Raw genomic sequence first — 288,358 nt, 5'->3', positions numbered from 1 at the left:
AGTCAACATGATATTAATATATATTAATAAAAGAAAGGATAAGAACCATATGATCGTTTCAATAGATGTAGAAAAAGTATTTGTCAAAATACAACCTGACTCATCATGATAAAAACCCTCAACAGAGTAGGTTTAGAGGGCACATACCTCAGCATAATAAACTCCATATAAGAAAAACCCACAACTAATAGCATCGTCAATGGAAAAAACTGAGAGCTTTTCCTCTACGTCAGGAACAAGACAGAATGTCCACTGTTATGAACATAGTACTGGAAGTCCTAGCCACAGCAATCAGACAAATCAAATCAAAAGAAAGAAGTAAATCTCACCATCTGTGGGGCACCGCCTTCTGCTCAGGTCATGATCCCAGGGTCCTGGGATCAAGCCCCTATGTCAGGCTCCCTGCTTCTCCCTCTCCCTCTGCCACTCCACCTGCTTGTGTCCTCTCTCTCAAATAAATAAAATCTTAAAAAAAAACTTTCACTATTTTCAGATTACATGGGAACTCTGAAAGACTCCAGGAAAACCTGCTAGAACTGATACAAGAATTCAGTAAAGTCACTAGGTACAAAATCCGTGTACAGAAATCTGTTACAGGGCAGCCCGGGTGAGTCAGCAGTTTAGAGCTGTCTTCAGCCCAGGGCGTGATCCTGGAGACCCGGGATCAAGTCCCTCGTCAGGCTCCCTGCATGGAGCCTGCTTCTCCCTCTGCCTAGGTCTGCCCCTCTCTCTGTCTCTGTCTCTGTCTCTGTCTCTGTGTGTCTCTCATGAATAAATTAAATCTTTATTTTAAAAAATCTGTTACAGTTAAGATTTTATTTGTTTATTTGAGAGAGAGAAACCAAGAAAAAGACTCTTAACTATAGAGAACACACTGATGGGTAAGCAGAAGGGAGATGGGTGGGGGGATTGAGCAGTGCACTTGCTGTGATGGGCACCAGGTGATGTACCGAAATAAATAACTATATTGTGCACCTGAAACTATTACACTGTATGTTAACTACCTGGAATTTAAATAAAAATTTTTGAACAATAAATGGGTAAGTAGGGAAAAACAGGAAACGGGGCAGCCTGGGTGGCTCAGCGGTTTAGCACTGCCTTCAGCCCAGGGCATGATCCTGGAGACCTAGGATCAAGTCCCACGTTGGGCTCCCTGCATGGAGCCTGCTTCTCTCTCTGCCTGTGTCTCTGCCTTTGTGTGTGTGTGTGTGTGTGTGTGTGTGTGTGTGTGTGTGTGTGATAAATAAATAAATAAAATCTTTAAAAAAAATACAAAGAAAAACAGGAAATGAAATCCTCTTTGAGTCTTGGAGATCACCAAAAGTAAATGCAGTTTGCGCTACAAAAGCCCTCAAACAGGTTCAGTTAGGAGTCTGTACCAGGAACATTACAAAGGGTGAAAAAGTGGTTAAAATAATTCCTGGAATTACGTATCAGAGCACCTGGATGGCTCACTGGTTGAGCATCTATTTTTGGCTTAGGTTGTGATCCTGGGGTCCTGAGATCGAGTCCTGCATCAGGCTCCCCACAGGGAGCCTGCTTTTCCTTCTGTCTATGTCTCTGCCTCTCTCTATGTCTCCCATGTATAAATAGATAAAATCTTTTTTAAAAAAATTCTAGATCACCCTCTCCAACTGCACACATCCTTCTGAATATGCTCTCCCTTCCTCTTGGCAGATATTGTAGGTTTTTCCTCAGGATTAGGTAAACAGGCAGGGTACCAAGCACACATGAAAGCAGGGGTACTGGCTGTGCTGTAGATCTTTCATTTGCCCCTCCAAATCCCCTTCCACCCTTCTCCAGCCTGCTCTGTATCCTGGGAAGCTGACCTGCATTGACTACATCAACAGACTTTCCTACACTCTGGCTGCCAGATAGACTTGGCTACTGGAGAGTATCACCAGGAGATCCAAGGGAAGGAAGAGAGTGAGGTAGGAATATTGATTCCCATACTTTCTTCCCTGTAAGTCCGGGTAGGCTGGCTGCCAGAGGCATCTCCACCAGTTTTCAGCTCTTGTAACATAACCATCTCCACAGTCCCAATCTGTCTATGGCATCTGATAATGCTCCTTCCCCTCATCCCTGAAGACCTAGGAGGTAGCAGCAGAGACCTACTGCTATTACCTCCCAAGGGATTCGTTATGATCTGATCTATGTCACCCCAGAATTCATATATTGAAGTGCTAACCTTCAGTACCTCAGACTCTAAGTATATTTAGAGATGGAATCTTTAAAGAGGTAATTAAGTTAAATGAGGCCATTAGGGTGGTCCCTATACCAGATGACTACATTCTTCTAAGAAAAGTAGATTAGGGGATGCCTGGGCGGCTCAGTGTTTGAACATCTGCCTTTGGCTTAGGTCATGATGATCCTGGGGTGCTGGGATCAAGTCCCGCATGGGGCTCCCCAGGGGGAGCCTGCTTCTCCCTCTGCCTATGTCTCTGCCTCTCTCTCTCTCTCTCTCTCTCTCTCGGTCTCTCATGAATAAATAAATAAAATCCTTAAAAGAAAGAAAAAAAGAAAGAAAAGTAGATTAGGACACAGGTGCAGAGGGAAGACTGTAGAGTTGCAGAGAAATGATGCCATGAGAGGACTCAGAAGAAATCAACCATCAAAAACCCGATCTTGGACACTCAACCACTGAGCCACCCAGGTACCCACTGCTAGATTATTTTAGCCACCTAGTCTATGGTACTTTGTTGTGGAAGCCCTAGCAGACTGATATAGTACTAAAGTATTCCTTGTGGTTTCCTTATACCCTGCCCATTCCTTCATTAAATAGGTTTTTTATGTTCTCCTTTCTCCTCAACATATCCAAATGAATTTGCATTTCTGTTGAGTCTCTGATATAAATAATAGCATTAAAATGGGCTTTTTAAAAAAAGATTTTATTTATCCATGAGAGACAGAGGCAGAGACACAGGCAGAGGGAGAAGTGGGCTCCTCAAAGCAGGACTCAATCCCCAGACCCAGGATCACGCCCTGAGCCAAAGACACACTCAACCACTGAGCCACCCAGGCATCCCACTAAAATAGGCTTTAAACAAATATGTACATCAACTGCGGACCCCCAACCCTCTAACCCCAACCCTCAGTCAGCTCCCAGAATGCAGTTAGAAAGGATCTAAGCCTCTAGGCAAGAGATTAGTAGTCTGAGGAATTTAACCACCTCAAGAGATCTTTAAAAATATCCAAAGATAGGGCAGCCCTGGTGGCGCAGCGGTTTAGCACCGCCTGCAACCCAGGGTGTGATCCTGGAGATCCGGGATAGAGTCCCACATTGGGCTCCCAGCGTGGAGCCTGCTTCTCCCTCTGCCTGTGTCTCTGCCTCTCTCTCTCCTGCTCTGTATCTCTCATGATTAAATAAAATAAAATCTTAAAAAATAAATAAAATAAAATAAAAATATCCAAAGATAGGGCACCTGGCTGGCTCAGTCGGTGGAGCCTGTGACTCTTGATCTCAGGGTCATGAGTTCAAGGCCCACTTTGGGTGTAAAGCTTACTCTTAAAAATAAATAAATAAATACAAATGTGACATGGATGTCCCCAACTTTAAATGGCTTATACAGAAAGCTCTTCAGTGAAACCTACTGTTTCTAAGCCCCACTGAGAGCCTCCAATCAGCTTTGTAGTCTCTTACTCAGAAATATGAGCAAACAACTAAAGATTACAGATACCTGAGGAAAGTCTTTTTAAATATATTGACCGAAACAATTTGAAGAAAAAGTAATGACGGAAGCAGTCTATACACACAGAAAAAACTTCAAAGGTATTATCAGTAGTATCCCCAGAGACATTTTAAAGGATATTGTCTATAGTATAAAGAATACTCAGAAAAATTTTAAAACATTTTTTAAAATATGATACTAGAGGGCGCCCAGGTGCTTTAGTCAGTTTAGTGTCTGCCTTCAGCTCAAGTCATGATCCCAGGGTCCTAGGACCTAGGTCAGCAGGAAATCTGCTTCTCCCTCTCCCTCTGCCACTCCCCCTGCTCCTGCTCTCTCTCTCTCCCTCTCTCTCTCAAATATATAAATAAATTTTAAAATGATAGTAGAAATGAAAACTAAATAGAAAGGCTCAAAGTTGAAGAAATCTCTCCCAAAGAATAAAAAGACAAAGTTGAAAAATAGGAGAGAAAAGATGAATTTCAAGGATGTGTTTAGTTTAGGTAGTTTACTGTCCAAATAATAGGAGCTCCAGAGAAAATGAACAGAGAAATGGAAAAGAAATGATTAATGAAAACAACAATGTTCAGCCTGAAGGACATAAATTTACAGATTGGAAGAGCCAAATGGCCAGCATAAAGAAAAAATAGTACTGATGTATATTGTATTATTGTTTCCAATCCACTCCACATCCTTTCTCACGCAAGATTGTAGTGTTTTCCCTAGAGTGGTTGAAATAAATTTCCTCCCAACTTGGGTGTGGTCATGAGACTTGCTTTGGCCAATGGAAGATTAGTAGACATGATGTGTGCTCATGGTCCAAATAGGAAGAGGCACATGGAACAGAAATGAACTCAAATCAAAGCGTTGTTCTGACAAACTGAACTGAGTCCAGCATAGGCACAACCTACCCAGAGACCTATGAGAAAGGAAAATGAGAACATTGAACTTTGAGGTCATTTGTTACATGGCATCATTGTAGCAAGTATCTCCTATGTATACGAACTTACAACAGTGAAATTTCAGACACTGGAGCAAAAGGAAGATACTATAAGCATCCAAAGAGGAAGAAATAAGACTGGTGTGAGATAATAGAAAATATACATATTGACTTCTGTCCCTGGTTCCTGATATAGAGCTCCTAAAATCCTTGTAATTTCCTAAGTGATAAGAATAGTGAGAGCATCTTTTGTTCCCACATCTGGTCTTTCACCCGTTTTTGCTCCTAAATCCCTTGGAATTTCCTGGGTGACAGGAGTATCGTTTGTTCTGATGAGATGACTCTTGGATGGGAACATTGGTTGCCAGAAAGACAAAGCCATAACTAGAAGCTTGGAATTATCCACCCCACCCCCATTCTCCAGAGAGGGGTAGGGCTGGCATAGCCTACTTATGGTCATCTGCCCATCCTTGAGACTGTCACTGTGGTCAGTAGAAAGGATATACACTGACCAGGTTTGAGTCACAGGCCCACCAGGGTGGCTTGAGGAGGGGTAGGGCTGGCATAGCTGGGTGTTCTATTGTGCAGGAACCCCCCACCTCCCCTACCCCCATCACCTACTGAGGATGGAGGATGAAGAGCTCTCCAAAGGGAGAGGGACAGAGGAGGGCGGTGTCTTTATCGGAGGAGGAGGGAAGGATGCTAGGCAGGATAACAGAACAGTGGCAGCACTCTGTGTTACATACATATTTAAAAGTTCTCTTTTGTTTTTTAAAAGGAAAGGACATTTATCCCTTTCCAGTTTATAAAATGTGGTACCATTTCAAAAGAGGATTGATGGAGAGAAAATCAGCAAACAAGGGTTGAGAAGCAAAAAGGAAAAACAAGTAGAGAAAGAAGAGACCTAAAGAAGGGGGCATTTAAACCCAAACACATGTTCTTTCCTGATATATGGGCAAAAATAAATTTGTAAAATTGTATATATGTATAAACTGGAATAATTTTAGGCCTTTAAATGTTTTTATAGACAAAAGACCTAACTATGGTAAACTAGTTCTAGCCAATAATAGGGAGAGGGAGTGTCCTGTGTTAGAGTTCCAAGAAAGTTACTGTTTCCTGATCAGATAAAGATCTTTATCTGTTTGTAAAATAAACATTAGACCTAGATGTGGAGCAGCCATCTGGCAAGCAGAACAACAAAAGCTACACATCAAAGACGGCAGAACAGAAAGGAGCCTCTTCCTAACCATGTTGTGGAAGCACCCAGCCCTAGGCTTCCTACCTCTGAGCGACTTCTTTTTTTATTTTCAAGATTATTTATTTGACAGAGAGAGAGATAATAAGCGCAAGCAGGGGGAGGGGCAGATGGAGAAAGAGAAGCAGACCCGCTGAGCAAGGAGCCGGATGTGGGACTGGATCCCAGGGCCCTGAGATCATGACCTGAGTGGAAGCCAGATTTTTAACCAACTGAACCATCCAGGCACCCTGTGTACTTCTTGTATTTGAGAAAAAAAACCCAAACTTACTTGGTCAAGTCACTGACGTTTTTATGACAGGCAGCACAACACTGGTATTTTTTTTTTTTAAAGATTTTATTTATTCATGAGAGACACAGAGAGAGAGAGAGGCAGAGACATAGGCAGAGGGAGGAGCTGAAGCAGGGAGCCTGATGCAGGGCTCGATCCCAGGACCCCAGGATCATGACCTGAGCCAAAGGCAGACACTCAGCCAGTGAGCCACCCAGATACCCAAACACTGGTATTTTAAGTGATACAAATAGCTAACATCACTTTTATCAGTATCTGTAAAAGTTACAAGTTATGTATTTGTATGAAAAACACAAATCCTGGGGCGCCAGGATGGCTCAGTTGGTTAAGCATCTGCCTTTGGCTCAGGTCATGATCCTAGGGTCCTGGGGTCTCAGCAGGGAATCTGCTCTCTTTCTGCCCAGCCCCCTCCTCCTGTTGGTTGTCTCTCATACTCTCAAATAAAAGAATAAAATATTTAATAAAAAAAAAAAGAAAAATGGCTGTATGGGTGGCTCAGTCAGTTAGATACCTGCCTTCAGCTCAGGTTATGGTCCCAGGATCCTGGGATTGAGCCCAGCAGGGCTCCCTGCTCAGTGAGGAGCCTGCTTCTTCCTCCCCCCAACTCCACCCCTCCCTTGTGCTCTCTCTCTCAAATGAATAGTCTTTAGAAAAAAACAGAACACCGCCCCTAAAAAAAAAAAAAAAAAAAAAAAAAAAAAAAACCACAAATCCTCTGAGCATATTCCACCTAAGACCAATTGTGTATTTAAAATGTCATGGCTGGGGGAAGCTATCTATGTGGTGTAAGAATGGAAACTAAGATTTTGACTGGACATTCTCAACCAAATGACTAAAGGACTTCTACTTTATCCCAGTTTTGAACTTTTATGAAATTCTATGTAATACCATGGTTTTATTCTGAAAGAGGCATGATTACTTTCTATGAATTCCCACAATTTACACTCATTTAATCCTTTATTCAGTGTACTTCTACCAGTAACAAGTAATAAAAACCATAGCATTTCTCATTAGCCTTTTTATTTGTAACGTAGTTTTACAATTAAGAAACAGAAAAGTAGATCATTAAAAAAATACCAGCTGTCAATTTAAAATTTTAAATGAGGTTCTTTTTAACAAAGCAGTAACACCATATCCTATAATTACATCTTTACTTATATATACAAGAACTGTGTGCAAAGTACTTTTCAAACTATAAAAGAAGACTTTGGAATAGGATACAAATGGTTATCCCTAGGAGTTAGTCACCTCCCACTGCCTATAATGAATCACAACTGCTTATGTTCTTAAATTTGCTTTTAGTTACTTTATTTACTATCAAGAAATGCCACCACCATTGTCTTATACCAAATTAATATCTAATTTTTAAAAAATAATCCCTGATCCACAGGTGTGAACCTTATTTTTCCATATAATTCAGTTACTTGCTTTATTTTTCCCCTAAATAGAGTTTTTAAAAGGTGAATATTAGTAACCCTTTTAGAGAGACACATTTTAATCAGGATGTAATTTAAAAATAAAACCATCAAGTTACAAGAAAAAAAAAGAACAAAGAATTTGGGGAAAGCAAATTGTATTCTTATACTGTTTTCTTCAAGCAAAGAACCACACTCTATGCAAGGGATGGATTACTTTCTTAAAACACTCTGAACACAGGATGCTTAACCCAACATCACACATATCGAGAATGCTTAAAAATTATTTGCTACTATGCCTTCGAATGAGAGAAATCTTTAAAGTACAAGGTACATCTAAATGTGGAATTTTGGAAGGTATACAGGAAGAATAATTCCAAACAAAGCCTTCAAGGATCTCTGTATGTTACAGTCTTCTTTTTCATCTAAATGTGGGGGGCGGGGGAAGCATTTACATTCAGGTTAGTTGGGTGTGCCTTCTTCACATGGAAGCATAAGCCCTGCTTGCTTGCAAAGCCTTCCATTACCCCTGTGAAATAGGTGTATCTCAAATATTATACCCCAAGGGAAAAACAGAGGCACTAAAAGGTTAAGAGTCCAGTCTGTGTAATTTACCAGTTGCAGAAAAGTGATTTTCATGTGTTTCCTTTTTGACCTTTTGTAAAAACAGTATAAATAAGTTTTCATTTTATATTTCAAAGCACCCTATGAAGCAGAAACAAGATATCCTCAAAGAAAAGCGATTACAAAGGAATAAATGTATACGATTGAATAAAATCTTATCAATGATCTACAGGCTCAGAGTATACTTCTAAACTTCCTAGAAGCCGATTCTTCATCATTTCTGTCAGCAGGTTATGTCTAGTCTGTGTCCATTTGTAAAAAGTAAGCCTGGTACATAGGGCTCTACTTTGTAATAACGACGCCTGAACAGTAAAGTCAGTGCTGTGAATGCCCAGGAAAGATTATGGGCAGCCCACAGAGAGGATGTGGAGAAAATTCTTCCAGCAGTTTTCTACTGCTTGGCATGGCAATTCATTGACTAAATTGAAAAGTTCATTTAATCTCATTTGAACTTCACTCCTGGTTTGCATTCTTTCTTATAGTTAATTTAGAAAATTAAAAATAAAATATCTCATTATCACAACTGTACCTTGGAAAAGCAGCTTATTGTTCTCTACGGGAGATAATCAGGTAAATATGTTACCAAACAATAATTAATAATTTAATGCTCTTCAAGTTCAAGGTAGGGCAAATCTATGTATGCTACTTGTAACCTAGCTGAGATTAATTATTCAAGTATCAGCAATATTAAATGTTATCATTTTTGTAGTGCAAAATATATATATGTATATATGTACACAAACCAAACTATTGGACGACAAAAAGAAGTGTAATCATCACAAACTAAGATTCTCTTGTGAGTTCCACATTCCATTTCATTCTGAGGTCATTCAGGCCCAGTAGTCTTCTTGGGTAAAACACCATTTTCTTCAGTTCAGTTTTCTTTAAAAAGAAAGTAAAAACCAATTTTCTGTGAATATAAATGCAACCTGAATATGAAACACATCCATACCAGAGAATTCTTTGGACAATAACATAACAATTCATATTCACATTCAGAATCAAATCATAAAATTGCCAGTAGTTCCTAAGAAATTCTCATCCTTTTCTAGTTGGCTTAAGGCAATTCAGGGTTTTGGGAATTATTTTACAACTTGGCAAAGCTGTGAAACAAAAAATGCTTAATAAGACTATAATAGGTTGATAGATGTATAACCTAGACTATTCACTTAATCAACATATATTTTGTGTCTATGACTTTCCAGGCTCTGTGCCAAGCACTGGGGTTTCAAACATAAATGAGGCAGGCTCTCGACTCTTAAAAGAGCTCTCAGGTTAGCTTGGGGTAGGAGGGAGAACATATAAACTAACAATTCAGATAGGTATAATATGACAGTTTTAATGATAGCAGAGTGAACGAGTGATCAGAGAAGAGTGGGTTTGTCAGTACAAGACACAACAATCACGTATGATCTGACATCTGGGAGAGGTCCCACACCTGTAAAAATCTCTATATCCTCCCCAGCACTCTAGATGCCAAAATGCCTGAAACGTTCTCATTATAGATTCATTTCCTCACCTCTACAGAAATGCTCTTACACAATCCCCTTGGCAGGAGGGATGTTTTAAATAATACGATCATCTTCTATCCTCTGTAGAAATCCTCTTATGTACACTTCCTTGGCAGGAGTGACATTTTAAATAGATCAATTTTCACATAAGGAGAGCCCTAAGGGCATGAAGGAAAAAAGGCTCCTGGAGCCAGAACAGAATTATGAGTGGCACTTTTTTTTTAAGATCTTATTTATTTGAGAGAGAGAGAGAGAGAGAGAGAGAGAGTGCTCTAGCACAAGCAGAGGGGAAGGGCAGAAGGAGAGGGAGAGAAGCAGGCTCCCTGCTCAGCCTCGATTCCAGGACCCTGGGATCATGACCCCAGCTGAAGGCAGACACTTAACCAACTGAGTCACACAGGCACCACAGAATTGCCCTCACTAACAGCCTAAGTGAGGGGTTAGCAGAAATGTTCACTGGATGGTGCACGAACAGTTAGCAACACTTACTAAGAACCTATGTGATGTAGATTACTACACAAAATTCTTTGCATATTTACAAAAAAGCACATAACACTCTGAACCCTCTATCTTCTCCTGTAATAGGGAAATAGAATACATACAAATTCCCATCCGTATTTTCAGAATTTTAGAATGTTTTTCAAGGTTCCTCATGAGATCTTTTCATCCTTTTTTTCTTTTTAAATTAACTTGCAAAATGTAGGGTATGGTGTGATCAGAGAAGAAAAGTTACAGAAAACAACAGATTAAAGGTAGAGGGAAACATTATGCCTTTCACTTTGTCTGCTAAACTATCTGCCCTGGCTGTACTGATGAGATACTTTCCCCTCCTCAGAAGTCTGGGCCTGACTTTTTGAGGCAGGCTCCATCTGAAAAGTGTTCCTACAGAGAGGCACCTGGGTGGCTCAGCGGTGAGTATCTGCCTTCGGCTCAGGTCATGATGATCCCGGGGTCCTGGGATCGAGTTCCACATCAGGCTCCCTGCAGGGAACCTGCTTCTCCCTCTGCTTATGTCTCTGCCTCTGCATGTCTCTCGTGAGTGAAAAATGAAATCTTTAAAAAGGAATGTGCGCTTCATACCACATTCAGAAAAAAATGTCTTTTGGGATTTTTTTTTCTGATCCACTGCAGAGTGATAATGCCTGAAATTTACTTTTGAGTTTATATTCTTCTACACTGGGAGGAGAGAGGGGGAATCAAACAGTGGACCCTTCACATTGCTTTTAATGTTGAAGAAAACAAAATATTATTTCAAAAAGCTTACCACAAATAGATAGCTACTTATTTTACATATATATAGAACTGTCTCACTGTGTTTGTACCCAGATGCCTATTTATTAAGTAAAATGAAAAAAAAAATTAAATAAATAAATAAACCAAAAGCTTTCTATATCATATAGTACTTCAGTGTGACCTCCTACAAATAGGTGGGTATTCAGCCATGCACTCAGCACACACTTTCTGAAAGCCTACTACATGCCAAACACTGAATTAGGGGTCGAGGCACAGGATGGTCATTATGAATAGAGCACACCCACTCCTTTTCACACTTTTCCCCACTCTAACTGGATTTCTGGATCTTTCTCCTCATCTCTAACACAGAACCCATCTCCTTCAAACTATATACACTGCTCTCTAGTTTTCATTCCTATAACTGTCAGATTAAAAATTGCTACACACTTCCAGATGAAAAGATGTCTAAGTCCCTTCAAGCCTGAAACTTCTTTCCATATCAAATATGGCTCTGTCTCCAATCCCTGTTAATTTGTTATGTATATGAACAAACAATACAAAAGAAAAGACTCTCATTGGCAGTGCCTGGGTGGTTTAGTCAGTTGAGTGTCTGCCACTTGGTTTTGACTCAGGTCATGATCTCAGGGTCCTAGGATTGAGCCCCACATCAGGCTCCCCTCTCAGCAGGGAGTTTGCTTGAGATTCTCTCTCCTTCTGCCCCTCTCCACTGCATGCTCTCTCCCTAAACAAATAAATCTTTAAAAATAAACCACTATCTCATCAAAATGCAGTTGCGCAGTGCTAAACAATTGGTAGTTTGGGATGCCTGGGTGGCTCAGTGGTTGAGGGTCTGCCTTTGGCTCAAGACATGATCCTAGTTTGGGGATCGAGTCCCACATCAGGCTCCCTGTAAGGAGCCTGCTTCTTTTCTGCCTGTGTCTCTGCATCTCTCTCTCTGTGTCTCTCATGAATAAATAAATAAAATCTTAAAAAAAAAAAGACTAAGTTTAAAAAAAATTGGTAGTTTGAAAAGACTAAACATGTAACCTACTGAAAATTTGATAAAGATTCAACAATAACAAAGTAGAATATTAAAAATAGGAGAATTTCTCCATTCAGAGACATCTGTAAGCAACTTAGGAGAAATGGTGCAGATGTGTACCAGCAAGGAATATCTTAAAAAAATAATTTTAGAAAAACTCCAATTTTTGGTGACTGCTGAAGCAGAGTCATTGTTTTCTCAGTCTTTATTAAAGTGACAAGCTGCTGCAAACTTAAACATAACATAAATCATTAACCCAAGTAAGCTTAACAGTTTTTGTCCTGTGCCAAACTTTTTCTACTCTCTAATGCTCAACGATCAACAAAGGAAACATGAAAAGAACTTTGAAATACGTTGCAAAATATGTCAACACCTACCTTTAGTGCCTTGCTGCTTGAATCTAGCACTTACTACATAGTGAAAAAAGGTTCGGTTCTTTTTCCCTCCTATTATCAGGGAAATTAAAATTTAAAACACTGTGTCGCACCAATCCCATCATGGGATAAATGTAAAATTTGTGAAAAGAAGAAAAGGAAGGACATAAGCTAAGGTTTATTGAACCCTTACACCAACTTTACACAGAACTAAAATGACATCTATACAAATGACCTAGAAAGGAGGTAAATAACACTGTGAGAGCAGTTCACGCTTCTGAATTAAAGTTTTTTCAAGTGGGTCAGTGTAGTCCAAGAACATGAACGTACCACAAAATTTTTTAGTTCTCTTATGAACATAAGTTGAAGTTTTTTTCCCCTAGATTTTATTTATTTGAGAGACAGAGAGAGAGAAAACACAAGTAGGCAGAACAGCAGGCAGAGGGAAAGGGAGAAGCAGGCTCCCTGTAGAGCAGGGAGCCCGACACGAGGCTCGATCCGAGGACCCTGGGATCAGGACCTGAGCTGAAAGCGGACGCTAAGCTGACTGAGCCACCTAGGTGACCTGAACTGTCTTAACATAAGCAGAAAGCAGTGCATATAACATAAGCACTTATACTAACTCATGTGCTGCTTATCCCTTTCAGAGAAGAGAAGGGCAAATGTCTCATTTCTGCTTTTGGTAGTAAGTGTTGTTAATTTAGGGACCTGGGTTCTTTGATAGAAGAACAACATATCCATAATTATTTAAACTTGTAGGTCTTTAAAAATGTGTTTCTACTGCATGTATTTAAGAGAGCACTTAAAATGTTATTATCAATTATTCTATTTCTTCTCCCTATCTGTTGTTACTTAATATGAAATGGTGATGAAACACCAAAAACATAGTAAGTGAGACTGTGACGGGGTAAATAATGATCAATATGCCCATCCATGGGAAGTAATTCAATTTACATTCTGTCTAAAATATATATATATATATATATATATATATGCTTTAAGGATTTTCTTGAACCCAAGAGACTGAGCCTTTGGTTATTCCTAACCTAGACAATCTCAGAGCCCTTTCAAGGATCCCAATTTATTATTCTCAGACCAATTTGAAGTATCTCCTGGCATCCCAAACTGGAAGTTTGGCCCTCACATTAGAAAAATCTCTGTTTCTAGAGATAAAAATAAAAATCTTCTGAAATGTCAATGTCTCTTTCAAAGGTATAGAGAGCATGCAGGTATTGTTTCCCTACCTATTGTCTACAATCCTTTAATGTTAGCAAAAGGCCCAAAATAAACATCAGACTTTGATTTTTTTTAAGTCTAAAAGGTACCTACGAATCCACTAGATATGATTTCGAAGAGAGTTTCAGTCTCAGGATTGGTACAGAATGTTCAGTATGACAATATAGCTACAAAATGGAGCTATCGTTTCCATTGCTGTTGAAAGCTCTGTCTACTGTAGATTATAAGGCTTTGCATACTATTTTCAATTATAAAACTAAATTACCTTCTCCTTCTTTGATAATATAAATGCACCAACCACTGGGCAATAAAAGGCCATATGATAGCAAAAGTTAATGCACCAGGAGACATCTCGAAGGGCCACCAAGATGGTCTCTGAGAAAATAAAATAAGCTGGTCACCAGTCTATTACACGCTGTATATATAAAATGTACCTAATTCATAATTTTGAAAATATAAAACTTAATAACAAATCTCAGCCCTGCTAAAGAGAAGGGAGATATTCTGTATCTCAGAGTGTAATTCAGTACACAGACTTTCAGGAGTACTTTAGACTTAAAAACATAAAAAAATCTATTTTAATTTCAAAGCTCTAAAGGGTAGATTTCATTTGGAATATTTCAAGAACCTCATATAATCTAAATTTATTTTAAGTTATTTGAAGCCCTTATTTTTAGATTTGAAACCCTTATTTTAGACTTAAATTTAAGAAAAGAATTTCTTACCTGCGATGGAGGCTGATTACTGGTCTGTAATGTCGATGATTTTGCCTATAAATACAAATGAAAGTAATTTGGCTTTGACAAATGAGAAAAAAAATAGTAATTTTTTCTATATCCTATCTTTAAAAAAAAGAAAAAAGTCTAGGGAAGCCTGGGTAGCTAAATGGTTGAGTGCCTGCCTTCAGTTCAGGTCGTGATCCTGGAGTCCTGGGATCAAGTCCCACATCAGGCTCCCTGCATGGGGCCTGCTTCTCCTTCTGCCTCTGTCTCTGCCTCTCTCTGTGTCTCTCATGAATAAATATAAAAATATTTAAAATTTTTTAAAAGTCTAAAACATTAGTTTATTATGTTTTTCCGCTAATCATACTTTGATTATACTGAAACCTATACTGGCCAAATAACAAGGTCCCTAAATTCCTAGCCAAATAAATACCTTTGACATTTTATGTTTTATAGTTCAAATTATATAAAATCATCAAATAAAACCTGAAATTAATCTGAACCATTACTTCTTGTATACTGTTACTAAATTATCTAATTAACTTAGTAATTCTTTGTTTCCATACAAATTACAAATTTAAAAACACATCTGAGAACTGCAGCCTTGATTATTTTCAAATTATAAATCATATCGAAAGATCTGCTTTGAAAATTCATAAGTTCTTCGGTTGTTTTTTTTTTTTTTTTAAAGATTTCACTTACTTATTCATGAGAGACACAGAGAGAGAGAGAGAGAAGCAGAGACATGGGCAGAGGGAGAAACAGGCTCCCGACATGGGACTTGATCCTGGGACCCCAGGATCACGCCCTAGGCTGAAGGCAGGCACCAAACTGCTGAGCCACCCAGGGATCCCCGGTTTTTGTTTTTGTTTTTTTTAAAGATTTTATTTATTCATGAGAGACAGAGAGAGAGAGGCAGAGGCAGAAGTAGGCTCCATGCAGGGAGCCCGATGTGGGACTTGATCCCAGGACCTCGGGATCACGCTCTGAGCTGAAGGCAGATGCTCAACCGAGCCACCCAGGCATCCCTAAAAATTCAAGTTATAGCACAAGAGGTATGATAGAAATGAACTGTTGGTACTATAGATTTGCTTTTAAATTTTTTCCAGCTTTATCAAGGTATACTTGATAAATAAAATCATATACATATATATATATGTGATGATTTGATGCATATATACATTATGAAATGATTACCATAATCAAGTTAATTAACACATTCCTCACTTCACATAGTTATCATTTTTGAGGGGAGGAGTATTGTAGGATTTTTAATGAGATATATAAACTAAGCAGAAAAATTTCAAATTAATTGAGAAAACATATTCCAATTTGGCTCATCCAGAAAACAAGTTTCCTTATACTAATTGTTGGAAACTTATTACTTCAGTTTCTCCATTTATTGTATCTTCAGAGAAAGTATGATAATGAGATCGTTCATTCATTCATTCATTCATTCAGTAAATACTCAGTGTCTATTATGTACCAGTTAACCCTGGGCATTAGAGATGCAACAGAGAGCAAAATGACAAAAAGTGCTGCCCTAATGGAGCTTATACTATAATGGACAGATACAAATAATAATGAATAAATCAGTAAAATATGCAATGTATCAGGTAGTGATAAACAACATAAAGAAAAATAAAACAGGAAGGAGGGAAAAACAAGAAAAAGAAAACAGGGAGAGTAAGAGACATGTTGGAGGAGGAGAGTCTTGCAAGTTTAAATACAATGGTGATGGAAGGCTTTGCTGACAGTATGCTATGTAGCTAAGGGAGGTGGAAGGGAGGGTGGGGGGTAGGAATGGAGAGGGAGAGTGGGGGCAGGGGTGTGTGTATGGCACAATCTTCCCTACAGAGGGATTAGCAAGTGCAAGGATGCAAGGTGGAAGGGAGCCTTCAAGCAAGTTCAAGGCTCAGCACAGAGGCCTGTATGCTGAAATTACAGCAGGAAGTGGTAGGGAGGAGGCAGGCTTTAAATTTCCTTGCTATGGGTAATATAGTATCAAGGACTTCAGTAGGACTATACCTTACAGGTAAAACTAAATTAGTTGCCTCCAGATGTTGCATTAGTCCTCACCTCATCAAGGTGTACAGAAGGGCATAATCAAATTGCAAGTGCTGAAAGAATCTAGACAAATCAATGATCTTTATATTAGTTGTAATTGTACCTTGTAGGCATAATAATATATATATTTTTTCAAAGATTTATTTATTTGAGAGAGAGAATCTTGAGCAGACTGCCCGCTGAGCACAGAGCCCAATGCAGGGCTTGATCTCAAGACCCTGAGATCATAACCTGAGCCAAACCAGGAGGCAGACGTTCAACCAACTGAACCATTCAAATGCCCTACGGCATGATATTTAACTAGGAGATTTACTTTATGCCATTTTTTCAGAATAAAGGATAGATTTAAAAATTGGGCTCCCTGGTATCTGATGACTTAATCAAGGTCACATTTGTCAGTGTGATTTCTAGATGGAATTCAAGGTGACCAAATCCCAATGTGATGACACAGCTGCTCTTCCTCATTAAAGCAGCAACTACCAACAAATACTAAAGTGGAGTCAGAACTATTAAATGTTAACTATTAGCAGATTTTTTTTCCTAAGTAATAAAGTCTGGAAAGCAAATGAAGATTCCCAAGGACCCCTGCTTTCATCTAAGAAGTACTGGCACTAGCTGTTATAATTAGCGTTATGATTTTTTGCTGTAATGATATTTATCCATGTTGTTGAAAAAAAGAATCAATGACACTTGTGAAAGCACAAAAAGGAAGACTTTCTTCAAGGGGGTAGGGGCTCACGATGCAGGGATTGGGGCTCATTCCCTGCACACCCAGCATAGCATAGGTGAGGGGGAATGTAGTGTCAAGGCATATGGCAAGGATGAGCAGATGGAAAATGCCTAAATGGAAACATGGGGTTAGGAAGATTCTGGCTAAACCGACCTAACAGGATTCTTGTGGAAGGCGGGCCGGGGTGAACAGACATCATCTGGCAGCTGGTGGAGGATGAGGAGCCTGTCTGGTTAACTTAGCAGGGTTCTTGATAAAACTGGATTTTATAAGGAAGAAGTGAAGAACTGGGCCTAAGAGAAAGTTCAGGAATCTAACATTTAGGCTGGCAATGAATCTTTGTGAGTACCAGTGGCTTTTACGTAGCTTTTTCATATTTAGAAATCCTACTTACCATTCTATGGCTAGATTAAAATAAGGATTACTGAATTTTTTTTTAAATATTTTTGAAAGGAAAAATCCCATACAACTATAACCGTTGCAAAGAAAATATGGAGATGGAAAATTATTTGTTAGGTGCATATTATTATTATTATTATTAAAGATTCCATCCATTTATTCATGAGAAACACAGAGAAAGAGAGAGAGAGAGGCAGAGAGAGACAGAGGCAGAGGGAGAAACAGGGAGCCTGATGTGGGACTCCATCCCAGGACCCCAGGATCATGACCTGAGCCAAAAGCAAACCCTCAACCACTGAGCCACCCAGGAGTCCTGCTCCTAGGTCCTATTTAAAAAAAAAAAAAATCATTGGGGCAGCCCAGGTGGCTGGGTGGTTTGGCGCCGACTTCAGCCCAGGGAAGACCTGGGATCGAGTCCCACGTCGGGCTCCCTGCATGGAGCCTGCTTCTCCCTCTGCCTGTGTCTCTGACTCTCTGACTCTCTCTCTATCTCTCTCTCCTCTCTGTGTAGTCTCATGAATAAATAAATTAAAAAAAAATCATTACGCTGATTTGTGTAAGTCAGATCAACACAGACTACACTTACATGCTGTTATGCAGGATCAGCAGCAGTGGAAGACAAATTTGAACGCTCACCTGCGAAGCTGTTAGTGTTTCCAGTTTATGGAGTCTCTGCAGGACGTTCTGCATGTCCTCCTGTAGGCGCATGAGGACGAGAGCAATCTGCTCATTGAGGCTTCCCCATGAGCCTCTGTCAGAGCCCCAGCGCTCCCCGTCCCCTCCGCTCCCTACTTGCCGACCCTTAGATCCTTCGCTCAAATGTTGCATCCTATGCCCTATTTTAAGAAAGCAAAATAAGTTAGTTTTAAATAATTCTTATAAAAGTAGAAAAGTGCATTTTACTCATTTTCCTCTGTTATTTCTTTAAGATCTAAATCTCCAAAGTGGAGTGGAAGCAATCAGAAAGTACACAAAATACTGGGAGCAAAGAAGCAGATATGTAAGCTTCTATTTATACTGATTTACTCAAAGTTTTTCCTGCTAAGGTTTTATAATGTATTTACTGCACTAGTAAATGACTAAATGCATGTAATTCATACAGAATTTACATATTTGAGCTGCATTCACAAAAAGTCTTTATTTTACTAATAAAGTAACAAGATTGAAAAAAAAATCTGAGGACTGCTTCTTTAGAGTATTTTGACAAATATTTTATTTAAATTCAATTTTCCAACATATAGTATAACTCCCAATGCTCATCTCATGTGCCATCCTCCTTAGTGCCAGTCACCCAGCTACCTCCCCCTCGGCAACCCTTTGCTTCCCAGAGTTAGGAGTCTCTCATGGTTTGTCTTCCTCTCTAATTCTTCCCCACTCAGTTTCCTCCTGCTTCTTTAGAGTATTAAAAGCTACACTAAATAGGTACATTTTCCTTTTTGGTCATTTTTAATTTAATAATACTGTAAATCTCCCAAAAGATTGTTTAATGTATTTTTTATTATAAATTCTATTATACTTATCACTATTAAAATTATGTTATATATCCATCATTTTTCCTATGCTTATACTTAAGGAATTGGCATTACCCCTAACACATGATTTTGTGTCCTTCTTTTAAAAAAATTTCATCAATATGTATCTGCATCATTAAATTTTGTTTCAAAACCACTGCAATGTCTACATAAATTCCTCAGTAAGACCATGAAGAAATCTACTCATTCTCCATTTTTGGATAGTTAGGACGATTCCAAATTTTTGTGATTACAAATAACACTGTGATGAATGTCTTTGTATATAAATTATTGCCCAAATTTCTGCTGATTTCTTTAGGAAAAACAGAATCAAAAAAGAATTACTGGGTAAAAGGATGACAACTTTGTAGAGGTTCTTTTTTTTTTCTTCTTCTTTTTTGAGAGAGAGCACAAGCAAGAGGAGGAGTGGAGGGAGAAGGAGAAGCAGACTCCCCACTGAGCAGGGAGCTGGATGATGTGGGGCTCCATCCCAGGAACCTGAGATCATGATCTGAGCTGAAGGCAGATGCCCAACCAACCAAGCCACCCAGGCACCTCTTTGCAGAGGATCTTCATTAAGTGCTGCCAGGTTATCTTTCAGAAAGGCCGCAACAGTTTTATATTGCAGTATATAAAAAGCACTACTGTGCAGAAATGAAATATTACAAGTTTTTGTCTGTTTGCTAATACAGTTGGGTAAGTTTTGTTTGTTTTAAATAATAACCAAGAACCTATTTACCTCATTGCCCTTTGGCATCCTGGAGCCCCAAAGCAGCAGCAGGATTTCCAAAGGTGAGCTTGTATCAAGCTGTGTTTGGTCTTGTAAGAAAAATGGAACTAAAGCTGTTTGCCAACTTAAACCCCAAAGAGAACACTGAGGGCTTGATGCCAGTTTCAAGAAGACTTCTACTCTTGTATCGAAAGGAAGTAAGTTTTGAAGTGGTTCTTTAAGAAAGAAAGGACCACTTCAGTGACTGGTGTGGAATTTACAAGGGGAAAAAAAGTGGAAGTCTGGTCTAAAGGCTTATTTTCCTGTATTCTTAAGAGATGGAGAAATTCTATGAGGGCCTGTTAGTAGGTACTGAAGAATCACTCCTGTCTTTGCTCACTTTACTATGTCCTATGTCATAGTGAGCTTTCAAACCAGCTTTCACAAAGACAGGATTAATCAGACTATTTCCGTGCTACGGTAATCCCCACCTCCAGTCACTCTGTCCAATTACTCATTTTCTTTTCTTCAGAGCATTTATCACCATTTGCAACCAATCTGAATTATTTATGTATTCACTGTCAGCTCCCCTTACTAGAACATAAGCTCTGTCTGTGGAAGGGGCTGTTTTCTTCTCTACAGCATCCCCAGGACCTAGAACACAGCCTGACAAAGAACAGCTCAATAATATCTATTTAATGCTGAGGCAGATTTACTATGAAGCTCAAGAAGCTTAACTTTAGGGTCTGCCCCTTGTATGGACTCCTGTGATTGCTGGGAGTTGTGGTGTTTTATAGGAGGGGTGAACTCAGGTTATAAATGGGAAGCCTTTCATACATTCAATTTAGGTAAGTTGCCTAAAGACAGGAACCTAAATCCGAGGTTCTAGTAATAAGTTGTGATCTTTCTCTTCTTTGTTAGAATATTTACAATTGGTATATGTTCAAATGCCTATTGGTTAAACAATTAGTTTCTTAATACCATTAATTCTCTTTTTTCCCCGTCTTCATTTTATGTAGATTTTTCAATCAGATACACAGATATTCCTTTAACTTTTTACGATCTCATAAAATTATATAGGGATTTTCCTTTTTTTAAGCATACATGATTCAATACTTGTATATATTGCAAAATAATCACAATAAGTACAGTTAACATCTGTTACCATACAGTTACAGACTCTTTTTCCTTGTGATGGTAACTTTTAAGATTTACTATCTTAGCAACTTTCACATATGCAGTACAGTAGATTAACTACAGTCACCATGCTGTACATTATATCCCCATGAGTGACTTACTTATAACTGAAAGATTTTACCTTTTGACCCTTGACCTGTTTCACATCCCGCCCCCCCCCCCCCGCCTCTCCCCCCGGCCTGTGGCAATCATTAATCTGTCTACCTATTCTCTATATATAACTTAGTCTTTTTTTTTTTTTTTTTAGATTCTACATATGAGATCATATGGAATTTGTCTTTCCATTATTCTTTTTTGACATTACCTATCCATTCCTAACTACGAACAATTAATACATACTTACATTCTTCACTATTCAACTCTAATCTGTTACCTGATCACATTACTATTCTTAATGTTTCCCTTTGGATTGTTAAATGATATTTTACATTTATTACTTAATCTGTCAGCTTTAAATGATATCTTTGATTTAAGGAGGGAAATGTGGAAAAGACAGAATTCAAATTTTTACCTATGGTAGCAAAAAAAGCAGAAATGCAGTTGAAGGAACGAGTAACCGATTGCAGGGAAGAGGGATGACAGAACATAAATTTGGCTACCTCAAAAAACCATGTAAAAGATGTAGAAATAGAGGGGCGCCTGGGTGGCTCAGTCCTTTGGCTCAGGTCATGATCCCCAGGTCCTGGGATTGAGTCCCTGCATTGGGCTCCCTGTTCAGTGGGAAGCCTGCTTCTCCCTCTCTCTGCCACTGTGCTCTCTCTCAAATAAATAAACAAATCTTAAAAAAAAAAAAAGATGCAGAAATAGAAATGCTCCCCTCACCCCAACCCATATCAAACTACTATGCCTTGTAGAATCATAGGTAAGAACCAGGTGTAAAGAAAAATGGTCAGATGTATGTAAGGATAATTTTTAACATTCCGTTTGCAGATGGATATTTCTAATATTGCTCCTATCTCTTTCTTGTTTTACTAGTTACTTTATAAGGATAGTTAGTGAGAACAAGAAAAAATACACACCTCTCCCTCTTCTGACATTAGAGAACTCATTTTCTCCACTCCGTCGCTCACGGTGTGGTGCTCCACTGTTGCTTCGGCCATCTTCTCCTCCATGCTTTACTTCACCTTTTCCTTCAACTGCTACCACCTGCATATCCCCAGTGTTGCCATTTCCAGGAGATCCATCTTCAGGAAAACCAGAGTTTTCCAAGGACTCATTGGGATCACCACCCAAGTAATATCGAAATGGTCCATTGTTTAATGTAAAGCTGTCTAAAGACTACAAATTTAAAATAAGTTAAAAGCTATAAGCACAAGTTTTTATGATAATATAATTGTTTTTTATAAAACTTTTTTCATGTTATGATAGGAAATATTTTCTTTTTTTAAGGTTATTTATTTATTTGAGAGAGAGCGAGAGAGAGCAAAGCATGCGAGAACATGAGGGGGGGAGGGGCACAGAAAGAGGGGGGGAAGCAGGTGCACGGGGCTTGAGCCTGGGACCCTGAGACCATGATCTGAGCCAAAGGGAGACACTCAACCTACTGAGCCACCCAGGTGCTCCAGAAATATTATTTTTCTAAAAAGTTATTCATTTTCTGCTCCCTATATGTAGAAAAATGAGTTAGGGATGATTCATCCATGAGCAAAGAATTGAGTAGTTTTGGCAGTAAACTGTTCTCATGAGTCAGTCATTCATCCAAGAGACTTTTAAAAAATATCTACTCTTATTCTAGTTACTATGCTAAACTCTAAGGATAACATGAGAAAAGAGATAAAAGCTCTGTCTGCAAGAGGCTTCTAGATTTGGTAAGGAAGTGAGAGATGTAAGATCATTACAGTGTAGTTTGATAAGTGTCATGAAAAACATAGACAAAGGGTACTTGCTATAGGAATTCACAGGAAGGGTACCTAACTCATACTGGGGCTGGGTGGCGGCTTCCTGGAAGAAATGAAATGAACTAGTAAGACTTAAATGAGTATAAGCCAGGTTGAAGGTGTACTAATAATGTCAGCCTGTACCAAGAGAGTAGTAGTGGGACAGAGGGTGATTCAAGAACCTTTGAGATTACAGAATCATTAGGAGTTGAATACTGAATGTAGAAAGTAAGGGAAAGGAAAAGACCCGATGATTTTGAAATACTCACCAAGATAAGAAATACAGAAGACAAACAGATTTCAGGGGAACAGAAAGAGACAATGGTATAGTTATAGATAAGTATAAATTGAGGTTCTTAGGCAAGATGTTTAATAGAGCAGTTAGAATTCAGAGATATAGGTTGGAGATGACACTTTTAAAATCATCAACATGTGAGTGAAGGTTGAAACCAAAAGAGTAGTAACTAGAGATATATTTGTGAAGAATACCAAATTTAAGGGGTCAAAAGAGGAAAGAAAAGTTGAAATCAAGTCATTATGTCAAAGGGATATATATAGGGGGAAGGAGAAAAAATGAGTGGGAAATATCAGAAAGGGAGACAGAAGATGAGAGACTCCTAACTCTGGGAAACGAACTAGGGGTGGTGGAAGGGGAGGTGGGGGGGGTGGGGGTGACTGGGTGACAGGTACTGACAAGGGCACTTGATAAGATGGGCACTGGGTATTATTCTATATGTTGGCAAATTGAACACCAATAAAAAAAATTTTTTTAAAGGGATATATATAGGAATGGTGTATATGGCAAATACTTCTGAGTTGTTCATATTTTATTTGAATTATACTAAAATAACATTTGTTATCATTAAAAAGAAATCTTAGAAATCTAAATCCACCTAACAAAATTCCAAGTACACTGGTCTGTATTGGTCACTGGTTTGCAATAATATCAGAAGTATATGAACATGTATATATAAAATAAATATTTCCTATCTCAAATCTCTTTTAGAACAGCACTTCCAAACCAATCACTATTCTGATAAATGGTTATGCTAGAATCATTTTCTATTTTTAGCTTCTACAAAGCAATAATTACTAATATTTCAAAATTTCAGCCTTTTATAAAGGCATTTATAAGCGAGGTAACTTATTTAAATTGGACTGAAATAAAAAACTTTCTTTTAAACATAAATTTGTTAAGTGAGATGAGGCCCTTCCCAGGGCATAAGCATAAGGTCTTCTAACAGGTCAGAGATTTAGTTAAACCAATGAGATGCAATGCTTTCATACCATAAACCCTACAGTAAGGACAGAAACCAAGATAATGTAAATACAAGATAAAAACATTACTGTATTCAAAAAGCACTACACTTCACACCAATCAGAATGGCTAGCATCCAAAAGACAAGAAGTAACATGCGTTGGTGAGGATATGGAGAAGGAGAACCCTAGTGTACCATCGGTAGGAATGTAAATTGGTGTGGCCACTATGGAAAACAGTATGGAGGTTCTTCAAATAATTAAAAATAGAAATACCAAACGTTCCAGTAATTCCACTATTGGGTATTAACCCAAAGAAAATGAACACACTAACTTGAAAGGATATATACACCTAGATGTTTATTGCAGCATTATCTACAATAGCCAAGATACAGAAGCAGCCCAAGTGTCCATCAATAGGTGAATGGATAAAGACAATATATGTGTGTATGCACACATGCAAACATACATACATACAATGGAACATCACTGAGTCATAAAAAAGAATGAAATCTGGCCATTCTTAACTACATGGATGGACCTAGAGGCTATTAGGCTAAGTGAAATAAGTCAGACAGAAAAAGACAAATACTTTATGATTTCACTTATGTGTAGAATCTAAAAAACAAACAAAACCCAAACAATTCCTTTTTTTTTTTTTAAGATTTTATTTATTTATTCATGAGAGACACAGAGAGAGAAGCAGAGACACAGGCAGAGAGAGAACCAGGCTCCCCACAGGTAGCCTGACGCAGGACTTGATCCCCGGATCGGGATCACACCCTGAGCCAAAGGCAGATGCTCAACCGCTGAGCCACCCAGGAATCCCCAAATAATTCTCAAATATAGAAAACAAACTGGTGGTTGCTAAAGGGGAAGTGGATAGGTGACGATGGGTGAAATAGATAAAGAAGATTAACAAGTATAAACTTCCAATTATAAAGTAAGTTAAGTCTCAGAGGTGGAAAGTATAGCATAAGAAATATAATCAACAATATTGTAATAGAATCGTATGGTGACTACACTTATCATGGTGAGCACCAAGTAATGTACAGAATCATTGAATCAACATGCTGTACACCTAAAACTAATATAATATTTTGTTAATTATACTTAAAGTTATTGGGAAGAACAGATTTATTTGTCAATTATTCAATTTTCTTGACTGTCAATCAATGTTTCAAACATAGCAACTAGTTTGAGTTTACTCTCTGCCTCCTCCATCCCACCTCACTCTCAGAATATTTACAAACATAAATATATTATAAATAATAATATTCAAATATTTTTGAATATTCAGGAATCTATTTTTTAAATTTACAAAAATAATTTTAAATACAAAATTTACAGAATGGGAGAAGATGTTTGCAAATGACATATCAGATAAAGGGCTAGTTTCCAAAATCTATAAAGAACTTATTAAACTCAACACCAAAGAAACAAACAATCCAATCATGAAATGGGCAAAAGACATGAAGAGAAATCTCACAGAGGAAGACATAGACATGGCCAACATGCACATGAGAAAGTGCTCTGCATCACTTGCCATCAGGGAAATACAAATCAAAACCACAATGAGATACCACCTCACACCAGTGAGAATGGGGAAAATTAACAAGGCAGGAAACAACAAATGTTGGAGAGGATGCGGAGAAAAGGGAACCCTCTTACACTGTTGGTGGGAATGTGAACTGGCGCAGCCACTCTGGAAAACTGTGTGGAGGTTCCTCAAAGAGTTAAAAATAGACCTGCCCTACGACCCAGCAATTGCACTGTTGGGGATTTACCCCAAAGATTCAGATGCAATGAAACGTCGGGACACCTGCACCCTGATGTTTCTAGCAGCAATGTCCACAATAGCCAAACTGTGGAAGGAGCCTCGGTGTCCATCGAAAGATGACTGGATAAAGAAGATGTGGTTTTTTTTTTTTTTTTTAAATTTTTTTTATTTATTTATGATAGTCACAGAGAGAGAGAGAGAGAGAGAGAGGCAGAGACACAGGCGGAGGGAGAAGCAGGCTCCAGGCACCGGGAGCCCGACGTGGGACTCGATCCCGGGTCTCCAGGATCGCACCCTGGGCCAAAGGCAGGCGCCAAACCGCTGCACCACCCAGGGATCCCCAAGAAGATGTGGTTTATGTATACAATGGAATATTCCTCAGCCATTAGAAACGACAAATACCCACCATTTGCTTCAATGTGGATGGAACTGGAGGGTATTATGCTGAGTGAAGTAAGTCAATCGGAGAAGGACAGTGTATGTTCTCATTCATTTGGGGAATATAAATAATAGTGAAAGGGAATAGAAGGGAAGGGAGAAGAAAGAGGTAGAAAATATCAGAAAGGGAGACAGAACATAAAGACTCCTAACTCTGGGAAATGAACTAGGGGTGGTGGAAGGAGGGCGGGGGGGGGGGGTGAATGGGTGACGGGCACTGAGGGGGACACTTGACAGGATGAGCACTGGGTGTTATTCTGTATGTTGGTAAATTGAACACCAATAAAAAATTAATTTATTAAAAATAAAAAATAAATAAATAAATAAATAAATAAATACAAAATTTAAATATTTTATATGTAGATTTTCAAAGTGATAGGGCCCTGGTATTAAAAGAAGTTATGGGGATCCCTGGGTGGCGCAGCGGTTTGGCGCCTGCCTTTGGCCCAGGGCGCGATCCTGGAGACCCGGGATCGAATCCCACGTCGGGCTCCCGGTGCGTGGAGCCTGCTTCTCCCTCTGCCTGTGTCTCTGCCTCTCTCTCTCTCTCTGTATGACTGTCATAAATAAATAATAAAAAAAAAAATATTTAAAGAAAAAAAAAAAAAAAAAAAAAGTTATGTGGGGCACCTAGATGGCTTAATCAGTTAAGTGTCCAACTCGTGACTTAGATTCAGGTCATGATCTCAGGGTCATGAGATTCAGCCCCACATTAGGCTTGCACTGGGTACAGAGCCTGCTTGAGATTCTCTACCTCCTTCTCCCTCTGCCCCTACCCCACCTTATGTCTGCTCTCTGTCTAAAAAGAAAATCTTTTATTTTTATTTATTTATTTTTAAAGATTTTACTTATTTATTCATGAGAAACACACACAGAGAGAGGCAGAGACACAGGCAGAGAGAGAACACAGGCTCCATGCAGGAGCCTGATGTGGAACTCGATCTCGGGACTCCAGGATCACGCCCTGGGCCAAAGGCAGGCGCCAACTGTTGAGCCACCCCGGTGTCCCTAAAAATAAAATCTGTTAATAAAAATAAAATTTAAAAGTAAATAAAAAATAATTAAAATAAGTTATGCACTGAATTCTATCACTTTAAAGATTTCCCAATTTAAAAAATGTCATTTTTACCTCTTCTTGTCCAAATTGCTCCATGGAATCACAGTAAACTTCACTATCTGAATCACTTGTCAAATGCTGAATTCCTGAAACATCTTCAACATGATCATCATTTATATCTAAAAAAGAACAAATAATTATTATTCTCTAATTGAAGAAAAATGCACTTATTCCATTGTCAAAATTTAACAGCTCAATATTATTTTCATACTAGAGACAAATTTGATTTATCAAGCCATATTTTTTCTTTTAACTTACCAAAACTTTAAATTTAGTTGATAATTTTTATTTGAAAAGATTATAAAATACTTTATCATATAATTGCACAAAGACATTGTCTATATCAAACCTTACAAAACTAATAACCTTATAAGAGAAAACTGACTACCAGCGAGGAGGCCTAAATTGATAGCAACTATGTAAGTTCAGTTGTTACATTAAATAAGTCCATTTCCTGGTTTCTTGACTGAATTGCAGCAATGTTCATAATTTATCAAATATATATGACAGGTTCACCCTAGTCTAGATAGGAAAAGACTGTAACTTATGAATAAAGAGCAAAGGCATTGTAAAATCAGAGGTTGGGTTAAAAGAAACATCAGGGGCAGCCTCAGTGGCTCAGCGGTTTAGTGCCGCCTTCAGCCCAGGGTGTGATCCTGGAGACCAGGGATCGAGCCCCACGTCAGGCTCCCTGCATGGAGCCTGCTTCTCCCTCTGCCTGTGTCTGTTCCTCTCTCTCTCTCTGTCTCTCATGAATAAATAAATAAAATCTTTTAAAAATGAAAAAAGAAAAAAAAAGAAAAGAAACATCAAAGGGCACCTGGATAGCTCAAATGGTTAAGCATCTGCCTTCGATCAGGTCATGATCTCAGAGTCCTGGGATCAAGCCCCATGTTGGGCTCCCTGCTCAATGGGGAGTCGCTTCTCCCTCTGCCTCTCTCTCAAATTTTATTTTAAAATGTCATACAGGGGATCCCTGGGTGTCTCAGTGGTTTGGCGCCTGCCTTTGGCCCAGGGCGTGATCCTGGAGTCCCGGGACCGAGTTCCACATCAGGCTCCCTACATGGAGCCTGGTTCTCTCTCTGCCTGTGTCACTGCCTCTCTCTCTCTCTCTCATGAAGAAATAAATAAAATCTTTAAAATGTCATACAAAAACATAATAAAAAATGTCTCAATAAAAATATAGAAGCCCTGCCCCTAATTCACTATCATTCAAAGCCATACATCTTTATAATATTAATAAACCCTAAGATATTACTGAATGAAAGATTTTTATGGGACTCTTTTCTTTTTTTCCTCTTTTTCTCTTTACTCCCTCCCTCCCTTGCTCCCTACCTTCCCTCTTTTTTAGTAGGATCCATGCCCAGTACAGAGCCCAACATGGGGCTCAAACTCACAACCCCAAGATCAAGACCTGAGCCGAGATCAAAAGTTGGACACCCAACTGACTGGACCACCCAGGTGCCCCCTTGATAAGAGGTTTTTAATTCTAAATTGCTCCTAAACATCCTCAAATAATGAAGAGACTATTCCATTGGTAGGGAAGAGACTGGACAGATCATTATTATAGGACTGTACCTTGGTGAATGCAGATAGCAGTTTTTCCAGTTTTCTCCAAGTTTTCAGCTACGGCCTTTATTTCTTCAGCACTTCTACCATTCAAGGAAGAACTGGCATGAATGTCATTCTGTATTTCCTGAGCAGAGTGGTCTTTATCATAGGTATTAGTGACAATGATTTCCAAATTCTTATGGTCTGCAGATTTCTTCATCATTTTCTTATCTTTTATAAGAAAGTAGGGAGATTCATAAAAGTTCACAGTAGGTCAACTTCTGCATATATTTTCTAAAATCAAGTAATCATTTCTCCAACCTACCATAATCCCTTTGATCAGTTTCCTACATGGATCAGAGAGATGAAATACTCTTAAAAAGGGGTTTATTGGGATGCCTGGGTGGCTCAGTGGTTGGGCGTCTACCTTTGGCTTAGGACGTGATCCTGGAATCAAGTCCCACATCGGGCTCCTGCATGGAGCCTGCTTCTCCCTCTGCCTGTGTCTTTGCCTCTCTCTCTATGTCTCTCATGAATAAATAAAATATTTTAAAAAGGGGGGGTTTATTACATGCTGACAGCCCACTCAAAACTGCTTCCTCTCTGTGAATCTTTTAGAAGCTATTTTATTTTTACTTTACTTTATTGTTAAATAGACTCAACACCCAACATGGGCTCGAACTCACAACCACAAGATCAAGAGTCACACGATCCACCCACCAAGCCAGCCAGGCTTTCCTAGAGCCCTTTTTATTTTATTTTTTATGATTATTTTTTATTTAAAGATTTTATTTATTTATTCATGAGAGACAGAGAGAGAGAGGCAGGCAGAGACACAGGCAGAGGGAGAAGCAGGCTCCATGCAGGGAGCCTGATGTGGGACTAGATCCAGAGACCGTGGGATCACGCCCTGAGCTGAAGGCAGATGTTCAACCACTGAGCCACCCAGGCGTCCCCTAGAGCCCCTTTTAAAAGATAATTTCTTGGGATGCCTGCATGGCTCAGCAGTTAGGCACCTGCCTTCGGCTCAGGTCATGATCCTGGGATCCGGGATCAGGTCCCGCATCAGGCTCCCTGCAAGGAGCCTGCTTCTCCCTCTGCCTAAGTCTCTGCCTCTCTCTCTCTCATTCTGTGTCTCTCATGAATAAATAAGTCTTTAAAAAATAAAAAAAGATAACTTCTCAAGGTCAAGATAACACTCTCAAGCACAGGCAAGTCACCCTATGAGACCCAGTTGTACAAAGGGGTCCACATGGGATCCCTGGGTGGCGCAGCGGTTTGGCGCCTGCCTTTGGCCCAGGGCGCGATCCTGGAGACCCGGGATCGAGTCCCACGTCGGGCTCCCGGTGCATGGAGCCTGCTTCTCCCTCTGCCTGTGTCTCTGCCTCTCTCTCTCTCTCTGTGACTATCATAAATAAATAAAAATTAAAAAAGAAAAAGAAAAAAATAGGCATTAAAAAAAAAACCTGTAAAAAAAAAAAAGGGGTCCACATAATCAATAATATCCTTCAAAGAAGATATTATTCATCATATCTTACTAGAAAATAAAAGCAAAACAAAGTTGTGCCGTTTGTTTTAGTGTCTTTCTGCCTCCCCCTTCTAAAGTAGTCTTCCTAAGAATCACTGTTACTCTTACTAACAAGGCCCTCCTAGTGTAGTACCCCATGACTCCAGTGTTCCTTCTTCATCAAAACTTCTTCCTGTATCCAATTCTCTGGATTCCATTCTATTCTTGACAAGGTATTGAGAGTTTTTTTTTTAATTTTTTATTTATTTATGATAGTCACACACAGAGAGAGAGAGAGAGAGAGAGAGGCAGAGACATAGGCAGAGGGAGAAGCAGGCTCCATGCACGGGGAGCCCAACGTGGGATTCGATCCTGGGTCTTCAGGATCGCACCCTGGGCCAAAGGCAGGCGCCAAACCGCTGCGCCACTCAGGGATCCTAGGTAGATGTGGTTTATGTATACAATGGAATATTCCTCAGCCATTAGAAACGACAAATACCCACCATTTGCTTCAATGTGGATGGAACTGGAGGGTATTATGCTGAGTGAAGTAAGTCAATCGGAGAAGGACAGTGTATGTTCTCATTCATTTGGGGAATATAAATAATAGTGAAAGGGAATAGAAGGGAAGGGAGAAGAAAGAGGTAGAAAATATCAGAAAGGGAGACAGAACATAAAGACTCCTAACTCTGGGAAATGAACTAGGGGTGGTGGAAGGAGGGCGGGGGGTGGGGGTGAATGGGTGACGGGCACTGAGGGGGACACTTGACAGGATGAGCACTGGGTGTTATTCTGTATGTTGGTAAATTGAACACCAATAAAAAATTAATTTATTAAAAATAAAAAATAAAAAAATAAATAAATAAATAAATACAAAATTTAAATATTTTATATGTAGATTTTCAAAGTGATAGGGCCCTGGTATTAAAAGAAGTTATGGGGATCCCTGGGTGGCGCAGCGGTTTGGCGCCTGCCTTTGGCCCAGGGCGCGATCCTGGAGACCCGGGATCGAATCCCACGTCGGGCTCCCGGTGCGTGGAGCCTGCTTCTCCCTCTGCCTGTGTCTCTGCCTCTCTCTCTCTCTCTGTATGACTGTCATAAATAAATAATAAAAAAAAAAATATTTAAAGAAAAAAAAAAAAAAAAAGAAGTTATGTGGGGCACCTAGATGGCTTAATCAGTTAAGTGTCCAACTCGTGACTTAGATTCAGGTCATGATCTCAGGGTCATGAGATTCAGCCCCACATTAGGCTTGCACTGGGTACAGAGCCTGCTTGAGATTCTCTACCTCCTTCTCCCTCTGCCCCTACCCCACCTTATGTCTGCTCTCTGTCTAAAAAGAAAATCTTTTATTTTTATTTATTTATTTTTAAAGATTTTACTTATTTATTCATGAGAAACACACACAGAGAGAGGCAGAGACACAGGCAGAGAGAGAACACAGGCTCCATGCAGGAGCCTGATGTGGAACTCGATCTCGGGACTCCAGGATCACGCCCTGGGCCAAAGGCAGGCGCCAACTGTTGAGCCACCCCGGTGTCCCTAAAAATAAAATCTGTTAATAAAAATAAAATTTAAAAGTAAATAAAAAATAATTAAAATAAGTTATGCACTGAATTCTATCACTTTAAAGATTTCCCAATTTAAAAAATGTCATTTTTACCTCTTCTTGTCCAAATTGCTCCATGGAATCACAGTAAACTTCACTATCTGAATCACTTGTCAAATGCTGAATTCCTGAAACATCTTCAACATGATCATCATTTATATCTAAAAAAGAACAAATAATTATTATTCTCTAATTGAAGAAAAATGCACTTATTCCATTGTCAAAATTTAACAGCTCAATATTATTTTCATACTAGAGACAAATTTGATTTATCAAGCCATATTTTTTCTTTTAACTTACCAAAACTTTAAATTTAGTTGATAATTTTTATTTGAAAAGATTATAAAATACTTTATCATATAATTGCACAAAGACATTGTCTATATCAAACCTTACAAAACTAATAACCTTATAAGAGAAAACTGACTACCAGCGAGGAGGCCTAAATTGATAGCAACTATGTAAGTTCAGTTGTTACATTAAATAAGTCCATTTCCTGGTTTCTTGACTGAATTGCAGCAATGTTCATAATTTATCAAATATATATGACAGGTTCACCCTAAGATAGGAAAAGACTGTAACTTATGAATAAAGAGCAAAGGCATTGTAAAATCAGAGGTTGGGTTAAAAGAAACATCAGGGGCAGCCTCAGTGGCTCAGCGGTTTAGTGCCGCCTTCAGCCCAGGGTGTGATCCTGGAGACCAGGGATCGAGCCCCACGTCAGGCTCCCTGCATGGAGCCTGCTTCTCCCTCTGCCTGTGTCTGTTCCTCTCTCTCTCTCTGTCTCTCATGAATAAATAAATAAAATCTTTTAAAAATGAAAAAAGAAAAAAAAAGAAAAGAAACATCAAAGGGCACCTGGATAGCTCAAATGGTTAAGCATCTGCCTTCGATCAGGTCATGATCTCAGAGTCCTGGGATCAAGCCCCATGTTGGGCTCCCTGCTCAATGGGGAGTCGCTTCTCCCTCTGCCTCTCTCTCAAATTTTATTTTAAAATGTCATACAGGGGATCCCTGGGTGTCTCAGTGGTTTGGCGCCTGCCTTTGGCCCAGGGCGTGATCCTGGAGTCCCGGGACCGAGTTCCACATCAGGCTCCCTACATGGAGCCTGGTTCTCTCTCTGCCTGTGTCACTGCCTCTCTCTCTCTCTCTCATGAAGAAATAAATAAAATCTTTAAAATGTCATACAAAAACATAATAAAAAATGTCTCAATAAAAATATAGAAGCCCTGCCCCTAATTCACTATCATTCAAAGCCATACATCTTTATAATATTAATAAACCCTAAGATATTACTGAATGAAAGATTTTTATGGGACTCTTTTCTTTTTTTCCTCTTTTTCTCTTTACTCCCTCCCTCCCTTGCTCCCTACCTTCCCTCTTTTTTAGTAGGATCCATGCCCAGTACAGAGCCCAACATGGGGCTCAAACTCACAACCCCAAGATCAAGACCTGAGCCGAGATCAAAAGTTGGACACCCAACTGACTGGACCACCCAGGTGCCCCCTTGATAAGAGGTTTTTAATTCTAAATTGCTCCTAAACATCCTCAAATAATGAAGAGACTATTCCATTGGTAGGGAAGAGACTGGACAGATCATTATTATAGGACTGTACCTTGGTGAATGCAGATAGCAGTTTTTCCAGTTTTCTCCAAGTTTTCAGCTACGGCCTTTATTTCTTCAGCACTTCTACCATTCAAGGAAGAACTGGCATGAATGTCATTCTGTATTTCCTGAGCAGAGTGGTCTTTATCATAGGTATTAGTGACAATGATTTCCAAATTCTTATGGTCTGCAGATTTCTTCATCATTTTCTTATCTTTTATAAGAAAGTAGGGAGATTCATAAAAGTTCACAGTAGGTCAACTTCTGCATATATTTTCTAAAATCAAGTAATCATTTCTCCAACCTACCATAATCCCTTTGATCAGTTTCCTACATGGATCAGAGAGATGAAATACTCTTAAAAAGGGGTTTATTGGGATGCCTGGGTGGCTCAGTGGTTGGGCGTCTACCTTTGGCTTAGGACGTGATCCTGGAATCAAGTCCCACATCGGGCTCCTGCATGGAGCCTGCTTCTCCCTCTGCCTGTGTCTTTGCCTCTCTCTCTATGTCTCTCATGAATAAATAAAATATTTTAAAAAGGGGGGGTTTATTACATGCTGACAGCCCACTCAAAACTGCTTCCTCTCTGTGAATCTTTTAGAAGCTATTTTATTTTTACTTTACTTTATTGTTAAATAGACTCAACACCCAACATGGGCTCGAACTCACAACCACAAGATCAAGAGTCACACGATCCACCCACCAAGCCAGCCAGGCTTTCCTAGAGCCCTTTTTATTTTATTTTTTATGATTATTTTTTATTTAAAGATTTTATTTATTTATTCATGAGAGACAGAGAGAGAGAGGCAGGCAGAGACACAGGCAGAGGGAGAAGCAGGCTCCATGCAGGGAGCCTGATGTGGGACTAGATCCAGAGACCGTGGGATCACGCCCTGAGCTGAAGGCAGATGTTCAACCACTGAGCCACCCAGGCGTCCCCTAGAGCCCCTTTTAAAAGATAATTTCTTGGGATGCCTGCATGGCTCAGCAGTTAGGCACCTGCCTTCGGCTCAGGTCATGATCCTGGGATCCGGGATCAGGTCCCGCATCAGGCTCCCTGCAAGGAGCCTGCTTCTCCCTCTGCCTAAGTCTCTGCCTCTCTCTCTCTCATTCTGTGTCTCTCATGAATAAATAAGTCTTTAAAAAATAAAAAAAGATAACTTCTCAAGGTCAAGATAACACTCTCAAGCACAGGCAAGTCACCCTATGAGACCCAGTTGTACAAAGGGGTCCACATGGGATCCCTGGGTGGCGCAGCGGTTTGGCGCCTGCCTTTGGCCCAGGGCGCGATCCTGGAGACCCGGGATCGAGTCCCACGTCGGGCTCCCGGTGCATGGAGCCTGCTTCTCCCTCTGCCTGTGTCTCTGCCTCTCTCTCTCTCTCTGTGACTATCATAAATAAATAAAAATTAAAAAAGAAAAAGAAAAAAATAGGCATTAAAAAAAAAACCTGTAAAAAAAAAAAAGGGGTCCACATAATCAATAATATCCTTCAAAGAAGATATTATTCATCATATCTTACTAGAAAATAAAAGCAAAACAAAGTTGTGCCGTTTGTTTTAGTGTCTTTCTGCCTCCCCCTTCTAAAGTAGTCTTCCTAAGAATCACTGTTACTCTTACTAACAAGGCCCTCCTAGTGTAGTACCCCATGACTCCAGTGTTCCTTCTTCATCAAAACTTCTTCCTGTATCCAATTCTCTGGATTCCATTCTATTCTTGACAAGGTATTGAGAGTTTTTTTTTTAATTTTTTATTTATTTATGATAGTCACACACAGAGAGAGAGAGAGAGAGAGAGAGGCAGAGACATAGGCAGAGGGAGAAGCAGGCTCCATGCACGGGGAGCCCAACGTGGGATTCGATCCTGGGTCTTCAGGATCGCACCCTGGGCCAAAGGCAGGCGCCAAACCGCTGCGCCACTCAGGGATCCTAGGTATTGAGAGTTTAACCTGTCTCCTCTCCTTGGTAACATATGGATATTCATATTTGGAACATCTAAAATGAATACACTTGTTTTTGTTTGTTTAACTAAACTCTATGCTGAACATGGGGCTTGAACTCATGACTCTGAGATCAATAGTCAGATGTTCTACTGACTAAGCCAGCCAGGCACTCCATAAAATAAATACTTTTTTTTTTTTTTTAAGATTTTTTGTATTCATGAGAGACACACAGAGAGAAGCAGAGACACAGGCATAGGGAGATGCAGGCTCTCCGCAAGGAGCCCTATGCAGGACCCCATCCCGGGATCACACCCTGAGCCAAAGGCAGACGCTCAACTGCTGAGCCACCCAGGCATCCCAAAATGAATATATTCCTAATGCAACATTTCAGGCAACAGATTTAGAGAAATGGTCTATTTTTGTTACGGTTCAATCTCATCTATTCTATCTATGCATAAGGTTGATTGTCCCTGTATCTTCGGTCCACAAAAAACTTATTTGTAAAGTCAAGAGCCTGGATCCTACCATACACACTATTCTCATACAAAACCAAATCAGCCCAGACCTCTCCATATTTTATCTAATTTAATGTAAAATTATTAGTTCATCATCCAAAGATTACCATTATCACTTTGTTCGGCTCCTTTCACTTCTTCTTGGGCCTCTTCTTCCTCAGACTCAGCTCCACTATCACTGCTTTCAGCTTTACCATTAACAGTTTTGGCATTTGGAGTAGAAGTTAGAACATTACCCAGATCTAAAATATGAAATGATCACTTAATCTCTAGTGCTGTACATACAATAATGCTATCATTTACAAATAATACTGCCATTTATAAATTACTAATAAAATTATTTTGAAGTAAAACTTAGAATTTTGATATATAACTAGTATTCTTTTCTTTGACTATAAGTACACATATATTACATAAATAAACTTCAAGTATCAGTTTATAACAAAAATGATAAATCCTTATTAAGCAAGGCAGAGAATGTCATTTTAAGTTAATATCAAATAATAAAGTTAGAGATGAATGATCTTTATACACTGTAAATGAAGAAACAGTTGTTACATGCTAGTATACTGAAAACATAAATACAACACTCTCATCAATATTATAACTGAACTACATTTAAAATTTTTTCATCCTTTTATTACCTTTAATGCTTTATATTTAAATTATTTTCTTCTAAAGCACCAGTTAGTGAGATCAATCACTTAAAAAGGCACATAAATTGTCCTACTAGCCAGTCATATCTTGTGAATAAATACACCAGAACTTCTCAAACATTAACATGCACAGGAATCACCTGAGATCCAGTTAAAATCAGTAAGTTTGGGATGATCTAAGATTCTGCATTTCCATAAAAGCTCCTCTGTGATGCCAATGCTGTTGGATACTGAACCTCATTTTGAGATACAGGGAATTTCCACCACTCTTTAAGATAATAAGGCCTCCTACATGGCTACTGGCCAAAAACAGTGGTCTCCCTTCATAAACCTTTGGGCTCATTTTCACCTACTCAAATGCATTTTGGATGCTTCCCCGCATCCCAAGCAACATACTAAATTTCACAATCTCCATACATCTTAAACAGGAACAAAAGAATAAAAACTCAACTCTACCACTGCCATCATATTCTACTCTCTTTTAGAGAACCTGAAGCATCACAGTTTATGAATCTCCTTGTTCTCTCCCTGACAACCAGAAAAAGCAAGATTAACAAAAACAAAAAACTAAAAACAAAACAAAAAGAAAAACAACTAACCAAAACAACCACTACCACCACCACCACCACCAAGAAACAAAAACACCCACCACTCATAGACATCTTCAACAAAACTAAGCAATAGAGAATTCCCTAAGCCCGCACCAAATAGATGTTTGCAGTAAAACTACATGACAGCAGCAAAAGCAGCACCACAGCAGTTCTGTGATAAGAGGTATAGAAAGCACAGAGAATTACTAGCAAGCCCAATTCAACATCCAAAAATCAGTTAATGTAATACATCATCCTAACAGAATAAAGGACAAAAGCCACATGATTATCACAACAGACACAAAGTATTGACAAAAATCAAATACTTTCATGATAATGCTGAAGAAATTAAAAATACAAGAGAATTTCCTCAATCTAATAAAGGACATCTACAAAAATTCACAAGTAGCATCATAATTAATGTTAAACGACGGAATTTTTTTTTGCTACTAAAATAACAAACAAGACAAAGAGGTCTGCTTTTGCCATCTCTATTTAATATTGTACTGGAAGTTCTTGCCAGGGCAATTAGACAAGAAAAGTAAATAAAAGGCATCCAGACTGAAAAAGAAAAAAAATGGTCTCTGTTTGCAAATGACATGCTCTTACATACAAGAAATCCTAATGAATCTACAAAAAAAAAACTATTAGAATTAACAAAAGGAGGGCACCTGGGTGGCTCAGTAGGTCAAGAGTTTAACTTTGGCTCAGGTCATAATCCTAAGGTCTCCAGATAGAGTCCCACATGAGGCTCCCTACTCAATGGGAAGTCTGTTTCTCCCTCTCCCTCTACCCCTCTCACCCACTCGTGCTCTCTCTCTTTCACAAATAAATAAATAAAATCCTTAAAAAAAAAGAACAAAAGGTTCAATGAGACTGCAGGATACAAGATCAATAAGCAAAAATCAATTGTATTTCTACAGGCTAACAATGAACAATACAAAATGAAATTAGAAAATAATCTATAATAGCAGCAAAAAGAATAAAATGCTCAGCAGTACAATGGACAAAAGAAGGTATAAGAATTTTATATGGCAGATGACAAAACATTTTTCAAAGAAATTAAAGAACTAAATAAATGGATTGGAAGACAATACTGTTGTGATGACAAAATACTCCTCAAAATGACCTACAATTCGGTGCAATCCCTACCAGAATCCTAGGGACACCTTTATGCAAAAATTGACCAGCTGATTCAAAAATTCATATGGAAATGCAAAAGATCCAGGACGGTCAAAATAATCTTGAAAAAGAACAAAGTTGAATAGTTCATACTTCCTGATTTCAAAACTTACTATGCATCTGAACTATGAAAAAGCCCATGTGACACAGATACATCTGTTTTACTGGGCCTAAGTGGCTCCTTTCAATACCATTCTTTGCTAAAAAAAAAAAAAAGTCAAGATTGCAAACTATGAAACACTCAAATACTTTAACCCTGGCTATTACATTTCTAATATTATTTCTTACAGATATATTTTCTCTTTTATTAAATGACATTTGTACAGGGTTACTTTCAGCAGCTTTTGAAGACCAGAAGAGGAAACAAATGTAACACTGTATGTTAACTATACTGGAATTAAAATAAAAGCTTAATATAAAAAAGAGAGGAGGAAGCAATCTAAATGTCCATTAGAATTACACAGGTTAAATAAATTATGGTACAGGTCCATATTCCTTACAACCCTTGCATCTGCAACCCTTGCAGATATGATTTAAAATCCAGTTTTCTAACTTTGCAAAGGTCATACACTGTATGTACTATACATTATGTAACATCTTCAATAGAGTCTAGGCAGCTCCCACTAAAAAAACTAATAATAAAGAAAGTTTTTACAGCAAAACATATGGGTAGTCACACTAAACAGAATAAATATTTAAAACAGCTTAGTGTAGGGATCCCTGGGTGGCTCAGCGGTTTAAAACAGCTTAGTGTAGGGATCCCTGGGTGGCTCAGCGGTTTAGCGCCTGCCTTTAGCCCGGGGCATGATCCTAGAGTAGGATCAAGTCCCACATCAGGCTCCCTGCATGGAGCTTGCTTCTACCTCTGCCTGTGTCTCTGCCTGCCTCTCTCTCTCTCTGTCTCTCATGAATAAATGAATAAAATCTTTAAAAAATAAAAATAAAACAGCCTAGTGTCAAATCAGGTCAGGGTGGGCTGCTCAATTAGTTCATGTCAGGACAGGCTTTGCTTTCAAATGAGTCACTAAAAAATATATGGTTTATCAAGGTTTTTGAATTTTAAATTATAACTTAGGGATTATGGATCTGAGCCTTTACTATCATTATTCCTTGTCTTTATAATTAGCTGTTTAAACATTTGCCTTTAACTGGCTTAGATACTACTAAAAACAGGTCCAGATTTACTCCCCTCTAAATCCTAACAACATGCTTCATACAGAGGAAATAATATTTTTTCTGCATTGAATAGCATGACTTATAAGGAAGATTATTTGTTAAAATGTGTTTCTTTAGGCAAATCAGATATAGAGGATGTGGTTATAAAAGTGTTATGCTCAGTGAGCATTATAGCAGTTACTACTGCAGACACAAACTGCAGATCTTATGACACACAGGAAGGTAACTGTTCTGAAACCCCTGATTTCTGTCAGTTAGTTAAAGATACCTTGTAAATAAGGATTCCAGGAAAATAAAACATATTTTTCATTTGAAATAATTCTTATAGGCTCATTTCACTCTGCTTTCAAAAAAAAAAAAATGTAAAGAGTAATGTTTATACTTAATGCCAGCAAATTTGCCTATTATTCAATTCCTGCTAATACGTGAAAGATAAGCCTTTCAATTCTTTCCTGAGAACACAAAATTAGAATTCTAAAAAAAAAAAAGACCAAGCTAAGTGAATTCACTGGTGTCTTGTTTTAGATTGCTACACTATATAAGCTATATTATAAACATATCTACATTAAAATTAGCTAGAAAATCATTTCAGCTATGGCACCATTAATGTAATACAGAAAGAAAACCAGAAAGTATGATCATCAAAATAAAATCATAAATTGTTATAATCTTGTATATATTTGCTGAGCCACCTGTCATGTTTTAATAATTGAAGGGTTAAAATTTGAGTGTTTATATTATTTTTGAACTTTATGTAATGTATTTGCTTGAAATGAAAACTCTTGAGTGACCAGCTTATAAGTTAAATTTGTGTAAAATTCTTTTGGCATGTAAATTTTAAACAAAACGTTTACATGTATTTCATTATTCCTACCTTCTAAGTATTTAGAGATTTTCTCCAGTCGGACTGGCATGTGAAAGTAAAAAAAAATTAGACATATAAATATTAATGCATGAATACATCAGCTGCTGGATTTAAAAACAAGGTAAAACATTCCAACCTGAGGTTAAATCAGAAGTTCTGCCACACTTTTTGTCTTCTACGATTTCATAAAATGGACCTATGACATGTAGCAACTCTTCAACTTTCTCAGTCATCGGCATAGTTTCAAGAATCTGTAATCAAAAGAAACAAACCTTGTGAAATCACAAACTACGACTATGGTCTACACTAAGTACCAAATAACACAATATTTACAATTTATTTAGCAATAATTTTGAGATTTCAAGTTCATTTATAGATTTCCCAAAGTATCTACATTAATTACATAAACTGTATACTTTCAGGAAAATTTCAAGTATATTAAAGACTTTATTAAAAAGTGTCTTCATCAAGTGCCTGGGTGGCACAGCCAGTTAAGCATCTGCCGTCTACTCAGGTCATGATCCCAGAGTCCTGGGATCAAGTACCTCACTGGCTCCCTGTTCAGCGGGGAGTATGCTTTTCCCTCTCCCTCTGCCGCTCCCCCTGCTTGTGCTCTCTCTCTCTCTGTCAAATAAATAAATAAAATATATTTTTTTAATTTATTTATGATAGTCACAGAGAGAGAGAGAGAGGCAGAGACACAGGCAGAGGGAGAAGCAGGCTCCATGCACCGGGAGCCTGATGTGGGATTCGATCCCGGGTCTCCAGGATCGCGCCCTGGGCCAAAGGCAGGCGCCAAACCGCTGCGCCACCCAGGGATCCCCAAATAAATAAAATCTTAAATAAGCAAATAAAATAAAAGTGTCTTCACTCTGAAGACTGTTTTACATAAACTTCTTTTAAAATTTTATACAATAACCCATAAATTGTGCATTAAAAACCATTCTCTAAGGTCATGTTTCTAAAAGGGCATAAAAGGAAAGTAGGAAATGGTTGTCATTTTCACACCTATGGGCCAATTTAGAATCATCAAATTTAAAGAGCAAGGTAAATTAATTTCAAGTAAATGGCCATCAACTGGTAACTGATAAAAGAAAATATTTCCATATAGGAGATATTTTGCAGATATTTAAAAAGAATAAGGTTAGCTTTGTGTGTGCTGATTGGGAAAACATCTGAATTTTTTTTATAAGCAAAAAGGTAGTTAGTGAACAGTAGGAATATGATACCATTATTGGTTCTTTTTTTTTTTTTAATTTTTATTTATTTATGATAGTCACACACAGAGAGAGAGAGAGAGAGAGAAAGAGGCAAAGACACAGGCAGAGGAGCTCCCGCTCCATGCACCGGGAGCCCGACGTGGGATTTAATCCCGGGTCTCCAGGATCGCGCCCTGGGCCAAAGGCAGGCGCCAAACTGCTGCGCCACCCAGGGATCCCAAGGTTCTTCTCTTTTTAAATAAGAAGATATACATATATGTGTTTTCTGAATCAATCTATAAAATAGAATTAAAAGTAATTAGACTCAAAGAATTAACGTGGAGGGAATAGGAAAGGCTCTTTTCATTTTTTTTTTTTTTTGATGTTTGGATTTTTTTCATTTACATTTATTACTTTTTACTACTAAAATGAACACATTTATTACTTTAAGCAACCAAAGTCCTATATCATTTTTGCATATTTTTCAGCTTATATACAGTTTTAAAGTGGCCACTTATACCTTTAAAATTAAGAAGCTCAGACTCGTCAGTCACCGCCCTGCTTTATTGTTGGCTTACTGCCTATCTTTCAGAACAATACAATGTAAGCTCAGTGGAACAGGGCCTTCATCTGGTTTTAATCACTCCTGTATTTCCAGTGTCTAGCACATACAAGGAGTTTAATCAACAAGGCGGAGGTATGTTGGGAGATTATACAGGATGAACTATGCTAAAAATAACTAGTTATAATGATTATAATGTTATCTGAGAGCTAATAGTAAATTACCTAATTGCTGTTCCTATCAATGAATAGAACTGAAAAAAATTGCTCTAACCATAAAATATCTTTTTTAGAAGGGAGTACTTGTTACTGTGAGGCTGGGGATATTAGGGAGGGCATTTTTATAGTTTAATATAGATATATGATCTGGAATATATATGGATAATAGATTCAACCCCAAAATTGAAACCATTAGGTAATGTTTATTTTGATATGACCAAAGTCACAGCTACTACATGGCAGAGATATAATTCAAACACAAGTCAGCATCCTTTACACTATTTAATACTAGAATAGTGTATATATGCAAAGATTCAATGGAATCTGGTAAGCTAGCCATATATTCCATCCACCCAAAACTTCCTTTGATCCTGTTTCAAACCAGATCTCTTTTATTTATCTCTCAATTAAATATTACTCTAAAAAGTCTATCAAATCTGTCTTTAAGTAGAGCTACTCAAATCTGTTTCAGTTCATACCCCGTAAGTAACGGACTGAATTATGGATTTCAAATGTCAGAACTAAATATATGTAGTATGTGCTAGTGCTAGGCAAATCTAAGCAGAGTTATTTTTCTTTCAATAAGCTAGAATTTGGGATGCCTGGGTGGTTCAGCGGTTTAGCACCTGCCTTCGGCCCAGGGCATGATCCTGGAGTCCCAGGATCAAGTCCCACATTCGGCTCCCTGCATGAAGCCTGTTTCTCCCTCTGCCTGTGTCTCTGCCTCTCTCTCTCTCTCTCTCTCTCTCTCTCTCTCTCTCTGTCTCTCATGAATAAATAAAATCTTAAAAAAAGTAAAAGAATTTCAATAGTCAATAAAATCAGGACACAAGCAGCCACAGCAAGATATAGCCAGAATTTAAGAGATTACTCTCTGAAGAAAAAACTAAAATTACAAAACCCAAGAAGAATAATCTTAGTCATCTGCAAAATTCTTTCCCTCACTCCAATGCTGAAATAAAAGAAATGGCATGTGCACGCACACACACGCATGATACTGGCAGGGACAGACACAGAGAGACAAGCAGAGCCACGCAAACCTCAGTCCAGGTAACTACTCCTAGAGATTTTATTTACAGTATAAGTGAATTAAATCAATTCATTCGATTATAACCTATCCAAATGAAAACTGTTTGGTGAGCTGCACAGATTCTATAAAAGTGGCATCTGTGGGGTGCCTAGGTGACTCAGTCGGTTAAGCGTCTGCCGTTAGCTCAGGTCATGATCCCAGGGTCCCAGAATTCAGCCCCACTTCAAGCTCCCTGCTCAGCACGGAGTTTGCTTCTCCCTCTCCTTCTGCCCTTCACCCTGCTTATGCTTCTCTCAAATAAAATCTTATTAAAAAAAAAAAAAAAACAGCACCCAAAGCACAGTAATTTTTCCAGTTCTCCAGCACATTTTCTTGATAAGAAACATCATTTCTGTATGATAAAAATATACTATCAGAGGCACAGATACACTGTCTTGTAAAGCAAAGATTAAATTGCTCAGATTCTTTTTTTTGATCAAATGAACAGATCTCTTAATGCCATCCAAATCTCAGTGTTCTACGCTCTGTTCAATAGACAATCTTAGCAATCATTCATCCAGTTTCCCAAGTGCCTCTGACATTTTGAGGAGTGTCCTATATCTTAATCAGGAGTATGCTGCATACTTGAAAAATATAACACCCTCTGTAAGTTAAAGAATTAGCATTCTGGGGGAAAAAATTAGTATTCTGGTTTTTCTCCAAATCTCCAAAAGGTGGTTATCATCTGTCAACCCTTAGAAAAGAAAGCCAACGTTCTGGACTTGGCAGAGCTACAGACCAGACCCTCATCCATGGTGACTTTCAGGTTCCATCCTTTATGAGACTCTGTTCTAATCTTCCCTCTGGTACAGCGATTATCCCATCCTCTTAGAAATCCCAAAATGATTAGTCTGAGGTTATGCTGGGGCATTATTATTATTTTATTTTTTTTAAACAAGATCCCCCTAGTGATTCCAATGTGCAGCCAGAGTTGAGGACACTGATCTCTCTTTACATCCAACAGACATACTGTATATTATTCAAGTTTTGTTTTGGCTGAATTCTCTAGAAACCCTCATTAACATAGCCTATATAATTTGGGGTTGGCTGACTGGCTCTGTTGAGCATGCGACTCGATCATGGAGTTCTAAATTTGAGCCCCACATTGAGTGTAGCGATTACTTAAAAATAAAATCTTTAAAAGAACAACAGATAGCCTGTAAAATTTGTACAGAAAATAGAATTTTATATTTCCTTTTGATTATGAAAATTAACTTTATTTAAAAGAACTACAGATTTTTCCCACAAACCACATTACTTTTTTTGTTCCCTCAAAGCTAAAATCCTATTAATTTAAAAGAATTTTTGATTCCAGCAACTTTTTAAATGATATTTCACTGGACAATTTATAGATTACAAAAGCAATTTTCTATAAAATATTATCTATTAGGGACACCTGGGTAGCTCAGAGATTAAATGTCTGCCTTCAGCACAGGGTGTGATCCCAGGGTACAGAATCAAGTCCTGTGAGGAGCCTAGAACTCTGCCTATGTCTATGCCTCTCTCTCTGTGTCTCTCACAAATAAATAAATAAAATCTTTTTAAAAATATCTATTATAAAACATAAATTAAATGGATTAGTTCCTTTTTCTCAAAAAAAAGTTTTATTTTATTATTTATTCGTGAGAGACACACAGAGAGAGAGAGGCAGAGACACAGGCAGAGGGAGCAGGCTCCATACAGGAAGCCCGATGCGGAACTTGATCCCGGAACTCCAGGATCACGCCCTGGGCAGAAGGCAGGCACTGAACTGCCGAACCACCCAAGGATCCCAGTGGACAAGTTCCCTAAAAATGTGAATGCAAAAGCAAAAGAATGAGATTTATAATACAAGAGTAATTCTAAAGAGCACACTGAACTATATTTAAAATATAATTTAAATTCCTAATTGGTTGTTAATTAATTACTACAATTACAAAAAGTCCCATATTCAGTGACCTAATCTTTGGGATAATGTACCATCCCACACCATTATCTAATATATATATATATACACACACATGTATATTTTATAATCTATAGACCCAATGTGGGGGTTGAATGCACAACCCTGAGATCAAGAGTTGGATGCTCTACTGACTAAACCAGCCAGGTCCTTCCACCCTCTGCCACATCATTATTTAAAAGCATACAATTTTATCTACTGATGTCCACAAAGCAAAACTCTGCAAATACTTTAAAAAATGAATCAAATTTTCAATTGATTAGTATCCTAACACTTTAGATTTATCTCTAAAAGTCTACCAAAATTTTATTATATTCACCTTCTAAAAAATGAAATTTTAAAAGTCTGAATGGATGGGACACCTGGGTGGCTCAGCAGCTGACTGCCTTTGGCTCAGGGTGTGATCCTAGATTCCAAGGATCAAGTCCTGCATCAGGCTACTTGCATGGCGCCTGCTTCTCCTCTGTCTTGTCTATGTCTCTGCCTCTCTGTGTCTCTCATGAATAAATAAATAAGTAAATCTTAAAAAAAAAAATTAAAAGTATATTCTTGAATTAGAGAAGTAGTTATAGAAATCTATGGGTACAGTTAAAGTATCTTAAGACAGCTAAAAGGCAGCAGTATAGTTTAAAAATCTATGGGTACAGTTAAAGTATCTCAAGACAGCTAAAAGGCAGCAGTATAGTTTAAAAATCTATGGGTACAGTTAAAGTATCTTAAGACAGCTAAAAGGCAGCAGTATAGTTTAAATCCCTCCCATTTTAACCTGTAACTACATCATTAATTAATCAAATTGGATAGGAAAAATGGGTAAATTTTACCTGATGTTTCTATTCAACTTTACATTATAGAAGTGTGCCCCCCAAATCAGAATATTTAAAATAAAGAAAAGGAATAGTTAACAAACCAAAAAGGCTTTAGATTTTCTCTCTGCTTTTGAAAGGTTCCTTTGTTGTTGTGCTACTGATACAGTTAACAGTCAAAAGGATTAAACTCTGCCTTCTGTTATAGATAAACCACGTCCACTAAATAAAAACTGTGACAATTTAACAAAGGGCACAACTTTGAGCAGTGCAGAAGAAAACAAAATAAAACAAAACAAATGAGTCTCAATCACCTCACAAAAATTACTTATAGAAATTAACACTGGGATTTTGGTACATATACAAGACATGGGTTTTGGGGTTTTTTTGTTTTTTCTGCCTTGTTTTAATTTGTGATGGTGGAAGTTAGTACCTTCTAAAATATGACCAACATCCACTCAGAACCAAGTGGAACACTGTAATTCTGTGAGATTATATTCTTTCTTTCTTCCCATTCTGCACCCTCTTTTATCTTGTTTATGTTTTTGTGGTCAAAACATGTTGGGGCATATGTTGGGGCTTTATATAATAAGTATTGCTGGTTCATATAAATTTGGAATTGAGCAACTTCTAACATAGAGAACAAAATACACTGAGAACCAAGAGGATCACCCTATAGGACTCCTCAGGTAGACTACATTCTCTCTCCATTACTACTTCCTCACAAACACCATCCCCCCCACCTTTTAATTTTTTTCTCTTTCCTCTTTTCTCTACTTTTACTTTTTTTTCTTTGTTTTTAGTTTTTAGCTTTTAGCTCTTTATTTTTACTGCTGTGTTTTAAAATTTGTTTTTGACTCCAGTGGTCCTTCTGTTATATTTTGTTCTGGTCTTCTTTTTCTTTTATTTTCTGATCTCTGACCTCTTCAGAATCATCAAGGGTGTATTTTACTTAGGTCGTGGTTGATATTTTTGACTCAGCCCGCTCAAACAGCCACTCTTGCACTGGACAAAATGACGAGAAGGAAGAATTCACCACAAAAGAAAGAACAGGAAACAGTACCCTCTGCTACAGAGTTACAGAACTGGATTTCAATACAATGTCAGAAATTCAACTCAGAAGCACAATTATTAAGCTACTAGTGGTTCTATAAAAAAGCATAAAGGAATCAAGATACTTCATGACTGCAGAATTTAGATCTAATCAGGCCAAAATGAAAAATAGACTAAATGAGATGCAATCCAAATTGGAGGTCCTAATGATGAGGGTTAATGAGGTGGAAGAAAGAGTGAGCGACATAGAAGACAAGTTGATGGTAAGGAAGGAAGCTGAGGAAAAAAGAGAAAAACAATTAAGAGCCCATGACGAAAGGCTTAGGGAAATAAATGATAGCTTGAGAAGGAAGAATATATGTCTAATTGGGGTTCCAGAAGAGGCTGAGAGAGAGAGAGAGAGAGAGACCACGAAGTATATTTGCGTAAATCATAGCTGAGAACTTCCCAAATCTGGGGAAGGAAACAGGCATTCAAATCCAAGATATAGGAACCCCCACTAAAATTCAATAAAAACCATTCAACACCTCAACATTTAATAGTGAAACTTGCAAATTTCAAAGATAAAGAGAAAATTCTTAAAGCAGTGTGAGACAAGAGATTCTTAACTTATATGGGGAGAAATATCAGATTAACAGCAGACCACTCCACAGAGACCTGGCAGGCCAGTAAGGGCTGGCAGGATATATTCAGGGTACTAAATGAGAAGAACATGGAGCCAAGAATACTCTATCCAGCAAGGCTCTCATTCAGAATAGGAGAGATAAAGAGCTTCCAAAATAGGCAGAAACTGAAAGAATATGTGACCACCAAACTGGCTATGCAAGAAATATTAGGGGGGACCTTGTAAAAGAAAGAGGGAGTCTAAAGAAACAATCCACAAAAACAGAGACTGAATAGGTATTACAACACTAAATTAATATCTTTCAATAGGTACTCTGAAAGTAAATGGGCTAAATGATCCCATCAAAAGACACAGGGTTTCAGACTGGATAAAAAAGCAAGACAAATCAATTTGTTGTCTACAAGAGACTCATTTTAGACCTAAGGACACCTCCAGCCTGAAAATGAAGGGGTAGAGAACCATTTACCATTCAAATGGTCCTCAAAAGAAAGCTGGGGTAGCAATCTTCATATCAGATAAAGTTTATCCCAAAGACTGTAGTAAGAGGTGAACAGGGACACTATACCATACTTAAAGGGTCTATCCAACAAGAAGACCTAACAATATTCTAAGGACACCTCCAGCCTGAAAATGAAGGGGTAGAGAACCATTTACCATTCAAATGGTCCTCAAAAGAAAGCTGGGGTAGCAATCTTCATATCAGATAAAGTTTATCCCAAAGACTGTAGTAAGAGGTGAACAGGGACACTATACCATACTTAAAGGGTCTATCCAACAAGAAGACCTAACAATATTTATGCCCCTAATGTGGGACCTGCCAAGTACACCAATCAATTAATAACCAAAGGAAAGAGATACTTAGATAATAATACACTAATAGTAGGAGACTTCAGCACAGCACTTTCAGCAAATGACAGATATTCTGAGCAGAACATCACCAAAGAAACAAGGGCCTTTAATAATACACTGGGCCAAACAGATTTCCCAGATATATACAGAACTTTCCACCCAGACACAACTGAAAACACATTCTTCTCAAGTGCACATGGAACTTTTTCCAGAATAGACCACATACTGGGTCACAAATCAGGTCTCAACCTATACCAAAAGACTGGGAATGTCTCCTATGTATTTTCAGACCACAATGCTTTGAAACTAGACTCAATGACAAGAAATTTGGAAAAAACTCAAACACGTGGAGGTGAAAGAGCATTCTACTAAAAGATGAATGCGTCAACCAGGAAATTAGAGAAGAAATAAAAAGATTCATGGAAAATAATGAAAATGAATATACAACCATTCAAAATATTTGGGATACCAAAAGTGCTCCTAAGAGGGAAATACATGGCAATACAAGCCTCCCTCAAAAAACTGGAAAAAACACAAATACACAGGCTAGCCTTGCATCTAAACGAATTGGAGAAAGAACAGCAAGTAAAACCTATACCAGGCAGAAGAAGAGAGATAATAAAGGTTCAAGCAGAACTCAATGAACTAGAGATCAGAAGAACTGTAGAACAGATCAACAAAACCAGGACCTGATTCTTTGAAGCAATTAATAAGATAGATAAACCATTAGCCAGTCTTACTGAAAAGAAAAGACTCTAATAAAATCACGAATGAAAGAGGAGAGACCACGAGTACCAAGGAAATACAAACGACTTTAAAAACATTATGAGCGGGGATCCCTGGGTGGCGCAGCGGTTTGGCGCCTGCCTTTGGCCCAGGGCGCGATCCTGGAGACCCGGGATCGAATCCCACATCGGGCTCCCGGTGCATGGAGCCTGCTTCTTCCTCTGCCTGTGTCTCTGCCCCTCTCTCTCTCTCTGTGACTATCATAAAAAAAAAAAAAAAAAAAAAAAAAAAAAAAACATTATGAGCAGCTATATGTCAACAAATTAGGCAATCTAGAAGAAATGGACACATTTCTGAAAAACAACAAATTACCAAAACTGGAACAGGAAGAAATAGAAAACCTGAACAGGCCAGTAACCAGTGAGGAACTTGAGGCAGTCATCACAAACCTCCCAAGACACAAAAGCCCAGGGCCAGATGGCTTCCCAGGGGAATTCTGTCAAACGTTTAAAGAAGAAATAATACCTATTCTACTAAAGCTGTTTCGAAGGATAGAAAGGGACAGAATACTTACAAATTTGTTTTAAAAGGCCCATTACCTTGATTCCAAAACCAAAGACCCCACCAAAAAAAAAAAAAGTATAGACCAATATCCCTGATGAACACGAATGCAAAAATTCTCAACAAGATACAAGCCAATAGGATCCAAGAGTGTGGCAGTCCAGGTGGCTCAGCGGTTTAGCGCCACCTTCAGCCTGATCCTGGAGACGTGAAATCTAGTACATCAGGCTCCCTGCATGGAGCTGGTTTCTCCCTCTGCCTGTGTCTCTGCCTCTCTCTCTTTTCTCTCTCTCTCTCTCTCTTTTCTCTCTCTGTGTCTCTCATGAATAAATAAATAAAATTTTTAAAAAATCCAACAGTATATTAAGAAAATTATTCACCATGACCAAGTGGGATTTATCCCCGGGATGCAAGGCTGGTTCAACACTCGTAAAATAGCCAATGTGATAGATCACATCAACAAAAGAAAAAACAAGAACCATATGATCCTCTCAACAGATGCAGAGAAAGCATTTGACAAAATACAGCATCCATTCCTGATCAAAACTCTTCAGAGTGTAGGTACAGAGGGAACATTCCTCAGCATCTTAAAAGCCATTTATGAGAAGCCCTCAGCAAATATCATTCTCATTGGGGAAACACTGGGAGCCTTTCCCCTAAGATCAGGAACATGACAGGGATGTCTACTCTCACCACTGCTATTCAACATAGTACTATAAGTCCAAGCCTCAGCAATCAGATAACAAAAAGAAATTAAAAAAAAAAAAAGAAATAAAAGGCATTCAAATTCGCAAAGTAGTAGTCAAACTCTCCCTCTTTGCAGATGACATGATAAGACATGATACTGGACACAGAAAACCCAAAAGACTCCACCCAAAGATTGCTAGAACTCATACAGCAATTTGGCAGTGTGGCAGGATACAAAATCAATGCCCAGAAATCAGTGGCATTTCTATACATTACCAATGAAACTGAAGGAAGAGAAATTACGGAGTCAATCACATTTACAATTGTACCCAAAAACATAAGATACCTAGGAATAAACCTAACCAAAGAGGTAAAGGATCTATACCCTAAAAACTACAGAACACTTCTGAAAGAAATTGAGGAAGACACAAAGAGATGGAAAAACATTCCATGCTCATAGACTGGAAGAATAAATATTGTGAAAATATCTATGCTACCCAGGGCAATTTACACGTTTAATGCAATCCCTACCAAAATACCATGGATGTTCTTCACAGAATTGGAACAAATCATCTTAACATTTCTGTGGAATCAGAAAAGATCCCGAATAGTCAGAGGAATACTGAAAAAGAAAACCAATGCCAGGGGCATCACAATAATGATTTCAAGCTGTATAACAAAGCTGTGATCGTCAAGACAGTGTGGTACTGGCACAAAATCAGACACATAGATCAATGGAACAGAATAGAGAATCCAGATGTGGACCCTCAGCTTTATAGTCAACTAATATTCAACAAAGCAGGAAAGACTCCACTGGAAAAAGGACAGTCTCTTCAATAAATGGTGCTGGGAAAATTGGACAGCCACATGCAGAAGAATGAAACTGGACCATTCTTTTACACCATACACAAAGATAAACTCAAAATGGATGAGATCTATGAGATCTAAAAGATCTAAATGTGAGACAAGAATACATCAGAATCCTAGAGGAGAACATAGGCAACACCCTTTTTGAACTTGGCCACAGCAACTTCTTGCAAGATACATCTATAAAGGCCAAGGAAACAAAAGCAAAAATGAACTATCCCAATAGTTATCTTCTATCTTTTATCTTAATCAAGATAAAAAGTTTCTGCACAGCAAAAGAAACAGTCAACAAAACTAAAAGCCAACCTACAGAATGGGAAAAGGTATTTGTAAATGACATATCAGATAAAGGGCTAGTATCCAAGATCTGTAAAGAACTTATTAAACTCAACACCCAAAAAACAAATAATCCAATCGTGAAATGGGCAGAAGAACAGAAATTTCACCAAAGAAGACATACACATGGCCAACAAGCACATGAGAAAATGCTCCGCATCACTTGCCATCAGGGAAATACAAATCAAAACCACAATGAGATACCACCTCACACCAGTGAGAATGGTGAAAATTAACAAGATAGGAAACAACAAATGTTGGAGAGGATGTGGAGAAAGGGGAACCCTCTTGCACTGTTGGTGGCAATGTGAACTGGTACAGCCACTCTGAAAAATGTATGGAGGTTCTTCATAGAGTTGAAAATAGAGCTACCCTATGACCTATATCCTATACCCTATATAGGGTACCCTTTGGATATACCCCAAAGATACAGATGCAGTGAAAAACTGAGACACCTGCACCCCAATGTTTATAGCAGCAATGTCCGCAATAGCAAACTATGGAAGGAGCCTCAATGTCCTTTGACAGATGAATGGATAGAGAAGATGTGGTCTATATATACAATGGAATATTACTCAGGCATTAGAAACGATGAATACCCATCATTTGCTTTGACGCGGATGGAATTGAAGGGTATTTATACTGAATGAAGTAAGTCAATCGGAGGACAATCATTATATGGTTTTACTCATACGAGGAATATAAGAAATAGTGAAATGAAAGGGATTATAAGGGAAAGAAAGGGAACTGAGTGAGAGGGAGGCAAACCATGAGAGGCTCCTAACTCTGGGAAATGAACAAAGGGTTGTGGAAGGGAAGGTGGGAGGGGGGGTTAGGGTAACTGGGTGACGAACACTGAGGAGGGCACTTTATGGGATGAGCACTGGGTGTTATACTTTATGTTGGCAAATCAAACTTCAATAAAAACAAATGAAAAAAAAAAAGAAATTAACACTGGCAAACGAGCTGGCAAAAGAAGTGTTCCTTTTTACAGATTTTCTTTATGTTCAAAGATAACTTAAGATTATAAAACAGACCTAAACTTCACAATGTCTTTTTTTTTTTTTTTTAAGATTTTATTTATTTATTCACAAGAGACACAGTGAGAGAGGCAGAGGCAGATACTTAGGCAGAGGGAGAAGCAGGCTCCTTGGGGAGCCTGATGCAGTACTCAGTCCCAGGACCCCGGGATCACGACCTGAGCAAAATGTAGATGCTTAACCACTGAGCCACCCATGCATCTTTAAATTTCACAATTTCTTTTTTTTTTAATACTATTTATTTATTCATGAGAGACACAGAGAGACAGGCAGAGACGCAGGCAGAGGGAGATGCAGGCTCCATGCAGGGAGCCCGACGTGGGACTCGATCCTGGGCCTCCAGCATCACACCTTGGCCCAAAGGCAGGTGCTCCACTGAGCCATCCAGGCATCCCAGATTTCACAATTTCTGATCCAGTTCCAACACAGCAATGGTGCTTTATAAAAAGACACTAAGAGTATCTTTAAAATCATGATTTCTTCATAAATTTGCTCCTCAAAAAATCCCTTGAGCAGACTTAAGAAAGCTAGTCAGTAAGGAAAGCTGTCCTTACCAATTACCAGAGAAATTAAAAGCATCCTTATCTTATTTTGTTTCTGAAGGATCTCTGCATTCAAGGAAAAGAAATCCTTGTTATTAAGAAATCCCATGATGGGAGTATTTCAATTTGTGAGTCAAACTCGACGAAAACACTGATGGGCAGGGTTGTTAGCTATTTCTCCTAAATAAAAAGTTCCAAAGCAGAAATGCTTTCAAGGTTGCTCAGGTATTCCTCAGATTCCTGAGGAAGGGGCTTCAATATTTCAAAAGATTCCTATTTCTACATTTTCTGAAGAAGCTGACTATGGACAAATACAGAGAAGATTAAAAAAATCACATCACTACAGTGTGATCTTAAGGTAAAAACACTTATCTTAAGATGAACATTGAAAAAAAAAAAAAGATGAACGTTGAAGAGACAGATAAAGCCCTAATAAATTCATCTTAGATTTTATATGCTAACATATTATAATTTCTTTGTTCCTTAAAACAAAGAAGCTAATTTGCTTAATAACAAAATTAATTTAATTCAGCTGTGCTGGATATTTTCTTTTTTTTAACTCATTACCCTGAGATCAAGACCTGAAAATAAAATTTAAAAATTGTAAACATTAAAAAGAGACCTGAGCTGAGATCAAGAATCAGATGCTTAAGCAACTAAGCCATGCAGGTGCCCCATGAATATTTTCATTTTCTTTTTTTTTTTTTTAAGTTTTATTTGTTTATTCATGAGAGACACAGAGAAAGGCAGAGACATGTGCAGAGGGAGAAGCAGGCTCCCCAGAGGGAGCCTGATGCTGGACTCAATCCCAGGACCCCAGGATCATGACCTGAGCCAAAGGCAGACACACTGAGTCATCCCGGAGGTCTAATATTTTCATTTTCTGCTGTGAATGATTTCCCCTACCTTTTTCATTTCTTCAACATATGCAATCATGGCTTCTTCTTTGGTCATATCACCCAACGAACTCCAAGCATCCCTAGAAATAAGAACAGGCAAATATCAAATTACTGAACAATTTCCAATTGCTCAGAATACAATTTTGTAGTCAATGCTATAGGGTCATTAATTTAAAACAGGCTTTCTACTTAAAGCCTATACAAAAATATTATGCTTCCAAAGGATCTCTTTAAAAGTACCATCTTAGGGGATCCCTGGGTGGCTCAGTGGTTTAGCGCCTGCCTTAGGCCCAGGGCATGACGCTGGAGTCCCGGGATCAAGTCCCACATCAGGCTCCCTGAATGGGGCCTGCTTCTCCCCCTGCCTGTGTCTCTGCCTCTGGGGTGTGTGTGTGTGTGTGTGTGTGTGTGTGTGTATGTCTCATGAATAAATAAATAAAATCTTAAAAAAAAAAATAAAAGTACCATCTTAAAAAAAAGTATCAGAGAAAATAAACTGTCAAATTAAATAGTATTTAAAACTAGTAAAGGGGATCCCTGGGTGGCGCAGAGGTTTGGCGCCTGCCTTTGGCCCAGGGCACGATCCTGGAGACCGGGGATCGAGTCCCACGTCGGGCTCCCTGCATGGAGCCTGCTTCTCCCTCTGCCTGTGTCTCTGCCTCTCTCTCTCTCTCTGTGTGACTATCATAAATAAATAAAAAATAAAAAAAATATTAAAAAAATAAATAAAACTAGTAAATATGTAGCCCATCTGTAAATTATAAACTATAGGTTACAGAGACTATTATATATACCATAGAGTAGATACTATATATTGTTGAAAAATATTTGCTAAGAACTCTTCAAAATTTTTGTATGATAAAGAATGGTGACAGTAATGAACATTTTAAAAGACTCTATATGAAATGAACTATCATGGCCATGTTTTAAATGAACAGAAATTCTGGTTAAAAGTTTCCATTAATTTTAAACAAGAGTCTAACATATACTCAAAAAATAAACGTGGCTTCCTACTTCTTAGAAACAAAAATGTGAGGCATAAGACATTTTTTATTTTATTTTATTTTATTTTATTTTATTTTATTTATTTATTTATTTATTTATTTATTTATTTATTTATTTATTTATTTATTTATTTATTTATTTGGCATAAGACATTTTAAACCCCTAGATAAGGACAACAGTTCTCTGAAATTTTTGCCTATAATGAAACTCTTTCTTTTTACACATTTTTTCCAGAAGCAGTTTAAATCCACCAATGGTCAATTCTGAGGGAAAAATCGTAAGGTAAATCACTTGTCTTAAAACAGATCAACTAACAGACAGCTATTACATTTAACCTTTTATTTATGACTATTCACAAAGAACTTAGAGGAAAATATAGTACTAAGAAATCCTCAAAGGAGTTTAAGGACTTCCAATTCAGTGTAAATAAATTTAGCCATCAAAATGTGTGGCTCTTAAGACCTGCTACACCAGCTAGCATACTCTGTTCCTAAAGTACAGTCCATGTTATGGAGGTTTCTCTGGCTATTTTACGACTTTCTTATGTATATTAAAAATCAAATTTCTATTCAAGTACAGTGGGACAAGAGTGACAGCCCAGACCAAAAGTTAGCACAGCATGTGCCTAGTTACTTATCACCTAAAGGCTCAAAGTAAACAGTGTCACTTGGCAAGTAAAAGTCATTATTTTTCTTGGTAAAAGAGGCAGGAGAGTTTAACTGCTCTTGGGAGTTGCTCTTCTTACAATAAAATGAAAAAAACTCCTAAAAGGAAAGACTACCTGAAAATGATTTTTTTATCTTTGATACACCTGTCCTTTTTGGTTTTACTGTTTTCCTCTCTTCTCCAAGACTTTTCTCTTCATATGAAATTGTGTTAGGGATCCCTGGGTGGCGTAGCGGTTTGGCGCCTGCCTTTGGCCCAGGGCGCGATCCTAGAGACCCGGGATCGAATCCCACGTCGGGCTCCCGGTGCATGGAGCCTGCTTCTCCCTCTGCCTGTGTCTCTGCCTCTCTCTCTATCTCTCTGTGACTATCATAAATAAATAAAAATTAAAAAAAAAAATTAAAAAAAAAAAGAACGTGGAGGATAAAAATCGGATCCAGTACGTTAGAACAGTCTCTGTTCAGAATAATACGTAACCACATAAATAAGTCATATGATAATTATCTCATTAAAATAAAATTCCTTTCATAGCTCTCTATATGAAATTACCATTTATATCTTCCAATAGGATCCCAGAATCCAGGCCTTGAAAGTTTACACGGTCCTTCAGTTGCCTGCTTATAGAAGCTATAGAACTTGAGCATCATTTCATTTGTTGGCTGAAATGAACCTATTGGAAACATATCAAAAACAGATCACCTGGAGAATACAATTGACAATCTAAAGCTATAAGTCAGCTTAGTTATAATAATAGTGATTTTTAAATATTTCATTAATAGTTCAGATAATCACTTATTTGTCTTATAGAAACAAATGTCATGGCTCTGTAAGTTTTGCTTTAGTCCTCTGATTTAAAAAAAATAAAACTTGGGCAGCCCCAGTGGCACAGCAGTTTAGCGCTGCCTGCAGCCCGGGGTGTGATCCTGGAGACCCAGGATCGAGTCCCACATCGGGCTTCCTGCATGGAGCCTGCTTCTCCCTCTGCCTGTGTCTCTGCCTCTCTCTTCACTCTCTCTGAATGAATAAATATATAAATCTTTAAAAAGAAAAAAAATAATAATAATAAAAAATAAAACTCTTGGGGCACCTGAGTGGCTCAGCAGTTGAATGTCTGCCTTTGGCTCAGGGCATGATCCCGGGGTTCCAGGATGGAGTACCACATTAGGCTCCCCGCACGGAGCCTGCTTCTCCCTCTGCCCATGTCTCTGCCTCTCTCTCTGTGTCTCTCATAAATAAATAAAATCTTAAAAAAAAAAAAAAAAACTCTGGAGATTGTTACACTTTAATAACAATGCCTAACATAGTTCAATAAATAAAAGGATAAATGAACAAATATGCTCTAGATGTAACTAACTGGAAAATATCATTTAAAAAAGCAATTTACTAAAATACAGAATAGCTGCATTATGCAACTATTAATAAGGTATTTTCTAAACAAGGATAGTGACAAACCAAACTGCCTAACATAAGTGAAAAAGTTAAATGTACAATCTGCTTAATGAAACTTCAATATTAAGAAATTCAACTCTCTTGGCCAAATTTCAATTTCTTAATGGATAAGGAAGTTTGACTAAAGTCAACCAGTGTGCTGTGGTAGAAAAAGAATCAATCCAAATTAAAGGGATTTCACACTTCCTACCTTTGTAATATTGAACACATCAATTTCTTTGAAAATCAGTGTTCATACATGTCTCTAACATACCTATAACCTTTTTATAAAAGGTAACCTTTTAAAAATTTATTGTATGCATGAGTACTATAAGTTGCAATATTTCATAACAAGGAAAATCAGAATGCCAATGTTTTATAATAGGTAATGCCAAAATAGTTATGATACATATATACATATATACAACTGGATAATTTATAACTACAGCCCTTACAAATTATATATTATGAAAATACAAAGAATGGCTTGAGAAAAGTTTCACAATCTATTATAAAATGAAAAACAAAACAAAACAAAACACAAACCAACCAGTAGTTCAAAAATAGCATATCCAGGGGCATGGGTGGCTCAGTTGGTTAAGAGTCTGCCTTTGGCTCAGGTCATGATACCAAAGTCCTGGGATCAAACCCTGCATCGGGCTTCCTGCTCAGCAGAGTCTGTTTCTCCCTATCCCTCTGCCTCTCCTCCCAACTTGTGCTTTCTCTCTCTCTCAACTAACAAAATAAATAAATCTTTTAAAAAATAAAATAAAAATAGCATATCAAGTACAATTCATTTTTGCAAAATATTTATATACATCAAAAGCAGAATAGAAGGAAACACACCAAAATGTTAAAGAAGATATTTCTGGAGATACTAAGCATAGAGATTATTTTTATTTTCCTGTTTGCTTGTGTTAAAATTTTTTACATTCTGTTTGTATATTATTTTTATACAAAATTATTTCAAAAATAAAAAATGTAAAAAGATATTTTTAAAAACTTTATAGATTGCATAACAAATAGTGTGTAGTAATCAAAAACTAGTAGTTTATAAACATTGTGAAAATTACAGCACAGACAAGCTGAGAGCTGGTGTTTCAGGTATGGGCAAGAATGAATAATTAATTCCAAAACCACAATAACAATTCTATATCATATATACTCCTTTAGGAGTATCTATTAGATATATTATTTCAATAATATTGTCCTCTTTGGTATAACTTGGGTTAAAAAACATAGGGAAATTACAGTTAAAATGGCTACATATTTTTTTAAGCTTTGAAATAAAGTTTTATTTCAAAGTATTTTTTAAATGGTTACCTATTAAATAACACAAATCTAAATTTAAAACACCAAGAGATTCACCTTATAGTATCCACAGTAAATCAAAATAAGATTTAAAAGTTTGTTAAGATGAGTGACATATACATTAGAATAGATTACAGCAAAAATTGATAATGTATTGAATATAATCTATATATAAACACCAGATAAAATATAATCTGTTCTCAAGGTGCTCACACATACTATATTTGATATTTGTATTTAAAATGTCATCTAAGAATTTAAATTTTTTTTTTTTTTTTTTAAGATTTTACTCATTTATTTATGAGAGACATGGAGAGAAAGAGAGAGAGAGGCACAGACATAGGCAGAGGGAGAAGCAGGCTCCCTGCAGGGAGCCAGATGTGGGACTTGATCCCAGGACCCTGGGATCACATCCTGAGCTGAGAGCAGAAGCTCAACTGCTGAGCCACCCACGTGTCCCCTAAGAATTTAAATTTCTAAAGGCCAAGGGTAAATCAAACACAGATCCTACATGATTCATTGTAACCTTAGACCTTAAATAAAGGTCAAGGAACTAACTGTAAGATATTACTCTTTGCAAAACTGTTCAGGGCAGACACCTGTTAAAAGGTATTATTATAAAAAAATTTAATTCATCATAACAATACTTCCAGCTTCAATTAATATCAGTTTAATTTCAGGGGATAACAGTATACTGAATATTATCCAACTCAGGTGCCATTTGCCAGGATATCTTAACTTTGCAATAGCTTCTTAAATGCTATGTTTATACAGTTCATATTTACACAGATTTCTTAATACATTATATATACCCAAAAAATAGACTAGAGACGTTAAGTTCTACCTTTAACAATTTTCAAAAAATTAGAAAAATATTGGTTTAAGAGAAAGGATGACGCTACAACTTATGTAAAACTCTTAGAATGATGCCTTTTTATAAACCCTCTTAATCAGGCATTTTAAAAACCAATAGCTAAATAAGTTCCTATATTATTTCTTTACATATTGTTCATTCACTTTTTTCTTTTTTCTTTTTATCTTTCTTTTATCTTTCAACCCCTTCATAATCTCAGACGTTCCTCCTCCAGTCTGATGTTTGAGATTACAAAAAGAATACTATTTTGTGTATATTTGTTTTCAAAACCTTTTGAATTTGCACTTAATCAATTTTTATTAAACCATGTTGAATAGTCATTACCAAGTCAACTCATGATTAATTAAAACAGAAAACATACAAAATACTGTAAAAATATGCTAACGATGTATGCAGTGAATTTTATGCTCTGGCACAGTAATAGTGCTGTAAAGAAGCATCATCAGAAAATACAAGTTAATTGTGAAAAATAATTCCTATAGTGAAGAAGGATACGAAATAAAAGATAAAAGTTGTTTTTGCCAAGCCTCTCCAAAGGAAAAAATATCTTAACGGCTTTAAACTTCCCAACTTTGGTCAAGCACATAAAATGACAAATTCAAAAAGCTCTGTAAACTCTTAACAGGATAAATTTGAAGAAAACCACACCTGGACACATCACAGTCAAACTGCTGAAAGCCAAGGATAAGGAGAAAAATTTTGAAAGGAGTCTGAAAAATATTAAATACAAAAGAACTGAAATGACTTTTCTCCTAAGCTGCAAGGAAGGCCCAATATAAGTATAAGAAAGAGAACACAAGAATACAGAGCACAGCACACATGAAAAAAGTCACAAATACATGTATGTATTAAAATAAATCATTTTACAAATGAATTTAGCTCTTCTTTCCTTTCCCTGCCTTCACATCAAAAGTTTTTGAAAGGCTTAAATAGTGCAGTTTATGAGTAGGCGGCACTAGGCATCCCCCACCCAGTTTGTTTTTTTTTTTAAACATACCCAAATCCGCAGTCATTAAGTGACAGACTTTTGTTTTCAGCAATAGCAACTACTCCAAAGCTGGATAATACATTGGTCTCGTGCTTGCAAGATCAGCAGGTAATTAATTCCCATTCTTCACCTGCCCTCCAATTACATTCGTTGTAAACGCAGAAGCGAAGTAGGTTAAATTAGCAAGACTACCAGCCGAGAGGAGATTAAAAGAGGCGATGTTCGGGAACTGGGGCCTCGGGCCTCTGCAGGAGGCTTCTTGAGCTGGGCTGCGGGAGCCCAGCGCACTTACCATTTTTCGGCAAACTCTGGATCACCTTCACCGCCGCCTCAAACCTGGTTTCGTGCACGGATCTCGTGTCCGCCATCTCCAGCCGCCAGCGCCGGCCCCGCTCCCGGTCCCAAGGTCTGTCGGCTGGAATCAGGCAGCAGCAGCAGCACCAGCTTCCCCAGGAGCCTGCATGAAACTGGAACATGGAGCGCAGCCGCGGATCAACATGCCCAAAGGGAGGAGGAGGCCCACGCAGCGAGTCAGCGCCCGGTGGCCCTGCCCTCCAGGCCGCACGGACCGAGGCGGCCCGGCTCTTTCCTCCTCCCCGGGGCGTGACCTAGGCCGCGCGGCCGAGAACCCAACGACAACTCACCGAGAGGAAGAGCATCTCTAGCACAGCGCGGAAGGGCTCCGGCCAGCCGCGGTCGCCGAGCCGCTCCCCCACCCGCAGGACCCTGGCGGAGCAGCCACTCTCCCCATCCCGGCGGCGTCCGTGGGTCAGCCGGCGCCCTCCTCGCGGCCCCGCCCCAGCGCCACCACAGGACCCACTCGCTGCTGCCGCGGCCGCTCCGCCGACTCCACCCCCCGCCTCGCGTCGGAGCCGACGGCGAGCGCTGCCGCCAGGCGACCGGGTAGCGCCGGGGAGGAAGGCAAGGCCGCAAGGGCGACGGCTCGGGTCCTCGCTTTTGGAACGGGCGGGACCGCCGCGTCCGTACGGGCGCACCCGGGCTCAAAGGGCCGAGCGAGAGTCCGTACCGTTGGGGGAAAATATAAAAAGGACCCTGCGGTTCACGGCGCCTGAACTCTGAAGTCACGGCCTGAGGACTGTGCAGGGACGTGAGCAAAGGGCTGTCGGTCCGCAGAGACTCGGTGCGGGCCGCAAGCTCTTAGAGCAAGCTACTCAGCCTCTCCATTGGCAGTCTCGCCAGCACCCTAACAGAGGAAGGTGCAGAGGTGCTGCATCAGTGTGTTAGCAGGGCTTGGGCTGCCTCGAGTCGGGAACGTCCGAGAGCCCCCCAAGGAGCAGGAAGATCGCGGCCGCCAGACCGGACTGGGAGCTCGGGGTTGGGGGTGGGAAGGAGGGCAGTTTCCCCGGCACCACTGCTGTCCTCCCACCCGGGGAACCGGGCACAGTCCAGCTCCAGCGCGATTTAATAGGTCACACGGCTCGAGGGAGGAGGCACTGAGGACCCAGAACGGACTGTCAGCCCTCGAAACGGGACCCTGGGCCCTCACCTTTCCAGTATAACGCCCCGCGACCTCAGGCACCTGGAATCGCCCCCAGGCCCACTGGGGGAGGGGGGGTACTGATACGCGTTTTAGGGATGGAGTCCTGCGGCCCGGAAATCCCCGAATTGCCAGGACCTCACTGTCAGTTTGGGGTGGGGGTTAGGAGGGCTACTAGCAGATATCTAAGCGCAGACTGTAAGGTGCTCTTCCCTCCGAGCCGCACTACCGGCTTTTACCTTGGCATTACCAGGCAAGGCCCGTCCGGTATTGTCCCAGTCGCCCGCCCGCCCCTCGCCCTGCCCCGTGGACTTATGGGAAACGTAGTCCCCCAACCCCCTCTGCGGCGCTTCCGCATTACCTCCCTCGGCGGCAGGCGTACTTCTCACCAGTTCCGGTTCGGTGTCTCCGGCCCGCGGATGCTTGGGCGGTTGCGGCGGAAATCCTCCTTCCCCGCTGCGTCGCGCCCCCGGGCCCCTTCTAATGCCACATCCGCTTCCACCGAGAGACCCTCGGTGACGCCTTGGAGGGTACCCTGATGTGAGCTGGTGTGATTCGGAGAACCGGGCTAATTCTTTGCTCCTGATTGCTTACTAACTTTGAGGGCGAGTATATGAAAACGAGCGCCATTTGGGTGATAAAGAACTACCGCTTTTGTGAGTGCCCGGGATTTGCCAAGAGAATGGCACCTGTTCCAAAACGCAATAGGGTGTTTACGAGTGAGGAAATGAGGCTCACGGTAACTGATTAGCCCAAGGTCCCACAATTCAGTAAGTAGCAAAACCCAGGAGTCAGTCCATAAAACTCGTGCTTTTTAGATCTTGGACTTATTCCAGGACACTAAAGTGTAAGACTAGCCATTTTTTGTTTGTTTGTAATTTATTCAAGCTAGGAAGGATTTATGTGTTATATCTGCTGCTTCCTCTGTGTCTTTTTTTATGATATTCACTTCAGTTCCAGTCTGTTGGATCATGCATACTCATGAAAGAGCTTAGATTTTTTTTTCTTTTAAAAAAAATTTTATCTATTCATGAGGGACACAGAGACACAGGCAGAGGGAGAAGCAGGCTCCCTGCGGGGAGCCCGGTAGGGGACTGGATCCCAGGACCCCGGATCATCACCTGAGCCAAAGGCAGACGCTCAACCACTGAGCCACCCAGGCGTCCCAAGAGCTTAGATTTCTTTCTTTATTTTTTTATTTTTTTATTTTTTTAATTTATGATAGTCACAGAGAGAGAGAGAGAGAGGCAGAGACACAGGCAGAGGGAGAAGCAGGCTCCATGCACCGGGAGCCCGACGTGGGACTTGATCCCAGGTCTCCAGGACCGCGCCCTGGGCCAAAGGCAGGCGCCAAGCCGCTGCGCCACCCAGGGATCCCCGAGCTTAGATTTCTAATCTAAGACTTGACAACTTTTGACAACTCTTCGTTAAGTTTATGGAGTAAGAAATGTATAGTATTCTGGTCTTTAGGTAAGGATGAATAAGAATTTTCTGTCAGTGGTTTTTATGGAATTTCCATTTGCAGGTAGTATGGATTTCGAATCAAGGAGAATAGCATAAGGAGAAAGGAAATTGGTATTATTCAGATAAAGGTATTTTAAAAGTAAGCACTTTCATATAACTGTGCTGGTTTATATATGGTAACTCCTACTGAAACACACTGATGAATATGGTGGATTGATCCGTTCCTAAGCTGCCTTCCATTTACCTGAACAGCCTGTAATTCTACCTAAAATACATCTCATGGAACACTGGTTGTCTTTCAGTACTTTCAGAGCAGTGCCTACTATGAAGCATTGTTCTTTTGGGATTGAATTGACATATAACCTATTAGTTTCAGGTGTAAAACATAATGATTGTGTTTGGACGTACTAAATGATCACCATATTAAATGAAGCATTCTTTTTTTAAAAAATATTTATTCATTTGATAGAGCAAGTGCACAAGCAGGGTGGGGTTGGCAGACAGAAGGAGAACCAGGCTCCCTGCTGAGCAGAGCACCTGATGCAGCGCTTCATCCCAGGACCCCAGGATCATAACCTGAGTGGAAAGCAGTTACCCCCCCCCCAAAAAAAAAAGAAAAGAAAAAGAAAGCGGATACCTAACATACTAAGCCACCAAAGAACCAGATAAATTAAGCATTCTTGATGGTGTTTTTCTAGAGATATTTTAATTAAGAATAAGCCCACTTCTCCCTCATGACCATAAAAAAGGTAAAATAGTACATTTTTGTGTCAAATCACTAAATTATATACCTGAAACTAATGTAACACTGTGTGTCAACTATACTCAAAAGAAAAAAAAAAAGAAAATCTTTTGCTCTCTCTAGAAAAAAAAGGTTTATTTTTCTTTGTGTATATTATACTTCATTTAAAATTTACACTTAAAAAATTGTACACATAGGGACACCTGGCAGGCTCAGTTGGTATAACATGTGACTCTTGATCTCAGGGTTGTAAGTTCCAGCACCGCATTGGGTATAGAGATTACTTAAAAATAAAATCTTTGAGATGCCTGGGTGGCTCAGCGGTTGAGCATCTGCCTTTGGCTCAGGGCATGATCTCCTTCCCAAGATCGAGTCCTGCATTAGGCTCTCTGCAAGGAGCCTGCATCTCCCTCTATCTACGTCTCTGCCTCTCTTTCTGTGCCTCTCATAAATAAATAAATAAATAAAATCTTTAGAAAAAAACAAATCCATAAAGAGTATATTTTTCTATCAACTACAATTTGATCAAGAAAGCACAACCATTATGATTGATATAGTACAATAGATTAGTTACAGGGATTAGACTTATATAATTGTGGGAGCTACTGAAGAGTTTATGAGAAGCTATTGCCATTGTGTCTGGAGGGGAGCTTAAAATTGCTATAGTGTGTCTTGTAGTCAAGAACTTACATGAAGCAGGGAAGAACAAAGACAAACTGAAACCCCTAGAACAAACAAATCAGTGAGGACAAATTGAATTCTACGTTCTCTCTCACTGCGTCTAAACTAGATGACATGGATGACCTTCAGAAGGAAATGATACCAGTCTTCATGGAGCTGAACTCATGCCTAACCTAAGACTTGGGAAAGTGGGTCAAGGTGCTACTCCATACCTAATGCCCTTCAGAGCTGCTTGACTCCTATCTGCCAAATCTCACATAAATTCTTATGGTCAACCCTAATTTAGAACAATACAGAGAAGGGCATTCTGGGAGATGTAATTGTAGCTTCTCTAAAAATAATGACCCAATACAAACTCACCAAATTATTCTAATTTTTACTTTTAAAGTAGCCAAAATTTGTTCCAGGAATATATAGAAAGATGAATATTTAAGCGTCTAACATAGGGGTACCTGGGTGGCTCATTCAGTTAAGCATCTGCCTTTGTCTCAGGTCATGGTCCCAGGGTCCTGGGATGGAGGCATGTCAGGCTCCCTGCTCAGCAAGGAGCCTGCTTCTCTGTCTGCCTCTAAAGCTCCCCCTGCTTGTGCTCTCTCACTTGCTAACTCACTCTCTCAAATTAATAAAATCTTAAAAAGGAGTCCTAGCTTCATGACCTAATATAAATCTAATTATCTCCCCAAAGTTCCCACCTCCAAAAGTATAACACTGGGGTAAAGAGTTTCAGGCTATGAATTTAGGGTAGATATAAACATTCAGCATATAACACATTTGACTATATCAAGATTTTAAAAACTGGTGTGAAAGAAGATACATATATAAAATTAAAGCATACTATAGATTTGGAGAGAGTACTTTCAATACGTGTTGAGTGATACAGTCTTCAAATCCATCTCCCTTCCCCTTGTCTTTGTGGAGACTATAAAAAAAAAACCCAAAATTCAAAATCCTAGACTCTCCTACAGCTAAAGGTAGCCATGTGTCAGTCACTGTTCTGGTTTATGTATATAATAGACATTGGTTAATAGTGCTTCTGTGAAGGTTTTTTTTTTTTAATAAGATTTTATTTATTTATTCATGATAGAAAGGCAGAGACACAGGCAGAGGGAGAAGCAGGCTCCATGCCAGGAGCCCGACACGGGACTGGATCCCGGGACTCCAGGACCACACCCTGGGCCAAAGGCAGGTGCTGAACTGCTGAGCACCCAGGGATCCCCATTCTGTGAAGGTTTTTAATGGGTAAAGATTTAGCTGGAACACCCCTTTGCCCTTTTTTAGCCTCTGCCTTTTTCCTTCATACTTCTTATTCCTGAAATTTTGTGAGGTAGATAGAAGTATAGCAGCTATCTTGTTCCATAATGGTAAAAGCCATGTACATGGAGGTGAAAATGGAAAGAGAAGAGGAACTTAGATCCTTGGTAACATCATGAACACCTCTACCAGTCTACCAGGGTCTGGGCAAAATCTCCTGATACAAGAAAAAAATAAACATTTGTCATACTGTAAGAGTTTTGTTGCTTAAAGCAAAATGGAATTTCTGACTGAAACAGTCTGTAATGTATAAAAAAATCTTTCGTACAGAATTAAGAACTCTTATAGTTAATTAAAACCAAAGGACAAAAAACTCAATAGAAAAATGGATATGGGAAAAGACTGGCACATAGCAGAAGAGGAAAAATAAATGGCCAAAAACACAAATGGGAAGATAAGCTCTATAATAATCAGGGAAATGCAAATTAAAGCAACAGCGAAATACCACATTTTATTCCTCAGTCCTACTAATGATCTTAGGTCTGACAGTATAAAATACTGGTGAGAATATGAGCATTTGGAACTCTCATGCTCTCCTAATGAGAATGTAAATTGATACAACCTACTGGAGACCAATTTGATGTTTTCTACTAAAAACGAAAAATATACATAATAATGAAGCAATCTCCTTTTCTAGCATAAATTCTAGAAAACTTTCACTGGTGTGTACATGGAGACAGATAGAAGGATATTCATCAGATAGCTGTTTGTAGTATGAAACATTGGAAACAACCAAAACACCTTCAAACGGAGAATATATAATGAAATATGAAACATTGGAACAATGAAATACTATGTAGCAATGAAAAAGAATATAGGAGACTATATGAATCTCAAGAATATATTTAGAATATATAGAACATTTAGAATTATATATATATATAGAACATTTAGAATTATAGTTTATGCCAACTTAGTATATAAAGTTATTTTTCAATAAGAAGATAAATGATAAAGAGCACCTGGGTGCTCAATGGTTGAGCACCTGTCTTTGGCTCAGGTTGTGATCCCAGGGTCCTGGAATCCAGTTCCGCATCAGACTCCCCACAGGGGGCCTGCTTCTCCCTCTGCCTATGTCTCTGCCTCTCTCTCTCTCTCTCTCTGTGTGTCTCATGAATAAATAAAATATTTATTTAAAAAAGAAACAATAAATTCATGCTAGTGATTACATTGGTGGATGGAGGGACTGGGTATGGTGTATAAAAGGTTTTTATCCAAATATTTTGTTTCCCTTTAAAAAACAAACAGGAGGGATCCCTGGGTGGCTCAGCGGTTTCGCGCCTGCCTTTGGCCCAGGGCGCAATCCTGGAGTCCCGGGATCAAGTTCTGCGTCGGGCTCCCAGCATGGAGCCTGTTTCTCCCTCTGCCTGTGTCTCTGCCTCTCTCTATATATGTATATATATATATGTATATAATATATATATATATGTCTATCATAAATAAATCTTTAAAAAAAGAAAAACAGGAAAAAAATAAAAAATAAAAAACAGGAAAAATGTGACAATTTTTAATTTTTTTATAGAATTTTACCCAATTGCCCTACATTGCTTATTGAATAATCCTTTTTTCTCCCCTGATTTGAAATGCCTCCTCTTAAAAGACTAGTTCCCGCAACTCAACAAAAACAATCAGATTTTGGGGCGCCTGGATGGCTCAGCGGTTAAGCGTCTGCCTTTAGCTCAGGGTGTGATTCCAGGGTCCCAGGATCGAGTTCCACATTGGGCTCCCTGAATGGAAACTGCTTCTCCCTCTGCCTCTGTCTCTGCCTCTGTAGAGCTCTATGTGTCTCTCATGAATAAAAAAAATCTTTAAAAAAAAATCAGATTTTAATATGGGCAAAGAGCTTGAATAGACATTCCTCTGAAATAAGTATGCAAATGGTCAGTAAACATATTAAATGATCCTCAACATCGCTAACCAATAGGCAAATGCAAATTAGCCATTTTTGTTTTCTTTTTAGATTTTTCTATTTCTTTATTGATATTTTCATTTTGTTCACACAATGCTTCCTTGACTTTCTCCACATCCTTCTTTAGTTATTTGAGCATCTTTAAAAACAGTTGTTTTAAAGTCTTTTTCTAGTATATGTGCCATTAATTCGATCTTTATGAGTGACATTAGCTGTTGTTTTGTGTTCTTTATTGAATGGGCCATATTTACTGTATGCCATGTGATGTTGTTGTTGTTGTTAAATACTGGGCATTTGAATCTAATAATGTGCTAACTCTGGGTACCAGATTCTCCAGTTGCCAGGGTTTCCTATTTTTTGTTATTGTGTTTGATTATTATTACTGTTAGCTGATTGTTGTATGCTGTCTGTTGAGGATCAGCCTGGGGCATGAACTAAAGATCTTCTCAAGTCTTTTCAGAGCCTTTCCCAGGGCATTTGTAGTTACTTCTAGTATTTCTTATATTTGCAGTTGCTTTTCTCTTTCTTTCTTTCTTTCTTTCTTTCTTTCTTTTTCTTTCTTTCTTTCTTTTTTCTTTCTTTCTTTCTTTTTTCTTTCTTTCTTTCTTTCTTTCTTTCTTCTTTCTTTCTTTCTTTCTTTTCTTTCTTTCTCCTCTTTCTCTCTCTTTCTTTCTTTCTTAAGATTTTTTTTTTCTTTCTTAAGATTTTAATTATTTGAGAAAGAGCGAGAGTGAGAGAGCCCAAGCAAGGGGAGTGACAGAGGGACAGGGAGAAACAGATTCCCTGCTGAGCAGGAGACAGATTCCTGGTTCTTTCTCCTCAACAGAGGAGGCATCATCTCCTGAACACTCACTTTTAATGGGTGGTGTGCTAGGTAGCTGATGGTTAATTTTATTTATTATTTTCAAAACATAGGAATTAGCAAGGTTTCTGTAACTTCCCCAGAGTCTCACAGCTGGTGGATGATCAAGGTTATATTTAAAACGAATAAAGGGGGATGCCTGGGTGGCTCAGTGGTTGAACATCTGCTTTGGCCCAGGGTCCTGGGATGGAGTCACGCATCGGACTCCCAGAGGGAGCCTGCTTCTTTCTCCCTCTGCCTATGTCTCTGTCTCTCCCTGTGTGTCTCTAATAAATGGATAAATAAAATAAATAAATAAAATCTTTTTTAAAAAGTAAAATAAAATAAAATGAATGAAAGGAGGCACTTTCAGAACAGCAGCCTAGGAATAGTCTTAACCACCTATATAAAAGCAATGAGAACACTGGCAAAATTGCAAAAATCATTTTTATCCAAACCCTGGCAACTAACCAAATTCTGGAAATTAACCATAACCATTAAAAATTAACTATGGGGCACCTGGGTGTCTCAGTCAGTTAAGTATCTGACTTTGACTGAGGTCATGATCTCAGGGTCCTGGGATGGAACCCCACATGGGGCTCTGTGCTCAGTGGGGGAGTCTGCTTGTCCCTCTGCCCTATCTCTCTCAAATAAATAAATAAAATATTTTTTTAAAAAAAGAAAAGAAATCTTTAAGAAAAATATTTTAGTTATTTGTTTGAGAGTGAGAGAGAGAGCACAGGAGTGGGATGAACAGCAGAGGGAGAAGCAGGCTCCCCACTGAGCAGGGGACCCCATTAGGGCTCAACCCCAGGACTCCAGGATCATGACCTGAGCTGAAGGCAGATACCCAACTAAGCCCCCAGGTGCCCCAATAAATAAAGTATTTAATAAAATTTAAAAAAATAACTGGAAATAAAGGAACATTCATTCAAGAAAAATAGCTGAGGGGCACTTGGGTGGCTTAGTCAATTAAGCTTCTGACTCTTAATTTGGGCTCAGGTCATGATCTCCGTGTCCTGAGATGGAGCCCCCAGTTGGCTCCAGGCTTGGGGCTCAGGGCTCTGGGCTCAGGGGGAGACTGCTTGAGAATCTCCCTCTCCCAATATCTCTCTGCTCCTTCCCTCTCTTGTGCTCATACCCGTACTCTCTCTCTCTCTCAAATAAATCAATCTTAAAAAAATAGCTAAATCTAGTAAGAACAATAAACATTGTGGTGTTTGAATTTGTCTTCTTTCCATCCGTCTTTCCCTAGCTCTACAGTAGCCTTGAAAACAAGCTATCTTGCAATCATAGTGCTTTGAAAAGCATCATCCTAGCAGCCTCTTGATGGGGAAGGACAGGTTGGGAAAGCCCCCAAAAGTCCAATCCCCAGAGAATTATCGCTATTTGACTTTGCTGGCAACTCCCTTGAAAAGCTCTATTCTCAGAATTTATCTTTCACTTGACTCAGAACTCATTTAGCACTAACAATCCTATCCTCAAGGTATTTGTTAAAAACAGTTTGGGGGCATCTGGTTGGCTCAGTTAGTTAAGCATCTGCCTTCGGCTCAGGTCATGATATGGGGATCCTGAGATCGAGCCCTGCATGGGGCTCCCTGCTCATCAAGGAGTCTGCTTCTCCCTCTCCCTCTACAGCTCCTTCTGCTGTGCTCTCTCGATCTCTCTCTGTCAAATAAATAAAATCTTTAAAAAACAAACAAACGAAAAACCAGTTTTAATTGTTTACCATTGCAGTGGCTATGGCAGCAATAATAGATGGGGCAAACAGAAATTGAATAAAAAATTTAAAAAGAGAATGTGGAAATGAGATGTTCACAGAGGGTTTTGAAAAGCAGCAACACGTATTTTTGGAGATCTAGAATAACATGACTATATGCAGAGTTATGTACATGCCCAGGAGACACTGGGACATTGAGTAGATATTGCAGTGGCAGCAAATGACAAAGAATATAGACATTACAGAATTAGCTGGAAAATGTTCTTAAACAACAAATAAGAACGGCATCAAAAAAAAAAAAAAAAAAAGAATGGCATCAAATCCTTGGGAGAAACCCAGATGCTCTTGTCTATGAGTAACCTGCAGGATTGCACAAATAGCACCCAACCACGTGTTTATGTATTGCACAAGTTTTCCCGGTTGTAGTGAACACCTGACACTTATTTTCTTTGATTATTTAGTCTCTCTGGAAACTTCCCACACCAATCTCAGGGCGTTCAAGTGATTATGCTAAGGCTGTCTGAACATGTCCCTGTTGCCAAAGCTGATGATTGGAAAGAAGAGCCAATTCCAGTTGGAATAATCAGATTTTCTTTTTGAGAAATATGGATTTGAGGGCAATCCTCTCAGGTCCGCTCCCTCTTCGGGAGCTTTGTACTATTGCTCAATAAACGTCATCATTCAATAAACTTTGCTGCCCACCAAAAAAAAAGGGGGGGGGCATGGGTTTGGAACTGAGGAATTTGAGCTGAAGATGGTTTTTTTATTATTTTTTAAAGCTTTTATTTATTTATTTATTCATCAGAGACACAGAGACGTAGACAAAGGGAGAAGCAGGCACTCTGCAAGGAGCCCAATGCGGGACTTGATCCCTGGACCTCGGGATCACACCCTGAGCCAAAGGCAGATGCTCAACTGCTGAGCCACCCAAGTGTCCCAGAGGATGGATTTATTGCGTGGTGAAGATGAAACATTTGGTACATACATTTGCCATGCTCTTGACCATTTACGAAGGGTACCAAAACAAAAAAAACCAAAATCTTTACAAAGAAATTGGACACTAAATGAGAATACTACTTGGGGGATGCCTGGGTGGCTCAGTGGTTAAGCATCTGCCTTCGGCTTAGCGCATGATCCTGGAGTCACAGGATCAGGTCCACATCAGGCTCCCTGCATGGAGCCTGCTTCTCCCTCTGCCTGTGTCTCGTCTCTGCTTCTCTCTCTGGGTGTCTCTCATGAATAAATAAATAAATAAAATCTTAAAAAAAAGAGAGAGAGAGAGAATACTACTTGGGTTCCTAATGGCCTTCCAAATGACTTGCACTAGTATTTTTTTTTTTTATGACTGATTGTAGTTTTGAGTTCTGTGGGTGAGCCTGAATTTTCATGATGAGGACTTTTTTCTGCTTTTCTTTTTCCCTTTTTTTGTCTTTTTCTTTCTTATACTACATTGGGTTTTGTTTTCTGTAACATCCAACTAAAGAATACTAACTTTACATGGATTGTCATTTGTCTGTAGAACTTCTAAATATTATATTGTTCATTTGTCAGGAAAAGAGAAATTACTCTAGGTATTTCTAACACTGAGGGATTTGTAAAAGCATTGGAAAGGTTGGAGGGACAAAGTTCAGAGAAGGGCCATTATTAGCCGATTTTCTGCTAGGTTCAAAGAATGAGCTACTTGTTATTGCTGGTGAGACCAGCTGTTCCAGAAACCGTTCTGATTGTCACAAATGCCTGCAGGATCTTGTTGAAGCTGAAAATGAGAGGTGGAGGAGGATGTGTTGATTCAGCAGCTTCCAAAATTAACAAGAAATTAATTCATTCAAACCATGCTGGAAATATTATAGCTTCTGGAAGAGAAGAAAAAATAGCATGAGATTTCACTTAAAGGCTATATTTTTCCCTACAGAACTCCAGGTACTTTGCATTTTTAGCCACTGCTAATTTTTTATTATTTCAGGATAACAGCTTGCTGCACTCTAAAATAACACCAGGGTTCTGCAGGGGCTTGACTTAACATGTCTAAGGGAGCCCTTTCCCCCATGTTAAATGAATAATCAGACCTGCCAGAAAACCAGCCTATAGGTCTGGCCTGCTGCAAATATGATGACTCTGTATGCAAGAATGTCCACCACCAATTATAATAAAATTTGAAAGGAAGGTTTACAATTCATTCTGTCTCCTGAAATCCTCTGGTCTTGTGTGGGCCTTGCTACACTGAACAGATCATTCCATTCACCCTCCTTCTCTGAGGATTCCTGGATAGTATTATTAATTTGAAAAGAAGCAAAGAGAGGTCATAATTGAGGGTTGTAGAACCTGGGATGTCAATTAATCCTAGAATGTCCTGTAGTGAACTGAATCATGTTCCTTGCAAAATTCATATATTGAAGTCCTAACCTCGAGGACCTTAGAATGTGAGTATATTTGGAAATAGAGCCTTTAAATAGGTAATTAAGATGAAATGAGGTCCCGGGATATGATCCTAATGTGGTATGATTGGTGTCCTTATCAAAAGACAAGATTAGGGAGTGATTAGGTGGTTCAGTTAAGTGTCCTGACTCTTGGTCTTGGCTCAGGTTGTAATCTCATGGGTTATGGGATTGAGCCCTGCTTCTGGCTCCGTGAGCAACATGGAGTCTGCTTGGGATTTTCTCTTTCATTCCCATGCTGCCTTCTTCCCTCTCTCTCTCTCAAATAAATAAATATATATTTCAATTAATTAATTATTTCTGTAAGATCTTATTTATTTATTTATTTATTCATGAGAGACAGACAGAAGCAGAGACACAGGCAGAGGGAGAAGCAGGCTCCCTGTGGGGACCCTGATACAGGACTCAATCCCAGGACCCTGGGATCATGCCCTGAGCCATAGGCAGATGCTGAACCACTGAGCCACATGGGCACCCCAATATATTTTTTTAAAGGCAAGATCAGGGCAGCCCAGGTGGCTCAGCGGTTTAGTGCCACCTTCAGCCCGGGGCATGATCCTGGAGACCCAAGATCGAGTCCCACGTTGGGCTCCCTGCATGGAGCCTGCTTCTCCCTCTGACTGTGTCTCTGCCTCTTTCTCTCTCTCTCTCTCTCTCTTTTTCTCTCTCTCTGTGTGTGTCTCATGAATAAATAAATAAAATCTTTTAAAAATATAAAAGGCAAGATCAGGACATAGATACCAGGGAAAAGTCCCACGTGAGTATACGGTGAGAAGATGACCATTGCAAGTCAAGGAGATGGGCTTTAGGAGACACCAAACCTGGTTGACACTTTAATCTTGGACCTCTAGCCTGCAGGACTGTGAGAAAATAAAATTCTGCTGTTTAAGCCACTCAGTGTGTGGTATTTTGTTTTGGCAGCCTGAGCCGACTAATACCTTGCCCCCTTTTTAAAGATGTTTATTTATTTATTTGAGAAAGAAAGAGAGCAAGGCTGATCCTAGGACTCTGGGATCATGACCTGAGCCAAAAACAGATGCTTAACCGACTAAGCCACCAAGGCACCCTCTCTGTGACCCTGTCACATAGTGTGGTGGATGAGGACAAGGAAGGACAGAGAAGAGAACCCTGGTTGCCTGACTCCTGGTTTCTTTCCATTATACCACATTTCTTATCTATATTCTGGTTTGTTAACTACACAATTCCAAGTTAGTATCTTGGGATGCGATATGTGAATTAACTGTGCAGAAGTCTGAGATTCACTAAGTTTGCAGTGTCACTTGTGTCCAGATAACAAGAGAAGCAATCTTGTACCAGGATAGTCCAAATTATCATTTCCTGGCACATCTCTTAATCACTCTGAATTAAGTTCTTATGATTATCAGTAATCTGCTATTTCAAAGTTGAATATATGAAATTTCAATTTATCTCCATGCATATGTGCAGATTTTGCAATTACAAACTGTTTTTCATGACCAAATTGATTATCTTGACTAGACATCCATGAAATGAAATGTATAAGGTCTGATTTTCAGCTCCGGCCTCAGTATACATCATTTAGTTTAATACAGACACTCTTATTCCTTATTCTGTTGGGATTTCTTTGAAAGACATTTCATTTTAATTTATTTTAACAAAACCCACAGAAAAATACTACTTAAGTGAATAGTATAAAAGCGCACATTATGGGAAAGAAACTGAACTCAGAAGTTCTTATGATGTTCTAATTTAGTGTCACCACGTTTGCTTGCCATTTTAATGTTAACTCTTGACCATTTAGTCACCTTTATAACTTGGAAAAGCAAGTTGTTTCCTATCTTTTTGGGTTGTATGATTTTTTTATCCTATATCAAAGCCAACAAAAGATGCGATTTTTCCCCCTGTTCTTTAGTATTTGAAGCAGGGGATTTTTCTTCTGCCTATACTTTCTTTGGGGTCAGCTTCAGTTAGATTACAATAAAACTCATCTATTTTAAGTGTGCAATAAAGTTTGAGAAGTACGTTTAGTCATATCACTACAATCATGATCTAGAATATTTCCCTCACCTCTAAAAGTTAATTTCTGTCTGTTTGGAGTCTGGCCTCTGGCAAAGTCTGATGTGATTTTTTAATCATCAGTTTTGCCTTTTCTAAAATTTCATATAAATGAAATAATATGTAGTCGTGTGTATGTCTGTCTTCTTTCATTTAGCAAATTGCATTTGAGATTCACCCATAACTTTTTAAAAAAGATTTTGTTTATTTATTCATGAGAAACACAGAGAGAAGCAAAGACATAGGCAGAGGGAGAAGCAGGCTCCCTGTGGGGAGCTTGATGTGGGGCTTGATCCCAGGACTCCAAGATCACTCCTGGAGCCAAAGGCAGATGCCCAACCACTGAGCCACCCAGATGCCCTATCCATGAGTTTGTGTGAGTATATAGTTCATTATATTTTGTTGCTGAATAGTATTCTATTGTTTATCCATAGCTGGTTGAAGGACATTTGTGTTGTTCCCAGCTTTTAGTGATTATGTATACAGCTACTATAAACATTCACATAATGTTTTTTTTTTTAAGATTTCATTTATTTATTCATGAGAGAGAGAGAGAGAAAAAGAGAGGCAGAGACACAGGCAGAGGGAGAAGCAGGCTCCATGCAGGGAGCCTGATGTGGGACTCGATCCCAGGACTCCAGGATCACGCCCTGGGCTGAAGGCAGGTGGTAAACTGCTGAGCCACCCAGGGATCTCACACATAATGGTTTTTGTGCCAACATACATTTTCATTTCTCTCAGGTAAATATCTATGAGTAGGATAGCTAGGTTCTATATTAGGTATATATTTGGCTTTATAGGAAACTGCTATACTGCTTTGCAGAGGGACTGCAGTAGTTTGTAGCCAGTAATATATAAGATGTAATGTCTCTGCTAATGTCAGGATATTTTTTTGTAGCTACTCTAATGGGCATGTAGTGTAGTCTTTTAAAATTTATACTACAGGGTACATGGGTGGCTCAGTCCATTTAGCAGCAGGCTCTTGATTTTGGCTCAGGTCATGATTTTAGTGTCATGAGATTGAGCTCTGTGTGAGGCTTCCGCAGCAGTGCAGAATCCAGTTGGGTTTTTCTCTCTCTCACTCACTCTTCTCCTCCCCACACCCTTGCACGTGTGTGTGCCCCCATGCTCTATAAATTAATTACTTAATTGAAAATCTGAAAAAAATTTACACTACATCCTGGTGCAGCACAGTGTTATCTTAGTATGGCTTTATTTTATTTATTTATTTATTTATTTATTTATTTATTTATTTATTTTAAAGATTTTATTTACTTGTTTGAGAGAGAGAGTGCACACGGGTGGCGGGGGTAAGGGGGTGGTAGAGAGGGAGAGGGAGAAGCAGGCAGCCCTATGAGGGATTGATCCCAGGATCCTGAAACCATGACAGGAGCTAAAGACAGATACTTAATGGACCGAGCCTCCCAGGTGCCCCTAGTATGGCTTTAGTTTGCATTTTATTTTATTTTTTAATTTTTTTTAATTTAATTATGATAGTCACAGAGAGAGAGAGAGAGAGAGAGGCAGAGACATAGGCAGAAGGAGAAGCAGGCTCCATGCACCGGGAGCCTGATGTGGGATTCGATCCTGGGTCTCCAGGATCGCGCCCTGGGCCAAAGGCAGGCGCCAAACCGCTGCGCCACCCAGGGATCCCTTTAGTTTGCATTTTCTTGATGAGTAATGAGTACCTTTTCCTGTATTTATTGGCCTTTTGTGAAATGTAGTTCTCTTGTCTGTTTTTTATTGAATTGTCTTTATTTTTTTATTTTTAGATTTCATTTATTTATTTGACAGAGAGAGAGTGCAAACAGGGGGGCGAGGCAGGAGAGGGAGAAGGAGAAGCAGACTCCTTGCTGAGCAAGCCAATCCCAGGACTGTGGGATCACGTCCTGGCCAAAGGCAGATTCTTAACCCACTAAGCCACCCAGGCACCTCTGAACTATCTTTTTTTTATTGACTTGGAAGAATTTTTTAATATTTTATTTATTTATTTATTTGAGAGAGAGTGAGTGAGAGCAAGATAGGGCACAGGAGTTGAGGAAGGGACAGAGGCAGAGGAAGAGAAAGAAGCAGACTCTTCACTGAGCAGGGAACCCAATGCAGGACTCCAAACCAGGACCCCAGCTGAGGGGAGATGCTTAACCGACTGAGCCACCCAGGTGCCTTGACTTGGAGGAATTTTTTAAAGTTATATTCTAAGGATGAGTCCTCTGTCAAATGTATATGTTGTGGCTTATGTTCTCACTTTCTTAACAGTATTCTTTTTTTTATGAGCATAGTGTTTTAACTTTAATGATGGCTATAGTAGGCTGACTAATGGACTTCCAAAGATGTCCATGTCCTAATCCCTGAAACTATGGGTATATTACCTTATATGTTAAAAGGGACTTTGCAGGGATCCCTGGGTGGCGCAGCGGTTTGGCGCCTGCCTTTGGCCCAGGGCGCGATCCTGGAGACCCGGGATCGAATCCCACGTCGGGCTCCCGGTGCATGGAGCCTGCTTCTCCCTCTGCCTGTGTCTCTGCCTCTCTCTCTATCTCTCTGTGACTATCATAAATAAATAAAAATTAAAAAAAAATTAAAAAAAAAAGGGACTTTGCAAAGGGAATCCAGCTAAGGATCTTGAGCTGGAATGTATATAGTTACAGCGTCCTTATAAGAGGAAGAGATGATGGTGAGAGTCAGAGAGAAAGAGATGTGTTTATAGAAGCAAAGTCAAAGGTTTGAATATGCACTGCTGCTGAGTTGAAGATGGAAGAAAGGGCCATGAGCCAGGGAATGCAGGTAGCTTCTAAAACCGGAAAAGCAAGGAAACTTATTCTCTGGAGTCTCCAGAAGGAACAAAGCCATATTGACACCTTAATTTTAGCTGAGACTTCTGACTTCCAGAGCTGTAAAGATAATAAATTAGTATTGCTTTAAGTTACTACATTTGTTGTAATTTGTTATGGCAGCTTTGGAAATGAATGCAATGGCTTACCTACTCACTTTATTAAAAAGCAGTTTTTCCTTTTTAAAATTTTCTAATTTTTTAGTGCTTACTGTATCCTGGCTAAGAAATCTTTGCCTACCCCACACTTGTGAAGTTATTCTATGTTTTCTTGCAGAAGCTTTATAGCTTTACCTTTTACATTTGGATCTATTTTATATCCTAAATAAATTTTGGAATATGTTATAAGGTGGGTTCAATGTTCATTAAACACACACACACACACACACACACACACACATACAGGTATCCAATGACTCCAGCACATTTACTGGGAAAAGATAATCCTTTCCCTCTTTGAATTGCACTGGCACTTTTGTCAGCAATCCAATTCCTGCATATATTTGCATCTGTTCCAAAGAACAATTTTTGTTTGTGTTCTTACATGAAGTCCACAGTGTCTTAATTTCTGTACCTTTACAGTAAATCTTGAAATTTGATCGTTTATATCCTCTAACTTCATTCTTCTGCTTTAGTATTATCTTGGCTATACTGAGGTCTTCGCATTTCCATATAATTTTTAGAATCACCTTGTCAATTTTTAAAAACCTGTTAGGATTTTGAATAGGGGTGTACAAGGAAGATGTTTTAGTACAGACATTTAGATCCTTCAGCTAAATTTTATTCTATTAAATCTTTGAATATATACATTTTTCTGGTTTATCTGTTAGTAACTTTTTATGTTTGTAACTTAACCTAAATTTATGATAGTAACATATGCTTATGGTATAGAGTCACATTTTGTCCTTAGAGTCAGTTAAGTCCTTAGCTTAATTTATTGGGAGGGAAAAATGGTTTTCAAACTGTGGGTCATGAAATGAATTCAGTGGTCCTTATCAACATTACGTAAAATAAAATAGAACAGGAAATATCAGAGTAATCATATTTAGTTTTGTAAAACTTTTTTTTAAGGTTTTATTTATTTATTTGAGAAAGAGAGAGCAGGATCAAGAAGGAGGGACAGAGGGAGAGGAAGAATCAGGGTCTCCACTGAGCAGGGAGCCCCACATGTTACTCGATCCCAGGACCCCAAGATCATGATCTGAAGGCAGATGCTCAACCACTGAGCCACCAGGCATACCTAGTTTTGTTAAACTTTTATACCAGCATGTATATCATCTATCTATCTATCTATCTATCTATCATCTATCTATCTATCTATCTATCTACCTACCTACCTACCTCTACCTATGTTTTGGATCTTGTTGCATATAATATTTTTTATTTTGAGTTGTGTTGAAAGCCCATAGCTACAGTATGGTGCTGTGTTTTACAGTTTTATCTCCACAAACCCCTTTTAAGTTGAAGTGTAGTTGACACTATTTGGTTTTAATAAAGAAATATTGCCAGATTATAGACTGTAATTATCAGGGAAACTATTTTTTAAAATTAAAATACAGAGGATAGCACATTCAACTCAATTACCTTAAAGGTATGAGGGATAACTTCTTTGAATGTATTTTATATGAACCACAAGCATTTGAATGGATAGTTTTAACTGGATAGTAGGAATGATCACTGATCTAGAAGTTGAAGCACTTGATTACTATTTCCAGTGTCCTTAGCTAAACTCTTTTGCTTTCTAGCTTAAATTTCCGTATTTAGTAAAGATAGAAGAGAATCTTTAGGTCATTTATTCCTCAGAGTTGTGGGCATGAGAGAAATCTGGTAGTACTTTGAAAATACTAAAGCAGGGGCACCTGTTTTTTGACTTCCCCAATGTTGGTGTTTTTTTTTTTTTTTTTTTTAAATTTTATTTATTTATTCATGAGAGAGAGAAGAGAGGCAGAGACACAGGCTCCATGCAGGGAGCCCAATGCAGGACTTGACCCTGGGGCTCCAGGATCATGCCCTGGGCCAAAGGCAGGTGCTGAACCACTGAGCCACCCAGGGATCACCTCCCCAATGTTGTTAAAAGGTATCACTATGTGGGGACACCTGGCTGGCTCAGACAGAAGACCCTTGATCTTAGGGTCCTGAGTTGGAATCCCATGTTGGATGTAGAGATTAAAACAAAAACAAAAAACCAACCACCAAAAACCAACGAAAACTTAAAAAAAAAAAAAGGTATCAATATATGGATATAAGCAAGCTTAGTGATGTCTGTAGTTAAATCTGGCTCATGTGGAAACCAAATTTAAGAACATATCACATTGTTAAAAAAATCATATTAAAAATACTAATATATTGTAGAGTCCACTTTTAGGCAAATAGTCTTGAGAATGGATGTAGAAAGGGTCATAGTGACCACCTGGCTGAACACAGGCCCATCAGGTGACCCACGTCAAAATATCCATAGGCCATAACTAACCAGTGGGCTACTTACAACTAGGCACAGTTCCCAAAAAAGGGAATATTCCATATGTCACCATGCCTCCTCTTCCTACCCCCTTTAAAAAAAAAAAAAAGATTTTACTTATTTATTCATGAGAGACAGAGACACAGGCAGAGGGAGAAGCAGGCTCCGTGCAAGGAGCCCGACATGGGACTTGATCAGGATCACACCCTGGGCTGAAAGCAGGCGCTAAACGGCTGAGCCACCAGGGCTGCCCTTCTTACCCCCTTTAAAGACAGTCCTCATGCACTGCCTCCTTGCAGACAGCCTGGGTGGCTCAGCGGTTGAGCATCTGCCTTTGGCCCAGGGCGTGATCCTGGGGTCCTGGGGTCCAGTCCCACATCGGGCTCCCCGCAGGGAGCCGGCTTCTCCCTCTGCCTGCATCTCTGCCTCTCACTCGGTGTCTCCCATGAATAAAGAAATAAAATCTAAGAAAAAAAGAGTATAGGGAGATACTTGCAAAGAAGAGTTAAAGAAAAAGCAATTAGGACGGAATAACACTGAAATTATGTGTATTTTTAAATTGTGAATCTTTAGGTACGGAGTATTCTTGTTCAACTCGTACCTCCAGTGTTAGTACATTGCTTGGTACGGAGCTTTAATGACAAATGTTTGCTAAATTTTAAATGATAAACGGAGAGTGGAGGAGGTAAGCCAGAGTCGCGTTACATCTAAGAAGACAGGGAGTAAAGATTTGGATCCCTTCATATGCTAGCCCTTTTTAATCCCGTATCAGTGTTGATACCTCTGATTCCCTGACATTTCCTATCAACCAGATTCTGCCAATATTCACGTCTTCCCTCGGGAAAGGATTTTATTTTCTAGACTCTCTCTATGGCGCCATCTGCCGGAGATGTCAGGAATCTCCGCCTTTAACCCCCTCCCTGGGCGGTCCTTTACGGTCCTCCCTGTTTTTTTTTTCCTCCCCGGGAGGTTCCCCTACACGCATGCGCTCTTGGTTTGACGGCCTGCGAGAGACTACAATTCCCTGAAGGCCATGCGAAAGGAAAAAAAAAATCCCGTGGTCGCGGGGAGAAGGAGGGAAAGACGTGAAGGCTCGCGAGAGAATGGGATTGAGGCGACTGCGCGAAGTGGGTGGAGCGGGGTGGAGAGGGTGAGGAGGAAGAGGAGGAGGTGCCGTCCCACAATACCAGGCGGGAGGGCGGTAGGCGGTTTGTATCCGGGCTGTGAGGTGCTCGGCCCCTCCGCGGACCTTGCTGCCTCTGTCTCTTTAACGCGAGAGGAAGCGATGCGGAGGGGTGGAAAATGGCAGAGCTGCAGATGTTACTAGAAGAGGAGATCCCGTCTGGCAAGAGGGCCCTGATAGAGAGTTACCAGAATCTGACCCGGGTGGCGGACTACTGTGAAAACAACTACATACAGGTGAGGCGCGCGGGCGGGCGGGGGGCAGGCGGGGGCCGGCCGGCCGGGCCGAGGATCCGCCGCCTGCCGCCCGAGTGACCAGCCCACCGGGCGGGGTGGGGAACTGCCCGGACCTCAGCGGCTGCCTCAGCCCCAGCCTCAACCCCAACCCCAACCCCAACCCCAACCCCAACCCCAACCCCAGTCCCAGCCCCAGCCCGGGAGAGAGAGAGCAAGTGGCCGGGCTGAGGGAGTAGGGCTGCGATACAGGAAGTGGCTGCGGCGGCTGAAACCGATAGAAGCCGAGAGAGAAAATGGGCGAGGGATCCCGGCGCTCGCGGCGGCCGCAGACCGGCGCCCCCCTGCCGTCCGCCTCCCTTCGGGGTGCGCCCCCCCGGGTCGGGCTCCCCCCCCGCCCCCCCCCCCCCCCCGGGTCGCGCGCTGCCCTCGGCCGCCTTCCGTTCGCCGCGCTCCTGTCCAGGAGAACCCGCTGCCGTCCGCCCCGAGAGGGGTCTGGGACGGGGGAAGAGGGAAGGGCAAGGAGGAGCGGCCGAAGGGAGAGGAAAGCGGGGTGTGTGTGTGTGCGCGCTCGTGTGTGGCGGGGGAGGGCAGGGTGGGAGCGATTATGTCAGTTCAACCCAGAGGGTGTGTCTTTTTATTTATTTATTTAAAAAAAAAATTTGTCATGAGTCACATTACACAGATCTCCCGGAGGAGAGGAGGAAGCGGATGGGGAGCGAGGGAGGGCGCATAAGAGAAGTTAATCTCAAAATTCCTGTAATTGAAGGTTTGTAAATTTGCCTGGCTGTCCGAATTCAAGTCGGGTCCCCCCCGCCCCAGCATTTTCACTTCCGCCCCACCACAATGCATTCTAGAGGTGGTGAGGACTGTCCTTATCGTAAAACATGAATTATTCTGAACTACTTGCAAAAATGTCTTGCGCTCTCTCTTCCCCAAAAGTTCTTGGACTGTTTGTTGGCTTTAAAAGTAGCTTAAAATAGAACAGTGTAACTGCCGGTTTCTTGTTTTCTGAGGTTTCTCTCTTTCCGACCTAAGTAAAAGGCATAGACTATGAATCCAGGTAGATTACCGGACGTATTTAGCCCTAGGACCATAATGTTAAAATTTACTAAGTTTATTAGAACATTATCAGGCTTTAATTATGTCAGGTTCTTGTTGGTTTTTATTTTAATGATTGAAAGTGATTTATACTGTGATAGTTTGGTTTGTAGATCTTCAGCTGGGTAAACCAACAGTTTGCTGTAGAAGCAGTTAAGGAGCAGAGTCCTTTGTATCAATATAATGACATCAAAAATTCGCTTGTTAGGATAAGGCATAATCCAGACGTGCTCTGAAAGAGTCGAGTTATTGCAATTTAGAACTAAAGTATTTCTAGAAATGCCTTCCATGTGATTATCAAGAGCCAATAATTTCTGTGTTGGCAAATGGTTTGTTTCCTTTATTTTTAGAAGGAGATACTGTTTTCAGGATATTTTGAATATTTCTCAATTTCCATAGTAGTAACATTGTGTCTTAAGTAGCACCAGTAAGAATTTATCTCCTAAACTTTTTCAAGCTTTTTACTTTAGGAGTTCTGATAAATAAACTTCTTGAATGGCCACCATGTCTACTGTACTATTTGTTTTTGCAAACTTTGTAGTTAGCCTTTTTAAAAAAAAAAAATTCTAAAATCTATGGAAAAGTGAATATAGTTTTCAAAAAGAAAAGTGGTCTTGTAGTTTATTGATATTAACATATACAACTTGTATTCACCATAACATGAAAAGCCTTAAAATTGAGGTGAATCTCAATTTGCTGAAAGTTCTGAAGATTCTGAAAATTAAAGGGAAAGCACAGGAAGTTTCTTGTCCCCCCAGTCCAGAAAAATCATTTCTTTGTAGAAGTCCATAAATAAGTACTTCATGAAAGGGTGGCTTCTTTTGCGGTTGGGAAATCTGACAAATATATGGTGTGGTAACTGCTACGTGTTGGCAAATGCGTGTTTTAACTTGTCTGTTGACTACTTTTCTTTTTTTTTTTTCAGGTAGTTGTGTGCTGTATAGTTTTTATTTTTTTCCTCCCTGATCTCTTTCCTCTTGCCACAGTCATGTAACTCTGAAACACTTTTAAACTTCATTAGTAATATTCCTAGTTAAGATAAATCACGGTGTTTCTTCTGTAATCTTTTTTTTTTTTTAAAGATTTATTTAAAAAAAAAAAAAAAAGATTTATTTATTCAAGAGAGACACAGAGAGAGGCAGAGACACAGGCAGAGGGAGAAGCAGGCTCCATGCAGGGAGCAGACGCGGGACTCAATGCCTGAGTCTCCAGGATCAAGCCCTGGGCTGAAGGCGGCGTTAAACCGCCGAGTCCCCCAGTCTGCCCTGTAATCTTTCTTAGACATGTTAGTACCATGGTGCCAAGAGCCATTGCCAATGGCCCCAGATTGTTTTTGGTGGTTCTAAACTTGACACCAGTTAAGATATTTTGAACTTCGGTGGGGTGGGGGAGATGAAATTCACACATAGTGTTTATCTTAGTAGCCTTGAAATTTGGAGCAGCATGATGTAGGTTACTAGCTGCCTTCCCTGAGATGGGGTCAGGCTCAGATGATGGAGGCTGGAAGTTGATGTAGTAGCTTAGCCTTTGTGACATGCTGTGCTGCTAACTTTGGTGGAATAGGAAACATGTAGTGCTAGAAATATCCATTTAGCTGTCTTTTGAGATCTTTCTATATCCTTTCTGTGACCCTGGGTTTGAGTTATAATGAATATTCTACATAAACATATTACCTCTCAGGGAAAGCATATAGTCATATGTGTGTGTGTGTGTGTGTGTATATATATATATATATATATATAGTCACTTATATTTTGTGAATTTTTTTATACTCAAGATGAGTTATTTTATTGCTTGGGTGATTTTTATCCTCAGAGTTCAATTTTTATTTTGTTTTCATACAGTTTGGAAGTACAATTCAGGTGAGTTGTTTAGTAGACAAGTTCTTTTGGCTGTGGTGCAGTTGAGCATAGAGCACATTATTAGTTCTTCAGGGCCTGTTGACTTTAATTATTAAATTGTTTTATTAATAGCAAAACTTCTCAAAAGAGTCTATTACTGTAAAAAAGGATGGTGCTTTTGAAATTGCTATGGGGAAATAATTCTCAAAATATAAAGTATTTTATATATAGACATGAAGAAAAATCTTTGCCTTTTTTTGTCTTCAGTTTGAGTTTTTTTGGTGGGTTAGGTCAAGGACAGTCATTCCTCAACTTGTACATACTCGTATCTGACCAGTTCTCTTTGTTCTACTTTAGGGTCTTTATTGCCATTGTCATGGGAACTGTTTTGAGGAATAGGAAGGTAAGCTAAGTGAAAAGGAGTAGAAACTGCTAAGACAGGTTTCTCAGCATGCAGATTGCTAGATTGGGGTCTTCCATATAACTTTTTTTTTTAAGCATAAAAGTCTTCCATATAACTTTTTTTTAAAAGATTTTATTTATTTATTAATGAGAGAGGCAGAGATATAGGCAGAGGGAGAAGCAGGCCCCATGCAGGAAGCCTGATGTGGGACTCGATCCTGGGACCCCAGGATCTTGCCCTGAGCTAAAAAGGCAGACACTCAACCTTTGAGACACCCAGGTGTCCCTATGCTTTTCTTTTTTTAAGCAGATGATCAGCCTGTAGTCAGAAGCATCAAATACCTAGCCTAAAGTTAAAGTTCTATATCTTTAGACAGTGTGTAGAGTCAAACACGATTTTCCTTTTAATGAATACTCACTGAATGGGGATGTTTATCTGAGCATAGAGGATAAAAAGCTGGTATGAAGAAGGTAGTACTATAATTGCTTCTATTTGTTGAGTACCTACCCTGTCCCAGCCTCTGCTGGTTGATCTGTATTATCTTTAATTCTTAAAAAACTCTCCACGATAGGCAGTATTCTTTTATAGTTAAGGAAATTAAGAGTCAGAAAAGTTAAATAAATTTTGTTTGATCATACAGTTAGTAATTGGCAGTCAGGGTTTCTGCCCAACTCCGAGAGGCTCCACAGGCTGCTCTCTTGCCATATCACTCTGTCTCCAGACTCTATTGAATCTAGACTAATTCAGAAATGTCATAGGATGAATAGACTCTTGTTGGAAAATCTAGAATCTAACAACTATTTTATCATCGTTTCTTCTGAGTTCCAGGTTGCAAGTATAAGAACAGGTATGTTTGTAATTTGGGGACTTGCCTTCATCCCCAAAGGATGGTAGCTTTGGCACTTGAAGTACTGTATTATAGAAATCAGGCTAGTTTTTCATCGAGTTTGGTGGATCCTTTCCTTTCTATGCATCTTTGTCTGGTTTTTAAAATTCTGATTCAGCTTTGCAATTGTGATAAGAAAATTTGTATAATAATTAGTAGAAGTTAGCAGGGGCTCCTGGGTGCCTCAATCAGTTAAGTTTCTGTCGTTGGCTTAGGTCCTAATCGCAGGGTCCTAGGTTTGAGTCCCAGGTTGGCCTCCCTGCTTAGTGGGGGGGTTTGCTTCACCCTCTGTTCCTCCTCCCCACTTGAGCTCTCTCACTCTCTCAAATAGATAAACTCTTAAAAAAAATTAGTAAAAGTTAACAAAAAAGTCTTGAAATATTATAATTATTTCTGACTTCCACACAAACTAGGTTCAGTCAAAATGGTTAAGACAGTCAAAACGGTTAAGAAAATTAGGGTGGAGGGATCCCTGGGTGGCGCAGTGGTTTAGTGCCTGCCTTGGCCCAGGGCTTGATCCTGGAGACCTGGGATCGAACCCCGGGTTGGGCTCCCTGCATGGAGCCTGCTTCTCCCTCTGCCTGTGTCTCTGCCTCTCTCTCTCTCTCTGTGTGACTATCATGAATAAATAAATAAAATCTTAAAAAAAAAAATTAGGGTGGATTGGAAATGGTAGAGTTCTTAGAATTGCACTTTGCATTTTGAGTACAGGAGGCACTAGCAAAATTAGAGATACAGGTTGGAAATTTAAATGAATTAAATAGGCTTTTAGTAATGTACAGTGTGGTGACTATAATTAATACTGAATGTAAAAAAAAAAAAAAAAGAAAAAGGCAGCCTGGGTGGCTCAGCGGTTTGGCCCAGGGTGTGATCCTGGAGACCTAGGATCAAGTCCCATGTCAGGCTCCCTGCATGGAGCCTGCTTCTCCCTCTGCCTGTGTCTCTGCCTCCCTCTCTCTGTGTCATGAATTTAAAAAAATCTTAAAGAAAAAAAGTTTCTAAGAGAGTAGATCTTAAAAATTCTCACTATAGGAAGAAAAAAAAATTATAATTGTGTGGTGATGGATGTTAGCTAGGTTTATTGTGGTGATTTTTTTTTTTTTTTTTTAATTTATGATAGAGAGAGAGAGAGAGAGAGAGGCAGAGACATAGGCAGAGGGAGAAGCAGGCTCTGTGCACCGGGAGCCTGATGTGGGATTCGATCCCGGGTCTCCAGGATCGCGCCCTGGGCCAAAGGCAGGTGCCAAACCGCTGCGCCACCCAGGGATCCCTGTGGTGATCATTTTGCAGTATATACAAATACTGAATGATGTTGTACACATGAAGCTAATGTTATGACAATTTAAAACAAAACAGAGCTTTAGATATTTTATGGAAGATCCTCAGTTGTTTGATTTATACCATGTCACACCATGTTTATTAATGCTGCTGTGAAGCAGATAGAATCTGACGACCTTCCATATTAGGTCTTATAAAAAGTCCATTCATAAGGATAGAATATTATATCAATTCTTATTATTAATACTCTCAAGGATATGGACTATTCTTTAGGGCTGTATGTTATTTGAAAGTTTGTGTTAAAACTAATGTCCTAGAGTGCCTGGGTGGTTCAGTTGGCTAAGCGTCTGACTCTTGGTTTTTACTCAGGCCATGATCTCAGGGTGGTGAGACAAAGCCCTGCACTGTGCTCTGTGCTCAGCGTGAAACCTGCTTGAGATTCTGTCTCCCCCTCTGCCTTTACTGCCATGCTCACATGCTCTCCCTCTCAAATAAAATCTTAAAAAAACAATTCTTCTCCTTTTTCCTTTTGTAACTTTCGTACTAATAAGAACTTTACCTATGGTGCTTTGATCGAATCCTGATCTGTTTAGATCCTGAGTTTTAGCATGCTTGTATCTTTTGGACATCCTAATTCCTCAGGATGAGGATACTTGTAATGCCTTCTGTGTGCTTCTGTGTCCTCCAGTTGGTTCTGATAGCTAAAGAATGCTAATACTCTGTAGTGGAAGAAGGTATTTGAACAAATGGGGGTGTGATCTGTGATTGTGTTTGTTTTAAAATAACCTTACCATTTCCAATCCATCCTATTTCAAATATAACTTAAAGTATAAGGAAACTGGTAGCTAGGGTGGCTCAGCGTTTTAGCGCCGCCTTCAGCCCAGGGCCTCATCCTGAGACTCAGGATCGAGTCCCACGTCAGGCTCCCTGATGGAGCCTGGGTTCTCCCTCTGCTGGAAAAAGGCAGCCTGGGTGGCTCAGCGGTTTGGCCCAGGGTGTGATCCTGGAGACCTAGGATCAAGTCCCATGTCAGGCTCCCTGCATGGAGCCTGCTTCTCCCTCTGCCTGTGTCTCTGCCTCCCTCTCTCTGTGTCATGAATTAAAAAAATCTTAAAGAAAAAAAGTTTCTAAGAGAGTAGATCTTAAAAATTCTCACTATAGGAAGAAAAAAAAATTATAATTGTGTGGTGATGGATGTTAGCTAGGTTTATTGTGGTGATTTTTTTTTTTTTTTTTTTAATTTATGATAGAGAGAGAGAGAGAGAGAGAGGCAGAGACATAGGCAGAGGGAGAAGCAGGCTCTGTGCACCGGGAGCCTGATGTGGGATTCGATCCCGGGTCTCCAGGATCGCGCCCTGGGCCAAAGGCAGGTGCCCAAACCGCTGCGCCACCCAGGGATCCCTGTGGTGATCATTTTGCAGTATATACAAATACTGAATGATGTTGTACACATGAAGCTAATGTTATGACAATTTAAAACAAAACAGAGCTTTAGATATTTTATGGAAGATCCTCAGTTGTTTGATTTATACCATGTCACACCATGTTTATTAATGCTGCTGTGAAGCAGATAGAATCTGACGACCTTCCATATTAGGTCTTATAAAAAGTCCATTCATAAGGATAGAATATTATATCAATTCTTATTATTAATACTCTCAAGGATATGGACTATTCTTTAGGGCTGTATGTTATTTGAAAGTTTGTGTTAAAACTAATGTCCTAGAGTGCCTGGGTGGTTCAGTTGGCTAAGCGTCTGACTCTTGGTTTTTACTCAGGCCATGATCTCAGGGTGGTGAGACAAAGCCCTGCACTGTGCTCTGTGCTCAGCGTGAAACCTGCTTGAGATTCTGTCTCCCCCTCTGCCTTTACTGCCATGCTCACATGCTCTCCCTCTCAAATAAAATCTTAAAAAAACAATTCTTCTCCTTTTTCCTTTTGTAACTTTCGTACTAATAAGAACTTTACCTATGGTGCTTTGATCGAATCCTGATCTGTTTAGATCCTGAGTTTTAGCATGCTTGTATCTTTTGGACATCCTAATTCCTCAGGATGAGGATACTTGTAATGCCTTCTGTGTGCTTCTGTGTCCTCCAGTTGGTTCTGATAGCTAAAGAATGCTAATACTCTGTAGTGGAAGAAAGGTATTTGAACAAATGGGGGTGTGATCTGTGATTGTGTTTGTTTAAAATAACCTTACCATTTCCAATCCATCCTATTTCAAATATAACTTAAAGTATAAGGAAACTGGGTAGCTAGGGTGGCTCAGCGTTTTAGCGCCGCCTTCAGCCCAGGGCCTCATCCTGGAGACTCAGGATCGAGTCCCACGTCGGGCTCCCTGCATGGAGCCTGGTTCTCCCTCTGCCTGTGTCTCTCATGAATAAATAAATTAAATCTTAAAAAAAAAATGTATAAAGAAACTAATTTTGAACTTTATTTTACTAGTAACACAATAATTAAAAATTCATTATGGAAAATTTCAAACATGTTCAGAAATGGAGAGAATATATAATGAAACCTTATGTTCATTACCCATCTTCAACAATTATCAACTCCCGGCCAGTCTCTTTTCATCTATATTCCTCTTAAATCTCCTTACCATTATTGTAAAGCCTATCTTTTACATATCATTTCATCCATGAATATATTAGTATATTGCCCTAAAAGATAAAGGGTTATTATTAAATCTATTGCATAACTTTTATATGTGGAGAAAAAAGATGAATGTTATAATTTACAAGTGACAAAAATGAGTAGGAAGCTTTAAAATGGTTAATATATATATTTTTACTGTTAACATTTTTAATTTACAGCCAATTTTGTTAGTGATTCCTGCCATAGGTTGATTAGATATAGCTATATTATTTGGTTCATATGGAATTTTTGTTTTTTTTTTTCCTTTTACGATTTAATTGACTTCATTAAGCAATTCATGAATCTAGTATCATCCCACATAGCAAATAGAGGGGAGCTCCCAAGTGGATTCTTTTTTCTTGAGATATAATTCATATAAAACCAACCACTTTAAAGTATATAGTTCAGTGGTATTTTATGCTCTACAGTGTTGCACAATCATCACCTTGATATAGTTCCAGAACATTTTTATCACTCCTCAGAATAACCTTGTACTCATTAAGCAGTTTGTCCCTATCCCTACCCACCTAGTACCTGGCATCTGCCAATTTGCTTTCTGAATTTTTGTATTCTATACAGTTCATATAAGTGGAATTATACAATACGAGGCCTTTTGTTTGCTTTCTTTTACTTTATAGTAAACATTATATTTTTGAAGTTCATTTTATAGCACGTGTTAGTACTTCATCCTTTTTTATGGCTAATATTCTACCAAATATACCACATTTTATTTATCCATTCATCTGTTATTGGACATTTGAATTTCTACTTTTTGGTTATTGTGAATGGGATTATGAAAATTCATGTATGGTGTTTATTGGAGTACTTTCTTTTCAGTTCTTCGGTATATACACCTAGGAGTGGTTCATAATGCTCTTTTGTTGTGAAATATATAGCTATCTGAATGAGTACTATCATATTGCAGTGTAATGAGGGAATTGCAGGCATGAACATATACTCAGAATATGAGTGTAAACTGATAGCAATTAAGACTTGGAGTCTTAATTTTTCACTATATATAAGGTTAATTTCCTTCATTACTAAAGTGATATTAAATATAGGAACTGCACAAATTTTAAACTTTTTAGAAATATACATGGCTTAGACCATTACAGGTTGGTGAAGCATGTGACTCTTGATCTGTGGTTGTGAGTTTGAGCCCTATGTTTGGTATAGAAATTACTTAAAAATAATAAATTAAAAAAATCACTTCTATGTACAACCTTTATTTTTTTATTTAAAAATTTTTTTAAAGCTTTTATTTATTTATTCGTGACAGAGAGAGAGAGAAAGAGAGAGACACACACACACATACACAGGCAGAGGGAGAGGGAGAGAAGCAGGCTCCATGCAGGGAACCCGACATGGGACTGGATCCCAGGTCTCCAGGATCACACTCCAGGCCGAAGGTGGCACCAAACCGCTGGGACACCGGGACTGCCCTATGCACAGCCTTTAAAGAATGTAAAGTTACTGCTGTATAGTTGGGAAACTTAAATTGTTTAAGGCAGAAAATATTTCAGTCATAATATATTTTGAAACTAAAAGTACCTGAAACTTCTGTGAGATTGTCTAATTAAATCAAATGTGAATTCTTATTCAGAACTTAAATGAAGCATAGTATGCAAGATGTGCATCTGGATAGTGTCAGCCGCTTTTAATTAGAGCAAATTTTTATTTTTTATCTCCTTGAAATTTAAAGGGAACAAAAATACTGTCTAATGAAAGTGTGTATTATTGAAAAACTTCAGTTTACCTTTACAGGTCACTTGTTTCCTGAATGCTTTATATTTAATTCCTAATACTGATTTTTACATGCTCTGATAAAATTAGATTTGATAAATTTTATTTTTTCCTTTTGTGGAAAGGCAAGCATGGTATGCTTTTTTTTTTTTTTAAGGTTTATTTTTATTTTTAAATAATCTCTACACCCAACATGAGGCTTGAACTCAGAACCCTGAGATCAAGAATTGTATACTCTACTGACTAAGTCAGCCAGGTGCCCCAAGCATGGATTGTGCTTTTTGAGAATCCTTTCTGTTTGTGTCATGAGGGAGTTAATGCCTTCCAGAAAGGTGAATACTGGAAATGTATATAATGCATTATGTAGAAAAAAGATACTTCTTGGTTCAAATACTAGCAACCTGTGACAATAACAAATACTGATTTTAGAAAATTGTGTAGTAGGGCAGCCTGGGTAGCATAGTGGTTCAACGCTGCCTTCAGCCCAGGGCCTGATCCTGGAGACCAGGGATCGAGTCCCATGTCAGGCTCCTTGCATGGAGCCTGCTTTTCCCTCTGCCTGTGTCTCTGCCCCTCTCTCTCTCTCTCTCTCTCTCTCTCTCTCTGTTTCTCTCATAAATAAATAAAATCTTTTAGAAAAATAAAACAAGAAAATTGTGTTTATAAAAGGTTTATGAGGGAAGCCTGGGTGGCTGCCTTCAACTCAGGGTGTGATCCCGAAGTTCAGTCGAGTTCCATATTGGGCTTCCTGCAGGGAGTCTGTTTTTCCTTCTGCTTGTGTCTCTGCCTCTCACTCTCTCTCATGAATAAATAAATCTTAAAAAAAAAAAAAGTAAAAATAAAAAGATTTGTGAATGCCATTTTATTTTTTTTTAAGATTTATTTATTTTAGATAGCATGAACAGGGGGAGGGGCCCAGGAAAAGTGGGAAAGAGCGAGCTAGAGAAGCAGACTCCCCTCTGAGTGCAGAGCCTGACAAGGGCCTCAATGTCACAACCCTGAGATGGTGACCTGAACTGAAATGAAGAGTCAAGTGACCAACCAACTGAGCCACTCAGGTGCCCCTATGCCATTTTAAAATTATGGTTCTACTCACAAGTGGACCCTTAACATAGCCCATCAATCCCACTATATTTTTCATACCAGTGTATTTCTCTGTTTACCATAGACTGTTTTAAGTTTCTCTTCCCTTTTAAAATCTCTTTCCTTTCTCATCTTTTATTCCATGGAGAAAATAGTCCTCATTATATGACATAATTTTTTACCACTCCATCTCCAATCCTACTAGCATCCTTTGCCAATCTATTCTGTTTCTTTGTTGTAATGGAGGAAAGGTGTCCTTCCTCCTAGCTAAGGTCAGTCCTTATCTTTGCTCTGAGTCCCATTCTCTCTTCCCTTTTTCAGAAGCCTTACACTTATATCGTCTCTTTATTGAATTTGTGCAGTTGGAATCAAAACATCTCAAGTCTTTATTGTATGAGCAAATTATCCTTTGACTTCATAGATCCATGTGGTACCTGGCCTCTTTTTCCCATGTTGCTTAGAGTTTTATTAGAATTATTGTATACACCCTCTCCATCCCTCACTTTGCATCACTCTTTAACCTGTTTTGTTCTGTCATTACTGTTCCACTGAAATTGTGTTCAGTAACCTACATGCTGCAAAATTTATTGAAAGCTGTTTAGTTCTCATTTTTTTCTAAAGATTTGTTTATTTATTTTGGAGAGTGAGTATGCAGACATTAGCGGGAGGGGTGGAGGGAGAGAGAATCCGAGCCCAATGTGTGCTCGATCTCACAACCCTGAGATGGTGACCTGAGCTGAAACCAAGAGTTCTATGCTCAACTGACTGAGCCATCTGGGTGTGTGCCCTCTGTTGAGTTCTCATTTTGCTTGTCTTCTCAGCATCATTTCACAAAATTGACTACTTTCCCTTTTTAGGAAAAGCTAATCCTTTGGCTTTTATGATGACATTCTTTCCTACTTTTCCTGTTACTCTCTGGCCCCTTATTCTCCTTTACTTTTAAGTATTGTTTAAAAATTTATTATTTTTTTTAAGGTACTAGGGGTTCATGTTTTTTTTTTTTTTTGAGTGTAGTCGATACATAATGTTAAATTAGTTTTAGTTCAAGGTAGTGATTCCAGAGAAGTCTATACATTATGCTTACCACAAATGTTGTTACCATTTGTCAACATACAATGCTATTATAGTATCATTTGACTATATTCCCTATGCTGTGGCATTTATCTCTGTGACTTACTCATTCCATAACTGAAAGACTATAGTTCCCACTCCCCTTCACCCATTTTGTCCAACTCTCCACCCTGCCTTTAAGTATTAAAGTGGTCTAATTGATACTTCTGCTTATTTGAATCGTATGTGCCTCAGACTTATGCTAGAAACTGAATTCATCACCTCTCCCTAGTCTCCTTTACTACTGTCCATTCACTCACCTATTAGAAACCTAGGCATCATTCTTGACTCCATTATTCCTCTTCGTCCTCTCTTCCCTTCATCTGTAGCAGGTCCGGTTGATTTTTAAATTGACTTATTCTCCCATCCCTGTGTAAAGCTTAGATAACTGCTATAGCTTCTAATTGTCTTTACATCACCATGAATCTTCTCTGATCACATTCCCATTGTATATCCTTTGGCTTAAGTGGTATTTTCAAAAGAAGTCTGATCATGTCACTCCCTGCTTAAAAATCTTTTAATGATTCCCCGTAAGTATACAGTCTCACAATAAGACCTAAGAGGCCCTATATAGTACAGCTCCTATTTTTCTAGTTTTGCTGCATTCATCCTATTACCTTTATCTCACCAGTTATATTGGCCTTTCAGTTTTTGCAGTTTCATTCTTTTCTGCCTTTGCAAATGTCGTTCTGTGTTATTCCTCTCAGTCTGAATATTACTATTTGTCAGGTCTTGTAGTTCAGAAAGAATTACTGTATTCATTCATTCATTCTTCACTTGATAAAAATTCCTTGAGTACCTACCATTTCTCAGATACTCTCCTCTTAAGTCCCAGAGATGCTATAGTGAGTAAGGCCAAGCAACTCCCCTTATGAAATTTTCATTATAGAGGTTAGGAGACAGACAATGAGAAAAAAAAAAAAAAGACTGTTTGGACAGGGAGAAGTGTTGTTTGGATAATTAAATGGGAAAAGAAAGTGATTAATGGGCAGAGGAACTGAATTGATATTTTTCCATAGAAGACATACAGATGGCCAGAAGACACATGGAAAAATGTGCAACATTACTAATCATCAAGGAAATGCAAATGAGGGATCCCTGGGTGGCGCAGCGGTTCGGCGCCTGCCTTTGGCCCAGGGCGCGATCCTGGATACCCGGGATCGAGTCCCACATTGGGCTCCCGGTGCATGGAGCCTGCTTCTCCCTCTGCCTGTGTCTCTGCCTCTCTCTCTCTCTCTCTGTGACTATCATAAATAATAAAAAATAATATAAATAAATAAATAAATAAATAAATAAATAACTTAAAAAAAAAGGAAATGCAAATGAAAACCACAATGAGATATCACCTTATACCTGTCAGAATGATTTAAATCATAAAAAACAAGAAATAACAAGTGTTGGTGAGGATTGGGAGAAAAAGGAAGCTTGTGCACTGTTGGTGGAATGTAAATACATACAGCCTTAATAGATAATAGTATGTGAGTTCCTAAAAAATCAAAAATAGAAATACCATATGATCCAATAATTCCACTACTGTTTACCCAAAGAAAATGAAAACACTAATTTGAAAAGATACATGTGCCCTTGTGTTCATTGCAGCATTATCTACAATAGCCGAGTTATGGAAGCCATCTAAATGTCCATTGATGGTTTATGGATAAGGAATATATGGTATATACACAGACAGGAATATTACTCAGCCATGAAAAGGACAAGAATTTGCTATTTGTGGCAACATAGATGAATCCAAGTGAAATAAATCAGACGAAGAAAGACAGATACTGTAGGATTTAACTCATGGGGAAACTAAAATAAATAAATAAACAATAAATTGAATCAGACTTGTAAATATATAGAACAAACTGATGGTTGCCAGAGGGAAGAGAGTATGGGCAAAATGGATGAAGAGGAGTGGGGGATATGGGCTTCCAGTTATGGGATGAATAAATCCTAGAACTAAAGGGCACAGCATAGGGAATATAGTCAATGATACTGTAATAGTATAGCATATTGACAGATGGTAGCTAATTATTGCAGTGAGTGTAGCATAATATATAGATTTCTCTGGATACACTGTGTTATACACCTGAAACTAATGTAACATTGTCAATTATACTCAAAAAATTAAATATAACAAAGCAAATAATATTACTCTGAACTGGTTTTATTTATTTATTTATTTTTTAATTTTTTTATTTATTTATGATAGTCACAGAGAGAGAGAGAGAGAGAGAGAGAGAGAGGGGGCAGAGACACAGGCAGAGGGAGAAGGCAGGCTCCATGCACCGGGAGCCTGATGTGGGATTCGATCCCAGGTCTCCAGGATCACACTCCAGGCCGAAGGTGGCACCAAACCGCTGGGACACCGGGACTGCCCTATGCACAGCCTTTAAAGAATGTAAAGTTACTGCTGTATAGTTGGGAAACTTAAATTGTTTAAGGCAGAAAATATTTCAGTCATAATATATTTTGAAACTAAAAGTACCTGAAACTTCTGTGAGATTGTCTAATTAAATCAAATGTGAATTCTTATTCAGAACTTAAATGAAGCATAGTATGCAAGATGTGCATCTGGATAGTGTCAGCCGCTTTTAATTAGAGCAAATTTTTATTTTTTATCTCCTTGAAATTTAAAGGGAACAAAAATACTGTCTAATGAAAGTGTGTATTATTGAAAAACTTCAGTTTACCTTTACAGGTCACTTGTTTCCTGAATGCTTTATATTTAATTCCTAATACTGATTTTTACATGCTCTGATAAAATTAGATTTGATAAATTTTATTTTTTCCTTTTGTGGAAAGGCAAGCATGGTATGCTTTTTTTTTTTTTTAAGGTTTATTTTTATTTTTAAATAATCTCTACACCCAACATGAGGCTTGAACTCAGAACCCTGAGATCAAGAATTGTATACTCTACTGACTAAGTCAGCCAGGTGCCCCAAGCATGGATTGTGCTTTTTGAGAATCCTTTCTGTTTGTGTCATGAGGGAGTTAATGCCTTCCAGAAAGGTGAATACTGGAAATGTATATAATGCATTATGTAGAAAAAAGATACTTCTTGGTTCAAATACTAGCAACCTGTGACAATAACAAATACTGATTTTAGAAAATTGTGTAGTAGGGCAGCCTGGGTAGCATAGTGGTTCAACGCTGCCTTCAGCCCAGGGCCTGATCCTGGAGACCAGGGATCGAGTCCCATGTCAGGCTCCTTGCATGGAGCCTGCTTTTCCCTCTGCCTGTGTCTCTGCCCCTCTCTCTCTCTCTCTCTCTCTCTCTCTCTGTTTCTCTCATAAATAAATAAAATCTTTTAGAAAAATAAAACAAGAAAATTGTGTTTATAAAAGGTTTATGAGGGAAGCCTGGGTGGCTGCCTTCAACTCAGGGTGTGATCCCGAAGTTCAGTCGAGTTCCATATTGGGCTTCCTGCAGGGAGTCTGTTTTTCCTTCTGCTTGTGTCTCTGCCTCTCACTCTCTCTCATGAATAAATAAATCTTAAAAAAAAAAAAAGTAAAAATAAAAAGATTTGTGAATGCCATTTTATTTTTTTTTAAGATTTATTTATTTTAGATAGCATGAACAGGGGGAGGGGCCCAGGAAAAGTGGGAAAGAGCGAGCTAGAGAAGCAGACTCCCCTCTGAGTGCAGAGCCTGACAAGGGCCTCAATGTCACAACCCTGAGATGGTGACCTGAACTGAAATGAAGAGTCAAGTGACCAACCAACTGAGCCACTCAGGTGCCCCTATGCCATTTTAAAATTATGGTTCTACTCACAAGTGGACCCTTAACATAGCCCATCAATCCCACTATATTTTTCATACCAGTGTATTTCTCTGTTTACCATAGACTGTTTTAAGTTTCTCTTCCCTTTTAAAATCTCTTTCCTTTCTCATCTTTTATTCCATGGAGAAAATAGTCCTCATTATATGACATAATTTTTTACCACTCCATCTCCAATCCTACTAGCATCCTTTGCCAATCTATTCTGTTTCTTTGTTGTAATGGAGGAAAGGTGTCCTTCCTCCTAGCTAAGGTCAGTCCTTATCTTTGCTCTGAGTCCCATTCTCTCTTCCCTTTTTCAGAAGCCTTACACTTATATCGTCTCTTTATTGAATTTGTGCAGTTGGAATCAAAACATCTCAAGTCTTTATTGTATGAGCAAATTATCCTTTGACTTCATAGATCCATGTGGTACCTGGCCTCTTTTTCCCATGTTGCTTAGAGTTTTATTAGAATTATTGTATACACCCTCCTCCATCCCTCACTTTGCATCCACTCTTTAACCTGTTTTGTTCTGTCATTACTGTTCCACTGAAATTGTGTTCAGTAACCTACATGCTGCAAAATTTATTGAAAGCTGTTTAGTTCTCATTTTTTTCTAAAGATTTGTTTATTTATTTTGGAGAGTGAGTATGCAGACATTAGCGGGAGGGGTGGAGGGAGAGAGAATCCGAGCCCAATGTGTGCTCGATCTCACAACCCTGAGATGGTGACCTGAGCTGAAACCAAGAGTTCTATGCTCAACTGACTGAGCCATCTGGGTGTGTGCCCTCTGTTGAGTTCTCATTTTGCTTGTCTTCTCAGCATCATTTCACAAAATTGACTACTTTCCCTTTTTAGGAAAAGCTAATCCTTTGGCTTTTATGATGACATTCTTTCCTACTTTTCCTGTTACTCTCTGGCCCCTTATTCTCCTTTACTTTTAAGTATTGTTTAAAAATTTATTATTTTTTTTAAGGTACTAGGGGTTCATGTTTTTTTTTTTTTTTGAGTGTAGTCGATACATAATGTTAAATTAGTTTTAGTTCAAGGTAGTGATTCCAGAGAAGTCTATACATTATGCTTACCACAAATGTTGTTACCATTTGTCAACATACAATGCTATTATAGTATCATTTGACTATATTCCCTATGCTGTGGCATTTATCTCTGTGACTTACTCATTCCATAACTGAAAGACTATAGTTCCCACTCCCCTTCACCCATTTTGTCCAACTCTCCACCCTGCCTTTAAGTATTAAAGTGGTCTAATTGATACTTCTGCTTATTTGAATCGTATGTGCCTCAGACTTATGCTAGAAACTGAATTCATCACCTCTCCCTAGTCTCCTTTACTACTGTCCATTCACTCACCTATTAGAAACCTAGGCATCATTCTTGACTCCATTATTCCTCTTCGTCCTCTCTTCCCTTCATCTGTAGCAGGTCCGGTTGATTTTTAAATTGACTTATTCTCCCATCCCTGTGTAAAGCTTAGATAACTGCTATAGCTTCTAATTGTCTTTACATCACCATGAATCTTCTCTGATCACATTCCCATTGTATATCCTTTGGCTTAAGTGGTATTTTCAAAAGAAGTCTGATCATGTCACTCCCTGCTTAAAAATCTTTTAATGATTCCCCGTAAGTATACAGTCTCACAATAAGACCTAAGAGGCCCTATATAGTACAGCTCCTATTTTTCTAGTTTTGCTGCATTCATCCTATTACCTTTATCTCACCAGTTATATTGGCCTTTCAGTTTTTGCAGTTTCATTCTTTTCTGCCTTTGCAAATGTCGTTCTGTGTTATTCCTCTCAGTCTGAATATTACTATTTGTCAGGTCTTGTAGTTCAGAAAGAATTACTGTATTCATTCATTCATTCTTCACTTGATAAAAATTCCTTGAGTACCTACCATTTCTCAGATACTCTCCTCTTAAGTCCCAGAGATGCTATAGTGAGTAAGGCCAAGCAACTCCCCTTATGAAATTTTCATTATAGAGGTTAGGAGACAGACAATGAGAAAAAAAAAAAAAGACTGTTTGGACAGGGAGAAGTGTTGTTTGGATAATTAAATGGGAAAAGAAAGTGATTAATGGGCAGAGGAACTGAATTGATATTTTTCCATAGAAGACATACAGATGGCCAGAAGACACATGGAAAAATGTGCAACATTACTAATCATCAAGGAAATGCAAATGAGGGATCCCTGGGTGGCGCAGCGGTTCGGCGCCTGCCTTTGGCCCAGGGCGCGATCCTGGATACCCGGGATCGAGTCCCACATTGGGCTCCCGGTGCATGGAGCCTGCTTCTCCCTCTGCCTGTGTCTCTGCCTCTCTCTCTCTCTCTCTGTGACTATCATAAATAATAAAAAATAAATAATAAATAAATAAATAAATAAATAAATAAATAAATAACTTAAAAAAAAAGGAAATGCAAATGAAAACCACAATGAGATATCACCTTATACCTGTCAGAATGATTTAAATCATAAAAAACAAGAAATAACAAGTGTTGGTGAGGATTGGGAGAAAAAGGAAGCTTGTGCACTGTTGGTGGAATGTAAATACATACAGCCTTAATAGATAATAGTATGTGAGTTCCTAAAAAATCAAAAATAGAAATACCATATGATCCAATAATTCCACTACTGTTTACCCAAAGAAAATGAAAACACTAATTTGAAAAGATACATGTGCCCTTGTGTTCATTGCAGCATTATCTACAATAGCCGAGTTATGGAAGCCATCTAAATGTCCATTGATGGTTTATGGATAAGGAATATATGGTATATACACAGACAGGAATATTACTCAGCCATGAAAAGGACAAGAATTTGCTATTTGTGGCAACATAGATGAATCCAAGTGAAATAAATCAGACGAAGAAAGACAGATACTGTAGGATTTAACTCATGGGGAAACTAAAATAAATAAATAAACAATAAATTGAATCAGACTTGTAAATATATAGAACAAACTGATGGTTGCCAGAGGGAAGAGAGTATGGGCAAAATGGATGAAGAGGAGTGGGGGATATGGGCTTCCAGTTATGGGATGAATAAATCCTAGAACTAAAGGGCACAGCATAGGGAATATAGTCAATGATACTGTAATAGTATAGCATATTGACAGATGGTAGCTAATTATTGCAGTGAGTGTAGCATAATATATAGATTTCTCTGGATACACTGTGTTATACACCTGAAACTAATGTAACATTGTCAATTATACTCAAAAAATTAAATATAACAAAGCAAATAATATTACTCTGAACTGGTTTTATTTATTTATTTATTTTTTAATTTTTTTTATTTATTTATGATAGTCACAGAGAGAGAGAGAGAGAGAGAGAGAGAGGGGCAGAGACACAGGCAGAGGGAGAAGGCAGGCTCCATGCACCGGGAGCCTGATGTGGGATTCGATCCGGGGTCTCCAGGATCGCGCCCTGGGCCAAAGGCCGGCGCCAAACCGCTGCGCCACCCAGGGATCCCTGAACTGGTTTTAAAAAAAGATAATTAGGAGATCCTGCAAGATGGCAGAGGAATAGGGTCCCCAAGTCACCTGCCCCAACCAACTTAACTAGATAATTTTCAAATTATCCTGAACACCTACAAATTCGACCTGATATTTAAAGAGAGAACAGAAGGAATACTACAGAGAGAAGAATTTGCACTTCTAACAAGTACAACTCGTTTTTAGCCACTCTGCACTGAGCATAAGGACTAGAAAGAAGAACTCACCACAAAAGAAAGAATCAGAAACAGTATTCTCTGCCACAGAGTTACAGAATTTGGATTACAATTCAATGTCAGAAAGCCAATTCAGAAGCACAATTATAAAGCTAGTGGTGGCTCTGGAAAAAAGCATAAAGGATTCAAGAGACTTTATGACTGTAGACTTTGATCAAGCCAAAATTAAAAATCAATTAAATGAAACGTAATCCAAACTGGAGGTCCTAACGACAAGGGTTAATGAGGTAGAAGAAAGAGTGACACAGAAGACAAGTTGATGGTAAGGAAGAAAGCTGAGGAAAAAAAGAGAAAAACAAAGACCATGAGGAAAGGTTAAGGGAACAAAACCAGGAGTTGGTTCTTTGAAAGAATTATTAAGATAGATAAACCATCAGCCAGCCAGTCTTTTCAAAAGAGAAAAGGCTCTAATTAATAAAATCACGAAAAAGGAGAGATCACAACCAATACCAAGGAAATACAAACGATTTTAAAAACATATTATGAGCAGCTTTACGCCAATAAATTAGGCAATCTAGAAGAAATGGACGCATTTCTCGAAAACCACAAACTACCAAAACTGGAACTGGAAGAAATAAAAAACCTGAACAGGCCAATAACCAGGGAGGATATTGAAGCAGTCATCAAAAACCTCCCAAGACACAAAAGTTCAGGGCCAGATGGCTTCCCATGGGGATTCTATCAAACATTTAAAGATGAAACAATACCTATTCTACAAAGCTGTTCTGAAAGATAGAAAGAGATGGAATACTTCCAAACTTGTTCTGTGAGCCCAGCATCACATTAATTGCAAAACCAGACAAAGACCCCACCAAAGAGGAGAATTATAGACCAATATCCCTGATGAACATGGATCCAAAAGTTATCAACAAGATACCTGCCAATAGGATCCAACAGGACATTAAGAAGATTATTTACCATGATCAAGTGGGATTTATCCCCGGGATGCAAGGCTGGTTCAACACTTGTAAGCAATCAATGTGATAGATCACATCAAGAAGAGAAAAATCAAGAACGATATGATCCTCTCAATAGATGCAGAGGAAAGCATTTGACAAAACACAGCATCCATTCCTGATCAAAACTCTTCAGAGTGTAGGAATAGAGGGAACATTCTTCAGCATCTTAAAAGCCATCTACAAAAAGCCCACAGCAAATATTGTTCTCAATGGGGAAGCACTGGGAGCCTTTCCCCTAAGATCAGGAACAAGACAGGGATGTCCACTCTCACCACTGCTATTCAGCATAGTACCAAAAGTCCTAACCTTGGCAATCAGGCAACAAAAAGAGATAAAAGGCATTCATATTGGCAAAGAAGAAGTCAGACTCTCCCTCTTCGCTGATAACATGATACTGGACACAGAAAACCCAAAAGACTCCACCCCAAGATTGCTAGAACTCATACAGCAATTCAGCAGTGTGGCAAGATACAAAATCAGTGCCCAGAAATCAATGGCATTTCTGTACACTAGCAATGAGACTGAAGAGAGAGAAATTAAGGAGTCAATCCCAGTTACAGTTGCGCCCCAAAGCGTAAGATACCTAGGAATAAACCTAACCAAAGACGTAAAGGATCTATACCCTCAAAACTGCAGAACACTTCTGAAAGAAATTGAGGAAGACACAAAGAGCTTGGAAGAATGAATATTGGGAAAATGTCAGTGCTGCTCATGGCAATTTACACATTTAATGCCATCCCTATCAAAATACCATGGACTTTCTTCAGAGTTGGAACAAATCATCTTAAGATTTGTGTGAATCAGTAAAGACCCCGAATAGCCAGGGGAATATTGAAAAAGAAAACCAGAGCTGGGGGCATACAATGCCAGATTTCAAGTTGTACTACAAAGCTGTGGTCATAAAGACAGTGTGGTACTGGCACAAAATCAGACACAGATCAATGGAACAGAATAGAGAACCCAGAAATGGGCTCCCAACTCTATGGTCAACTAATATTTGACAAATCAGGAAGACTATCCACTGGAAAAAAGACAGTCTCTTCAATAAATGTTGCTGGGAAAATTGGACAGCCACATGCAGAAGAATGAAACTAGACCATTCTCTTACACAAAGAAAAACTCAAAATGGATGAAAGATCTAAATGTGAGACAAGAATCCATCAAAATCTTGGAGGAAAACACAGGCAACACCCTTTTTGAACTTGGCCACTGCAACTTCTTGCAAGATACATCTATGAAGGCAAGGGAAACAAATGCAAAAATGAATTATTGGGAGTTAAGATAAAAAGCTTCTGCACAGCCAAAAAACCGTGAACAAAACTAAAGGACAACCTACAGAATGGGAAAAGATATTTGTAAATGACCTATCAGAATAAGGGCTAGTATCCAAGATCTGTAAAGAACTTAGTAAACTCAACACCCAAGAAACAAATAATCCAATCATGAAATGGGCAAAAGACATGAACGGAAATTTCACCAAAGAAAACATACACATGGCCAACAAGCACATGAGAAAATGCTCTGCATCACTTGCCATCAGGGAAATACAACTCAAAACCACAATGAGATACCACCTCACACCAGTGAGAATGGGGAAAATTAACAAGACAGGAAACAACAAATCTTGGAGAGGATGTGGAGAAAGGGGAACCCCTCTTGCACTGTTGGTCGGAATGTGAACTGGTGCAGCCACTCTGGAAAACTGTGTGGAGGTTCCTCAAAGAGTTAAAAATAGATCTGCCCTGCAACCCAGCGATTTTACTGCTGGGGTTTTACCCCGAAGATACAGATGCAGTGAAATGCTGGAACACCTGCACTCCAGTGTGTACAGCAGCAATGTTCACAATAGCCAAACTGTGGAAGGAACCCTGGTGTCCATCGAAGGATGACTGGATAAAGGAGATGTGGTTTATGTATACAATGGAATATTACTCAGCCATTAGAAATGACAAATACCCACCATTTGCTTCAACGTGGATGGAACTGAAGGGTATTATGCCGAGCGAAGTAAGTCAATTGGAGAAGGACAAACATTATATGATGTCATTCATTTGGGGAATATAAAAAATAGTGAAAGGGCATAAAAGGGAAAGGAGAGAAAATGAGTGGGAAATATCAGTGAGGGTGACAGAACATCAGAGACTCAACTCTGGGAAACGAAGAAAGGGTAGTGGAAGGGGAGGTGGGCGGGAGGATGGTGGGTGGGTGGTTGGGGTGACTGGGTGACGGGCACTGAGGGGGGCACCTGATGGGATGACCGCTGGGTGTTATGCTATATGTTGGCAAATCGAACTCCAATAAAAAAATATACAAAATTAAAAAAGTAATGAAATGGAGTGATGATACAGAAAATTTGAATTGGAAGGAGGACTTCTTTAATTAGGGAAGTTAGGTAGTGGCTCTGTGGAGATGGCATTAGAGCTGGAGGGTAGATATGGCATCTTCCATTGGAAGATCTGAGGAAAAGGAAAGATGGGAAAAATCTAAGAGTAATGTGGCTAGAGGAGAATTTGTGAGAGGGAAACTGCTAGGAGAGAGGGCAGAGAGATTGTTGGAAGCCAGATTATGAGGAGCTTTGAAGGCCTTGAAAAGAGGTTTGATTTTATTCAAAGTGTGATGGGGTTATCTTTAGAGTACTTGATTTACTCTTTAAAAGAATCATTCACTCTACTGAGTGGAAAGCGTACTGAAGGGAAGGCAAGAGCAGAATCAATCAGCAGGGAGGGTATGGTGGTAGTCCAGGTAGGAAATGAGAATTGTTTGTACTTTAGTGGTGGGGTGGGGATTTGAGGGGAAAGCTTGGATATTTTTAAGGCAGAGCTGGACAGAACTTTCGGCAGATTGGATGTGGGGTATGAGGAAAAGAGGACTCAAAGGATGACTCTTAGTTTAAATTTTTTTCTAAGTATGCTAGTGGATGGTAGTACATATGTGGGAGGATGTTAAGAGTACTGATTGTTAAGTATGAGATGCCAGTTAGACAACCAAATAGGCCAGATGGTCATTCTGGAGCTTAGGAAAGAGAGTTAGAGATCCACTTTTATGAATCATTATAGAATAGATTAGCACTGTCTCATAGAAATATAATGTGAGGCACATAAGTAATTTAAACATTTTCTAATGCTACATTAGAAAAAGTATGAAGAAACAGGTTGAAATTAATTTTAATAACCCAGTACATCCAAAATGTAATTACTTCAGTAAGCAATCAGTATAGTTAATTAAAGGGATATTTTACATTTTTCTTCTTTTTATTATTATTTTTTGTACTAAGTATCTGGAATCTTATGTATTTGATACTTAACAGCACGTCTTAGTTGGGACATGGATAGTGAAAAATGGGGGTGGGGATTAATGGGTTGAAGTCCTATGATGTGAAAGCATAGTTGGAACTGAGGTACTAGAGTAAGTAAACTGCAGAGATACAAGTTATGTGTTTAGAATGTGGGATTTTTTTTTTTTAATTTTGCTTTTTTTTTTTTTTATTCAGAGGCAGAGAGAGAGAGAGGCAGGCAGAGAGGCAGAGACACAAGCAGAGGGAGAAGCAGGCTCCATGCAGGGAGCCAGATGTGGGACTCGATCCTGGGTCTCCAGGATCACACCCCAGCCTGCAGGCAGCGCTAAACCGCTGCGCCACCAGGGCTGCCCTAGAATGTGGGATTTTTGAAATTGGTAAAATGACTCGTGATGGACATGGGAGATTTTTTTTAACTTTTAGATTTGAAATAATTTGGGACTTAGAGAAAAGTTTCAGAACCAATAAACCGGTTTCTCCCAAGTTTAACATCTTCTCATTGTACAAGAACATGGGAGTTTTTGACTGTGGTGAAGAAAAAATGGAAGAAAAAATTGTTTCAGTTCAGGAGGTCAAGTGAGAGGCAGGATTTTTTGGTGGATTATCTGAGTGTATGTTGACATCACTAAGAATAATGATAGAAATATTGGTGATTTAGTGAACTAAATGTTAGACCCTCCAGTGTGATGGTTGTTGGTAGATGACACAGGGAGGTTACTTCCATAGAGACCTCTTCCCTGTCCCACCAGGTCAGTTTATACTCTGTTAAATGCTCTCCTAGCATCCTATATATTTCCTCTGTGGCACTCATTGTATCTATTTGACACTTGATGACAATCTCCAAGAAAGCAGGACCAGGTTCGTTTTAATTATTACTATATCTCCAGTTTCTGCTCAATAACAGGCACATAAGTTTTCAGAAGTTTATATAAAGTGTAAAGGAGTCTAGAAGCTTAGTTCTAGTCCTCATTCCAGGCTGTAACCACCCTTTAACTCTGCCTTCTGTAAAATGGCAGGTTTGAACTAGACTGTGTCCAGAGTGACAACTCTTTATTCTTATTTTAAAAAATAAAAATATTTTTATTTGAAAAAATTTTGAAAAAAATTTTTGTTATTAATTCTAGTTATTTAATATATAGTTCCAGGTGTACAGTACAGTGATTCAACAATTCCATGAATCATCAGTGCTCATCATGACAAGTACACTCTTTAATCCTTAGATTGACAATTCTGATGGTCTGTAGTAAAGTTTGTTCCTGTGTGTATGATTTTCAGCCTATTATGTTTTTCATTAGTTTGTTTCTGAGTTCTTCAGTTTTCTCGGGGGAAAAAAAAAAAAAGCCTCTTGATCTACTTACACCTATTCCTTCCATTGTGTTGTTAGCAGATGTTATATTTAAATGTTTACTTTGTTATAACTAAGATATCAAGAGACTGAATAAACAGATTGTTCAGGAAATGAATTAATTCCAGTTATCAACTGTGATTCCTCTTAAACATTCTTAAAACCCAACCTTTTTGTTAAAATCAATTTTTTCAAGTCCTACTGAAGAGAGAAAATGTAGGTGAGAATGTGTTAGAATATCTTTTTCTTGATCTCTTGATTAGTTGTCTACAGTATAGATCAATGATATTGAAACTTACAGTCTTAGGACTCCTTTATATATACTCTTGAAGTATTGAGGTCCTCAGAGAATTTTTCTTTAGGTGGGCTATATCAATATTTACTGTATCAGAAATTAAGACAAAGTTTAAAACATTAATTCAGTTAAATAACATGTAATGGGTTTATTTTTAATGTAAATAATATATTTTTGGGGACACCTGGGTGGCTCAGCAGTTGAGTGTTTGGCTCAGGGTGTGATCCCCATCCCGGGATTGAGTCCCACATTGGGTTCCCTGCGAGGAGCCTGCTTCTCCCTCTATGTCTCTGCCTCTCTCTCTCTCTTTTTCTCTCTCTGTGTCTCTCATTAATAAATAAATAATTCTTTAAAAAATATATATATTTTTTGAAAAATAACCATAGTTTTCCAAAACAAAAAAATTATGCTTAATAGGAAGAGTGGCACTGTTTTATATTATTGCACATCTCTTTAGTGACTAGCTAATAGCTAAATTCTCATCTACTTTTGTATTCAACCTATTATATTTTATTTTGGTAGAAGTATATTAGAAAATGCTTCATACAGTTGTGTAGTTGGAAGGAGGAGTTGGATTTGGGAGGAGTGTTTTGATTGTGCATATAGTTGTGGAAAATTTTTTTGATACTTCATCAAAACTTGGTACATAATAGTTTCCTAAAAGTTGGTTGCAGTGTGGACTCTGAAGCCATATCAATAAACATTGTATACTCCATTACATTAGAAATTGTTGCATAGGTCATTTGGAAAAGTAGCAAAAACCTTTTAAGTTCATGTTGATAGATAGAGGTTTTCAAAAATTATAATTTTTGCTTGAAAGCTTGAATTTTACATTGGCAACAAGTATTACCAGTTCTTTTCTTTGAAGTGATAGGCTCATCTTGTTAACCATAGTTTGTCCGTTGTTTTTTGAAGTAACAATGAACTCATTTTTGAAGTCTTTTTTTTGAAGTTCCATGGAAAAGTGTTTTTTTCAGCTAAATTGCACAAGTGCTTTTTCTTAAAGGCAACCATCATACCTAGAAGGCAGAAGTATTTTGTCACATCTTAAGGGGTAAAATTTAATACAATTATATTTTTTCTCTTTCTTCAAGAACATTTTTATTTTATTATTATTATTATTTTTTAAAGATTTTATTTATTCATGACAGACAGAGAGAGAGAGGCAGGGACACAGGCAGAGGGAGAAGCAGGCTCCATGCAGGGAGCCCGATGTGGGACTCGATCCCAGGTCTCCAGGATCACACCCCAAGGCTGCAGGCAGTGCCAAACCCCTGCGCCACCGGGGCTGCCCCTTCAAGAATATATATTTATTTATTTATTTATTTATTTATTTATTTATTTATTTATTTAAGATTTATTTATTTATTCATTCAGAGAGAGCGAAGAGAGAGGCAGAGACACAGGCAGAGGGAAAAGCAGGCTCCATGCAGGAAGCCCGATGTGGGACTCGATCCTGGGTCTCCAGGATTACATCCCGGGCTGCAGGGGGCCCTAAACCGCTGCGCCACCGGGGCTGCCCAAGAACATTTTTAAATGAAGCTGTTGTGTCATGTGTTCCTTCCTGTCTGCCACGGCCCCGTGAGTGGTTAGTGATATAGAGCACAATAATTATTAGTACAGTTGGTGACAGGGACTTGATTCATGCTAGGAGGCTGATGGTTTGTCACCTTTGCTTCTTCACCATTGTTGCAAACGTAAACACAGAAAAGAAGGCAAATAGCGTTAGTATTATTGTGAAAATAGTTTTGACCTTGTGAATCCCCTGAAAGAGTCTTAGGCATCTTTTGAGGTCTGCAGGCCACACACTTTGAGAAGTTTGGTATAGATGATTGGTTTAGTAGACTTAATGTCTTCCTTTTGTGGTAGTAATAGGAATCTGAATTTTAAATATGACTATATAGCACTATGTATATTGGACATCTCTGACTAAAGTAGCTTGAGTAATTCCTCATAAAAATATAAAGTTCCTTATGTAGGAATTCTCTTAGCATTGTGTATATTGTGTTAATTATTTGGATCGTTTTTATATTCTGGGTCGTGTTATTGCTCTGTTTATCTCTCAGTAGCACTAATTTTGAAAGTTTAAAAAATTTCATATATGTTTTCTCCAAAGTTCAACAATACTAAACATTTTGTAGTGTTTTAGAATAAATTTATTTCATTAATACAAAGTTCAAATTACATGATTGTAAAGAAGCAGTATGAAATACTAATTTTAAAGTGATACAATAATTATTTATTTCTAATTTGAGTATAGTCCAGATTAGGTTTGAAGAAATCTGTTCTTGATATTATCCACGTTATATATCTTTCTTTCCTATATTGATATATTTATGTCTTTTTTTTTTTTAAAGACTTTATTTATTCATGAGAGAAAGAGAGAGAGACAGAGACACCGGCAGAGGCAGAAGCAGGCTCCTTTCAGGGAGCCTGATGTGGGACTCGATCCCCAGACTCCAGGATCACAACCTGAGCTAAACGCAGATGCTCAACTACTGAGTCACGCAGGTGCCCCTAAACCTTTTTTTTTCAAAAAGGTTGAGAAACATTTTTTCTTTTTTAGCTCCATATTCCATTAAAATTAGTATTCAATTGATAATACTATTCAGATTTTACTTTGAATAGTGGGAAGACAACTTGATGCTATGCCCTTTCTTTCACAATATTCAGAAAATACCAGAAAGAACCTAAAGAAAACTGGCAACATTTTATAGGATCACAAGTTCTAAGAGAAATTTTCAGTAAAATTAAAGATGTCTAATTAATATATAACATAGTTCACATGAGGGATCCCTGGGTGGCGCAGCGGTTTGGCGCCTGCCTTTGGCCCAGGGCGCGATCCTGGAGACCCGGGATCGAATCCCACGTCGGGCTCCCGGTGCATGGAGCCTGCTTCTCCCTCCGCCTGTGTCTCTGCCTCTCTCTCTCTCTGTGACTATCATAAATAAATAAAAAAAAAAAAAAAAAAAAAAACATAGTTCACATGACAGAATATATTAATTTGTCACCTGTTTAGTTATTCAGCAGTTTTTTACTGCTTACTATGTTCTAGAGTGTGTTATGTGAATCTGGTATAATCTCTTTAAGATAATCTCTGCCTTCCTCACAAATCAAATCACATACTTTAATAAGTTTTATCTAGGGAAGTACATGTTGACTTGAGAGCATATATAAGATGCCTCCACCTAGCCTGGTGTATCAGAGAAGTAATACTGGAGTTGGGATATAAAGAATTAGTATATGTTAACCAAGAAGTTTTGAGGGAAGGAGAAACAATGTATTTACCCAGAGGGAACAGAAACATAACTGAGTGAGAGCAGAATGAGAACAGAGTGATTTTCAACAAGATAAAGACCTGTGTGTGCTTTAGAGTATAGTGAGTAAAGAAAGGAAAGTAACCTTTGAGGAATTAGGTAAGGATGAGATCTTTTTAATTTCGGCCTGATGAGATCTAAATTCTACAGTCATGAAGTCTCTTGAATCCTTTATGCTTTTTTCTAGAGCCACCAGTAGCTTTGTAATTGTGCTTCTGAATTGGCTTTCTGACACTGACTTGTAATCCACATTTTGTAACTCTGTGGGAGAGAGGACTGTTTCTGATTCTTTCTTTTGTGGTGAGTTTTTCCTTCTAGTCATTTTGCTCAGTGCAGAGTGGCCAAAAACAAGTTGTACTTGATAGAAGCACAAACTCTTCTCATGTAGCATTCCAGCTGTTCTCTCTTTAAATCTCAGGCCGAATTTGTAGGTTTTCAGGATGATTTGAAAGTTATCTAGGTAAATTGGTGGGGACAGGTGACTTGGGGACCCTACTCTTCTGCCATCTTGCCCCACCTCTCAAGGATGAAATCAGTAAAGCTTTATAGGCTATGTTATGGTCTTTTTTATGAGGCTGATGAGAAGACATTGAAAGTTTTAAGCAATGGGATGATATTATTTTTACTTTTTAAAAAGATTACTCATGTTAAGAGTGAAGAACAGATTGGAAGGCTTGTGTATGGATTGGAAGGAGCTCAAGATGAGATTGGGGGGAGGCTAGTTTAGAGTTGATGGTAGCAAGTGGTGGTGAATGATTTAAAATCTTTAGTGCTTGGAATCAGTGTGATAGGCTGTGGCTACTTTTCTAGAAAAACTGTTTGAGGTTATAGGGATGTGTTAGAGGTAGTTCAAAAAATAGTTAATTTGATATTTGACAAATATTTATTGTCTATGAAAGACTGCTAAGTACTGTAATGTCCTGTTGTGATGTCTACTATATGGGATATAGTTATGTAAAAATCATTGACTAAAAGCAGATTATAAAGCCTTAAATTTAAGAAAGAGAAAATTGATCTATAGTACTGATACTTAAATGAAAAAATATTCTTTTTTTTTTAATTTTTTAATTTTTTTTATTTATGATAGTCACAGAGAGATAGAGAGAGAGGCAGAGACACAGGCAGAGGGAGAAGCAGGCTCCATGCACCGGGAGCCCGACGTGGGATTCGATCCTGGGTCTCCAGGATCGCGCCCTGGGCCAAAGGCAGGCGCCAAACCGCTGCGCCACCCAGAGATCCCTGAAAAAATATTCTGTATGGAAGAAAATAATTGTTATTTCTGAAAAGTTTTCAATTTTAGTTTTGGCAGTCAATAGAATTTTGCTTATGGAAAGAAAAAAATGTGAAGCAGTTTTTTTTTTTTTTTAAGAGCATCTGGATATTTAATACATTCCTACAAAAGATTCAAATAATAGTATTGAATTAAAGGCAAAATCTAAAATTCCCCTTTCTTCTTGTCCTCCCCACATTCCTGCTCATTCCCTACCCCAAATTGTTGTCAAGTTTGTTTTGTATCCTACTTTTTACTCAAAGGGTGAGGTGATTTGGGAAGATTGATCTGGCATTGGTGCAGGGTGGATTAGTGAAGAGACAGACTGGATGCCTAATGACTAATTAGAGGACTTGTACAAATGCAAGGAATATTTCTTGAATTGAGAGAGCTGCAGTTATGATTGAAAAGGAAGGGATAAATGTAAGCATCAGGAAACCTTGGTGAAGGAGATATGGGTAGATATGGAGAGGGAGAACTCAGAGATGACTTATTTTACCTGTAGCCATTCTCTTCCAGCATAAAGCTAATACGCCTACAGAAGGTAATTTGCAGTCACAGAAGTGAATCTATAGACCCTTTCTTTTCAGCCGTTAGTACACAGTTGGTTCCAACACTTCCCAGGTTTTACTCCTCCACAGTTGAATTGATAGGCAGAGCAGTGGGTTGGAAAATAGGAATAAGGCTTGACTGTTAGCTGGCTGTGTGGGCAGAAGTTGGGAGAGGGAGGAAAGAGAGGAAAGGGACTCCCAAGGTCTCTGGCTATGTAGTATGATGACATGAGGTTGAGGTGCAAGTTTCTCCTTCTAATGTTAATTTTGATGTTCTGTCATAATGTTCTGTATTACAGATGTTGACATTTTTAGACCCTTAGAATCTTTTTATAAATGCTTCCAAGATATGTGTGACTTATATGTGGATTGATAATTATCCCTTTAAAAAAGAAACTTTTAGAGACTTTTAAGGAACAGTGCAGTGTTTAGGGGTTTCTGGGAAGACTTTTCATAAAGACGGAGTTTAGCGGAGTCATGAGTTTAAAGAGTTAAGGGGCAAGGGAAGTTGGGAGGCAAAGGAGGTGGGTAGTAGGAACAGCATGTATACCGATAACATGTTTGAGAGAGGTATGAGTGGTTTGCTTTTGATAGTGTCAGATGTAGGGGAGAGAAGTAGGGGAGGAGATGAGAGCTCAGTGGAAAAACAGGCAGACTTAAAACCCAAAACTAAATCCAGGCAGACTATTGTCATTAAACTGTAGTTGATCAATTCATTGTTTCCTACATTTGACAACAGAGAAACAATGTTTTAAATTTAACATCGATAAGATGAAATTGTGCTTTTGCTGTGTCCTCATATGTATTATTTGTCTAGACATATTTGATATAATCAACAGAAAGCAATGAATAAATGGGTAAATGTGGGAAAATTGAATTATAGATCTAACTAAATCGTTCTTGTATGAACTAAGTGTCATGACTCAGGACTGCCGGCATTAGTGGATTTATTATTAGTGTTTATTAGTATCTTGTGGAATATGAAGTCACTTATTTCCAATTCAGTTGTGCATTTCTTCCACTCATCCTTACTCCTTACTTCCCCGCACCCAAAACACACACATACACACATACACACAAAGAAAGGAAGAAAGGCAGCATGTTGCTATCTATTTGAAAATCCTTCTACTGTCTGATTTTTTGTTTTGTTTTACTTTGGTTTTTGAGTGAAGAGGTGAGATCATTTAAGATGAGAGGAAGTGTAAAATATTTACATCACTGAGAAGAATTGTAATAAAAACATTCTTTTTTACAATCAGAAGTCCTAGAAAATTTGCTTTCACCAAGATGTTTTGACTTCATGAATACTATAAATCATGTAATGATCTTGTTTCTTTATCTTTGTGGATTCATGGAGATCAGAGCCAAACTTATGGTTCCAACTTATTAACTAGGATTGTGCGGTCTCTTGGTCTGTGGATTAATGTCTTGCCTTTATATTATTGGATATCCTGACTTTTGTATATTTTGCTGTTAGGTACACATGTTTTTATGTACTGATATAGTAATAGCTAATGGCCTTACTCCAGACCAGTGAAATTAAAATCTTTTTAGAGGGAAATGAGGATTAGATCAAGTCCAGGCCTCTGGATTTTTTTTTAAAAGCTCACTAGGAGGTGTTGATTCTCTCCTAGGATTGAGAATCACTTACTCTAGAGCAGGATGTTTGCAGCAAAGGGCTGGATAGTAATTTTAGGCTTTATAGGCCATATGATCTGTCATAAATATTAAACTCTATAGTAAGAACGCCATAGATGATATGTAAATGTGTTCTAATAAAACTTTGTTTGCAAAAACAGGAGCATATATTTAACCCAAGGATCATAGATCATAGTTTGTAGAGCCCTGTTCTATAGCGTGAACTTCAGTGACTATGCTATACTGCTGATGGACCAAAACTGTGTTTGAGCTAACATATAGAGGTTAATGGATTTCTTTATTTTTTAATTTTTATTCTTTTAAAGATTTTAGTTATTTATGAGAGAGAATGTGTGCATGCATGCATGAGGGAGAGCATAAGCAGGGGGGAAGGGGCAGAGGAAGTGGGAGCAGGGAGCCTGATACAGGGCTCTATCTCAGGATCCCAGAATGCTGGGATCAGGACCTGAGCCAAAGGCAGATGCTTAACGGACTGAGCCACCCAAGTGCTGCCTTCTTCTTTTTTTTTTTTAAAGAGTCTTCAAAAAAATAGACTTTTTAAGAATAGTTTTAAGTTCACAGCAAAACTGAGTGGAAGGTACAGAGATTTTCCATATACTCTCCATCCCTACACATGCATAACCTCCCACATTAACAACATCTACCTCCAGGATGGTTTGTTACCGTTGATGAACGGTGAATGATTGACTGATCATTATCACTCAGAGTCTGTAGTTTATTCATTTACATAGTTTGGGGTTAACTTTTGGCATTGTATTTTCTCTGGGTTTTTATTTTTATTATTATTATTATTTTTTAATTTATGATAGTCACAGAGAGAGAGAGAGAGAGAGGCAGAGACACAGGCAGAGGGAGAAGCAGGCTCCATGCACCGGAGCCCGATGTGGGATTCGATCCTGGGTCTCCAGGATCGCGCCCTGGGCCAAAGGCAGGCGCCAAACTGCTGCGCCACCAGGGATCCCCTCTCTGGGTTTTTACATATGTCAATGACAGCTGTATACTGCTGTAGTATTATACACAGTGGTTCTCTGCCCTAAAAATCCTTTGTACATCAAACCATTCATCCCTCCCTTCTAACCCCAGGCAGTCAGTGATCTTTTTACTGTCTCTATAGGTCTGCTTTATCAAGAATTCCTATAGTAGTTGGAATCCTACAGTAAATACCCTTTTCAGATTAGCTTCTTTCACAAAGTAATCTGCATTTAAAGTTTCTCTATGTCCTTTCCTATCTTGAAAGTTCATTTGTTTTTAGCTCTGAATAATATTGCATTGTCTGGATGTGTACTACAATTTATGTATCAGTTCAACTCACTGAAAGACGTCTTGGTTGCTTCCAAGTTTTGGCAATTATGAGTAAAAGTTGCTAAAAACATTTTTGTGCAAGTTTTTATTTGTATAGTTTCCGTTTCCAAAGTGACTGTACCATTTAGCATTCCCACCATGGATGAATGAGAGTTCTAGTTGCTTCATTCATATCCTTATCAGTGTTTGGTGTTGCCATTGTTCTGGAGTTGGGCCATTTTAATAGATATATAGTGATAACTTGTTTTAACTTGCATTCCCTGATGACATATGATATGGAGCATGTTTTCATATATGCTTATTTTCTGTATATTTTCTTTGATGAGGTGTCTCTAAGGTCTTTGGCCCATTTTTAATTGTATTGTTTGTTTTCTTATTGTTGAGTTTTAAGAGTTCTTTATATTTTTTGGATAATAATTTTTACTGGATATGTTTTGCAAATATTTTCTCCCATTCTGTGTCGTGTCTTTTCATTTTCATGACCATGCCTTTGCAGGGCAGAAATAAAAACAAATAAAAGAAAAACCCAGTCTTAGATTCATTGATCTTTTCTGTTATTTTTCTGGTTTCTATTTCATTTATTTCCACTTTGATCTTTATTGTTTCCTTCCTTCTGCTAACTTTAGGCTTAGTTTATTCTCATTTTTCTAGTTCTTTGAGGTGTAAAGTTAGGTTTATCTGAGGTCTTTTTCTTAATGTAGACTTTTATTGCTATAAACTTACCTCTTAGAACTGCTTTTGTTGAATTCTGTTTCAGTAAGTTGTGTTTTCATTTTCACTTGTTTCAAGATATTTTTTTGATTTCCCTTTTGATTTCTTTGACCCATTGGTTGTTCAGGTGTGTGTTTAATTTTTATGTATTTGTGTATTTTCCAGTTCTCCTCCTGTTATTGATGTCTAGTTTCAAATCGTTGTGGTCAGAAAAGATACTTGGTATGATTTCAGTCTTCATAAATTTGCTAGGTCTTGTTTTGTTACCTAACATAGGATCTATGGAGAATGATCTATGTAACATAGGATCTGTGGAGAATGATCCGTGTATGCATGAAAGGAATGTGTATTCTGCTGCTGTTGGATAGAATATACTTACTTTTATCAATATATTGTATTAATTTCATGTTTTTAATTAGCATCCTTTTATTTTAGCTTGAAGAACTTCTTTCGGCATTTAAAAAAAAAATTTATTTATGTATTTGAAAGAGAGCATGTATGAGCAGGTAGGAGGCATAGAGGGAGAAGGAGAAGCAGACTCCCTGTTGAGCAGAGTCTGATGCCTGACTTAACTGACTGAGCCACTCAGATACCCCTTTCAGTATTTCTTGTAAGTCAGGTTTAGTGGTGCTGAACTCCTTCTTAAGCTTTTATGTTTTTGTGTCTCTTTCATTTTTTTTTTAAGATTTTATTTATTTATTCATGAGAGACAAAGAGAGGCAGAGACATAGGCAGAGGAAGAAGCAGGCTCCATGCAGGGAGCCTGACGTGGGACTCGATCCCGGGTCCGCAGGATCACACCTGGGCTGAAGGCAGCGCTAAACCACTGAGCCACCTGGGCTGCCCTGTTTCTTTCATTTCTGAAGGATAATTTTGCTTGATAATAAAGTATTCTCCATTGGCAGTTTTTTTCTTTCACCACTTTGAATATATATCATCCCGCTCTGTCCTGACCTCCTACTTAGGCTATTTCTTCTCTGTAGTACTCCGGTAGTTCACAAATTGTTTCTTTTTATGCTGTCCCAAAGACACATAGACTTTTTTTCACTTCATATTCATTCTTTTTCTTTGTTTTCCTTTTTTTTTTTTTTTTTTTTAAGATTGTATTCATTTCTTCATGAGAGACACACACAGAGAGAGGCAGAGGGAGAAGCAGGCTCCATGCAGGGAGCTCGACGTGGGACTCGATCCCAGGTCTCCAGGATCATGCCCTGGGATGAAGGCGGCACTCGGCACTAAAACTGCTGAGTCACCCAGGCTGCCCTATTTTCCACTGACTGAATAATTTCAAAGTTCCTGTCTTCTACTTTACAGATTCTTTCTTCTGATTGATCCATGCTGCTGTTGATGGTCTCTATTGTATTTTCTATTTCATTCATTGTATTATTTAGCTTTAGAGTTTCTTTTTGTTTCGATAGGATTTGTCTGTTAAATTTATTTTGTGTTTTGTTTTTATTGATTCTTTTTAAAAATGATCTTTCTGTTTTCTCGTAGCTCACTGAGCTTCCTGAAAGAACTATTTTGAATTCTTCATCAAGTAAATCACAGAACTTCATGTCTTTGGGATTGTTTACTAGAAAATTATTGCGAGCCTTTGATAGTGTCATTTTTCCTTGAATTTCCACGTTCCTTGAATTCTTGTGTTGCTGTCTTCGCCTTTCAAGTAACAGTCACTTCCTCCAGTCTTTATTGATTGACTCAGGAGAGCACTATATTTTGTCTGCTCTCCTAAGGATTCTTAGGCCTTTACAGATCTTCCATGGCTATGCCTGTTCCAAATTTTTTGCTTCTCTTTGTGGTAGAATTCTTAAGCTTCCATGTTCTTTTTTGATTTCTACAAAGTACCTGGCCAGGTGCTGAAGGCATAGGTGGTGCTTACATACTAAAGTTAATGATGTCTCCCAGGCCTAAAGATTTAGGCTGGCTTTCTGTGTGTATTTATCAGTCTTTTGCAAAAGCTCACTTTCACCATTGTTAGGTGTGTTCACAGGAGTCAGATATGAGGCATTTGGGGCACAGTGGTGCCGATGGGCCAGTCTGGGGAGAATCCACAGGCAGGGTGTTCCCAGCAGCTTATGGTTGGGCCCTCTGTTCTCACATCTGGCTGCTGGTCTCCCAGTTGCTCATTGCCCCCTAGTCATGCAGCTCATGGCTTAGTATTCTAGGTGGGGCAGGAAAGAAATGGGCTTCTTTGGCAGTGTGTCACACATCCAGGGGAGTCAGGCACTCCCTCACACACTCTGTTTACCTCAGAGGAGAAATCATTGGCAGAATAGGGCTCTCTTGGGACTGAGCTGTTTTAGAGCTTTCTTGAAGGAGGGATAATGTGGGTAAAGTAAAACTTTTCCTCTTATCCTTTCCAAAGCATCTTATCTCATTTCTTTTTTTCCAATGATGTGCAAAAACTTTTCCATTGGACTCCTTACAAAGGTTCTCTCGTGCATAGTGATTGTCTACGGGCTCCTGGACTGCAGTTTTGAGGGGAGCTAGTTCATGGTCCACTTCAGCATCCACATTTTGTAGGATGTCTGTATGTCTGTTAGTTGATGCATGAGTGGGTGAGAGTTCTTCTAGATCCCTTGGCATATGGTACTAGTGTCTGAACCAGAGGTAATTGGGGCTGGAGCCGAGTCAGACCTCTGTTATGGAGCTGATTCTGAGTCTGTAGCCAAGACCATAGTCAAGTCAGCTGCCTGGGTGCTGGCCTATCTTCTTAGAACAGCTCTTCTCAACTTGGACTGCACTATAGTTTCACAGTCTCTTCTCTGGATCTCATAGCTCTTACAAAGGCACTTTTGTCTGTAGATGGGTACCAGATAGTTGTGGCTGAAGGTGGTTATGATGGGGTATATCTTTTTTGGCTATCTCGCTAATATCACCTTTCCAGGTAAACTTTAGAATCTGTCAGTGTTCACAAAATAACTTGCTAAGATTTTGATTGGGATCTCAGTGAATAGATCAAGTTGGGAATAAGTGATATTTTGACAGTATTGAGTCTTCCTCTTCATGATCATGAAATATCTCTCCATTTATGTAGTTCTCTGATTTCTTAAATCGGAGTTTTATGGTTTTCCTTATATAGATCATTTACATATTTTGTTAGGTAGCTTACTTTCTTTCATTTTTTTTGTAAAAGATTTTATTTATGTATTTGAGAAACAGCACAAGTGGGGGAATAGGCAGAGGGAAGAGAGACAAACAGACTCCTTGCTGAGCAGAGAGCCTGACATGGGACTTGGTCCCAGGACCCTGAGATCATGACCGAAGCCGAAGTCAGAAGCTTAACCAACTGAACCTCCCAGGCACCTCAGTAGCTTTCTTTTTAATTCTGTTGTATCCCCTAACTGGCATTTCGATTTCTTTCTTTTTTTTTTTTTCTTAAAACTTTTTAAAGGTTATTTGAGGGAGAGATAAAGCAGAAGTTGAGGGGGAGGGTGTGGAGGGAGAGGGAGAAGCAGGTTTTCCATTATGCAGGTAGCCAGATGCAGGTCTCCATCCCAGGATCTAGTCATGCAGCTCAGGGATCATGCCCTGAGCTCAAGGCAGATGCTTACCTGACTGAGCTTACCCAGGCACCCCTGGCATTTAGATTTCTAACTGATTAAGTTATTGGGTTTGGATTCAGTATCTGGTAATTTATTAATATTTCTTCCTCTTTTGTGTCTTTCTATTTTATAACTAATGTTTGTGAACAGAACATCTCTTTGTACATATCTCAGAGTTTTTGGAATAGCTACATGAATGATTCTGCATCTGTCTTTTTGGCATGGCTATAACTTACAAAATTGAGTTGATTTCAGTAAAGGTTTATTTTTTATTTTTATTTTTTTAAAGATTTATTTATTTATTTATGATAGACGTAGAGAGAGAGAGAGGCAGAGACACAGGCAGAGGGAGAAGCAGGCTCCATGCCAGGAGCCCGACGCGGGACTTGATCCCGGACTCCAGGATCGTGCCCTGGGCCAAAGGCAGGCGCCAAACCGCTGAGCCACCCAGGGATCCCCTCAGTAAAGGTTTATTAATTGACTCTTATACTTTTATAATTCTCATACTTTTATATAACAGATTAAGAAATGGGGGTAAAAAAAAGAAATCGGGGTAAATATAATTTGTCAGATAGTGTCATACTGGTCTTGATTTTTGGTTTGGAAAATGTGGTTAATGAATCACTAGGTTGGAGATGGTCAAGACTGATTCTGTGAGACTACTGTAAGCTGGTATAAGTGAGGAAATAGAGTCAGTGGTAGGACAAGGTACTTTTGTTGGTATTTATAGAATTTTTTTTTTTTTTTTAAAGCAGAAGTACTTTGTTCAAGTCAGTTAATTAAGGGTGGTACGGATTGTGACAGTATTAACTACCACCTTACCTAATAGTTTACAAAATGATGAATTATGGTCCTTAAGTGATTACCTAACAGAGTCCCGTTTATTTGAGGATGAATTGAAGATGTGATTTTGTTACTTTAGTGAATAACTTAGAAAAGTGTTAAAGTTTAATTTTTGTTTCGCTTGTTTGTAGAACCCCTATACAGAGCATCAATTGTTTTGTAGATCAAAAACATTCTCGGCTACGCTAAGAAAGTCTGCTTTCTCACTCTATTCTCTTCTTTCAGTTAATTAGAATTCATTTGGCATACAAATTAGTTAATGATGACTTGGAGTGGTTCATCTTAGAGAACTACTTTAATAGTTTCACTTTGACACATTAGAATTTTATTTTGTTCTATTTTAAAGTTACAGGCTGGGAGGCAGTGTGGTATATTGGAAGACCATGGCCTTTGGAGATATAATAGGTCTGTTCTTTTCTAGCAGTGGTACTTTGGACAAATTAACCTCACCAAATTTCTTTTTCCTCATTGTAAGCTATTTTAAATGGGATGTTTAACATAAAGGTACATAGTACAACAGAATTCTCTGTCTCCATTTTTTACTTCTCTGTGTTTTCCCAGTTTACCTTATAAAACTGCACCTGATGTGGTCTTTCTAAAGCCAAAAACTTGTTCATCCGTTTTCTTCCTGAAAATTTTCTGTGTCTCCCTCGTAGCCTCAGGATGAAGTCCAAATTCTTCAAGGGCCTATAGGATTGTTCTAGCCTTGTGTATTTCTCCATTGGACTTTTTGAATATTGAAGCTTGCTCACCTCTAAGCTAATGTTCTTGTTCACTACATTCTGCTTTGAGCTTTAGCTTTTGCTCTTTGCTCTTCTCCTTTCTGATCCCGAAGCTACTTCTAGTGTTCAGAATGTTAGATGAAATAAAATTTCAGTCCCTTAATTACATATGACAAGAGTAAGAACTGTGTCAAGACTTTTGGATTAAGATGCTGATCCGGGATCTAGTCCTAGCTCCTCTGTTTACTAGTTAGAGAGTACTTGGACAGAGTAGTATCTCTGAGCTTTATATAGTGCCCATGCTCATGTCTGAAACCGGGATGTCTGCTTAGTTTGCTGTGTGGAAGTGCTTTGGAAACTAAATATGTAGCTGTTAAAAGTTTTACTATCAAGAGTATATTTTGGATATTAGTAAGATGGCTATATTTCCTAATGTTTGAGGAATTGGATTATGTCCCCCTGCCCCAAATTTCTATGTTGAAGCCCCAGTCCTACCTTGTGACTGCGTTGGAGACGGGGGGCCTTTAAGGAGGTGATTAAGGTCAAATGAGGTCATAGGGTATAGCTCTGACAGAACTTGGACTCCTTATATAAGAGGCAGCAACACTAGAAATCAATCTCTCTTCACCATATGAGAACATACTGAAAAAGTGGACCTCTGCAAGCCAGGAAGAGAGCTTTCACCAGAAACAATGTTTACCTTGGATTTTTAAGCATGTAGAGTTGTGAGAAAATAAATTTCTGTTGCTGAAGCCATTCAACATTTTGTCATGACAGCCTGAGCAGACTAATACAAATTAAAATACAATTGCCTTTGTGGGAAGGGCAAATTAGACTGATTTCTCAGATAACAGTTTTTAAAAAAGATTTATTTGAGAGAGATTGAGAGAGAGAAAGGGGAGGCGGCAGAGAGAGACACAATGAGAATCTTCAGCAGACTACGTGCCAGTGCGCAGCTCCATCTCATGACCCTGAGATCATGACCACAACGAAAACCAAGAGTCAGATGCTCAACTGACTATGCCACCGAAATGCCCGTCAGATAACATTTTAATGAGTAACACAATCAGATGTAAATTAGCGGACTAGTTTAGAGAATGCCCTTGGTAATTTGGGAATTACTTTAATAGATTTTTTTTTCTATATGACTAGGAGAATTAGTGTAAGTTGTTACTTTTCAGTTTAACCAAGATGCTTTTTTGTAACTTACTCTGCCCCTCTCGCATATAAAATTATTGAGGATGCATTTTGCTGTAGTTAATAGAAAAAGAACTTAGGTTTTTTTTTTTTAAGATTTTCTTAATTTATTAATGAGAGACACAGAGGGAGAAGCAGGCTGCCTGATCCAGGACTTGATCCCAGGACCGTGGGATCATGCCCTGAGCCAAAGGCAGACGCTCAACCACTGAGCCACCCAGGTGCCCCGAAAAGAACTTAGGCTTAAACAATAATGAACATTTATTATTTTATATCACAAGAAATTCCAAGTTGGTTGTCCCAGGATTGGTTAATTCTCTAGCTTTGTATTATCAAGGATTCAAGTTCTTTCTGTTTTGATGGGATGGTAGTGAGGTATTATTAGCCTTAGTTTTAGTTTTTTGGTGTCTGCAAGCTGGTTGCAGTAAAAATGTTACCTAGTTATAGTAGAGCATTTGGAAATTCCACAAAAGGATGAAGATGAAAACACAAATTGTTTATAATCCCAATGTAATCATAATTAATGCTGATATATCTCCTCTCAGTACCTGGTGAGTTAGTTTGTATAGATATTTAATTATACCAAACAAAATTAGGTTGCACTATATACATAGATATGTATTGTGGTGTATTTTCCCATTAAGATTATATAAAGAGAATTTTTGTAGTAAAAAGTAATTTCTTTCTGATTATTGAAGTGTGATTATTGTTGAAAAATTGGATACAGAAAAAATATAAAGAATATTAAAAATCACCCATGTCTCATTCTCCAGGGATATTTTTTAATATATATAAATATATGTTTCATATATAATTAATATTTATGTAAACATTTATGTAAATGTAAAATATGAAAGTATTAGATATTTATAAAAATAAATATAAAATATATTTTAAAGATTCTATTTATTTTATTTTAGGGCAAGCATGAATGCAAGGTGGTGAGGGGCAGAAGGAGAGGGAGAGAATCTCATGCAGACTCTATGCTGAGTGCAGAGTCTATCTAGGGCCTGGATCTCACGACCTTGATCATGACTTGAGCCAAAACCAAGAGTTGGCTGCTCAACTGACTGAGCCACCCGGGCGGCCCTATACAGACTTTTCTTTTAAAAACCAGGTACTTGGGGTGCCTATGTGGCTCAGTTGGTTAAGTGTCCCACTCAGTCTCAGCTCAGGTCATGGTCTCAAGTTCAGGGAATTGAACCCTGCATTAGGTTCTGCACTCAGTATGGAGTCTGCTTGAGATTCTGTGTTTCCCTTTCTCTTTGCCCCTCCATCTGCTCACACTCTCTAAAATAAGTACCTCAGCATCTTTGCTTCTTCATTGTCAACCGATACCTGTGGTCTCATGAGTTTCAGTTGACTGAGAAAAAAAAAATACTTACATACAGTTTACAGATGGTTTTGCATCATATGCTGGTACCACCTGAAGTTGGATATGTATAGCACTGTAGCCATAATCAGGGGGCGACCCAGAGGGCAGTGGTGAAGGGAAATTCTTCTGATGAGTAGAACTTTGAATAGTGCACCTACTTATTTATTTTGTTGGGAAACAGATGGTTAGAGATGTAGATCCATTCTGACTCATGACAGTAGCAGTTGTTGGACTTAATCATTATGGATCTGGAAAGAATGTAATTGGAAGTATGGGGGGATAGGTATGTAGATATGCTCCTGAATGGACATCAGCTAATGTTTGTGTTTATTGTGATATGATGCCCATCATAGAGCATTCTCAGCAGAGAAGGATCTTAATAAAGTAGACAAGGTGTAACCTCTGGATTCCAGCCGCCTTCCCTATCCACCTCTATCCTTGCTTAGTGGGCTCATGAAAAAGATGCCAGGATGGCAGGCATGGAAGTTGTGCATGTTATGCTCAGCAATATGGACTTCATTCACAAAGACCAATCTGGCTACCACTATTGCTGAATGACTACCTTGCTAATATTAACAGAGTACTGACACTGAATCCCAGAGATAACACCATTCCTCTGGTATTTCATATCACATTGCCTTTTTTTTTTTTTTTTTAAATAAGGTTTTATTTACTTATAGAGAGGGAGAGAGGGAGGGAGAGGGAGAATCTGAAGCTGACTCGTCACTGAGTAGGGAGCCCAGTGTGCCTGAAATGAGTCTCTCAGATGCGTAACCAACCAGGCACCCCCATATCACATTGCTTTTGACCAGGCTGCTCACTCATGTTCATAGAATTCGTGATCTTACCGTGTTCCCCATTACCCTGAAGCAGCTGAATTGATAAAACAGTGGAATGTTCTTTTGAAAACTCCGTCAGCTGGTTGACAATTCTGTGTGGTGCTGGGATAATGTTCTCTAAGACGTTGTCCAGTCTCTGAATCAGCCACCAACCAGTGTGTGGTGGTATTTATTTTGTAGCCAGCATTCATAGGTAGGGAATTAAGAGGTTGACATGGAGTGAACTCCTGTCACTATACACCTGATGGTCTACTAAGAAAATCTTTGCTTCTTTCCTCACAGCTCTGGGGTCTGCTAGTTTAGAGAGGAATACTTCTGCTGGGAACATAGTATTGGTTCTATTGAACTGGAAGTTAAGCACCTGAGCACTTTGGCTTCCTCTTGCCAGTGAATTAATAGGCAAAGCAAAAGATTACTGTGTTGGTCAGGATGATTGAATCTGACTTCAAAGTGGAATTTGAGTTGCTGCTACATAGTAGGGGTAAAGAGGAATATGTCTGGAATGCAGGGGATTATCTGGAGTGCCTCTTAGTGCTTCCGTGTTCTGTGATAAAAGCTAATGCAGTAATAAAACAGTCTACTGCAGGCAGGGCTGCTCATGGCAGTGGTTTGAGTCAGCAAACCAGGCAGGGAATAACAACCAGATGAGATGATTGCTGAGGGCAAGTGGAATATGTGATAGATAGTAGAACATTATAAATACCACCTACGACCTCATGACCGGTTACAGAATGAAAACTCTAGTATTTATGAATATTTGCTCTGTACCTTAATATTTGTGTGTATATTAACCAGTTTTTTCCCTCTCTCTGCAGTTCTTTTATATTTAACTTTAGATGTGTTATAATAGTAGTTAACCTAGTATTTCGATATTTAACTTACAGGATATCCAAGGGGAAGTATAACTCAGCCAGTTAGAAAAGGAATGAACATTACTCAGAAAGTAGACTTTGTATTCTCTTTTGGGGAGATAGCATCATTTTGGTTGTATGAGGATGACTGGATCATGTTGGACTGAAGCATGTTTTTGCTATTGTCTTTATTCAGGAGTTAAATATAATGAAAGAAGTTCCTACATAAACATTATTGACTGAGGGTACTGTAGTGGTTTGTACTATTTCAGTTTCCTTAAGTTGAAACTATGTATCTCATAGTTCTGTAGTAGACTTCCTTCCTTTAAGGTTGTGGGTTAGAATTAGCTAAAAGAATTTATGTAAGCGACATTCATTAACCTCTACAGGTTTTTGTGGTTAAGTGTAATAAGAGGCAGAGAGGTGTTGGTGGGTTCCAGCTTGACCTTGGTCTCCCTTTGCTCTAGTTCTTTTTCCTAGTTGCTGACAGTTTGATCAACAGTGGCATCAGGCCCCTCAACTGATACGAAAATTGCAAAAGCATAGCTTCCCAGATCTCTACAGGAGCATTTCCTTTGCAGTCTCATTTCTCTAGCTGGGTGTGTTTGGCTTCTCAAATTGATGTCTTTCTGATCCTCACACTTCTCCTGTGGACTGTCTTAATTTTTCCCAGCTATTTTTATAATGTGGAAAGTAAAATTCTATAATTTCTTATTAAGTGGCTCTGCTTCCTAGTTTGAATCCTGATTTAATACATTTTACTTGTTGGTAAGTATCACTTTTATTGACTACATGGCATTCTAGTATATGAATTTTTTTTCTAGTCACCTTTCATTGGCCATTTAGATTATTTCATGTGTGTGTGATTATAAACAGAGATGGTTGGACATCCTTAAACATACAGTATTATTATTTGTTTTGCACTTGACCTTTATTTCTTTTGGGTAAGCTCCTAAAAGTGAAGAATATATGCCTTTTAAAGAACTGTTAAACATGTTGTCTAATTGTACCCTCCAGCAGTATGTGAAACTGATTGCCCAACCTACACTCTTGATCATGGTGGCTCTTTCAATTTAATTCTTTTTTATTTAAATTCTAGTTAATTAACATACAGTATAATATTAGTTTCAGGCATACAATATAGTAATTGAATAATATAATACCTGGTACTCATCACAGGTGCACTTCTTAGGGCACCTGGTGGTTTAGTCAGCTGAGCATTCCCTTCTTGGTTTTGGCTCAGGTCATGATCTCAGGGTAGTGGGATTGAGCCCCACATCAGGTTCCACACTCAGTGTAGAATCTGCTTGAGATTTCCTCCCTTTCCCTCCCCCTCTACACCTCTTTGCTCCCACATGCATGCACTCTCTATAAAATCAATAAATTCAACCTTAAAGCCTAAAAAACAAGTACACTTCTTAATCCTTAACCCCCTACCCACCACCCATCCCTTTCATTGTAATTCTTTAAAGAAGAAAGATATCTGAGAATATAATTAGTTAACATGGAATTAATGGAAGGAAGCTAGTATCTTGGACTAAGTATGAGATATATTCTGCCAATAATATTTAAACATGTAACTAATTTTGTGTTTAAATGTAGTTGTTCGGGATGCCTGGGTGGCTCAGTGGTTGGGTGCCTGCCTTCGGCACAGGTCGTGATCCTAGAATCCAGGATTGAGTCCCATATCACGCTTCCTGCCGGGAGCCTACTTCTCCCTCTGCCTGTGTGTCTACCTCTGTCTCAATCTGTGTCTCTCATGAATAAATAAATTTTAGAAAAAAAAATGTAGTTGTTCTGGGGGTGCCTGAGTGGCTCAGTCATTTAAGTGGCTGCCTTCAACTTGGGTCATGATTCCAGAATCCTGGGATCGAGCCCCATGTCGTGTTCCATGGTCCGTGGGGAGCCTGCTCTTCTCTCTTCCCTACTCATGGTCTCCCATGTGCTCTCTTGTGTGCTGTCTCTCAAATAAATAAAAGTCTTGGGCAGCCCCAGTGGCGCAGCGGTTTAGCGCTGCCTGCAGCCCATGGCGTGATCCTGGAGACTTGGGATTGAGTCCCACGTCAGGCTCCCTTCATGGAGCCTGCTTCTCCTTCTGCCTGTCTCTGCTTCTCTCTCTCACTCTGTATCTCTCATGGGTAAATAAAATAGAATCTTTAGAAAAAATAAATGAAATCTTAAAAAAAAATGTAGTTGCTCTTTTGAAAACTGGGTTCTTACAGGTTTTCCATTAAGCCTGTTTCTTTAAAATAGAAGTCCTGTAGTATAGTACTGACTGGTAAAGGAGTTAGTTTGGGGTGTCATTGACTTAGGCTGTAATTATGGCAAAATTAAAAATTTCAGAATCTGATGATCTAGTTATTGGAAATGCCCTAGGGGGTATAAATTGCGATGGTTTAAAAACATATTCTATATTAGGGTTGAATTTTGAATTTTATATAATGAGTATGCTAGCTGTTGATTGTTGTTCTTCGATTAAAGAAGAGCGTGCCACAACTCTCCTTCCTTGACTATCAAAACTGTGATGTAAGAGGCAGCAGAGACTTCTAGATTTTTTGCTAGACGCTGGTAGGCCAGTTAGCAGTTGCTTAAATGGCAGGTGGTAAAACGAGGAGCTGTGTGCTAAAGCTTATGGTAACTATATTTCAACCTGAATTGCCATGCAAGCAGTTTGTTCTTTTTGCTCGATATTTGCCATAACCTAGTAGGATTTCTTTTTAATTACTTTTCACTTCTCTTGAAATGGGAATTGTGTTGAGAAAATTATATCCTTTCAGTGGTAGCTGGGTATTGCATGACTCCATGCTTAATGGGTTTATTTGTTAATAGTGAACCAACATTTGGCCTATGTGCTCTTTACTCCCTCTCATCCTTTCATTCCTCTCCACAAAATGATTATGGATTTCTCCTGGAAAGTTTCTTAGGTCTCAAACCAAACTTTAGATTGGCCTTCAGCAAAGTAGATGTTTTGTGTACCTTATGGTATATAAAACTTTTCCTTTTATAGGTATTAAAACCTGACATTTTAGGGATGCCTGGGTGGCTCAGTGGTTGAGCATCTGCCTTCGACTCAAGGCGTGATTCCGGGATCCGGAATCGAGTCCCACATCGGGCTCCCTGCATAGAGCCTGCTTCTCTCTCTGTGTTTCTCATGAATGAATAAATCTTAAAAAAAAACAAAACAACAACAAAAAAAACTTGACATTTTAAATTCTTCCTATTAACATTAACATACCTTTTTTTTTTAAAGGGCCCTTAGACCAATAAGTGTTCCTTATATTCTGTATTTAATCAAGTCTAAGAAACTTCCTCCTCACCCCCACATTTTAACATTTCTGCAATTGGGATGCATTTTACAATTTAAAAGCTGTCTGCCAGAGTAGTATTCAATGTCTGTACTTGTGGGAACTTGGTTGTTTTTGCTGGTGGTTTAACTGGATTATTGTGGCCTGTTAACAGATATATAAGGACCATTTGAGGAAAGGCTAGAGTCCTGGGTTTTACCTTCAGGCAGTTTTGGGGGTTGACACCTTCTGGTAAGATTAAGTTAGCACTAGCATCAGAATTTGCAAAATTGATATGTTAGCAACTTGTAAGAAAATTCTGGAAATAATGATAGAGCCTTATCTTAAAAGATATTGTGTCACCTGCAGTGGGAAGGAAGTTCACAGCATCACCTATATAGTATTCTTGCCACCTTGTTTAATCAGAATCTAGTCATAAGGAAATAATCAGACAAATCTAGTTTATAGGATTTTCTATAAAAAAATGGTTTGGTTTTATTTTTTTATTTATTTATAAGAACGATTTACTTATTTGAGAAAAAGTGTGCGTGTGCAAGCTCAAGCAGGGGGAGGAACGGGGCATGGGTGGGGTGGGGGGAATCTCAGACAGATGTCCAGTGTGGAGCTTAACGGGGTGTCAATCTCACAACCCTGTGACCATGACCTGAGTCAAAACCAAGAGTCAGTCACTTAACTGACTGAGCTACCCAGGTGCCCATCTGGTTTGGATTTTTAAAATAACATCTGTTTTGAACATCAAAAAGGTCAGGGTTGAAGGGTAAAGGTTTTTTAAGTTTTAAGGAAACTAGATAGAAATGACTGTAGCTTTGGAAAATCTTTGGTTAGATCTTGCATTGTACAAAAGATAAAGAGTTTTTTTTGGGAATGGCTGGATGGCTCAATTGGTTAAGTATTGACTTGATTTTGACTCACATCATGATCTGGGGGTCTGTGCTCAGATGGGACTCTGCTTTTCCCTCTCCTGCTGCCCCTTTCCCCTGCGTGTATGTGCTTGCATGCACTCTCTCTCTTTCCCTCCATCTCAAATAAGTAAGTAAAATCTTTAAAAAAAAGAAAAAAAGATTCTCTCCCTCTGCCCCTCTACCCCCTTAAAAAAGGGATTTTTTTTTTTTCTGGAATTTGGATAACATTGAGTATGAATTTTCTAGCTAATTTTATTTCTTTATGATTAACACTGACATAAAGTGACCATCCAGGTAAATCTGAGAAAGTATTTCCTATAAGTATAAAGTAATTTTTTATAAGAAAGCGTTCGGACACAATTCAATTGACAGGTTTTTCCTAGTGATACATAAAAATGGTGCATCTCACAGTAGCTGGTTTGTGGAGTCATTGAAATAGAGTAATTTTTGTAGATTTAGGTTATTTTTTAATGGATTTTCATGAAATTACTTCCATTAAATAATTGGAAAAACGTGTAAAATATTTGGTGGGAAAAATTCCGACTTTGGAAAAGTTTCTGGGAGGTTTAGATTAGAGGTAAGTTAAAAGTTATTAAAAGAAAGAAATGTTATTAAAAGACACGATGTGACATTCCTAGAAAGGGGGAGGAAAGGGAAAGATACAAAAGCAAAATGGCAGAAAAACTTTTTTTTTTTTATGTACTTTGCAAAGCAGTTTTATTAAACAGAAATTTGTTACAATTTTGTGCAAGTCACAGGAAAGTCATGCTATATTTTTGTGGTCAGACTTTCATAACCTTCTGAGCTGGTAAGAAATACACTGACTTTCCAATTTCCTGGTGGGAACTCTATGCCGGGCACGAATCCTGTACTCTTGCTCTCTTCTGAACAATGCCTTAGTGCCAGTTTGGCAGCTACGAAGCCAAACTCACCTTCCAATCATCTGGACGTAAAACCAGAGATAGAGTTCATTGCCAATTTCACTTTGTTCTTATCATGAGGAGCTCAACCTCAGACACATGAGGGGCACTGCTGCCTTGATGCAGAGCACAGCCTCACCCATTTCTCAGCTCCAGTCTTACTACTGCTCATCTTTCATGATGACATGAGCTGGCAATGAAGCGCAGTGCCTTTTAACCCCGGAGGAGTAAGGGGAGATGGGGGCACTACTGGAGGATATTTCAGTTCATCTTTGGGGGATTAACGGAAAAACTTTTTTTTAAAGTACATATGAGACCCCCCATTTGTTACCTGAGTAGGGTCATTAAACTTCTTGCATTTATGGCGGAAGAAATTGATGTTTTTCAAAGAGCAAATTAATTTCAAGTCTCTTGGCAGACTTTAAGGAAGGGTTCAAAGTGAGAAAGAACTTTTAATTTAAGTCATATTTTTCTTTGAAATGTTATTATACAGGCTAATGCTGTAGCATATGTTCTGAATATATGCTCTGTTTTCCATATAGGACATCTTTTAATAATGTAGGGTTCTAGCCTATCTAGAATGATACTTTTAATGTTAGCTTATAGGTTATTTGGAACTTAATTAATGTAGCTAAAATGTTACCATGAAAAGTTGGAAGAAAATGATTAGTTATACTGAACTTGTAAAATGAATAAATGAACACATTTAATAAATGAACAGTGCCTAGTGTGTGAGGAAAACAGATTTAAGGCAGAGCTAGAACAAAATGACAGCATTGGTGTTTATTTCATATAATTAATAATGTGTATTAAAATTGGCATTTTATTTTTAAGATACTTTTTTTTTTAAGATTAAAATTTTTTTATTATTTTAAACTAATCTCTGCAGCTGGTGTGGGGCTCGAACTCAACAACCCTGAGATCAAAAGTTGCATGCTTTACCAACTGAGCCAGCTGGGTGCCCCTCTTTAATTTTTTTTTTAAAGGATTTTATTTATTTATTTATTCATGAGAGACACACAGAAAGAGAGAGAGAGAGAGAGAGGCAGAGCCATAGGCAGAGGGAGAAGCAGGCTCCATGCACGGAACCTGATGTGGAACTTGATTCCGGGACTCCAGGATCATGCCCTGGGTTGAAGGCAGGCGCTAAAACTGCTGAGGTACCCAGGCGTTCCTTAATTTATTTTTTTAAATTTTAAGTAGGCTCCATGCCCAGTGCAGGGCTCAAACTCAAGAACCTGAGATCAAGAGTTGCTTGCTTTAGTGACTGAGCCAGCCGGACACTCCAGAATACTTTCTAAGGAAAGCATCCTGAGCTTATTTTAAAAATAAGTGAAAATTAATTTTAATGTATTCCAGGTATAAAATTTTGCAGGCAGGACACTTGGCTGGCTCATTCAGTGAAGTATGTGACTCTTAATCTCAGGGTGAGGTTATGGAACCTATTTAAAATTTAAAAAAGTTTTTACAGCCTTATAAAGCCAAGTAAAATGTGATTTTTTTAATTTTTTTATTATTTTTTTAATTTAAAGAGAGAAAGAAGGAGCAAGCAGGGCTGGGGGGGTGGGTGGTGGTGGGAGTGGACAGAGGGAGAGAGAGAATCTTAAGCAAGTTTCATGCCCAGCTCGGAACCTGATGCAGGGCTTGATCTTACCACCCTGAGATCATGAGCTGGACGCTTTACTGACTGACCATGCAGGTGCCCCTAAAATGTGAATTTATAAAACTTAAATATGATACTTACTGAAGTTGAAGGACAGGTATATGGGGTTATCATATTATTTTTTCTACTTGTTAATTTATTAATCATTATGTTGCCCTCATTTAGATCAGGTTCTTAATATTAGAGGATTTAAAATGAGACAATAGGCAACAAACAGGTTACTGCCATAACTGTAAAGTTTTTGAGAGTCATTTTTTGAAAACGACGCTAAGGAAAACTAGCACATGGAGAAATGTTCATGGTACATTTAGTGAAAAAAGCATGACATTAGCTGTAGGATATAATGTCAGTTTTTACATTATTGAATACACATACTGGAGAGACTTGGAAGAAAATACAGTAACATGTTAACTGGTCTATTTGAATGATAGGACCATGATACATCTTTTTCATTTATATTTTTCTCATTTTTGGTATTTTTCTGTTAAAAAGAAGGCAAAAATTCAAAAGCTATTTGTTTTCATATAGAATGCATTAGTTTTAAGCGTAATCATGACAAGGATGTTCTCTCTGTCTCTTAGGATTCAAGAATTTATATGAGATAGAGGGAAAAATTTTTTTTGCTGTGGTAATAAAGGTTGAGAGAATGAGGGAGAGGAAATACTGTTTTTTTTTTTTAAAGATTTTATTTATTTATTCATGAGAGAGAGAGAGAGAGAGAGGCAGAGACACAGGCAGAGGGAGAAGCAGGCTCCATGAGAGAGAGAGAGAGAGAGAGAGAGAGAGAGAGAGAGAGGCAGAGACACAGGCAGAGGGAGAAGCAGGCTCCATGCAGGGAGCCCGATGTGGGACTCGATACCCGGTCTCCAGGATTCCGCCCTGTGCCGAAGGCAGGCACCAAACCGCTGAGCCACCCTGGGATCCCCAAGAGGAAATATTGTTAAAGATAAATGTATAGATATGAGAGAGATTGCTTATTGCTAATAATTTTCACTTTAGAGAGTGGGAAAAAAAAAGATCACTCTGCCTGTGAAGTCACCTTGAAGGGCAGGAAAAGGACTTATAGGTGTAGATATTACTTGAAAATGTTCTTTACTCAAACTAGTAGATCCTGACTCAGTAAAACTTGGTTTCTACAGGTAAAGGAGGAAAGAGGAAGACAGTTTTATGTATGGGCTGTTTATAAAATTCAGTTATCTAAGGAATTTCCTGTTTAACTCTTGGCTGCATTGTTTATTTTGAGTTTAGCTCTTTTAAATAATTAACTTTTGCTTTTAAAACTGAACATGTTTATTTCCATTTTAAGCAAATTTCATCAATGGCATAAGACAGGGATGGCAAATGAGTTTCATATCACGTGTCAATTCCTGTAGTGATTAGTTAGTTAAGGGTTTTTAGACTTTGCAGAGAAGACTGCTATAATTAACAATGTCTGTTTTAGCTCCTTGCAGAAATACTATGTATCTTCTAGTTTTGTAGCCCATTTAAAAAATATTTTTTTAATTTTTTAAAGATTTTTATTTATTCATGAGAGGCAGAGAGAGAGAGAGAGACAGACAGACAGACACAGGCAGAGGGAGAAGCATGCAGGGAGCCTGATGGGGGACTCGATCCTGGGTCTCCAGGATCATGTCGTGGACTGAAGGCGGCGCTAAACCACTGAGCCCCCGGGCTGCTCTGTAGTCCATTTTGTATGATCCCTGGAACATCCTAAAGCTGTTGGTAGTGATTTAAAGTATAATAAAGAAGGAAGGAGACCAACTATTGGATACTAAATTTACAATCTGAAATAAGGAACAACAGCAGTTCTTGTGTAGATTTTAAGTTTTAATTCAGTGGCCTGTAGAGGAAATTAATTGACTATACTGCCTCTTCAGTAAAGTAGCTGCAATCTACATGTGGTATTGAGTACTTTTTAAAGTGAGGCTACTTTGACTGAAAATGAGATTTTAAATTTCATTTAATTTTTAAAAATTTAAATAAAAAATGAAGCAGTGTAATATATTTTCTTTCTTTTTAAAAAGATTTTATTTATTTATTTGAGGGGGTGAGCGAGTGAGAGAGTATAAGCAGGAGGAACAGCAGAGGGAGAGGGAGAAGTATACTCTATACTGAGCAGAGAGCCCCATGTGGGGCTTGATCCCAGGACTCTGGGATCTTGGCCTGAGTCCAAGGCAGATGCATAACTGAGCTACAAGGGTGCCCCAAAATATTTTGTATTAAATACAGTTTTATTGTTTTGGTAGTACTACATTTTACTTTATAATTGTGTTGGAGCATTCATGGGAGGTTTTTATGTCTATGCCTGGGAGTGGCACCCTTTTTGCTATCATTTCATTGACAATGTTTAGTTTTATGATGTGATTAGGGAAGCTGGAAAATAAAGTATAATTCTGTGCTCTGAAGGAAGAGAGAATAATAGATTTTAGTACAAAGCTGGAATCTTTCCTACTCTTGTGAAAGAAAAGTGTACAACTTGTACACTGAAGCCACAAAAAGGGCAGATGAAACTCTAGAATTCATTGGATGACTAAAAATAACCAAGTATCACTCAAGATTAAATCTGCCTAGTTTAGTAAACATATTAAGAATAGAAAGTATTTCCTTAGCTTCACAAAGGACATATACCTTCGTAAAGGTCAGATGCTCAAAAAGCCAGTGCAGTAGAACAAAAAAAAAGGTATACAGATTGGAAAGTAAGAAGTAAAATCATCTTTCATGATTGTCTGTGTACAATATGCTAAGAAATCTACAAAACAACTACAGCGAGTAAGTTTGCACGACTACAAAGTCCGTATTCAAAAATCAATTGTAGGGCAGCCCAGGTGGCTCAGGGGTTTAGTTCAGCTTTCAGCCCAGGGATGACCCTGGAGACCCGGGATTGAGCCCCACATCAGGCTCCCTGCGAGGCGCCTGCTTCTCCCTCTGCCTGGGTCTCTGCCTCTCTTTCTCTCTGTGTCTCTCTTGAATAAATAAATAAAATCTTAAAAAAAAAAAAATCAATTGTAATTCTATAAACTTGCAATGAATAATTGGTGATTGAAATGATAAAAAGTACCATTCATAATAGCATCAAAAATATGAAATATATAGTGATAAATTTAACAGAATGTTTGCATTTAGTACACAAAAACTTTAAATTCTCTCAGCAAAGTTCTTTTTAGAAGAGTTAAATAATAGAGTGTTACTGTGTTTACAACTAGAAGATGCTAATATTTAACAATATTGTTAAATGCCAGTTTTTTCCAAATTGATTTACAGATTCAGTATAATTCCAATCAAATCTTCAGTGGGCTCTTTTGTGGAAACTGACAAACTGATTTTAAAATTTATGTGAAAGTGCAAAAGACTTAGAAATATCTAAAGCAATCTTGAAAAAGAAAAGCAAATCTGGGGCACTTTAGTACCTATCTTCAGGACCTACTGAAGCTATAGTAATATAGTATAGTACTAGATAAGGATCAGTAAATATAACAGTGGAACCTGAAAGAGAGCCCAGAAATAGACCTACAACTATGCAGTCAATTGATTTTTGAGTAAGTGTCAAGACAATTCATTGAAGAAAAGGGTGATCTTTTCAACAAATGATTCTGGAACAGTTGGATATCTATAAATAAGAGTTTTTGACTATTACCCTAACTCACACCATATACAGAAAGTTTACATGAAATAGTTCATAGATCTGCCTAAATGTAAGAGCAAAAAGTATAAAACTTTTGAAGGAAAACATGGGGGAAAATCTTAGTGACCTTGGGTTTGGCAAAGATTTTTAAAAATGGGATGCAAAAACATGAAATATAAAAGAAAGAATTATAAATTGGACTTCATTGAAAGAAAAAGTTTCCCTTCAAAAGACTGTTAAAGGGGCAGCCCTGGTGACCCCGGGGTTTAGCACCGCCTTCAGCCCGGGGCGTGATCCTGGGGACCTGGGATCGAGTCCCATGTCAGGCTCCCTATGGAGCCTGCTTCTCCCTCTGCCTGTGTCTCTGGCTCTCTATCTCTCTCTCTGTGTCTCTCATGAATAAATAAATAAAATCTTAAAAAAAACAACAAAAGACTGTTTAAATAATGAAAAGGTAAGCTACCGACTAGGAGAAATATTTGTAAAACATATCTAACAAAAGACTGAGTTATGTATAGGACTTTGGGAAGAACAGGTGGTAAAGGTTTGGTTTATAACATTCACAGTAGTTTTTGTGGAGATGAGAGATGTAGTTATAATGGATAACAGGGAGGTTTGGATTCTGATGTTGATTAATGTAAACAGAAATATAAGATGGAATGAATTTAATCTATATCATAGTTGGTAGGTGTTGAGATTTTTTGTTAACATTTGTAAAGTAAAGCCCATGGATGGTGAGCCACAGTTCAATAAAAGACGGGAAAAAGGGAAAGTAGAATATAGAAACTTATTACTCACAGGTCCTGGAGGTCCACAACATGATGTCTCCAGGGGACACAGGGGGAGTTCAGTGCAGGGTGTGGGCAGGCAGTGAGCTGCAGGACTTGGGGTACATGGCTTTATTAGGGTCCTCAGGTCCAGTGCTCTGGGATTTCTGGGCTAATTCTGGATTGGTCAGTTCAAACCAAAAACTGTAGGGTTTTAATAAGCTTCAAGGTGGTCTTATAAGGGAGACAGAAGAGGAAGGAGCTGGAAGACAGGAGAGATTGTTTATCACGGGTATTTGGGGGAATTCTATCTGGAACTTATATTTACTTGTCACCCTGAGGGCTATTATCTAGTGCATGTACTTGCGGGAGGAGGTAGTAGTGTCAATTCAAGGCCCCTCTAGGCACTTAGCCACATAAAGTGGATGCCGAGGCAGCAGTATTACAGAGTAGTTTAGGTATATTCTCAATTCTCAATAGTGGGTTGGGAGTTTGGGGCTGACAGAAGATCCTAAAGATATAATGTGAGAAGTTGGTGGTTTGAGGGGCTTTAGGCCACTCAGAACCAATTGTACTGTGTACCTCTGATGACGGTCACTTGATGGCTGCCTTAGTGGACCTCAGTGGATTGGCCGCTCGAGGCAGTGGATCCCACCTGGCAGATAGGGATTTCTACTATGGGCCCCCCAGTGTCCTGAGACTATCATCAGAGTGGTCCTATAAGCTTTTTGATTCAATTGGATCTTTCCATTAAAAAATATAACTTTGCCTTTCTATAGAATGCATGTTTAATGAATATTAACCTAAGTAAGTACTGATTGTTTTTGTTCTTATTTTCAGGCTGCAGACAAGAGGAAAGCTTTAGAAGAGACCAAAGCCTACACAACTCAATCCCTAGCTAGTGTTGCTTATCAAATAAATGCATTGGCCAACAATGTACTCCAGTTGCTGGATATCCAAGCCTCTCAGCTTCGGAGAATGGAGTCTTCCATCAATCATATCTCACAGGTAACAGCTTGTGAAAGGCTGTACATTCACAATTAATCAGCTGGAAGAATAGAAGCCACATAATCAAAGAGGTAGATAGCCTGGAAATATGGATTCCTTACTCATCTTAATGACTGTAGTTATTTTAGGTTCAGGTTTGAATCCAGTTTACATACTCTTCTTCTTCTTTTTTTTTTGTTTGTAAAATATACATAACGTAAAATTTACCATTTTAACCATTTTTTAGTTATAATTCATTGGCATTAAGTATATTCGCATTGTTGTAGAACCGTTACTGGTTATCCTACCGTGAAAGACATTTTTTTGAGGTAAAATAAATTGTATATAATTAAAGCATACAATTTTATAAATTTTGATACACATATTACCCAGGAGACTATCAACACATTCAAGATAATGAACACTCCCCACCCTCCCAATTTTTTCGTACTTCTTTGTTATTCCATCTTTCTATCCTGTCCTCAGACATTTCTGTCACTGTGGAGTGTATACACACACACACACACACACGTGGAGTATGTATATATAAATATACATGTATATACATACACACACACACATATATATATATATGCTGGCATTACAAATATATTGGACAATATTCCCTCTTCTTCACCTCTATGGAAAAGTGTCTTTAGAATTGATACTTGCAACTACCAATCCCCCACCTACTTGATGTGTGAGGGGAAACAGACTGAGTCTCCATCTTCCTGATGCTTCTTCCAGCCCGGGGATGGTGTGGTGGGGAGACACACACCAACGAGCCCAAAAATGCCCCAATCCAATGCCTAGTGACAGGAGTACTGGGTGTGGAAGGAGTCTAAGAGAAAGGCAGCTCCCCGGGCTTGGAGGAAGGGGAAGGGGGCTGCCAGGCAATGAGGAGGGCTGAGCACTGGAGTGGGAACAAGTGCGGATAGAAAAGTTCGAAGAACCAAGAGAACATCTCTGGTGTGATGTACTAGGAGAAGTACCACCTCCCAACCTTCCTTACTCAGAGAAGACTTGAATCTAATCAAATCTTTAGGCCAGAGTTCCTTAGCCTTAGCACTATACATATTTGGGGCCAGATGATCCTTTGTTGCCAGGAGGAAGGGACTGCCCTGTGTACTGTAGGATGTTTAGCAGAATCCTGGGACTCCACCTACCTAGTTGTAACAACCAAAATCATCTCCAGATATTGTCATATGCCCTTTCAGGAGCAAAACCACTTCCATTTAAGGAGCAATTTAACAGTAGTGAGTGGTTTCCTCAGGCAGGGCACTGGCTCTGTTTCTCTGTTTCTTTCATGAATTGCCTTTGATCTCAGGGTCGTGAGTTCAAGTCCCACATTGGGCATACAGCCTACTTAAGAAGAAAAAGAGGGACGCCTGGATAGCTCAGCAGTTGAGCTCTGCCTTTGGCTCAGAGTGTGATCCTGTGGTCCCGGGATCGGGTCCTGCATTGGGCTCCTTGCAGGGAGCCTGCTTCTCTCTCTGTCTGTGTCAAAAAAAAAAAAAAAAAAATTGATACTTGCTACCTTCTAAATGTTTGGTGGGATTTTTTTTTTTTTTATTTATGATAGTCACAGAGAGAGAGAGAGAGGCAGAGACACAGGCAGAGGGAGAAGCAGGCTCCATGCACCAGGAGCCTGATGTGGGATTCGATCCCGGGTCTCCAGGATCGCGCCCTGGGCCAAAGGCAGGCGCTAAACTGCTGCGCCACCCAGGGATCCCTGTTTGGTGGGATTTACCAGTAAAGCTATCCGGACATAGTTTTTCTTGACAGGGAAGTTTTAACTATATATTTAATGTCTTCAGTAGATATACGACAGTTCTCTTCATCTATTTCTTCTTGAGTAACCTTTGTATTTTTCCAGGAATTTGGCCATTTCACCTATGTTGTATTTATTTGCATTAAAGTGTTAATAACATGCCCTTATCCTTTTAATATTTGTAGAATCTATAGTGATATCACATGTCATTCTTGATATTCTTAATTGTTGTCTTTTCTCTTTTTTAAGCTGGTTAGTATGGCTAGTTTATCAATTTTATTGATATTCTAAAAAAGTCCTCAGCTTCTAGTTTCATTAATCTTCTGAACCTTTTTTCTGTTTTCTATTGTGTTGATTTTTATTTTACTTGATTATTTCTTCTCCTTTTCCTTTCTTTGGAATTAATTTACTCTTATTTTGTGCTTTATTAAAGTAAAAGCTGATGTCTTTGAGCACCTAAATTTCCCTTGAAATAGTGTGTTATCTGTATTTCAGAAATTTGGATATGTTGTACCTTCATTTTCATTCAGCTCAAAATAATTTCTAACTTTGGTTTTGGTTTCTTCTCTGGCCCAGGGGGCTATTCAGAAAAATTTCAAGATTCTCAAAAGATCTCTCTGCTGTTGAGTTCTAATTTAATTCAGCAGTAGTATGGAAAATATATAATTTGAATCCTTTCAAATTTATTAAGAATTGTTTCATAACCCAGATATAGTCTCTCTTGGTAAATGTTTTGTGTGCCCTTGAGGAGAATGTATATTTTACTGCATTTTGGTGGAATATTCTGTAAAAATCATCGATCAAGTTGGTTGATAATATTGTTCAATTCTTTTATATCCTTCCTGATTTTCTGATTACTTGTTTTATTAATTGTTGAGGAAGGTAAGTTGTAATCTTGGACTCTGTGTTTTTTTTTAAATTTTAATCTTTTTAAAAAATTACTTTGGAGCTATGTTATTAACATAATGTAAATGCTTAGGTTCGTAATGTACTATTGATGAATTTATTATTATGAAAAGACTTTTCTTTATCATTGGTAAACCTAGGTTTGACTAACTAGGCAGATGTAGTTTGGCCAGGCACTGGGGAGATGGAGTGAGTTCCTGCAGTGGAGGTATTAACTGGATCAGTGTTCTTATAGTTCTCCCACTTTTTGTTCGTAGGTGCACTTAGAATCCTAAATTATTGAGAATGCAAGGGTTTTGGTTTATATGGGTAGATCATCCAGTATTTATCATATCAGAAATTAAAACTGATAAATTTTAAAGTGCTAATTAACTCATTTAACAATAAATACACCCATTACATGTTAATACAAATAACATTTTAATGAAAAATAACTCTTACCAAAACAAAAAAATTTGTGAGAAGAGTAGTATTGTTTTTACATTTCTGCACATCTTTTTAATGTTTTATTTAATAAAAGATAATTCTCATACTTGTTTTTGAGTTTAATGTCATTTGTTTTTTTGTTTGAAATATATGAAGAAAGTCTAGCTTTTACAGATATATAGTTTGAAAAGGCTGGATGTTGGGGACCCTGGGAATTCTTGGATGATAGTTGGAAAACCATTGCATTATGGGGTTATTACTGTTTAGTCTATGATATGTATTTTCGGTATCATATACTGGCCATCATGCTTCCATTTAAAAAAAAATCTTCCAAATTTGTAATCTAACTCCACCTATAGTTTTTTTCTGGTTCTTTGTTGTACAATTCTTGGTCCATCCTTACTGACTTTTATGGGTTTTTTTTGTTGTTGTTGTTGAACTTATCCATAATATGATAGGACTTCTGCTGATCCCTAATGGCCTGTTGGTATTTATTTTAGGTTTCCTCAACCAGTTTCTTAAAGATATTTCATGAATTTTTTTTTTAAAGATCTTTAAAAAAATGGGAAAGCATGCAAATAAAAATAAAAAATAAGTAAATGAGAAAGTGTGATACGTTGAGTTGGCACTCAATGGCCGGGAGCTTCAGTAACAATCATTTGGTTGGCTTTTTACCAATTATTTACCATGATAAAATTATATTAATTGTCCTATTCAGTATTCCTATGTATGTATGTATGTATTTATTTATTTATAAGATTTTCTTTATTTATTCATGATAGAGAGAGAGAGAGAGAGGCACAGAGACACAGAGGGAGAAGCAGGCTCCACGCCGGGAGCCCGATGTGGGACTTGATCCCGGGACTCCAGTATCACACCCCAGGCCAAAGGCAGGAGCCAAACCACTGAGCCACCCAGAGATCCCCTCTAATGGATTTATATATATACATCTAATATTTCTAAGATGAACTATGGTAGTAGGCTGAGTAATGGTCCCTAAAGATATCCAGGTCTAAATCCCTGGAAATGTATTACTTTATATGACAGAGAGGACTTTAAGAATGTAAGTTAAAGATCTTGAGCTGGGGAGATTATCCTGGATTATCCAGGTATGCTATAAATGTAATCGCAAATGTCCTTATACGAGGGTGGGAGGGGGTACCTGCATGACTCAGTTTGTTGGGCTTCTGATTCTTGATTTCAGCCTGGGTTACAATTTCAGGACGTCTTCATGATTTGGATTAAAATTGCGTTTCTTGGGCCGCCCGGTTGGCTCAGCGGTTTAGCGCTGCCTTCAGCCCAGGGCCTGATCCTTGAGACCACAGATGGAGTCCCACGTTAGGCTCCCTGCATGGAGTTTGCTTCTCCCTCTGCCTGTGTCTCTGTCTCTGTCTCTGTCTCTGTCTCTCTATCTCTGTGTGTATCTCTCATGAATAAATAAAATTAAAAAAAATAAAATTGCATTTCTTAAAGAGTATTATAAAATTGTGTGAATATCTTAAAGCCATGAAGAAAACATGAAAAATTCCTCTAGTTTCCTGCCAAAGTTCTATTATGAAATAGTATTTTTTATCTTTACCTTTGTTATTTTAAGACTTTGTTATTTTAATCAATTGCTAACTTTCCTCCATTTTTCTTGTACATATTAAGATTCAACAATCATGTTTTAGGGAGAATTCTTCACCTCCTTTTTGGAGGGAGGACATTTTTTATTAGTTGAGATTAATAAGGCATTCTTGCTTTATTTTTTAAAAAAGATTATTTATTTATTTATTTATTTATTTATTTATTTATGATAGAGAGAAAGAGAGAGAGAGAGAGGCAGAGACACAAGAGGAGGGAGAAGCAGGCTCCATGCCAGGAGCCAGATGTGGGACTCGATCCCAGGACTCCAGAACCACGCCCCAGGCCAAAGGCAGGTGCTAAACTGCTGAGCCACCTAGGGATCCCCGGCATTCTTGCTTTAATAATAGTTATTAACAATATAGATTTATAGAGGAACAAGCTATTGTAAAGGTGTAGTAATACAGATTTTTCTCTTAACATAAGTACATGGTGCAGAACATATAAATGTTTATTTGTAGCAGTTGAAGGACTACACCTTGTCTTGGCACTAGACTTTATCTTACTGTTACCTAAGATAAAATTCTTTTAATTGCTGTATGGATAAACATTTGTTTCAAAATTAGTTATTCTACCAGGGACTCTTATAGCACTTAGCACAGTGCCTGATACTTAATACATGCTTCCATGTGAGTTGAAGGAGTTTTTGAATTTTATTATGTTTAGACATTATCTGAAAAATTTGAGGTTAAAGAAAAATACTCTGTAACAAATATTTGTGGTATAGCTTTCATCCTTTACAAATTCAGGTTGGTTTTTTTCTTCTAAGAAAATGTATTAACTTGTCTCTCAGACTGTTAATTTTTGGTGTGACACTAGCGCTTCATGCCATCAGATAGAACTTCCATGAATTTGAATGTTTATTTGAATAAATAATTTAGTGCAAGGATCAGTAAATGATTGTCTACATGGGGTAAATTCAGTCCTCTTTTTATTTTTGTAAAATAGTTTTATTAGAACACAGTAGCATTTTTTTTTGTTTACATATTGCTATGGCTGTTTTCACTTCTGCAGTAACATAGTTCAGTAGTTATGAGAGACACCATATGGCCTGTGAAGCCTAAAATATTTACACTCTGTTCAGAAAAACTCTGCTGACCCTTCATGTTGTGTTATACAAACTTCTGTTTCAAAAAATTTTTTTAAAGTTTCATGTGATTTGATATCACTTCCTCCAGCTACTTTTTAAACTTTTTTTTTTAACTAGTTTTTCTGGAGGTTGATTTGCTGAACCAGAAATTGTAAGGAATGGGGCTTGCATGATGCAAATTGCACGATGATACAAATTATACAAGTTTATGGCTTTATTCCTTCTATATCTCAGCATATAGAAGTTAGTTAGTTTGTTTGTTTTTTTTTTTTTTTTTAGAAGTTAGTTTGTATAAGAAATGATGGAACAAGCTCCATTAGAGGTTTGGTATTCTGGCATAGCTTGGTTTGTTGCAATGCTATTCTGACATTAACCTAGAGTCAAGACTGCTCCCATTTCAGATGCCAGTGGCAAATTGGATTCCCATTCTACCCACACTTTTGACCAAGTGGTCACAGATCTTTGCCAGGGGGAGTGTCTCACAACTCTGCCTGGGGTGTGATGATTTGTTAGAATGACTCAGAATTCAGGAAGATGCTATCCTTATGGTTACAGTTTTATTTTAAAACAAACAGATTAAGACCAGCCAAATGAAGAGACAGGACAAAGTTTGGGATGGTTCTGAACACAGAGCTTTGATGGTCCTCTTCCTGTGGAATCAGGGCATATCACCTACCCTGTACATTAGTGTGTTGTTCATCAACCAAGAAGCTCTACTGAGCATTGGTGTCCAGAGTTTGTTTCACATATAGACATGATGGATTGAACCATCGGCCATATGACTAAACTCCCATGGCCAGCCCTCCTTCCCTACTCAAAAACTGGGCTGACTCAAAGCCTCAATACTAGTCACATAGTTGGTTCTTTCTCGTGACCAGCCCCCATCCTGAGCCATCTTGTTAGTATAAACAAAGATACCCCTTTCCTTGGGGAAATTCAAAGAATTGTAAGCTTCCTCCCAGGAACAAGGACAAAGGCCAGTCAAATTCTTTATTATACAATAGATATCAAATTTGAGGGTTTATGGCCTGAAATAAATTAGTAAGAACCAACAGTTAATAATGTATTTGTGGGCAGCCCCGGTGGCGCAGCGGTTTGGCGCCTCCTGCAGCCCAGGGTGTGATCCTGGAGACCTGGGATCAAGTCCCACAATCAGCTCCTTGCGTGGAGCCTGCTTCTCCCTCTGCCTGTGTCTCTGCCTCTCTCTCTGTGTGTCTCTCCTGAATAAATAAAGAAAATCTTTTTAAAAAAAAATTATTATTATTATTATTTTAAAGATTTTCTTTATTTATTCGTGAGAGAGACATAGAGAGAGAGAGAGAGAGAGAGAGAGAGAGAGAGAGAAAGAGGCACAGACACAGGCAGAGGGAGAAGCAGGCTCCATGCAGGGAGCCCGATGTGGGACCCAATCCTGGGTTTCCAGGATCACACCCTGGGCCGAAGGCAGGTGCCAAACCGCTGAGCCACCTGGGCTGCCCAAATAAATAAAATCTTAAAAAAAAAATAATGTATTTGTTTCATGATTGAACCTGTGATTTAGTTCTGTTCATACTGAAGCTTATATAAAACTCACGTTTGAGGATTGCTTTTTCAGTTTGTTTTATAAATAGTTTTTGCTGCCATAGAACACAAGATCAAAAGATATAATTTATACAATGTTTCTTAAAACTGTTTTTCAGGTACTGATAATTAAAATGTAGTATATTTATAGAAGTATATTTCTCAAATTGGTAATTCTGTAGAAGAGTATTTAGCTTTTTAGATAACTGAAATTTCCTATTTTAATCGTATTATTTATTCATGAGAGACACGGAGGGAGGAGCAGGCTCCCATCAGGGAACCCCATGCAGAACTCAATCCCAGGACCCTGGGGTCATGACCTGAGCCAAAGGCAAGCTGCTCAACCACTGAGCCTCCCCAGGTGCCCCAAGTGAGCTAATCTTATAGCATGTATCAATGTTATCTGCACTGCACCCCACTAGCACTTGAGACACATACCAATTGCTGCATTTACTGTTGGCATTATGTTTTCATTGTAGTTGGGGCTTTTGAAAGATAACAGATTATATTATTGAGTTTTAAATACTCAGTTTTTAAAATTCTAGAACCAAGAATTTTAAACTAAACCTGTCATTGACTAAGGCTTTGTTTAAAAAATTTCACTTGGGAGGAGTTGATATGTATACTATTAAATATAGTGGATGGAAATATTTAATAAACATTTTAAAAGAGTAAAAAGTCCTGTGGGCATATAGTTTGAGTGGCATCTAGGGAGTGACATTTAAGTTGGGTTTTGAAGATAGTCTTTACATTTATTATGTGACATGGAGTACAAATGCATTCCAGTCTGAGGTAATGACATCAAACACAGACATGGATGTCTTATTTAGGGGTGACTGGGATGTGTGATGGAATGTTTGGAATGGGGCATGTACCTGGAGGTCAACTTGGAAAAATAAATCTGAAGTTCTAAATTATACTTCGTTTCCCTTTGATTTAGTTTCATTGAAGAGGCTGAATAATGGCTTTTGTTGTGTTAGGAGAATAGATAGTATCCTTTCGCTTCTTTTTTTGTTTCTCATATCTGCTTAGTACTGGAATTGTACAGCTCCTGGATTGAGCAACATGCTTAGCAGAAAAAGTTATTACTCTTCCTGAACCATTGTCAGATGGCTGACGGGTGTGATTAAGCCCCTGAAGCAAAAGGGAGACCGTGTTTTTTGGAAATTGGAGGCTCTCTACTTTCATAGTAAGCAGCAGGCTTATCCTGCCCCTATTCAGTATGCCTTTAGAGAAGAGAATCATCTAAGTCCATCTTCTGCCTCAAGTATTCTATTTGTGATGCTGAGGAAGCAACCTCCAGTTTCCTCCCTGTTGATCATACACTTTGGGCTTGATGACTTTTTTGTTCTATCCTAATTAATGATGTAACAAGGGACTGTTCTCATCTTACTTAGAGTAAGGACTACCTTTTTCAAAAAGAGACTTTGGAACCCCTTCTTTCTTCTAGCTTGATTATATATGGGTAGTTTGGGGGTCTCCTTCCAGATCTTCTATTCTTTTGGTTGTTTGTAAGCTCTTCACCAGGCTGTGACTCGAATCTTGTAATCAGTTTGAGTCTTTATAGTAGTCTGATCTTGTTTTGAAGCCTGGAAATGTTTTTCACTTCCTGTAATTTCAACTTTAGATTCCACAGCATGGCATTAAAAGGCTCTTCAATCTGGTCTCTTCCAGCTTTCAACACATTCCTGCCATGTTCAATTTCTTGAAGTGTTTCAAATGCAGCATGTAAATTTGTGCCTCTTTGCTTTTCCATAATCTGTTATGACTAAGACATAACATTAACTTTGTCATGTCTCTTTTGCTTAACATGTACCACCTTCACTGACTAGCTCAGGGTAGAGTAACTGCTTCTTTGTGCTATGCCATCTAACTTGTTCCTCCTTTTGTCAGTGACTTGAGGTATTCATGTCTTCCTCCCCTCCATCACTCTCTAAAGAGTGTGTTTAATTCATCTCTGTTGCTCAGTGCATAGTAACTGGCACTTAAGAAGTGGTTTGAGGGGGATCCCTGCGTGGCTTAGCGGTTTGGCGCATGCCTTCAGCCAGGGCGTGATCCTAGAATTTTCTAGAGTCCCAGGATTGAGTCCCACATCAGGCTCCCAGCATGGAGCCTGCTTCTCCTCTGTCTGTGTCTCTGCCTCTATCTGTGTCTCTCATGAATAAATAAATAAAATCTTAAAAAAAAAAAAAAGTGGTTTGAGGAGCGCTTGACTGGTTCAATCAGTAGAGCATGTGACTTTTGATATTGGGGTTGTGAGTTTGAGCCCCACATTGGGTGTAGTGATTACTAAAAAAAAAAAAGAAAAAGAAAAAGAAAAAAGAAGTGATTTGAGAAAAAAAAGTGATTTGAAAAGTCTTTGTTGAATGGATAAGGCCATGTGGTATGGTATGTTTTGGAGTCATAAAGACTTGGGTTTGAATCTTAATTCTGCCACTGTATAATGTGTTCAAATTACCTAACTTCTTTGAGTTTAGTTTTCTCATTATTCGTATTTGGACAGTTGTGGTGGCCTTAGAGATTATATAAAGAATTTTACATAAAGCATTTAGCCTAACACTTGTATATAAAATGTTGATATTAGTCATTATATCTGTTATCTATAGCTCTTACATGCAGCTACTCTTGTACTCTCCCTTCCAATCAACCTGCAAGCATGTTTGTTTTTACCCATCATAAAAAAGCTTTCCTTACCATACCCTCAAGGTACTATCTTTTCTCTTTGACAGTTGCCAGCACAAGAACTTGAATCTGTCACCTTGTGGCATCTTTTTCCTCCAAACATGTATGTGTCTCAATCCACTGTGATTTTATTTTGTCTCTGTCTACTCCATGGATGTTGCTTTTGGAAAGAGCCCCAATATCTTTGTTCTAAATCTAATTTAAAACTCATCCTTGTTACTTTTAGTTATAGCACATAACAAATTTGTTTTATGTTTATTTGTATACTTATTTACTGAATGCTCCTTTTGTTACAGGTAAGTTAAATGATGACAGGAACCTTATCTGTTTTGTGTATCATTGTATCCCAAGTGTCTTCATAGGGCTGGCAAGGAGTGGATCCTCAAGTCTTTGAATTATCAATGTGGTACTTCAGAAAATGTATAGTCCTTTGCAAAAAGGGTGGAGGTATCAGTGTTATTTTTAGAAAGTTCTCCCATTTTGGGGTGCCTGGCTGGCCCAGTTGGTAAAGCATGTGACTTTTGATTGTGGGGTTGTAAGTTTAAGCCCTGTGTTGGGTGTAGAGACTGCTTAAAAATAAAATCTTAAAAAGAAAATCTCCATTTTAAAACAACATGAATATACCCTAGCGTACATATGCTGCTGAAGCAAGCACAGGATATACCCTAGTGTGAATTTTGAATTATCAGTGCTTTGGTTCAGAATCTTAAATAAATAATTACTAAAACAGGGCAGCCCCGGTGGCGCAGCGGTTTAGCGCCGCCTGCAGCCCAGGGTGTGATCCTGGAGACCCTGGATCGAGTCCCCCACATCGGGCTCTCTGCATGGAGCCTGCTTCTCCCTCTGCCTGTGTCTCTGCCTCTCATTCTCTGTCTGTGTCTCTATGAATAAATAAAATTTAAAAAAAAGAAATTAAATAAAATTATTAAAACATTTTATTTATTTATTTATATGTATGCATAGACAGAGCACAAGCAGGGAGAGGAGCAGGAGACGACAGGGAACATCTCAAGCAGACTGTGTGCTGTGAAGCCTGGCATTGGGCTGTCTTACAACCCTGAGATCATGACTTGAGCCAAAATCAAGAGTTGGATGCTTAATTGACTAAGCCACCCAGGTGCCCCTTAAATAAATTATTTAATGTGGTCACTAACAATGTTTTTGTCTTCCTGTTCCCTGAAAAAGTCAGTGTGGAGAATTACAAAAGGCTGAAGTAACTAGGTACCACTAGTGTTTGTATTCTCCACACTCCTGCTCTGCCTTGCAGGTTCTTGTGAGGTGACCAGGCAAGAGCTATTCAACTGAGAAATTAAAAAAAAAAAATAGTCTGTGTCTGTTGCTTTCATTAAAACCCACATCCACCTCTGTCATATGATACCATGTCAGTCCTTAAACCCTGTCTTCAGGATAAAGGCTAGTTTGTTAGCATGGTATCCATGCAAGCATGATCTTGTCTTTCCTTGTCTCCAGCTTCATTCCTTTCCCTTTCTTGCCTCTTACTTTGGGCTTTAGACATCCTAATTGATTAGCTCTTGTAGCAGTATCCCTTTATAGTGGCTCGTGCCTTTGCTTGGAGTGTCTGCCCTGCTTCCTCTGTCTGCTGACCCCTGGTCAGTCTTTAAGCTTCTGCTTAATTGTTCCTGCTTGGGGAACCCTCCCCCCCCCCCCCCCCCCGTTCCAGAAGGCTAGGTTTGATCTTCCCTCATACTTCCGTGCATAGTTGTACATGACAGATAACTTCTGTTTGATCCTCTTGATCACTTCTGTGTGATTTTCCTAATCTACTCTCTTCTGCCCTGGTCTTTGCTCTGGGAGACTTACCTGTATGGATTATGTCAATGGGCATCTGTGACTTCGGGCTTCAGAGTGGGTGCAGCCAGTGTGGAACACAAGAACATAGGAAGCAGGAAGGAAGGTAAGGTCAGAATGTTTACTTCCCTGGTTTCTTCCCTGTGGGTTGGCTGTGTCCCAGAGGAAATCATTACTCCCCTCAAGGTGGCTTTCTCTATGTGACTTTCTCTTCCAAATTCTGGTAAGCTCTCCTGCCCCTTACCCTTCTGGATTTAGGGGTGCTGCTGCTCCTGCTGCTAGTAGTTCCTGTACCTTCTGTTCCGTTCCCCTGTCCTTAGGATTCCTTGTGTTTAGTTCCTTTGTATGTAAATGCTTCTTGAATTATACTAGTTGGATTATTTAGTCAGATTCTGATTGAAAGTCTGTCCAGTATAACACAGCATATATTATTTGGATAATGTTTTCTTTTCAATAGTTGGCCTTGTTTCTGCCTTTGCCCTTACTTTGGGTAAATAGTCTCAGCCTGTGTTCTCCTACTAAAGTACCCTATTTCCTCTTTAGACAAGACCTTGCTACTTTTGTTCATATTGCATATTGAGCTTCTGTGTATGAGGTGACTTGAAGTTAGGATCGAACAATAAAAATTAGGGTTGAAAAATCTGTGACTGCAGGGAAAAAATTATTAAAATCTTTGTAATGACATTTAAAGGTCTTTAAAGGCCTGGGTTGGGACGCCTGGGTGGCTCAGCGGTTGGGTGTCTGAACCATGTGATGAAGAGAATTTGGGGCCATTGGAATTTGTCAATTTGGAACAGCGTCATCCCCTTTTTAAGTTTCGTTGATGAAAAAAAAAATCAGTATATCCTCTTTTTTAGAGAAATCTTATTTGGCTCTGTTCCTTCATAGATTGAGGGACCACAAATCAATAAATACTTTTGAATCAGTGACCTTAAAAAAAATCCTATTCTAATTATTATAACAGCAATAAAGATTACTTAAAACATTTGTGGGGGAGGGGGACTGGTGCTGCCTGGCTGGCTCAGTTGGTAGAGCATGTAACTCTTGATCTCAGGGTCAGGAGTTTGAGTCCCACATTGGTGGGTAGAGTTTACTTAAAAAAATTAAAAAACAGACATTCTGGGGGGAGGAATTTTCAACTTATGGAAAAGTTGCAAGTACAGGACAAAGAACTTTTTGTTTTGAATGGTTTGAGAATAACTTGCTGGTATGTTGGCCTATCACCCCTGCATACTTTGGTGTGTATTTTCTAGACACAGGTATAATATTCTACTGCATAACCACAATACAATAATCAAAATCAGGTAATTAACATTGTCACATGCTACCATCTAATCCTCGAGTTACATTTAAATTTTCTGGATCCCTTGGGGATCCCTGGGTGGCTCAGCGGTTTGGCGCCTGCCTTTGGCCAAGGGCGCGATCCTGGAGTCCTGGGATCGAGTCCCACGTCAGGCTCCTGGCATGGAGCCTGCTTCTCTCTCTGCCTATGTCTCTGCCTCTCTCTCTCTCTCTCTCTCTCTCTCTCTCATAAATAAATAAATAAATAAATAAATAAATCTTTAAAAAAAATAAAATAAAAATAAATTTTCTGGATCCCTGGGTGGCTCAGCGGTTTAGTGCCTGCCTTCGGCCCAGGGCGTGATCCTGGAGTACCAGGATTAAGTCCCACATCAGGCTTCCTGCATGGAGCCTGCTTCTCCCTCTGCCTGTCTCTGCCTCTCTCTCTCTCTCTCTCTCTCTCTCTCTCATGAATAAATAAAATATTAAAAAAAAACATCCTTGGGTAGAAATTAAAAAAAATTTTTTTTTCCAATTGTTCCAGTAGCTCTGTAAGAATAGGATCCAATTCAGAAGCATTTTTGTTATCCTTTTATCATGTCTCCTTAGCCTTCTTCAGTCTGGAGTAGTTACTCAGTCTTCCCTTGCTTTCCCTGGCCTTGATGCTTTTGAAAATTATAGGACAGCTAGTTTTGTAGAATGTATCAATTATTGGGGATGTTTATATTTCCTCATGATTGGATTCAGGAGATAAATTAGAGATGACCTTTTGGATGCAATAGCTTCCTATTTAAAAATCTACTCCTATTAACTTTTTCAAGAAACTTTTTTTGTTTACATTTTAAGTCTTTTTCTAAATTTTTAAAGTTTTGGGACTTGTAAATCCATACTAATCTTCAAAATTAGAGGAAACCTATAAAGAACCTGGCATGTACATCACATATAACATCCCTAAAACTATTTTGTAAGAGACAAACAAAATTCATTGTCATGGAAATTTGTATTTCAGCTAATCAAGAATAATTCTTTTGGTATATTTTATCATTAAGATCACATTGTATTTAAAAATTCTTTGGCTTCTGAATTGCTAGTGGTACTTGAGAACTTCTAAGACATAAGTAAGTGTATTTAATTATGGCAGAACTTATTATTTTAAAAATAATCCTCTTGGTTAAAAACATTGTACACATTTTAGCTCTCAGTTTTAGCTCTGAAATAATTTGAGAATCCAAGGAAGGCAGTCAGAATCACAGTTCTTAAGCCTATTAGATTTTTTTTCTTTTTAGCTGGTTTCCTTTCTAGCCACCTGTAGTTTTTTGTTTTTTTGTTTTTTTTTAGATTTTATTTATTTATTCATGAGAGACACAGAGAGAGGCAGAGACACAGGCAGAAGGAGAAGCAGGTTCAATCAGGGGAGCCTGATCTGCGGGACTCGATCTCCGGACCCCGGGATCACAACCTGAGCCAAAGGCAGAGGCTCAACCACTGAGCCACTCAGGTGTCCCACCACCTGCAGTTTTATGTGCAGTCGCACGTGTTCATTTTTTCTAAAACTGTCCTCTCACCAAGCTTGACACGTAAGCAACCTCTAATACTTTTGGTTTGTTCTTTTTGAAGAGGAAAGTATAAATTATAAAAACTTCATTGAGTATTTTAATTCATTAAAGATATTTTTGATAAAATATATCATTACAGAAGAAGGGACTGTTCTAGGAATCCTTTTTGATTCTAGTTTATTTTGTCTTAATATTGTACATATTAATATATAGACTGTATCTTTACTATTTGCTGTCAACTTCTTCCTGTTTTTTTTTTTTAAGCTTTGTCTTATCTAAGCATAACTGGATTTTAAGAAATGTGATATTTCTTTTAACTGGGGATTTATTGCATTTACACCTAATGTCATTAGTGACCTAGTTGGAGTCAAATGAATCACCATTAATTTGTACTATTTATTTGTCTTATCTGTTCTTTTTTTTTTTCTTTTTCTGGATTAGCATTCTCTTTGGATTAACATTCTTCAGAGCCCCTTTTGTGTGTGTGTATGTGGATGTATTTTGTTTCTTGGTTATTATGGTGAATTAACTTCCTTATGTGTCTTATAAATTTTGATTATGAGCCCACCTAAAGATCTTGTCTTTGATATCTGTCTACTCTGAGAGAACTAAAATGACGAGATAAACTGAAGATATATATTTTCCTGATTTTGTTAGGGATACCATCAGTCCAGCACTATTTAAAGTTTTGAACCTAAAGACATCATAGAAACATGTTATACTTTCTAGGACAACTGCTGCCTCTCACCCCCACCCCACCCATGTGTGTGTTCTGAAGCAGCTGTGTGACAAATTACCACAAATTTAGTGGCTTAAAACCACACAACTTTACTATCTTATAGTTACAAAGGTCAGAAATATGAAATGGGTTTCACTGGGCCAAGATTGACATGTGGGCCAGGCTGTGTTCCTTCTGGACACATTCGATGGCAGGATCTGTTCTCTTGCCTTTTTTTAGCTTTCAGAGACTTCATGCATTTCTTGGCTGGTGGCCTCTTCCTTTGTCTTTGAGCCAGAAATGGCCAGTTGAGTCATTTCACATGGCAGTCACTCTGATCAACATTAACTCTCCTGCCTCCCGCTTTTTCTTATAAGACCCTTCTGATTGCAGGAGCCCACCTCAGAAATTTCAGATAATCTTTGTCTCAAGCCTCCTAATCACATCTAAAAAGTCCGTTTTGCCCTGTGAGTTCTGCTTTCCCACCTTTAACAAACTGAGACCTTATGTTTTGTTGCCATTTGACATAAAAGCCGTAGCCCCTTTCTTAAGTGGCTAGCAAGTCTCTGTAGAATAGCTTCTTCCATATTTCTGCTCTGGGTTTTAGCCCTACCTTCTTCCCCTTAAGGATTTTCTTTATGCTCTTTAGCATTGGGCTATGAATTTTTAAAACATGTCACAGTTGGAACGCGTGGGTGGCTCAGAGGTTGAGCACCTGCCCCTGGCTTAGGGTGTGATCCGTGGTCTTAGGATCAAGTCCCACGTCAGGCTCCCTGCCTGGAGCCTGCTTCTCCCTCTGCCTATGTCTCTGCCTTTCTATCTCTGTGTCTTTCATGAATAAATAATACAATCTTAAAAAAAAAAAAAAAAGATGTCACAGTCTGTTAAGGATGTTTAGGTAGTTTTTAGGTTATCTAATCTGCCATATTGCCCCAGTTGCCATTCCTTATTTATTTTTTATTTTTTTTGCCATTCCTTATATTAGCAAGGTACTAATGAGTTTTAATAAAATGTAAAGTCTGGGGGCTCCCTGGGTGGCTCAGTGGTTTAGCTCCTGCCTTTGGCTCAGGGTGTGATCCTGGAGTCCTGGGATGAGTCCCACGTCAGGCTTCTGCATGGAGCCTCTTCTCCCTCTGCCTGTGTCTCTGCCTCTCTCTCCCTCTCTCTGTCTCTCTCACGAATAAATAAATAAAATCTTTAAAAAATAAAATTAAAAAAGTAAAGTCTTTCACTTTTATTTTCGTATTATTTTTGAACTTAAAATGCTTTTAATTAAGCCTCACTAAAAAAAAACCCGAAAAACCTCAGTGGGCTCATCATTGAAGAAGGTGATTCATTAAGTCTGATTAAAAACAGTTTATCAATTTGAACACTGTATTTTACTCTTATCGACACACTTATCTTTTTAAACTTTAATCTGACCCCACTCTATCCTGGTTTACTCTGCTACTTACTCCAACCAAGAATCTCTGTCACCACATTCTGCCTCCCCTCTTGACTGTCTGGTCAGGTGGTCCTCTTTCAATAAAATGTTATTATTTGTCTGTCTCATCTGGGCTAAAGGCATATAGATATTCTTCTGTACCCAGCTATTACCATTGAAATTCATTTCACAGTTTCCTACCTCTCTTTAGTAATATGTGAATGTGGTTAAAAGCCATTCAAGATATACCTAAAGGATTATAATGATAAGTCAGGTTCTGTATTACCCCTTTTTATACCCACTCTTGCTTCTAGAGCATTCACATAGTGAGTACTGTGTATCAGGCTTTTTATATATGTGAACACCTACAAATTAATTCATCCTCAGAACGGTCCCATCTTAAAGATAAATAGATACGCAGTTATGTGACTAATTTAGGATCATATAGCTATTAAGTGGCATTTGGACCATGTGGTCTGGTTTTAGAATCTGCTTATCCTTGGGGTGCCTGGCTGGCTCATTTGGTGGAGTCTGTGACTCTTAATCTTGGGGTGGTGGGTTCCCTGGATGTATTGATTATTTAAAAAAACAAAATCTTAAGAAAAAGAAAAGAATCTGGTTATCACTATGTTATACTGCTCTCAGTTCTAGACTGAAAATTATTTTCCCTCTGGTTCATTGTGGAGCCAGATGTAGGGCTTCATCCCATGACCCATGAGATCATGACCTGAGCCAAAACCAAGAGTCAGACATAACCATCTAAGCCACCCAGGTGTCCTGTGTCTCTGATTTTAGATCCTTTATGTGTAACTTGTCTTTTTCTCTCTGAAAACCTTTGGAATATTTATTATCTTTAGCTGTGGTGTTTTGAAATTTCATGGGATATAACTCAATACTGGTTTTTTTTTTTTTAAGATTTTGTCTATTTATTCATGAGAAACACAGAGAGAGGGAGAGAGAGAGAGAGAGAGAGAGAGAGAGAGAGAGATAGGTAGAGACACAGGCAGAGGGAGAAGCAGGCTCCATGCAGGGACTTGATCCCGGGTCTCCAGGACTACACCCTGGGCTGAAGGCAGCGCTAAACTGCTGAGCCACCCGGGCTGCCCCCATACTGGTATTTTTTCTTTCCTTTTTTCTTTTCTTTTCTTTTCTTTTCTTTTCTTTTCTTTTCTTTTCTTTTCTTTCTTTTCTTTCTTTTCTTTCTTTTCTTCTTTTCTTTTCTTTTCTTTTCTTTTCTTTTCTTTCTCTTCTCTTCTCTTCTCTTCTCTTCTCTTCTCTTCTCTTCTCCTTTTCTTTTTCTTTCTTTTCTTTTCCTTTTCCTTTCCTTTTTCTTTTTTCTTTTTTTCTTTTATTTTTTATTTTATATTTTATTTATTAATTGATTGAGAAAAAATTTATATTTAGATTTATAGCCGGTTGGACTCAGTTTAGATGATCCCAATTTTGTTGGCAACATCCAAAGCATCATAGTCAGGAGACAATTGAACATATGCTTTTGTCTCTCCATCAGACCTGATCAAGGTGTTGACCTTGGTCACATCAGTGTCATAGAGCTTCTTCATAGCCTGTTTGATCTGGTGCTTATTGGCCTTGACATCCACAGTGAACACAAGTGTGTTGTTGTCTTCTATTTTTTTCATGGCTGACTCAGTAGTGAGGGGGAACTTGATGATGGCATAGTGATCAAGCTTGTTTCTCCTTGGGACGCTCTTTTGAGAATATTTGGGCTGCCTTCGGAGACGCAGGGTCTTGGGTCGTTGGAATGTAGGTGACGTATGGATCTTTTTTTTGTGACTGTGCACGCCTTTCAGCACCGCTTTCTTAGCTTTCAAAGCCTTTGCTTTGGTCTCGGCTTTGGCTTTGGGAGGGGCAGGGGCTTCCTTCTTCACCTTCGGTGCCATCTTCTTGGTCTTTTTTTTGTGGTCTTTTAAAAGTACAGATGGTATCCTATTTATAATGGTTTGACTTAAGATTTCTTTGACGATATGACAGTGTAAGAATGATACTACATTCAGTAGAATCTGTACTTTGAATTTTGATAATTTTCTGGCTAGCAATACATTGTACGATATTCTTTTGTGATGCTGGGCAGCAGCATCTCAGCTGTCAGCCACATGATCACGAGGGTGAAACAGCTGATACACGTAACACCATTCTGTACCCACACAGCCATTCTGTTTTTTACTTTTAGTACAATATTCAATAAATTACATGAGATATTGAATACTTTGTTAGAAAAGGCTTTGTGTCAAATGTAGGCTAATATAAGTGTTCTGAGTATGTTTAAGTTGGGTAGGTGATGCTATGATGTTCATTAGGTTAGGGGTATTAAATACATTTTTGGCTTTGCTCCACCATTTTGATGTGTATGATTGACTGTTCCTTGCCATGTCTCCTCACAAAACTTTTAGGATCCAGTGATTCCTGGCTAAGAAATAAAAACAGAATTATCCTATTCCCCAGTAAATTTGGATGAAAACTGGTAATAGAATCAGGTGCAACTTTAAGAGGAGACATTGGAGAAGTACCAAGCTGGGAGTCTATAAGGAATTGCATATGAGATGGCCCATATTTATGCTGTTTTGAGGCTACTTGCTAATTTTTTAGTTTTCTTGTTCTTTTTCATAAGTTAAATTCTTTCTTATTAATAGATAATGTTTAATTCTTCTGCATGTAAGTCCTAGTTTTTAAGTATTCCTCTGGTCTCTGAAAAATTTTTAATAGCGTTTTTTCCCTCCCTTTATGAAATACCGCCTTAAATAGTTTAGTCATCGTTGGTTGTCTGTTTCTATTTAAGAATGAGGAACTTAGATGCTTAAGTAGAAACTATGTGACAATTGTCACTTGATGAGTGATTGGGCTTTTTTAAGCAGGGGCACACCAGATTTTCAATATATAGAAGTCTATTCTTAAGCTGTTAAGTTTCTGCTTTGGAGAATTTTCTAATTTTTTTTCATGAGAGTTGCCTTCATGGAGGAATTCTGGCATTCTGAGAACATGGTGAGTGGAAAGACTGATAGGGAAGTCCACTATTACTATATAGACACTCAGGTTATCCAACTTTTAGCTTTGTTTCCTCTCTTTTATTTATTTTCAATTTTATTTATTTTCTTGGGAGAGAGGATAGTGTGCACCGTGCACACCAGCATTGAGCCGGTGGGGTGGCAGAGGGAGAGGGACAAGCAGACTCCTGGCTGAGCAGGGAGTCAACCATGGGACTTGATCCCAGGATCCTGAGGTCATGTGACCCCAGCTGAAGTCTGATACTCAACTGACTGAGCCACCCGAGCTCTCTGTTCCTCACTTTTAAAAACAGTTTTATTGAGATATAATTCACATACTGTGTGGTTCATCCACTTAAAATGTACAGTTGTGTGGCTTTTGATAATATTCATAGAAGTATGCATCTATCAGCACAAGCTATTTTGGAACACTGTCATTACTCCAAAAAGAAACCCTTGTACTCCTTTGCTAGCACTTCCCAATTCCTGTATCCTCTTTATACCCAGCCGTAAGCAACTAGTAATCTACTTTTTAATCTCTATATATGCTTATTCTGGGTATTTTGTATAAATGGACTCGTAATAATGTGTGGTTCTTTGTGATGGCCTCTTTCACTTAGGGTGTTTTCAAGGTTCATTCTGTTGTAGTATGTATCAGTACTTATTCCATGTTATTGCCAAATAATTGTCTATTCTGTGGATATATCATTTTATTTAATTATCAGTTAATGGACATTTGGATTGTTTCTACTCTGTGGCTGTTATGATTATGCTGGAACCTCAATATTTACTTACAAGTTTCTTTGTGGACATAGCTTTTCATATATAATTCCTAGGTTATATACCTAGGAGTGGACTTGTGGCATCATAAGGTAATTCCGTGTTTAACCATTCAGAAAATTGCCAGTTGTTTTTCAAAGTGATTGTGCATTTTACATTCTCACCAGCAATGTGTGAGAGGGTCAATATCTCTACATCCCCACAAATCCTCTTTTATCTGTTTATATTTTTCTTGTAGCTGTCCTAGTGTCAGTATCTCATCATTTTGATTCTATTTCTCACTTTTGTAGTCTGTAGAACCAGTCACTTCACCAAATTCTGAGCCTCTCAAGGGTTGTTATTATTACTATTATTTTTAGGATAAATTGTCTTGCTTTCTCTAGACATTTTGGGTTCTAGCTGCTTCTGTCCCTCGCCCCCCCCCCTTTTTTTTTAAAGAGAGAGAGTGCATGTGAGTGGGGAGGGGCAGAGAGAATATTAAGCAACCTCCATGTCCAGTGCAGAGCCTGTTGCAGGGCTTGATCCCATGACCCTGAGGCAGAAATCAAGAGTCAGTCACCCAAATGACTGAGCCACCTAGGTGCCTCTTCTGTCTTAATCAGTTACCTTGATTCTGTTTGTTTTCTGATACCCAAACATTTATTGGAAGTTCTTGTCCACTGATTTTTCTTCTTTTATTTCTCCTTGTCCTTATATTAAAAAAATGTATTTAAATATATATATTTTATGACTTATGTAAAATATTTATTATTATATATTAATTTTTTGGCATTCATTTTGGTGGAATTCTAAGAAGGGAGAGCCATTAATGTATCATCAGTCCTCTGAATTTAATCTAAAGCACCAGTTTGTACCTTTAAATATCCTCTCTGGAAATATCTCCAAATGTGGTTTTTACTTGTAGGAATTATAGGACCAAAAATACTTTTTAAAAAAAAAGACTTTATTTATTTGACACAGAGAGAGGCAGGGTGGGGGGCATATACAGGGGAAGTGTCAGGAAGATGGAGAAGCAGCTCCCTGCTGAGCAGAGAGCCCAAAGGGCTCCATCCCAGGACTTCATGACCTGAGCCAAAGGCAGACCGTTAACCACTGAGCCACCCGGGCACCCCAGTACCAAAAGTACTTTTATGATGAATATGAAAGAAAAGAGTAGGCGCAGAAATGGTTGCTATTGAGTATAATTAAAATCTTTTCAAAGTGTTGGATTTGCTTCTTTTTTTTTTCTGGTAATACTGGTTTACCCTCCTTATATGTTTAATGTGGCTGCTCTTCTTAAATGAACTAAGTAACAGTTTTTAATTTCCAAAATTGTAAGAGTTGTATTATTAGCTTTAAGCTTTAACTGGTTTAACATCTAGTAAACTCAGTGAAATGCTTGGATATGGATTAGAGAACAGGATAATAATAAAAGCTAACATTTATTTAGTTCTTTCTCCATGCGAGACCATGCTGAAAATCCTTTATGTAAATTAACTTGTTGAATCCTCACAGTCATGGTGTGGTTTTTTGTTGTTGTTGTTGTTTTTAAATATCTCATCTGTACAATAAGAAACTGAGGGCATGGAGAGGTTAAGTCACTTACCCAAGATCACACAGCAAGTAAGTGTAGAGTGCTTCATTCATTCATTCATTCATTTAGATTTATTTATTTATTTATAAAGATTTATTTATTCATGAGAGGCACAGAGAGAGGGAGAGAGTGGCAGAGACATAGGCAGAGGGAGAAGCAGGCTCCTTGCAAGGATCCTGATGTAGTATTCAGTCTCAGATCCCGGGATCACGACCTAAGCCAAAGGTAGGCACCCAACCACTGAGCCACCCAGGTGTCCCAAGAGTCTGCTTTTAAATCAATGCGGTCTAGTTCTTGAGCTTGTGCTCTTAGTCATTAGACTATAATAGGTGATATTTCTATACAGAATTTTATTTTTTTTATTTCTAAAATATTTTATTTATTTATTTAAGAGAAGGGGAGAGTGCTCACAAGCAGGATGAGGGGGCAGAAGGAGAAGCAGACTCCCCACCAAGCAGGGAGCCTGATGTGGGGCTTGATCCAGGGACCTTGGGATCATGACCTGAGCTGAAGGCAGATGTTTAACTGACTGAGCCACCCAGTCGCCTCCTCAACAGAATTTTAGGTACATAATATTATCTTTTTAAGAAGGGAGGAGCACTCACAAAATATTTTTTAGAAAGTTAATTCTTAGTACTAAGTACAAATTTATGACCTGGTATTTGGAAGATAAACTGTGATCTAATATTCTCTTAAAAGTTCATTTTTACCTTAGATCCTAGTTTGGATCAAAATGGTTATCACAAAATTAAGCTCAAAAAAATTCCTTTTTGAGGTAGATGTATAATCACCATGTGTAGTGTTCAACATTGTGTATTCTTAAGCAGAAGAGGAGACAAAAATGTCATTGGGTGACAAAAATGTCACTGGGTAGTACTAAAAATTGGATATGGGCCAAAGTGTTAGTAACAAATCCAGTTTTTCCCAGGATAAAGTATTTTGGAATAATTCTGATTCAAGTGTTTTAGATTATGTTTTTCCACCAGAGTCTTATTCTGCAGCTCTTTTCTAAATAGATCTATTTTATAGTGTGTATATATAGGTCATTCTGAATCAAGTTAACTTTGCAGTTGATTGGGACCTTGTTTCAAGCTTATTGAACAAAGCTCTGTAACACAGAATTTTGGGCATAGAGCCATTTCCAGAGTCTGGTCCAAATAAGCAGTAACAAACAAAGATTGTTTCTTTCTTGGCTGAAGGCTTTCTCTGTGTGGCTTGTCTCAGGACTCTTTTTACACTTTTTCTATCCTTTTTTATACTCCTCCGTTTTCTATTCAGGGCAAAACTGTTTCGATTTTTCATTCTGTAGTTATTCTTTCAGCAAACATTTATTGTGCTTTTACATACATACACACACACACACACACACACACACACACACACACACACACACACACACACACACACACACACACACACACACACACACACACACACGATCCTTTGCTTGAAACCTATAATGCCCTCCCTGTATTGGAAATGGTGGTTGTGAGGATAGTAGGCCTTCCAACATGATAGAAAATATGTGAAATACTGAGTAGTTTTGTTATGTTGTACTTCTTTTTTGCTCTGGTTTCTGTCTTTTGATAATTAGAAAGGAATTTTTTTTTGGAGGATCTATAAAAAGCATGTTTTTCTGCCCCCCACCCCCAATTGGTAAAGGAAAGGAAAGAGAACATAATTAAAACACCATATTTCAATATAATAGTTTAAAATAATTGTATCTTAAAATATAATTTAAAAATCTTGTCTACTTACAAAGTTGTTGTATTTCAATATTTGTTTTGGAAAATAATATTTTCATTTCTAAATAGAATCACTTTTGGAATACTTTAATTAGAACCTTAGTTTTCTACAAAATATTTTACCTATTCAATTCCTGATCTGCTTATATTATAAAGAACCTGTTTGACCCTTTAAAAAGAAATTGCCAGGGATCCCTGGGTGGCGCAGCGGTTTGGCGCCTGCCTTTGGCCCAGGGCGCGATCCTGGAGACCCGGGATCGAATCCCACGTCGGGCTCCCGGTGCATGGAGCCTGCTTCTCCCTCTGCCTGTGTCTCTGCCTCTCTCTCTCTCTCTGTGACTATCATAAATAAATAAAGATTAAAAAAATGTTTTAAAAAAAAAAAGAAATTGCCAAATTTGATTTTCTAAATTCCTTAGTATTCCTTTAATAACTTTTTTTTTTTTTTTTTTTTTTTTTTTAAGATTCTGTATTTGCTTGACAACGCGAACACATAAGCAGGGTGGAATGGCAGGCAGAGGGAGAGGCAGACTCCCTGCTGAGCAGGGAGCCCAATGCAGGGCACCCATCCCAGGACCCTGGGATCATGATCTGAGGCAAAGGCAGACTCTTAACCAACTGAGCCACCCAGGAGCCCCTCCTTTAATAACTTTTAATGAGAGCAGAGTTTAACTTATTTGTATTCATGCTGTTAAAAATTTTCTCATACATCTTAAGCAGGTGTTGTATTTTCATGTCTTTTTGCCTTTGCTTATGCTCTTTCCTCTTCTTGTAATTTTCCTTTGTACTCCATCCTCCTCCTTTTTGGTCTGCCAAATATGGATGGCTAAAATGAAGCTTCTTTATGGAGTTCCTTGATGCTGCTTGAAGAATACTAACATTTCTTTTTCTCATGGTCTATTTAGTATTTTGTTTGTGATTAAAGACTTTTGAAAAATTATACTTAATACATTCAGAAGAATAAATCTAATGCATGTAACAGTATTTGTAATAATAAAACATTTGTGAATCCACCACTAAAGTTAACTAGAAGATGATCAGTTCTGTTTCTTATACCTATGTGCTTCAATCCTTACTCCCAACAGAATGCTTATTTCCTTGTCCTTCAAAAAAGTTTATCACATAAATATGTATTCCTAAACAATTGTTAATATTGTTTATATTTGGGTTTAGTAAAAATAGATTCATATTATTTGTAGTCTAGCTTTACTTTTTAAAAATTAAGCATTATGTTTCTAAGATTTATCTGTACTTCATGTATAGTTCATTCATAGTGGTTCATATTCATGTATAATATTTCAAATATAAATATGCTGCTTATTTGCATTTGCATTTAATGGATCTGGAATTGATTTTTTTCCCTAGAGTGTGAGGTAGGGATCCATTTTTAGTGTTTCTTTCTACATGGAAACTGGTTGCCCATTTGAATAATGTATTCCTTCCTACTGGTGTGTCATCAGTGTAAGATACCAAGTTTCCTTGTGTGAACTTGTTTCTGAGTTCTCTTTTATTGAGTTTGTCCATACTGTCTTATTTAATATAGCTTTATAATAAATCTCAACGGGCAAGTCCCTTCTTCTTTGTAATTTTTTTTTAACCTTATCTTGGTGATTCTTTCTCCTTTGCTATTCAGTATATATTTTGAAACCATAAAAGATCTGTTGGGATTTTTATTGGGAGGCATTGAAGTTATAGATCAGTTTGGAAGATTTGGCATCAATACTCCATTGGATGAGAGTGGGGGAATGAGAGAGATGTCTAGTTGGTAAGTGGGTGTATCTTATACTTCGAAGGTTACATAGTTTTTTGTTTTTTTTTTCTTCAGGTTAATTTTTCAAACTCCCTATTTCACTGTTCCCCACCCCCCCTCTTTTTTTTTTTTTTTAAAGATTTATTTATTTATTTGTTCATGATAGAGAAAGGCAGAGACACAGGCAGAGGGAGAAGCAGGCTCCATGCAGGGAACCGGGCGTGGGACTCGATCCCAGGACTCCAGGATTGTGCCCTGGGCCAAAGGCAGGCGGTAAACCGCTGAGCCACCCAGGGATCCCCCCCCCTCTTTTTTTTTTAACCTTATTTATAACTAGTTGGGGAGAGACTTTGTTATGGCTTTATCCAGGATGTTCTGATCACATCTGTTGATTTATCTTATATTCTCCATTGTCATGTTTCTTTCTCACAACTCTGCATATTATTTGTACTTGTCATATTGAGTCTGTCAAGAGTTTACTGTTATCTAGCTCTAGATGATGCCTCTTACATTACCCAAATTCAGAGACCTCCTTTGCTTTTTATTAGACTGTTGCAACTATGTCATTGTTACCAGCCCATTGTAGTACAATTTCATTTTGTGTGCTGAAAATGCAACATGAGATATAAAATTGAAAAATTGGGATCCCTGGGTGGCTCAGCAGTTTGGCACCTGCCTTTGGCCCAGGGCGTGATCCTGGAGTCCCGGGATCAAGTTCCATGTTGGGCTCCTTGCATGGAACCTGCTTCTCCCTCTGCTGTGTCTCTGCCTATCTCTCTCTCTCTCTCTCTCTCACACATGAATAAATGAATAAAATCTTTTTAAAAAATAATAAAATTGAAAAATTATTTTATTTTTTAAAGATTTATTTATTTATTTATTATTTATGATAGACACAGAGAGAGAGAGAGAGAGAGGCAGAGACACAGGAGGAGGGAGAAGCAGGCTCCATGCCCGGAGCCTGACGCTGGGACTCGATCCCGGGACTCCAGGATCATGCCCTGGGCCAAAGGCAAGTGCCAAACCGCTGAGCCACCCAGGGATCCCTTAAAAAATTATTTTAAAAATGTGAAGACTTTCTTCAGACTAAAAAATTCTACAAACCATTGCATAATTCCAAAACTGGACAAGGAAAATTGTTAAATTATTTTATTGTCATTTGACACTTAGGCAGAAAACAAACACTATCCTGTGTTAAACTTAGTTTGATTTTTTTGAGCTTTGAATTACATATAAAATCTTTAGGAATGTACTCTTACCTTAAAAGATGATCCTTTGGACATGTTAATTCTATCTCTTACTTCGAAATTTATCTCCACGTGCATTCTATTTTGACTTGATCTCTTCTTTTATAAAGTCCTAAATCATCAAACATGATCTAATCATTTATCAGAATTTTTGTGTTTCTAGCTTTTCTTTAGTTTGTCCTGCTGATAGGCACATATGTAATGTTTGTTTTTCTTATAAATGAATTTTAGTCTGTAGGACTTGTTTATCTTGGAATCATTGAGTTTCAAGCTTCCAGAATCTTAATGCTCATTAGACTGACTTTGGGGAGTCTTCTAAAATCCTACTATTGCTAGTGGCAAAACTGGAGATTGGAACATAAATCATGTTAATCGTCCTTTTTTATCTTTTAAAATAAAAATTATGCATAATTAATAAGGTTTACAACATGATTTGATGTACATATACATAGTGAAATGATTACTGTAGTAAAGCTAATTTAACTTAAGGTACCTTCTTCTCACAGAGTTACCTTTTCTGTATGTGATGAGAGCACCTGAAATTTACTCTTTGTAAATTTCCAGTATTCAGTACTGTGTTATTAACTGTAGTCATAATGCTGCACATTAGATCTCTAGGCTTATTCATTCTATTAACTGCAACTTTGTAGCCTTTGACTAATATCTCCCCAATATCCACTCCCAGAGTCTGGTAACCATCTTCTGCTTTGCTTTTTGGCGTTCAGCTTTTTAGATTCTTCATTTCCTGCACCTCTCCACCCCATCTCCTTCTGTGTGTGTGACTTTTTTTAGATTTTACAGATAAGTGATAATGCAGTTTTTTTCTTTCTGCATTTGGCTTAGTGCATTCCAGATTCAACATTCATTATTTCTAATACACAATGTGGTATGTCCATGTTTTCACATTTTAGAAATACTTTCCCTTAACTGCAGGATTGTAGATTGGATAGTTTGATAAGTAAGATTCAGATTTGGCTAATTTTTTTTACTAAAAATTTTTTTTTACTTTTATATCAAGCAATATTCTTTTGTTATCCCATCCCCATTTTATATAAGCAAAATGGAATTTTAGTGAGCTAAAAAGCTGTATAAAATATCACAACTAGTATGTGAAAAAGCCAGTGTTCAAACCTAGGTTTTCTGATTTCACATTTGTGTATATATGTGTATTTTCTTTAAATCAGTGGTTTTCAGCTATGCTTCATAGGTCTAGGGATTGCTGCATGGTGATCAGATGGGTAACTAGGATAACTCTTAAATGTTATCTCCAGTATATTATAATTGAAAACCAATTTTCTTGGTATCAAACTGCTTATTTTGCTATCTAAAGATGAAAAAAATGTGAAAGTAAGGAAATGCAAGTGTAAGAAGGAATTAGTCTCCTTGAAAAAGCTAACTTTGGCTTGGTGAGCATATGCATGCTGTTGTTATACAAATGTTCCAAGTCTGTTCCCCTCCTCCTACCTGCTGTATTCACTCACCCTCCCATATGGAGGGTTGTACATTGCAGGAAGGGTTATGATTTGAACTTTTGTGATTTGTACTTGGGAAACTGGGGAGGAAGTGGACTCAGAAAAAAAAACTTCTGGTAACTTGAAATAGTGTCCTGAATATGTCTGCAGTGTGTAGGGCAGATAGGAAGGGTGAAAAAGATGATTTTAAGGAGAATTGTGGATACCATGATATTTGAAAGAAATAGGGAAAGAACTTGAGCCGTTTTGAATTTGTTTTTCCCATGAAGACTGGGAGCCATGTAGGATATTCTTTTAATAGGATTTAAGCAGGTGAGCTGTCTTCAGAGTTTTTCATTTTGTTTTCTCAAGTTTACTGATTTTGTAAAGATCACTGTGGTTACACTGTAAAGAACAGATTAGAAAGGGGATAGACTGGATACAAGTGGACCAGTTATAAGGCTTTTGCAATAACCAAAGTGAGAGATGACACAGTAGATTGACTAGGATTAAGGTGTTGGAGACACCTTAATGGTATCTATATGGTTTGCATGTATGTATGTTTTTAAATAAAGGTATAATTGACATTAGTTTCACCTATACCACAGAGTGATTCAGTGTTTGTATATATTGCAAGGAGATCACCACAGTAAGTCTAGTTAACATATGTCCCCAAACATAGTTAACAAAAATTGTTTTCTTGTGATGAAGACTTTTTTTTTTTTTTTTTAAGATTTTATTCATTTATTCATGAGAGATACAGAGAGCGAAAGAGGCAGAGAGACAGGCAGAGGGAGAAGCAGGCTCCATGCAGGGAGCCCAATCCAGGACTCAATCCCGGGATTCCAGGATCATGCCCCGGGCCAAAGGCAGGTACCAAACCGCTGAGCCACCCAGGGATCCCCATGATGAAGACTTTTAAGATTTATTCTTAGCAACTTCCAAATATACTGTACAGTGTTATTAACGATAGTCACCATATTGCATATTACATCCCTATGACTTACTTATTTTGACTCCTTTAACCCATTTTGTCCAGTCCCTGCCTCTGGCAACCACTGATGTGTTCTTTGTATCTGTGGGCTTATTTTTTCATTTGTTGGTTTTTTTAGATTCCACATATAAGTGAAATTGTATGGTATTTATCTTTCTCTGTCTTATTTCACTTAGCATAATACCTTCAAGGTCCATTCATGTTGTTGCGAATGGCAATATTTTATACTTTTTTATGGCTGAAAAGTACTCCATAGTATAGTATACCATTGTGGTGGTGTATATATTTACCACAGCTTCTTTATCCATTCATCCATTGATGGACACTTCGATGTTTTCCCCCCATATCTTGGGTATTATAAACAATGCCGTGGTGAACATGGGAGTGCATATATATTTTGAAGTAGTGTTTTTATTTCTTTGATAAGTACTCAGGTGGAATTGCTGGATCATACGGTAGTTCTATTTTTTATTTATTTATTTATTTATGATAGTCACACAGAGAGAGAGAGAGAGAGAGGCAGAGACACAGGCAGAGGGAGAAGCAGGCTCCATGCACCGGGAGCCCAACGTGGGATTCTATCCCGGGTCTCCAGGATCACGCCCTGGGCCAAAGGCAGGCGCTAAACCGCTGCGCCACCCAGGGATCCCCGGTAGTTCTATTTTTGATTGCTTGAGGAACCTCCATATTGTTTTACATAGAGGCTGTGCTCATTTGCATTCCCATTAACAGTATGCACAAGGGTTCTAACCTTTTTCTCCACATCCTCACCAACACTTGTTAAAGGTAAATATGACAAGATTTAGTGATATTGGATATGAAGTAGGAGGTGTTAGATGTCTGACTTAATTAACTTGATAGAGAACTGTTACAGGAACATTGAGTTTTCTATTCAGCCATAGAGTTGAGTAGACTATGTATTTGATTTGGGGCATTTTCATTTTGAGGTACCATTGGCATATCTGAGGAGAATGTTGCACTTTCTAAAAAGATTTATTTATTTTATTTATTTTTTCATGAGACACACACACACAGAGAGAGAGAGAATCAGGAGAGTGAGAAGCAGGCTCCATGCAGGGAGCCGCATGTGGGACTTGATCCTGGGACTCCAGGATCATGCCCTGAGCTGAAGGCAGACACTTAGCCTCTGAGCCACCCAGGTGTCCCTATTTATTTATTTTAGAGAGAGAAAACATGCAAGTAGGGGGAGGGCTAGAGAGAGAGAGAGAGAGAGAGAGAACAAGAATCTCCAGCAGACTCCATGCTGAGTGTGGAGCCTGATGCAGGGCTTGATCTCATGACCCCAAGATCATGATCTGAGAGGAAACCAAGAATCAGACGCTGAACCAGCTGAGCCACCCAGGTGCCCCTGTCACACCTTTTGTACAATTCTGCACATCAGAGGAGGTCTAGAATAAAGTTTATGTGTATATAAATGGCAATTTAAACTTGAATGTGGATGAGTTTGCCAAGGAGAGGTTATAAAGCATAGAGAACTTAGGATTCAATACAGAGGCATTACATCTGTAAAGTGACCTTGCAAAGGACACAGAGATGAGTGTTTGGGGAGTTAAGAGCAAACCTAGGTGAGTGTTGGTCCATGTTTTTTACCCTCCAGTGAAATCTCAGTATTTTCTTTCTATGGAATTATGAATCTCCAAACTTAATTCCATGTCAATCAGAATTTAGCTTGACCAAATTAAACTTATGTTAGAGAAGGAGTTTATCTTTTAAAAGAGATTTATATATTTATTTTAAAGAAAGAGAGAGCGCACGTGCACACATGCACGTGTACATGTGCCAGTAGGGGGAGGGGCAGAGGGCTAGAATCTTCAAGCCAACTCTCCACTGAGTACCAAGCCCCATTGGGGCTCAGTCTCACCACCCATAAGATCATGACCTGAGCTGCAACCAAGAGTCAGACTCTTTTTCTTAAAAATTTATTTATTTATTCATGAGAGACACAGACTGAGAGAGAGAGAGAGAAAGAGAGAGAGGGGGGCAGAGACATAGGCAGAGGGAGAAGCAGGCTCCTCGCAGGGAGCTGGATGCGGGACTTGATCCCAGATCCCAGGATCACGACCTAAGCCGAAGCCAGACGCTCAACTGCTGAGCCATCCAGGTGCCCCCAAGAGTCAGATTCTTAACCCACTGTGGCACACAAGTGCCCCAGAAAACGAAAGAATTTAAAAGATAAGTGAAGGCATTAAAAAATGTAGCTTCTTAACTATAATTTATAACATGAGTGACTATGTCAGATAATCTTCCAAATTACCGAAGAGGAGGGGACTGGCCCGAGTATGAATTGTTTCACTATAAAAAGAAAGCTTATTTTAAGAACTGTGAAGGGTCTGAGATTTTGCCATCTATGCAAGCTAGCAAGTTAGCTTGCCATAGTTTCCTAGATGTTGTTAGAAGATACAAGACTTCTGGGTCATAGACATAGGACTTTATTATTCATGACAATAGCAAGAGCCAGTGTTGGTATTTGTGCCAGTTTTTCCAAGCCTAAGCTCCATAGAGAAATGTGAAGAGGGCTGAGTGATACCTGTGATGATGCCTCTCCTGTATTGCAGTACAGTCTATAATAGGAGAGGAACCTCTAGGTTTGTATATTTTCTTTGGAGAAATGTCTAACCAAATCCTTTGTCCGTTTCTTTTCTTTTCTTTTCTTTTCTTTTCTTTTCTTTTCTTTTCTTTTCTTTTCTTTTCTTTTCTTTTCTTTTCTTTTCTTTTCTTTTCTTTTCTTTTCTTTTCTTTTCTTTCTGAGAGAGAAAGAGCCTGGGGCGGGGTGAGGTGGGGTGGGGGAGAGGCAGAAGGAGAGGGACAGGCAGACTCCTGCTAATAAGCAGGGAGCTTAATGTAGAACTCTATCGCAGGACCCCGGGATTGTGACCTGTGCCGAAGGCATTAACCAGCTGAGCCACCCAGGTGCCCTCCTTTGTCCATTTTTTAATCTAGTTGTTTGTTTTTGAATTTTTTGAGTTGATTTTTGAGCAGGTTCTTCCAGCACTCAGCAATGCATGATTCCTGTGGGTGATAGGGAGTATGGAAGGCCATCAAACACCTTGACTAACTGCCCATTGTTGTGACTTTTAGAATAAAAACATAACAGACTGCAAATAGTTTGGAAAGTGAAAAATGAGGCACAGATTAGCATCAAGGTTAACATTGGTGTGGCTGGAGTCAGCTGATCGGATTGGAATAACAGTGTCATGCCTAAAAAAAATGTCACCAATGGTAAGATACTACTAATAGCCTGAAGAAGGAGGTCAGAGATCTGATGTAGCCAATCTGTCAGTAGAAGAGATCAGACAAGTGGATCTTCTGGGAATTACAAGTGTGGAATGCATTGATTGCCTCTGCATCAGGAACAGAGAGTCTTTTACTCCGTATCTGTTCTATGATGGTACATGTGTTAATAGATCCTGCAGCAGTGATGGCAGTCTGGGCGATATAGGCCTGGTTATAGGCTTCATTCCATATGATCTCATCAGATGATGGGCCCTTACCATGGGCATCTATATTTGTGACCTAGATGATCTGATCAGCAACTGCAATTTGTCCCCAACAGTTTACGGCTAGTTTTTATTATGTCAGTTTGTAGTTTTCCAAGTAGTAGACCAAATAGCTAGGTCATTAGTAACAGACCCAGAGTCAGTAAAAATATAACAAGGTTTATGAAGAGGAATATTGGTCAGATCTATGAGAACATACTTGAGTTCTGCCCATGGAGCAAAGCATCCACACCCATTTTCAGCTCTGTGTGGCTGGCCCTGAAATTGAACAGCATACCAACACTCTGAACACCATAGTTTCGTTGTAAGTGAATCATTCATTAGTGAACCAGGTGCAGGCATTTATGAGATCCTCCATGAATCAAGTGCCTCAATGAGCCAGTGGCTTTGATTTATGCAGAATGGAGGTTAAAACTTCCCTCAAGGGATAACTGCCACTTTTTCATGTAAAGTTAAAATAACGTAGGGGCCAGCCTGGCTGCATTCTTGAATTTACCACTTGAATGTGATAAGAGAAGCTTGCTAGTCTCTTACCACCTTTGTAGTCATTGAGTTTGAGTTGACCCATCCTCAAATGGGAAACTTCAAAAGGAGTGTGCACTTGGTAGCTCTTTTAGGGAGGCATGGATCCAAAAACCAAAGGGATACCTTTGGTGGGAACTGCTCCTCTTGCCAGAGGCCCCAGTGAGTAAAATCATCTATGTGTGGAGATGTGTACACAAAGGGGTCATAAGGATTGAGGGGTGCTAAAGCTACCAGTGTTTTCTACATGGGCTCTTCCCATTTGTCATAATCTGCTCTGGCACTTAGGAGCATTTACAGTACAGGCATGCAAAATATCAGTAAATTATATACTCAGTGGTAGAAGGCACAACAGTAGTAATACACTGAATTGATCCAAAGATAGCACTGAAAAGTCTGAGTTAGTTGCTGTTTCCCCACTGTTAATCCTACCCAAATGTTGATAGCTGAAAACAAGTACCCTCTTCCTCTACATGATGGTTATGAAGGGGATGTGGGCTCCTGTATGTAACAGAGCCATAAAATTTTGAATCCCACCTCTCCCTAGGGTTCTAGCATACCTGAGTATGTTTGATCTTCAGTTCCCTTGGGGAACTAGGAAAACTCATCTCTACCACCATTTATCTTTGCAAAGCAGCCGAAGCTGGGCCATCGGGAAGATTGGGAGAGAGCAGCTCTGCACCTCTAAACAAGGTGTATTTCCTTTCAGTTTTGAGCAGTGCTCTAGCTGTATGCTGATCAGTACTGACACTCAGAGCTACAGCCACATTGCTTTCTGGTAGAGAAATGACCACGTGCCCTTTGGATGACTTGGGCTAAGATGTGCACAGTGACAGCATTGTTTTTATTTATTTTATTTTATTTTATTTTATTTTATTTTATTTTATTTTATTTTATTTTATTATTTTTTTCAACATTGTTTTTAGTAGTCTACATAATGTAGGCTATTTGCTGTTCCATTATCGAGATAATATCTCTTAAACTCTTGCTTATTTCAGCATAAGTATTAGAGGAGTTTTCCAAGACCGTAAGGTCCAACAGCAAGACTTCATCTAGATTTCTTTGGACAAGTTTCTCATTCTTTAGTGAATCACCTTTTTCATCATTTTAAACCCAGTTTAGTACAGGAAGAATGTGAAGACTAGTCAGTGCCCACAGTAGTTTCTCTTAGTGAAATTTTTGGGGTGGGGTGGGCGGGGTGGTATAGGCAGAGCTCTTTTGTAGCAGACCCACTGCCAAAAAATGCTGAGGTTTTTTTTACTAATATATTTTTCTGAAGATTTATTTATTAGAGAGGGAATGCAGCAGGGAGGGGCAGAGCAAGAGGAAAAGAGGATTCCAAGAAGAAACCTGTTGAGTGTGGAGCCCAATGTAGGGCTAAATTTCACAACCCTGAAATCATGACCTGAGCTGAAATCAAGAATCGGATGCTTAACTGACAGCCATGCAGGCGCCCCTCTTTTACTCCTCTTGAATGAATTGAATGTTGACCAAATAGGCTGCAGGAGGGACTGAGCAAGAAGATAGTCAGCTGTTGCCATCTTTTAATAAGCATTATGTGCCCCTTCCCTGCATGTAACAAACTAGCTGAAGTTCTAAAGATTCTTCTGGTTCTGACCACAGTGGTTGTAGTTTTTCTCCTTTGGCACCCAGTGTAACATTGGGTGTAACATTGTCTAAGAGGAACAGTCCTTTGTGTTCCCCACTTCCTCTGCCAGATAAATCTTAGTACCAGTTGTTCATAGGGCAGACCTGCTGAGGCCAACTGTCAGGTTGATGGAAAGTTGATGGTCAGTAACTAGGGCATTATTCAGACTGCTATCTTTGAACCTACAAAATGGTATTCACCTTGAAACTACATCCTCAAATTAGCCTTTATTAATAGCTAGTAAAATAAACCATTTATTGCTTGGTTGACCATCCCATTTGGTCAGCATGTTCACTCATGATTCCCATGGACTTAGCTGATTCCTGTTAACTGGTCTTTCATTCGATTTCTAGAAGAAATTCTGCCTCATTTCCAAAACTGTCAAAAATTGTGACAAGTTTAAGATTTTTTTTTTTACCCTTTGTGTAAGCTAAGAAGTTAGCCTGCCACAATTTCATAGACAATATTAATGACATGAGACTCTTGGGCCAGATGCAGGATGTCATTGGTCATGGCAGTAGCAGTAGCCAGTGTCAGCATTTGTGCTAGGTAACTAGCCCCAATTTCTGTAGGATACTGAAAAGAGAGCCAAGTGATGTTTGCACACAGAGATGGGGCCATTGCAGGAAAAGAACTCCCAGCTTAGGGGACCAGATCTTTTATAAGGGGCAGTAAGCCTTCCTGACCTTTGCCCCAGAGCTGACATTTTTATTACACTGGACAGAAAGCAAGCCTACCTTTTGCTCTCCTGGAAGACACCATATCTTCTAAGGCTGTTTATAAATATCCCAGACAGGGGGAGCAGTGCCTTTTCTTGTAAGATGTGCAAAAACTCTAGACACTGAAGGAGAATTTTCTTTACCTCGTTTTGGAGTTGGGAGAATATTTTGATTGCAGATCCTCTCTCATTCAATTTTTTAAATTCTGGAAATAGAATCTTAAACATTAACACAGGTTATTTTTAAACATTAATAGAATCTTAAACTTGGTTTTTTTTCTGACAGTACCCCTTGACCATCTTCAGTTTCCATCTTTGCTGCTTCTCCACCTAGACTATTGTCACTGCTTCCTGCCTGGTCTCACGGCCAGTGCTCTTGTTCTATCTATCCTCACCACCTCTGCTAGAGGGATTTATTTTTTTTCCTTAAGATTTTATTTATTAGCTAAAAAAAAAAAAAAAAAAAAAAGATTTTATTTATTAGCACATAAGCAGGAGGGAGAGGGAGCAAGAAGGCTCAATCCTAGGACCCTGGGATCTGGGATCATGGCTTAACCGAGGGCAGATGCTTAACCAACTGAGCCACCCAGATGCCCTAACTCGAGGGATCTTTTAGAATGCAGGTTTGATGATGTCACCCAATTAAAATTTGTTACCAGTTCCTCACTACCATTAGGACAAAGTTTAAATTATTGAGTAGTTGTGTAATTATTTCTTATGTGATGACTACTATCTAGGTTTAAATGTTGGCAATTAAACAACAACAACAAAATTTTTTAAGCCATAAAGGCCAGTATTAGGTAAGCTGCATGATGCCAGTTTGTAACCTCTGCTCTAACTTACCATCTTTTTTCTTATACCTTTTATCTGCAACATGATTGATTGCCTTGAATAATTTCCATATTTACCTCTTCTATTCATTCTTAAAAACCTACATACTTTATAAAGCCTTTTTTTTTTTTCTTTATAAAGTCTTTAAGTGAACCCTTCTCAACCTAGTTAGGTATCTTGGCTCTGAACACTGTTGGAGAGGTTTCAGATGCCCTGTGTGTAGGTCACTACAGCACTTACCTTATTGTGTTGTAATTATTGATTTTCTTCCTTGTCTGCATCCTCAATAAATAAAGTATAAGCTTCTCAGAGCAAGATACCTGTCCCGTTCCATACACACTGAGTTTTTAGGAATGAAAATTGCTTCCCTGGAAATTGTTTTGGAACCAACTCCATTAAATCAGTTGTTGGTTTTAATCACTTTTAGATATTCCTTGTTTTGAGCCTCAAGGATATTAATTTCCTTAATTTTGAAGGGAAAGATACAGTATTCACTGGAAAGTAGACATGTGATACTGTCCTGTAGTCCAACCTTGTATATGGTCAATATATATGGCTGTTATTTAATTTACTATGCCTAATAATATTTTCTTTGTTCAAATTTAAAATATAGACCGTGGACATTCACAAAGAAAAAGTGGCTCGGAGAGAGATTGGTATTTTGACAACAAATAAGAATACATCAAGAACTCACAAAATAATAGCACCTGCAAACATGGAGCGTCCTGTAAGGTATATTCGGAAACCTATTGACTATACAGTTCTGGATGATGTGGGCCATGGTGTCAAGGTAAGCATTTTTATATTAACTTGAAATAATTTATCCAATAAATATTTGGGATAGGAAATAGAGCAGTAAAAATCATTTTCTTAATTAATAGATTCTCTTAGCTAGTAACTAGCATTATAGTTTTCAAAGAATATTTAATATTAGCTATGTATTATACTAAGTTTGAGTCAGAATTCTATCTGTGGAATAGGCTGTATTCAGAAGATAGTAAAACTTACCATGGCTTTTTGTCAGTAGAGCCATTGGAATCCTAGACTAATATTACAGATATTGTGAATGCCATGTCTTGCTTTTACTACTGAATGAATATTTAAAAATAAAAAATTTATATGCTTTGCAGAGTTGTTTTAGAAAATCATTTATAAATACTTTAAACCTTTTATTTCAAAAAATATATGTAAGTGCATTTATGTAGATGTGGCTATAATTCCAGCAACTTATGAAAAACAAAAAATTGTATGTAGTTTTGCATACCATACCCTCCTCGCCTTCCCCTGCCCCAGTAGGGTTTTAGGAAAGAGATTATTTGTTGCCCATGTTCATTTCTTAGCATGGCAGAATTAGCTGCTATTGAAGGATACCTGTAGTCTGTCAACTTCTTAGATGTTTATGGGTTATTCTGCAAACATACTGAATGACCTGAATTCTATAGCCATTTTTGCTCAGGGTAAACGATTCCTATGAAATTTGATAGTCCCTTTCCTAGAGGACCATTTTTTGATTTTGTATCTGATTTTCAGAATTTTTATAATAAATTTTTAGGAGTCGACTAGAATCTTGAAGCTTTCCCTAGCTGGCTGATCTGACCAGGGTTATTGCTGGATTTCTGTTGCATTCTAAATTATTTGGGGTTCCTGATCAAGAGAAGAGTGTAGCTGACTGACAATATTCACTTTTATTCTACTCTGCACTGTCATTATTGGAATCTCCCCTTTTCTGTCATGCTTTGAGGTTAGACATAAAATTGGAACACTACAAATGTAGAAGAGGCTACTTGTTTGTTTCTTTTATTTTTACCCAGGGTATGTGGCTAGAGTTGTAAAGAGCTTAAATTCAGGGCAGCCCTGGTGGCTCAGTGGTTTAGTGCCACCTTTAGTCTAGGGCCTGATCCTGGAGACCCAGGATCGAGTCCCACGTCGGGCTCCCTGCGTGGAGCCTGCTTTTCCCTCTGCCTGTGTCTCTGCCTCTCTCTCTCTCTCTGTCTCTCTCCCTCCCCCCCCCCCCCTGCTCCCGTGTCTCTCGTGAATAAATAAATAAAATCCTTTAAAAAAAAAAAAAAGCTTAAACTCAGTTGGAATTTAAGTTATTTTAGACTAGATTGAGCTATAGGATTTGAATATTGAGAGTCTGGAAGAAATCTTTTTTGTATTAATTGCCATGAGATTAAAATTTATACACACACACACGCATACATATATGCATGCATGTACACACTCGCACTCACTTCTTCCCCTTTGGCCTAATCTTTCTTTTTTTTTTTAAAGATTTTATTTATTCATGAGACATACGCAGAGAGAGAGAGAGGCAGAGACACAGGCAGAGGGAGGGAGAAGCAGGCACCATGCAGGGAGCCTGACGTGGGACTCAACCCTGGGTCTCCAGGATCACACCCTGGGCTGAAGATGGCACTAAACCGCTGGGCCACCTGGGCTGCCCCCCTTTGACCTAACTAATCTTGAGCTTGCTCTCTTTCAAAACAAAATATGTGCATAAAAAAAATGTCATCATCTTAGAAGTGAATATCCTATATTATTCCTCCATTAATAATTATATTTAATAGTTTAATACATAGTACTTAGCAGAATAGAAGATGAAAGCAAGTTTTATAAGGAAATTTTGGGTGAGAATATGAAATTATTTCATCATATATGTATAAATGGGAAGTGTAAATGCTGCATAATATATGTTGAAAGTATGCAGATAAGAATTTTGGTAGTCTGCTTTCTGTAATATGGTTACTGACACAGGATTTTTCTTTTTATCATGGCAGAATATACATAAAATTTATTATTTAACATTTTAAACGTATAGTTCTGTGACAGTACATTTGTATTGTACAGGTAATTTTTAAATTTTTTTTTTTACTTTATTAAAATACTGAGTTTATTTCACATGTTATACACAGGTTATTTTTAAATATATTTTTGATTAGGGTGAGAGAGTTGATGGTCTGTGAGAATAACATTTCTTAGAGTCTGATATGTGGCATATTTGTCCATATTTTGTTTCTGTGATATACAAATATATACACAGTTATTTTTTCCCCAATTGTCTCATTGCCACTCTGTTTCTCTTGTTTTCTGATTTCTCTGAAAGATCATTCATTGCTGGCTTAATTAAATATTTCTAGAGCATAGTAAAGTGACGTTAGAAATTTGAATAGTAGGTGGGTTTTTTTTTTTTTTTTTTAAGATTTTGTTTATTTATTCATGAAAGGGACAGAAAGAGTTAGAGATACAGACAGAGGGAGAAGCAGGCTCCCTGTGGGGAGCCTGATGGAAGACTCTATCCCAGTATCCTGGGATCATGATCTGAGCCAAAGGCAGATGCTCAACCACTGAGCCACCCAGGTAACCCAGAAATTTGGATAGTAGTTAATGAACAAATGCTAGGGCCAAAATTATGAGAAGGAAAAAGAGAGAAGCTATTCTTATACTTTTAGAATTATTTTCTTAACCTTTGTCCACCACTTTTCTACTTAGAAGTCTGTTTTCCTACTGATTGGTAAGAACTCTTTTTTCTGTCAAGGAAATGAGTTCTTTATATATTCCTAAATTTCCTCATATTGCTATTTGGCTCTTGATACCCAAATACATACTGCTATTTGGCTCTTAATACCCAAACTTTTTTTTTTTTTAATTTTTTTAAAAATTTATTTATGATAGTCACACAGAGAGAGATAGAGAGAGAGAGAGGCAGAGACACAGGCAGAGGGAGAAGCAGGCTCCATGCACCGGGAGCCCGATGTGGGATTCGATCCCGGGTCTCCAGGATCGCGCCCTGGGCCAAAGGCAAGCGCCAAACCACTGCGCCACCCAGGGATCCCCCCAAACTTTTTTAATGTTTGGGTATTATAAAAAAAACACATAGATTAAAAAAATTATATCCAAATATATTAGTATTTCTTCTTATGTCTACCAAGTTTCATGTTAAAGTTTCCAGACTCTGAAATTAATGTTCCATCATATTTTCTTTTGTGATTTAAATTTCAGGGTTTTGATACTTGTATTATTTAAATAATACTATATGGTGAAGCATTTTATGCTGTGAGATAGATGGTTACACATAAGTTTGGTAGGAATTCAAAATATGGAAGAAATATCTTATGTCTGGTTTGACTTTTGGAAGCAGTGTAAGATATGGATTAGAGAATCCTAGCATAAGGAAACCACCAGAATATATACATAAAGGAGAATGTAAAGAAGATGAACCTTATAAGAGTACAGCTTTGCAGAGTAAACTAAAGAAGACCTGAATACTTAGTAAAGACATTTAAAAAATTTTTAAGGAATTTATGTATGTATGTATGCGAATGCCTGAGCAAGGGGGAGGTGTGGGGAGAGGCAGAGGCAGAGGGAGAGGGAGAGTCAGGCTCCCCACTGAGCAGGAAGCCAGATGGTAAGGCTGGGCTCAATCCCAGGATCTTGGGATCATGACCCAAGCCAAAGGCAGCTGCTTAACTGATTGAACCACCCAAGTGTCCCTAAATTTATTTTTAATTAACAGCTTTATAGCCTGGTTTATAATTTACAAAGGACTTTCACTGTATGTGTTTTTAAGTCTCAAAAGACCATGTAATCTAGGAGTTGTTACATTTTATTAGTAGAGACACTAAGTATTTATAATATATACATAGGAATGATATTTTTTGAAGGTTTCATTTGTATTAAAAGAGTAAACTAATGAGTCATAGCAAAGAAAGGATTGGCCTTTTTTATGGACAGCACTTGTGGTATACAAGGCTTATAATTTACTCAGGGTCAGAAGATAGGGAGGAATCAAAGAGAATCCTGTTGTTTTCAACCTGAGATTCCAAGGACATGGTAAAGTGGCCTATCTGTTAATGTAAATATTAAAGAAATGAAGTGAGATCTTAAGGAAATAAAAGTCTAGTTTGGATGTGTTTTGGGGATTTTTTAAGTGGATAAATCTTGTTGGTTGCTAACAATTATAGTATTTTAAGATGTAAGATGCAGAGATGATTTCCTTGTAATAATCTCAAACTCAGACACTTCTATATAAATACACACTTGATAGAAAAGGCAGAACTTCATATAAGGTTAAAGGTTGCATCATTACACAGTAGCAAAGTTCTGCTAGAGTTTTTATTCCCCGATTCTCCATTCATTTTTTCACTTGGGATCAGTTTATACTTGAATGCTAGTTTTTTTCTTGTTCAGTAGAAACAAGATAGGTGGTCATATTTGGAATATTTCTAAATTATTTTAGAAATATTTAGTGTATTGAGATACTATCACATTAGTATATCTTATTTCCAAGGATAATAATGTTACTCAGGTTTACACTTTCTAAATCCAGATGTGATATGTAGCAGCTAGGTAGGATTCTAGACATTGATGAAAATGAGCAATATCATTCTAAACAAACATTTAAAGAATACCAAAATTCTGGCCTAATTCCTAGAAATAAGAATATATCCGAGACAAAGTACATTCCTTCTTTGGTTGACTTTCCTAATGGTTGCCTTTATGTCACCTGAAAAATGATAGATTCATATTTAGAAAGACAAATGTCAAAGAACTTAAGACCCCAATATATACAAAGTTAGACTCTACCACCTAAAGGTATTTCTTAAGTGGCATGGTACAAGTAGTGATGCTTTAGGACTATACACAGTATTTCATATTATTTGTAGTACATGTTATTTCATATATAGGCTAGTCATCTTTCATAGGAGTAGCCTTTAGGATCAAAGCAATCTTTCTTCAGTTTTGAATTTTGTCTAAACTGGTTCAGAAGAAAACTTAGAACAAAAGCAACCTATAACCTTCTGCTTTTGGCCTGCTCAGATTTAGATTCATAAATTACAAATGAGAGGGCTTCTAGACCTTGTTTGTTTGTTTGTTTGTTTTAAAGATTTTATTTATCTCTGTGTGAGAGACACACAGAGAGAGGCAGAGACACAGGCAGAGGGAGAAGCAGGCTCCATGCAGGGAGCCCCATGTGGGACTCGATCCCGGGACTCCAGGATCACACCCTGGGCCGAAGGCAGGCACTAAACTGCTGAGCCACCCAGGAATCCCCTAGACCTTGTTTGTATATGCCTTAGTTAGAATCCGGCTAAGCTGCTATTGTGCATAGGGATTTTTTTTTTAATACTCAGGTACTAGGTCTTTTTCTGAATTTGGAAGCACCATGTGATTTTGAATTTTAGCATTTACAGCTTATCAGTTTTAGAATATCAGTTTTAGAATACTATATTACCATTCATCTGATGAATACTTGAGCATTGATTGTTTGGTAAAGCCTTACGTCTGGTACACTGATGTGTTAAAGTAGCCTTACATTGAATGTGTTAGATGTTTGTGTTTAAATCAGTGTTTATCATCTGTAATTCAGTTGGATTAGTTTCATGGGATAAATACTGATATAAGACATTATTGGGCCTTCATGAGATTGGCATAATTTAGTGATGTTTTCCTTATGAATATATTTTTTTGGAAAATATTTAATACATGTGAATATTTCCCTATTGCTTATGGATTTTTTTTCTTTATAAAATATTTGAAATATGGCTGGGTAAAAGCTTATTAACATGAATTGAATGACTATAAATGTAAACGTGTCCTATTAGATACAATTTATTTAGAATTAATTTCTACTTTTTCCCCCCCTTTTTTGCCAACGTAAAGTGGCTAAAAGCCAAGGTAAGAGATACTACTTATCATTTGATCCACAGTATTCCCTCTATTTTGATAAAGGCTGCAGAGCCACTAAAATTTGAAAACTCTTCCTATGTCTGTCTGCTTTTTTCCCATAGGATTTATGTAGATTAAATAAACTCAGTTCAAATAAGCAACATTTAGCTTGGATGTGTTAATATATCAATGATATATTGACATCTGCATTTATATAGGAACATTAATTTTGCTAACATTTATTGCTTTGCTCATTTTTTTGGATAGTTGCCTTGCTTTTATTGACTTAACAATTAGGAGGTTTTCCAGACACATATGACTTTGTTACTGAATTGTTAAGATAAAGATGATTTTTCAGATTAATGTTTTAGCAAGTTGACACTGAGATCTATAGTATTTATTCATGTACACATGTAAAAAATTTTGGAAATCCAGTACTTGAATGCAGCTAAGTTTGATCTCAGTGAACATGTTTAATAGTAAAATAATGTATAAAATCCAATAATCACATCTGTATTTGCCATAAATTGGTCTGGATAGCACAGATAATAGTAGAAAAAGCTTTGTGCAAGTGGAAATTTCTTGACTTTTTAAAATGTAGTACCAAAGTCAGTTATTAAAACTGTCTGGGAATCCTTACTTCATATTCTGATATTAAAAAAAAAAATAATACATGGTGTCAAAACACCAACAGAACAATTTGATATAAAAATAAAAAGCTTTTCTTTCCACATTTTAGCATGGAAATAACCAGCCTGCAAGAACTGGCACACTGTCGAGAACAAATCCTCCTACTCAGAAACCACCGAGCCCTCCCATGTCAGGCCGGGGAACGCTGGGGTAAGAATGCAACTACATTTTACAAGAAAAGGCATATGCTAAAGAGAAAGATGTTTCTGTGACTTAAGTGTCTTAAGTGACTTAAGTGGGTCTTTGCTGTGGGACGCTCTCAATGTGAACTACCTCTTATAGATTCATTTTGTTTCTTCTTTCCTTGAACAGAATCTGCTTGTTTTATAATTTTCTCTATAGAAGTCTGTACTAGAAAGAATCTTTTGTATACGTGCAAATAAGCATTATTTAGTTTTTATCTTTTTTTTTTTTTTTAAGATTTTATTTATTCATGAGAGACACACAGAGAGAGGCAGAAACTCAGGCAGAGGGAGAAGCAGGCTCCTCGCAGGGAGCCTGATGCAGGACTCAATCCCAGACCGGGGTCATGCCCTGAGCCAAAGGCAGATGCTCAACTGCTGAGCCACTCAGGCATCCCTAGTTTTTACCTTCTAATTCATTTTTTTTTGGGGGGGGGAGTCTAGCCAAAGTTTATTTCTAATGAAATTGCAGGATGATTCCATATGGTGCTTTCATATGTGTTTACAATATTCCTATTGCAGGAGTTTGAATTAGCGATGTGTTTTATGTGGTTTGGCTTCATAGCCTGCAGGGGGACTCTTTACCTGGAGAACCCTGAACTGTGTTTCTACTGATAATCTGAGTTTTGCACGTAGGCCAGTTGGAGAAATAGAGAAGATAATAGTTGGTGGTTTAAGTTTTGCATGTAGGCCAATTGGAGAAGATAATAGTTGGTGGTTTCTTCCTTCTAAGTGCAGCAAAAATATAGACTGATTGGTAAGACATCTTTGAACGATTATTGATCTTAACGTAGGAAGCAATATAGTAGATTTCTTGTTTTTGGTAGAGGGGGGAGGAATCATTATTTTATAGTAACAGAGATTGATAGTCAACATTTTGACAGAATCTTAGTTTCCATTTTCATTCTGTAAACCCTTAGCCCCTGAAAAAAACATAGGAAGCTATTAAATAGAAAAGTTAAAATCATTTATTGAGAAATACGTGGCATTTTTGGTATCAGAATATATCAGAATGGTATCAGAATGTACTTGTTCATATATTTCTGTACTGAAGTAGGAGTAAATTGCAGGGGAGGTACATTGTTTTCATAATGTACAAGGACAGTGGCTTGTGGGTCACTGGGCTGGGAATAATATATAATTAATTAATTATTTAAAGATTTATTTACTTATGATAGACATAGAGAGAGAGAGAGAGAGGCAGAGACACAGGAGGAGGGAGAAGCAGGCTCCATGCCGGGAGCCCGATGCAGGACTCGATCCCGGGACCCCAGGATCATGCCTTGGGCCAAAGGCAGGCGCCAAACCACTGAGCCACCCAGGGATTCCCCCCGAAGAATTTTTTCAAACAAAACTTTATTATTACAGATAAAGAAAAATTGTGTTATACTTGGTTACAAAGAGACAATCACAAATATGGTGACAATACCATTTAATCTTTCTTACTCATTATTCTTTTTCTCTGTTTTGCTTCTTTAGACGAAATACTCCTTATAAAACTCTGGAACCTGTTAAACCCCCAACAGTTCCTAATGACTACATGACAAGTCCTGCTAGGCTCGGAAGTCAACATAGTCCAGGCAGGACAGCTTCTTTAAACCAGAGACCAAGGACACACAGGTAAATCTTCAGATTGCGTTTGAATATCGGCAAATGGGGGTTACTGACTGGTGACAAACTCCTGAAAAGTTGCTGAGTAAAGTATTGCTCTAATGCTAATATAGAATATAAAAGATGAGGGTAATCATATTGTATAATGTTTCTTTAAATAAATTTGTGCCATAATTCCTCTGTTTTTTAGGTGTTAAGCAGGTTTAAACTAATTACAGATTTGCTACTATGTTTTCTTTTTGATGGAAGTATAAATATATATTTGGATCAAGGCCTAAAGAATATTTTAAAACAGTTATTTAAAAAAGATCAAGGCAACCACTCTTAAATATTTTTGGTTAAAGACTGAAATATCGGAAATTATGCAATGTGATTTAAACTTTATGAGGTTGGACGAAGAAAGACACCTTCAATTGGAGGAAGAATTTGTTAAAAGAGTTAATATACTAGAGAATATTTAAGTTGTTTTAAAAAAAAGTTCTAGAAATCCCCTCCCAGTGGATTTTTTAAAAACTTGTTTATGGAGCATGACATCCATTCAGTATAAAGCCTACAGTGTATTAAGTATACAACTTGATGGTTTAATACAAATTGAATACACCCACATAATCATCCCCAGATCAGAAAGTGGAGTATTCCCAGCAGCCCGGAAGTCCCCTTTAGGCCCTTTCCCAATTATAGCCTCTACTTTCTTTCTCCCAGAATAGCCACTCCATGTTTGGGTACTTTTGTAAAAGTCAGACAAATTTGTTGTACAGCTTAATTTATTTTTTCCTTCATTTTAATCTATTATTTAACTTGGGCAAGGAACCTCTCTTTACCCTGACTTTTAGGTTGATATATTAGAGAAACTTAGCAAAATCATTTTGGGGGATTCAATTAAATAGGCTGTGTCAAGCCTCTTAAGTGCTATGTAATTGTTACTGTTAGTAAATAAATTATTATATTGAAATTTTCAGTTACTGTATCAGGTCAAGTTAAGTGAGAACCAAATTTTTGTGTTTGTTTTTGAATAATAATTCAAAGGATGGTTTTTCTCTATAGTGGAAGGATTAAGCGTTTAATCATACTCAGCAACTAGTTACTAAGAGTTACTTATTGGGTACTAGGGATATGCCCATGAGATATAGTTTAATTTTCCAGAAGCTCATTCTGTTGGAACAGGGATTGACAAACTTGTTAATAAAAGGCCAGATTGTTAATATTTTAAGATTTGTGGGCCATATGGTCTCTTGCATTTACTCAGCCCTGTCATTGCAGAATGGAAGCAGCCATGGACAACACATAAATGAATGAGCATGGCTGCATTCCAATAAAACTTTGTACATGGAACTGAAATTTGGATTTCATAAAATTTTAACGTGTCATAAAATTCCTCTAAATTTTTTTTGACCATTTAAAAATGAAAAGAATGTTCTCAGCTCACAGGTTGAAAAAATTGGACCAGGAGTCAGATTCAGCTCATGGGCTATAATTTTCCAACCCCTATGTGAGAAAAAAGGCCTATAAGCCAGTAATTGTAGAAGAGTATAATAAATACAAAAACTTCATATGTCTATGATGCAGTGCCAGCACAAAGCAGAGTATTAATAGATCACCTGGCTTCAGGCAGTAGAGAGGCCTTCACATTCAAGCACTTTATGGTATATAAACAGCTTTCTATGTTTTTCTTCTTCTGTTAACATATGATAATGTAATTATAGAATAATCATATCAGAGAACAAAATTTTGTTTAAGCTGTACAAGTCTTTGCTCTCTTGAGTTTCTGGACCTGTTGAGCCATTGATGTTGATTTTTAAGACAGTATGGAGCCAAAGGTTACACATGTACATAAATACATATACATGCACACGTTATTAAAAACTGCATAGTATGAGATCGTATGCCTAAATGTACAGTAAATCCATAGGAATTAGAATAGTAAGGAATTGGTTAGAGTTTAGCATTATCAACTCTTCTAGAATGCTCCATGTTGAAGCTTTACTTTTTTTTTTTTTTTGTCGGTTTACTCATTTTCCAGAAATTTCCCTGTTTTATCACCATTCTTTGAAGATGGGATCGAGATTTTTGTACTAATTCCAGACTAAAACTGGTTACAGTTTTTATTAACTTCCATCACATATTGCATATTTTCTTTTGTGGCATCTCTAATGCTGTTTTTTAACGTCTGTTTTCCCATTCTCAACTGTGAGCTCAGTGGAAACATGGTTCATACCTGCTTTGGTTACTTAATTAGTCTTGTTGGATTGTTGTACCATAAGATTTTATTGGTCATTCATTTCTCAATAGATGATCTCTTCTGATGGTTCTGTGTACTATGTTAGGACTATATTGAATTCCAGTAGTTTGAGAAGTAGAGTAAAACACGAGAACTACTTTAGGTATTAGGGTTAAAATTGTATTGAATAGTTTTTAAAACTTTTAATTTTTTATATTTAACATACACACCATAAAAGGAGTATTTAATGGCTTTGAATTTGTCTTTGGATAAATCTCTAGAATGGCTGTTTTCAAATTTAATTCTTTGCAGTGGAAGCAGTGGAGGGAGTGGAAGTCGAGAGAACAGTGGAAGCAGCAGTATTGGCATTCCCATCGCCGTGCCTACACCTTCACCGCCCACTGTTGGACCAGGTATGTTGGTGTATTAATCTGTTTTAATATGTGCTAGAATTTGAGCTTTATTATGAAATCTGAAATAGTTATATTAGATAAATTTTACTTATTAAATTTATGTGATTGTTGCTAGAAGAAATGCTAACAAATTTAAGAACATTTTTAGGGAGACTTTCACAGAGACTTTAGGAATTTACTAGTTATTTTTTCTTACACATAAAACATATTACATAACATCATTAAATATCTTTTGGGCCATTTTGCTTTAGAAATAACTTACCTTGGGCACTAGTCAAGAATGATATTATTTCAGGAGCAAACCAATATTGGTGATACTTCAAAGGATGAGTGTCTTTAATGTATATTTTATACTGGTGAGTTTTGTTGTTGTTACTGTTTTTTAATACCAGTGAGTTCTGGCATTGCTTTATAGGCTAGTGTCTCAACTCTGGCATTAGCTTGTTCTGTGACTTTTCTACATTTAGGTATAATACTCCATACATGTTCTAGTAAAATAATAATATAACATGAGATTAACATAGGAAAAGTTTTTTTTACTCTTTAGATTTTAGAAAAATTTAAGAAATTGTTGCAGAGCATTAAATTAGTTCCTTGATTTTTTTTTGTAAATGATATAAATATTTTATAATGTTAAAAATACATATTTCATAATCAAAACTGTTAGGAAAAATTCTTAGCTTCTCAAAGAGATTGTTAAAAAAGAAAAAGCTGCTTATGAAAACAGGCATATTTTATAGTTAATTCAGGTATGAACTCAATGTCCTTTTTTACCTAGTAAAATGAATTCATATTCATTTGGACATGCTTTACATTATCGGTGTCTCTTTCTTCTTTTTTTTTTTTCCTTTCCGAAACTTTGTACTTTCTTACTGTTTCAGAATGTTTAGTTCTCTTTCTTGCACTCTGACCTGAATTATAAACTATTTTATTAGAAAACATTTCTGTCCCTCCTCCTTCTGGAGCTCCACCAGCACCACCTCTTCCACCACTTCTCCCAGTGAACACTGTGATAGGTGAGATTGCATAACCACTGGAGTGATTTAACTTACTTTGTGTAATTCATAATAAACTCCTCTGTTAGACTGCTAGCTTTTATAGTTATTAGGTTGTTGGTGGTAATACAAAGGTTAAAGTTTTACTCTAATTTACACTAATTGCTTCAGGTGAAAGGCCTCTGAAGTTATATAGTTAAATATAAAATCACATTCTTTGAAATGTGAACTGCTTTTATGCTTAATTTGTAACTGATTTAAATGTGGTTCGTATTTGTTTTGATATTTTTTAGGAAAATTATAGCAGTGATTGTTCAAAAAGATTTTTAAATTAGTAATGTAATATATTTTTTTTTTTACATGAAACTTCATTTGGAACTCCCTGGTGTATACAACAGTCAAAGGATTGGGGTGAAGATGGGGGACAGGAGAAATTAAAATGGAAAAGAAATGATGTGTGGTTGTGGGGTGCTCCTGAGGCTTTCCTGTGGATCACCATTTGAAAACTTTGATATAGCTCAGTGCTTTGGAATCTAGGATGCCAAGAAATTTTCTTTTAATCTGATACTTTTAAATTGTTCCTAAATTGGAGGTAACTAGATTGAGCATATAAGGAATTCGGAATACAGACTCAGTATGAAACATTCAGCCTAGAAATATATCAGAGCAATAATCTGGGTAGACATGGATAGAAATGTTTCAAATGACAGCTAAGTTTCAGCCGCATCTTCTCAAAACATTGTAAAAGGGCAAAAGGAGGTAATAAAAAGATCCAAATAATAAAAATTACTGTCAGAAAATCCATGTGAAAAAAAAGTCCCCAACCTAGTTAATAATTAGGAAAATGAAAGTTAAAATCAGTGAGATACTATTTTATATCCACCTCATAAGTAGAAATGTAGAAGCTTACTAGTACCCAATGTTGATGAGGATGTATAGTAACTAGTACACTGCTGGTGGGAGTTTATTAGTTGATACATTCATTTTGGAAAGTAATTGTTACCTAGTCAGGTTGAACAGGCTTTTACCTTAGATTTAATAATTTCATTTCTAGATATTTGCCCTAGAGTACTGGTTCTCAGAATATGGCTACAAGACCCCTGGGGGATGCTAAGATCCTGTTATGGAGTTTTTGAGGTCAGAACTATATTAGTCATAATACGAAGACCTATATGCCTTTTTTATTCTCATTCTGGTACAAGTATACAGTGGAAGTTTCCAGAGGCTTGTATGACTTAGGACAGAATCATTGCTGTGACAGCTAATAGAATGTTTATATAGTCATGTGTTTTACAGATGTGTCTGTCAATTTTAATTTCTATTATAGTAATTACCTGTTGCTATAACCCACCTCTGCAAAAGCTTTTTGAGGTTCTCTAATTTTAAAGAGTAAAACTAAGACCATTGCGTTCTAGAGCATTGGCTTTCAGAGTATGATCCCCAGACCAACTGCATCATCATCATCACAGGGGAACTAGTTAGAAATGTAAATTCTCAGATCCCATTCTAGACCTACGACTCACTCAGAAACTTTGAGGACTGGAGCCCAGCAGTCTGTATTATAACAAGCTCTCACGGTGAAATTCTGACTAATGCTGAAGTTTGAGAACGAGTGTTGTAGAGAAACTTAGGAACCCCACATTTAGGAATGTTCATAGTAGTAGCATTAATATTAGCAGAAATCCAGATGCAACCCAATTATTTAATCACAATAGAATGGATAAATAAGTTGTGGCATGCTCACATGCAAATAAAGCAACAGAAATGGATGATACAACATTGATATGCTTGCCAACAGGGATGAATCTTAAAAAAGGAGCAAGCCAACAATATGCATAATTACTCCATTATAAAAGCTTATAAATTATGATTTTTCTGTGTATTGCATATTGTTTAAGTTTATATATAGCTGTGATTTAAACTGTAAAGAAAGAATGTTTAACACCTTTTGAGTTTTGGGATCTAGAAGGTGCAAACTGGAAGCTTTGGTGATACTGGTAATATACTGTTTAATGGAGTTAGGTATTTATCTTATTTTTCTTTAAATTATATATAAATGAAAAAAAATTATATATAAATGTATATTTATGTAAATAAATTATATATAACCACTACATATTATACATATTAGTATACTATATGTATATGTAGTATTACTGTATATAACAATTTTGTATCTAAAGCATATACCCTTTGGCATCATGATTTATTTCATAATAAAACATTAAAGTAAATTCTGAAATAGGCTCAGTTTGGGAACTGCTGAATGACTGGTTTTCAATTTTAGATCACCAAGAAAAATGACTTCGATTTCATACACTTTTTAAGTCAGAAATATAAAAATCATTTTATAGAGATCTCTATTAAAAACAATTAAAGGTTTACCTCTTAGCTCTGTGGAAACCCTAGCTATCCAAAATTACTTATTCATGAAGGCTCTTGAATAGAGTATTATTTTTAAAATATGTTTCTATTTAGAAAATGAGCCTGGGGATGATTTAGATAATTAGTGACTGCCTATGGCTTGGGAGCTCCAAAATGTTAAATTTATTAGCACTTTTTAAAATGAACAACCTCTGCTGTATGGCTTTATGTAATAATTTGTATGACCTTTAGGAGAGGTTAAATTACACAACTGATTGAAAATAAACTAGTTTTACTTACTTAGTGGTGGTTAGATGTTTGGCTGTGGCAAAGAGGCTAACATTAGTCCTGAAGTTACCTTTGGAAAGTATGGTTAACTTTAGAGGCTTTGAACTTTATTAACCTTTGAAATATTAAACTTTTGAAATGTTGGTAGAGATGATATTGAATGAGATTTTAAGTACTGTTAGTACTTTAGTAATTCTAGATATGCATGATAAATAAAAAAAAAAGATCGTTTTGGGTATAGGATGGAACAAACCCTCCAAGTATGGAGAAAGGTAATGGATTTTCTACATAAAGCTGCTTTAAAATTGTAAAATTACTTTACAGAGTCTAAAATTACTTACAGTTTTGTCAGTTACAAAAGTGTAAGTGAAAAGGAAAGTGTAAAAACAAAACAAAAAAAAGAAAAGGAAAGTGTGTTAGTCTTAAAAGTTTGGAAACCGATGACAAATATCTGATTCTATCTATAAGTGCTTTGAAACTAGAAATTGTGCTTCTCATAAAAATGATTCTGCTGTCAAATACTGCTGTATTTGATTATAACTACTAACACAATAAACATTCACATAAATATAGCAGTATATGTGGAAAATATGCTAGCCTCTTTACATTTTATAATTTAACCTTTGTGCTCCTGAAGATCTGGTGATGGGAAAGGAAGTTTGTAAATACATTGTTAATACAGTCACATCTGAAAACTGATGTGTTCCATCTCAGATTACCTTTTGGTACTGATTTTGTTGGAAAGATGTAGTTCCCATGTAAAACCTATATATTCTTAAATGATACAGAAAAAAGTTATATATGATATTAGCAAAATAACATTTGAGAGTCTGCTAAGTTAAAAGGTTTAAGAATGTTATTTTACTTTTGCAGCTGTCCACACAGTATCTGTTTTTCCTTCTGTAACTTCAGAGAGCTAGCTATTTGTGTTTTATCTTCACATTTCTCTTTATTTTGTGCTGTGGGCTTTAAAAAGTAATAAATATTTCTTACTGAGAGTCCCCCTCTCTTTGTTCTGCCATCGGAGGTGACATGTTGTGCTCACATTCTTTGTTGGTTGCTTTTGACTAATGCTTTTCCGCAGCCCCGGGCTCAGCTCCTGGTTCCCAGTATGGCACAATGACCAGGCAGATTTCTCGACACAACTCTACCACTTCCTCGACTTCTTCTGGTGGATACAGACGAACTCCCTCTGTGACTGCTCAATTTTCTGCTCAACCTCATGTTAATGGAGGTCCACTTTATTCTCAGAATTCAAGTAAGCTTGTGCTTTGCAGGCGTACAGCAACAGTGGAGTTCCTTTTGAAGGAAATTATTTGAAGCTGTTGTTCTTGCCAGTGATAGACAACAATTGAAACCATGCTATTTCGTGTTCATTCTTGGCTTTAGGGAGTTAGTCCTTGAATCCTGACATTTTAAGAATTACCGCTTATCACAAAAATAATTGCTTATCACTTTGAAAAAAATTCAGACTTACTGAATATACTTACATATTAAAATGTAACTAATGGTTTAACATTTTAATTACTATAAACAGAACTAGAGAAGAAAAATACTGAAATTAAGCTGACTTAATTTTAATGCCACATTTGAGACACTTCAGTAGCAGTAAGAACATTGCGAACAATTTTCTTTAAATAGTATAATGAAATTGCTGGCTATCACTTTTAAGCTTGTTAACCTGTATTGAAATAAGCTCAAAACCATTAAAAACATTTGTAATGCCTGCTTATTCTGTCTCTAATCACTGTAACAGTGGGGAGGATTTTCTTCTGATTTCTTTCTCTTCATGTCAAATTGCACATCTCAACACTAACTGCAGTTGGTGTTTTTAAAGGCTTAAAGATATTAAAGATTAGAAAATAGTTTTAGCATATAATGGCAGGAAGTATGAATTGCTTAGAGTAATAATTAATACCACTTGCCATGCTAAGATGCAGAATTCAGAAAGGAAAAAAATTCTGAAATGAACCTGTTGTCCAGTATTTATTATTGGCTTGAAGAGGCGAACACTGGCATAGACTCGAACACACCGTCCCATGTGGCATTTGTAACTACTTTCTAGAGCCACATGTTATATTGGTAAAAAGTACTGAATACTCTGATTTCCTAAGAAGTTAAAGTTTATAATGCATGTTCTGAACATGCATTTTAAAGCAGAGCTAAAGGAAAGTTCTCTTATTTGTTTCCAATGTAAATTTTAGAGTTAAAGATTGTGTTCTAGTAAGAAAACTCCTAAGAATTGAATAACACTTTAGCAAAAATGTCAGAATTCACAGATAATCCCCCAATTAATACAGTCCTTTTCCAGACTAAAATTTTCATCCGGGCTATCTACCGAGAAACTTTACCAGTTAGAATTTTATCTCACATTTTCCCCGATTTCCTTTTGGTAATGAAAGGTAGCTAGTCTGAATATTCCATGGATTATCTGTTTATTAGCCTAGTAGTTTTATGATCTTTTAATTTTTTTTCATAATATGTTGTGTTTTTAGATCTCATCTTTATGTTTTTTATTTTTCTTTGCCTCACTTAGATATTTAGTTTACTCTGCAAGTATGGTTTTTGGTGACACTTCACCTAATACCTGTTTGTGTAGTTTTATTTTAACAGTGTTGGGGAGGATTGCTTATTCACAAATAAGACCTTTTCATTACTGAATGGCTATATCTTTTGGATATTACAAAGGAAATTTGGACTCAAATTTTGAAAATATGCGTCAAAATAATTATTCCACAATCTGACTTACTGTTGGTGTTGTAGTAATAGTGGTAGTAGTAGTGGTGGTTGTAGTAGTAGTAGCAGTAGTATGTAAATGTTTTTAGTGTTTTGATGTGCATATTTCCCCTTCTGTCCAGATGTGGTGGTAATGACTAGTATCTTCAGAGCATAGCTTTTCTTTTTCTCTCTGTACTAACCAGCATGTCTAGATACTAAGGGTTGTTTCTAAACAAACTTAGGCTTGTGGGAGGTTTGTTGTTGTTTTAAATCAACACTGTAACATTTTATTTAAGAGCCTTCTATATCCAAAGTATCAGAATCAATGAAGATCAATTTCATAGTGAGTTGAATGTTACTTTTAGCCATAAAATGAATATTAATGCAATACATGGCTTTGGTAAGTTATTGCTGCTTTGAATACTGAACCTCTTTAAAATTTTTATGCTTACCAATTATACATTGGGTTAATTGAAATGACCTTTTGGTTAAATGATCCTTGAAAACCGATAAATTATTTTTCTCTGACAATTTGTGTCATGTTTTGGTGACTGCCAGTAAACTCAATTTTGCAACTCAATCCCTGTTGACTTTTTCTAAGCAATCTTTGGCATTTACTGTCTTGTTAAAATGAGACAAAATGGTAAACTTATTAATGTTTACGTATAGTTTGCTATAGTTTTTAATAACATTTGCTGCCCACATGAGCATTTGATATCAGTTTCCTATAAATTGTCCCCTCCAGAAAGAAGTTGGAATGTTTACAGCTACTCAGTGATTCATTAGAAATTACTTTAATGAAAGTAATTGCATATTTTAACCTGTTTTGAGATCAGGTTTCCTATTTTCAGAATAGTGATAAAATGAAGAAGGTCCTTTTTGAAATACTTATCCTATGAAACTCAGTAAACAATTAACATGGTATGTGGAGCACTCTTATTCCCTAGTAAATTTAGGAGTGCTATCTTTAAAAATAAAACCATCACTTTAGAAAATAATAATGACCTTGATTTACCATAACAAGGATTTTTCCTGGAGAGCTGTGTGTAAATTTAGGTATATAGTAAGAACTGTTTTTAAAGGAAACCTGTGATTAATGTATGTATTTATATATGAAATAAACACTTATTCCATAACATATTTCTTAATTTGGGTTCTAATTTACAACATTACCTTAAAGCTAGACATACCTGTTAGGTTATAGAGATATGACAAAGACATGATGTCCTGGAAACCTTTATCTATATTTCGTGTTACTCATTTTTTTAAAAGTCTTTCCTTAGAATTTGAAAATTCTTTACATGAAAATGAGTGTAATGGTAAACTTAAATCTTCCTCAAACAGTATAACGTTAGGATTACATTAAATGTATTTTTAAAAAATTAACCAGTTGGCTAAGCAACAACTCCATTTAGGTTTGCTGGTGGGAAATGAACTTGAAGAAGGTTCTGCAGGTTTTTGTTTTGTTTTTTGTTTTGTTTTGTTTCATTTGCAAACTGTTCTTTGCATACTTATGTTTGTGGTCCTTGTAACTGACTTCTGCTTTTTGTTTGTTTCCTTTTCTTTCCTTTATCTGTTTTACTTCCCCCATACTGTGTTGTTGCTACCAGTTTCTATTGCTCCACCCCCTCCCCCTATGCCTCAGTTGACTCCACAGATACCTCTCACAGGCTTCGTGGCCAGGGTGCAGGAAAACAGTAAGTTTGGAAAAACTGAGCTGTCAAAGAGTAGAGGCTGTCTCCTTATAGCATGCATGGCTGATGAGTCATCATTTTCTTACTTTTATTGAGAAGCTAATCTTATCTTGAAAATAGGTGCAGATACGTATTTGAAACTGAAGAGCACGGTCTTCAGTTTTTTTCTCTTGTTTGCATGATTACTGACCCATATAAATTTCAAAACTGCAGCTTTCTTATGTTATTTACATGATCTAAAACATCAAATCTGATCTTTGCTGATTCTTAAGGAAAGCGTAATCAAACATAAAAATTCGAATTGTATGGAAACTACCAGCTTCCAACAGTTATTAGGGGGATTAGAAAATATTTTATATTCTGCAGCCAACAAATTCATCAGCATATAGATACAGTATGAGATTAAATTTATTATGCATTGGGGGTAGGTTTTTTTTTTTCCTTTAGTTACATAGAAATTTTAGTGAATTTTGAACCTATGTAAAGATTTGTTGTTAGGATAAGAATGAATCTTCAGAATGAGTAATTTACATCCAGGTTATCCATATGCGAGTGATAATGGCAAGCCTCTTTGTGTTTGGGCTACATGCAGGCCCATGAGGAGTATTTCTGAACATGCACATATGTCAGCTTTTAGGTCTTCTATCTCAAGCAGGTCAGGTTAGTGATTTGTGGAAATTCTTTTGAATACGTGGATTTGATTAGGATAGAGTAGTTTATATTGCTACCTGATTATGTTGAGGTAATTGTATAATCCTAACTTACATGATCAGAGTGAATGTTACTTGACAAAATAAAAAATACCACCATTACTGAGTTATAACTATGCCAAAACAGCTGTTGAGCTTAAGACGGATGGTAAGGTGGTCTAGTAGTGATTTACTTCATTTGGGATCATCACCATGCAAATAAATTTTAGAAGGGTTTGAACAAATGTGTAACCCACATGACTGCCTCATCTTCCGGGAGAATGCATTGTGGCAAATTCCATTTTTCAGCTCTTGCTGATTGATCACTGTTGTGTAATTCTCCACATTTCTTCCCTTCCTCCAGTCAAATAATTGTTTATTTGGTGTTATGTGCTAGGCTTTGGGAAGAGTACAAATAGTCTAAGACAAAGATCCCACTATCTTTAAGAAACATGTATGATTGAATGGGCTTTTTATAAAACGTTGTAGTTCCAAAATGTTGAAATTTCTGAGTGTAAACCATCCTCATTGTTAACATTTGTTTGAAAACTCCAATATGTTTAAACTTATAAAAAAAAAGTGAATCTTATTTTTTAAAAAGTGAGTAAGGAAAAATTGCTGGTTCTTGATGTTATAAGAATTCAAAAACTTGAGCTGCCTTACAGTTAAGTTGAGAGGAAATATTTGAAAATAGCCGTAATAAACATCCATTTAGTGGGGCCAAAGTATATTGACTAGCATTTTGGTAACTCTTTTATTTTTTTTTTTTCTTTTATTTTTTTTAATAGAAATTCAGTATTAATGTATATAATTTTAGGTTTGCATGTTTTTTGCTGAGGACCATGGTACTTACTATTTTATTTTAGCTCTTTTCCCCGGACTTAGGAACTGGAATCAGTTATCCTTGCGCTGCAGAATGTACAACTTTATTTAGGATCTATTTTCTTTGAAAGCATGTTAGGAAGATTGGTTATAAACTGTATCAGTATCTTACATGTTTTACGGAGTACAAATTTTCTTTGTTTTCCTCTTAAATATGCAGTTTTCTGTGGCACTCAGAATTAATGATAATGAATGCCTGTGGCAGTTAACCTATTAAGTGTGCTTCAGTTTAAGGCATGAGCCCTTAAAAAAGTCAGTGTGTTTACTTTGTGTATGATTAGCATCAGAAAGCATTTTTGAACTAATTATGTGTGGTGCTAGATAAAGTGACCCTGTCTTCCGCCTCTGTATATATAATTTGGAGATAAGCCAGTGTAGATTCACATGGGCGTGAAGACGATTGAGTGAAAACATGAAACTAGTAAGTTATGTATAAGTAAAGAGTAAATGCAATTTAGGGATGCAGGCAAATGTATAATTTACACATTAAGCCAAATTAAGGATATGAGCTATGGCTCTTTGATGTTAGATGGATCATACCCATTTTCTTCTCCTGTCAATAATAGCAGAAAGCTTTGTGGAGAAGGTAAAGGCAAAAATAAAACGACTCCAAGTAGTTGATGGAAAAATAAATTATATTTGTGCTTGGTGTAGCTATCAGAATGAGCATCACTACACAGGATTTGTTTTCCTAGTCTTTCTCATTCCCTGATGGGATCAAATAAAAATCACAGAATTGAAGTGGTTATGGAAGTAGGGCTATTATCCGCAGATGTTCTAAATCTGGATCTCTTGGTTATAGTCTCCATTATTCCAAATAGGGTGGAGTGAACTTTAAAACCTATATTACAAATAGATTATGACTGCTTGCTTTGATAACATAAATAGCCCCAGAAATTGGCATTTGAATTAGTATGTTGGTATTCTGAGTTTCTCCGTTGCAGATATTATATAATTCTTTGTATCAGTTTCTGTCAAAGCATTTTCCTGTCTTTAACTTTTAAAGAAATCTAAATAATAATAATAATAATAATAATAAATCTGTGGATCAGAAATTCGTATTAAGAATTAGTTTTGTGTTCTGGCTTTAAATTCTTTAATATTGGGAGCACTTATTACCTAGTATCATAATAGCTTAGTGTCCATAGTTCTAGCCTGACCTTTTCTCATTTCACTGTTCAATTATTTAAATCCCACACATACATGTACCATACCCATCTACAACTTGAGGTATGAGTCATTATTGTTTTGCACGATATAAGTTCCTGTTCGTTTTTAATTACGTCTTCTTGCAACACTTTATTTTAAAAACCTTTTTCGTGGATATATTCTTTAAAAATTGGGTCTTTAGGATCAAGTCTTTCCCCCATCCTATGTTTAAGTTTTACTAGCAATAATGCAAAAAATCTTAGCTTCCTTTCTACATTTAAAAAGTTGATTGTGAATACAAATACTTTTGAAAAATACTCAATGACATTTTGTATTAACTTGGAATTATTTAATTTCTCATTTCTGTTAAAATTTAAAAAAAAAATAGAAAACATACACATAGAAGCCAACCTGATAACTGCCAACTTTTTTCTCAACTGAAACAGACAAAAATCCACTCACTGGAGATTTATTTCTGGGGAACTAAAAGCCAGAATCAGAGACCTGAATGTGTGCAGTGAATGGTTATCAAACCCTAATATAATGGTATTCATAACATTTACAGTAGTCCAAATGAGAAATGTGACACAGGCTTATTTAAAGAGGTAGGCTAACAAATGGGTGACATCTATTCTGATCCAAGCCTTGGAGTAAGGAAACTTTTTTACTCCTGTAATCCATATAAAAGGATGCTGCATTCATTACTTTGTAGCACTTCCTGATACTCTCATTTTTAGCTCATTGGATTATTGGAAAATTATTCTTAAGAATAATAGAAGCTCTAACACACCAAGCTTTTATTTCTAATCTTTGCATGTTTTATTATAGTGCATGCTATATACAAACTAGAGCTTTCTTAAATTCTTTTAAGAATTTTCATTTACTCTAATTTCTGATTCAAATTAATTATCTGAATTCTTCTAGTTGCTGACAGTCCAACTCCACCACCACCACCTCCCCCAGATGACATTCCCATGTTTGATGACTCTCCACCTCCGCCACCACCACCTCCAGTGGATTATGAGGATGAGGAGGCTGCAGTAGTTCAGTATAATGATCCATATGCAGATGGGGATCCTGCTTGGGCCCCCAAAAATTATATTGAGAAAGGTAAGGTACAGTCATCATTGAATTGGGGTAAAGGAAGCTTAACCTAATTACAGAATTTTAGAGCTATAAATAGCTTTATAAAAAATAGTCCAGTGTCTAGTCCAGTGACTGTCTATTCAACCCTTTGAATAGCTTTGTCAACCAAGAAAATGTAATTAATCCTTATTTCCTAGACATTTCCAGTATAAAGGAATTATCTTTATTTTTTAAGTTAAAAGTATGTTGTAATGCTAGATGCGGTTTTTCAAATGACATAGGTTTCCAGCTGGAGATGAACTTGCCTGTTTCCTTTTTATAGATGAAACAAGGTACAAAATAGGAGTTAAAATACTTACTAAAGTTATGTAATTAGTAAAGATTTAAAACAGAATTTCAAAGCTCTTAGAATAAAGAGAAACCTTTTATATATAAATATTTAAAAATATATTGAGACTATCATGAGAAAAAGCCTCAATTAAAGTTTTCAGTTAGTTGATCTTGTAAAAGAGAAGATAATCACTAGATTTTTTTCATGAAATTATGTATAACCCTAACATCCAAATTTATCAAAATTACTTGACATTCACTATAATTATGTATTAAGAAATAGTGGTAGGAAAGAAAGAAATTCTGTTTTTAGAGTTAATTGCTTTTCTTCATCCAGCTCTGTGCTATTTTAAAATCTGTATTTGTCGAGTTCTGAAAAATGCTTGTAATGTAGTTAAGCACATTTGATTGCCTTTTGAAATACATTCCCTTCCATTGGCCTTTACTCTCTTTAATTAACATTAAGCAAGTGGCTGTAGCTCTTGAGACCTGCACCATTTTTTGTGCCAAAGTTTTGAATACATGGCTAAAAGGGAATTGGTGGTTGTCCTTTTGTGTGTGTATGTATGTGTGTTTAAATTTTTTGACTATAGTTGACATACATTGTTATTAGTTCAGGTTTACAATATAAAATTCAGCATCTCTGTAGCTTATGCTAGGCTCACTACAAGTGTAGCTACCATCTGTCACTATACAAGCTATTACAATGCTATTGACGATATTCCCTATGCTGTACCTTTTAAAATATTTATATTTATTTTCAAAAAAGATTTTATTTATTTATTCTTGAGAGACATAGAGAGAGGCAGAGACATAGGCAGAGGGAGAAACAGTCTCCCTGTGGGGAGCTGGATGAGGGACCTAATCCCAGGACCCCAGGATCACAATCTGAGCCAAAGGCAGACGCTTACTCAACCACTGAGCCGCACAGGTGCCCTAAAATATTTTTAAATAGTAAATATTCTACATAATGTTCAGGGAATCTTGAATAGTCTACTTTATGTTTAGATTCTCCTCTACCTTCAAATAGAGATATGTTGTGGTCATTATGAGGTTGATAAAGCTAAATAGTCTTGAGTTGTGTTCCTGTATTTCCTGGTTTGGAAATGCAAATTTAACTTTAAATTGGGACTAATATGGAACTAATAAAAAGTTGATAAACGTGAATGATATAATGGTTAATACATTTGGCAATAGAGCAGAATTACAAAATGTCTTTATAAGTTGAAATAATAGTCTTAAGTTAGTGGTCATCACACATGTTTTGTAAAAGACCAGATAATAAATATTTTTAACTTTAAAAAAAATGAAGTTTAATTAACACAACAGCATTCTATTAGTTTCAGGTGAACAACATAATAATTTGATGTCTGTATTACAAAATGAAGTACGAATGAAGTTTGCCAACCATATAGTCCCTTTTGTCACAACTACTCAGCCCTGCTATTGTAGCAGAAAAGCAGCCATAGACAGTACATAAGTGAATGGATGTGTCCATGTTTCAACAAAAATTTTTTTGACAAAAAAGGCAAGTGGCTTGGATTCAGCCATGGGCCATTGTTTGCTAATCTGTAGTCTAAATCAGAGAGCTGAGATTTAATATGATTATATTTAAATAATTTTTTAAATTTTTAAATAATTACCTTTATAATCAAGATGAATAAAACCTGGTTTAAAAGGAATTTTTGAATATATTAATCAACGGTATGTCAGGACTTCCAGAAGCCATATTATTAGGGTACCTTACCTGAACTGTAACCTAATATATACCAATCTGATCATATCCATTTATACTACACTAGTATTATGTGTAGTTCTGAGTACCACAGTTTAAGATCCTGCAAACAGGAATGCCTTTGAGAGGAGAATGTTCAGGAGGCAAGATATCTAGGAAGTGCACCTATAATGTGAAATAGTTGAACACATTGTTTCTAAGTTGAAAAGATTGCATAGGAACTAGATCACTGTCTTCAAATTTTTATCACGTAGAAGTAGGATTAGAGTAGTAGACTTTGAGTTCCAAAAGACTCTACAATCCATACAGAATGGGGGGAGCTTAGCTTTTTTTTTTTTTTTTAAGATTTATTTATTTATTCGAGAGAGAGAGAGAGAGAGGCAGAGACATAGGTAGAGGGAGAAGCAGACTCCTCACAGGGAGCCCACTGCAGGACTTGATCCCAGATCCTGGGATCACGACCTGAGCTGAAGGCAGGTACCCAACCACTGAGCCACCCAGGCGTCACCGGAGCTTAGCTCTTTATATGAATTAGGGTTCTGGAAAGTAGGATGGACACTGAATTGTTAATGACTAAGTACTCAGCTGTAAGCATTATATTATAGGAGAGAATATATGCATTGGGGGAGGAGAAGTTGGGTATGACTGGGATTCATTTACTTAAAGGACTTGGAAAATGGAAACAAATTGGTTCAGTACTCTTACCAGCTCTAAGTGGTCTAAGTGGAACTAAAAACACAAAGAAAAGACAGTTTTCATTCTGCTGACTAACTTTGAGGACATCGGGCTTTTGTCACAATCAGTCTAAAAGTCCTCTACACAAACTCTAACCTTTTGTGACTCTGAATACAAAGAAATTAATGTTACCAATGCTAATAAGCAAATAATAATTGACAATAAATAATATGTTAGTTGCCTATTTAAATTATTACCATGTTTTCCTTACTAATGCTTTTCTAGTAATCACTCAATTTTCTTGAGTGGTTATTTAGCCAAAATTATACCAGGATAATAATTTAGTACTATTTATTCTGTATGTTTTTGGGTCAATGAGCTTATAACTATGATTCTACTGCAGGATTAAAATGGAGGAGAATGGACTTGTTGAGTTTATTAAGTAACTGTATTAGTTATATTAACTATAACTTATATTAACTATATTAGTTTTGTAAAGGGGAAGTTATATTAACTGTAACTTATATTAACTATAATAGTTTTGTAAGGGGGAAGAGAATGTTGGCTATTTTAATTTAGCAAATGGTGCTATGGATCAGTACTTCAGGTCTCGTCCTTATTTATAATTCACTAATTCAAAATAATTAGGAGAAGTTGTCTTTCTCAGGGGAAAAGCGAGTGCCAGAATATCTTTAATGTCCTAAGAACTGTTTTAAGAAAAATGAGGTAATCAATGGAAATCTCTGTCACCTACCATCTCACATATATTAGAAAATTACATATAACTTGAGAACTATCAAGCTACAAAGGCAGAATGAAGGAACAATTAAATTCATAAACCATTTGGAAAACTAGTAATTTTTTGATGACTGTCCTTTCCACAGCAGTGTTTACAAAGGAAATGAATAGGGGGCATCTGGGTGGCTCAGTTGGTTAGTGTCTGCCTTTGGCTCAGGTTATGATCCCAGGGCCCATCAGGCTCCTTGCTCAGCAGAGAGTCTGCTTCTCCCCCTCCCTCCATCTGCCACTCCCCCTGCTTGTGCTCTCTATCAAATGAATAAATCTTAAAAAAAAAAAAAAAAAAAAACCAAGTGAACATTTTGAACTCCAAATAATTGAATACCACAGAACTACAAACAGTTCTCTAAGTCTTAATTAATGGGTCTTTGCTCACCTATTTCCCCCTTAAAAAACTCTGACCCTTATATAAATACTCTTTAAAAAAAAAAAATCTAGGGATGGCCCTATAAATTACATGCTTATTTTCTGTGGATGAGTAGGATGAGCTTGACCTTCCAGGATATATGTATTTTCAAATTAGTGTGGGTAGTTACCTGATTGGCTCTGTAGCTTTGCCCAGTACATATTTTGGAAAATGGTGTTTTGCAGTGGTTGGCACTTTGTTGATATTTGAACAAATGAAACATCTAATAAATATGAAAACTCCAGGATCTTTCCTGGATAGATTGGTTGAGACTATTGACTTCTCTCTAGTCAAACTGTCAGTGTGATCCTACAGTCAAGGCAGTGATTTAGGCACCTGGTTGGCCACTGACTTGCCTGTTTTTACTGATGAAGAATTAACAGGATTTGTACAAATACTTTGTTTTGCTATACTATAGATTTAATTGGTACTACATTTTACAATTTGAATGGATAAAGATGTGGTTTATGTATACAATGGAATATTACTTAGCCATTAGAAATGACAAATATCCACCATTTGCTTCAACGTGGATGGAACTGGAGGGTATTATGCTGAGTGAAATAAGTCAGTTGGAGAAGGACAAACATTATATGTTCTCATTCATTTGGGGAATATAAATAATAGTGAAAGGGAATAGAAGGGAAGGGAAAAAAAAAAAAAAAAAAGGGAAGGGAGAAGAAATGGGTAGGAAATATCAGAAAGGGAGACAGAACATGAAGACTCCTAACTGGGAGGGTGGTGGAAGGGGAGGAGAGTGGGGGGTGGGGTGAATGGGTGACAGGCACTGAGGGGGGGCACTTGACGGGATGAGCACTGGGTGTTATTCTGTATGTTGGCAAATTGAACAATAAAAAATAAACGTATTAAAAAAATAAAAAAATAAAATTCAGTTAAATGTTGGAAATAGTGCACTTAAATATGGTATTTCAACTGTCTTTTCCATAGTTGTGGCAATATATGATTATACGAAAGACAAGGATGATGAGCTATCCTTCATGGAGGGTGCAATCATTTACGTAATAAAGAAGAATGATGACGGCTGGTATGAAGGAGTCTGCAATCGAGTGACTGGTCTGTTCCCTGGGAACTATGTTGAATCAATCATGCACTATACTGATTAAAGGTTTTGCTTTTAAAGTAGGTTCTTATTACTCAGTCATACTGTGGGACTATTATGGTTAACAGACTTGTCTTAAAATGTTTTAAAATGTGCCCATATTTTCAGGACATGCTGTTTTATTGGTATAATTGAATGTCTACCTGTAAGCATAAATCTTAGAGGCAGTTTGTGTATTGCTAAATGGCAATTTATACAAGAGGCTGTCTGTAACTGATTATGCTTATATGCTTACTTACACAGTTAACTCTATGACCAGCCTAAGTATTCTGGGGGTGTGGGGTATGATATTTAACAAATCATGATTCAGATTGTACCATTACGTTTCAGTGCAGCATGGTTACTAACGCTATGTCAGACTAATACTAAAATCAGAAAATTTCAATCCTGGTGCTGGTCATACTTTTTGTTTAGACTTTCTCATTCTTGAAATATATTATTTGTTTAAAGCATGCATACAAATTTATGTATTGAAATATACTTAAAAAAATCCAAGATGCTTCCAATTTGTGTAATATTTACTTGGAGTACTCGTACTTAGGTCTCTTGAAATGAATTGAGTCTCTAAGGTCTCCATGTGAAACAAAACAAAGGGTTATCTGTAATGTAATTTGTACTTAAGTTTTTTAATGAGTGAATTTGCATTATAAATTTTTTCCATTCATAAATACATAAGTGAACCAAAGGTTTTTGTCCTTTCCTTCACTGGTTTGCTTTTAAAATAAATGAATAAATGAATAAATAATTAAATAAATAATAAAAGATACTGATTTATTGCAGAATTATGGTTCTATTTTCTCAATATATTAACTTGGAAAAAAAAACTTAGCCTTATCTCACCCTGTCCCAATGGCAGTGACTGATTTTTGCAGATTTAAAATCTGAGATGGGTATTTACAAGTCAATCTACTGAACTCCTTTTCTAAAGTAACTTTTGCAAAGCTAAGAAAATGTGTTCAAGTGTGCACATTCTGTAAGTAAAATTCTTAGGGACTGCTGTATCAGTCCTTTGGTTTTCCAGTGGATTGTTGTATACTGGGCTCAATGAAAGGAAATTATAAGTATCTTTTACATGTTGTTTTTGTAGAAATGGGTGCAATTGACTTTTGAATAGGCACTGTTTAAATCCATTACCTGTCACTGGCAACATAAAAAGGTTTTAAAAAGATAATTCAAAAAAAGGTGGATCATGTATTAATCAGTGAACAGGGATATACCTGGCCAACAGATTGAAATGCAACACATGCACTTTGTGTGTCTCCTCTTAATTTAAGGGAAGGTTGGAGGGATGTTTTTTTTTTTCTCATCTTGTGTGTAATTCTCTATTGCCTAGGATATTAAAGTAGAGCACTCAAGTGTGGGTTTCTGTGTGTATTGAGGATCTGTTTGGATTTTAAATTACAATTATTATGTACTGGGTGTTACAGACTTATAACAGCATAGTAAATGGTTAAAACTAGTGCAAAACATTTATTTCTGAAAATTAAAGGCCATTATTACTACCAAATCAATGTGACTGTTGTATATGCATTTTGCCTTTGTTAATTTTAAACATGATTTCAATATCACTAGTGATCAGCTAGCTACCTTTTTCATTTTTTCAAGTGGAATGTTCTCTTAATTTTGTATATAACCTGTTGTCTAAATTTTATGTACAGTCTTTTATAATAAACCATTCTCCTATATGAAATTTTGGATACTGTTAAAATCTAATGTGGATTGAAATGTAGACTTCACAGTCTTTGTGACCTTTACTCCTATGGTGAAACATGATAAACCATTTGAATTTTAACATTATTTATTTGTGTAATGGCTTTACATGTGGATCTTAACAGTGTAAACAATACCACATATAACCATCAAGATACCTCGATGAGAATTTACAGGACTAGAGTGACAAATTCGGGTGGTTTAATTACATTTAAAAAGTTTTCTGAAAAACTTTGCCAATAAAAAAAAAATTGCCCATCAATAAGGTTGAAATGGTTTTTTGAAATGATTTTTGGTTATTGCACATGAAGCAAAGTGTATTTCACAAAATTCTTTAGGCACAGTCTGGTAAAATAGCTGCCAGAAATAACAGAAAGAGTTGTCATTTATCTCTTGTGAGTACAATTTCTGAAAGCTGTATGAGGGCATCTCTTTCAGCGGATGGCCGAAGTTTACTGATTTCTCTGATTGCTTCATGGCAGTACCGCTGCGCGAGGTAGGTTGTTTGCTGCACACCATCACTCTGGGGAGTACAACAAAAGGAGAGACGCATCACTCACTGGGATCAGCTCTTAAATTCTTGCTATAGTAGAGAGTTAAGATGTACTTTTGTTGAGATCCAGGTTAATAAAGAGTCAAACTATGTTTCAGGTGCTCTCAGCAACTCATCATTCCAGCTTCCTCTTCCTACTATGTCTCAACATACTTTTCTCAGAGAGAAGCACATATTTATTCTATCAGCTTGCAAAGCAACTAACTCATTAATATCAAATAGCCATCTACTTTCCCTTTTAAGTATTGAGTTTTTTAAAAGTTGTACATATATGCAATATGTATAAATTTTTAAGTGAAAACTATAGTTAGAAAAGAACATATATATAATAAAAGAGCACGTATGCTGGAAATCAACAGTTCTGTTCTTCTAAAGACAACAGCCATATCTGCTGGTTTTAATATCTTAATTAGCAACTTTATTACCTTTCTGCTAAGAAAGATGAGGATGCAGCCCATTCACCCTACGCCTTCTGGTTTGTTAATTCTATTGCCACCTTCTGTTAAGTTCATGTAGCACCAATTTCTCACTTTATCTCAAGGATACCAGTGTTCCTATTCTTTATACCTTTACGCTATAGAGATTTGCATTCTCTTCTGGAACCATGTTTTTATGTTGGTTCTAAAAGCTGAACGCTAATAAAACAGTTTCTATGAAGTAAAAATACATTTGCTGCAGAATCAAGTCCTGTAACTATCATTTTATTTTCTTCTTCGTGGTTCCAAGCTCATGAGCCCGCTATCATTCAGAATAGAATATTCCTAGCATCATTCTGAAAGGCCTCTGATTTTCTGTAGTTTACTGATTGACACAAAATAGGATGTATTTTAGTTTGCTCTGCCGTATTGTACAGAAGCCCACTTCTGAATAGAACTGCCTCCTTTTCTTCCTCTTTGGGAAAGCAGCTCCTGATCCCTAATCCCTCCACTGCCTTCATCATTCTGTTTGTTGCTTACTTAGGCTGACTGCCTTCCAGCTCTAACAGCTGCCATCCCAGGTAGGTTTTTAGTCCACTGATTTGAGTGCCCACAGCTTTCTCGTTCTTGGTGTTCCCACGTTGTTACTGAAATATATCCAGAGATAACTCACTCAGAAAATGGGTACTTGAAATCAGCTTTACAGTATTTAAGTGTAAGGATGACTTCTGCCTTCATATTCAATGAACGGATATAGAATTCTAGGTTTATTTTTTTTTAAAGATTTATTTATTCATTTATGATCGACATAGAGAGAGAGAGGCAGAGACACAGGAGGAGGGAGAAGCAGGCTTCATGCTGGGAGCCTGACTTGGCCCGGGACTCCAGGACCACGCCCCCGGCCAAAGGCAGGCCCTAAACCGCTGAGCCACCCAGGGATCCCCAAATTCTAGGTTTAAATGTCTCCTCGTCATTTGGAAGGCCTTGCCTGCTGCCCCCTGGCATCCAGGGTTCTTGCTATATCCCAAGCCAGTTTTGAGCTCTTCTCCAGACCATTCTTTTCTGTTTTTGGATTCTCTTCCTGAAATACCTGTTGCCTCATGTCGTACTGATCCTCTCAAAGCTTTTCTCATTTTCTTCCCTTGCTGTTTACTTTTTCGAAGATTTGCTCATTTCATGTTAGAATCCTCCTTTGGAGTTAGTTTTTTACAATCATTTAGATTTTCTTAGAGCTCGTTCTGTGTTTTTCAAAACATATTCTGTTCTTGTTCTATGGATACAGTATTTCCCCCGCCCCCTCCATTTACATTTTTCCCTGAGTATTTCCCTTTACCTTGGTGGTCTCAATCAGCAAGCTCTAATCAACTATTTAGTAATCCTAGCTGTCCATTCATATTTAATGAAGGAATAAGGGATTAGGAAGGCGCTCTGGGTGAAGGGAGCTAGAATTTAGAGGTCTTTGGAGAATTTAAGAGAACATTGTGCCTTTCTAAATGCATTTCTGCCTAGGGTTGCTGCAACTTCACTGTTTTGCTAAGATCAACAGTTAATTTTGCCTCTTTTCAGTCTGACTTCTCACTTCAGCCTCCAGTAATACTATTATTTCTGACACCAGAACCTCTCCCAGGTACGTCGACCTCAACTACAGCCCCTTGTACGGAGTTGTTAATACTGTTGAACTACCCTCCAAAGAGGTGGTGGCAAATCGTGATGCTTAAAGTACAGAGAGTTAAGAGAAATACATCCTTTGGAGGGGGTCTTGCTTTTTGGAAATCTGAAAGGTAACTATACCTGGTATTCTTTCAAGTACTGCACTAACCATAGATCCCAGACCACTCGTGAGCTTACTAAAAACTGTTCACCCTATCTCATTCTCAAAAGATAGTTATTGAAAGGAAAAACTGTAAAAAGATGTGGCTTCTACAGAAAAGTTCTAAGGATATGTGGCAATACATCTGAAGTAGGCTTACAGCCCTTGAAGTTTAAAGAGTCTGCCGCTGTTGGTTCTTAAGTGACCACTGATGGCAGTTCTGTGAGGGACTAGGGAGGACCAATGCTGAGATGATGATAATCACGGTGGTGGCAAAGGTAAGAGCCTGCCCCGGGTGGGGCGCATCTGTGTGGCTGGGAGCAGCATGCTGCCCGTGGATTTGGGGAAGACTGATTTCTGACTAGTGGGGCTCTGCACATACTGCACATTAGACTCACCTGGGTAGCTTTTAAAAAAATCCTAATGTCCACGCCTTACCCAAGGCCAATTAAATTGCAGTCTTTAGAAAGAATTCTAGAAGAAAAAGGAATTATACAAGTTTCTCCTTGGTTTTTGTCAAAGATTGACCACACTTGGTTTTGCATCTAAAACTTGTTACATTATTTGATTCAAGAACTCTGCCACATTGTTCTTGCTCCTGCCTTCTTTGTAAGATGATCTTTTTTTTTTTTTGTAAGATAATCTTACCTGCAATACATATTGTCGAGCTCTGTCCACATCTCCAGGCAAACTGAACCGTCTCATTATCATAGCGTTCATTTCTGGGAACTAACCATAAAGAAAGAAATCTATTTATTGCTCTTGTGAGAATCAAATGTTCTAACACTAAGTTTGCAACAACAGGAGAAAAACCCAAAAAGGATTAAATGTTTAGATGGTGGGGGATGGGCAGTAAATTGTAGCAATTAAAGAAGCAGAGCTAAGAGACACCTCCATTTTCCATGCCCAGGGACTGAGCTGCTGCTCAGGAGAGGTAACTGTTGGTCCTCGTTCTTTCTGGTGTTCTATTCTATCCTCGGTCCAACACTGAGTAAAAAAGAGCAAAGGAACAAAGTACGTCCCTAAAATCTCCTTAGTGGCTTCTCTTGTAGTTCTCAAACTTTAGATTGCACCAGAATCACCAGAGGCCTATTGGGCCACTCCCTCCAAGTTTCTTGATGAGTAGATTGGGCCTGAGCATGCATTTCTGACAGGTTCTGATGATACGGACTCTGTTGACCCTGCTGACAGTTTGAGAAGCAGTGGCCTAGGAGCAGGCTGGGAATTCTAGGCATTCTACTTGTAGTGCTAAACCGGGTGACACCTGAAAGCTACTGAGGTATCCAGGCAGAGGGTGTTCGGAGCAGAGCTCTACCTCAGCAGCTTGTCAAGCGGATCAGAGCCAGGGGTACTCAATGCTGACTGCACACTGGAGTCACTTGGGAAGTTCATGGTGGCCTGGATCTGCTCCCAAAGATTCTGCTTCTATTAGCTGGGGCAGAGGGTGGAGTGGGAGGTGTGGGGTGGTCTGGCTTGTGCATAAGGATTTTAGAAGCACTCCAGGGGTTGTTAATGTGCAGCCAAGTTTGAGAACCACTGAATTAGGAGACAGAGGTAGACAGGCCAGTCACATTACTGTAGTTAATTCTGTATTCCACAATACTAAGCAACAATTCAGGAGAATTGTCACCGTGAACAAAATCAGGAAGTCAGGACACCAGATCCCTTCATTTTCTACAACGGGAACTCCAGTTCTGGTGCCTCCACAGTTGAGTGAGCTCCATAACCTGAGGTCCTAGCCTCCCCATCAGCTCTAACAGCTTCTGGTTCCATGAAATAAGAGGTAGGATATGTTTGGTTTTGGACACATCAGCGCTTACAGCAGTTGCCAGTTTTTCCCTGGCAGGGAGTCTGAAGTTGTTGTCCTGTAACCACCACCACGGTATTAGTAATCCTAGAAGAAAAAATAGGGCACACATAGAAAAACCTCAACCGGATGGTGACAGATCAAGAATTAAGAGAATGTTCCTTGCAGAGCAAAGGATGTGTCAGAACACAGTTCTAAACTTGTCGAGGCTGTTCACATGCTTATAAAGTGTAAAGGCCAGCAAATGGTTAGTTCGTAAATGAACACCAGTGATTTGTTTTAGTTACTGACCTTTTAAGAATAGAATAATTTATGTTTTACAGGGAACACATCAGGAAGCTCAAATCAATCCATTTTAGTGGTAAAAAGCCAAATCAGGTCAGCATCTGTCTTAATAGCACGTTCCAAAACTGGCTTTCAGGAGGGCCATACCCTTCGGGCTGACAGGATACTATCCTGGGCATCTGGTAAAGTTACCTTGTTTATGGTGCATGAGCTTTATCTGCAGGACCAACAAGGGTGGTAAAATGTGCTATGTGGCTTCTCTCCTTTTAGTATAAAATGCTTCCAGAAAGCAAAGCTTGAAGAAAATATTTGCATTGAGTGTGAGGACATCCTTCCTTTAAATACTAGTGTGTGCATTTTCATATGCAAATGACCACACTCTTCCCCCAGGCATTCCCCTGTCCCCTCATTGGCTTAGTGAGAGGCGTTAACAGGAACAATTGCCTGTTTGCGGACTTAGAAATAAGGAAATTTGTTTGTCCAGGCTGTTTTAATTTGAGATAAGGAAACCTTTTAAGAGTAGGATGAACTAGGGGCACCTAGGTGCTGAGTGACTCTTGGTTTCAGCTCAGGCCAGGATAGTCGGCCACTTTGGGCTCCAAGCTCAGTGAAGAGTTTGCGTAAAGATTTTCTCCCCTCTACCCGCACCTCTGCTCTCTCTCACTCTCTCTAAAATAAGTAAATCTGCAGGGAAAAAAAAAGAGAAGGACGAATCATATTCTAACTGTGAAATGTATCCATAAACTAAACTACAAAGACGATTCAATAAATGTAGCAAGCTTACTCAAACAAAACCTGGGTAACTCTAGGGGACCAGCCAGTCACAACAGAAGCCTGTACAGCTGGTGCAGGGGCTGGGGCTGGTGGTGGCAGCTGGCTGACATTTAGGTCTGGTGACTTCTATCAAATAAGAGAAGCAGAAGAAAGGAAAAGATCTTTTTTTTTTTTTTCCCCCTTTTTTTTTTTTAATTATGATAGTCACAGAGAGAGAGAGAGAGAGGCAGAGACACAGGCAGAGGGAGAAGCAGGCTCCATGCACCGGGAGCCCGATGTGGGATTCGATCCCGGGTCTCCAGGATCGCGCCCTGGGCCAAAGACAGGCGCCAAACTGCTGCGCCACCCAGGGATCCCAGGAAAAGATCTTTTAAAGGATATCTGTGAACTAACACAATCTCATGGAAGAAAAAAAAAAAAGAAAAAAGAACCTAAAAATCACTTCCATTTTGTTTCTCAAGTTCTCAAAATCCAACTTACATACTCTTTTTTAAAGACTTAACGTGACATTTCTGTTCTTACAGAAAATATGTATATATGCATTGAGGAAGGACACTGTCATTAATGGGACCTCTCCAGAAATCCCAAAACTTCTCTTAAATCCCCTGTACTGTTATCCAGAAACCTCTTTAGAAAAATATCAAAAACAGTGAATTCCAAGGAGAGGGAGTTTCATTAAGTTATTGGGATCAGGAAATTCCTATTTTAAGACAACCTAGTGTTAAAAAGGAAAAATGGTTTCCCAAAGTTGCTTCTGGTCGAGACAGCGTTCACAAGTGGAAAAATTCAAAGACTAATTTAAGTAACTGGCAAATAAAAGTCACCCACCTATGGAAAAAGATTACAAACATCTTAGGAGGACTCTGCTAAGTGGGCCAGTTAATGACAGATCATGAAGGCTGAGAGAGGCTCTTCTGGAGTGTCACCAGGGCCAGAGCGCACGAGTTACCTGCTCTGTGGGAAGCCCCACCAGGCATTAGACAAGCTTTCATCAGCATTAGCACTGGCAATTATATTACATTGTGGAGTGAAAGAAATAGTGGTCTTAGAGGAGCTGGTGTTCAGTAATCTGCTGTGCCATCTACCAGACAGTTAATTCTGCATGTCATTCTCTTACGTGTAGAATGGGCATAATGCCTACCACAAAGAGGAGTTGTGAGGTGAAAAGAGAACGTATGAAAGAATCCTTTGCGAACCATGAAAACAATGCATTTTCATTAAATGGAGATACTGCACAGTCTCATGTCATTTTGGAACCTGTTTTACCCAAAACCACTTCTGGCGAGGTCAATCTTTTCACCACATTTCTGGCCAAGAATCCCTTTCTTGACAGTGTAGTCCACGGTAGAGCCTAAACTTGATGTTTTCCTTGAAAACAACTTAAGCTGTTTTGCGTAACTCTTGCCTGTGCACCTGTGCGGGACACAGCAGCCAGTCTACTTAGGAAGCAGGTTCGGCCCAGGGTCACTGCCTGCTCGGCGCCCCTCTGTTCCCTTTTCTAAGGCTGCCGTGCACCTTGTTCACTCCTTTTCCTGCCACCTTCCAGGCAAATGGGAACAGTGTTGTCTGGGAAGGGTGGGTGGGTGTCTGGTGATGCTGCATTCCCAGGGAGACCTGTAGCACTGTGGTTTGGGACGCCGTAAGCTTCTGTGTGTGCCTTTTCCTTGCCCTTTGCCTTTCCAAACCAGCATTTTTAATCTCTGATGTATCAGTACTCACTAGTTAACACATAGGCAGGATCCTCTCCCCCGCCATTTGCCCCACTACATCTGAAGGGAGAATTATTTATTACTACTTTGTGTGGAGGAAAGCAAATCCGTTTCTTCTGAAATATGTTCCTAGTGAAACAATCAGAAGAGGCATCCATTCTCAGTCCGTCACCTTGCAGTTTAGGGGGGACTCAACTGTTAGTGTCACAGGGCTCACAACAGTTATTTAACTACTAAGATTTCTAAAAGTCCGACACCAGAGCTTTTTGGTAGGGTGCAAGTTTCTTTTGGAAAAGGCCTGCTCCCTACTCATCTTGATAACTCAGGGCCTCACTACAGAAATCTTTCCTGAGCTGGCCCAGTCCCCGTGTCCTCCGCTCCTCCTGTTCTTTACTCACATTGGCTAATCAGGGCCTCAGGAGTAGACTAATGTTTGTAGTCCAATAGATGGAAGGCAGTGATCTTTCTAGGCTCCGGCATGCCTTTACGTTTGCTTGGCTCATGAATCCTCTTTTTTGTGGATTAATGGGGAAAAAAAATATTCCTTGCTCGTGCTTTCATGTATTCAGGGGGATTTTATAAATTTTTGTCAGAGCTTAGCGCATGTTTTAGTATTCTCCTTGAGGTGTGGGCTGGCAAGTTAGTCTCCACAGGAGAGAGGACCATTTGTAGCACACCTTTGACTTCTCACCTCAGCCTCAAAGTTCTGCGGGGACAAAGCCTAGCAGTGAGGACAGATATTTCCACAAATATCTGGATATCTGGAGCCCTTGTTCCTCAGCTGACGGCTGTCCTCTAGTGTGTTGTGTCGTCCTGGCCCAGGCCCCCCAAGCCACCGGCCTCCTACGAGGAGAATTATCCTGGTGACGGCTCTGCTGGGCAGTGGATAAAAGGTGATCTTGCCTTTCTTGGATCAGAAACTGATCAAAGCAAGATCACTGGCTTCAGTAATGTCAAAATGGAATCACTGAATTCTACGGAAGACATGGTTGGTTTATCTCTGCAAATTTTGAGAAAGAACAGAGGCAAAACTCTTGGAGAGGCTAAAAGTTACTAAAGTTGTAGACCAAAGAGCTAATTTTTAATTTCATGGCATGGTGATGAACATCTTATCACTTTGCTACATACAGGATTAAATATACTACAAAGATGAAAATTTATTAAAAAGATGTCCAAATGCCAGCCAATGTCCCACTTACTTCAAGCCACATTTGGCCCGAGCAATGTGGCCAGGCTCCAGAGCAGGCTCTGGAAATGTCTGCCTCACAGTCCCTGTGACATCTGAAGGTCCTAAACTCTTATCCACATTAAGGAGAATATGAAGGCAGCTTTACTTACTTCCTTAATGGACAGCCCCTCAATTTGGAGAAAGGAGGAACTATGTGGCTCTAGTAGTGCATTCCACTGACTTCTTGACATTTTTGAGGCAGTGGCCAAGGCTCTCTGAGAGCAGCAAACAGTCCCATTAAACTTCTAAAACTGCAGAATTTCTCAGAATTTCTCATGCTTGGAGGCCCTTCCTGTGCCTTTTTAAGGGGCTCTGAGGCACACCCCAAGTCCAGTTCTATAATCAAGATGTGGAAACCATTCACCTGGTCAGTCCCTAAAACATATGGAAATAATCGTAATGCTACCTTGGATGCACGGGGCTTTTGTCAAGTACCTCCAGGAATGTTATCTCAGTTAATCCTCACAACAGCCCTGGGATGATGGTGGTCATCTCCTCAGTGTCACAGATGAGGACACAGATAAAGCTTTAGAGTAAAGTAACTAGTCCCAATATCTCTGGCACAGAGCCAAGGTCACATCTAGATCTAAGGTCTCTATGTAAAACGCTTCCCCACACCTTCCTTATCTGAACCTTCCCATCAGCCATGCCTGGAAGATTCAAAGCGCTGTGTCAAAGGGAGTTTGGGAAAACATACCTGTTGGCAAGCAAATAAGACTGGGCCCGTGGCTAAGCCAAGCTTCAGATCCGCTGATGTTGGTTTGCCCATCTGGTCAGAACATGAGGTGAAGTCCAACACATCATCTATCAGCTAGCAAACAGAAAAAAGATATGTCAAAAGCACTGCCATACCGGTGTCACCGAGGCCCTTCCCACTGTGCCAACAGGTCACATTCTTAAAAGGTAGCGGACCAACCTGAAAGGCTATGCCCACATTTTTTCCGTATTGATAGGCAATCTCATGCACCACCGGGTCCGGGCATCCTAGGACAGAGACCTGAAGCCGAGAGAGAAATCTGGAATGAGTCGCTGGCAACAAGCAAGCAGCCAAGCCTTGCACACACCCCGTTAAGAGGTGATGAGGCTGTATTATGCAGTCAGGAGATCCTGCCCTCAGAAGGACACCAGACATGCACAGAATACCTGTGTTTTTAATGAAAGGGCTTCAGCTTCAATCTCAGATCGTGCTCTTAAATTCTCGGGAAGCTACTTTCCACCCCTCTGCTCCCAGGATTAGCCATCTTTCTCGCTGTTTCTAGCACTCAGAAAATCTGGCCTAAATGTTGTTTTTGTTTTTATTTTTCTATTGATTTAGCTCTTATTTTAGGAATAGATCTCCTAATCTGCTCTCATCACACATGATGTTGCCATATGTAGATTTCCTCATGTGTATTTCCTTTCTTTTAATAATTTTTGGTGATTTCCCTTATTTCCTGACATGTCTGTAACAGCCATAAGCGTCACACTTTCGACAGATACTGTTTTCTCATTATCAAAGGGTCTTCCCTGGTCCTACTGTTTCTATATTTCTCCAGCAAGAAGCAATTAACTACATAAAAGCTCCCCCCTCCCTTTTTCAGGGGAGGAGAAATAGGACTTCGAAGTCTTTTTAAAACTCAAGAAAACCAAAAAACAAACAAACAAAAACTCAAGAAAACCTAGCTGGCACTGGCCACTTGAGTGCATTTCCCATTGCTCTAATAAGCATGCTAAGCAGGCAGGCCTGGACACATTTCTAGGAAACAAAGACTGGGTAGAAACCAGACAAGGGGAACAGGAGGGGCATCAAGTCCCTTGGAGAGGAAACGTCTACACTGAGTGCATGAGAAAACCAGGTGGCACCAGGGTCCTTTCGGGAGTGGGTCCCTGATGGTGAAAGACCTTCAGTCCCCATCCCCCACCCTGGTCGGGGCTCAACCTCCTTGCGCTGGGGCCGGGCTCTGAAGTCAGGCTTCTCTGAGGCGCGGTGACCCCTCATGACGGGTGTCATCTCGGTGTATTGCTTGACGTTTTTGTGCTTCGGTTTCCTCTTCTGTAACGTGCGGGACGAAGCACTCAGCTCCTAGCGTTGCATCAGGAATGCATGTGATGCTACTTTTAAACCTCAGCACAGTGCCTGGCGTCTGATAACTCTAGGGCTTTGTGATTATTAATAATCCTCCCCCCACTCCTCCCCTGGATGCAGAAACAGGAGCTGGGCAGCGTCCATGCACCGCGGCTAACGAAAGGCGGATCCACAGCTTGCTCGGCCCTGACGATGCTTCTGATGACGTCAGGTAGCCTGTGATTGTCCTCTTTGGCGGCTCGTGCTCAGACGACAACATGCGTGTTGTCGGAGGTCACTCCCTCAAGTGTATAATAAACTCACAACCGCTACAGGGACAGACTCCTCTTTCCAACCAAACCGAAGAATCCACGAGGCCACGGGGGACACAACTCGGAAACCGTGACGAGTGCAGATTGCCTGAAGCTGGCCGAAGAGCAGGGGAGCCTCGGCAGCCCGGGCGTACTGCGCCCGGAGCACGGGGCCCTCCCTCCTCCCTCGGCAGAAATGACTCAGAGCATCGCGCTCCCGCTCCCGCTCCCGCTCCCGCGTGCTGTGCTGCGCTGCGAACACAAAACTGCGCGAAGTGCCAGCTTTCTTCCTGAAAAGTAAGAGATACTGAAACGAAACGAAACAGAACCTCCATTCTGTTGTAGACTCGCTGGACTAAGACGCAGGAGTCCCCGGGAGAGTCCGTCACGTGATCTGTCAAACCTCGCGGTTCACGAGCGTTTCCTTTGTGGATCGCGGTTGCCCGAGCGGACGCTCCCTGAGCACCGGCTCGTGCCCGGTGCCGTCCCGAGATTTCTCGCAGGTTCACTCGCTTACGAACCGGCCCGGAGGCACACAGGGCGGCACCAGGGGCTGCAGGGCTGGGAAACGGGGGAATCGGAGCTGAACCCGAGAGGCCCGACTCCGGAGAGGTTCTCCCGCTCACTGTACTAGGCGGCTTCTAATGGGCGCACCGTGGCAGCCCGGAGCGGCGAACCGCGAGCCCGGGAGGCGCGAGGTGCGGTGGGGCGCCGCGGACCGGCCGTTCCCGGGGGCGCCTCGTGCTTCACAGGCTTCACAGGCGCCGAGGGCCCCCCGGCCGGGGAGGGGCTGCCTGGCTCCGCCTTCCAGCCGGGAGCGCCCCGGGCCGTGCAACACAAAAGCACAAAGGAGGTGCGTGGACTCGGCGAGGGCGCTGCTCTCAGCGTTCCGGTCCGTTCCGGTCCGGGAAGGACGAGGCAAGGAGGGGGAGCTCCGCCAGCCTCTTCTGTGCGAAGCGCCTGTCCTGGGGGAGGTCCCGCTCTTGCCCGGCTCACGAGCCCGTCCCGGAAGGCCCGTCCCGCGCCGCGCCGCGCCGCGCCGCCCCCCAAGCGTGTGCTTCCACCGCACAAGGCAGCCACGGATCGGCCTGTGTCTCACGTATTAAGAAATAGAGGAGATTCTCGGAGCTTCATTCTTACACGACAGATATCAAACGGGTCGTTGTCAAAAACCAACCAAAACCACTAGAGAACACAGGCAACGTAAATCACAGATAAAGAGCTCATATTCTCAATATATAAAGAGCTCTTTAAAATTGCAGGGGGGGAGGACCAAACCCGCTAGAAGGGGGAGGGGGGCAGAAGACACGGAAAGACAAGTCTCAAACATTCAAGGTCTAAAGACGGCGTGTGAGCACCCGGAGAGACGTTCAGGTCCAGAACCCCGCCGCCATCCCGCCTCTCATCCGTCCGGCCGGCCGAGGCGGGCGAGGACAGCGCAGGCGGGCACCGAAACCGCGCAATCACCCTGAAAGACACCGGGGGGCGCGCTAACAAAGCGGAAGCCCCCAGCGTGGCTCGGGCCGGCCCGGCCGGGAGGGCGCCGGCAGCCCATACCCCGCGTACAGGCGCACGCCCCGCGCCAGGCGGCGCTTTAGCAGCCGAGGACCATTAGAGCAGCGTGGGACGTCTCCCTGCGGCTAGGTGCAAAGGTCAGACAAGGCGCACACCGAGCACAGAGCACAGGAGAGCACAGGACGCGGCTTTTCCTTGTAAGAAAGGCGGGGGAAGGGCAGCCCGGGTGGCGCAGCGGTTTAGCGCCACCCTCGGGCCGGGGCGTGACCCTGGAGTCCCTGGATCGAGTCCCGCGTCGGGCTCCCTGCGTGGAGCCTGCTTCTCCCTCTGCCTGTGTCTCTGCCTCTTTCTCTGTCTCTCATGAATAAATAAATAAAATCTTAAAAAAAAAAAAGAAAGAAAAAGAAAGAAGGGGAGGTCACAGGCCCGTGTGTCCATTCATCTGTGTAAACAGGTGGAAGCAGAAGCTAAGAGACCAGGTATTGGCGGGACGGGTGGAAGGATGTGGAGGGGGCGCGGGGAGGGACCCGCCGAGGGGCTGGCGGGCAGTCACCTGTCTGTACAGTCCGGACTCAGAGTTATGTTAACGTTTCATACACTCGAAACAACAACAGCCTCCAACCGAAAACACAAAACCCCTAAGAATGGGAGGGAACTCCTAAAATGGAGTTAAAAGGGATTTAACCTAGATTTCAAATAATGACATATAGCCACATTGAAAAGGGGCGAAGGGTAACTTTTGAACACAGATTTTTTATTATATTATCCTCAGGCTAAAGATAAAAAGAACAATAAATAATGAAGGTTTTTTGTTGTTTTGATGGTTTTATTTTGTTTTGTTTTACAGAGATAGGAGGTACCAATTTTTAAGCCCCTATCGTATATGTCTAAGGGATTGAGAAGATACATATTTTGTGGAGAATGGGGAGCTAAGCTTCTTATTCTTGGGGATCAGAGGTGCTAACACCACCTCCACCTCCTCTGCAGTTGAAAATCTATGCATAACTTTTGACTCCCCCCAAAACTTAACAGCCTACTGTTGACCAAAAGTCTCAGTTATGAACACATCTGATTAACACATATTTTGGAGGCTATATGTATTATACCCTATTCTTACAATAAAGCTAGAGAAAAGAAAATGTTATTAGAAAAATCACAAGGAAGAGAAAGGACTGTCACACTGCTGTACTGTATTTACTAAAAAAAAAATTTTTAAAGACAACCCACATTGAAGGACCTGTGTAGTTCAAACCCTTGTTGTCCAAAGGTCAACAGTCCGTCGGGAAAGAAGGAATGCTAGAAGAAATCAGGAATCCTGTGGTAACCTCATGGTTTTGAATACACACAGATGGGATATAAAAACACCATATCCACCTACATATATTAAAATTTCCTGGCTTTCTCCATTGGGCAGGTCCAATTATACCTAAGACAAGATCTTGGTTTCTAAATACCATTAACCAAAAAGAAAAGAGCTCCTTGGAAAAATAATGAGTCTCAGTGATGGGAAGGACAAGATGAGCCTAGAACATCTACCAGAAATTCAGGATATGCTAAAAGAACAAAGAGGGTAGATTAACAGGACACAGGAGCCAGTTTCAAGGGCCTTTCCTACTGGCCAAACTTGGAATAATTTGGCACTTAAATAAGTAACAATGAAGGGTTATAATCCACAGAATGAGAATCCAAGAGTCCAGATAGATAAGATCTTCCTTAAAACAGAATGCCCACTCTATCGTGGAAGCATAATACGAAAGGAATGATGGAATCCACAAAACTGTCATTCAGAAGAACCATCGAAGCAATAAATGACTTAGGAAAGAATCAGTAATAGATGCAAAAACCAGAGTTGGATAAGAAGCAGATTTACATAATCTCAAAATACCTCCCTAAGTAGGGAAAAAATAGTAACTTTAAAAGTGAAGAAACCTGGTAGCCACCACCCCAATCAAGCTGAACATCACTAGTAATAGGACAAAGGGACATCATGTGCCCCCCGACAGTACGACCAGAGAAGGTGGCGTCCCTTCTGCTTGCTGTCTTCCCCAACTCTGTGACCTGGAGCTAACTGTGCAAAGTGGCAGACAAATCCCAACTTGAGAGGCTCAACAACACAACCAGCCTGCACCTTTCAAAATTCCAAGGTAACGTAAGAACAAAGACGGGCCAGGGAACTGCTCCCCATTGAGACTAAAATGTCACGACAGTTAATGCAATACGAGAACCCTGATCAGTTCCTGAACCAGAAACATTTTCCCCCTTTGTTACGATATTATGACAGTTGGCAAAATAGGAACAAAGTCAATCTGCAGATTAGAGAAGAGTACTGTACCCAAAGTCCGTGTTCTGCAAATACGAGCCACAAAACAAGATCCTGTAGTGGCACATTGTGGCTTTGAAAATCAAGTACCAGGAAGAGAGATCCCATTGATTCCAGGCCCTATGCAGCACTGGAGAGAGCAGAAATAAAAAAAAAAGAAAAAAGAAAAAAGAAAAAAGAAAAGAAAAACAAATGAATGCAGGATTACCATACCCAGTTCTGGGTTTGAATCCCAGCTCAGCCACTGTTTGCCTGAGTAACACTGGATGGGCCACTGGACCTCTCAGATCTCATTCCCATCAGATTTTCTGGGGAACAAATCATAGACTTCATTGGTAAGCTCCGATGTATTCTGTATGACTATGTACGCAAATATGTAACCACTCATTTAAATACATTACTTCTATGTTCCTATCAATCACTGTCATAATCCTAGATAGCCCTCTCTTAGATTTTACACTATTTCTACTAAAAATGCAAGGAGTGGTTAAGGATGGAAGGGGAATGGTCTTTATTTTATCTTTTTTTAAGATTTTATTTATTTATTTCACAAAGAGAAAGAGAGAGAGCAAGCTCACACGCTGGAGTGTGTCCAGCAGAGCGAGAAGGAGAAGCAGGCTTCCTGCAGAGCAGGAAGCCCGATGCTGGATTCCAGCCCAGGACCCTGGGATCATGACCTGAGCTGAAGGCAGATGCTTAACCAACTGAGCCACCCAGGCGCCCAGGAAATGGTATCTTCAGCAGAATAAGTTGCAAGCTGCTAGATTTCCTTAATTCCCATACCATCTCAGATTGTGATTAGTTATTCCGTAATAATTCTAATGTTTAAATTCTCTGTACTCCCTCTTTTTGGCACTTTTACCTTGCTTTGCATGAACTTTTAGAGCCCACAGGTCTTTGCATTTTGAATACCAGGTATATAAAAATAGCCACTTTGAATATGTAACACCTCTGGAATATTTCTACCCGTAGGCACTTAAATATAGAATCTTTTATTTAAAGCGCTCACACAATGATTTTGCTTTATTATTCTAACAGTTCTGGAGTTTAGGAATCAGTCACATAGAAAGTGGGTAGTTGTGGGATGATGCCAGCATGCCTCCTAGTGGATAACATCAAGCATTTCATTTTTAGAAAGGGCTGAGCCATGGTACTCTGCACATCTACTGTTGCCTTGCTAGGCTGGGAAGAACAAGGTGCAGTTTATACATGAGTATGTGTGCTATCATGCCTCTGGCTTCCCAAACAGAGAGGATAGGGACCACGATCACTGCTTTCCTTGGTGCCTCAGGTCCATCTCCTTGGCCCTTCATAGGGTTTGATCACTGAGGGCATTAGTACCTGGTTCTGTGGGACACTGTGAATGACGATCTCAGAACGTCTAGTTCCAACAGCCCCACTGCCCACCAACGCTTCCTCCTGCAGGCTCCAGCTCATGAGATCATCTGTGAGCTTCACCTAGCACCCTAGTGTGCCTTATGAGATTGGCAGTCTATCTTCATGGAGACTATGACCATCAAACGTATGATGTTCAACGAAGGGTTAATGTAACAGCTTTATGGCACCTCTTTTCAAATCAGTCATTCTCTAATTCAGCATTCTAACGTCTATCATATTTTCAACCATCTGTTTTAAAAACTACACTTGCAATTCCTTGGAAATAAAATATCAGCCCTTTTAATAAAGACAAAAATGGCTGAAATTGTGGCATGTTCTATGTAACTCACATTTCTTAGAGTTTCAATTAGTCTTTTCAGGAAGAAAATGTCTTAATTCTTTTATGACTCGCAATTATCCACTTCTTGAACTTTTCAAAAGCGAGACACTATTGGCAAGGGACCTTTTTCACCGGAGAGGCTGAGGAAAAGCTCCTCAACTGCAGTAATATTAAGAGGGCGTGATGGCAGCAATGTGCACCTGCCCCTTGGAACGAACGCTCCCCCTCTGTTGCTGCTTTGATTGCAAGGGGCCAGTGCTTGCCCAGGATGTGACTCTGCCACGTTGGTTAGGCTGAGATACGTTAGATGAGCAATTCTATGGAGAGAACTGGCTCTCATTTAGGGGCGAGTCCTGAATCCCACATGTTCTAGTCGACAGATTAAGGAGAATACTGACTTTTTAAAAAAAGAGCGGAAGGAAGGCCAGGGAGAGAAAAAGTTATGGTTTACATTGGATTTATATCCAAAGCAAAACGCCTTGGGTTTTTGTTTTTTTCTTTTTAAAGTAGGCTCCATGCAGAGTTTGAACTCATGACCCTGAGATCAAGGCCTGAGCTAAAACCAAGAGTGAGAGAGGCAGCCCGGGTGGCTTAGCAGTTTAGCGCTGCCTTCAGCCCAGGGCGTGATCCTGGAGACCCAGGATCGAGACCCACGTCAGGCTCCCTACATGGAGCCTGCTTCTCCCTCTGCCTGTGTCTCTGCCTCTCTCTCTGTCTCTCATGAATAAATAAATAAAATTAATAAAAAAAAAAAGAGTGAGACACTTAACTAACTGAGCCACCCTGCTGCCCTGAAAAATGGCTTGTTTATATTTCATGGAAAAAGACTCATAACACAGGACAAAGAACAGTAATGCAACCTAAGAGGTGTTTTCTCCTGGGCAAAGAATATATTTAAGAACACGGCACTTCATAACTTTTTAGGGGTAAAATGTCAGAAATGATATATGGGACAGCAATTGTGAAAGACATCATTTATGAGAAGTTGTTCAAAACGTCACACAGTTTAGAGATGAGATGGGGTGAAGAGGACTTATTTTGCTTCTGCTCTTGGGAGGAAAGATGAAAAGGAAAGATGTCCGCACAGCAACAGAAGACAGCAGAAACAAAACCCACAGCAGAAGTTCTCCGCTGTTTGGGGATGTAATTCTTTTCTCAATGACCTCTTGGGATTTGGGTTACTATTTTTAGGTTCTCCAATGAAATGTTCCCCAGGAAAATTAGCTCCCAAAAAAAGAGCCATGAGGCTTTTCTTTTTTTTTTTAACTTGAACAAAGACAGAACGTACATACTGCTTTACAACTGTTGGCTATCAGGCTGGCAGTCTTCTTGAAGGTCTTTTCAAGGTAGTGTGCAAATCTTTCATTCTCATTTTCTTTTGACCCTAGCTGAAGAAATTCACCTATAAAGAAAGAAAGAAAGGGGTCATTTGCAAGACGGCTTGATTTGCCTGGCTAATTATACGCAGATTCCGAATAAGACAGAAGAAAATCAGAATTAACCTACCACGCACCAAATCTTCAATAACTTGCGTTAAAATAGATATAACAGTGGTATTTCCAATACGTGCCAGAGCCATGGATGCTGCAGAAAGAATTAAATCGCCAGCAAGAACAGCCTAGAAAAGAAGAAAAACCATTCAGAGAAAAATATCAGAGTAGAAAAATATCAATATCATTGATATCCAAAAATATCAATGGAGCTGGCTCCTCAGAGTGGGGTGGGGGTGGGGCGGTCCATCTTGGCTGTGGTCTTCCCCTCCCTCCTCCTCAGCAAGACTGTGGGTCACAATCAGTAACAGACTGGGGACATCGGTGGAGCTGAGCAAATATACACCTGGGGCTGCCACCACCCCCGGCCCCACCAGAGTATGGTGGCCCTCAGCTGAAACAGGGCTCCCCACTCAAATTGGGCTATTGTGCCTCTGTGCTTACATCTCTTCTACCTAGAAGAGCAGCCTCGTCTGCAGTTAGCTCGGGTAACACTTCCAGGAAACCCACCCGGATCCCTCCATGTGAAGACACCTGTCTCCTGTGTGAGCGCGGCACCCCTTCAAACCGCTATCTCCCTGCCTGATTCCCTATGGACTAAACTCCTCCAGGGCGCTCAGCACAACACACCCTTGTCTCACTGAAAAGCAAACCGAAGAAATCCTGGCTCCGAGTTCAATGTTCTTTGTGCTACACGATCTTCTTTAGATTGGGAGTCAATGCCCCTACTGCAGTTACAGATTGTTATAAATTATACATAATTGAATTATACTCTGTAATCAGAAATACTCATCTGCATATTTAAAGCTATGCATGAGGGGATCCCTGGGTGGCTCAGTGGTTTAGTGCCTGCCTTCAGCCCAGGGCATGATCCTGGAGTCCCAGGATCGAGTCCCACATCAGGCTCCCTGCGTGGAGCCTGCTTCTCTCTCTGCCTCTCTCCCTCCCTCTCTCTCTCTCTCTCTCTCTCTCTGTGTTTCTCATGAATAAATAAAATCTTTAAAAAAATAAAAATAAAATAATAAAGCTATGCCTGAGTTTTGTGTTGTCATTAGTCATAAATCATAAATGCTAGATTTCTGAGAAATCTTAATTCATAGAATTTTCAATACCTTATTTTAAGTTTTTATTGTCTTAGCTCTAGTATCTAAAATAAGTGATGTTCAGTATGTTTACCTATTAATCACTGGACACAGCATGTTATACAAATTATCTCAACATAAACATAAAAACACATTTAGAGTCACTGTCCCCATTATGACATATATATATATATATATATATATATATATATATATATATATATATCCACAGATACATCCCTCATCCACCCTGACGTCACTGGCATCCTGACATCATCAGGACTCTGGATCTCTGGGCTTTTAGGTCTCTCCTCTTCTGGCCACTGGGATCCCAGCATAGTGAGGCCACCAGACGGGGCTTTGGGGATTGCCAGGTAAGAGAGGCTGAAGGAAGGAAATGCTGGGCCCCAGGCAAGCACTGAGGCTCCTGGAGGAGGCGCTGTGTGGCCAGATTTTCACTGGAAACACAAGTACTTTCCACTAAGAGACAGAAAAGGGGAGGGAGCCGGCAGGTGGGCCACGCAAGGCGGACCAGTCCCAGGCTGCAAGAGGCCCCAACAGTGGTGATCACCGTTGCAGGAGAGAGACTGTGAATTTGTTCTCTTTAAGGCTGTAGGACAGCCTGAAAACATTCGGCTCACTACAGGGACATGTCATCAAGTACCTGTGACCCCTCCAAAATGAAACTGGGTAATGCCCCCACCACTTTTTTTAAAAACCACATTCTGATGTATGGAATTGTCAGAAGGATACAAAACCTTTAATTTAAAATTTAAAATAAAAGGTTTATAGAGGAGATCACATGACTTGATTACACAGCCAAGTCATGTACACAAAAGCAAAACCAGCCTGTGAAGCTGACAATTAATATGCATTTCTTCTTTTTCATAAGGCCAATTAGGAAACAGGAGTGAAGCTGGTGCTATATATACACACGTGAGGGAAGGTAAGTGGAGGGAAACTTGTTCGCTCTGCTGTGTCTCTGCTTCAAATGGGCAGAGCGGCCAATGGGGGCATGTGTGGGGGGACGCTGCCTCCAAAGGCCCTGTCCCTCCTAGTGTTCATTGGTTCAGCTCCTTCCCATCTTCAACCAGTGATTTAAGTATCTTTAGGCAAAACTCCCCTTTTAACATACCCCCCTCAAGAGGTGCTAATAAATTACTATGGAAATATGCTCTAAAATATACATGTATGAACCAAACTCAATATAGAGCCTCTATTTAAAAATGTTAAATTTTTGCAGTTAATGTGTGTATATATAACTTTTTACATATTTATATTTTAAAAACATGTATGTAGCATACATATATATTTCAATTTTATTCACTTGCCATGACATTCTTGCACATGGCAGTCATTAAAAGGTTAAAGAATTAAATTGAATCTGAGTAATCTAAGCCCAAAAGTAAAATTTATGGTTCCTCATGAAATATGCTTTTTGGATCACAAAAAAAAAATCCCTTTCTCTATGATCAAAAGGAATTCTAAATAAAACTGTGAATAACCAGAAATATGAAGCTTATTTTTTTATGGTTTTCTCTATTATCAAATATATGTACACAGACAAGACATGAAGACTATTCTGAAAATTGGAAGGCCGCATTTGAGGAGACATATTTCACTTAATGAGACAAATCTGAAAAATAAATGCAATCCAAAGAGCATGTGAATGGGTAAGAAGATGAAAAGGAAACAAAACACCATACCTTCTTTTCACCCCAGATCTTATTAACCGTGTGTTTTCCTCTCCGAGAACTTGCATCGTCAATGACATCGTCGTGTACCAGACTAGCAGTGTGGATCATTTCTGCAATTAAGGCTATGGAGCGCTGGCTTGCTTGCACATCTCTAGTTAACAGAAAGCAATGCTTTTTAAAGAGACGCCGCCTATAACCTTCTCAGCAATCATCTTGTGAAAACTGGACATCCGATCTAGGATAAAGAATTTTATTTCTCTAAGAGAAACTGTATAAACACTTTGGCTTCCCTACAGAGCCATTTCTAATATTTGGAGAACATTCTTTTTTTAAAAAGATTTTATTCATTCATTCATTCATGAAAGACACACAGAGAGAGAGAGAGAGAGAGAGAGAGAGAGAGAGGCAGAGACACAGGCAGAGGGAGAAGCAGGCTCCATGCAGGGAGCCGGACGTGGGACTCGATCCTGGGTCTCCAGTCCAGGATCAGGCCCTGGGCTGAAGGCAGCAGTAAACCACTGAGGCACCCCAGCTGCCCCTCTGGAGAACATTCTTAAAACGCCTAAGATACCCGGCCAAAATTCTGTTTTATGGACAGCACATTCATTTTTTTTTTAATTTTTTATTTTATTTATGATAGTCACAGAGAGAGAGAGAGAGAGAGAGGCAGAGACATAGGCAGAGGGAGAAGCAGGCTTCATGCACTGGGAGCCCGACGTGGGATTCGATCCTGGGTCTCCAGGATCGCGCCCTGGGCCAAAGGCAGGCGCTAAACCGCTGCGCCACCCAGGGATCCCTGGACAGCACATTCAGAAGGAGGATTCATATGATTTACAACCAAAAAAGCTTAAACAGCTCAGAAGGCTGGCCATCAGGCTGAAGAATCACCTTTATGCCCTGTAATCATGGTCTTGGGCATCTTGGGCAGTTGGTACAAGTTAATGACTAGGTTACGAGTAGATCTCATGGGTGCATAAGGGAGGCAGGTTAAGAAGCGTTGTGGAAAAGTGTACTTTAGAACCCATGTCACTATGTTTAAAGCTTTTTTTTTTTTTTTTTTTTTTTTAAGATTTATTTGACAGAATAAGAGCAAGCACAAGCAGGAGAGCAGCAGGCAGAGGGAGAGGGAGAAGCAGACTCCCCACTGGGCAGGAAGCCTGATGTGGGACTTGATCCCAGGGACCTGGGATCATGACCTGAGTTGAAGGCAGATGCTTAACCCACTGAGCCACCCAGGTGCCCCTAAAGCTTTTAATACTGTGTTAAATGAAATATTTTAGGAAGAAGACCTCAAGAACCAAGATAGAATTTTGGTCAAAACTGCGTTCCAATCCATGTTTAACCTTTGCATTACAAACTGAAACTTCTCTTCCCTGGCTATAAGACAATACATGCGAGAGGCACTATCAAGAGGATACATGGGTGTGAGTTTTACAGTTAAAAGGGAATGTGCCCTTCCTTTTTAATCATCATTATCACTATCATCACCTATGGGTATTTTTAAAAATTGAATTTGGAGAAAATCAAATTGGGGAAATAACCAAGGGAGTTTTCTGAACTAAAAATACGGGCCCGACTTAAACACGTGCTGACCAAATGTTTAACTCATTCCAATGGCTGACTTTCCAAACATCATCATGCTATCTCTGAGAGAGAACAGTGAGAGGGATGTCAAAGGGGATTTTTTCTTTAAAAAAAAAAAAAAAATCTAGTCAGAACATCTGCAAAAAGATAGTGCCCATTTAATTCCTCACATCTAGTAGAAAGCAATGGAAAATGAAGTACAAGTGCATTCTAGATACTGGTATTTAACTACAGACACTAAATCAATCTGGAGAATGTCATCTGATCTTGCCTTAAATATAACTTTAAAAAATGGTGCTTTGCTGGCAACTCTTAGCTAACATTTCAGAATGAAACCTCAGATCCTTCCAACTACTTTTAGCCCAGAATCACTTGTAAAGTGCTGTCTATTATTTATTAAACTGTCATAATCTTAAGAGTCCTAAATCCTTCCAGATCACACCACGCTCTTCAGAGGTGGGAGAAGTAAAGCAACAGAAGGTAAGGATGAATTCTGATGTCCTGACCATAATCGAGATAAATGCCCTGAAGGCTTCTAGGAGCTTCTTTTGAAGCCCTCAGGGAGACCCTCACAGACCTCACAGCAGGAGGCTTTGACCTCAAATATTTTACAGGTAAATGTATTAGACCTTATCTTACTTGAGTTCAAATGCACAGAAAAATGTAGCCATTTATGGGTGTTTCGTAATAAAGGCTATCTTTTAGGATATTTTTCTCCACAGTGTTTTGGTCTAATTTACACTTTCTGATGGTGAGTAGAAGAACTTATCTTTAAATACCACTGTGAGGGCCCCTAGTCTTTTTCATGCTCTCGTAAGCAGGGTCTGACCTCCACTAGCACAAACTATGTCAGCGCACAGGGGTTTCTGCCAGGAAGTTGCAGGGAAATGGCAGTGCTTATTGAGACACTGGAGTTTTTGTGATTTGAGGATATTAGAACAAAGATTTCTTAAAATATTTTGAAATCTTATAGACTGGATGTACACAGAAAGGCCATTTTACATGGCTAAATTACTGACTGATGCAATTAGGATTCTTGCTTAGAATGTTATTTGGCATTGCGACACACCCCTACAGATGAGAAACATATTTTAGATGTTTTCTAATGGTATCTGATGTCCTTCCTCGTACAAAACTAAGCTTTAATGTGTGTTGGCTAATGTCTGGAAAACACTGCCACACTCTTCCACAGCACAGTGTAAAGGCTAGAACTGAAATTTACTTATTACAGAAACCTCTCACACTGTCTTTAAGATGAAATCTCCAAAGAGCCAAACTGAGTCATGCCTTCAAAAAGCTGGGCACCATTTCCACTTCCTACTGGAAAATAGCTGACACACTTTCTCAGATTCTAGGAGAGGTGCTAAGAAAAGTCAGACTGGCAAGACAGCATGAGAAAAAGGAGGCCCTTGGCTTGCAAGTTGGCTCTGTCCCCTGGACTTCACACACGCACGAGTATGTGATGATTCAGCAGCCCTGGGATGTTTGTTTTTTCCTCTTCTTTAGACTTACAACAAAATTTTTATAATAAAGTATTTGAAACACAGAAAGAATAGGTGGAACAATATGACACGCCCCACCCCCACATACTCTCTACCCAGCTTACATGTGATTGAAGCAAAATGCTTTTTTTCCTTATTCACACTCACACGTACTGTTAAGTCTTTTTTTGTTTTTTAAGATTTTATTTTAGAGAGACAGAGAGAGAGAGAGCACAGGGGTGGGGGCAGAGGGAGAGAAAGGGGAGAGAAGTAGACTCCCTACTGAGTGGGGGGCCTAACGACAATGTGGGGCTTGACCCCACAACCCTGAGATTATGACCTGAGTCGAAATCAAGAATCGGATGCTTAACCCTGAGATCATGACCTGAGACGAAATCAAGAGTCGGATGCTTAACTGACTGAGCATAATGTGAAGTCTTTTAACAAATTCCAAGTAAAACCCCCAGGGTGGGAAAATTGTCTCCAAACAGAAATTCAAACTTTGTTCATCGATTGCTTTGGTTCAGAACAAATGTGAGAAGCAAATTTAAATAGAAAATGTGGCCTCCCTTTAGGATAAGAGACACAGGAGCTTTTATTTCCAAATCATTCTTTTTGTCTAACAATCCTAAAAATAAGTGTTTCACGTTGCTTGCTAGGACTTTGACAAACTTCGTGTTTCTTAAACATATATCCCTTGTCTACCTTGTCAGAATCTGATGATGAGGCTTAGGAATCTGCAGTGGAGAAAAGCACGGCAGGTGATTCTGAAGCACAAAGTTTGGGAAATGTTGTTCTTTCAAGCAGTGGTCTTTATTTGATTCACCATGAGCCACAAATGGAAGCTTTCCTAGAGACAGGTTTTGGTACCAACTCAGACTTTCTGATTGATGGTTGCACTGTCTCTAAATCATGGGCAAATGAAACAGGAGGGCACTCTCCTATTCTAAACATGCCCTGAGGGACACCTGGGTGGCTCAGTGGTTGAGCGTCTGCCTTTGGCTCAGGTTGTGATCCCAGGATCCTGGGATGGAGTCCCACATCAGGCTCCCTGCATGGAGCCCGTTTCTCCCTCTCTCTGTGTCTCTGCTTCTGTGTGTGTCTCTCATGAATAAATAAATAAAATCCTAAAAAAAAATAAACATGCCCTGAAACCTAGAGGGGTCAGTTCGAGGTCTTATGCTACTGACTCTCCAAGTCTCTTCACAGCCCAGGAACAGAGCGGCTCACTTGCTCACCTGCATGATCTTGGAGAATGACTCTCTGCCCTCTTACACTTTGCATCATTAGGAGTTTTCAAGGCTAAGACAGAATACTTTATCGCTTTGGTCCTGAAGAAACTCACTACTTAAAATGCAAATAAAGTCCTTCTCCTTCTCCATCCAATGCTTCGGGATATAAACTGCATTTCCTAGTTGTTAGCTGATAAAAGTACATTCAAATACTCATTCTCCACCAAAGTCAGGAATTCAGGAGCAGTTCTAACACCAAAAGAAAAGAATTGATATCCAAGCACAGCAGCTCCTGATATTTTAGATAAATCTCCAGACAGACCGGACGCCTACAAAGCTGCATCACAGATGGTGCAAGGGTTCATGCTACTGTTCTTGCCACTGAAGAGTCACTGCAGAAGTTACGGATCTATGGGTATTGGAGAGCAATCTGCCATCGTGAAGTCTAGACCTACAACTCAGCCAGGCTGGCTTTGCACACAGCTTTTTCCACAGAGCTGGTACTATACAATCAGCAAAGCATTCGTTTTTTCTTCAAATTGGGCACAGTGAATGGAAGTGTGCTTGATTCCTTCCATGATGACATCATCTTGGTGTGCTGGGTGCTGGAAGAGGGTGCACGGGGTATGTTTATTAAGTCCTGCAGGCCTCTTGCTCTCACTGATGTCCTTATGCTTGAGCTTGACCTCACCAATAAAATCAATGGCCATCTGGTTATCAAAATCTCCTCCACCTCAGTTGGTATTCTTTGTTATAGACTCTACTTCAAGATCCCTTTTAAATTTTTTTTCTGCTTTTTATTAATTCTTGTTAATAGTCCATTTTATAACAACATATTCAACGCTTCTGAGCACCTTACACACTGCTGCTTTCATATATTTGTCTTTTTAAAGGAGTATTTGAAAATGTCAAAAAAAAAAAATTCCCTGCCATATATAATTGAAAGCTAGCTTTAGGATGGAAAAAACAGGCACAAACTTTTAAACAGTTGGTATTTTTTCTAAACTGAAGAAACACTTTTTTGTAAAGCCTAGATCAAAGCCCCATTCCGAATCCTAACACCAGCAAGTCCGACTACAAACTCTTCAAGATACAACGGCACAACAACTTATAGTTACCTTCATAAGCCAACAAACGCCTACACACTAATTAGTAACTTAAAAACCCTTATTAAAAATGAAAGGGAACTAAACGATGCCAACAGTTAACCCTGGTCTATGTAGGCAGGCTCCTGCTTTAAAGCCAGCTATAAGACTCCGGTCCCAATGCTTTGATTCGCTCAATCAGTTCTTATCGAGCCCCCATACATATGTGTCATAATCAAGAAGAGGTTCTTGGGGAATGCCTCGGTGGCTCAGTGGTTGAGTGCCTGCCTTTGGCTCAGGGCATGATATCGGGAACAAGTCTTGCATCCGGGTCCCCACAGGGAGCCTGATTCTCCCTCTGCCTAAGTCTCTGCCTCTCTGTGTCTCTCATGAATAAATAAAATCTTTTTTTTTTTTTTTTAAAGAAGAGGTTCTTGGCCTCATGGAATTCAGTTTCCTAGATGATACAGAGAAATTACAAGCAATAACAATTGGGGTTTTCACGCTGACAAGCAGCAAGGTGGCTAGCCCAAGTCCCCTCCCTGCTCCATCCCTTCCAGACCATTCACCATCACTAGCTGAGAAACTAGTAAGCTGACCTGCCCTGTGATAACACACGCGCACAGGGAGAGAACAACATTGCATGGCCCTACTAAACTGTAACATCATTTCTCTCAAGTTGAGTCTATTCAATGCCTTGGAGGCTCCCAACTGTGTCAAGCTGTCCTTTAATATATGTTCTACCACAGTGGGAAGGCCTGGCTATTTTAAAAAGAAAAGCACATTCACACATGTGCCTCTGATTACCCAAACAGATGATACTCAAATATAATTTCTTTTTAAACAAAACTCAGTAGTACGAAATTATTTATAAGGTCCAAAAGTCATATTCTTGAAACAGTTTTTAATCAAACATTTAATGTTTTTATTTGTAAATCAATAAATTATATATATACACACACACACACACTAAACGTTTAGACAATCAAGAGGACATCTGTAATGCAGAGGCACTAGAATGAAACTACGTACAGATGTGAATGTTTTGTCAATAGCATAGTCAACGCATAATATACCTTGAACATACAGTGTTTATAATTTCATTTTTCCTATCAACTCTCCTCAGAAAGATTCTTAGTTCAAGCTGATTATAAATCTCAATAAAGCTTTCCTGCACTTCTGAGGACCAGTCCTGGGCTAAGGTGCTAATTCCTGTGGCCATGTTTCCTACTTTCATATACATATATGGAGAAGTCATATGTATGTATGGTTTTGCCTTAAAGTTTAATATAATGTACTCTTAGTAACTGGCACACAAATTTGCTATGTAAAATTATATTCCTCAGTTCTATTGTAAACTTACAGTCCAGTTAATTTTATTGTTCTTACCTGAGTACATATAATTGGTGTACATGAGAGGAAAATCTGGGACCTTAAATCAAAGTGGTTATTTTCACTACTTTGCTCAAGATTCCGATTTAAAGATAAGTCGAGATGTTAACGTATACAGTTTGGGAGATATTTCAGAATTTTTCAGAATTCTATCCTTTTTTTTTTTTTAAAGATTTTATTTATTCATGAGAGACACACACAGAGAGAGGCAAAGACACAGGCAGAGGGAGAAGCAGGCTCCATGCAGGAAGCCTGATGTGGGACTCGATCCCAGGTCTCCAGGATCACACCCTGGGCTGAAGGTGGCACTAAACCGCTGAGCCACCTGGGCTGCCCTCAGAATTCTATCCGGACCCCCATCTTTCTGGAAGGAAAATGGTGCATAATTTCTGGACAATTTAGCAAAGAAATTATGACATTCCCAGCTAGTTTAAAAACAATCCTTCTGTTTACTAAATTTCTGAATTAGTCTGAGAACTCACCAGTTTCTAAAACTGGCCATAAGCAAAGGTCTGAAACCTAGGTAACTACCAGGGACTGTGCAATACAGCCTGAGAAGGCACTTCAAAGTGTCTCAGAATGGTTTTTCAATTTAGGGAAAATAACAGATTGCACTAAATCCTGAAATTAGGTGTGTAAAGGGCCAGGTATACAAGTTAGACCTGTAGGGCCATTCTGCTTTGTACTATGGGGCCTTAAACAAGTTTTGTTTTATGGGTAAATGATGGGTTTCTTCACTTCTCAAATGACACCATTACCATCTATTTCTTACTAAACCAAAAGAGTGGAGAATAAGTGCATTTTTACTCATGTACCACCAAATACATTTACCAATTTCTTTTTTATGTGGAAAGAATATTTTAAGATGCCCTGAAAGAGCAGAGAAATTAAGGACTGGAAGGTTTAAAAGTATCTAAAATTTAAATATTAAATCTTTTATATAAACACTCCCACCTGAAATAATTTAAATGTCCTACTTCTGTATTTTAAATCAGATACTTCTCTAAGATGTAAGAAAGTGAAAATCATTTAAAATATGAGAGGTAGGGGTAAAGGATGAACTTAATTTTAATCCAATTTACATTAAAACTTAAATATAAAATACAGACATAAGTGAAACTTTTCTAAAACCAAGTAAAATATTTACTATCCCCCCTCCCAAAGAAGGTAAATTAAACTACAGAGAAGAAATCTACGTGTCTGAGACATTTTCTTGCTTTGAGAATTTAGAAAAATCTAAAATTTTAGGGTTATATGGGTTGAAATCCAGAATTCTACTTTTATACACCTGTCTACTAGGGGAAATAAGCACAATCATTTGAACTGGTTGTCTACATACTGGAAGGGCCTATTCCTTTTCTTTAGCTTCTTTGCACACATAAAGCATGCCACAAGATGTCCTGTTTTGCCATGAGCCATGTAACTGTTCTTAGGTTCACCTTGGGAAACCACACAGGGTTTAGTGATATTAAGGAGAAAACTAGAGGGGTGCCTGTGGCACGGCTAGTTGAGTGCCTGACTCGATTTCAGCTCAGGTCATGGGTCTTGGGGGTCATCAAATTGAGGCTCTAGTTGGGCCCCATGCTCAGGGGAGATTCTGCTTGAGATTCTCTCTCTCTGCTCTTCTTCCCCTCTAAAAGAGAGAACACTAGATTCTACCTTTTTCTTCTTCATCTTGTTTCTTCCCACTCAAACTCTGACATTTATTTTTAACTTTTGTTTCGTAGTTTTGTTTTGTTTTGACTTCTTGGCGGCTACAAATGATGTTAATCAGGAGTTGATGGCTAAAAACAGTCCTCACTTTCTTGGGATTGAGAGACTTGTGTGATTTTATCATCATTTTGCACAGCACAGATTTTCTGGAATCATTCACTGTAGTTATTTTGTTTTTGTAACCCTCAGTTTCTTTCCCATTGTTAAGTCTCTCATGGTTTGTCTTCCTCTCTGATTTCTTCCCATTCTGTTTTCCTCCCTTCCCCTATGATCCTCTGTTTTGTTTCTTAATATCCACATGTGTGAGATCATTCTTTCTCTGATTGCCTTATTTCACTCAGCATAATAACCTCTGATTCCATCCACATCAATGTACATGGTAAGATTTCATCCTTTCTGATGGCTGAGTCACATTCCATTGTATATATACCACATCTTCTTTATCCATTCCTCTGTCAGTGGACATCTGGATCTCTTTCCATAGTCTGGCTATTGTGGACATTGCTGCTATAAACACTAGGGGCCAGATGGCCCTTCAGATCACTACTTTTGTATCTTTGCGGTAAATACCTAGTATACATTGCTGGGTTGTAGGACAGCTCTATTTTTAACTTCTTAAGGAACCTCTATATTATTTTACAGAGTGCCTGCACCAGCTTACATTCCCACCAAGAGCATAAAACTGCTTTCCCCTTTCTCTGCATCCTCACCAACATCTGTTGTTTCCTGACTTACTAATTTTAGCCATTCTGACCTGTGTGAGGTGGTATCTCATTATGGTTTTGATTTGAATTTCCCTGATGCTGAGTGATGCTGAGCATGTTTTCATGTGTCTATTGGTTATTTGTAGGTCTTTGGAGAAATGTCTGTTCATGTCTTTTGCCCATTTCTTGATTGGATTACTTGTTCTTTGGGTGTTGACTTTGATAAGTTCTTTATAGATCGTGGATACCAGCCCTTTATCTAAAAAGACATTTGCAAATATCTTCTCCCATCGGGTAGGTTGTCTTTTAGTTCTGTTGACTGTTTCCTTTGCTGTGCAAAAGCTTTTTGTCTTGATGAAGTCCCAGTAGGTCATTTCTGATTGTTTCCTTTGCTTTGGAGACAAGTATAGTAAGAAGTTGCTGTAGCTGAGATCACAGAGATTGCTGCCTGTGATCTCCTTTAGGATTTTGGTGGATTCCTGTCTCACATTTAGGTCTTTCATCCATTTTGAGACTATCTTTGTGTACGGTTTAAGAACATGGTCCAGTTTCACTCTTCTGTATGTGGCTGTCCAATTTTCCCAACACCTTTTGTTGAAGAGATTGTCTTTTTTTCCATTGGATATTCTTTCCTGCTTTGTCAAGGATTAGTTGACAATGAATAAATAAAATCTTTAAAAAAATTTATTTGAGAGAGAGAGCACAAGTAGGGTGAGGGGCAGAGGTAGAGGACTCCCCTCTGAGCAGGGAGCCCGATACAGTGGTTGATCCCAGGATCCTGAGATCATGACCTGAACCAAAGGCAGCTGGCTAACCAACTGAGCCACCCAGGTGCCCCATCGTTGGTATTTTGATAGGGATTGCAATGAATGTGTAGATTGATCTACATAGCAGGCATTTTATTTTATTTATTTATTTTTAAAGGTTTAGTTATTTATTCATGAGAGATACAGAGAGAGAGAGAGTCAGAGACATAGGGAGAGGGAGAAGCAGGCTCCCTTTGGGAAGCCCAATGTGGGACTCAATTCCAGGAACCCAGGACCTGGGATCATGCCCTGAGCTGAAGGCAGATGCTCAACCACTGAGCCACCGAGGCGTCCTAGCATAGACATTTTAATAATATTTATTCTTCCAATCCATAAGCATGGAATATTTTTCCACTTCTTTGTGTCTTCCTCAATTTCTTTCTTATGTGTTCTATAGTTTTCAGAGAACAGGTCCTTTACCTCTTTGGTTAGGTTTATTCCTAGGTATCATATGGTTTTTGGTATAATCATAAGTGGGATTGACTCCTTAATTTCTCTTTCTTCTGTCTCACTGTTAGTGTATTGAAATGCAACTGATTTCTGCATTGATTTTATATCCTGCCGTACTGCTGAATTCCTGTATGAGTTCTATCAATTTTGGGGTGGAGTCTTTTGGGTTTTCCAGATAAAGTATGATGTTATCTGTGAAGACTGAGAGTTTGATTCTTCTTTGCTGATTTGGAAGCCTTTTTATTTCTTTTTGTTGTCTGATTGCTGAGGCTAAGACTTCTGGTACTATGTAGATATCTCCATCATGTTCTTGACCTTGGGGAAAAGCTGTCTTTTCCCAATGAGAATGATATTCACTGTGGGCCTTTTGTAGATGACTTTTATGATACTGAGATATGGTCCCTCCCTCCCTGTACTGTGAAGAGTATTGATCAAGAAAGGATGCTGCGCTTTTGTCAAGTGCTTTTTCTGCATCTGCTAAGAGGATCCTGTGGTTCTTGTCCTTTCTTTTATTACTGTAGTGAATCACATTGATTGATCTGCGGATGTCCAACCACCCTTGCAGCCCAGGCATAAATACCACTTGGACATGGTGAATAACCCTTTAATATACTGTTGAATCCTCCCAGCTAGCGTCTTGGTGAGAATTTTGGCATCCATGTTCATCAGGGATATTGGACTGTAATTCTCCTTTTGGGTGGGGTCTTGGTCTGGTTTTGGGATCAGGGTAATGCTGGCCTCACAGAGAGTGGAAGTTTCCTTTCCATTTCTATTTTTTCTACCTTCAAAGAGTAGGTTAATTCTTCCTGGAATGTGTGGTAGAATTCTCCTGGGAAGCCGCCTGGTCCTGGACTCTTGTTTGCTGGGAGATATTTGATGACTGCTTCAATTTCCTTGCTGGTTATGGGTCTGTTCAGGTTTTCTGTTTCTGCCTATTTCAGTTTTGATAATTTTTAAATTTCCAGGAATTCATTCACTTCTTCCAGATTGCCTTATTTGCTGGCATATAGTTGCTCATAATATGTTCTTAAAATTGTTATTTCCGGGATCCCTGGGTGGCGCAGCGGTTTAGTGCCTGCCTTTGGTCCAGGGTGCGATCCTGGAGCCCCGGGATCGAATCCCACGTCGGGCTCTCGGTGCATAGAGCCTGCTTCTCCCTCTGCCTGTCTCTCTCTCTCTCTCTCTCTCTCTCTGTGTGTGTGACTATCATAAATAAATACAAAAAAAATTAAAAAAAATTGTTATTTCCTTGGTGTTGGTCATGATCTCTTCTGTTTTATTCATGGTTTTATTAATTTGGGTCCTTTTGCTTTTTTTTTTTTGATATGTCTGGTTAGGGGTTTATCAATCTTCTTTTTTAAAAGATTTTATTTATTTATTCATGAGAGACCACAGAGAGAGGCAGAGACACAGGCAGAGGGAGAAGCAGGCTCCATGCAGGTAGCCTGACATGGGACTTGATCCTGGGTCTCCAGGATCATGCCCTGGGCTGAAGGCAGTGCTAAACTGCTGAGCCACCTGGGCTGCCCTTATTAATTTATTCAAATAAGTTCCTAGTCTTGCTGTTCTGTTCTATTATTCTTTTGGTTTCTATTTCATTGATTTCTCCTATAATCTTTAGTATTTCTTGTCTCCTGCTTGGTTTAGGCTTTATTTGCTGTTCTTTCTCAGCTCCTTTAGGTGTGTGGTTAGGTTGTATATTTGAGACTTTTGTTTCTTGGGAAAGGCTTGTATTGCTATGTACTTCCCTCACAGGACTGCCTTTGTTGCATCCCAAAGATTTTGAACAGTTGTGTTTTCATTTGTTTCCATGGATTTTTACTTACTTAATTTCCTGGTTGATTCATTCATTCTTTAGTATGATGCTCCTTAACCTCCAAGTATTTGAGTTCCTTCCAAATTTTCTCTTATGATTGAGTTCCAGTTTCAAAGCACTGTGGTCTGAAAACATACAGGGAATAATCTTCTGGTACCAGTTGAGACCCTATTTGTGACCCAGTATGTGATGTATTCTGGAGAATGTTCCATGTGCACTTGAGAAGAATGTGTATTTGTTGTTTTGAGATGGAATGATCTGTATGTATCTGTGAAGTCCATCTGGTCCAATGTGTCATTCAAAGCCCTTGATTCCTTCTTAATCTTCTGCCTAGATGATCTGTCCATTGCTGTGAGTGGGGTGTTAAAGTCCCTTTCTATTATTGTATTATTATAAATGTGTTTCCTTAATTTAATTATTGATTTTATATAAATGACTGCTCCCAAGTTAGGAGCATAAATATTTATAATTGTTAGATCTTTTTGTTGGATATAACATTTAAATATGATATAGTGTCCCTCTTCATCCCTTACTACTTATTGCCTTTAGTTTAAAATCTAATTTGTTTGATATAAGGACGGTCACCCCTGCTTTCTTGAGGTCCATTTGCATGATAAATGGTTCTCCTCACTTTCAATCTGGAGGTGTCTTTGGGTTTAAAATGAGTCTCTTACAGACAGCATATCAATGGGTGTTGCTTTTTTTTTTTTTTTTTAAAGATTTTATTTATTTATTCATGAGAGACACAGAGAGAGAGAGAGACACACAGGCAGAGGAAGAATCAGGCTCCATGCAGGGAGCCCAATGTGGGACTCGATCCTGGGACTCCAGAATCACACCCTGCGCTGAAGGCAGGTGCTAAACTGCTGAGCCACCCAGGGATCCCCAATGGGTGTTGCTTTTTTACCCAATCTGATACTCTGTGTCTTTTGATTGGAGCATTTGGCCCATTTACATTTAGATTAACTACTGAATGATATGAATGTACTGCGATTGTATTACCTGTAAAGTCATCTGTATATTGTCTTTGTTCCTTTCTGGTCTGTGTTGCTTTTAGGCTCTTTCTTCACTTACAGGATCCCTTTAATGTTTCTTGCAGGGCTAGTTTTGTGATCACAAATTCTTTTAGTTTCTTTTTGTCCTGGAAGCTGTTTATCTCTCCCTCCATTCTCTATAAAAGTCTTGCCAGATAAGGAAAGTATTTTTGGCTACATGTTTCTCTCATTTAGCACCCTGAATATATCATGCTAGTCCTTTCTGGCCTGCCAGGTCTCTGTGGATAGGTCTGCTGCCAGTCTAATATTTCTACCCTTGTAGATTAAGGACCTTGTCTTGAACTGCTTTCAGGATTTTCTCTTTATCTTTAAAATTTGTAAGCTTCACTATTTTTTGTCAGTGTTAAAAATATGGAATGCTTCAGAAATTTGAATATCATCCTTGCACAGGGGCCATGCTAATCTTCCCTGTATCATTTCAATTTTAGTGTATTTGCTGAAGTGAGCACTCACAGGCATTTTCTCTTCATCTTTTCTTTATCTTCAGGAAGCCAATTCTCAAAAAGCGCCCAACATCTGTTACAAGGAAGAGGATGTCTCATTTCATTGCATGAAGTACACAAATAGCCAAGTAAGGAAATTTCAGGGTCTTCTTCAAATGCATCTGTATCACTCTCCCCTGCTTGATGCAGTTATGCGATGTACCTCATAATCTTCATCTGACAGTTCTTATCCATCTTCATTGAGGCTACAGTCTTCTGAATGGAGAGATTCAACTTCAAAATCCACACTAAATTGACCTGAAACTGAATCCTGATCCAACAGATTACCTAAATATTCTCTTTACGCCATCAAGATCTGGGTGTGAGAGTCCCCATTAATTCACTGCTACTGCTTTTCTCAAAATGTACTTTCCTTATTACACATAGAGACTTTCATCAAAGGAAAGGGAAATGCTCTCAGGAAATACTATCAGATCGATGATGCTTTGTCATTCAGCAGATCATTCATCTGAATGTTCTCCTTTTTTTTTTTTTTTTTTCATCTGAATGTTCTCCTGCCTCACTAACTGCTCTCCTTCTAGAAGAGGTACATGGTATAGATACCAAATCTGAAGGTAAAGGTTTCTCTTCTTGTAGCTCGTCAGGGTACTTTTGATCACACTCATCTTCAAGATGAAGCCTATTATCACTCACAGATGTGCCTGAATGTGATGGTCCCTGCTGACTGACCACTACCACGTTTGTGTAGAACACTGTATATATGTTCCCGTGCTCTTTCACAGAGACGTTTGGCTCTGCAAACAAATCCTCTGGAAGATCACTAGAACAACAAACAATATGTTGTTGCTTCTCATCTCGTAATCATTTAGTTATACTGGCCAAGATAAAATATAGCTTCTGTCTCAGGAAGATTAGTATAGTGTATCATGTATCTTTGTGTGCGTGTGTGTGTGTATCATGTATCTTGAGTGCAACTCTTAACCTTGGATCTGGGATGCCCAAGGAGTCCTCTTTCATAGGCTAAGTGTCTTTCTGTGAACTGACAGACTTTAACAACTTTAAAAGCAATGGCTTTGGTCTCCCCGGGTCTGTTCAGAAGCTGGAATCTGTGAGGTACTTACAGGACCATCAGTAGACAGATGTTGGTACTGAACATCTGCCTGGCTTGATGTAGAACAAGTGCTCTGTTGCTGACCACAGGTATCTTGCTTTAATCACCAGTGAATACAGCTGCTCTTCACCAAATGGGATTTTCTGCATGCCTAGCAGGCGGAGCAGGGACCCTCAAGACTTCCCAGTTCCCTTCACTGGGCACAGAAACACAATGACCTGGACCATTTTACTTGCAGGCTCCAGGCCACTGGGATGCTAGAATGCATTAGTTCCAGAGGAGGCTCCTGGCAGCGACAGTGATAGGACTGGAGTTAGAGGGGTTAGGGCTGCCCCTTGGGCTCAGGTTCTTGCTCCATTTTCCTTCCAGCTGCACGGGGCACAGAAGGAGCCCAACTGGTATGCCTGATGCGTGCCCCCTGTTGCCCTTAAGATCCATTTCAGTAATGAATACAGATACATCAAAAGGGCCATCTCCTAGGTTAAAAGCAAAAACCTCTCTTTTGGCATCAACTTTCCTGCCTCTCCCATAAATCACTATCGTAGTGGCTGGTTCAGTGATTCAGAACACATACAGAAACCAGGAATGGCTCCTGAATTGTGAATGGCCTGATCTTAAGAACCATTTAAGTAAGATGCTGCCATATGGACTATTTTGTTATAGTTTTCCCAGGGTAGGCTTTTGTAATTTCCTTTGTCTGTATTAGAATAATAAAAGTTACCTCCTCTGCATTTAAGATTTTATCACACTTGGACCTTTGATATCATAACTAATATGAAAATGGCCCCTTATAAGCTGTACCATCTAACCAATGTCTGGCTTTGTAAACTGGACCAGTGGAATTCAGTGCCACCTGGCCGTTGGCAAAATCAAGACCAATAAAATGTGAGCAGTGCTGTTATTCCAATCACAGGCACTGATATCCACTTCTAGTGCTGGAAGACTTCCATACAGGAATGGATGGTACTGAGATTGGTGACAAGAGTAGGTCGGTCCCTTTAATGAGGTTGCTGAGCAGGGAGCTTGGCTTGTTTGAGAAAGATCAGACACTACAGCTGTGCTATGTTCAGTGAGTAGAGGGCTTTTATAGAAATCTATTTACTCTAAAGCTCATTTTTGATCCAGATTCTTTGATAAAATAAGTCCTGACCTATAGTTAGTTTGCTGAACTCCAGTGCAGACTAGGTTCCCTGGGAGGCAGACTCTGAAGTTTAAAGTACAAGACGTCCGTCTCAGGAGTGCCCCTGGGATCAAAACCCGTGGGAGGGAGAGGATGAAACAGGACTGGGTAGAGGGAGAAGTTTCTATAATGCAGGCCCATCTGTGGCGTGTCCTGGAGCCACGATGGCCCTTCCTCTCTTAGGCCTTGGATGTGGGCTGGCCCTGGTGCAAGGATTTGCTGCATGGACACAATCCTTGAAGAGGCTGAGAACTCAAGATTCTCTGCCAACAAGACCTGGTCCAGCCCTGAGTCCATTGCAGGAAGATCTACATGGCACATCTTAGAACCACTACAGCTGTGTTCTGGACCTTTCAAGTCTGAGTCTTTTTGTTTGTGTGTTCCTATTTGACCTGTCCAGATACTGTGCTATCAGGACACTGACAGCAAATATAAAGACTGAGTCTTAGGCTCTTTGGGGCCATGTTACCTTTTGAGGATATATTATGAACTTCTGATAACCTTCCCCAGAAAAATGCAAATACACAAAAAATTCTGTATGCAATTCAAAGGGACTCACAGGTCCCCATGAAACTCCCCATGGACTTCAGGTTAAGAAGTCCTAGTAATCTGACAAGGAATGTTTAATGGACCACTGAAAAGCTTGGTAAAGGAAAAGGAAAATCAATAAAAGGTAGTTTTTCCCCCTCACAATTTCTTAGGTGTCTATTCTATTAGGTTTTCCAAAATTTCCTCTAGGATTCTTATTTACCTATATAACACACATTTCACAAACGAGATGATGTCTGATAAGTCGCATAGAAGCCATTAAACTTTGTCAAATGATAAAGCAGGGCTCTCTCAATTCTGCCGTTACCAACAAGCCAGTAAAGGAATTTCTGGAATGGGTGCTGGTGCCCCTGTGCCTGGAGGATGCCTCCAGTGGCACCGCCTAGAAATAGAAGCTCTGTGAGGTCCCACCCCTCATCTATGGCTACCTTTAGTCCTTACTGTTCTAAGTCTTTCTCAGGAATCGAACCCGGAAATGGCCCAGGTCTCCCGTCCTGCCACCGTGTCCCTCCCTTCTTGCATTAAGAGGCACAGACAGAAGTGCCAGCTTAGATATTTAGCCAATTAAGAGGCTGATTCAAAAGGGCTCTTAGGAAGCAAGTATTCTTAAGAAGTGGGGGCTTGGAGAGTGTAGCCAGACCCTGCCTCTGCACTGTGCCTCTGGTGAGCCCTGCTCCCATCACTTACGGGGGGATTGAGGTCACGGCTAAAACATCCCAGAAAGGGCAGTGTGCGACTTACTTTTTATTTTATTCAAGTAAACTCGACCCTCACCATGGGGCTTGAACTCACAACCTCGAAATCAAGAGTCTAACGCTCTACTAAGCCAGTCAGGCGCTCCTAAACTTACTTTGTAACCTAGCACTGCCTTTGTTGTGTTACATTCTCCCATGTTTTCTGCAACCAACGGTTTATACAGTTTCAGCAAGGCAAATTGAAAACACTTCCAACCATGGGGATGACAAGCGAAGAAGATATAAAGCTATACAGGATATTTCCTTCCCATGGTACCTCTGAGGGTAATGAACGGTATTACACATTAATCTGAGAAATTATAAATATGTACTCTTTCTAGACAAGTGGTTTTCAACCAGGGATGATTTTGCCCCCTCCCCCCCGCCCCCGGGAACATCTGGCAATGTCTGGAGACATTTTTGGTTGTCATCAACTTGGCCAAGGAGGGGGCTACTGGCATCTTATGGATAGAGGCCAGAGACGCTGCTACTATCTATAACACACAGCCCCCATGCAAATTATCTGGCCCCAAATGTCAAGGCTGAGAAACCCTGCTCTAGATGGTGTGAGATATATTTCAAATTTGGCTCATTTGTGCTGCTCTGCCTTCCGGGTGAAGTGCAAATGGTCCTGAGTGTGGTCCACTGCCAGAGATTTCACTGCCTCACTTCACTATGAGCACCTGGGCAGTCTTGGGGGGTGGGGGGCTGTAGTGGGAGGCACCCTGAGGTGATGCAATGTGCTGGAGCAGCAGGGAACAAAAGGCTGCAGTGGGCTGAGGGCAGCAGTTGCCAAGAGGCAACCCCTGACACTCCCTGAGGCATTCCTTAAAGTGTGCTCCGCTGGGAAGAGGGACTAGAATACAAATGTTCAACATGAGGGAAGTGAATGAGTATGTGATGGGTGCTGGGACTTCCCTCAGCAGATCACATGATATAAAAATAACAACTATGAAGACACACTCTAGTGACATGGTCAAGAGTGAAAAAAGAAGGAATACACAAAGCAAAGCACAGGATTACACACATGTACCGAATGAATAAAAGTGCAGAGGGGAGGAGGGAGGAGCAGAGGCGGCTGCCTGGGGTAAGGGGCCAATCCTTTTAAGATTTCCTTTAATGAGGTGGCTTTAATATTTAAACATTATATATATATTCAAAACATAAAAGTTGAGGACCACTAGCATTCTTTTGCCAAGATTTTTCTTTGGCAAATTTCCAACAGTCACAGGAAGGCAGGCCCACAGGGAGTGTAGTGCCCAGACTCACAGCATAGGCACATAGTTCATGACTTTATCATGATTAACCTTTGGACTAACTGCCCCATGTCTATGATGATTACATGTATGCACACACCTTGCTATTCTCTACTTCTGAGTGAGGAAACCCAATTTGGCTTTTAAAATTCTTTTCAAAATAGTTCCTTACAGCGAAAGTTGTTCTTTTAGGACATTGAAAAGTGTGGCAAGGGAAGATGCCTAGGCCAGGTGACTTTGGTGACTCAAAATCAGAAACAAAGTGGATTCTAAGATAAACGCTATCTCTCCATCAGGGAACTAAATGGCAACTGTGAGTAGGAAGATTTGCCAAATATAAAAACGACTGAGGAGTGAAAGTAAAGAACTCACCGGGAGTTACTGTGATGAATATTACATGCCCGGGCCATTAGCACCACAATAATTGGTCGAAAGGCTTTTCCTTTACCATCAAAGTAGTATTCAGACATTTCCTTAAGTTCGGTTGTAGATATGAGTAGTTCCTGCAATGAAGTTTCTCTGTGTCAATGTGGCATCATGATAGCACATTAAAGGCAACAGGATTTCTATGACAAAACTTTGATTTGATCTCAGTGTACTCACTGTACTCATTTCACTTGAGAAATTCAACACTCAATTGGAAGAGGTTCCAACATTGTAAGGCCACAAACCTGGCTGGCTGCGCTGCAGCTGGGCCACAAGTGATGCCTGGCCTGCCCAGAGTGGCTACAGGGCCATCGCAAGCAGTGCCGTCTGTCCCCAAAGACTCCAACAGGGGAGGAGGAGGAAAGGTGGCCTGGGGACCAAAAAGGAACAGGCTGGGAGCAGCTTGGAAGGTGGAGGAAGGGAGAGGACAAAGATGGGAAGTGTGGGAGCCAATGAAGCAGGAGTTGAGGGGGTGTCTGGGGGTATGGAGGCAAAGCTGTATATGAGGGACAGGAAGATAAGCTGGTGGCTGGAAGAAGCCAGGATCAGTCAGCCTGGCTCAGCCAGACATCAAAAATTCACAGAGGAAGTTTGCCTGATTGTGAGCTTAGAACTGAGCTGGGGAGTAAATTTTTTAACAATATAGAATGTTCAGACTGGCAACCTGAGCAATGACATAATTAAATGAAATGTAATAAATTAGATGCAGCAAAAGTTCAGAGAAGGGAGAAATCAGAGTGGGCTAGAAAACCAAATATTTAATGGAGGATAAAAGCTTTGATCTGTAATTAAAGAATAAGTAGGATTTTGATTCATGAAGAGGAGGGAGAGTCTTCGAGGTGATGGACTTATGTCTGTTGTACCTGCCTCTCAAGAACTTCCTAGAACGAATCACAGCTTATGTCCCCAAAGCAATGGGAGCTAAGAATAGACCTGAGGACCCTCAGCCAGGCTCAGGGGAACATGGTACAGTGGGCTTGTCTTTTAATTCGCCAAAATATCGACTTCAGAGCCAGGCACGATAATAAATGCAGAGGTTACAAAGAAAAATAAGACAGCTCCTCCCCAATGCCTTTGAGGAGCTGTCTAGATGGGGAGAAATAAAACAGTAATTGCAATACACAGTATGAGGGGCGCTGTCCTGGAGATAAGTGCAGCTCCTCTGGGAGCAAGAAGGGGATGCCGCTGGCTAAGGATGCTTACTAGGGGAGCAACAGTGACAGGGCCACAGAATTGGGTGTGGCTTGACCTAGACCATGGGGACTGAAGGCTAGAGACTGGTGAGGATGTGGAAGGGCGAGAGGAGCAATTCTAGGATCCTGCCCAGGTTGCTGGGCGCTACCTTGAATGAGTAGGAAAAGAAAAAAAATGATTAGGAGGTGAACGTAGAGTTTCAGATCCGTTAAGTTTGAGACAGTCATAGACACTCCGTGGAACTGCCCAGTGACAGTTAGATGTGTGGTTTTGAGAGAGACAATTTAATGAGGAACAGGAATATTATTTGGGAATCATTAAGTACAGGAACAGGTAAACTGAGGACACAGAAGTGGGAACAAACAGAACCCAAAGAAATGGCAGGATGATCAAAAAAGGGTGGGGAGGGGACAAAGAGGAAACCAGGAAGCAGCCTGAAGGATGGCCTGAGACTTCAGAGACAGAGAAAAGTACAGAAACCAAGGAAAAGTGTTCTACACAGTGGGGAGTGGTCGACAGTGTCAGGTGTTCGACAACAACGTCAACCAAAATAAAAACCAAAAAAACAACAACAACAAAAAAAACAAACAAAAAATAAATAAAAAAATAAAAACCAAAAGGGTCCACTGGATTTAGCAGAGCACGCTATGGAAGCCAACGGCTGGCAAAGCAGTTTCAGAGGAGAGGCTGGGGAGGAAGGCACAGCGTGATGGTGGAGGAAACATGAAGGGGTGAAAGAAAGAGGCAGAGAACACGGGAAGGGAAGGGACGGTCCTGTAAAGGGTGAACACGAATGAACTGGAGCACCGACGGTGGATGGGAGACACACCAGGAGGGAGAGCTTGTGGAAAAAGGGGAGCAGACAGGCAGGGGTGGGAGTTGTTCTTACGGCACTGACATCCAGGAGGCACAGGGCACGGGACAGAGCTGGAGGGAAGGGACGCCTTGAAAGGAGGGAACTGTTTATATCACCAGGGAGGGAGGAAAGGAGAGCAGCCCGCAGCTGGGCATGGATGGGAGCACAGATGGTGACACAGCCAGTGCCCAGGGAGAACCTCCTCAACGTGTTGCCTAGCTCGTTCAAATAAGCAACGGCGCTGCTGGGAGAACAGGAGAGTGGAGTGGGGGTTTGAGGAGGAGAGTAGACGAGGGGCACGTGAACATTTCTGGGCAGCATCTAAGAATCCACGAAAAGTTTTGGGGAAAAAAAGCAGTTAATGGAGAAAGCCTGATTTGGGGCAGCCTGGCACTGATCTTTAGCACTTCACTATGCAGGGAGCAGGGGAAGGAATAGGAGAGGGCAAGTATGCGCCACCTGTATGTTTTCTTCAGTTCCCCAACTCTGCAATAACCTCATTCTGGATGGGAATGTGCACTGCATCCTCCACCCTGCCCATCTTCTTGTCATTCAGGAAACACCAGAAACTGGACACTCATGAATCAAGTTTGCAACATCATTGGATGTTATCTGAAAAGCTGCACCATCTGTCACGATTCTAAGAAATCAGCATTACTTCACAGCACCATCAGAACTCTCTCACCTTTCTAATGTCCTCATACAGACCGTTCAAGTCTCTCCAACCAAGTTTGAAAGGATCGGTGTATTTCTCGCCACTCTGTGTTTTACTACAACAGCACACTGCTGACGTTGTGTGGTGGAACCTGGGACAAGCAAAAATGTATACAATGTTAAGCCTGAGTGCCGTTTATTTAAGTGATATAATTTGGATTTTAAGTAAGAATTATATACATATCTACTTGCTGGAGATTAAGCGTGCATCCAAAATGGTTATACTTTAGAAATACACACAGAATTTTGCTCTTGCTAGACAATAGATCAATAGTTCATTTTTATAGCCAAGACCTTTAGAACCCCCAAATCAAAGACTAAATTAGTTTGTGTTCTGAGTTAAAATTTTATTATAGTCCCATTTTTTGAAAAGGCAGAGGTAAAACAGAGCAGATATTATAGCACTTAGTTTACCAAAATATTCAATTTGTTGGACTAGCCTACCACAATTTAGGACAGAAATTTACTGGCAATATGGCTAATAATTTCAGCAGTTGTAACACAGATCATAAACTTACCGTGACATACTATACCTATTTGGAAAAGCAGATGTTAGACTCTTCACAAGATTAAAATAGGACATCTATAAAATAAAAGTATTAAGGAACTTGTAAGAATATTCATGAAATATTTGTTTATAATGCCAGATAAATAAAAACATTCATAATTCATAGACTTCATTCACATATAATATGAACTCATGATAAATTCATAATAAATATGATCTTTATCTTCTAGCTGTCCCTTTGTAGATAGATGCAAACTTTAAAAGATGATGATAAAAAATTTCCTTCTACAAAAACAGTATTTGGCATTATAGAACATAAGGAAAAAAATCCACATATATAATCTATCCTTTCTCCAAAGAAAACTAGTTTACATATTCCATCCAGCTTTCCAGACTTGAAAAGGCAGTTTTAAAACCATTTCCTTCCATTTAACTAAGATTGGTCAGAGAATAGTAAAGATTAGTGTTATTTACATTCATTCACGTTCTTAAACCCAATGAAAACAAAGAGTAATCAAGCTCCCCAAAGGATCAGACCAGATAGTTAAAAGGAGAAAGACTTCAATGTTGAAGAATGAATTTACATTTATACATGAACACTACCTATTTTAAGTTACTGTTTCCAAACATACTTGGAAATGTTTCTTCTTGATCAGTAACATTAAACAACAAGCAAGCTCAGTAGCACTTGTTTGAGAATATTAACTTAAGAGATCAAGAACAGAAGTATACTAAAAGATTCAGAGATGGTGACAACAGATATTGGTTCCAATGATTACTGAGTACTACTACGGGCCAGGAAATGTGATGAGCACTGTGGACCCAAAGATACAGACCACCAATCTTAAGGGATAGAGGGGCACAGTCATTTAAAAAATTACTAATTTACAGGGGTGCCTGGCTGGCTCAGTCAGTGGAGCATGCGACTCCTTACCTTGGGGGTTAGGAGTTCAAGCCTGACCTGGGACATAGAGGTTACTTAAAAAAACTTTACTGATTTCCTAACATAATGTGGTAAGGGCTCTGTATCTGAACAAAGTATTTTGACAAAAAGGACAAAATTAGCACAAGAAAAATAGAATGAATCTTCTCTATTTGTGATAAAGTCTTCCGACGTGCTTTTACACTATTTGACCCTACTTGTTTTTTATACTGCTGGCAAGCTTGCAGTTCAGAAAAGTCAAGTCTGAGAAACTGATATACAGATATGCTGACAATATATCAAAAGAAAAAAGCAAGGGGGTGCCTGGGTGGCTTAGCTGGTTGAGCATTGGACTCTTGATTATGGCTCAGGTCATGATCTCAGTCAGGATCATGGGATAAAGCCCTGCATTGGGCTCCATGTTCAAAGCAGAATCTGCTTGGGATTCTTTCCCTCTCCCTCTTCTTCTCTTGCTTGTGCAAGTGCGGGCTCTCTCTTCTCTCTTTCTCTAAGTAAATAAATAAAATCTTTAAAAAAAATAAAACAAAAGAAAAAAGCATCTACAAAACCATATATATATATGATCCCACAAAAATTTTTTACAGACACCCATGCACAAATAAAATACACAGAGAATAAGGTTTAAAAACATCTCAAGTAGGGTATTAAAAATAGTTTATTTTATTTTTTTTACTAAATAGGATTGTGGGAATTTTTAATTTCTTTTTTGGTTTCTATTTTCTGATTTTTCTCTAAAGCAACACACATTGCCTTAGACATATTAAAAAAGCAGTAAAGGCTGACTTTGCCAGGCAGGCCAGTGGCCAAGGAAGACTGGCTGAGTTCTAGTCCTTCTATCATAGCATTATATATTCACTAAATCAATAAGAACATTAATAATGTCCCAAGAAAGCAACGTGATAATCCTCTCTTTTGATTTTACCATTATATGATATTTAACCTACTTCTTTCAGCCTTTGTGGGTAATTCACATGAATTCAGTATTTCATTGTAATACTTAAAAGTTTAAGTCTTTTAACCTCTAAACTGCAATGAAGAGCTAAAATTACACAGCTAAGGCAGTTCTACCCTATGACCCAGCAATTGCACTACTAGGCATTTAACCAAAGAATACAAAAATAGTGATCTGATGGGGCACATGCACTCCAATGTTTACAGCAGCAATGTTCACAATAGCCAAAACATGGAAAGAGGCCAGATGTCAATTGACAGATGAATAGGTAAAAATGTGCCCAGATGTCGACTGATGAATGGAAAATTAAATAAAATATATACATACACACACAGAAACAATAAACTATTACTTAGCCATAAAAAGAATGAAATCTTGTCATTTGCATCAATGTGGATGAAGCAGAATATATTATGCTAAGTGAAATAAATCAGTCAGAAAAGGACAAATGCCATATGATTTCACTCACATGTGAAATTTAAGAAACAAAACAGACGAACAAAGGGGAAGGGAAGGAAAAATAAAATAAGATAAAAACAGAGAGGGAGGCAAACCACAAAGACTTTTAACCACAGGAAACAAACTGAGGGTTGCTGGAGGAATAGGGTAATTGGGTGAAGGGCATTAAGGAGGGCACTACATGTAATGAGCACTGGGTGTTATATGCGACAAATGAATCACAAAATTCTACCTCTGAAACTAATACACTATGTGTGAACTAAATTGAATTTAAATTAAAAAAATATTACACAGGTAATCAGTGTTCTTAACCATTACATAGTGTAACATTTGTTAAAAGCCTGGTCTTTGGAAGATGGATCTTGGTTTCCATCCCAACATTTCCTGGCCATATTACTTTGTGACATCTTTCTGGTAATACCTACTCTTTGAGAGAAACTGTGATTAATTCAGAGGTGTGTAAAGCTCTTAGTTCAGAGTCTAGCACACTGTATACATTTAATACAGTATCTACAGATCTACAGTATCTACACTCAGTTATTTTCTGCTTTACGATGCAGCAATGTTTTCCGAAATAAGACTAGAGGCACTCAGAAGAGCAGTGAAGCATTCCACGCCGACTGATGTGGTGCTACTGGCAGCAGAGACACTCATTTTCCTATTCCAATACTGTTCCTTTCCATCACATACTCTCTCCTGAAAGCCAACCTTTCCTCCCATGAATTTCCTTAAAAAAAAAAAAATTGCTGAGTAAGAATCAAAAACAGATAAGCTGATAAGTGATTTGGCAGTAACAAATGCAAACTGGTTTTTGTCCTATTACAGGATTTGTTAACACTACCAACGGTTAAGTTGGGAGACTGTACACATATCAGGAAGCAGAGCTGTAACTAAGGAGCAGATGTGGATTTTATTGTTGCCCTTTGTCCCTAAAGGCTAGCAGGCCCTAAAAGACTTGAACTAACCAAAGACACACCTGTGGCAGACACCAGAAGGCTAATGTATTCATTTATAGTGAAAATACCAATAATACATGAATCGGCAATATATGGCATTGGCATGATCAATGCAGTCCCACCCTGCGCTCATGAAAGCAGACATGGAAAACACTGAGCATTCTTCTCTCCAGGTAAGCATCCTTTCTGTGGCTAAGAAAGTTGCTCAGTGGGCACTTCATAAAAAAAAAGGGAGGGATCCCTGGGTGGCTCAGCGGTTTGGCGCCTGCCTTTGGCCCAGGGCGCGATCCTGGAGACCCGGGATCGAATCCCACGTCAGGCTCCTGGTGCATGGAGCCTGCTTCTCCCTCTGCCTGTGTCTCTGCCTCTCTCTCTCTGTCTCTGTATGACTATCATAAATTAATAATAATTAAAAAAAAAAAAAAAGGGAGTGCCAGGACTATATCAAGATAAAAAGCGGGGTGCCTAGGTGGCTTAGTCGGTTATGAATCTGCCTTCAGCTCAGGTCATGATCTTGGGGTCTTGGGATCAAGCCCCATGTCAGGCTCCCTGCAAGGGAGGGAGTCTGCTTCTCCCTCTGCCTGATGCTCCCCCGCTTGTGTTCTCTGTCAAATAAACAAATAAAATCTTTAAAAAAAATAATAAAAAGCTTCTGCACAGCAAACAACAAAACAAAAAGACAACCTACTGAGTAGGAGAAGAAATTTACAAATCATATATATGATGAGGGGTTAGTATCCAAAATATATCAAGAACCCATACAACTCAACACCAAAAAAAAGATAATCCAATTAAAAGCGAGAAGACATGAACAGACATTTCTCCAAAGAAGACATCCAAATGGCCAAAAGACATACGAAAAGATGCTTAATATTAATAATCATCAGGGAAATGCAAATCAAAACCACAATGAAGTATCATGTCACACCTGTCAGAATGGCTAAAATCAAAACCCAAGAAACAAGTGTTGAGGATGTGGAGAAAAAGAAACACTTGTGTACTGTTGGTGGGAATGCAAACTGATGCAGCCACTATGGAAAATAGTTTCCTCAAAAAATTAAACAGATTTACCATATGATCTGGTAATTCCACCACTAGGTATTTACCCAGAGAGTACAAAAACTACTAATTTGAGAAGATATACGCACCCCTAGGTTTACTGCTGCATTATTTACAATAACCAAAAGATGGAAGCAAATCAGGTCTCCATTGAATGAAAATGTGATATATATACAATGGAATATTACTCAACCATTAAAAAGAATGAAATCTCGCCATTTGCAACAACATGGAGAGAGCCAGAGAATATAACGCTAACTGAAATAAGTCAGAGAAAGACAAATACCAAATGATTTCACTCACATGTGGAATTCATGAAACAAATGAACCAAGAAAAAAAAGAGACAAAAAACCAGGCTCTTACTCATAGAGAACAAATTGATGGTTACCAGAGAGGAGGTCAGTGAGGGATGGGTGAAATATGTGAAAAGGATCAAGAGTACACTTATGATAAGCACACAGTGTACAGAACTGTCAAATCACTACATTGCACACCTGAAACTAATACAAAACTGTGCATTAATTATACTGGAATTTAAATGAATAAACAAAAAGGAGCAAGAAGTATCCAGTGCTATCACCTGGTGGGTGCAAGCATCTCTCCAAATAATACCTTCATCTGTGATGCTAGAAATATATGAAATCTGTTTAGGACAGTACTGAAATGCATCTCAGCAAAGCCCTGAGACTGTTTTCCCAAATTCTCTTTTTAGTGACTGCCTGCTGACCCAGGCAGTCATCTCTCTCCAAATATTTATTCTGGATAAGTTGTGATATGTATCCATCTTGGTACAAAGGAGACATTTGTAAATGCTACGTATTTCATACAGGTAAATGGTGTCTGAGGAATTCATGGGAATACGAAGTGTCCCAAAGCCAAGACGAGTCCTTTGTGGAAGTAATAGAAGACTTTGCGGATGACGGGTTCCCATTGTAATTACTCTGTGACTGTTGGAAGTCTCTAAAAAGGACAGGGAGTCTACAGATTTTGTTCTAAACAGAATGGGCCTACTCTATGACACGTGAGAGTCCATCACTACAGAGTGCAGGAGAGACGCATAGGAGCCCCAGAACGTGTCCATTTATAGGGGCTAAATAAACTGGCCGGAAATGGAGAAAAATGAGATTGGGCCCAAGAGCAGCCCAGGAGAGAGACAAGTAGTCACGGTTAGCGCTGAGATTCTGACTCCACTTCAAGTGGAGTCCACGTCACATTCAAAGTTCAAGGTTTCTCTGCTCCTGACATCCTCAGACCTCTTCTCCTTCCAGCGCCCTTCCGGGGAAGCAAGGACTGTACCGCAGAAGTCCGGTCCACCCTGAGCATCAGCCTTGCATCCTGCACGAGACCGCCTGCGCCGAGCCCACCTGGTCTCTTGAGCCCGAGCAAGCACCTTTTGCTCTAAAATCCCAATGAAGACCTGATCTCCCGAAGCCCTGGCTGAAATCCGAAAGGGAAGCACTGCAGCGGGGTCTCCAGGCTTCAGGGGTTCCGGGCGGCAGGAGGCGACCTGACTACCCCCCGCCGCGCACTTCCCCGGAGCTGCTCAGCTCTCCCGCCCCAAGCTCCCCCGGCTCCCCCCCGGCCCCAGGGGCCACGCTCTGCAGGCGCCAGCCGGGCGTCCCGACTTCAGGGAGACGCCCCGCGCCCGCCGCTGCACGCCCCCCAGCGGGTCCGAGGTCCCCCCTGCAGCGCGGCCCCCCCGCCCCGACGCACGTGCCGCCAGCTCCATTCATTCCGCCCGCAGCTGTCATTGGCGCTGTGACCTCTGCGCCCCACCGCCCCGCGCGCGCCTCGGGGCCTCACCTGAGCGCCAGCGTCCGCGGCGGAGGGCGGCCCGGGCGGCCCCGCGCGGCCAGGCGAGGCGGGCCCGGGGCTCCGGGCCGCGGGCCTCCAGGAGCAGCAGCGCCGCCAGGGCCACCTGCACGAGGCCATGGTCCGAGTCCGAAAGCCGCGGCGGAGCGCTGGCTCCGCCTGTGGCCCGGCGGGTCCGCCTCCCGGGACCCGGAGCCGGAAACTTGGCCCAGGAAGAGCTTCGGCCCCGCCCCGGCCGCGGCTGCAGCTGCCCGCTCGTCCCCCGGCCGGCGCGGCGGGCGCGCTCCTGGGCGGCCGCGCGGAACCCTGGGCGCTTCCGGCCGCACCCCCCGCCGCCCCGCGCCTCTCCCCTGCCCGCAGCTCGCGGGTGGCCCGGCCGCCGCCGCCGCCGTGGCGGGGCCGTGTCTCCGGCGCTCCTCCCGCCGCCCCGGGGAGCCGGGCGCCCCCCGGACTTACAGCAGAAGTGGCCCTTGGGAGACCGGCCGCCAGCCAGCGCCGCGCGCCGCGTGTTGAGGCAGAAACATGAGCCCGCCCTGCTCCCGGAGCCGGGCTCGGGCTTCCGCGGCTGTTGGTCCTGGGCCTCACCTGCCACGCGGTGGTCCGCGGCCGGCTGCTGCCTGGCCTCCGCCGAGGTGCCCACCTCTTGCGTCTGTCCGGTAGCCGGTCGAACTACGAGCTGCGCTCCTGTGAGACTCACGCTCCGTTAGCCCCGTCCCTCGGCTCCCGGACTCTGTCCTCCGAAGACCTCCTGGGTGGATCGCGGCACAGCGTGGCGGCCTGGCTCTCACGTGGGGGCCCAGGCGGCGTGGACTTAGCTGCGTGGGATTGTGTGGTGGTGGGTACTGTTGGACAGGTACAGGGTCAGTACCTGATGCGGCCCAGACCGTCCCTTGACTCTACAGCCGGATCTACTCTTCTCGGGGTAATGAGAAAGGGTATTTATGGGAGGAATCCTTGGCGTCATTAACGATTCAACATGTACGCAAACAGGGCCGGTGAAGGTGTAGGTGTTGGACACGGAAAGGACACTTCATCTGTCCTCAAAAAATGCAGTGTTACCGGGAAATAGACCGACAAGTAGGCAACCACAGTTATTAAAACTTTTGTCTTCTTTTGAACTTAAAAAAAGTGAAAGTACCCCTCCTGTAGCTGAGCACGTTATTTTTTTATATCTTCAAAGTGGCGTGTTTTTTTTTTTTTTTACTGTATAAGCATAAAGTTTATTAGAATAAGCCTATTTTATTATTTTTTTTCTAATCCCGAAGAATATTATGTAAAAGTAAAAGTCAGGTGCTTTGCAAATAAAGAGATGGTTAGTACCCATCTGTGGCTTGATCCAGGTTTGTACATTACTCAATAGGTAGACTTTGCCATGGTAAAGTCTAGTAATAAAACACTTGTATTTACAGTAATCCTACCACTTAGATTTTATCACTTGCCCTTTTCACAGATAGGGAAGCAGATAACGAGGATTTACATTTCTGGCCAAGCTCACAGTTGGCAGATACAGCACTACATAATTCTAGCAGGCTATTTTCATTTAGAGATCATTTTCCCCGATTAAAACAAAACCGCTCACTCTTAAAAAGACGTAGTATGGCAAGGCCAAGTAGGAAAGCAGATGAAATCTGTGAAGGTTTCTATTATAGTGTAGCTAAACCTTTGATGAACAATGACCCACCATGAGAACATGCAGAATAGCAAGTAGTTTTCTTTTTCTTAAGATTATTTATTTATTCATAGAGACAGAGAGAATGAGAGGCAGAGACACAGGCAGAGGTAGAAGCAGGCTCCATGCAGAGAGCCCGACGTGGGACTCGATCCAGGATCACACCCTGGGCTGCAGGCGGCACTAAACCACTGCGCCACCAGGACTGCCCCTAGCAAGTAGTTCTTTTGACCCAAGTAAGCCAAGTGTGTGTCTTAGGAAGTTAAAGCCATTGAGCTGTGCAAGTAGCTGCCAAAGAACAGACTCCTCTTGTGCAAAGACTAGGAACAGCTTGGGTCTTTTTGACTGTACTTATATGAATGAAACAACCAATATTGATTAACAAAAATGGAGTAAGTGTGTAATCGAAAGCATTTTCAAAGTTATTTTGATGTTGGGGAGTTAACTATACTTCAAGACATTTTCTTTCCATAGTGATGACACTGTTTAAAACATTATCATGGTTTTACAGCCAAGGAGAGATTAGGCACATAATACTACGTGTATATGTATACCATGTCTTGATTCATAGTACTTCCTGAAAACATCTCTTGATGTTTTTATTATTTTTTTTCTTGATGTTTTTAGATAAATGATCAATGAATTGTCAAGGTAACTGTGGTAAGAGCATTTATTGACAGAAGAGGTTCAAACATAGTTGCCCTGAAAGATTAACAGTTTTTGTGGATTTCCTATTCTTAGGCAAAACTGAATTCTAAACAATTAAATTTTGGAATTACTGATTTCTCTGAGATTTTGAGATAAAGTCTAAATATACATTTGGGATTTTGTCTTGGGTTTGTAGTCTTTGACTAATTACTTAGATAAAGTGTAACAAAGGTGAGGGCTGGGGACCTCTGAAGCAGTTGACCTCTTTTGCTCCATGGCCAATGTTTAACTGTATTGACTGATCAACTGCCTTGCCAAAATGTCAATCAGTCGGTACAAAATCATGAGTATTAATGAACAGTATATACTGTCTGTGTTCTACTAAAATGTTAGGGCATTGTGAGAAATGCATTAATTATAAGTCTATTTCCACATAGTGGCTCTCCTAAAAGAGAAGAAAAGACACTGTTGGTTCTACTTTTAATTGTAGAAGAATTTGTTTTCCGCGGTGAATGCTGAAATCAGCTGTTTTTGGTTAACTACCCATTTATTCCCATTGATGTGTCTTACATACCATGTATTTAGAGGAAAATAGAAAGGTTAAATCTGGTCCACACTTGCCTGTTTTTATACTCATATGGGAAAGATAGAAGACTACTCTTATTTCTCTTATAACTGACATTTGGTTCACCTAGGCTTGAGTGGGCTAGATAGAAGTTAATCCAAACAGTTGGATAAATTGTCCTGATGCCACCTTTCTCTACTGATTCAAAATAACATTTTCAGTATATAGAGAATTCTTAACATTACTTTGGGTTGTTTCTGTGCTTTTTGTTAAGTTCCTTTTCTCCTTGCGTCTATTTTTGGAATGACTATTTTTAGTTATTATGTTTCTATAATTTATAAGATGAGGAAATTCCCATTTCTAAAAAACATGTTTTTATTTTTCAAGATTTATACTTTAAGATGATCTGTTTCTTCAAAAAAAATCATTCTAAGATGTTGGTTGGATTTCCATATGTTTATTAAATAATTTGGGTACAGGGACATCTTGACAATATAATTTCTATCTGGAAACAAGTTTTTGTGTCCCTTTGTTTTGTGATTTTATTAATATACTTACCCTCTTCTGTTTGTTTCTGGTTTTAATTGGTTTGGATTAGGAAAACAGATTAAGATTTTTTTTAATTGTACTTAAAAGAAAATACATTCTGAGTAGCTAAAACATGTTCAAAGCTCTCTTTTTTGTACAGCTTTTAAAATAAGGTACATGTGCTTTAGTGCATGTTTTGTACATTTAGTAAAACATCATCTGTTGCCTGGTATTAGAAATTTTTATATGTATCTATTTTGCTACGATTTTTCTGAAGGGCAGAAAGAATGTGATTAACTGCCTGATATTTCTTGGTTGGATTCCATTGACTTGGCTAGTACTATAATTCTAAAACTATAATGCAGCTCGCCTCCACTTTATTTATACATTCTTATTTATAAACATATGCATCCTGTTGGTCTCCCACAAGAGAAAATCCTTACAGACAGGATATGTGTTTTGTTTTAAACTTTTTCCATCTCTCATCTTATTGGGTGGTTCCATTTACTATATATGTATAGATATTACTAATATTGGATAGATATGGTTGAAAATGACAAAATAGGTTTTCAATAACAGAGTAGGAAAAAAAGAGATACAAATTGATTTTCTTAACTATAGTCCACATAAGGAATATTAATGCTGTCTGTGCAACAAATGAGAACATTAAGAGTTTCTGTTGTGTTGTTTTTTTGTTTTTTTGTTGTTGTTGTTGTTTTTAATCAGCTGTGTTGCCAGTTGATCCTGTTAAAGAAAATTATGTTCGTAAAGTGAAAAACTGTATTTTTTCAATTGCCTTCCCTACTCCTTTCAGATCAAGAGTACGTCTTGTAGCAGTTTCAAAGGTTAGGCTTTATTTTTTTCACAACACAAATACTTAAATCATTATAACTTTTGTCTAAAAAAAAGTTTTTAGTGTTGAATTGTTAGTCTATTAGGTAACTATTAACTAAATTATTATCTTTGTGTTTAAAATTCAGATACTTGGAGAATGTCATCCTTAGAAATCGCTTTTTTTTTTTTTTTTTTTTTTTTTTTTTTTAGAAATCACTTTTTGATACTGATTCCTGGAGCCTAGTACTCTGTTTCATCCTAAAGTTATTTTACAAAGAAAATACGCCTTTTTGTAAAAGGGGCAAATGAGTTTAATTCTTAGAAATGGGCTCTAATAACAAATTCCTAATTGTTCTTCCATGATACAATTGAAATTGGGATAGAAATAGGACATTTTATATTTTCTAGTTCCTTTAAAGAATGTGTGCTAAGAAAAATACTATTTTACTAAGTATCACAAGAAATAAATAAAAATTTTAAAACTATCTAATAGAACTGATTTTCCAAATAGCATAAATAATCACACAAAGTATGGTACATCCCTCATAAAAACATATTAATATACTTTTGGAAGAGGTTCATTCTTTTAATTTTCTTCCATCAAGTTTCTTTTCTCCAAAATTATTAAAGGATTTCTTAAATTTGTAAGTTTTTTTTGTTTTTTTGTTCTTGTTTTTTTCTGCCTCAGGTAGTTCTAGAAGATATTTTGGACCTTGACTTTATCTGTCTCAGAAACAGATGATTTTATCCAGCTTGTGAGTGGTGAGAGACTGTATTTGGATCTGTTCCATTGGCTCACAGTTATGGTGGCCACCAGGTATGAGCAGCATCAGCATTACTTGCCTCATGTAAATATAAACAGTTGGTGGAAATGCTGTCCCATTAGTGAAGTTATTTTGCATTAATTCGTATAATGTTAGTGTCTGGAGACTTCAACAAGATGTTTATAGAAGAATGTGTCATAAGATGTTCATAATTAGCTGATGTGATTTCTTGTTGTGATAAAGCTCATGCCCAACTTTCTTTGATGGAATCAAGAAAACCGAGGTAACAATGAATTATTGCTAGAGAACTCATTCAGAGAAGTTTTGGCAGGAGATTTAGGCAAAGTCAAGTAGCACAAATATCAATATAAAAGCCTCAGAAGGATAAGGAGATAATAGTTTTGCTAGGATAGCTGCAGAACAAAGTTTTAGAACTGCTAGGGACTGCTAGAATTTAATCGGAATTAATTGGGGGATATTATATATGTTGAATCAATTAGGAAAGCATCTTCTAGAAATAAAGTTAAGACTTTGAAGCAAGGCACACCTGGGTGGCTCAGTGGTTGAGCATCTGCCTTTGGCTCAGGTCATGACCCTGGGGTCCAGGGATCCAGTCCGCATCAGGCTCCCTTCAGGGAGCCTGCTTCTCCCTCTGCCTATGTCTCTGCCTCTCTCTCTGTGTCTCTCCTGAATAAATAAAATCTTAAAAAAAAAAAAAAAATTTAAAGCAAGTTCAGGGTGTGGTATCTGACTAATTTTATAAAAAAAGGGAGAAAGAGAAGGAACAGAGGCCCAATTGTTGAACTAGATAAGATTTAACAGTCTGATTGTCTGGGGGCTGGTTTACTCTGGAATAATTTTTTGGGAAAAGTAGCGAAGTATAATAGGGTTGGAGTAAGGATGAAATTGGGAAATGTGAAAAGTGCTTCCATGATAGCTATAATAATAATATCAGGTTCTGGTTTGTTGGGTGCAGTTAATTCCTTTTAGATTTTTGTTGCTTTCGTTCCTCAATGTCCTAAGAAGCAAAAATATCATAGAAGCTAAGCTAACATAAGCTGAGAAGCGAAGTGACATAGATAATTAGAACTGAAAACGACCTCAGGAGTCCTCTGTATGACAACCTTGAACCTCAGCATCTTGATCTTTAATGTGCAAGGGTTGACCAAGTCCATTCCAGGAGTTGTGAGAAGTGCTGAGGCAGAGAAATCCACTTAATTTTATTTAACACCCTTTTTTTCAAACATACTCGACTGTAGGGTTTTGTTGGGCTTTGTTTTTAAGGAATAATTACTAACATTTTGCTGAACTATGTTTTTTCAATTTAGAAACTTCGGGACTAGATGATCCTTATTTTATTTATTTATTTTTTCCTAGCTCCCAAATATAGGGATTCCATAGTTCAAAAAGTCATTCCCCATATAGGTTAAATTGATTAGTGTTTTGTACCAGTACTTACGTGTACTGTTAAAGTACAAATGCAGACCTTAAGCCTGCAGAGTTTTATTAAGCTGTGTTTTTTTTTGTAGTTTTTTTTTGTAGTATAGGTTAAATTTTTATCAATTTCACATTTCATCTCTTGCTTCTGATTTGAAATTATAAATATTTATAAGGATGGCTTTGCCATTTTGAAGAGTAAATGATTTTTATTTTTTATTTTTTAAACGATTATATTTATTTATTCATGAAAGACCCAGAGAGACAGGCAGAGGGAGGGGCAGGCTCCCCACGGGGATCCCTGGACCCGGGGATCACAACCTGAGCTAAGGCAGATGCTCAAGCACTGAGCCACCCAGGTGTCCTAGTAAACGATTTTTATTAATAGAGAGCTACCTTCTTGTTTCCCCTGACTTCCGTCCTGGCTCTGGATTCACCATTCTTTCTTCTTCTTTTTCACAGTATGGGATATATCTAATGTATTGTTGACTTTAAAAATTCCAAGGTATCCTGAGAGCACCTCTCAGATTTGTGGTCTTAGAGGTTATTACATAGCTAAAATTAATGGTAGTCTGTTTCTGGTTAAAATAAAAAATCAAAATACTGGGTAGATTTTTCTCAAATTCATGTTTTTCTGTCAGAACTATAAACATAGTTTAAATATTCCACACCTGTTTATAGAACTCCTTTTATGTGCCAGGAGTTAAAATGGTGAAAGATACCTGTCCTCTTTGCTCAGATTGCTAATACTCTAGGGTAGAGGATAGATAAAGAAATGAATTCTGATTACATCAGGGTTATGATGGGGTCGATAGGAATTTGGGAATTCACAAAACCACCCTCCTAGTCCCAGAAAGTCTGGGAAGTCTTCTGTGGAAGTAACATGCATCTGGAAAATGGAGTAACGTCTAAGCAAATCACTGCCAGGAATGATAATTATTACCATTTTACAAGCACTTACATATGTTAGATGTAGTACATAGCATGTGTTAGCATTTATTCTTACAACAACCTGGCAAGGGTTATCCTATTTTTACAGAAATGAAAGGTCAGTCTCAGTGGGATTAAGTAACTCAAATTTGCATATCTAGTAAGTGGCATAACTGGAAGTTGGGCAACCACAAACAGAAAAAGTTGGAAACAGTTGACTGTAAGTTCAAAAGCAATCTTCTCGGGTACAAGTATATTCTTGATTTTACATTGCATACATGTACTATCGGTAAATTTTCTATGAATAAATTGTTCCTACTTCATATTCCAGAATTAAATAGGTCATTTCTAAGTATTTTACACCTAACAAACTTTTTTTTTTTTTTTTTTTTTTTTTTTATGATAGTCACAGAAAGAGAGAGAGAGAGAGAGAGAGAGAGAGAGAGAGAGGCAGAGACACAGGCAGAGGGAGAAGCAGGCTTCATGCACCGGGAGCCCGATGTGGGATTCAATACCCCGTCTCCAGGATCGTGCCCTGGGCCAAAGGCAGGCGCCAAACCGCTGCGCCACCCAGGGATCCTACACCTAAGAAACTTGAGCTCAGCTGTAAGATGATGAAGTTAATTATGTGTCTCCAATTTATATTTTTAAAATCAATTTCACTTACGTCTTATTGATTGAATTTTATTTTCACCTTTGTTCAAGATGTTGATTATTATAATCCTAAAAATGCAACACCCCATTCTCAATTTGGACAAAATAACTTTGGCTATAAAATTACTATGAAAGCTTCAAAGGTTAATAAGCATGAATAATTTTCCTTTGTCTCCTTTAGTTTGGGATATGGGCAGATCAGCTCGGGGACGGAAGAACCCACCTTATTGGAATTTACATGAACAGGTACCACATGTTTCCTGGTATAATAGCTTTTCTGGTAAATATTAACATGAATTTTCTAATACTTAGATTTCTTTGTTGTTGTTGAAGGCAGGGTGAAAAGTGGGAGCTCCAATTAAAAGGCTCAGGAAAGACCCCATACTCCCAGTACAGTTTGATATTTTTTTAGAGTCATCTAAATAAAAATTGATGTTGTCTCTTAACTATACCTGAAAAGCTTTTTTCTCTTATTTGCCCTAGAAATGGTGATGGCAGAGCCGTACTTTGTTCCTCAGTGAGAGAATTTTTATGCAGCGAGGCTATGCACTCTCTTGGAATTCCAACTAGCAGAGCTTCAAGGTAATTCCTTTTTCCTGAAAGCTAACTTTCAGGACTGCATCATGTTATCTGTAGGCATGTGTCAGTACATTGAGCAGATAAATCTCTGGTAGCATGACTTCTCATTGTTTCCTAGGGTTTTAGGGACTTCTTGGTAGCTTGCTAGCAGTTAACATATAACTTTAATTGTTGGATTCTCTTATGTTTCAGTCTAATTGTGAGTGATGATGAGGTATGGAGAGAGATCAGTTCTACAATGGAAACATTACGAAAGAACGATGTAATAAAATTTCTAGAATACTTACATAAAATTAGGCTAAGTTCCTAAAGAATAACAGATCCTGCACCTCTTTGCAGTCTTATTAAAAAATGACCCATGGTTCAAGATGTAATTGCAGCATTAGGATATTATCATAGAACATCCTTTCTTCACATCATCAGCTCTTTGGTTTCAAACAGCAGGAATCTGGGAAGTGAACAAAAATGTTTATGGACAGCCAGCAAAATGTTACAAAGCCAGGACACGAAAGATCATATACCTTTTTCTGAGGAGAGACTCCTCAGATCTTTCCTCAGAGCCCGACTGCTCTTACTTCATGCTTTCTTCCAGTTGGTTCAGTTAACTTTTTCCTCAGCCATTAGTAGGCCATAAATAAAAAATTAGGAAGGGGTGAGAAGTGTGCTGTAGAGCAGCAAAGAGAAAAAATGAGAGAAACTTGACCCTGAATCTCTGGGGAGAGAAGAGACTTGAAAATCAACAGTATATGTTTTTTAAAAAATAAAAATTAAAAAATTAAAAAATTAAAAAATAAATGTTTTATTTATATTCATTCATTCATTTATTCAGAGTAAGCTCTACAACAATGTGGGGCTTGCACTCACTCCCCCGACATCAAGAGTTACATGCTCTACCGACTAAGCAAGCCAGGGACCCTACAAATAAACTTATTCAACACCTTAGAAAGCAGAGTTGTTGAAGGCTGCTGATAGCTGCACATGTTTTTTGGGGGCCTGTGCACATCACTGTGTGACAGGACAGGATTTTTCCTGTTATTCACAGTGATTTACTGAGTGTGCATGTTATATTCTTTATGCTTAGCACCTAATATGTTTTGACAAGATTTTCATTAAAAAAAAAATCTCCCTAAGATATTCATGCTTAAAAGAGTTCAGGGTTACTTATCTTTGAGATTAGGAAGGATTTCAGTGGGAAAAAAAGAAGCAGTGTGCTGGGCATGTGGAGCAGGGAATAGCACAGAGGCTCAGGGGTAGCAGTGAGTGTGGTATTGTATCAAAGCACAGCACCAACTGAGCAGGAGGCTTTGTTGCCTGGAATAGACTTCATCTTGACATCTAAACACACCTAAGTACAGCATTCCTTTGGAGAAAAGAATCACGCAGTTCTATTTACTAACTATATGACTAATGGCGGCAATAGAGGGTACAAGTACTAATACAAAAATACATAGACTCACTTTATTTCTTCAGTGTATGCATAAGTTAAAATGTACACAAAACTTTATTTATTGAGGTTAATTTTCAGTTAGTTATACCAATAGAAGGCCCTTACAGGGACTATGTCATGGAAATCATTCACTGATTCCTATTCCAGGATGAGGTACAAGGAAAAGGTCACAGCAGAGAAGACAGTGGGATTCCAACATTTAGAGCCTAATGTTTAGGTGAGCAGCCTTTACTGAGATTGGAGCTGTGGTATTTCTGAAAGTGTTATGGTTCCCGACATCCTAACTGATTCAAGGCTTAAAGAACTAGAGGGAAAAAAATCCTTGATCCTTTCTAGGGTATAAATTTAAATTTGTCACTTTTCTGATAAATTCAGTTACTGTTTTTTTTTTTTTTACTAAAATCATTTAAATTTTCAGAGAAGCATATTATGCCATATATGCATAGTTTAAAATAACTTATGCTAAAATGTGTGTTTTTCAGGTGCAGTAGTGCTGCGTGTTGCAAAATCATGGTTTAGAATTGGATCGTTAGAAATTTTGGCTCAGGGGATCCCTGGGTGGCGCAGCGGTTTGGCGCCTGCCTTTGGCCCGGGGCGCGATCCTAGAGACCCGGGATGGAATCCCACGTCGGGCTCCCGGTGCATGGAGCCTGCTTCTCCTCCCTCTGCCTGTGTCTCTGCCTCTCTCTCTCTCTCTGTGACTATCATAAATAAAATAAAATAAAATTCTTAAAAAAAAAAAAAAAGGACACATTTTAAAAAAAAAAGAAATTTTGGCTCAATATGGTGAATGGGATTTACTAAGGTTAGAAAATGACTTTTTTTTTTTAAATGACAGAAGACTATTTAAAATATACATTTCCTGTGAAGCTAAAGTATTTTGGGTTTTCTTACAAGTAAAATCAAATATTTCAATTAATAAATCTTTTTAATACTTGCTATATGTGGGCTTTCTCAGAGGCTAAAAGAAGTGTAAGACCCAGTAGACCCTTTTCTCAAGGAATTTTTAATCTAGTATGCAACCCAGTTTCAACACTGAGGGCATCTGTGCTATTCATAGCCCTGGATGGAAGTGATTCAAACCCCCAAGCCCACAGTCTGCACAAGCCCAAAGATCTCCATCCAACTTTTGGGATTCCCAGAGTATGTGTTCTCTCTCATGTCTTTTCTTCCCTAGACTCCAGGTTTGACACGCGTGAGATGCCTATTTTGCTCAGGGTTGACCCAGACTTGAAACTTAGCACCTTCAACAGGACATGTCTTCAGACAAAACCAAACAAACAAACAGGCAAAATTTACACAAAGCATTTAAGATTAGAGTATATCTTACTGAAGATCTTCCTGTTGAGATGACAGAGGATTGCTTCAAAAGAGCAAAAGCAATTAATTCTTCCCCTTGCATCATGCAGTACAGCTTTCAGCATTTTCTGATGTCTAGGTGCCTGCCCTGTCTATACTTAGAAATTCCAACTTTCTCAAGCAGGCTTAGCAAGATATGTCTTCAGACAAAAAACATTTCCTCCTTTAAGAGGAATTCTGCTTCCTTTTGTTAAGATAGTTTTAAAAAGTCATACAAATTTCCTTAGACAAACTAAGATTGTTTGGAATGTGGATCCTGTATTGTAGTTATCAGCATAATAAATCCAGATACCTGGTCCATGAGGCATAGACATGAGAAAAGACATGAGGGAAGGCAATAAGCAAGAGCGGAGAAGTCTTCACACTGGTCGGAGCCTCTGAGTCTCTTACTTTGGCAAGTGTTTACTGAGCTCATGGTCATCTCACTTGTTGAGAGAGTCATCTACACTCACTGGGCATTATTTCTAACTTCTCATTTGTTTTTTGGGTCACTTCTGCTTGGATTCACAGTGTTACTGACATTTTTCCATCAATGTCATACTGGTAATACTTCCATTATTGTTCACTTATCTCTCTGGCATTTGATGTATATTAGTGACCACCTCGTCCTGAAAAATGTCTCTGTTGGCTCACATAACCACATGTATATTCCTGTTTGTTTCCCAAATGCCTGAAACAGTTCTTGACATATAAACAGTTACTCACATAATAAATTATTAAATGATTAGAAAAAAATACATATACACAAACATTAATCCATTCCTTTTGTTTTTGACTGTCTTTCAGTAATTCCCAAGTCATATCCACAAGGTCCAATTTTCTTCTAGATTCTTTCTCATCCAATGCATTAAACACTACTAGTTAGTTGACTAATCAGTTAAAATAGGAAATAAAAAATATGATACACAGACACCTTAAATACCCTATTTTCAAACATTGACCAATTTTTTTGTCACCCCCATTGTGAAACCTTATGTAACCCTGCAGACATAAATAATTGTTCCCTGCTCTGTTATCTTTATATCTTTTATATAGTTTTATTATTGCATGTGTCACACTGTAATGTCATTACTTCTTCGTGTGCTCTTCTCCCCGATGGGCTCTGTGTTCCCTGAGGTGTGGGTCCTCTGAGTCTGGGTGTTGGCATATTTTCCCCCTGTGCCTGCACCTGGCATGGTGTACAGTATGTACAGTAGGTACACACTGGGTACTTATTGAACTAATCTGCATTTGTAATATAACATGATGGAATCTAATACTGTCTTAGACATTTCCAGTTTTTTTAAAAATTATTTATTTATTAGAGAAAGAAAAAGAGAGCACAGGCAGGGGAGGGGCAGAGGGAGAAGCAGACTCTCTGCTAAGCAGGGAGCCTGACTCAGGGCTTGATCCTGGGACCCTGATCATAATCTGAGCTGAAGGCAGATGCTTAACCAACTGAGCCACTCAGGTGCCCCATAAACACATTTCCAGTTTTGACTGGTTTTGAGGAAGTATTTCTCTATGGCTGTTTTGAGAGTAAAATCTTGGTTTAATTTTAAAAAGTTTAAGCTTGAATATAACAGATTCCTGAATTTCAAGGGCAGATTGGGATGATTTGATACTGGGGAACACTGATGCCCTGTCCTCTCTCTCCAGGACATTATTAGACTTCATCATACAGGAGCATTTCCCCTCAGTAAAGGTCACAGTACCTAACAGATACGTGGTAAGTTTTTAAAGAGAAAGGACAGGACTCGGTTTCTCTCATTGCCTGCCAATATCAACAGTTATAACTTAGAGCTTAACTAAAAGTAGGAAAGATGATGTAGAACACTTTGAACGTTTTGTCAGAGGAGAAGGTGAACCACTTCATAAACAAGACACAGATAAGAAAGTTGTTTTGTTTGAGAGGTATTCAGAGAAAAAGAACAGGTGTTACCACATCCAAACTCTAGATGTTATGTTTTGCACATATGTTTTGTAACTTGGTCTTATGTATTGTTTCTCACACATGAGATATAACGATATTTCTAAGTAGTTCTAAAATAAACACAATACATGACAGGAAAATGTGATTTCCTATTCTCATGGAAATGATTTGGTCTTTGTAACCCTCTTTCATTCTCTTAGCAGCTAGAGAAGGGAATTCTATTATTTTTCTTGGTGACTCAATTTAAAGGTTAAGAACTTACCTTGCTTACACTTAACTCCCTTGTGCTGAATTCTAATGCATTTCCTGTTCTTTTTTTTTTTTTTAATTCAATTTGCAAACAGATAGTATAATACTCAGTGCTCATGCCTTTCCTGTTCTTATTGGAAGTGGAAAAAGCCTGGCCATAATATGTGTCTGAGACTTTATATATTATTTCATGATGACTTATTCCACATTCTTCCATTCTTTTCTTACCTCTGCTAATTTCCATTCCTTTAATCAACCTTTAGCACTCTGAATTCTTTCCATGTTCTCCTTGTGACTTATCAGAAGATCCTAAAACAGTACACATTCCTGAAAATCTGAAAAATTTCTGAATTTTATTTTAGGACTTTTTCTCTGTTGTGGTATCAGAGATGGCACAACTCATTGCCTTGTGGATGTCTGTTGGTTTTGCTCATGGTAAGTCATCTACTGATGTTTCATTTTTCTGATGGGAAAGTAGAGTTAATTTGTTGAAGCAGAAGACTTCTTTCTTGTACTTCAAAATATTTCCGCTGATGAGCTTCTTAAACTTTTACGGTGTATGAATTTGTTTTTAGCAGCAGAGAAAAAAAAGTTCTTGTGTTTAAAATGGTTTTGAATGGAACAGTATGCACAAAATAGAATAAGCATCCTCAAATCGAGGAGGATGTTATTACCTGTAAAGTTTTCTTTAAAAAAATATTTATTTATTTATGTATTTGAGAGAGAGAGAATGCATGAGTGAGGGGGCAGAAGAAGAGCTGCAGGAAGAAGCAGACTCCTCTGCTGAGTGCTGTACCAGAGGACCACCACCAAATGCTGGGCTCCATCTTAGGATCCAAAGATCTTGACCTGAGCTGAAATCAAGAGTTGGACACATGGGATGCGGGTGGCTCAGCAGTTGACATCTGCATTTGGCTTGGGGCCTGATCCCAGGACCCAGGATAGAGTCCCGCATTGGGCTCCCTGTGGGGAGCCTGCTTCTCCCTCTGCCTGTGTCTCTGCCTCTCTCTCTCTGTGTCTCTCATGAATAAATAAATAAATGTTTAAAAAAAAAAAGAGTTGGACACTTAACCGACTGAGCCACCCAGGTGCCTGCAAAGCCACCTTGTGGCTACATATTTAGAACTCTTTAAAGCTGTTTTTAAAATCTTTTTTTTTTTTTAGACTTTATTTATATATTCATGAGAGACACAGGAGAGGGACAGAGACACAGGCAGAGAGAGAAGCAGGCTCCACACACGGAACCCGATGTGGGACTCGATCCTGGGACCCCAGGATCATGCCCTGGGCCAAAGGCAGATGCTAAACTGCTGAGCCACCCAGGCAGTCCCTAAAATTTTAATCATAAAAGCACTGAATGCTTATGGTAAAGAGTTGAAAGTATACAGAAGTGAGTGTGAATTCCATTCCCCAGGGTAATCATTATTAACCATTTCATATCAATCCTTTTGGACTTTTTTTTGGGATGATATTCATATACCTCCTGTGAAAAAAGCAGGGCTGGCTTGTGTGTTTGAAGCCATTTAGAGTGTGAAGTTGCATAGGAAGGAATTTGTTTTTCCTTCCTATGGAAAACAAATCGTATGTACCAGTGTCTCTAGATAAATATGAAAAGGAGATCCCACACATGTATTTTATTTCACTAAGAAATTATCACACGGTTATTTCAGATAAATTGTACAGCTAATACAGTGGTGTGGTGGTAGAAAGAATTAGGTTGACTCATAAAATGGTTATTGTAAAACTTTTTGAAATCCGCGTCCCTTATCATAGGCATCCTCCGCATATCTCTCTTGGTGTGGGTTAGGGTTGGGAGAGTAGGGTAGGTGTTTTAGAGTTTTTGCTATGATGAACTATACCAAGTGACTACCAGGCAACTATATCTTTGTATTCTTGAAGGTGACTTTTTGAGGACAAACCCTAAAGTGGAATGGCTGGGTTAGAGAGTCTGTACATTTAACATTTTGATATGCAGGGCCATCATGCTCTGAAAAAGGTTAAAACCCTATATTGGACACAGTGGCCAAATATCCTGTATTATGCTGGCATATCCATTCCCTGGCTTCCTCCTACCCCACACTCCTGTTGCCAGCCATAGTGCCCTTGCCTAGGGTGTGGGGGAAGGACGATACACTCCCTCTCCACTCTGCTAGTGGTCTGCAGCTGATGACTGTAACCAGAGTGCATATCCATGTTTTCCCCTTTTCCCAACCTTTGAAAATGAGTTAATCTTATTCCTTTACCAGTTTCACTTCTATTCCAAGCAATATTTATTTCTAAAACAAAGGCAAGAAATTGAGGATAAGTAAGAGGAAAATTTCTTTCTTGGGACTTTTGTTCCTGTAGTATTTGAAATCTTTGTGGGGGTGGGGTCTAAAACAAAAGGCTAAATTTGGTTAAAAGATATAGTTTTAATGTATATTATACTATTTGACATCACCAGTGAAACTTTCAATTGATAGTCTAATTTTGTGTCATTTCTAAAACAAATGCATTTCAATTACCTTTCCTATTCTGGATAATTTTATACATTTAAAAATGCTTTATTATTTTATTACCATGGTTTTGAAATCTTTTTGTTGTGGTTTCAGGTGTTTGTAATACTGATAACTTCAGTTTGTTATCCATTACAATTGACTATGGCCCATTTGGTTTTATGGAAGCCTATAACCCAGGTATGTGTGCTTTATGTGTAAATATGTGTGTGTATACACACATGTATTTTATTTCACTAAGAAATTATCACAGGGTTATTTCAGATAAATTGTACAGCTAATACAGTGATGTGGTAGTAGAAGAATTAGGTTGACTCATAAAATGGTATTTTTTTTTTTTTTTTGTGGTGCTCAATGTTCTAGATGCTATAGGGATACAAAAATGAGTCTTTTGTGGTCTCTACCCTTATGGAATTACATATTAGAGATGACAGGGAAGGTGGTAGGAGATATGTGTGAGACAGATGCAGGTGTAACTTCTGGCATCTGGGCCTCAGCGGCAAGTGATTTAACTTCTCACCTTACCAACTTATAAAATGGAGGTCATAGTAACCCAATACTTACAAGGAGGGATCTTACCAGGCTTTGTGGAGGATGTGCCACCTGAAGTGAAATTTGAAGTTCATGTATGATCACCTGAAAATTCTTACATGTTGGAATTGTATTCCTCTAGTAGGCAAATAATTCATATTTTAAAATAATTTCATATGTATAAATAGTAAGCGTTTTTGTGACTTTTGAGTTTAATGTTTAATGTCAGAAAAATTTAATAAATATAAATATATCTAATGAATATAAATTTATTAAGTTTAAATATAAACTTAGGGAGAGGCTATTTATTATAATCATCCCCATGATAAAATGCTAGTATTTTTTGTTTTAAACAGATTTTGTCCCAAACACATCTGATGATGAAAGAAGATATAAAATAGGAAATCAGGCCAATATTGGGATGTTTAATTTAAACAAGTTGTTGCAAGCTTTAAACCCATTACTGGATCCTAGGCAAAAGCAACTGTGGGTAAATTCTAAATCCACTACTTAAATCTGTGTGAAAATATATTTGTATAATGATCATTTTTTGAAAAAACCAGAAGCTAACATTTTAAAAGCCATCTTATTGTTTAGTCTTTAATAATGAAGGCATTTCAAACTGTACATTTTTCTCTAGTACAGTTTACCTTTTTCCCATAGTTATCAGGATAAAGTGTTTCCCTATTTATTGCTTTCTAAGTGTTGTGAAATTTTAGTTTATTTCTTCTTTGATCTAAGGGTTATTTATCACTGTTTTTCTTAATATCTAATTTTTAGACTTATTTTATCCACATATTTTTATATGTGTTTGGCAAAATCTATTTAAAATGTGTTAAGGTTTCTTTATGGCCCCAAGATAACGAATGTGCATGTTTCGGTATAGTTAATACAAAAGAATGTATACTCCATAGACAGAGGTTTTACTATATCAAATTGAGTGTATTGAGTGTATTATTCAAGATGTTTATGACTCTATTTTTTTAATCTATTTGATAAATTTTATTCATAAGAGATGTATATTAAAATCTCCCACTTTAATTGTATTTTTACTAAGTACTTTTTTCTAATTGTTTTAAATTTACATATTTTGCTATTGTATTATTGGTACATACAGGTTTTTACTTGTTTCCCTAAAATAAAAAAAAAATGTGCCTTTTAGCCTAACATAATGAGATCTTGATTTATCCTTTTAATTCCAAATTTCAATTTATCTGATACTAATATTGCCATTCATGTTTTCTTTTTGTTGGATTTGCCTTGAGTCTCACTTTGTTTTTTAGCTTTCTTTCTTTTTTTTTTTTTTTTAAGATTTTTATTTATTTATTCATGAGAGACACACAGAGAGAGAGAGAGAGAGGGGCAGAGACATAGGCAGAGAGAGAGAAACAGGCTCCATGCAGGGAGCCCGATGTGGGACTCGATCCAGGATTCCAGGATCACGCCCTGGGCTGAAGGCAGGCACTCAGCCGCTGAGCCACCCAGGCGTCCCTTAGCTTTCTTTTAAAAAGATTTAAATTCAATTAGCCAAGATATAGTACATCTTTAGTTTCAGAGGTAGAGTTCAGTAATTTGTCAGTTGCGTATAACACCCAGTGCTCATCACATCATGTGCCCTCCTTAATGCCCATCACCCAGTTACCCTATCTTCCCACCCACCACCCCTCCAGTAACCCTCGGTTTCTTTCCCATTGTTAAGAGTCTCTCATGGTTTGTCTCCCTCTCTGATTTCTTCCCATTCCATTTTCCTCCCTTCCCCTATGATCCTCTTTGCTATTTCTTATATTCCACATATGAGTGAAACCATATGATGATTGTTTTTCTCTGATTGATTTATTTTGCTCAGCATAGTACCCTCCAGTTCCAACACATCAACATAAATGGTAAGATTTCATCCTTTCAGATGGCTGAGTCATATTCCATTGTATATATATATATATATATATGTACACACCACAGCTTCTTTATCCATTCATCTGTCAATGGACATCTGGATTTCTTTCTATAGTTTGGCTATTATGGACATCTCTGCTATAAACATTGGGGTGCAGGTGCCCCTTTGGATCACTACATTTGTATCTTTGGGGTAAATACCTCCTAATGCAATTGCTGGGTTGTAGGGTAGCTCTGTTTTTAACTTCCTGAGGAACTTCCAGGAGGTTCCCCTTGCCTTTGGAGATGTGTCTAGTAAGAAGTTGCTGCAGCTGAGGTCACAGAGGTTGCTGCCTGTGTTCTCTAGGATTTTGATGGATTCCTGTCTCACATTTAGGTCTTTCATCCATTTTGAGTCTATTTTTGTGTACGGTGTAAAAAAAAGTTCCAGTTTCATTCTACATGTGGCTGTCTGATTTTCCCAACACCATTTGTTGAAGAGACTGCCTTTTTCCCTTTGGGTATTCTTTCCTGGTTGTTGAAGATGAGTTGACCATAGAGTTGAGGATCCATTTCTGGGTTCTCTATTCTGTCCCATTGATCTATGTGTCTGTATTTGTGCTAGTACTACATTGTCTTGATGATCACAGCTTTGTAACAGAGCTTGAAGTCTAGCTTGTGATGCCACCAGCTTTGGCTTTCTTTTTCAACATTCCTCTGGCTATTCAGAGTCTTTTCTGGTTCCATACAAATTTTAAGATTATTTGTGCTAGCTCTGTGAAAAAATGTCAATGGTACTTTGATAGCAATTGCAGTTTTTACCATTTTTATCACTTTGTTTTTTTAAATTTATTTTTTTTATATTTTTTTATTGGAGTTCGATTTGCCAACATATAGTACGACACCCAGTGCTCATCCCATCAAGTGCCCTCCTCAGTGCCCGTCACCCAGTCACCTCAACCCCCTGCCCACCTTTTCCCGTTGTTCGTTTCTCAGAGTTAGGAGTCTCTCATGTGCTGTCACCCTCACTAATATTTCCCACTCATTTTCTCTCTTTTCCCCTTGAATCCCTTTCACTATTTTTTATATTCCCCGAATGAATGAGACCATATAATGTTTGTCCTTCTCCGATTGACTTAATCACTTTGTTTTAAAGTATGTTTCTTGGGCAGCCCAGGTGACCTAGCAGTTTAGTGCCGCCTTTGGCCCAGGATATCATCCTAGAGTCCCAGGATCAAGTCCCATGTCGGGCTCCCTGCATGGAGCCTGCCCCTCCCTTTGCCTGTGTCTCTGCCTCTCTGTCTCTGTGTCTCTCTTGAATAAATAAATAAAATCTTAAAAAAAAAAAGAAGATGTGTGTCTTATAAGAGCAAACAGTACCTATAGCCAGGTTTTAACTCAATGTGATGGTTTCTGTCTTAATAGAAGTATGTAGGCTGTTCACATTTATTGTAACAATTCATTTATTTTATTCCTATCTTACATCATCCTTTATTTTATGTATCAGTTCCTACTCCCCACTTTCCTTATCTTTTTATGATGTGGGCAGTTCATTTATCATCACCCCCTTTGTTGATGTTGAAACTACTGTATTCCCCACCGCCACTGACCATTTCCAGAACAAGTGGAAGGCAAAGCATATAGTGATTTCATTAACTCCAGGTAGCAAAAAGAGTTACTACAATAAACATTAAAGTTTTATATTCCATATATGGTTTCCTTAACTAATTTAATGTAATTTTAAAATACATTGGTAATACATCATAGTTAAAAAATCAAAGCAATATAAAACAATATTTATCAAGTAGTCATTCTTGTCTCCATTAATTTAGTATCACTTTTGCCCTGCAGAGTTCATTTATTCATTCAACAAATGTTTATTGAAGTGCTCAGTATGTGCCAGACACTGCTTTAAGTGCTAAGGGGATAGCAATGAATCAAACAGCACAATAATTGTGCCCTTGTGGTGTTTATTCTGGTGGGATAGACAGTCAAATAGAATAAATAAGTTACATAGCTTATTAGAAGGAGATACATACAACGAAGAAGAATAAAGCAGAAGATAGGGAATAAAGGGAGGAAAGGGTTCGCAGTTTTAAAAGGATGATCACTCAAGCAAAGGCTTGAAGAAATCACAGGAGCAAGCCACATAGATACCTGGGAGAAGAGTGTTCCAGGTACGGGACCAGCCTGTGCAAAGGCCCTGAGCAGGTGTGTGTGGGGAATTTAAGGAAAAGCAAGAAGCATCCTCTGGCTGCCTCAGAATGAGCAAGGGGAAGACTTACAAGGGATGAGGTTAGTAAGGTAAAGGGAGTGGAGCTTCAGAATTATTTGAGCTTTTGTATGATTTAAAATATGTTAAAGAATATTAAGAAATAGAAACTTAGTTTAAAGATAAGTTTAAGGTTAAGAATGCTTTAATCTTTACATTTTTATGAAATATGTGAACTGAGATTGATAAATATGACAATATTTATATTTAATATGTGAAAAGGTTCACTTTTGTTCTTGTAAAGTGTAATTCAAGAATGTTAATTTGAAATCAAGATTTAACTGTCCTTCCTTTTTTTTTCTTCCCCTGTAGAGCCGCTCGGATTCTTGAGGGGTATCCTGTTCTTTATTATACAAGGTTTGTCCTTTGAATAGAGATATTGAAAGATCCTGATTGATTTGAGGACAGTTCGCAAAATAGTGAGAGTTGAACTGAACTGACACTTCTCTTTCAGATTTAGAGAATTGTTCAAAGCCAAACTGGGGTTACTTGGGGAAAGGAAGGATGATGATGATTTAATTGCAGTTCTATTACATGTGAGTTTGTCATTTTATCTTTTTTTTCTTGACTAACATTTGAATTACTAATCAGCATATTCTTGAAGAATTGAAATTGATAAATATAATTATTTTCCTTAGCTCATGGAAAAGACAGAAGCTGATTTTACAATGACATTTCGGCAGCTCAGTGAGATCACTCAAAGCCAGTTAGAGGAGCTCAGCATTCCCCACATAGTAATTTTTGACATTTGGTTTTTTCTTAATTAAATTTTCTTTAACAGATATATTGAGGCATAATTTACATGCCATAAAATTTCACTGGCCTTAAGTATATAATTCAATGATTTTTTATAATTTACAGATCAGTGCATTTATCACAACTATTTGATTCTGGAACAATTCCATCACCCTAAAAAAAAAGATCCTTTGTGCCTATTTGCAGTTAATCCCTGTTTCCACTCTTAGCCCGAAGCAGCCACTAATTTACTTTGTCTCAAGGTTTTCACTTTCTAGACATTTCCTATAAATGGAATCATACAATATGTGGTCATTTGCACTTGGCTTCTTCATTAGCCGAGTTTTGAGGTTCATCCATGTTATTACCTGTCTCAGTGGTTCTTTCCTCTTTGTCACTGATTGGTACTCCACTGTATGGATATACCATATTTTGCTAATCCATTTACCAGTTGATGGACATTTGGGTCATCTCCACTTCTTGGCTATAGTGAATAAATACTGCTCTGAACACTCACCTGCAAGTTTTTGGGTGAACATATGTTTTCATTTCTGTTGGATAGATACTAGGAGTGGAATTGCTGTATTGTTTAGTAAATGTGTGCTTGATTCTTTAAGAAACAGGGGATCCCTGGGTGGCTCAGCGGTTTCGCGCCTGCCTTTGGCCCAGGGCGCGATCCTGGAGTCCCGGGATCGAGTCCTGCATCCCGCTCCCGGCATGGAGCCTGCTTCTATCCTCTCCCTCTGCCTGTGTCTCTGCCTCTCTCTCTCTCTCTCTATGTCATCATAAATAAATAAAAATAAACTAAAAAAAAAATAAAAAGAAACTGCCAAACTGTTTCTAAAGTGGTGGCATTTAATTCAGTTTTAAAAGTATGTGTTGCCTTTTTATTTCAACATGAATACATTGCATTTATGGAATATTATGGGTATTACCAGAAGATTCTTACTTATTACAGATTTTTAGAGACAAATCTATTTCTAAGGTCTATCAAAAATTGAAATCCAGCTGAACAAATGTGAAGATTCAGTCGGCTTTATTCAGTGATTCATGAATTGTGGGGCATCCCATCTAGCAAATAGAGAGGAGCTCTGAGATGTTGCACAAAATGGGAGGCTTTTATTTATTTTATTATTTTTTTATTTTTTAGTGGGAGGCTTTTATAGGCAGAAGAGGACAGGGACAAGGAAAGAACAGATTACATCATCTTTTTTGGGAGGGGGGTAAGAAAGTGTTTATCAGGTGGCTTACCTCACTACTGCTGACCAGGAAATTTCTGACTGACCAGTTAAGATTATATTCTTGGGGGAGGTTGAAACTACAATTAGGTTAGATATTAAGTTTTGGCTTGGTGATGTGGCCTTAGCACAAGTGACTCAATTTTGAACAGGTTTAAGTATTTTATATTGTAATCATTGTTTATATTATTTTTGAGAATAAAATTCAGCCTTTTAAAAAAAATTTCAATCTCTTCATTATATTTCATGACATTCTCTACCTAGTTGACGTTATCTTTTTATAGCTTCAGAAATGCATTTTTTCAAAAAGCACTTATTGAAAACCTGCTATTATTGTTTTTTAAAGATTTTATTTATTTATTTGAGAGAGAGAGCACAAATGGGGGGGGGGGGAGGGTAGAGGGAGTGAGAGAAGCAGGCTCCCTGCTAAGCAGGGAGCCCAATGTGGGGCTTGATCCCAGGACTTTGGGATCAGGATCTGAGCCAAAGGTAGACACTTAACCAATTGAGCCCAGGTGCCCTGAGAACCCACTATTATTGGGAGCTTACTCTGGGACAAGTATTATAGTAAATGCTTCACAAAATATGAAAATATAATAACAAAAATAATAGCTAACATTTATTGAGTGCTTATTATGTTCCAGGCACTATCCTAAGAATTTTATATGTATAATCTGTGCCATGACATGAGTGGGTACTACTATTATTTCTATTTTACTGATAAAGAAACTGAGCCATGGAGAGGTTATGTAACCAGTGCCCGGTGACATAATTAGTAAATGTCTGGTGGGATTCCAACACTGGCAGCTTTCTCAAAAGTCCATGTTCTTAACCCCTGGAATATCTGCATCAAATTCACGTAAACCTTTCTCTATCAGTAGCTCAATATAGTAATAAAAGTAAATTTTTCTTAGCTTTCAATTTATTTTCTGTCAATAGAAAAACAGTAGGATTCAATTCCCATGCTAACTCATGCCTGGTGAGGCCCCTTCTAAAGTCATTGCCATGCTATGGAGCACTTAGTTTATAGAATTTCATGTTAGAGAATGCTTTGAGCACTGAGGAAGCCCTCTCTGGGCCTCCTAATTCTCAAGCACAGTAGCTCCTGCTCCCACCATAGATCACTTCATCTTGACTAAACTACAAATGGGAGTCCAGGGAGAATGCAAAGGGTAAACATTTCCTCCCTCTGTCCCTCCACCTAGCCAGTCACCATGGGTTATGTAATAAGGAATTAAGGTCCTATGTCATTTGAGTCCGGGTATCATCATTGCAGTAGCTGAATAAACTGGAGGAAAAATAAAGTTAAAGTGACTTGTTCAAGTTATTAACAGGTATAAATATTTAATTTTCTAAGATTTGGGACAATTTAAGTGAGAAGAGATCATTATACTTTTAATTATTTCAGTAGTTTTGTGTCTTTTGGACATGAGAGCTTTTCAACTCTCAGGCTGAGCTAACTGCTTAGCCTTTTATGTATATTTCTATAACACTTCTAAAATGACATTGAATTATTTGTTTACACACTTTCCTTAAGGCTGGGATCATGTCTTATTAATTTTTATATCCTTCCCACCTAACATAGTTCCCATCATAAAGTTGACATTCCATAAATATTTGTTGAATGAATTAAATAGATGATTAAACAAAATGCAGTTACAAATTAAGTTTTTTAAAGCAAATTGTACATTATTTAAAGGAAGGCTTTTGGATAATTTAAGTATTCATGTGTGATCTTATAAGGACTTTGTTTATCTTAAATCATGCCATTATGTGAATTTCCATGAATTAGTATTTTAGAGTTGATATAAAAATATATATTTAATATATGTATGTAAAAAAAGAAAAGTATTGTTCTTTTTTGGTACTACTTTTACTTGAAATAGCATGCCTTAAAAAATCTGGATATTACAAGTTATTATTCAAGAATATAATTTAAAGTAACAAAGTTAAATAGCATAATATTAATATAATAAGCAGCCTATTACTGCATTTTAATTTAGCAATTCTGGGCACTGAAGATGATTTCAAAGCACAAGCTTTTTCCTGCCTGGGTGTCGCAGTACCTTTTGAGGCTGAAGAGGTAAGGTGATCTAACCACTTCTAAAAAAGAATGTAATTCCATCAAAATCCTAGAGGAGAACACAGACAACACCCTTTTTGAACTTGGCCACAGTAACTCCTTGCAAGATACATCCATGAAGGCAAAAGAAACAAAAGCAAAAATGAACTATTGGGACTTCATCAAAATAAGAAGCTTTTGCACAGCAGAGGATACAGTCAACAAAACTCAAAGACAACCTACAGAATGGGAGAAGATATTTGCAAATGACGTCTCAGATAAAGGGCTAGTTTTCCAAGATCTATAAAGAACTTATTAAACTCAACAGCAAAGAAACAAACAATCCAATCATGAAATGGGCAAAAGACATGAACAGAAATCTCACAGAGGAAGACATAGACATGACCAACACGCACATGAGAAAATGCCCTGCATCGCTTGTCATCAGGGAAATACAAATCAAAACCACAATGAGATACCACCTCCCACCAGTGAGAATGGGGAAAATTAACAAGGCAGGAAACCACAAATGTTGGAGAGGATGTGGAGAAAGGGGAACCCTCTTACACTGTTGGTGGGAATGTGAACTGGTGCAGCCACTCTGGAAAACTGTGTGGAGGTTCCTCAAAGTTAAAAATAAACCTGCTCTATGACCCAGAAATTGCATTGCTGGGGATTTACCCCAAAGATACAGATGCAATGAAACACCGGGACACCTGCACCCCGATGTTTATAGCAGCAATGTTCACAATAGCCAAACTGTGGAAAGAGCCTCAGTGTCCATCGAAAGATGAATGGATAAAGAAGATGTGGTTAAAAAAAAAAAAAAAGAAGATGTGGTTTATGTATACAATGGAATATTACTCAGCCATTAGAAACGACAAATACCCACCATTTGCTTCAACGTGGATGGAACTGGAGGGTATTATGCTGAGTGAAATAAGTCAATCGGAAAAGGACAACATTATATGGTCTCATTCATTTGGGGAATATAAATAATAGTGAAAGGGAATGGAGGGAAAGGGAGAAGAAATGGGTAGGAAATATCAGAAAGGGAGACAGAACATGGAAGACTCCTAACTCTGAGAAACGAACTAGGGGTAGTGGAAGGGGAGGAGGGCGGGGGGTGGGGGTGACTGGGTGGCGGGCACTGAGCGGGGCACTTGACGGGATGAGCGCTGGGTGTGATTCTGTATGTTGCCAAATTAAACACCAATAAAAAAATAAATTTATTATTAAATAAAAAATAATAAAAAATGTAATGTATTGCTTTAGCAGAGACAACCAATCTAGGCTCTCTTCCCTTAATTTTCCAGATTTTGCTTTTTACTGTGGGGTCCTTTGCACCTGCTGAGGCTTCCTTGGCAAACACCACACCTGTTCACTTCAACTCTGATAACACTGTTTCCTCAAGTGCCCTGAAGAGTTCATGCCCTGAAGCTCTGGAGAGCTCCTCAGGCTTCTAGCCATGCCTACTAGTTGTTACAACAAACTTGCAAGTAAAGACTTTATAGGTAGTGGCTTCTGAAGGGAGAGACAGGTAAACCACAGGAAGAAATAGCCCTTCCCAGTTGAATTGCTCCTGAGGGATGTTTATAAAGATGACCATGATTAATCAAGAAAAAGTTGATTTTCAGAAAACTATGTTTAAGATAAGGAAAGGTATCAGACAATTTAGATTTTCTTTTTTAGACAAAACTATTTTTATAATTGGTAAAAATAAAAGGTTTAGGTTTAGCTAAAATGACTAAAGGTGGTATTCTATATATTATTTAATCAAAATCAGTATTTTCTATCTTCCTTTCAGACACTGATTCAATATAATTTTTGAAAATTTTCCCTCAATATTGGTATTGTGAGATAATTTCCAATATTTTGAAAAAAAGAGATGAGATAGTGGTTAATTTTGTACTTTGTTTTATTCTTTGTTAGTAACATGAATGATTCAGATTCTGAAAGAAGAAAAAGAATGACAAGTGAGTAAATAAACCTTTTGATTTTTTCAATGTTAAGGATTATCACATAAAAGCAACATTTTTTTTGAAAGCCAGAAGTAATTACTTGAGGGAATTAAAGGTTGTTGTTTTGTTTTTTGTTTTTAATGAGAATAATTCTACTTGAGTATATTTTACTTAAGTTGAAGTGTCATGAGCTTTTCTAAAATTATCTTTAAGAGAATATGATAGTTCTGCTTTTAATAAGTTTGCATACTGATGTTTAATACAGTCTTAAAAGATGGTGGAGAGACAAGGTATTTTGGGTTATGATGGAAAGAACGAACGTGACTTTGGGGATCTGGCAGGTGAATCTCATCTTGCCACCTTTTAGTTGTATGATCTGAAAGATATGTGACTCAGTTTCAAGGCCTTAGCTGTTGTGAAATGGGGATATTTTGCAGCAATTGTAATGATGAGCAATAATATATATAAGGTATCTTGTTACAGTGTATGGGCCATCCCACACATCTAGTAAATGACAGTTCTAAAAACAAATCATTTCTATATTGATTTCATCTTACCATGTGACTTCATAATTGATTTGGAGAAGAAAAAAATATGGAAGTTAGTTATTTGTTTGCAGTGTAGATTCTAACAAGACCAAAGAAGTTCAGACTGAAGACCCTAAGTCCTTGAATATTCCTGACTTACTTAGGACTTGTATAGAGAGCTAGTGAAGTCTGAATCATCATTTCCCTTACAGGGTCTTCATTTCTGTGTATGCTCTTGACCTGAATTTCTTTTTCTTAATGGGACAGTACGGCATGGCCTCTGGAGTTGGACCAGCTGTGCCTGGGCTCTGGTTCAAATATTTATTTCCTAGATGTTATTAAGCAGGTCATTCGTTTGATTCCTTCCTTTTTCTCTTTTTGGTGTGTATATATATTTCTTTAGTGGCTTTATTGAGGTGTAATTTACATAACAAAGTTCATTAATTCAAGTGTACAGTGATTTTTTTTAAAACTAAAAACACTACCATCATGACAGTCCAGTTTTAAAACATTTCTATCCATTTGACCTCTCTTTTGTTTCCTCATCTATAAAATGCATTTACATCATGGATTATTGCACAAATGCAGGGAGATAGTAGTTGGCACATGATAAGGGCTCAGTAAGCATCAGCTGTTATACTAGTATAGTGTACATTAAATATCTTTGTTGGGAAGACTGGGATGACTATGTTTTGTAGAAACCAAAAGACTAAAAATATATTGCTGTTACATATTGTCTCAAAACATTTAAAAAAATCCTAGATTAGGGGAAGTTTTTTGTTTGTTTATAAAGACTTTATTTATTTATTCATGAGAGACACACAGAGAGAGAGAGAGAGGCAGAGACACAGGCAGAGGGAGAAGCAGGCTCCATGCAGGGAGCCAGATGTGGGACTCGATCCCAGGTCTCCAGGATCACGCCCTAGACCAAAGGTGGTGCTAAACCGCTGAGCCATAGGGGCTGCCTTTTTGTTTGTTTTTTAAAAGTAGGCTCTACATCCAATGTAGGGCTTGAAGTCATAAGCCTTTGATCAAGAGTCACATGCTCTACCAGCTGAACCAGCCAGGCATTCCAGGGGAAGATATACTTCAAAAAAATTTTTTTGTAAATGCTCCAAGTTGCAAGCAATGGGAACATCAAAGATGAGAATTTTTTTAAAACTGTAAAATTTATTATTTTTAACCCTCCAAATAACTCTGTGATCCTAAGCCACCAGAGGCCATTGATCACTTCTCTTCTATGTCACACTGTGCCCACCCAGCCCAAGATCATGCTAAAATTTTAATAAATACCTTTGATAACTGTCAAGACTGTGCACTGAAGACAGCCACTATAGTTCCAGCCTTATACGACTGGGTTTATATTGCTAGGGGGATATTTTTAAAAGCCCTAAAACAGTTGTATCTGCAATAGAACAAACTTGATTGTAATTCTGAAAATGCATCAGTGTAATTCTGCTTTCTTTGTGCCCAGTAGTGAATTTGTGGCATGTGCTCAGAAGAATCTTTACGTGTATCCTTAGGGTTTTAGAGCTCAAATCTTGGGCTTGAGCCTCATTGGAAAATACAACCCTGGGCCTTGTTCACACCCCATCTACCACCTTGCAAATGGCATGCCATTGATCATGGAGGATGAATTGGCCCAGACTGGGACTGGCTCAACACAAACTTATTTCCTTTGGAAAGGAACACAGAGAGAATGCTAGTGTAAATTGCAAGTCAGAGATATTTCCTTTGTGTGGTGAGGACTCTCCATAGAAATTAAGCAAGGTCATTTGGGAATCAAGGCGAAAGTGCTCTCCATCAAGGTGATAGTATAAATTTAAATTGTGGCCCCAAATAGATATTTCAGACCTGACCCTTTGTAAATAATAGAGTAAAAGAAAAATTTGCTTCTTCATTCTTCCTCCTGAACATTAAAAAAAAAAAAAGAGAGAGAGAGAGAGAGACAGAAGGAACAATGGAAGATGTATATATTTGAAATAAATTTTCTCTTATTTTAATAGCTAACAATAAGAATGAGATTTATTTTTGAGTTATATAAATGATAAATAGAACTACCATTTTCCAGTTTGTCAGCCTATGAAAGATTAGCTGCATTTAATATTTGAAGTGTTCAGTGTTTTATGGCCATCGAGTCTGCTGACTTTCTGATACATTAATCTTTTCCAATAGGGTGATCACAATGGCATGCTTCATTTATATTATGATGTACTCAGTAAAACATAGTCTTAAATCTTTCCAGAACTAGATTTGCTTATTCAGAAACATATACGAAGCCTTTATTATAGGCCCTTTTTCGGTGCAGTCACATTGTTTAAAGCTGAAACTACAAAGATAAATTTGAGTCCTGCCCATAAGTAGTCAACACTCTAGTGGATCTGGGATTCCCACATTACGTGGAACTCTGGCAGGACTTGTGGGTGGACATAATCCTCATTAATATACTGCTTAAAATTTTATTGCCAAAAGAAATAACCCAGGAACAGAAAACTCCCAACTAGATAGAAATGTACAGAATTTGATAACTCCTCAAAGAGTCCTAAAAACAGATCTGTAATTTTCTGATTTCAAAGTACTTTGTATATTTATAACTTGTTCCAAAGCACTTCTGCTTGTAGCTGAAATTTCCAGTATGTTTTAACAGTATTTCATTGCCAGGTTTCTTTCTTTCCTTTTTTTAAAGATTTTTTTTATTTATTCATGAGAGACACAGAGAGAGAGGCAGAGACATAGGCAGAGGGAGAAACAGACTCCCTGCAGGGAGCCCAATGCAGGTCTCCATCCTAGGACCCTAGGATCACAACAATGTGAGCCAAAAGCAGACTCAACCACTGAGTCACCCAGATGCCCTATTATAATACTTTTAAAATGCCAAAACACATGGTTACATCAAAATATAAATTTATAAAGAGTTTTGCCTGCATTTGGCCTTCACGGTTGCTCTTCTCTTGGCAGCATTAACATTAAGCAGTCCTAGTAAGCTGGCTTTTATTCTGAGCTTAAAGTTGTTAAAAGCAGCAACTTCTCTCCCTCCACCTCCACTTAGGCCAATTCAGATGCATTCACTACTTTCTTCACGCTTTAGAAAGTGCTTAGTGAACCGAACATGGTGAAAAGACCAAAGTAATGATGAAACACTGAAGAGAAAAAGCAAATAGTATTGCTCATAACATTCAAAAAGTGTTTTCTGGGTCACCTGGGTGACTCAGTGGTTGAGCATCTCCCTTCGGCTCAGGTCATGATCCTGGGTTCTTGGGATTGAGTCCCACATTGGGCTCCCCACAAGGAGCCTGCTTTTCCCTCTGCCTATGTCTCTGCTTCTCTCTGTGTCTCATGAATAAATAAAATCTTTTCTGAACCATAAGATAATAGACACTGTACATAGTTTATAAACAATCAAAATTGATTGATGCCGATCTTTTTTTTCTCATTTGTGCCTCCCAGCAAAGTTCTTAAAGCCTGTCTAATTTGAGGGATAATTTCTTTTCTTTTTTTTTTTAATTTTTTTTTAAATTTATTTATGATAGTCACAGAGAGAGAGAGAGAGAGAGAGGCAGAGACACAGGCAGAGGGAGAAGCAGGCTCCATGCACCGGGAGCCCGACGTGGGATTGGATCCTGGGTCTCCAGGATCGCGCGCTGGGCCAAAGGCAGGCGCCAAACCGCTGCGCCACCCAGGGTTCCGTGAGGGATAATTTCATATGGCCCAAACAGACTTAGTAATTCATCGTTCCAAAACACTTTTCCCTCTTAAGCTGTTAATCTGAGGTATGTGCTGAAGAACTGGATGGCAGAGTCCACAGTGCGAAAAGCAGAAAGGAATGATTTTTCAGAGGTAAGATGTTTGAGCCTTCTGGCTTTATTTTTATTAATTTTCAGTGTATCATATTTTAAGCACACTTATTTTGTTTGCAGACAAGCTAAACTAGACTGTTGCCAGCACCAGCTTTCCAGAATTCTTGCTGCCTAATCTCCCATTTTTAAAATTCATCAGTGAATCATTTTTTTCATATTTTATAATTTATTATTTAATAGAGTTAAGATTTTAAAGATTCATTTATATCCTATATCTGTATTATTCTAGTTCTGCTGCTTATTGTTTTTGTTTTGGAATTTTGGATTTTAATCTCTGAGATCCAGTGAAGCCTAACTTAAGGTGCATCTCTCCAGAGGGAATTAGCTTTTGCTTCTATCAGGTGTCCATGGCACTAGCAACGTAGGTCCACTTAAATTAATCCTGACAGCAGTGAAGTTGAATGAACTAAGTCCACGTGCACCTGCATGGATGAATCCCACATACAATGTTAAGCAAAACAAGCAAGTGGCAAAGGAATATAGCAAGCACCACTTTAATGCAGTGTAAAACATACAAAATTATACATTACATAGGGATGTATGCCTATATAATACAAGTAACAAAATGAATAAAGATGATAAATGTCATCTTCAGATGGTGGTTACTTTGAGGTAAGGAAGAAATTTGAGTAGAGAAGGAGACTCATACTGGGCCGCAATCATATTGGAAGTATTTGATTTCTGAAGCTGAGTGGAGGATACACAGGTGTTCATTATATTCTGCATACCTTTTTGTAATATACATACTTCATAGTCAATTATTTAAAATGCAATGCACGTAGCACACTTTAAAAAAAAGATTTTATTTATTCATGAGAGACAGAGAGAGAGAGAGGCAGAGACACAGGCAGAGGGAGAAGCAGGCCCCATGCAGGAGCCTGATGTGGGACTTGATCCCGGGTCTCCAGGATCACTCCCTGGGCGGAAGGCAGGTGCTAAACTAAACCTCTGAGCCACCCAGGGATCCCCACATAATACATTTTTAAGAAGAGGAATGGCCTTGGCACTCGTGTTGTCTTGTCACTGTCCTACAGTGGAATACATGTTATTGATGCTCGAGCTCTCTCTGACACTGGTCCCACCTCAGAACCATTCTCATCACAGCATGTATGTGGTCACTACCAACAGATCAGACAACTCTGTATGAGAGAGAAACTATTTGCTATGTCTTTTTTTATTATTTTTTAAAGACTTTATTTATTCATGAGAGACACACAGACACACACACACACACACACACACACACATAGGCAGAGGGAGAAACAGGCTCCATGCAGGGAACCTGACATGAGACTTGATCTCAGGATTCCAGGATCATGCCTTGGGCTGAAGGCGGCGCTAAACCACTGAGTCACCTGGGCTGCCCTTTTTTTTTTTTTTTTTTTTTAAAGATTTATTTATTTGGGATGGCTGGGTTGCTAAGTGTTTGAGCATCTGCCTTCAGCTCAGGTCCTGATCCCAGGGTCCTGGAATCAAGTCTTGCATTGGGCTCCATGCAGGGAGCCTGCTTCTCCCTCTACCTATGTTTCTGCCTCTCTTTCTCGCTGTGTCTCTCATGAATAAATAAAATCCTAAAAAAAAAAAAAGTTTTATTTACTTATTTTAGAGAGCAAGAGAGCACACATGAGTAGGGGGAGGGGCAGAGGGAGAGAGAGAGAAAATCTCAAGCAGACTCTCTGTGAGCTTAAAGCCTCATTTGGGACTTGATCTCACAACCTTGAGATCATGACCTGAGCTGAAATCAAGAGTCAGACAATTAACTGACTGAGCCACCTAGGTGCCTCCCGATTTTTGCTATTTCTAATTTGGAACTCGCATTAACTTTTTATTACAGTAGTTTCATCAGCCTGACCCAAATCTAGTTTTTCATTTTAGATAATATCTTAAAATGTAATCTTTTTATGGTATTAAATAAGAGGAGCTCAGTATTATCTCTAAATCTGCCTACACTGAAGAAACGAAGCATTCTTTCATCAGTTGCTTTGTTGGTTTATTTCTCCTTCCTTCCTTACTTTTTGTTCCTTGTATTCTTCTCTTTCTCCAAATTATATTTGAGTAAAGGTGCAGTTCCCACCTTTGGTGGGGAGGTGTCTTCCTAGGTTCAAGTGAACATTCAGATTCCTAAGACTAACAGGTTGCTCTTGGCCCCACTCAACTCAGAAAGAGGACAGAACTGGCTCACTTAAAAAAAATCCTGGCTCACTAGCAAGGCAATATCAGGCTCCTTGTTTACAGGAGTTCTTGTAATGGTTCTTGCTGGCAGCCCTGTGGAAGCTCAGGTGTGCAGAGATGAGGTCCACACTGGGAAGATGCGGGGGCAGCTCTGGCTTAACAGCTCATGCTCCCGGGATCCCTGGGTGGCTCTGCGGTTTGGCGCCTGCCTTTGGCCCAGGGCGCGATCCTGGAGTCGCGGGATCGAGTCCCACATCGGGCTCCCTGCATGGAGCCTGCTTCTCCCTCCTCCTGTGTCTCTGCTTCTCTCTCTCTCTCTCTCTCACTCACTATGTCTATCATAAATAAATAAATAAATCTTTAAAAAAAAAAAAAAAAGCTCATGCTCCATAGCAACCAGTATCTCTTGTAACAACTCCATAGGCCTAGTTTCCAGTTCCCCAAGAGATCTGCCTTGTACCAGGTCACCACACTAGATAAAGAAAGCCTGAAGCAGTATGCCAGGTATTTACAGTTCTCCCATCCAGATGCTGCCTTCTGGTCATAAGCAATGTTATGGTGATTTCTGTCAGTATCTATATATCTGTATATCTGTATCTATATCATTGTCATATTACTTTATCAAGTGACTAGGGGAAGGAACCTGGAAAGTTATTTAAGGGTTAAATTTTCATGCAGGGAAGGAAAAAGATTTTGTTAAACCTCTATACAGGTAACCCTTTACACAACTTGAATTTACCTGCCTGCATCAAACAATTCTTGAGATTCTATATGA

At 38.7% G+C, this 288,358-nt stretch overlaps 7 protein-coding genes, 1 non-coding gene and 2 pseudogenes across 19 annotated transcripts in view; 5 read left to right on the top strand and 5 right to left on the bottom strand.

Annotated features, from left to right (window-relative positions):
* Positions 1-61,188, top strand: part of MASTL (microtubule associated serine/threonine kinase like) — a 96,021-nt gene extending 34,833 nt beyond the window's left edge. Inside the window, exons 12-13 of one of the 3 annotated variants that reach the window (XM_041765732.1) lie at positions 55,810-55,857; positions 60,480-61,188. In XM_041765732.1, the coding sequence (XP_041621666.1) occupies positions 55,810-55,820 (11 nt within the window). In that variant the 3' untranslated portion in view covers positions 55,821-55,857; positions 60,480-61,188. Of the gene's footprint in view, positions 1-1,803; positions 2,150-18,434; positions 20,203-55,809; positions 55,858-60,479 lie in introns of those variants that run through there. The other 2 variants (XM_041765730.1, XM_041765731.1) reach the window with 2 other exon arrangements.
* ACBD5 (acyl-CoA binding domain containing 5) lies at positions 7,156-61,647 on the bottom strand. Its single transcript, XM_041765735.1, has 14 exons — positions 61,487-61,647; positions 61,135-61,309; positions 56,791-56,911; positions 54,578-54,650; positions 40,726-40,840; positions 40,599-40,631; positions 36,228-36,362; positions 33,675-33,878; positions 32,113-32,219; positions 21,942-22,200; positions 18,142-18,341; positions 14,313-14,357; positions 13,853-13,962; positions 7,156-9,073 (listed from the first exon to the last, which is right to left on the bottom strand). The coding sequence occupies exons 1-14, from the start codon at positions 61,499-61,501 to the stop codon at positions 9,061-9,063; spliced, it is 1,605 nt and encodes a 534-aa protein (XP_041621669.1). The 5' UTR covers positions 61,502-61,647; the 3' UTR covers positions 7,156-9,060.
* Positions 61,648-81,932: 20,285 nt separating this feature from the next.
* Positions 81,933-205,319, top strand: ABI1 (abl interactor 1). Of its 9 annotated transcripts, XM_041767169.1 has the most exons (12): positions 81,933-82,184; positions 137,865-138,032; positions 175,249-175,425; positions 181,299-181,313; positions 182,044-182,144; positions 183,656-183,796; positions 186,318-186,418; positions 187,354-187,434; positions 191,150-191,323; positions 194,394-194,480; positions 198,122-198,307; positions 203,176-205,319. In XM_041767169.1, exons 1-12 carry the CDS (start codon positions 82,068-82,070, stop codon positions 203,349-203,351), a joined length of 1,524 nt encoding a protein of 507 aa, XP_041623103.1. In that variant the 5' UTR covers positions 81,933-82,067; the 3' UTR covers positions 203,352-205,319. The 9 variants fall into 9 exon arrangements, with proteins under 9 accessions (XP_041623103.1, XP_041623104.1, XP_041623106.1 ...); XM_041767170.1 differs by lacking the exon at positions 181,299-181,313; XM_041767172.1 differs by lacking the exon at positions 194,394-194,480.
* Positions 156,284-156,757, bottom strand: LOC121497494 (60S ribosomal protein L23a-like). Its single transcript, XM_041767182.1, has one exon. It carries the CDS (start codon positions 156,755-156,757, stop codon positions 156,284-156,286), a length of 474 nt encoding a protein of 157 aa, XP_041623116.1.
* Positions 156,939-157,708, top strand: LOC121497493 (annotated as a pseudogene).
* On the bottom strand, positions 205,128-254,477 carry PDSS1 (decaprenyl diphosphate synthase subunit 1). Of its 2 annotated transcripts, XM_041767178.1 has the most exons (11): positions 254,278-254,477; positions 248,115-248,179; positions 247,568-247,688; positions 244,779-244,909; positions 225,825-225,966; positions 223,053-223,164; positions 222,839-222,948; positions 214,556-214,636; positions 214,337-214,450; positions 208,485-208,565; positions 205,128-205,580 (listed from the first exon to the last, which is right to left on the bottom strand). In XM_041767178.1, the coding sequence occupies exons 1-11, from the start codon at positions 254,404-254,406 to the stop codon at positions 205,440-205,442; spliced, it is 1,227 nt and encodes a 408-aa protein (XP_041623112.1). In that variant the 5' UTR covers positions 254,407-254,477; the 3' UTR covers positions 205,128-205,439. The 2 variants fall into 2 exon arrangements, with proteins under 2 accessions (XP_041623112.1, XP_041623113.1); XM_041767179.1 differs by lacking the exons at positions 247,568-247,688; positions 248,115-248,179; positions 254,278-254,477 and having other exon boundaries at positions 225,825-226,050; positions 244,779-244,911.
* On the bottom strand, positions 233,804-243,308 carry LOC121496965 (annotated as a pseudogene).
* LOC121498283 lies at positions 239,479-239,582 on the bottom strand. Its single transcript, XR_005989680.1, has one exon. It is a non-coding gene; the product is annotated as a U6 spliceosomal RNA (small nuclear RNA).
* On the top strand, positions 254,405-279,108 carry LOC121497747 (protein adenylyltransferase SelO-like). Its single transcript, XM_041767474.1, is given in 16 exon segments — positions 254,405-254,790; positions 254,947-255,146; positions 258,423-258,541; positions 259,219-259,242; positions 259,244-259,313; positions 259,316-259,347; positions 262,497-262,561; positions 262,649-262,705; positions 262,799-262,897; positions 267,339-267,408; positions 268,224-268,296; positions 270,453-270,536; positions 271,244-271,373; positions 275,344-275,388; positions 275,486-275,567; positions 279,008-279,108. Coding segments are annotated over 16 exon segments (1,620 nt in total). The 3' UTR covers positions 279,092-279,108.
* Positions 279,109-280,237: 1,129 nt separating this feature from the next.
* Positions 280,238-288,358, top strand: part of LOC121497492 (protein adenylyltransferase SelO-like) — a 9,893-nt gene continuing 1,772 nt past the window's right edge. The window contains exons 1-2 of the mRNA XM_041767181.1: positions 280,238-281,042; positions 285,312-285,391. Coding sequence (XP_041623115.1) covers positions 281,003-281,042; positions 285,312-285,391 — 120 coding nt within the window. The 5' untranslated portion in view covers positions 280,238-281,002. The remainder of the gene's footprint in view (positions 281,043-285,311; positions 285,392-288,358) is intronic.

Source organism: Vulpes lagopus, chromosome 8, assembly GCF_018345385.1.
Source record: "Vulpes lagopus strain Blue_001 chromosome 8, ASM1834538v1, whole genome shotgun sequence".
Classification (NCBI taxonomy): Eukaryota; Metazoa; Chordata; class Mammalia; order Carnivora; family Canidae; genus Vulpes; species Vulpes lagopus.
Note: the sequence above shows the minus strand (reverse complement) of the source record. Positions and strands in the feature narration are given on the sequence as shown.

Bases quoted from the DNA above. Each gene is read 5' to 3' on its own strand.
- ACBD5 (XM_041765735.1), bottom strand. The intron at 40,841-54,577 runs GTAGGGGAAATC...TTTTGATTACAG, and splicing joins ATGTTGAAGAAATGAAAAAG to ATTCTTGAAACTATGCCGAT. The intron at 36,363-40,598 runs GTAGGAATAATG...TTCATATTTTAG, and splicing joins AATCTCTAAATACTTAGAAG to ATCTGGGTAATGTTCTAACT.
- ABI1 (XM_041767169.1), top strand. From the start codon at position 82,068: ATGGCAGAGCTGCAGATGTTACTAGAAGAGGAGATCCCGTCTGGCAAG. The intron at 183,797-186,317 runs GTAAATCTTCAG...AATTCTTTGCAG, and splicing joins CAGAGACCAAGGACACACAG to TGGAAGCAGTGGAGGGAGTG. The intron at 186,419-187,353 runs GTATGTTGGTGT...CTATTTTATTAG, and splicing joins ACCGCCCACTGTTGGACCAG to AAAACATTTCTGTCCCTCCT.
- LOC121497494 (XM_041767182.1), bottom strand. From the start codon at position 156,757: ATGGCACCGAAGGTGAAGAAGGAAGCCCCTGCCCCTCCCAAAGCCAAA.
- PDSS1 (XM_041767178.1), bottom strand. From the start codon at position 254,406: ATGGCCTCGTGCAGGTGGCCCTGGCGGCGCTGCTGCTCCTGGAGGCCC. The intron at 248,180-254,277 runs GTGAGGCCCCGA...TTTATTTTATAG, and splicing joins CCGCGGACGCTGGCGCTCAG to ATGTCCTATTTTAATCTTGT. The intron at 205,581-208,484 runs GTAAGATTATCT...TGTACTCCCCAG, and splicing joins CTCGACAATATGTATTGCAG to AGTGATGGTGTGCAGCAAAC.